The 266,909-nt window shown below is 34.8% G+C and overlaps 4 protein-coding genes across 4 annotated transcripts; 2 read left to right on the top strand and 2 right to left on the bottom strand.

Annotated features, from left to right (window-relative positions):
* Positions 1-50,823: 50,823 nt before the first annotated feature.
* LOC132551230 (uncharacterized) lies at positions 50,824-84,928 on the top strand. The gene is made up of 13 exons (XM_060215344.1): positions 50,824-50,985; positions 56,906-57,028; positions 61,565-61,775; positions 65,009-65,221; positions 68,855-68,977; positions 75,241-75,447; positions 76,464-76,621; positions 77,627-77,757; positions 79,511-79,673; positions 80,019-80,223; positions 82,060-82,237; positions 83,027-83,216; positions 84,560-84,928. Exons 1-13 carry the CDS (start codon positions 50,824-50,826, stop codon positions 84,926-84,928), a joined length of 2,433 nt encoding a protein of 810 aa, XP_060071327.1.
* Positions 84,929-104,453: 19,525 nt separating this feature from the next.
* LOC132551218 (uncharacterized) lies at positions 104,454-109,336 on the top strand. Its single transcript, XM_060215332.1, has 5 exons — positions 104,454-104,570; positions 105,516-105,678; positions 106,851-107,054; positions 107,474-107,565; positions 108,006-109,336. The coding sequence occupies exons 1-5, from the start codon at positions 104,498-104,500 to the stop codon at positions 108,071-108,073; spliced, it is 600 nt and encodes a 199-aa protein (XP_060071315.1). The 5' UTR covers positions 104,454-104,497; the 3' UTR covers positions 108,074-109,336.
* A 9,672-nt stretch (positions 109,337-119,008) lies between these two features.
* On the bottom strand, positions 119,009-195,121 carry LOC132551229 (pleckstrin homology domain-containing family G member 5-like). Its single transcript, XM_060215343.1, has 18 exons — positions 195,084-195,121; positions 194,137-194,273; positions 168,295-168,389; positions 164,438-164,590; positions 160,523-160,693; positions 133,310-133,465; positions 130,101-130,196; positions 129,426-129,476; positions 128,760-128,909; positions 128,284-128,394; positions 126,972-127,121; positions 126,158-126,295; positions 125,685-125,804; positions 124,635-124,767; positions 123,739-123,851; positions 122,089-123,053; positions 119,364-119,367; positions 119,009-119,152 (listed from the first exon to the last, which is right to left on the bottom strand). Exons 1-18 carry the CDS (start codon positions 195,119-195,121, stop codon positions 119,009-119,011), a joined length of 2,925 nt encoding a protein of 974 aa, XP_060071326.1.
* A 2,052-nt stretch (positions 195,122-197,173) lies between these two features.
* LOC132551228 (uncharacterized) lies at positions 197,174-212,858 on the bottom strand. Its single transcript, XM_060215342.1, has 5 exons — positions 211,950-212,858; positions 201,397-201,532; positions 199,927-200,110; positions 199,142-199,220; positions 197,174-197,368 (listed from the first exon to the last, which is right to left on the bottom strand). Exons 1-5 carry the CDS (start codon positions 212,856-212,858, stop codon positions 197,174-197,176), a joined length of 1,503 nt encoding a protein of 500 aa, XP_060071325.1.
* Between the last annotated feature and the right edge of the window lie 54,051 nt (positions 212,859-266,909).

Raw genomic sequence — 266,909 nt, 5'->3', positions numbered from 1 at the left:
GTTTGCTTATATTTTGATATCGATACTTATGCCTGTGGACCACCATCCATTCTTGTTTTATGGTGAATATCATTCCAGATAATGACACCATCGTAACCAGTTGTCCTTGACCTTCCAATAGTAAAAACTAACTTCCTGTCAAAAGCGATCTTTAACAGTTCTGCCACAAGACGACCTTTCTCATTGTCAGGGAGATAAGCACTTCTAGTGATACCCTGGTAATGCTTACCAGGCGAGGGATGATCAGACTAATACAACAGAAATGTAAACATTAAGGACCTTGAACAAAATCAAAATTTCATCAGAAAAGGGTTTTAATTAATGTTAATGTTTTAATTAATCAAATGAAATCAAACTACCTCACTTCAATGTTTTTACATGCAGCTTCTACTATCCACAGTATTGTCCAATGTTTTTGAGAAAATGGTTATCAAGATTAAGTCATGGTAACATTCTGCCATAATCCAGTCATTTGTGCAAAAGAAAGATTTCAAAGAATTTGCTGAATATCCCCATCCAGCCTCACACTCTGGCCCCTAGGGGCCAAGACTCACCATTGATACAAAGCAGACGATTCTGAAACAGTTTGTTGAAATACATTATGCAAACAGAAGGAGGATTTTAAAGTACCTACTCTATTTTCCATTCCTGACCCAACCCCTCTGCCCCCTCTGAGGTAACAAGAATGCTTTAGACACAAGAGGGCCATGGCCCTTAATAGTCATCTGACAACAAACGGTAGTTTGGTAAAACTAATGAATTCAAATTTTTAACATTCCTTGAAAGTATCAGAAACTCATAAATGGTAGGTTCTGTTCATGTAAAACAGTTTCACAATCATGTCACAAAATAACTCCATGATGAAGTTTTGATCAGACTGAAAATTAACAAGAATCATCTCTTTCTTCCCCTCAACAATTCAAACTCCAAATACTTTTCTCATTTGAGTGAATGAAACATGAGAAGAAGTTCAGACTATCTATTCTAGATGAGTTATGTTGGACTTTGGATAATCTCAGAATCACTTGATTCATGTTTGACATCATTGCCACTCCTAAGGAGTCCTTGATAATGTTTCAGGCCAAATTTGGTTGAAATCTACCAAAGGATTGAGAAGGGGTAGTGGTCTGAAGCAAAATATTGTTAACTTTCAACTTTTGAGCCAGGTGAGCTAAAAAATAAAAGTTAACTTTTCCCACGATACCTCCATATCTTAACCTTTTTATTATGATTCAAAAGACACCTTCACACAGTTTTAATGCTAGCAAAGCTATGTTCATGACACAAAAAATTTAACAAAGGGCAATAACTCTGTTACTGAGGGGTCATGGGCCCTGACTTTGCTAAATTGCACTTTGTATGGCTGATGTTTACATCTCCTTTCAATTATCTAGTTTAAATGCAGGTAAAGTTATGTTCCAGACATAAAATTTTAAGAAACGGCAATAACACTGTAATAAAGGGGTTGCAGGTCCTATTATTGGTACACTGCATATTTTCTTCGTATGGTCAATGTATACACCAAGTTTCATGATCATACCTTAAATGAAAGCAAAGTTATGTTTTTTTATTTATATTTTAAACAAAGTGCAACAACTCTGTAATTAAGGGGTGGAGGGCCCTTGATTTTGGTACACAGCACATTGTCTTAGTACAATCAATGCATACATTGAGTTTCTTGATGCTTGCTTTACTGTGGGTGAAGTTATGCCATGGGCAAGAAAATTTTTAACAAAGGGCAATAACTCTGTAATTAAGGGGTGGAGGGCCCTTGATTTTGGTACACAGCACATTGTCTTAGTACAATCAATGCATACATTGAGTTTCTTGATGCTTGCTTTACTGTGGGCGAAGTTATGCTATGGGCAAGAAAATTTTTAACAAAGGGCAATAACTCTGTAATTAAGGGGTGGAGGGCCCTTGATTTTGGTACACAGCACATTGTCTAAGTACAATCAATGCATACATTGAGTTTCTTGATGCTTGCTTTACTGTGGGCGAAGTTATGCTATGGGCAAGAAAATTTTTAACAAAGGGCAATAACTCTGTAATTAAGGGATTGGGACCATAAATTTGGTACACTGCACATTGTCTTCATATGATCTATGTACACAATAAGTTTCACAATCCTTGCTTAATTGTGGGCAAAGTTATGCTATAGACAAGAAAAATTTCAAGAATGGACAAGAACTCTGTAATACAGGGTTGTGGCCCTGAATTTGGTACATTGCACATCGTCTTTGTATGATCAATGTATACACTAAGTTTTTTTGTTATCTTAGTGTAAATGCAAGCAAAGTTATACTCCTGAAGCCAAATTTTAACAAAAAAGGACAGTAACTCTGTAATTGAGGGATGGAGTGCCTGAATTTGGTATACTGCACATCCCTGTAGCATGACCAATGTGTACATTAAGTTTCATAGTCCTTGCTTAAGTGTGGGCACAGTTATGCTCTGGACACAAAATGATGGAAAGAAAGACAGACTGACAGATGGATTGATGGACAGACGGACTCGGGCACTATCAATATTAAGTGGAAGTATCACCATGATGAAATTATTGAAAATTTTCATATACATTTTTACAAGAGATCCCAGAGGGATCCCACTATTCTTCCATCTGCATTTGTTCAATAAAAGTTGAATCTTTTCCCTTTTTTCTCTGTTTTTGCTCTTAATGACAAGAAATTTGAGCATACCTTATAATCTTAATTATAATCTTTAACTACCAAATCAAAGATGGTGGTCTGGAAGCCATTTTGTTCATGATCAGTGCCAAGATCAAACGGGAACAGTTAGCGGCTAAGGGGAACCTACATATGAAAATTAAGAGAGATCCATTCTGTACTCCTTTACTAAGCAAAATCTAACATGGCCGCTTGTTGGCCATTTTGGTTTTTCTGGTAAGTCCAAAAATCAAACAGGCACAATTGGGGATTAATAGGAGCCTACACATGAAATTTGAGAGTTATCTATGCAGTAGTTCTCAAAAAATAGCGATAACTATTTTTCTAAGTCAAAATCCAACATGGCCACCTTTCGTTTTCTGATCAAATCCTAAATCAACCCAGTACAACTAGGGACCAATGGAGAACTGACATAGGAAATTAGAGAGAGATCCATTAAGTAATTCTCAAGAAAGAGTGAAAACAAAATTAGCTACAGATGGTAAAAAATTTTAGATGACATCAAATGATTATCAGTATGTAATATCACTTTAAATTATAATAGATGTTAACTGTTTCAAGACATACTTACTCCCTGTATTCCACTGGGGAAGCTATAAATGATGCTGATAACACCACATCCACTGTAACCAGGCAAGGACTTTTGTTTCCCATATAATTTCATGGTGCACGTAGTCATCGTCCCTGGTGGCTGGTCCCCCGTGATTTTCCCATGTACAGCCCCACATGTGGGACAAGTGGGTTTGTATTTAAACTGATGATCAATACAGTCTGTACAGAATATGTGGCCACAGGATAGTTCCTTAGGTATAGTGATGGTGTCCATACAGATAAAACAGTCTTCCACGACCTCTTCAGCCCGCCTTTGAGCATCTCCTGTCAGAGATGATGAAAACTCCCTTTTGAACTTTTGACAAGACAAGAATTTAATTGTCTCCGTTGTCAGCTCTGTAACTATGACCTCTGCCAAAATATGCAGTGAAAGTTTTCTGTATCAGTTCACACATCTGTGTATCCTTATCTACAAAGTGTACCTCGGTCAAGGTTGAATTATGTCCTCTTGTTTTACTATACTCTGCTACAGCACGACGGTATTGTTGAGCATGGAGTTCATTTGGTACACCAAATAAACCTGCATACAACAAAGGAGAATCCCAATATGACAGTATAGCTCACATGGATATTGAAGCAAGAATGCCAAAATATTCAAGGTGCCAATGTACAAGAGGCCCAAGGGCCTGAACGGTAAAGTCTCAATGCTTCTTGTAACATATCATAGAAATGATTTTGTCAAAAACAGTAATATATCTTTAACTGTACACATAATACAAATGTAAATTGCGTATACATCAACTGCTGTCCTATGCTTAGTCTTCAAACCAAGTTTGAATTAAAAGAAGTTACACTCATAAGTTGAATTTTCCTACATAAAATCTTCCATCTAGGAACAGAACATCTTTAAATTTCAGTCAATTTGAACCTGAAGTCATGAAATTTACACTTTTGGTAAAGCATCTGAAGGCCTTTCCATGCATGAAGAGCACTTGATTCTACCATACCTGGGATTTGAGAAGATTTTTGAATTTTTAGACTATTTGACCCATTTTTAGACCCCGCCCAACAGCCACTGGGAGTCAGTCAAGGTCAATATGTGCATCTCATCAAAATGCCATCTTAAACTAATAATTGTAACCAGATTTGAACTATTTCCAAAAGCAACTACATAAATTTGGTTCAAAAATGTGATTTTCCTATATAAACTATACTAAACTTTACCCTCTTCCCTCGGGAATATTTCCAGTCGACAAGAGATCCCAGAGAGATCTTGGCACCACCATTATTTGATCTTTACATGCTCTTTTCCCTTCTTTTCTCTTTTCTTCCTTTTTTTTAGCTTAATAATAAGACATTTGAACATTCTTTTGCAGAAATAGCGATGGTTATCTTTAACTGCCAAATCCAAAATGGCCGTCTGGAAGCTATTTTGTTTCTTCTGATCAGTCCCAAAATCAAACAAGCACAAGGAGAGACCAAAGGGAATATACATATGGAATTCGTGAGACACATTCAGTACTTCTTAAGAAATAACAATAACAATCTTAACTAGGCAAAATCAAAGATGGCTGGCTGTCGGCCATTTTGTTTTCTGTTCAGTGCCAAACTCAAACAGGCACAACAAGGGACCTAAAAAAACCTATACAAGAAATTTGAGATCCATAGAGTAGTTCTCATGAAACAGTGATAACAAACTTTCAAAGTCAAAATCCAAGATGGTCGTTTGTGGGCCATTTCATTTTTTCTGATCAGTACCAAAATTAAACAGGCACAACTATGGATCAAGGAAAGCATACATATGAAATTTGAGAAAGATCTATGCTGCAGTTCTAAAGAAAAAGCGATAACAAACCTTCAAAGTCAAAATCTAAGACATCTGTCTGTTGGCCATTTTTTTCTCTGATCAGTTCCAAAATCAAATTGACACAACTAGGGACTAAATGGAACCTACATCTGAAATTTAGGAAAGATTCGTCAAGAAATGGTGATAACAAACTTTCATAGTCAAAATCAAAGACGGCCATCTGTTAACCATTGAAAAAATCCAAGATGGCCACCTGTCAGCCATTTTTGTTTTTCTGATCAGTCCTAAAATTAAAAGGGCACATCAAGGAACAAAAGGGGACCTACATATGAAATTAAGTAAAAATCCACTCGGTACTTCTCAAAAATTAGCGAAAACAAGAATTGCACTAAAGTTCGGATAACAATAATTATTACAAGGCTGTGAATGGCTAGAACACAGACACAAGGTGATTTGAATAGCCCACCATATGATAAGTAGGCGAAAAAAAAAAAAAACCCAAATGGATCCTGAATATGAACTTTGCAAAAGATGAGAGATAATGTCAGCAAGATTCAATTGTCAAATTCTCGGATAGCTATCTGTTGGCCATTTTGTTGCTCTGATTACACACAAAATCAAAACCACACTTTAAGGGACCAATGAAGTTTGAGAGATATCCATCCAATATATGAATATGAACTTTGCAAAAGATGAGAGATAATGTCAGCAAGATTCAATTGTCAAATTCTCGGATAGCTATCTGTTGGCCATTTTGTTGCTCTGATTACACACAAAATCAAAACCACACTTTAAGGGACCAATGAAGAGAGATATCCATCCAATATATCTCACGAAGTAGCAACAATAACAAACATTTCACTGTTTGTGTTATCCAAGTGAACTGAGACAAAGAAATAGATTAGAACAAGTTTTTGCTGTTCATGTACAGTCAATGTAGAAGGCATTAGTCACATCATTACAATTTTTAAGATTACCTCAGAATGACTTAATACATGAACATGATACCTGCGCTGATAGCTGGTATAGCTATGGACTTGTATCCTTGGATGTCTGCCTCATTTAAACTATTCTGGACAGCTGACTGTAGATCTTCCAGACAAAGCCTCTTCTGGTCATGACCGTAATCATACCACCTTGGCCCTACAGCATGAACAACACCTTTGTACTTCAGATTCCCCGCGGTCGTGGTGCACACATGGCCAACTCCCAAGGGACCGTGTCTGGCTATGTAGTCCCTACTCTCTCTGTCAAACTCGTAACCAGCAGCACTAGATATCACCTGGGCCACTCCCCCTCCATGTTGTAAGTCACCATTGGCGGCGTTTACGATACAGTCCACATCAAGATGGAGAATACTACCTGAGTAAACTCGTACTAACAATCCTTCTGCTGTTCTGAAGTCAACAGAACTTACACTACTATAACCAGTAGCTGAGTGAGACTGCCATGTTGATTGGCTTCCATTCTCTGAATGAGTGCTGTCCCCTTCATTCTGTTGAAGTGAAGATTTGGAAAGTCTCTTAATTTCTTCGTGTTCCTATCCACCCTACCCTATACCTCCATATATAGGAGATACTTGAAATGGAAATTAAAATTTCAGCTTAATTCCCCATTTGGGCCCCATCCCCGAGGGTAAATAAATTTTCTCAACTCAGGAAATGATAACCTACCATTAATGATATTTGAGATCAGATTTGGTTGAAATATTCTGAGATGTTAAAGAAGAATAGGTTTGTAATCAAAATTTTAGCTAAATTCACTTTTTAGGCCATATCCACACTGTCCCCAGGAGTCAAATCAACTTTCTGCATTTAAGAAATAATTGCCAGCCCCTAATGATGTTTCAGACCAAATTTGTTTGAAGTCAATTGCTACATTATAGAGAAGCATTTTAAAGGAAAAGTCTATAAATAACACATGATGATGAACAAAACACAAAGGTTCTTGACCCTTCAAGCAAGATGACCTTACAAACTTTGTAGCCCTTCATGCCAGCATGCAACTGATAATATAAGCACTCTGGGCCTATTGGAAATTGAGAAGACATTTTAAAATTTGCAAATATTTGACCTCTGTGATCCTGATTTGAAAAATCTTGGTAGCCCTTCATCCCAACATACTACAAGACTGTACTAAATTGACTGTTAACTTCTAAATCTTGCACACCACAGAATTACATGAAAGGCTATAGTAACAGCACCAGACGAAAATATTATCACAGATGGGATTAACACTGGCCCTCACAAGAACAATGAACTGGGTACTGATGTGAACAATATAGTTATTAATCTAGCATAATCACACAAGGTCCAATTGATAGCATATGTAATTAAACTCTTCAATACTGAAAAGTTGTAACACAAGTACATGTATGAAATGAAAACTGTATGTTAAAATCAATTTTGAACATTTTAATCAATAAATGACATTAACACATTAAAACCATTGACATAGAAGACGGAGCATCAACATCTGGATTCTGTGATTTTAGCATTTGTTTACATGTTTCGGCTAGCAAGGCTAGCCATCATCAGAACCCATCTGAACATTGTTCATTGGAAATGTAAAACTATTGAATCTGGTATACGAGAACCAGATATAAATTTAGTTCAATGTACACCCTAAAGGATTAACATTTGAAACAAAACATCAATCAGAATTAAATATATTCATTCATGAATTCGCAAAATTTAAATCTATTAATGTATAAATAGGCATAGTCCAGATATCTCAAAATTGACAAAAAGGCAATATCATCCTATTATATATAATACAAGCTCAATGAAAACAAATCTCATTCAGTTTCGTGGAAGAGATTTCTACAGAATAATATTGTGATTTTTGTACTGAACCTATCCTTTCAGTGTCATAAATGCCTACACTAACCTTGACTGAAGGAGTTGCTGTTTCATCTCCGGTCTGTGGATGGATTTTTGGCACGACAACTTGAGCTTTTCTTGCCTGCAATGGATTTAAAGTCATTTAGGTGAGCAAAGACATTTTCTTATCAACATGACTCTCTGAATATTTCTGTCATTGAAGTCTGGCTCCAAGGCACTCATAGAATTCAAGAAGATCAAATTTGCTTTTTTGAGATGGGGGCCAGGGTAGCAATCTTAAATTTCGAACTGACAAAAGAGGAAGAAAAAAACTATACATTTTTGTACTTGATCAAAACGTTTTATCGATTATTCCTGATATCAATTAAATTCTTAAACAGATTGAAATATGTTTTGTATTCAAAAACAATTACTTGATTCTGAGAATGGTTGCTATAATAAGTGCATGAATAATCTTGATCAATTTGAAAAAATAATGGGCACATAAACCAGTTGTTCAGTATTCAAATTAGAACACATTGCTATAACTCCCAAACTTTTTTTCCCTATAATATGAAAACAAAAGATGTCGACCAAATAAGAATAAATTTTTTTGCAACAAAGTTTCCAAGGAAAATTTCCCAAGTAAAACTCATAGAGCGGAAAATTGCAACACCGTTGGCAACTGCTGTTGTTAATGAGAACATACCTCAGCTCGATGGATCTATAAAAGAAGCAGACATCATCTGATTTTTAACAGCCATTTCAGATTTCAGACTGACCAGAAAACTAACATGGCAATTCCCAAATGTTGTACCGAAGGAATTTTTTCATGTTTGTTGTTCATGAAACCTTCAATAAGAGCACTAAAATTATTAGAAAGTGGCTACTGTAGCTAACAAGACTTATCTGCATACTTTCCTACATTCTGAAAACAGTTCACCTCCATGACTCTGTGGCATTAAAGAGTGTTTAAAAGATGACATTATGACTGACCTAAACAGTAACAGCCATGGTTCAGAGCTATTCTGTAAAGTTGCAGCTAAATATGTATTACTGATGGGTCAAGGTCAGATCTTTTTGCAAACTTTTTTCAGGTTTTATCTAAGGAGTCCAATCTCATGACACAAGGCTTTTTTAAGCTAATTAGAAGAAGTCAATTGAGTGTTTTAACAACTTTGATCTATGGTAATTTCTGTTTGCAAACTTTATCAAGCTTCATTCCGATAACCTAGATGCTAAATATTATAACAGCTCCTCAGAACAAGTTGGCAGGCGAAGGACAGCGATTGATGCTGGTGGCCGCCATGTCAAAATGCTGTGATTTGCAAGATAGAAGCCACCTAGGATTTAAGCCTTACCAGAAAAGTAACAATTTTCCTAGACCATCTCTGGCAGGAGAAAATGATTCCTTCACAACAAAACAAAAATATCACAAACATGACTTATATTGGTGGGGTTAAAAGTCAGCAAGAATACATTTGTCTTCTAACAAGAGGCTAAATGGACCTGTGTCTGCCACATGTTGATATGGTCCAATTAATAGATATTTCCTCCAATGTTGCGAGTTTGATCCACTGGCAATCCCTGGGCTACTGATCTGTCACTCTACCAATTGAGCTAAATGGAAAATTCCAACAGCATGAAGCTAGACGGTGACTAGTTACATGAGCAATTAAAACCTGCCACTAAGTTAATACTAATCCAAGATTGGCCACAGAAGTCCAAAGGGTGTTTGAAAACTCATCTGACCCAATCACCTTCAATTAGGGACAAGGTACTTTAATTAGCTTATTAGCCTTTAATTCCATCAGATTCATATATGTTGAAAGGCGAAGATAATCCTCGGTGCATAGGATGTGATGAGCCATTCACCATTAAACATCTTTTATTGGACTGCATTGACCTTCTGTCTACTCGAGAATGTTTTTATCATAACATTACATGTCTAAAAACTGTTGAGATTTATGAAATTCTACATTACCTGAAAGATGTTGGTCTATATAATAGACTATGACGTACCACTTTAATCTTTTGTGCTAACATACCCATTTAAGATTTTTAACATTTGTCTTTTACCTTTTGGTTTGTTTAATGTTACTTCTTTTTGGATCGCTGAGTTTTACTGTTTGATGACCCTAATGACCTTTTACGTGTTGACGGGCCGTTAAGAATGCAATAATAATAATAATAGATTCCTGTTTAAAAATCATGACTGAAAAGTTCTCTTGGTTATTGAAAAAAAGACCTACCCTGATGGTCAGCCAAACAGATATCATTTCTTTTCATATTCATGACTACCATCAACAGAGGAGCATAAATGTACATACCCCTACCTGAGACAGAAATTTGGTCAGGGTAGCTCTAATAACATCCTCCCAGGTAAGGACTAATCTATCGCTATCCTTGACATCCTCTGTAAGCAGACACTCCAGCTTCACAGGCCCATGAATGTCTTCTGGCCTATGTAATTTTGCATGCTGGTCTTTCAGTTGTTTTTCCAGTTCAGTTGTGTCACAAGCCATGATATGCTGAATCTTATTTGGATCTGTGACAACTAAGGGCTGGGGAACTTTATGGACTGGTCCTGTGTGATTCACTCTGTATCCCAACATCTCATAGTAAATCTGTACACTGAGGGTTTGCCTATCAATCACATGTGCTCTCTTACAAACTCTTTCTGTCACTACAATGAAAGAATACAACTAATATATATGGCTTTCATATGCAACAAAAATCTGGATCATAAATCAGGGTAGCAACTTTGACAGGTTCTTCATTTTATCAAGAATTAATTTATAAGAATTTATTTGACAACCCTTTAAGAACATAGCCTACAGCTTGTTCAAATAACTGTTTTTGATAAGCTTGGATTTTTCATGTGGTATCCTGATATTACCTAAATGGTATTTGTGTCAATAACTTTAATTTTGCATTTTGAAATTCCTTTCAAAAGAGAAAAGATGGTGGACTGAAGCCTTCAGGTAAGAGAAACTTTCTACTAGGAGCTGGTCACAGATACAAACTGTTGTGACACTGACCTGTCACACAAGACACTGCTCTCAAGTATGATACAGTTACACAAGTGTACCGTCCATGACCAAGGAAAAATTCATCTCTCCACAAGTCATGTTCATACTGTTCAAATCTCAATCCTAGTCTTTCCGTTTTAGTTAGTTTTTAGTATAATACTTGATTGCCTCATAGGGAGAGTATGCATGCACGACACTGTTTTGAAAGATGGTGGCATATTTTATACAGTTTAGTGCTAAAAGTTGTTACTGATGAACTGTAAGAATATTTCTACCAATCAGAAAGCTGGGATCAGTGGTAACAGCTAGTTCACAAGACTGAGACAATAGGCTGAAACATCAAATGTGTTACATTAAGTCTAAAAATCCATATCTGAAGAAGTTCAATTTATCTGACTGAGTTTAATCTAATATAGCTACCAGATACATTGAAATGTTACCTTCATTATTCTCAAAGACAATCACAAATTTTCCTTTCGACACTTCGTTGACATCATTAACATCACCACCTCCACTTCTGCGAATGTTTTCAAAGTATAGATACAGTGTGTCAATGCTTGTCCCCTTCTGAACCCCACAGACCAGGACACTCTGAAATAATGGAACTCTTCTGGCCTCCAACACACATTTATCCAATGGCGAATCTTGACAAGCATGGTTCAATTCGTCAAAGGCTAAGGAGTGAAAACCATTATGCATAATTCAATATTTAATCCAACAAAAAGTGCATGGAGCCAACATGTAACCTTTAAACAAAGTCGGTAGGTGGTCTTATTTCAGAACAATGACATAAAATTTGGTGGCATTTTTACTGAAACCAAAATAAAGAACGTGTGAGGGCTTGTTACCAGGTGTTGTTTTACCACTGAATAGATATGTTAAGGACTTGAATGAAGGAGGTGAAAAATCAGTACCTAATTTGTATTTTCACAGACAGATTTGGTTATCCACACCTCAGGAATCCAAACCTTGAACAAGTTTATCAATACTTACACATTGCATGCTTCAATAACTCTTGGAAAATTAAAAGATTCACTTTTCCTTTGCATTCTCCTATTTCTTATTTTTTATTTATTTTCTTCCAAAGCCACAAAGACTTTCAAAGGTTTTAGTTTACATACCTAGACAGCCATCAAATGTAACCAAGACTGTGCTGTCCTCTTCTCCATATAAAATTTCTATTGGAGATACCTTGACCTTTGACCTCAAAAACTTCTCAAGTGCTTTTTTTGTTGTTGTTGAGTTTAGGTTGCTGAAGAAAACTCTATCCTTGTAATAATCAGGTTCCTTGAACAGCTTCACAGACAAGGGAGAGCCTTGCAGTGTATGTGGTCTCTCAAGAACAAGTTGTGCAACTGAAATACAGACGACAAGGTTAAACTAAGGTCACAAATGTCAAGTGAGCCAGTCGCAATGATCAAGTGAGTCCCTAGGAGATAACCACATCATATACATTTTTAAGTGTTGTCCATATTGACCTTATTTCTACAGAGACTGTTACAAAAGACCATTACTGCCACCACTTTCATATTTATCTTGATAAAAGAAAAAAAAATTGTAAAGTGTCATGATTATCCGCAATGCACACTCAAAGATCTTCCTCCACACCATCATCATCATCATCATCATCATCATCATCATCATCATCATCATCATCATCATCATCATCATCATCATCATCATCATCGTTCCTGGCCAAAATTCTCAGTATTACAAGTTTTATTGATTGCCTTGTTCAGTGACTGCCAATTCTAACTGGAGTTATCTCCCTTTATTTAGTAGCCATGGAATTATTATAATAATGAGTATGATCCTTTTGGGTACTTTCAGAATTTCAATGTTATAACTGTCTTTCATGGTCTAATTATATTTCATTTTATTAATAATTTTATTTTCACTAAAATTTCTGAAGTGAAACATGTTTTTATCCATGGAAGTTTAACAATATGGACCAGGTGAATTAGTTAAAACAACCTGAACATTTAATATATAGTGAACACATTGCCTACATGTGAGAGGCTCGTTGGTTGGAAAGCAATAAAAAAAGTGTAATTTTGAAATTAAGCAGATGCATTGTTTCATTGATTGATAACACTGAAATCTGTGCTGTGTTTATGTAGAAAGTATCTCATTTGAAAACACAAAACACGCGGCACTGATGTTTCTCTCCATTTAATAGTTGCCATGTATGAATGTTCAATAAATCAGACTTTCTCTTAGATATTTTCCTTACAATTAATAAACACCTCTGGCATGGTTGACTGAACACAACCAATTTTTTTCACATATAGTAACAAAAATTACCTGGACTATTGCAGGAGCATGACCATGAAAAATCCGTCTGCAAAAAGTATTTCTAGAATGTGAATTTCAATTTCCAGACTGGTGAGTATGATTAACATGATGGAAATCCGTCGAAAACATTTCTGTTCGAATTGTGATTTTTCCAGACCACCATCATCCCAATCATTGCTGGTCTACTGTACTAGTGTTATAATGTAGATATAAAAAAAACAGTACTTGTAAAGTTACCTGTAACACTCAGAACCCTTTCATGTCTACTTGTAGCAGTTTTCAATCGACTCATGCATTAGAAGTAATGATAAACTACAAAGAGCACCTAGTCAAATACAGAAGAACCTGACCTTTGAACCAAACAAGTTATTCCCCTTGTGAGATTGGTATCCCACAAACAAGACTGATAAACGCATGTACATTTTGATCTTGTAACACCATCTTAAAATTTGATTTCAGTAAATATGGAAAGCACTTCAGTCATATTTTTTTATTCATATTTTGAAGATAAGAATGAATAATCTGTTATTTAATTTGATCTAGATTTCTATTCAGATTTAAATGTATAGAAATAATGATCACATATTAGCCTGTCAGGAGCATTATTTACCTTGTTCATTTTCATATGTAATGAAAATCACACCTTCACCCTCTCGTTTCGATGCATCAAACTTTTCAATGTCAGCCACCTGACCTATTGCTCTCCTGCTTTCAAAGTAGAGTGCTACAGTTTCATCTGATGTTTGTGTATTCATCCCACGTACTTCTATAGTACAGGCATCTATTCTTTTATTGGTGTTATCTTCCCCTAGATAAAAAGGTGACAGCATCAAATATTAATAATTGATTTTGAACAAATAAGCATAATGACGATAATTGTTATATCATACAGATAATGCAACTAATGAAACAGTACTTAAGTGCAATATAGGGTTAAAATAAGAATTTCACTTAAACATTTTTTCAGAATTTTTAAAATCCTTAATCATGCAATAATTGAAAACATGATTTCGAGAAATTTTCAGGTATAAAATATATAACCTCCCCAACGGTATCATGTGTTTGTTATGCTGTGTATGTTAGCCACTAACTATTGTACACAGTGAACCAGATTTCTGAAAAACATTTTTTGATATTTAAATCATCTTCATAAAACAACTGAAGGTAGTTATTTTTACCTAAAAAACTGTCTACAGTGTCATTCAGCTGAAAAGACGATCAACACACCTAAATTTACACAACCATTGTCGATTACCGATACGGTTTGTCTTCGTTTTATGTTATAGGTATGTGTTGTAACTTATGTATAACTTGTGTCTTGATAAAGGGACAGATTGATGCCAATATCTGACAATTAACCGTTCTGTCGTTGTTATCATTGATCATATGCATGTTTATAGGCATTTTACACATTGTAACACGTTTAACAAAGGAAGATAATTTTTGACTCATGCTCTGCCTGGGCCTCGAATTCAAGATCTACGGCACCAAATCGCCTACCCAAGAAATTACAGATTGCCTTACCATTACGCAACCATGTAATCCATATACTGTCAATTCATTAACTGAGCTCTGCAATTAAGTGTAGCATGATAAAAACAATAAATATAAATTTGTTAATGAAGACTATATTATCATGCATACCTTTACTTCCTGTATTTATCTAGAAATAAGCCTATGGCAGGTAATAAGCCCACCCATATCAATCGCTGTTCGAACTTTTCAATGTCCTGTAATAAGTCCATATCTTAACTTTGAGGGAAATGTGATGGGTAAATGGCCTCCTAGGCATATTGAAGGAAACTTTTGCTACATCTTTTAATAATCTAACCCCTTGGTCTCTAGTTTTGTCCTTTGAACTTTCGGACTAATTAAAAATGGATGAGAGGCGGCCATCTTGAAATTTGACAATAGAAGTTTACTATCCATATTAAATTGAGTACAGGGGGCCATCTTGGATACATCCTTTAATAATCTCATGTGAGTTATTGACAACAAATATAATAGTGTTTTATACACTGTGTATACAATAAAAAAACCCTTTAGTTCTAAAGTTACCTTGATTACCTGAGGGGTACCTTCCAGCAGACTTCTGATCCTCCAAATTTTGCAAATGCTGAATAATTTTTTGCATTGTGTCAGATATTGCAGCTACATGGACTATGTCAGAGGTCACTTCTAGTGCAAAATGTTTCCTCTCTGTGGCAGGCAGATCAAATCCTGATCTTGAAACTTCTAAAATAAATGGAAATTCCTTAACCAAAAAGGAATCTTCTTTCAAACTTTCTCTTATTTTGAGCCTAGCATGCTTGGAAGACAAGGATTTCAATGACCAAATCTGTACTTGTCTTGTTTCAGTGACTTTCCAAACACAAGAAATGCTTTCCTTCTTTAGCACACTGTCAATATAATTTTCCACCTCTTCTGTCGAGAGCAGCTTTTCCATTACTGAAGATATTTGGAATGTGTCTGTTTTAATCTTGTTAACAAACTTCTCCATCTCTGATCTACAAAGTCTGACATCCTCTTCAGTTCCCTTCCAGGTCAGTTTTGTATTACAATTCTGTATGACAACTGAGACATTTGGATACTGACCTTTCAGATGACCTATGAACCCAAATCTACGCAACAAATGTCCTTGTACAGCAGACTCTAAAACTGTTTCTATGGTAACACTGTACAATCTAGCTTTTGCCTTTGTGTATAGATTTTTGACAGCTTTTGAATCTCCTGTTATGACAAGACAATTCATTTCGGTGTCATAAAACAGTTCAGCCTGACTTTGGATAGCTTTGACTAACGGGATCAGACAAGCATATGCTTTTTGTAGAGGGCCCCTGTTAACTAAGTCTCTGTCGCCAAGTGCCGTGCTGCTTTGCTCCCTCTTATCCAGATCAGTACCCTGGTTGTCCAATTCTGTATCTCTGCTACTAAGCGATGAAAGGTCAAGTCTCTCCTGATGTATGTGAGGAAGAGCTTTGACAATAACATCCCTAACCTTATCTCTACAATTCTCAATAGGGGTCTCTTTATCTATCTGGAGTTTTGCTACAAGTTTAAGGTCCACATTTTCCAGGACAAATTTCCAGCCCTGTCCAGCTGCAAGCTCTGCTATATCATGTTTACACAGATAATGCAATAGGTTAATTTGTCCCTTTGGATAAAAGCTCATTTTCTCTTTTTCCTCATCTTCCAGTTTTTCTATCTTCATTTTCACTGCTGTACAAGTCTTCTCCACAGGGAAACCTTCGAAAGCTATAATTTAGGAGAGAAAACTTAGATAAATTAATTAGTAAATAATAAATATTCTCAAGAAAAGAACTTGAAATCATCATCATCATCATCACCATCATCATCATCATCATCATCATCAAATATTTTTCATACAGAAACTTAAGATCATCATCATCATCACCATCATCATCATCATCATCATCATCATCATCATCATCATCATCATCATCATCAAATATTTTTCATACAGAAACTTAAAATCATCATCATCATCATCATCATCATCATCATCATCAAATATTTTTCATACAGAAACTTAAAATCATCATCATCATCATCATCATCATCATCAGCAGCAGCAGCAGCAGAAATATTTCTCACCTTGATCCTGGGGTTTGATCCCTCTATCATACTGCCCACTGAAGGACTCTGTTGGAGTGTGCTGGTCAGACATAATAATGATTCAAATCTGGAATATAGGATTAATACAGCAACACTCTATAAGCTAGACATACTACCACCTTCTGTCCAACAAGATTTTGGCAGTTAGAGTTTGGTGGTACATGATAACGAAATTTTTATTCCTGTGAAAGAAATGATGTGGGATTAGTATCTGTTTACCTATACAGGGTAAACTATATTTGTTGTTAACTGACCAACAAACTCGTTAAACAAGGGTTCAATAGATGCAAGCTGATGCAAATTATGGGAAAACATTATGGTTGCCATAGTGATCTCATTGAGAAATATTCTGTTTCTTTGTTTGATATGAAGCAGGACGTATTTGATACTCGTTGAACCTAGTTCTCCATTTGAAAATGTGACATTTCTTACATGGATTGACCAAACAACAAGGCGGGTGTTGTCATTGAAGCAGAAGACGCTTAATCTTGTGGAACACCTGGACTTATTCTCCTTCTCTATTTTAGGCGATAGCGTTGAAGACACATCATGATTACCCATGGTATTTGTATAAAACATACATACATTTGCCAAGCTGTCATTCTCACTAGAGTAAAATCGTCATCACCTGGTCATTTTTCATGTACGAAACTGAAACTTCCTGTTTTAATGTATTAAAATCATACTAAGAACATATCTTTTGGTGTCACTTAATTTATTAGGTATTTTAAGTCACAGAATTAAAGACACTGCCCTCTAGCTTGAACACAATTTAGTGTCGGCAGTGATTGAGGAAATTTTAACTCCATATCTCCGTCAATTTTACAAATATCAACATAAAACTTTGTAAAAAGGTATCTTGTGATCTATGATGTCCCTAACTATATTAATGGAACAGGAATGGATTTTTCAAGAGTTGTGTCCTTTTATGCAGACTCAGTATTTCTGTATTTTATACCTAGTTTTCAAAATAGAAGTACACTGTTTGTGTAAGATTATGTTTTGTGTGTCAGGATTGTGTGGCCTATGTAGTTTGAGAATATTTGTGTATTTTAGAAGTGTTGTGAGTAATAGTATTTGGGTTGTAAGTGTTGTGAAAATGATTTTATACTTATCTGTATGTTCCATCATTGTTTTGAACGTGTGATTGTATACATGTGAGAATGTACTGACAACTGCAGAGGAGATGAGGGAGTTAGGAAACTATACAGAGGCCACTGACTGGTATTTCCCAATGTTGTATATATATGATATTACTACCCAGCTGTTTATGGTTTTGAATGGTCTTTGCTCGTTTTACCTTGTGTTACCAGAAGTTGTATCGAGTAAATAAAGAATACCTCCAGTGTTGTGTGTGTCTGCTATTTAATGCATAGATGCTTAAAAGGCCAACTCAAGCCTGTGTTGCTGTTGGTTGGCAAAATGAACTGTTACATTGATACTAAATATTTGTCCCTCCTGATGAATATTTACATAGACATAGCACTAAGGTTCAGTCCATGTTGTGATCAGTTATCTATTAAGAAAATGTTTACAAAATATTTCAATACTCGTATCAACAAATATGTTGAACTTTACTCATGGCACAAGATTGGTGGGTTTGATTGTCCACAATTATTGTGTAGGTGACAATGCAATTTATTGATCATAGCGCTACAAATCATAGGTACTCACCACGATCTTTCTTAATTACCTATTATAAAAACACAAATAAAACAATGTTTCTGATGAACATATCAAAAAATTTATATGGAATATAAAATTCTATCAATATGAAGTATTTTATTATGTGTTTACTGAAATATATATATATACAAACTTCACTTGTTTATTAGAATTTTCCAGACTATCCTATACATTAATAATGTGCTGTTGAAAGATTTAAATTTAATCCAATACATATACACACATTTTGTTGCTATATTCATGCACTTGTGTAATAGGAAGGAGTAATGAAGAACACCCTACCCAAAGCTTCGTTCGAACCAGCAACCCTTCTGTCTCTAGCCTTGTGTAATAGGAAGGAGTAACGAAGAACTACCAGCAACCCTTCTGTCTCTAGCCTTGTGTAATAGGAAGGAGTAACCAAAAAGCTTTGTTCGTACCAGCAACCCTTCTGTCTCTAGCCTTGTGTAATAGGAAGGAGTAACGAAGAACACTCTATCCAAAGCTTTGTTCGTACCAGCAACCCTTCTGTCTCTAGCCTTGTGTAATAGGAAGGAGTAACGAAGAACACTCTATCCAAAGCTTTGTTCGTACCAGCAACCCTTCTGTCTCTAGCCTTGTGTAATAGGAAGGAGTAACGAAGAACACTCTATCCAAAGCTTCGTTCGAACCAGCAACCCTTCTGTCTCTAGCCTTGTGTAATAGGAAGGAGTAACGAAGAACACTCTATCCAAAGCTTCGTTCGTACCAGCAACCCTTCGGTGTAATAGGAAGGAGTAACGAAGAACACTCTACCCAATGCTTCGTTCGAGCAACCCTTGTGCCTTGTGTAATAGGAAGGAGTAACGAAGAACACTCTATCCAAAGCTTCGTTCGTACCAGCAACCCTTCGGTCTCTAGCCAGACACTCTACCGCTCGACTAAAAGGAAATCACCATTAACCGAGGCTAGTATGATGACCTGTACTCTTAACTTCTGCAATACTCTGCACTCTGAAGACAACAACAACCCAGCTTCATTATATTCATAGAAGCAACCCAGTCTCCTTTAGCTTCTACCCTTGGAGTGGTCAATGACACCAAATCTGTAATAGGAAGGAGAACCTGGTAATGAAAATCAAAACGCAACCACTGGGGTTCGAACTTGTGACTCTTTTGTCTCTAGCCAGACATCTACTAAAGGGATTTCCACTAGGTGAATCTGGTAAGGTTACCTGTGATTCAGCACGATTTTGTAAGATGAATGCTACAATAATATTGGTTATAACTAAATACTTGTTCAATGATGCTTGATGTAGAATAAAAACTAAGAAAAAAAAAAACACTTTTATTTTTGGTTCAGAAAAAATTAGTGTTTGGTGTCTTGATTTGAAAACACCAAGTTTGCTTTCAGTCCTAGGAGGGAAAAGTTTCCTAGTGAGTTGGTTTAAAGAATGAAAAAAGAACTTTAATACCGATAAAAATTGTTGTTGCCGCAAACGGCAACCAGCAGAGGACACATGGACACCATGTTGGATTTTATAGCAGACTTGCTGGATCTACTTTTAGTTAGGTAGTGCACACACGTCGATACCGACAAATAAGTAAAAACAATTTCATACCAACCAATCGTGTGAATCTGCCATATTTGATGAACTCTACTAGTTTTCCAGCGCTACATGCATGTGTTGACTGTATTTCTTCGTCTATTCGACGGTCCAGACGTGAATTTCACTTCCGGATGTGTTACATTCATAATACCTTTAGCCTTGTCCGTTGTCGTAAGTGTGACTTGTTCCGGATGCAATGGTACTTGTACGTGGGGCGATTTGTACAATATGTAACCAGTTCACATTTTCGGGAATTCCCTACTTTCGTTTTCTTCTTCACTCATATAGAATTCCCAGTTCATCATCAATTAGAAAAATATATAGCCTAGAACATAATTAAAAGTTAATATCAATCTTGTATAAATTAATTAAACCTGCACAAGTGTAATTGACTGGATCAGCCGTGAAGTTAATAACCATGCATATCACAGACATACTCGGTGACTGTCGTGTGCTGCACACAAACAATTTTTTTGTATTACTTTGATACGGGGATACAGAATAGAAATTCAGGATTTTTTTTCTAGTACGTGTGCACGAAATAGAAACAAATATATACCACCAACACTGTTATCACGTGCACGCATAATAGAAAAATATATTTTGGTATCCCACAAGGAAGCGTTTTGGGCCCCATATTATTTGTTGCATATATCAACGATCTACCTGAAATACCCGAATCTCAATCGCCACTCTTTGCTGATGATACCAAATTATATAGACAAATAAATAACATGCATGATATCAAAATACTCCAGAAGGATTTAGATAATCTTCAAAATTGGTCCAACAAATGACTATTGAAATTCCACCCTAACAAATGTAAAGTTCTTTCAATTAAGGCAACCCAAAAACGAAATTATTATATGGAAGGATCTGGAGGAGAAAGAATCCAGCTGGAGCACGTTAACAAAGAAAAGGACATCGGTGTCACTATAGATGAGGATTTAAGCTTCAGAACACACATACAGTCAATGGTCAACAAAACAAACAGCATAGTAGGACTTATTAGAAGATCTTTTTCTTACCTAGATGAATCAATGTTTAAAATGCTATTTACATCTCTAGTGCGACCCCACCTGGAGTACGCCGCCAGTGTATGGAGCCCGTCAAAATTAAGGGACATAGAACTTATTGAAAACGTACAGAGAAGGGCTACGAAGCTGCTTCCTGGATTTAAAAACCTCTCATATCCGGAACGACTGGCAAAACTAAGTCTTCCAACGCTTCAACACCGAAGGACCAGAGGAGATATGATAAACGTTTTTAAGATTGTAAACAATATATACGATAGTAGGGTAACTATGAACTTTTTTGAAATGGACAGTACAAGTAGAACTAGAGGTCATGACAAGAAAATATTCAAAAAACGATGCCGTCTTGATATTAAAAAGCACTTTTTCAGTTACCGAGTGGTGGATTTGTGGAATAGTTTACCACAATCAGTAATAAATGTGGACTCTTTAATAAAATTTGAAATAATGTTAGATGAACATTGCAAAAATAACCGTTTTAATACATCATTGTACATCAATTAACTCAGATATAAGCCAGTACACGGGAATTACTATATAATTACTATACAATATGTAATATTTGATGTGGACATAGAGGCTTTAAGCCTGCGTCCATTATTTATGCTAATAAATATTTGATGTCTTCTCGGTACCTCAGTAATTGGGACCCATCAATCCTTAATGGATCTATCTCAGATTTTACAAATGGACATTCCCATCGATCCCTAGTCACGACTTTTTGATTATTAGACTAATTAGAAAAACAATATGGCTGCCAATCGACCATCTTGAATTTTGACAATTCTTATAAATCACTCTCGCTATTTTTGAGAAGTAATGTATGAATTGTTGATAAATTTCTTTTTAGGGTCCCCTCGGTCCCTAATTGTGCCCTGTTGATTTTAGGAAAAAACAAGTGGTCTTCTTGGATTTTGACATTTATGTTTGATTTCGCCATATCTCGAGAAGTTCTCATTTAATTTCGAGAATAATTAAGAAAACAAAATGGCTGACAATCGGCCATCTTGGATGTTGACAATGAAAGCGAGTCATTGCTGTTTTTGAGAAATAACGGATCTTTCTCAAATTCAACTTGTATATTTCTCTTTGTCCGTAGTTGTACCCTTTTGATTGCATGACTTATCAGGGGAAAAACCAAAAACGAAAAGGCTGAAGGGCTCCTTCTTGGCTTTTGATAATGAAAGTGTGATTTCGCCATACATTTGTGTATTTAGAGAAATGCTGAATGGACGTTTTTGATATTCCATATGTAGGTTTCTCTTGGTTTCTAGTTGTCCCCTTTGAACTGTTGGACTAATTTAAAAAATGACGAGAGGCAGCCATCTTGGAATTTGGCAATAGGAGTTTGCTATTGATATTTCTCGAAAAGTACTGAATTGAACTTTTATTTTCTCAAATTAGGCATGGAGGTTTCCCTTGGTCTCTAGTTGTGTTCAGGAGGCCGTCTTGGATTTTTACAATGAAAGATTGCATGCTACTGGCCAACTACTGCAACTCTACTACAATAGTCTATTTATAACCGAGTGGGATTTCACTGAATTGATACTGCACATTTGTAAAGGCAGTCTGCATCCCCGAAAACCCTGTGTTGTGGGTTTGTGTGTCAGTTGTCGACATTTTGCACGAAAATTGCGATTCTGCAACAAGCCCTAGAATGTTGAATCAATTGTGACATGGAAACGCCATAGGTCAGGGTTGCATTGTGTTGCTACACAGATATGGAAAATTTCACGGACGATGTCCGTTGACAACACCAATAAAGTATTCAAAACAAGAAAATGTTTAAACAACCGAATTGAATTTTTTCCGTGTCGTTTAGGGCTTTTCATGCGTGAGGCGGAAACCTTGGTCAAATCGTCGAAGGAGCCCTTAGTGGAAGTGCATATACTCCGGAAGAAGCTTTTTGTAACGCCAATTAGAAGCACTACAAAATGCAAGGTGGACAAGGTGAATTCTTACATTGGAAACAATGAAGACTTTTTAGTGTGACAGAAGTCAATGCTTTATATCGTATTTCCGCTAGGATTTCAAATAGGGACATCTGGGTTACCTGTCTTGCACTCAACCGACCAAGCTGAAGAGATCTCCGTAGTCGAGCGGTATGTTGTGGCTAGTGTTTAACAGAGTTACTTTATAGTATAGTTATGGAACGTTTTTGATAAAACAGAAAGGATATTTTGTAAATCACGGTGTTTAATACAGTGTATTATAAATATACAATATTGGACCTACAGCTAAAATACAAAACTATAATATAATATCTATTTTTAATATTTAAATAATTTGAGTTTTCTTTTCATTTCATTTTTTTTTGAAAGGTAATTCAAAGGAATTAAGCGGTCCATTTTTTATGTGATAAAAGCTGCCATAAGGTTGTAAATAATGTCATTGCGCATTCGCGAAATTAAATAATTCTACCAGCTCGGGGTCTAATAGTTTGAAGTGTAAGGTTTAGTTTTCCATTCTTCATTTAATATCATCGTCATCTTTTTTATCTGCATCAGTCACACACTGTCGCTATTGTCTGGTAGATTAGTTGGATTTATCAATTTCCTTGTAAATCACAATGCCCTTCTCACTGACGTCGTTTTCAGCTTTTTCTTCACGCATTCGACACTGCAGTGTCTCCTGTAGATTGTAAATAGTAAATGTCGCATGTCATATGTTATTTGTCGAACACAATGACGAAAGAATAGAGGAAATATTAAGTAACACATTTTACAAGCATGTGGTCTCAAGGCACATGTACTGTTAAGACTGACATACCTTACGCAATCATGTGACCTTCACCATCAACTATACTCCACTGAAAGCAACACGTACTCGGTGAGACGATCTCCTGCAACGGGAGGCGTCACGGAGACGGAAAACCTGTCAACCAACCAACCAACAACCAACAACCAACCAACCAACCAACAACCAACCAACCAACCAAAACTGTCCTCGTCGGGGAGACGATGTCCGGTAACGGGAGGCTTCACGGAGACGGAAAACCTGTCAACCAACCAACAAACAACCAACCAACCAACAAACAAACAAACAAACAACCAACCAATCAACAACCAACCAACCAACAAAAACTGTACTCGGTTCTCCCAATCAAGACAAATCTTGGTAACAGACAGAACATCGAATTTTAAATAGAATAAGTTCGATGCTGACAATCGTTGCCAACTTTTCACAAATAATTGAAAATACGATTATTTTATGTATCCCAACTTTTGTCAGAAATCAGACATACCAAGAAAAAGGACGAAATCAAACATTTGGTCACTGTCATATCTATAAGATATAGAACTATGACTAATGTTAATATGTTATTTCACACTATTAGAGCTGTAAATGGTATCTATAGATACTATAAGATCAAACTGATGTGTAGGTTTAATATAACATCTTACATAAGGATGCCAACTGAAGATTGTATCGACACATTGAAATTAACAAGTTCGCTTAATTATCGACTGATATTAGAACATATCTCGCAAATTTTTTTTTTTTTTTGCGCTTATGGAATTTATCATATGAACGTAATAAAATGGGTTAGTCTTCATTCACTTACCAGGTTTAATAAAATAAATCACATTCATGTCCATAAGCACCTGCGAGTGATGTTATTCACAGATCAGCATAATAATTTACATGTAGGTACTCAAATTGTTAAATGCACTTGTATCCATATGATACATATATATATATTATATATATATACATGTAGAGAGAGAGAGAGAGAGAGAGAGAGAGAGAGAGAGAGAGAGAGAGAGAGAGAGAGAGAGAGAGAGAGTCAGTCTTCTATATATAGAATCTGGTTAGTAATATCCACATTATGGTCCAATATTGGTACTGGATCTTCTATATATAGAATCTGGTTAGTAATATCGACGGTATGGTCCAATATTGGAACTGGATCTTCTATATATAGAATCTGGTAAGTCATATCTACTAGTAAGTAATATCGACGGTATGGTCCAATATTGGTACTGGATCTTCTATATATAGAATCTGGTTAGTAATATCGACAGTATGGTCCAATATTGGTACTGGATCTTCTATATATAGAATCTAGTTAGTAATATCGTAGTTATGGTCCAATATTGGTACTGGATCTTCTATATATAGAATCCGGTAAGTAATTATCGACGGTATGGTCCAATATTGGTACTGGATCATAACAAATAAATGTTCGTTGGATGTGTATAACCGGAATAGATATATGATCAATGAGATGATAGCTACAGTACGAACAAGCGAATAGTCAAACTGAAATGTTTTGCTTGAACACATTGTCAGCCTTACTGATGACATCGGTAGTATACATCCCTCTTATCCAACATACCATTTAAAACTTCCGACAAAGCCATACTCATGAAACTTCTTATAGACGTATTTGGCTAGAATTTTCGACTTTCTGGTAGCAAATGTTAAATCAGCTGGAATTATGCAACAGTAACGGATGTACGATAAGTCTCACCAATGGAGTTTGGAACACACGTAGCAAGAATTCTGTCTCAAACCGCAGTGATCTTGAAAGCTGATAAAGGGTGACATGCGTTGGGTCAACGGCGGGGGATAACTCGCTGGCTGTAGGTGTGAGGTTTGCCGTTGGTACATCTTTAAATTATAACAGCATCCGAACAATGTGTCGTGTTTTCCCTCCATTTTATTAACCGGGAACCAACATAACGCAACTAACAATATTTGCAAACGGAGCCGGACTCCGGATTTGGAATTCCGGAATCGTAACAAAACCAGATTCCGTATCAGTATCACGGGCTAAATTTATACTACCTGACCAGTATACTTAGGTGTATACAACACATGTTCCAGTGAATACTGAGAAGCTGTCCCATACAATACCTTGTATGTGTGCATCAAAATTTTATACTGTGATCTGTATCGTAACATAGTGTGTGAACGGCAATGTACCTAGAAAGTACTTACTGTTCAGTGAATTGGTAGACAAATTCATGCTTGAAATTACATACAGCATATGCAAATAGTGAATTAAAGACTAATTCAAACAATGTGAGTTTCAAATGATAAATTAAACTATATAATATCGCTAAATATGACATATCTTCAGTGAGCTTAATGTGAATTTCAAATATTGAATTAAACTACACTATCGACCTAAATATGACATTTATTGAGTGAGTTTAATGTGAGTTTAATGTGAGTATCAAATGATCAATTAAACTATATCATTGAGTTGTTCACAAAGGTGTTATTTGATTGTATACGTTTTTCATGCCTTCGCCACAACTCGAGTCGTTTGAAGACGATATTAATTCACGTTAATGGTTGAGCAACTGATGGAATCGCCTGGACACCTCAGCTCGACATCCAACTCAGTCTTACAATGGCAAGGGACAAGGTTTATAAGACAACATGGAAAGGTATTTATATTACATGTTTGTTACGACTTATAAATACAGCAAATTGAAAATATTAATTTCTTCAAGTGTCACTTTAGGCCGCATTTGCACACCCTGACTTGATTAACGTGTTTGTGCTCTTATGTTAACTCATTTGGAAGAAAAAGCAAAGAAGAAACACCGTAGAACATACCTTGATGATAACAAATAATGATACCAGTGAAATTACTAATCGATCACATCAAATGAGGAGGCTTATAGTGTCATATGAATAGGCTGGGATTGCTTTGATGATTCTTTCAATTATGTCACAAGAGCACAATTTGCATTTGTTAAAGATCTAAGGTAAGATATATTCTATATTTAGAATTAATGTAATTACTATTAGAGTATATGTTACTGATATTTTTAAGACTTTTTTGTGCAATTCTTTTTTTCCTACTTCTTCCTCGTTTCACTGATTTCAAATTTGAATTACGATTTTGTTAATTAAATGTTTCAGTACATCTTCATAAATAACTTAATACAATGCTAATCATACCATACAATGTGTACTGGAACAGGAATTTTAATAATACGTTTGTCATGTTACGCCAAAACGTGAATTTTGTTTGCTAAGTCAGTCGCCCCATCAACAGTCAGGGTCGTGGCTACCTCGAAGAATAACATCCGAGAGGCCCGTTATATTGGGATAACAAGTCATGCTAACCGATCACATCAACACGTATCAGTTTTTCATCTTTTTGGAAAAACATTTAGATCTTCACCTGAAGTAGCTTAGGCCCGTTCTACCGACTGAGATGTTACGGCCCCAACGACACCCTAAGGAGTATCTGAACTCATGGTGACACTAAAGGAAAGGAGTTAACGAGCGATTTAATAATTTAAATAATGTTAGTAATCCCTGATTCAAAGGTAGGATACAGATAAGATTATACTTCACAGGGGAAATGCCCAGTGAAGGTATCGGATGAATTTTATGTTTGATATCTATTGAAGATAAATGAAGTGATCGGATCCATGTGTAGCGAAAAATGAAAAATTAGAAAATAATCATGTCACTTCAGTAAAGTTGGTACTGGCAAATAATTTTATTTCTCCCATATTTTGGAAGGGAGGTTGACGGTTAATTAGGCAACATACGGAAACTTTTGTAGTGCTATCACACTGAAATGTATATATATTCATCTGAACACTTTAACATTTTAATTTGTTGAAAAAAGGACCATAAAGATTCAGAAATAAAAGGACTAATGTTTAAATCAACATGTTATTTTAATATATTTCACTGTTCACTTCCCATAATTTTAAATTCGCATTTTCTACACAAAAACATAATTTTCAAATTTAATTTTTTTTAAACATTAGCTCTTTTCTTATTCTCGCCCTTTATGGAACTTAGCGACAGTTTAACAATAAATCTAGACCTGCGCTTCAAAGCATGTTTTCTTGTACAGACATGCTGGTTTTCCTTCGAACTGAATTGCTCTCACATATCAAAATGTAACACTTGGCGTTTATGCTTTGGTGACAAACCTTTCGCGTGGACATATTACTCCGAAATGCATTATCGGCTTGGACTTGCGAGATGTCAAAATTGTACTTCGGTGAAATTGTAACGATTTAAAGTAAAAAACATAAAGAAAGCACCAATATGGCAAAGTAACACCATTTAAATATGTATGCATGCAAAAACCATATGCTGATAGTGTGCAGTGTGTATGTTCTAGAAATGTCCAATAATATACATTTCTTAAGCAGATTTTGTTTAGAAAACAACCAGTATGCTATTATTTCTGTTTTGCTCTAAGCTATCTCGTTCATAGCCATGAAGATAAGAGTTTTATAGTTTTGCTAACGGTTAATAATTTGCTTTGTGACAGGGTTAATGAGAACATCATTTTCTGATAAAGATTCTCATTATTGGAAACCATTACACGAAGCAGCCAATTGTCCCAAGCCGCTAGAGCTTAATGACAGATTTAAGTTCAGGTCGGCGACACAACTTTCCAATTATTAAAATGAAAAACTTATATAAACAGGTGATAGGTCTCTAAACATCACACCAGGGAAATATATTGCTATATTTTCTCGCAGCTAATATTTTGGTATGTACTAAATTTGAAATATCTTAATACCTTATTAAACTTGTTTCAGCTAGCTCAATTTCAGGTATCATTTATTGGGAAAACCTTTTCGAGTCCACTTCATTTATATTCATACCCATGTCTGACCCACTCCCTTGTGGTCTGGGCTTTCATCTCGTATATAGTGACATTCCTTTTATGGTTGATAGATCAGGCGATTACTAAGGCATATCCATGGATGTATCGGCTCAAAAGCTTTGCTTCTAAATGCATCATTTTCAGAAACTGCACATTTGGTAATATTTCCGGTTTTTTTTTTTTTATATATTAGCGGTCAAACTGAAATAGAGTGATAATAAATGCCCGCCAAACATTTTTTACTGTGAACCAAAATATATTATGCTCGTATGAATTGATACCAATTGATAGACATGCGTAAAATTAAATACTCACCAACTAGCCTTAGCTCGAATAACGGCGAAATATTTGGCCCACGAAATTTAACCTAAGAATAAGAACAACTTGATATATAGTCATAGAGATATGAATATTTCATAGGCGATAATCACATTTACCGTTACATAATTGATACCAAAATAATTTTCTTACCAGGTGGATATACTACCCGATCTGCACCAAGATCTGCGATTGATGAAATAAAAACACAATTTGAATCAGTTCAAACGACGTCATGACAGCTAATATGACATCATCCCGATTTCTGATCTCACAATGTAAATATGAATAAAAATATAGTATTTGTCAAGAATCGTGCGAAAATGTAAGTTGGATAAATATATATAAATGCTTTCGATTAAATATAGTCTCAATGATTGTGAATGCTAAGATAACAATCGACTTTAAAAAGCCAATCAAAGAAAAACATTGAAAATCGCATATATTTAGAATAAATGGATTAAGTAAAAACAAGTAGAAAATAAAATATAAAATAAGTTCTATAGAGTGAAAATAAATAATACAACAATAATCAAAACTTTTAAACGTCAATTGGATTTGGCCTTCTTCCTATTGGTAAGAGTATGGATGTGTTTTCTTATCACTTCAACGCTTTTATAACCCAGCTTTGTGAACATTTCTCAACTTTGCGGTATCCAGAACAAATGCTGTTGGTACACATGCACCTGTTATTGATTTTAAAAAGTTGTATGAGTCCGCAACGTTTCTATTCTTTTATCAAGCCTAATTTTAACCCACGGAATTATACATCTATATTAACTTAAATGGTTACTCGTTGCTATGGATACCTATTTTGTTTATCTGAGCCTACGTTGATTAGCGATCGCCACAGGTTACGCGTCTCTCATGGGAATACTGTGGCATTGTCACTGATTAGAAAAATAATTGATTATGTGTACATTATATGACACGAGAGAATACCAAAAGCACCTGTATTGTAATCAAGCCATCCAAAATTTATCCAGGATATTAATTATTGTTGAATACTATCTAACAGAAGACTGACCATTGAACATGGTTCAATATTCACTAAAAACGGAAGATATTTATCATATTGGTTATTAAACAAAATTTTCATTTCTACGAGCATTTTTAGAGTTTTCGCACGATACATACGGAACTTCGCAGTTCTATTGTGGGGCTGCGATATGTTCGTGATAACTTCCTTGTAATTGTGTGGAAATTAAGCCGCAAGAATACTGCCGAATACCACTGTTGATCTAATTGTTACACTACAACGTTTACAATGCTGAACATTAGTAGGGATTTTAACTTCTATTTCTAAACACTCTGGTATGTCTCGGCCAGAAAAAAGTAATCCTCACCTGGATGAATGATCAACCAATGGGATGCCAGTGTCAATGGATGCATTAGGGACAACTTACGTGTTCAGGGTAAAGATAACATCCAAAATTTAGTAGTCACATACGATCATGCAATGAGGACAAATTTTACGCCATACATTGTTTATATAGGCCAGATAATAACTATCTACTGTCATCATTGTTACGTCATACTTCCATGAAGCTGTTGAGAAAAAATGAAAAGTATTTCCATATTAACAAAGGTTGATATCTCTCTTTGGCTCTGCTGTATTTAACAACATTATTAAAATGTGTTATTTACGCGTGCGTTCATTGTGCAATATTTGAGAATCTGCATGCCACGATTCATTGAAATAGTTACACTGTTCAGAATGCACCCATTGAACTTGACGCTGTTCTAAAATTTCTTATTCATGAAAATTACGAAATTCATTTAATTATGGGGCTACTGCACTCCGCATCTGGATTTTGATTTTTCTTTCGATCACTTTGGATTTTCTTCAGTCGCCTGAGGAAGATATACACGGAGACACATGAAAAAGTACAAGGAGAATAAGACCAGGTGTTCCAGAACGGTAGCTATCTGTCAGTTGTCGACAATCCAATATATCGTTGTAGCGTTGGCATTAATTTGATACTCATGAAAATACTCATTTATCTTCCATATTACGCATTCGCTATTTACATGTTATAGAACCTTAGTGTAGGTAATTAATTTCCGTTTGGATGATATTCGATATGAGAAATACAACAGACATCATTACCATTACATCAGCCACACAACGTTATGTAAAATTTCCATTCATATGTTTGAATGTCGTAACCTGCATGCCACGTTTTAATTCATTCGACTTGTGCCATGGATTAAATTATACAAGTGTACTTGATGTTCTTTTGAAATTATCAGATACATAGAAATTACAAAGATGATTGAAATGGGGTTAGTGACCTCCACATCTAGATTTTTTTTAGACTTTTCCCCGAACACTTTTTATTTTCTCCTGGGCTTTGATATCCAGGTCCTTAGCGTCATTGACGAGTTTAAGAAGAACGAAACAACAGTATGTATTCAGTTTAATTCATCATTTGGCTCTACTGTACCTAACCTAATTGTGTCTATTACAAACTTTTATTACATTGGATTCTTCAGTCACATCATATATTTCAAATTTTAAGTCCATAGCATCACTGATTAATTCTTCAATGGCTGACTTACTCTACTGTGCAGTTAAATCTAAAGTTTGGGCTTACTGTATCTCATCTAAAGTTAAATAATATTCACTTGTATTTTATGCAATCATCATGGAAACGAAACCTGTGATTACTATCTATTGGTAAGAGAGCAAAATTTAGTCTAGCTCAAAATTGATGGAATGAGGACAAAGGATGACGAAAATTTTCTTTCATCAAAAGAATAAATCGGGTGTTCCCAAAGAGTAAGCGTTTTCAGCTTCATCAAAGAAAAATTAGTTCACATTCATGATCATGTGGAACATCGATATTACCAGGCTTACAAACGAGCATTGAACATATCTATCTTCATATTGTTCTAGAAAATGCCATAGAATTTGCCATAGCAATTATAGTAGCGACTTTACCATTCCCCGTCAGCATGTACCCCTCGAAATTCTTTGTTACAGCAAATGAAGAACCAGCTTAAAAGACATGGCATATAAAAATGTATTCAGAAAAAAATGTTCACCTGTTATTTACGGATGATCTGTTATTAGGAATGATTCAGCGGTTGGTTTAGAGTGGACGCTTAACACATTATCAAAATGATAATTGAAACTTGAACATGGGTGTGAATCCTCACAAAACAGATGTGGTGGTCTTAAAAATGGTAGACACCTTTCAGGTTTTGAAAAATGGATATACAATTGCAATAGTGTAACAGTATTGAAGGATCAAGTGCCTAAGATATTATTTTCATTCCGTATGAAGTGGAGTGAAGCATATTAATCATTTGTCAAGCGTTAGCGCCATTTATGATGAAGAGCTGCAATGCGAAATATAGAAAAAGGGATTCAAATGTGAAGTTTAAACTATTCGACGCGATAATAGCTCCAAAACGGATGTGTAATGCTGATATATGGGATACACAATACCAGAAGGACATTTAAGCTGTACGTCATAACAGTTTTTTTCAAATAAGTATTACGTGCTGACAACACTACAAACAAAGAGGGGCCGCGGTGGCCAAGTGGCTAAGGCGTAATGTCATTAATCACTACCTCTGGGTCGCGTGTTCGAGGCTCACGTTGCCAGGTACTGACCGCAGGTCGGTGGTTTTCCCCAGGTACTCCGGCTTCCTCCACCATCTAAACCTGGCACGTCCTTAAATGACCTTAGTTGTCGATAGGACGTAAAACAACAATAAACCAAACAAACAACGATATGGCGCTTTTTGAAAACGGAAGTCAAGAATGATGTTTAAACTACTTCTGCAGACCAATCGAACACTTGCTACGTCTGCTTAAAATCGATTACAGACATCTCACAAAACAATGATTCAATATGCTTAAAACTTGGATGGGAAAGATGGAAAAACAACATGATGCACAGAGGTTAAATATTTTTTATTCAGCAATTAATTTAGCATATCATGGTGATATGAAAGCGTTGGTGATTAAACCGCATTCATGAAAGTGTTTCAGCAGGGCTTTCGGTAAAAAAAAAATTCACAAATGATCAGAATATATCCACAGCTCGCCCAATTATGTTTCAAAATTAACATCAAGAAAATATCAACATGTGAACATTAGTATAATCGAACTCAAATTCAATGCAACCATTCCAAACTATTAACAGAAGAAATATTTACACGGAGACTACTGATAATGTACAAGGAGCATACTTATTATGAGGTGTTCCGGAAGAGTAAGCGTATTCTACTTCATTGCCGACAACTGCCATACAAATCTTTTGTCAATCCAATGTAAGGTTTTATATGAGAAGAAGGTAAACGTCAACGGAACCAACAGCCAAAATAACGAGCATCGGATTCATATCGCACAAAGAACAATTCCTCTATTTATTCTCCTTGATATCCGATACGTTAAAAAGACTGAGATAGAGATAGGAGGGACATCCTCTATTCCGCGAGCGGAGGTAATATGCAAACTATTCAACTTAAATGTGTTTCAGAACAAGTTCATTTTTATTTTTTCATAAAAAATGTCTCATCCCGAACGATATCAGAATTAGTTTTCGTTTACGTTGGTGTATTGATATTGTTCGTGAGGTCATATATCTCATGTAATAGTGGTCTAGTGTAATTTCCCTTACTTGGGTTTATTGGTTACAAATAAGTTATTGATATACACTGTCACTTATAACAGTAATTGCTGAATTAATGGTCACGTGGTTTATAGCTATTATAAATTCGGTGTAGTGGTTTTATGATTAAGGTAAACTAATTGGAACACTGTGAGTTCAAAATTTTAAGGACAAGTTTGTGAATTAAATAGCATTCTTGAAACTTGAGCACAAGTTCAAAAATGTGTTTTTATAGATGGCGACCAATTGGCATTTCGAATCCACCTGAAAATTGAGAACATATTTTTAGGGTATCCCAGAATTTTTCAGACAGGTTTAAGATAAATCCCATTGGAAACTTTTGGAAAACGCATTGTGGACAGCGGACGAAGGACGGAGTACGATGACTAAGCCATACTGACCCTTTGGATCAGGATGTCCTTAAGAATTACCAAAGAGAGAAAATCGAGTCAAAATATCAAAATATTTTTTTACTTCTGTATACGTTAGCACTTTACTCAACTTTTCTCTCATTTGCTCTCCATTTTATGTTGAATTGACAAGTGAATTGATAAAAATTATCATCAACAAACAAGGAAAACTTTCCAAAAATGAAAAAAACTTTCTGAATCAGAACTGAAAGGATAAATTACCTACAGATGAATTCTAAAGAAAAGTCCATTAAGAACCGCATTTCTCTCATGTTATCATGGCCACTTGTCAGCCTATTTTCTCATTCTCTTATTCCCCCCCCCCCCCCCCCCCCCAACCCTTGTCAGGACAATGGTATAACGTTGTATTGAAAATTCTATGACGTCATGTCAACATTTAATTCACCCCAACGACACGAAGCACTGGGGCAACTAAAACACATACTAGTTCCTCAAAAAGCCAACAGGATAAGAAAAAATAATGCCCCCGGTTTGGTAAGAAAGGGGGCCTCACCCCTCGATTAAAAGATTATTATGTTTGCTTACTCAATCGTCTTAATCCTCGGGTTGAGATCCCCCATCAATTCTATTAATCCCGCACGAGTGTGCTGAGTGACTTTGCCGTTATGACGTCACAATGAGATGACAACAATACGTTATGACGTCACAATCAAAAGCACGTCATGGTATTGCTTACCTCTTCATGACAGTGTTGCCCTAAGTGAGCGAATCCATCTCGTGAACAGATTAATTAATTGATATCGATAAGAGTATGCAGTGGCCTTTTAGTGTGAGGTATACCTATAGCATGTAGTACTTCTTTCTCAAATATAACTTTTAGTGTATTTCACAAAGAAATTGTGCCATATTTAGCAATGTTTGATCAACACCATGTTTTCCAAATATTCATATTAGAGGTGAGACAAAATAGTTACGATATGTAGGTATGTGCGGTAATGGATATTCCACCCTCGGGTATAGAATTCGGGTTCAGAACCTCGGCAAAGCCTGGGTGCGTACAAATGATATACCCTCGGGTAGAATATCCATATTCCACAAAGCTACATCTGGTTGACTCTATTACTATTGCGCCACAGCATACAGGCTTATCGTGATGTGCGGATCCGGTACAAATTTAATTGCCCGCAGCGAAACTATTATCCTGCTGTGTTAGTCAATAATACGCCCTATCTATAAGCTATAAATCTGGGGGATGCAGAGTATTTAATGAATGTGAATCACTTTTTCATCATAAGTAACTTTTAATCTTGCGGTATGCGTTTATCGGGTACACTAACGACCAATTTGGTGTCGTTTAACTCGGTTTGAGGTTACAGAATATTAGGAAGAGTTAAATCCTAGACAATTGGATATTGATATTTACAGTTTACAGACAGAAGGTAAGTGAAGTTCTTGTGGGGCTTTAAGCCGATAATAATTCCTGTTGTCAAACAGCTTTTCAAATGGGCCATTGTGATCATCGCCAATTTACCAATTTATACATGTAGACTGGACAAAGCACTAAAGAGTTAATTAAAGTACGTAATACAGTTCTTTCGTCCTTTTAAGATTCGTGAGTGATGGTGGTGGAAGGGCTTAAAGTTTGGAACCTAGAAGTTGGCCGAGGAAACTTAAAACTAATAAGAAAAGCAGAATCTGGATGAGGGGGCTCATTAACTCCATAATTCTTTAAATGAGTTCCATATTTTTTAGAAATATATTCTTTTAGAAGAACGGTAAAGACACTTTTAAAAAATATGATTGAATAGGTAGACTTTTTCACCCTTTAACTCCCAACTACGTATTTCTCCGCACAGTGACGTCGGTGTTGGGAAAACAGCCCAATCTACCTTATTTGTAGAGGTATTGATCAGCTGATTGTATCTCATGAAAATAAGAGAAAATGCTGAACAACGTTTGTTCTTAGTAAATTTTGTATTGAAAAATACACTGAGCAGAGAGACTTGACGAATTCAATCTGAATTAAGGTGTTTTTCCCCATTAACTCCTTGACTTAAACTTATCCAAGTTACACTTATAAAAATTGGTCAATGTTCATTTTTATTCTTGCAAATTCAATTTTCAGCTTAATGGAAAATATTGAGACAAAAACGGATTGACAAATGGATGAGCCTACTCTAAATTTTATAAAAAGGAAATGGTACTAACTAGAGAATTATATACAAAAATGGTGAAAAACGGCAAAATAAGGAGAAAAATAAGAAAAATATTTGTTTACGTTTGTTTATAATCGTTACCTACACTTCAAAAGGCAACTAAAATTGGGATCGCTGCAGGATCGAATTTTTAGAAAGGTCTCAAATAAATTTGTAGGCCAGTTGATATATCTTTTGGCGTCCCGATGGACACTTCGTTCTCATTCAGCTCCTAGTAACAACTGATTAGCCAGGTCATTCCATCTATCAAAATGTATCCTTATGTGATTATTTTAAATAGAATGCAACATTTTATAATTATATTCAGTTATTAATATTCAATGAAAAAAAAATTTTTTTTGCATTAGATTATCTGTTTTTGTCTATTCTCTGTCATCTATGATCCTGATTTCCATGTTTTCATTCATTTAAAGAGTGGCATTGCTCAGAAAATGCACATGCATTTGACATCCATTTTGCTAATAAATTTGAATGATCTTAATTTTTTTCTTTACTCTATTTATATCTTTTTTGTTTCGTTATTTTATCTTCGAAAACTGCTGCAGTGTTTTTAAAATTTTTGACATTAAGATTCCATGGGCAATGTCAAAATAGAATTGTAAATTTATGATGGTAACAACGACCTGAAGGGTGAACCGAAAAAGGAGGGACTAGTTTTAGCTTATATTTCAAAAATCTTCTCCAGACCAATAAACATTCGAATTAAAAACCCTCACGAATGGAAAGGTACTAATATCCTTTATCAACCTTGTATAAACAATTTTCTTTTCTCGGGAGGAGGTATGTTTTACTATAGTTTATAAAAGAATAATATTTCATAGTTTATTTTCAGAAGGAAAGAGTCATTTAATTATTCTCAAGAAAAAGCGATAACAAACTTATTTCATCACATTCCATGATGGCCACCAGCCATTTTACTGTTATGATCAGTCACAAAAATCAAATGGACATAACTACGTTCCAAAAGAAACCTTTACATTGAGAAAGAAATCCATAGAACTTCTCATGAAATAATGATAACAAGAAAGGACGGACAGTCCTCGGGCGCGGGGCGATTTGAAAACCCCACTATCTTAATATTCTTATCGGTTAGTTTGCCCAAGATAATAAAAGTTAAAGTTGAATTTGGTAGTTATGTAAGAGACTCCTTCCTCACAGACCTTTAATATTCAATCGCTTTTGAAAGTACCCGTTTCATATCTTTCTTTTGCACGAAGTTGAATATATATATACCCTTTTTCAAATCCGACGTATCTCAATCCTTACGGTAGCACTGTACCGAACCGTTGGTAGTTAACTATCTTCATCAGCCATCAACATGGCCGACACCAATCCGGTATGTCTCGTTTTACTGAAAAAGCGGTAGAAGCTGTATCAACACCGCGGCCTTTCTCTGATATGATGTATAGTTACAGCTTTACTAAAGAGGCTATTGGGTAGTTGCTATCACTAGCGAGACGTAGAAGGACAAATAAGCTGTATAATGCAGTTTACTTATTGATTTGGTTCTACTGTATCTCATTCTAAATTTGTATTGAAATGTGCTGTAAACTTGTCTTCTGTACAATATTGACGTTACTTCTGGCGAAAGAGCATGTCATTATTGTTTACTATTACTGTTAACACTAAAGAAGATATACAGTATTCAATATTTAGTGCATAATGTCATTCATATGTGTGAGTATATGACGACAATCGCATTTGAATAACTACACTTCATTCCTCGAAATTGATTTTCGAAAAAATAGGAATTTTAGCTGCCAGTAGAAAATCTCTCATTACTGTAATTGGTTAATTTCCTCGATAGCTTTCCGTCATATAAATTTAATTTCTAAATATAACAGAACATGGATTGATTCTTTAAAAAAATGAAAGAAAAAAGTCATTTCCCTTTGGTTCGAAAGGTACATTATTTAGATTACATAAGGGAAACTTCGAACTAGGTTTGATCCCATCGTGTGTTTATGTTACCGAAGTTCATTGAACAACGCCGCTGATTACGCAAAATCATACTGATTTGACTGTGAAGCTGTGACACGTTATAACTTAATTTCCCTATTATGCATAAGTTATTGACATATTACAGAACCCTATTATAGGAATCAAAATGGATAGACGAATTCATTTCCGTTCTGATCATATTGCACAATGAAATATTACATCATTGAAATAACAACAGAGATAGAGTCGGGAAACACTACTCTCGCTCATATTATGTGAAAAACAGAACAATTCTTGTATAGAAATATGTGCTTAAACGTTTCGTTCATGAAGGAAATTTTTATTTTTCCACGAAACACAATTCTGACAACAAAGGAAAATTGTAACTCTTACTCAAAACTCATTAAAACGAATGTAACATTGGCATCAGACGTTGCAAGCATGTATGGGTGATTAGTTGTGGTTAAATGACCTCCAATCAGCCGAAATTCACGAAAGGTAGGGTCACTTAGATATTCTTTATTGGAGCAAACACTACAATAGTGTAACCTGCACTCGGTAGAATGACACTGCACCAAGCAGCAACAACAACATCATGTAAACATAATCGTAATCCAAAAATCAAATTCAATGAAAGCTAGAGCAAATATGAACATAAAGAAGATTTACACGGAGACTACTGAAAAATACAAGACGAACAAGACCAATACTCGTGTAACTGCTTTAGAGTTATTAAGCGGATACCAATATTTATCTATTCTAAATACAATGGTTTGTCTCAGTATGGAACATTAGTTTTCTTGTTCGGCGCACGCTTAACTGGAAGACCAAATGTCAGGTTACAACATTCGAAAGGTGCAATTTGTCATAAATGACCCTTCATCTTTAGATATCTTAAAGCCGATTTGCCATTTACTGAAATAATGGGTTAGCGCACCTCCCCATCTAGATTTTTTCTTTCGATCACTTAAGATTTCTACATTGGCTTCTTATGTTTACAATTTAGACCCTTAACACCACCGACCAGAAGAAACATCTGTATGAAGCTGTATATTTTTTGTGTGGCTATTTTTTGTTTGGCTGTATCATATCTTATCAGAATTTGTATTATTCACTGACGTGTTTTTGTTCAATCATTTGTTCTGTTTTGTATTTTGTATTACTTTCACTTATCCACTTGTAAAGTTCGTTTAGAGAGTATAAAAAAAAGAAAATAGAAAATACACAATGGCCAGCTGCAGGACGTTTTACTTTACAAACCACTTCCAAACTAAGGATAAAGGGGAGTTCCACCTGAAATGCACGTACAAGTCTATGATGGCAACCTCTAAGCAATGTTGCTTTTATAAAGATTTTACAAAAGGCACAGAGGTGATGAACACCTTTCGATAAAAAATTAGAATTATATACAGCAGAACTAATAACGATTTACACTGCCCTTCTAGGACTCGACAGTGAAACTTACGATCCAAATTTCTAAAACTTAAAACCTAGGTTGTGACTGGGACGAAAACCTAAGTGATAAAAAAATTACAAAAAATTATAAAATGTGAAGAGGGCCCCCTCCAGTGCCTTCTGTTTTTTGTGTTTTGTTTTAGTTTTTGTTTTTTTTTTGTTTTTGTTTTTTTAGTTATTTTTAGATTTTAGCCAGATCTTTCTCTGATATTTCTGACAAGAACAGATAAAAACTTGTTTGATACGACATTTTCATTAGGAAAATGATTTCGATAATTTGGGAGGCATTAACTTGGAAATTCGATTCATGAATAATATCCGAAAACCTTAATAATAAGCCGTTCTTCGAAATAAGCCATGCATTTCTTGAATGAGTTATGAATTTGAGATACGCTGTTATAAAAGTAGGCTAATCACCTGTCACATGATGTATTTTTGCACACGATTCCCGCAAATGAAAAAAATTTACAAAGATGAAGATACAAAGTAACGGACTATGTTTTCATGCTACAATGAATAATCATAATTAGTTTCCACCATACACACTTGTCGACTTTTTTATTCAAATATTCTCCACAATGAAGGCTATGCTATCGCAGCTGATCAAATGCCAATAACGCGACTTATGAATTACGTTTAGATCCTCCACAATAATTGATTTTCGTATCAAGAAAAAAATGCTCGGATGGCTTTGTAACGAAGACAACAAAAGAATCAGGAAATTCCATAGCAGTAAATATCAAAGTTTATCGGACAGAATTGGTATGTTTCCCTGACGAAGTTTGGCTTCAGGTTAAGATTTCTGTAGCCAGTGGTACGTCCAGACGTTTTTGTCGACAACTGGAGAGGCAGGTAGTGACGAAAAGTAAAACACATACATTATAATGACTTAAATACAGAAAACCGTAGGGTCTGATAATGTTATCGAAGGGAAATAAACTTGTCTTTGTTTGAAATAAACCCAAGGTTTCTGAGTACCTACTCTCTTTCTACAATAAGCATAATTAACAACAAAAATAAACACTTAATGCTAAATAAATTTTAGCCTCGTTATATCGAGGTCGGCGGGACTATATGGAAACTTTGAATTATCGGAGTATTCGAGTTACTCGAGTTTGAATGTTTCGTATGAAGTTTGACTTGAACCAATTTCGGAATTTGAATTTAACTGGATCTTCGAGTTACGAAACTTTGAGGAAACGAAGTTCGAGTGTAATCAAACAGGAGTATAAAATCATCACTTTAAAGAGAGAAATTTTCGGTTTACTATAAAGAATATCATAACGTTCAGTATTGAAGAATTTCAAAACAATGACAAGTACACAGGTATATACTGGATCGTGTACCTATTTGAATTAAGTAAAACGTGGCCTATAGGTTATGACAAACTTCGGCGACTAAACGACCACCAGCAGCGTTTTCTTCCTGCCATCTCAGAGATTTTACAAAAGACATATTTAAAAAGCATCGAAAAATACAGATAGAAAATTAAATACATTTGAGCAGTTTCGTCCTTGAGTGATGCTAAATACAACATAGTTGGCCAAATTCTCACCATTCTTGGTCATGTCATTAAAATATTAAAAATGTATGACGTGGGTTGTTGCGCCGCCTACAACTACTAGACTGATCAATCTAATAAGATCATTATCTCTGATCATTGCCCTTATCAAGCCTATGTCTGCCTGCATTTCAGCTTAGAATGAGTTAGCAGAAAGATTGAGCTAATCTCCGGTCAGGTCAGTATGACTTGTTGTCATGCAAAATACTATGTTCAGACTATAAAATTGTAGTTTAATGGTATCCATAGGCATACATAGTAGCCACGCCATTCATGAATGCTATCTTCATATGACTTTATACGGCTTCTGGGAGGACGATCAGTTCTAAGGCAATTATATATTTCAAGAAAGCGTACTGTCCACATACTAGGCCAATATCATATGTATGTATCAAACGAACTCTATGATCGTTGAAGAATACAAATTTTCCGTTTACATCAAGAAGTTAACCATCAACAGACAGAAATGATGGTTTTATAAGAATTGTGGTTAAATTCATGATTGAAACTGCAATGGCGATTTTCCTTGAAAGTATTTAAATCTAAATAACACCCTGGAGGCGTTATCATAGATCTGGTACTCGGTTTCAATATCATCAGCGCTACCATTGATTATTATTTCATAGTCGACTAGAGGGATTTAAAACTATCAGTCGAGATACTATCGTAGTAATCGTGATCTATAACGAATTGATTTTATATAACTGATGTTATAGATGGGTACAAAACTGAAGCAATGGTATAGCTGGTATTTTTCACGTAATGGGTATGAGAGGATTAAGTGGTGTGACAGATTTAAGAATTAAAGTCAACGACAAATTTTGATTATAGTTGATGGGACTATGTTTTAACATAGGATTCATAAAAAACAAAACGTTATTCATTTTATTTCAGTAATCTATATCAACGATGCTTGGGTTCATAAGGAATGCTTCCAGTTGTTTGGCAATGATCAACTCTAGCATAACGTCAGATAACTTGTCAAAGGAAATTACAAAGATAGAGTCTTTCAGTGTCCTGATGTCCTTTGGGGTTTTCTTCGTGGTCCTTGCGTTGAGTTTCAATGTCATCAGGAAGAATATCTACCAAGACAAGGTTAGTAGAAGCATTGTTTCCAAGTATTTCCTTTTTTCCATTTGCCATGTCTGCTTGTTAACAGGTATGGTATAAATTCTTGACGTCCGTTTAACCAGAAGACAAGTCACAATATTTGCAAACAGTCTTCATAATATAATCAGGTTCTTGTAATGCACATGTTGTATGGCGCAAACATATCGTCGTACTTTAGCAAGACTAAGCCGACAGAATAAAACGTTTAACAACGTGAACAATTCAGAGAGGAAGTTTCCAGAACTAAATATTCACTTTTACATACTAAATAACTCAATGTAATTAACTAGCCTAATCTAGCCAAACTTTCGCTGTAGATATCGGCTCCGATGCTATAACATCAATCTAAACAACACGTTTGTTTGACATATGCCATTTCAACCCATTGTCATGATTCCAATGTTGATAGTTAAGATATAAGATCACGTTTTCATTTGCTGTTTGTGTTAGAATGTCATTAATCTTTTCCATTACAAAAGCAAGAAAATACCCCCGTTATATTTGAATTTAGCTTAATTTGGAAAGAAATATTTAATTCATCTTTCATTTCTCTATCCATACAGACAATAGGTTTGTTTTGAAAAATCGATTTACTGTTAAATGTTTTGCCAGGTTTTTCATTTTGTGTTACAATAACCGCGAATATAGCGAAAATAAGTCCTCCGTAAATATTACTCACAATACAGTACAAAATCGTAATCCGAACAGGACGGAATGAGGGCAAAACATAAATAAAAGCGATAGAATCTTTAACAAATAGAACTAGGTAAAGACAATATATATATTTTCCAAGCTGAATTATAATTTAGAAATTAAATATATATATAAGCTTTTAATGGAAATATGCAGGTCATACAGCAGACCACTTCTACGAGAAAATTAATGGACATTTTATTTTTGTTTGATAAATGTTTATATTAAGTTATTGAAAACTGTATATATTAAACATTACGAAGCGATGAAACATATTTTTCAATAACACCTGACAACAGCTTCTTCAACCACATTTTGGATAAGATTATGTAATTTGATTACAAACAAAAATCTTAAAATGTGAAAGTTATTTGCTCTTGCATACATTGTTTAACGTCTAATCATCAGCTAAGGTCATTTAAGAACGGCCTCCCAATGTGTTCGAGATGAGTGCTTGTATTTCATTGTAGACATGCTCCGTGAATCTCTCATTTCCAAATTTTTTTCATTTTCTGTTGTTGCTGTGTATTTATTTATACAAAACATTTTGAAAACTGATTTACATGAGAAAAAAAGTTTTGAGAGACCAGATGCATTTATGTATTCTTCAGCAATAAAGCTTTAGAAAAGGTTGGTTAGCTCCTTACCAATACATGTATTACGGGACCGCGTGAAGTGTCATTTCTACCTGATTTAATGGCCTTACTACAACTAGGGTCATACGGGGACAGTCATTATGATGATTGGCAGATAAAGCATAGAAAGAGCTTAGAGGTAAAACGTGGGAAATTGAAATATCATTTGTTGTTATGGGCATCAAAGATCTTCAGTTCCAGGTATGTAAATTAAAAACAAATGTAGCCTGGAACCTCAACCAGCAGTGTCTACCAACTGCAATCTAGAAGATTAAACAAAGGACTCACAAGTGGATAGAGACCGTTTACGTAATTTCAGTATTTAAGGAAATGCATGTAGTGATGAAAAACGGACTTTGGTTATGGAATAATAGTGCCTAAAGCTTTTTTTCATTTAAGAACCGCCTTTCCATGAATAGGAGGCGTGTGCAAGGTTCATACATATATACATTATAGAGAAACATGAGTTTGGTTATAATATTTACAACTTCTCTGCATCCTACAGTGTGATATACTGAATCCTCTCATGGAGCCCAAAACACTTTTAGTCTTGCAGCCAATATACTGATATACTGAAAGTGACAACAACCGGGTTTTTCAAACAAATCGTTTGGATGGAGAAATATATGATGAAAAAACATATTCTACAGAAATGAGATTAATTATCACGGTTTTTTTTTTGGATTATAAAGAAAGTGAAATGTCCGTAATGAAAGTTTGCTGTTGTATATAACTCAGCGCCATTCATGATAAGATATAATGCATTTTTCCTCAATAAACTAGCATCCTTTCTGTCATGCCCTTACAATGGTAGAGATGAAATGTAACAGTAATACATTTCTAACGCATATACAATACTGCATAACAAGTGGTTAACGGATTACACGGTCATCTGATAATAAAGATTTAAAGCCAATTGTCTCAAACCTTTTTAGGTCGTGTCCCTCTAGCCCCAAAAGATCAATAACCATCAATTCCTTTTATTAGATATTTTTTTCAATTCTGGTATGACGTTTCTTTTCCCCAATTATGATAGTTCAAACCTGAAGCCTACTTTAAAGTGCTAGCATATTGTAGTGTACTGCCAAAGGCCTCAAGTAGGACACCTTTTTCGATCATATTATACATTATACTGACACCAGTTGTAGGCTGACAACCAGTAAGGCAGTATGTGATTTTAGAAAGATTAAGGCTTAAATCTGAAGTTGACCTTTGGCCACTTCCCTCATCCCAGAGGTCAAATTGATTTCATTTATAAAAAAATGCTGCACTCTCCTTATGCTGTTGAAATCCATTCAGGTATGAATGTGGAGAAGCTTTTTAACAGCAAAACTAATCTCCCGTCACCGGGGTTGAACAAACTCATTTACATGATGCATGATTGCCTTGTTCTTCGAAAGATGTTTTGGGCCAAATCTAATTAAAATCCACGCAGTTAGGGAGAAGTAACTTTTCAAAGCAAAGGGTTGGCTGAATTTCATTTTAGGGACAACCCGCTATGCCCTAGGGGTCGCATCGACTTCCTTTATTTAAGACAGATTTGCCTTATATTATTTCAGACATAATTTGGATGAAATACCGTCGAATGTTGAGGAAGAGGGGCATTTTCCAGCAAATTTCCTCTTAAACCCCACCTTTCAATCCCAACTGGTTGTGTGTCGAACCTCAATCATTCATGGTGTGAAGTAGAAACAGCGTTTTAAAGGAAAATACATTTAACATTTTGGGCCAAACACGGGGTCGTATCAACTCTACAAAGTGATATTTCACTTCTCATTTAGTTGTAAAGAATATCAAATTTTTTATCTTACTTTCCTTTTAGAGGCCAGCATCTTGTCTCCTTTGGCCGTATAATTTCATTTGACAAAAATTGTTTTCCTGATCCAATGACGTTTTTGATCAAATTTGGTTGAAATCAACAGAGGCGTTAGGGAGAACTAGCAGTTTCAAGCAATAATTTAACTAATTTTCACTTTGCGGCTCGGTCATCTTACCCCAAAGGTGAAATTCATTGCATATTCACCAAATTATTTCCTTGCCTCACGAGGTTTCAGGCAAAATTTGGTTGAAATCTGTTCATGTGTTTAGGAGAAGTAACAGCAGACATTTCTACGGACGACTGAACCGTGTACGACGACGGTCGAAGCTCCATAGCAATACGTTATCCTGACCGCACGAGAGAATTGATATAAAAAGTCAATATTTCTGTTTTCATGTCCGGAGATGTACCGTAATGAGTGATGCAAGAAAACAGCTAATTGCCACAATTGTACAGCAAACCATGAATAAAGACAGATGAATTTCAAGCTTATAAGAAATCATTCGATTAATATTTAAACGGCTGCTCTGGGGCTGACCTTTCTGTCCTCTAACGCTCCTCAACGGACAAATTAAAACCTAGCTCTATGATTGATGTGGAATAATTATATATCAATCGGTGACAGTCCACTACGTACGCGATCAAAATCCTTACTACATTAGCAATGAAACAAGAAACATATTAATCATAAACAATTAGTTTTGATTGTCTGTGTACTTGTCAAGTATCAAAAAGTAACACGAAGCTGGGCACAAAAAGTTAGGTATCACTTTTAAAGATTAATGTATTTGTTTAAGAAGTTAAAAAAACGTTTGGAAAATGAAAAACAAGTTTGTAGTAATTGGTTATTATTCCAAACGTTTAATCTAAGTTTAAGGCATAATACTGTTATTTCAAATTTTATCAACGAATTAAAAAAGTACAGGGGTATGCTGCATGTAAATTACGGAATATTAGGTATATATCAGATTTATATTAGTGAGATGTAACAAGGAAAATATATCTTAATATTCTTGGGTCATTCTTTGAAGGCGAATATACTCCCGCTGTTAACTTGGTTAATTCAACAGGAAATATTGTCACAGTATTGTGTCATCCACTTTAACATAGACCAGGGATATGGGGTAATTTTTACGAGAGAAAAGAAATAGGGCAGCGCGTGATAATATTCTGTTATCCCTTTCAAGAAGTGAAAATATTACCTAAGTCATTTAATTGCATTCACTGAATATGGAACCAGGTAATTTATTACAATGTTATATAACAAGCGAGGCGTGTCATTATTCTTGTGTAATTTTTCAACGTTACGGGATAATTAATTGTATCAAATTATATTAAATTATTAAATCATTATACATGTTGATTAATTAATTAATTATACTATAGCAAAGACTGTAGGACCTGATATTCATTAGTCCATTTTAAACGTTAAAGTTTAAACCTGGGTCTTTTTTGCTTGTACAGCAAGGAATCTGCGTCAACATTCTTCGATTCAGATTTTTTAAATATGAAAGCGGATGATTTAACATATTAATTAAGAAAGGAATGTGAGTCATAATATTCTGGGGGCCTTCTTCAACGTTGAAGATGAAATAAGAACAATTGATACGATTTACACTATCCAGGAATGTTCGACATAGTGCTTGGTGTTCTCCTCCAACGTTAAATTTGACATTTGATCCAATAATGAATAATTGTTTAGGGACCCACGGATCAAGACAAACGTTAATGTAAATACAGAGGTGGGATACTTGTTATTGATTTCAATCAAATGTAACTTTAATTATGGCGAAGGGGTCACAACTGTTTCAAGGTTTCGATCCCAGGAATTTCGATCAAAGGTATATGAAGTTATAGGGTGTGTGTTTCAACTGTTATCACGCCCTGACCCCAGGTAAAGACCCCATGACGATTCCTGGATCAATTCTTTTGTCATGTGTGTATCTATCTCTTCATGCCAAATAAATATTTATCCTACAACTGGCACCGCCATTGTCGGAATACACATATATTTTTGCTGTATTCTGCAGTGACGGAAAACATCTGTATTTTAGCACGTGCGTTTATTAGACAGAATTACTTTCTGAATTTAATTTAAAATGACTATCAACAATATCAATCAATATTTATCATTTATTAATACTTTATTTTGGCTTTTGTCACCAGGGGCAATATTCTGCGTAACGCCAATATCAGGTAAACAAAGAGTGAACACCAAAACTGTCGAAGTATTGATGGTCTGATTTTCAATCAACGTTGCAGGATAAATAGAACTTAAAGTCAGTGTTTTAAAATATTGAGCTGCATTTTGGCTCCGTACAGAAAGTGGCTCGCCACTTTTTCCTTTCTTCAATCTCGACAAATACAGCTGATGATTTAAGACACTGACCACGTATTATCTATATGTGTGCTTATAGGGTGGAAATCTCGACTGTTTCCACGAATACAACTCCAGGGTAAGGTTCCAGGGCTAAGGATGATCCATGGGTCAATTCTTAAGCCATATGTGTTTTCGCCTCTGCATTATCAAGAAATGTCCATTTTAAATGACCGGAGAGACTTTCTGATAGTTGAGCAATTGAATAGAAATTTAATATAACGATCAATGATATGTTGGAGCAGTTTTAAAATTACCTGGTAAGTATTTAAAATTGTGTTTGTTCAGTGGAAAATTGTATAAGGACACGTAAATGAATAGCACCTGTTAATGCAAATTAAGAGTTAGATACAGTGATCATACAGCTGTTTCGTCCTTCTAGGTCTCCTCAGTGATGCTACATCATACAGCTGTTTCGCCCTTCTAGGTCTCCTCAGTGATGCTACATCGTACAGCTGTTTCGTCCTTCTAGGTCTCCTCAGTGATGCTACATCATACAGCTGTTTCGTCCTTCTAGGTCTCATCAGTGATGCTACATCATACACTTTGTCCTTCTAGGACTCGGCAGTGATGTTATATAATACACCTGTTTCGTCCTTCTAGAACTCGTCAGTGATGCTATATCTAAATTTTGTCCTTCTAGGACTTGTCAGTGATGTTATATCATACAGCTGTTTCGTCCTTCTAGGACTCGTCAGTGATGCTTCATCATACAGCTGTTTCGTCCTTCTAGGACTCGTCAGTGATGTTATATCATACAGCTGTTTCGTCCTTGTAGGACTCGTCGGTGATGTTATATCATACATCTGCTTCGTCTTTCTAGGACTGGCGTTTATATTGAGCCATTCTGAGGTCACGTGACCCGCCGAAAGGAACTGCGTAATAAAGTATTTAGAAGCCTTTAACAACCACAGGTCACAGTAAGATGTGCGGAACATTGCCATTTGAAAAGATGATAATTAAAATCGTAGCATTCATTGAGTTGACCTAGTTTCCTGGATGCTTCTTGTAATGCGTCTGTATGAACTGACCGATTTTTCTTTGTAAACATGTGATTTATTTACCCCCTATCTTTTGCATTTCGATTTGTATTTCAGTGATTTCCTTTTTCTCTCTAAAGATTCACTTACAGTGCCATATAAATATATCTATTTTCATTGTTCATTTAGTTTTTTAAACATTCCTTGTAATTGATATATAGTTTTTCCATTGTATAATCATCTCATTGTTTTGATTATGTATAGATGTTCTCATACTTATGTTTATACATTATATATATATATATATATATATATATATATATTAGAGAGAGAGAGAGAGAGAGAGAGAGAGAGAGAGAGAGAATAAATCACTTAACATGACAAACAAATATATCACTAACGTTTTCAGGCCTCGCGGCCATCTTCAGGTGATTAGATTACATGTACACTGTACGTTACTCAGTAACCTACATTGTGACGTTAAGTTATTGTATATATATATATATATATATATATATATATATATCTAAGAGTACTATACATTTTTACTTACATTTTCTTTTTTGATTCCATCATTGATTTTGGTTTTTAATATTGCAATAATTCTCTAAACATTCGTTATATTATATGTGAAGGACATTTATTAGATTACTGATAACATCTTTATTTGACGCAAAAGTTTCAACAACAATTTTATAATAAATGGGCTTCAGGCGATATTTTACCAGATATGTTATTGTTGGAGCAATCTGCATCACTGACTATATAAAGCTAAATCTTACGATAAATTACGAAATATTTTCCTCCGTTACTTCCAAGGTTTCATAATTTGGGCTCTTAGAATCAATGACTCTGGAAACAGCTGCAATGCCAGACGCGGTTTAATTAATTGTCCGGCTCTACACTATCTAACTGTGAAAAAAAGAAAATATTTTTCACTTGAAAATCTTGGTCAATTTAAGTAAGTAATGTCACGTTCTCAAAAAGAGAACAAGGTAAAGAACAACGTAACAAACAGACAAACGCACGAGTATCCCACACGTCGAGCTTCATATCATACAACGAAATAGAATATTTTTCAATGAGATAACTATGACGACTGTAATTTTCATCAACCTGCATCTTTTGAAACCATGTGTCACAAATGTTTTCGTTAATTAATGACTAAGTCTTGCACAATGGGAACATAAAATCATCAAGTTGTATTAAAGGTGCTGTTCACTTGTGTGTCTAGTCCTGCGCACATGTACTTGACAACCAATCAATACTCCAAGCAAACAGTAATGGTGTCACATGGCTTTAGGTAATATACATATAGACATCTATGTCAAGTACGGCAAATGTGCTTTAAAGCTGCACGGACAAGAGCGTCAATGACCATGATTTCATCATTGTTTTTATCTTCACGTGTACAATGGTTAAGTTATTTTGTTTTTTTTGTGATATTCGTATTTAGCCGGAACGCAAATGGAGCGATTTACCTGACTAGAAAATGCATTTGATTACTGTATGAACGCTGATTAGAAAAATGACATGCTCTCCGGTTTCAAATGCATGTTTTAGTCATTAAAACAATTATATGTTGAAGTTCTATAAGAAGATCTCGAGTGTGCTTTTTAACTGCAAAAAGAGTATTCTCCGATTGAAATATATATCCATGATTGACATATATATACTCATGACATGAAACACGAATGCGATGTTCTTTACTGAAGAACTGTGTTGAGGAGCTACATATTATTGTCTTAGTTCGGATTCCAGATTTTGTTAAGTAGAAATAACAGTAGGTAATTTACGTAGATAAAATGTTTTTCACGACTGTAACGGAGACTTTGCCACCCTGGCTTTCACAAAACGGACTACGGTCCAATCAAACTCTTTTATAGCTCTGGATGATGCTTGTTAGCAGCACTCGATAACAGGCGTATTTAATCTGTATCTAGAAGTTTAAATGTCTAAAGGCGCATAGTCGTATTGGTACCTTCACGTGCTTCAGTCAAGATGTCTATTTGTCTTTCTTTCAATAATTCTGAATCTCGATTCGGCGTCAACCGAGGAATCCCACACGAGGAAGCATTTGGATTAATAACGGGTTTTGGAGTCTTTGCTTTCTGCATTGGATGTTTCTCCAGTTTTATTCGGAGAGTTGTGTACCACGACAAGGTATGTGAGCAATGTTTCATAGCATCCATGGCCAAGCCATATCATTGGTGCTGTAAAATCTTTATTTTCTTAAGCAATTTAGTTATGGATAACGTTATGCTTGATAATTTCATAAAATGTATCCCAGTGATATGTTGGACGATATCAATGTTTGCATTTTTTATGTGAAGGACGAGAATAGGAAAATGACCAATATTGTTGGTATTGTGTTGTATTGTTTAACGTAGAATTTAAAGACGGCCTCCCTCTGTTTGCGGAGGTGATATGTTTGTCAAATGGATATTTAAATTGAACTTAATTATCACATTACTTTACAAGTTGTTTTAGTTTTGCTAATTTTGGTACCTTAATATTGTTCCCCATTTTTTCGCATATCGTTTTTGTTCCTAATGTCTTCCATTGCCTTCAGTTGATTTCAGGGACATATGACCTTACATACTCCGCGAGGACGCCCTGAATTGACTCCAGACGTTCAGCAACCAAGCCAAACCTACCGGCTATATCTGTATGAAAAATTGACCCATTATCCTATCTTTAATAAATTCTAGTAATTGCCATTTGTCGTTTGCCATTGCCAATAAAGATTGGCCAGGTTGAGTGTCTAGTTGTGTCAGTGTGATAGCACTAAACGTACAAAATCGGCATCTGTGACACGCTTTTACAAGAAACGCTTTCGCGATTATATCGTTACCAGAATCCTTGAACTTAGCTTGTATACACGGAAGGATATCGTAAAATGAATCCGGACGTTAATAAAATGTTTTGTTTGCTATTGCTTGCACGGGGTTTAATGTGCTCGAAATGGCCCCAGGGTCATGTGAGGAGAGTGAAAAGATTGCAGGTAGGAATAGCAGATCAAAAGAAAGAAAAAGATTGAGAGCCCGAAGACAGGGAAATAGTAAACTAAAACATCCAACTTATCCTTTAGATTTCCACTCATTTTTTGAGGGAGATGAATCAAGCATACGATACTTCCTAGAATATGGGAAACCCTGCGCGAGATTAAGCATCGTTGATACGTCAAAGAAAAATGGGAAACCCTGCTCAAGATCAAGCATAATTGATAAGTCCTAGAAAATGAGACTCCCTATTCAATATTAGGCATCATTGATATGTTCTAGAAAATGGGACACCAGGTTTTCTATGTTTTTAGTCCAGGTAAGCCTGGTTGTAGAATGACGAAGATGCTGTATGACGCTATTAATTCATTACCTGTCATGAAATCGATGACAATTAAACACAAATCACGAATTTTCAGATACAACTTAAACGAAATTCGTTGACTTGAAAATTCTTAAATCGTAGGCGTATCTTTAATAATGAGTTTAAAGTTTAGTTTATTTTGTGAATTTTTCATCATTTTCATTTAAGGACGGCCTCCCTATGTCAATGAAGTGCAAATTTAAAAAGAATTTGGTTTGGAAGGTTGCTTGACGTTTTGTGTAAGCCGCAGAAATTATAGTGCTATTAAACTGAAGTATACTGTCGATGGTCCAAAGCAGAATTTACTTTTTTTTCTACTCACAGTGTCTGTCTTGTTACCAGTCTTTACATGTCCCTATCTGTTGCAAAGACTTTAAACCCCGAAACTGATCAAAAAGGAAAAGTGAAATTAAGACGATGGGAACTACATGGGTTTGAATGAGCACATTATACAATGAGAAATACATCTGCAATGTCTAACATGTTTAAAACAATCTTTTATGATTGAATTTTTTTTCTATATTAATATTTATCTTAAAAAAAAAAACAATTTATTTACTTTAAAACATAATCAATAAATATGCCTTTCTGTTAACCTGACACGAATAAAAAAATAAGTCTGATCAAAATTTCATTAAACTGATTTTGTTTTCTTCTGTACTAAACCATGTCTACAGAAAAGGAACTTATTTATTGACGATAAAATCAAGATGCCTTATTTGTGTTTATCTGACTACAGCACAGAAGTCATAACATCCGGACGGTCGCTGTTACTGCTAATGAAGCGTTGTCTCAGATTTATCTTTGCAGGCGGGTAATTCTCTCTACTTTCAACAACTGTTCTTAAAAACAATGTAATTAACCTGTCTTATCAGAGATAATAACTGCTAAAATTAGTTTTGCATTCGGTAAAATATGCTATATTCAACTGATACATTACTGATATCTTCAATGCAATTACCTGTAACATGAAATGATAGTATGCAATTATTATATCAGTGTACTGGTATGTTTACAGTTAAGATAATTCTTGTTTGGTCTATCAATTACAACTAAAAATATTCACTTTCGCCATTATCCCTGAAACAACCTATATAGCTAACGCGGCGTTGGACAAAGCGCAAGAGTTTATGACATTAGACATCAACGACAGTGGACACGTTAATGAGGCATTTACTGTGTTCTGACTGTGATTTGTGTTTTATTGATTATTATATACATACGGCGCGTGCTACCTCGAGATAGTACCATTTTATATAACCTTCCTTCCGGGTCCAAAGTTATTGGTCGTTATTTTTACAAGCTGAACGCAAACCCTTTAACAAGCAATGCACACTTCCTGATGTTTAAGATATTAAAGTAATATATAGCGGCTGGTTAATCATTAAGTATTAGATGATTCACTATGGGTTCGGATCAATATCTTATATGAAATTCCTCTAGATACACAATAAGCAAACGTAAAACTTAATTGTATGTAACACTTTTTCAACACTCAGGATATAAAAAACCTAAGATTTTGAGTTGTATGTCCATTGCATAAATTCTTAAAAAAAAAACGTCAAAAATATATGAACAATATTTCTTCCTTTGTCTTTTTTCATTTTGTTTTCAAAGTTATAATCTTCCTTACGGCTCACATAGTGCTGTTTTCCTTTCGCCTCATGGAAGATTGCCATTCTGCTGGAAAGCTGAATGTTCTGTTATTTTACCAAATCTGTAAAGATTGATGAAATTTTAATTTAAGATGACCTGGTGAGGTTTCTTCATACCGTGTTCGGAATATATTGCAGTACGATGATACCATAAAGGCAACATTGAGTTTCCCAACACAGTTTGACTAGTATTTCTTTATCATCGTTTAAAATTTAACAAATGGCTCTAAATTCATAATTATGTCGATATCGTTAAAACATCGATATTTTTATTTACCCTTAACCACTATGAAACAATATTAAGTACGTTTCAGAGATAGCTGACTAGCTGAAAGATCATAGGTTTCAGGAAATGTGAAACTATTTTATAAAATAATGTTTCAATTTGCACTAGCGCTAACACACAGAGTTTACTTGATGACGATTTATAGTATACAATGCATGTCCAATGAGCAAGTGATTAGCACTATTTAATACACCTATTTTGATACGATGCTGTTGCAAATAGAAAAGATACAGTTTAGCCAAAAAAATTAATCAGCATCATACACTTGTTTCGTCCTTCTAGGAGTTGTCAATGATGCTGAGAATCTAAATTTTGAAAAATTGGAAGCAACTGAGAAAAATCCAGTGTTAATCGAAAGAAATGTAAACTTCCGAATCAGTACATTTTGCAATTTTCATATATATGATAACGTCAAGTACATGTTTATATTCTGAGCCTTGCCACGCTTCAAATGAATTAAAACGCATACAAGTAATGCAAATTCTGAGGTTGAACCATTTACATCAGTTATCATAATCTCTTTTATTTAGGTCAATGTAAGTCGGCCATTTTCTTATGATATTGGTTCCTGCCTTTTCTTATTTCTTTGTGATATTTTTCGACATGAAGCAAATGCAAAACGGAACTCGATTATTTATTTCTCGGCATTTGTAGCGCTCTATATTAATTAGGGTTGGGGAAAAGGGAATTTCAGTGTTTGGTAAGCTTAATTCCATATCATACGTCAGATACTATAATTGAATAAGCAAATAGAACACTCACTGCTGAGTCAAGATTAACTTCTGTTCATACTGAGGAAACATTGAAAAGACCAAAATAGATTTGACCCCAATGGAAAAAAACAGAACATTGGACTTTTCCTTTGTACGTTTCATCATGCATACTTAGTTCCATGCTTGACACAATGGCTGTTGAGAGGACGCTAAACCTAGTTTCAAACATGTATTGGCACAAGTGTATCTTCAGACATAAGTGATGTGAGATATCTCTAATGGCATCGACGTCTTTCTGAACAATAAGTCAGGAGTAGAAAACATGGAAATGGATGTTATGACCAAACATGCAAATAGACCTTATCATAATCTGACTGATCCGTTGATTTCCAATTCAAAGACCAAAACATATTTTTGTTTCTTGACTTCATCTTCTTACCGGTAACTCGGATGTTTTTACAAGTGTATTAAACAATATCAATATATCGATGCGTTTATTTTCTTAAGTCAATTCTCATTGTCATAGACTGTAAAAATTGGAACGGATTTCTATAGATTACGAGGAGATGGTCATTGTTTTGAAGTATGCTTGTACTTGCCCTTACTAAAGAAATCGAATTAATTTAGCAAAGATCGCATTACCGGGTTTTGTTGTTAGAGAAGAGCACGATATTGCAATATTTTTTTGAACACCTGAATTTAAAATGCTAACTAGGACGTCTTTTTATCTTGTTATTTACTAAAAAAAACCGTATTCAGTTGCGCTGTGTGTCAGCGTAACCCTAGCCATGCATGTACATCGTGATTTTTTCGTTGTATAGCGCCGTTCGGGAAGCTTTTACATTTCCGGCCTCGAACCCAAAGTGTCAGCATGACCTCGATTAAGTATAGCCATCGCGTTGTACGCACCATACTGCATCCGTCAAATTTTGTTTTGCCACTTTCAACTTCTCACTAACTTTCGTTAAAAAATCTTAATTAACAACTTGATTTAATGATATATTGAATACATTCATAAACAGTTTTCTTTTGGAAATAAATTATTAGTTTAATTTTTAATCAAACTAAAATTTCTTCAAAGAAACCCATCCCTATGGCTATCTTGAACCCCTTGGATTTCTTTTATGTCTAGGTGTTCAGCAATTTTTGACATTACCCCTGAATCAATGTTTTCAATTCAAATTCAGCAATCAAAATAACATATACGATGAAAGGTGCTTATAATGAATTATTCCATAAACCATCTAGTAGTATATTTGTTCCAAAGTAACATCACGTTACTCACTGTTCCCAATGCATGATTTGGAAGAGGCGACGAAATTTGGGACGCGTTCTTTTATTTTTCTCTATAACATATGTTTCTCTAGACACTCTCACTTTAGAACTTTACCTGGGCATTCGACCAAGTAAAGGAGATTTTAGCTTTGGTTCCTTGACAAAGACAAGCCATAGTCTTCAAAATCTTAGTTACTAGTCTTTACGAAGCTCTCAGCATCGTGTTTGTGTAACGACTGTTAGTAGTATGATACGAGGTAGTGACGAGCATACTGGTTAAGTATTCTTAGGTATCATGGCAGTGTAGAGTCTGCTTCATTTCCACGCTATCACAAGAAGGCTTTCACGAACATATCCAAATCTTTCAAAAACTCTTTCATTTCGCTCTCATACAAAAGTAGATCTCATCAAACTACAAATATTGATAGGATGTGAATCGGTATAAAATCAAAATGAAGACGGTTTCTCAAGTGGTTCCTTGCTGAAATATTGTGTCCAGAACATTACTTTGTCCGATTTAAACTAGTATATTGAAACGTGATATTTAGATCAGTCTTACAAAAGCAGTATGCAATGAAGGAAAGTTAGGTCATATGAACCCGCAGTACAGTTTTATTGTCTTTTGTTAATTTTTTTGTAATAAGCAAAGCTTTTCTTGCATTAATATCATGATCATTTGAAACTTTGTGTATTCATTGATCATACTAATGAGATGTTTAGTATACCATAGAATTTATTATTTTTACAGAGACTCTTGTTTTTAATATATTAACTATTCCTTTTGACAGAATTTGCTTGATGTGGCATTTGACGCAGGCGGAAAAGTCAACGTCGGTCTGACATCGACCACCATCGTTTCTCAATGGACTTGGGCGGCAACCTTGTTACAGTCATCGACTGTCGCCAGTAAGGTAAAGTTGGCTTGTTAAGCAAAACGGTATAATTGTCATTTGCCCCAAGTTCCTTGATGCCAGCGCAATGTATGTCGTTATCGTTGTTCTAATACAGATGTCGAGATGAGTTTGTGCTTGTCTGTCTTTGGATGGGTTTTATATATGGTACACATCCATAGTTTCGGACTGTACTGACCTGCAGCCTACACAAGGGTCGATACAAAACTAGTTTTTTTTCTGAAAACAAATTTAATGAATAGTTGGAAAAACACAAAAAATCTGGGAACGAGTTCGTTGAAATTCCCACAAGAAAAGCGTTGTGGGACGAACTAGTCAAAATTACCATTTAAAAAGCGTCTGGGGACGAGCTTGTCGAAATTACTATAAGAAACCCGTCTGGGTACGAGCTAGTCGAAATTACTATAAGAAAAACGTCTGGGGACGAGCTACTCAAAATTCGATGTAAACATATGTACATCATTGTTAAATCAACTTGAAGTGAAAGGTCTTGGTAGAATAGAGATCATTTTCGGTCTAATCTTTTTATCTCTAAGAATTTCAATCAAACCATCTTGGACACTTGGGAGATGAAAAATCCCAATATTAATTATCTAGGGCGGGGACTTATCTTGATTGTGGGTTAAAACGGCCTCCTATTGAAAATAACGAAAGGATATCCAATGGGGTCATTCTGCGGCTACTCAATGACCAACCTTATTACCTTATTAATCACAAGAAAATAGATTAATATTAACAGCAGACTATAGCATGATATTCAAAACGGATTTTAAGATGGTAGCCGTCATATCTAAAAATCCGTACTGATATATATTATCTGTTTATTAAAAAATAGGATAGAGACATTTCAAAAAATGTCAATTTCCTTTTATAAAGAATTTTATCAGTATACTTAGGTATCATAGCACTATAACAGTGCCATCAGCTCCTCAATAGAATAGGATAGGTACAATTATTTAAGGATGGCCTCATTTCTGCGAGATTAATGTTTTTGTGGGAGGCTGCGATGTGTTCGTGAAACCCTTTCTAGATAGTGCGAAAATGAATCCGATTTTATGATGCTTCCACACGAAAGAATACTCCGAACTCCGAAGAACACACCACCCAGTCAAATAATACTGACAATCAGTCGTCGCTCGTCCATCGAGTTGAGAATAGTATCTTTCACTTGGAATGATTTGTAGGTATGTCTCAGCCAGACCACAAAGCTCCAAGCCTTCCTCACTTCACTCAGGTGCATTGTTTAACATCCAATCAACAGCTATGGTCATTAACAATAAACAGTGGGCCAATGAACGAATGTAACCGCCCAATGGTTTAAATGTGATAGTTTTAACGAAACGGTTTTATCTGACATCCAAACCAGATACAGATACTAACGAAATTTACGTCCATTGCTTAAATCAATGCCTTCTTGAGTCCCTAGTGTTTCATGCTTTTTTCTACTGCGTTCATAGCTAAGAACAACAATAAAAGATGTATTTTTTATCGAAAATAATATAAAAATACACGCATACATTCCCTGAGATGCAAATCGACGAAGCTTATGGAGAAGACTTAATGATTTCATTGAGAAATTCCTATTTGCTATATGAAGCTGAGCGTGACTGATGCTCGTTGTTTTGTTTGTTGGTTTCTTTGTTGTAAACCGTATTCTCTTTTGGAAATGCGACATTATTTACTTAGATTGACCAAATATTACATGGCAGATGTCTTCAATGAAGTATAAGACGCTTACTCTTCCGGAACACCTGGCGTTAATGTCCATGTACTTGTTCATCAGCCTTCGAGTAAATTTTTCTTAGTTCGTAATTAGCCTAAGTTATGTCAAATTGATGTTTGAATTGGTATTTAAATAACAAGTTGTCATTCTCTTTATTGTTTTAAGCGGAAAACACATTAGGTAAACATGCAGTTGAAAGGATCTGCTGTTATTGATGCCGTGATATAACGTAAATGTGTTTCTCTTTCGCTTAATATAATTATCATCTCCAATGCAACTTACTTAACATTTGATAAAGATGTTATGAGATTAAACTTTACGCTATGCATTTAACACCTTCCATTTCTAAACTAATCCTGTAAGAAAAAAGAACGTAATTGCAAAGTCATTTGCAGACAGGTCAAGTTCCTGTTATCTTGATGATTAAATAATCCAGCTAATCCATTGGTGTCAGTCAAAGATTTATGCTACTAATAGATTGGCCAAGTTATTTTCATCCATTTAGCCGGAAGGAAAAGGGCAAAATTACATTGTTTGAAATTTTCATTTTCATCAGGATCCACGTAAGAACGGAAACCGGTTCAGCAATTTCCGTATACCACAATATAATTTCGTTTGATCTGTCTTTTGAAATTGTATTTGTAGCACATGTCAACATGTCATTAACAGTTGTTTCAGATAGTTTCGTTGTGACATCACCACCATCCCCCATACATTTTAGAAGATTAATTTGTGGATTTGTTTATCAATTCTCTTAATTGATTATAAAAAAAATTCACTCGTGTCAGCAATAGTAAATATATTTTCTTTTCGTGAAAAAAAAATGAATAAAATTATTCGTTTCATGTCATCTACTAAGGGAACATTAAAAAGACGAAAATGGACCTGCTGTTCCTATTTGAGAAACAAGCAAACAAACCAACAAGTATAATGAAAAACCGAAACCAAGATATATCGACGAAGAGATATTTCAGGACGATAGCACTATAAAGTTGGCTTCAGTTCAGTTCGCACTATTAAACACGGGCTTACACGAACAAATCGCACTCTCCCAAACAGACATTTTCAACAGATGCAATTACCTCGCGATACTAAGTGTTGTTTGCGAATTAGGCAATATAAGCAATTCAGCATCCCCTGTCTTACTAATAAATTGTGATTTCTCCATTTGTTCTGGTCAGTATGACTTTAATGGCGACGTAAGACGGTCAGTGTCTTAAGCCAGATTGATTGTATAACAATATATATATATATATAATACAGCAATTCCTACGTTACGCTACAAAAGGAACTACTCGCAAAGCATAGGTAGTACCCTACAAAAATGAATGAACTTTGTTCGAACCCGACAAAAATGAATGAACTTAGTTCGAACCCGACAAAAATGAATGAACTTAGTTCGAACCCGTCAAAAATGAATGAACTTTGTTCGAACCCGACAAAAATGAATGAACTTAGTTCGAACCCGACAAAAATGAATAAACTTTGTTCGAACCCGACAAAAATGAATTAACTTAGTTCGAACCCGACAAAAATGAACTAAATGCAAGCATAGTTACTACCATACAAAAATGAACAACGTGCAAGCGTAGTTAGAACTTTTCCAAATTAACAACGAGCAAAGTGTAGATAGTATCTTTAACTTTGTGAAAAGTAATCTGTTTAGATGTTTGAATTATTCATAAGTGAAGGCAATCTGATGTTATCGATTAATTTTACATTAACTATATCACTTACGCTTTAATGGAACTAAGTGCATTCGATTGTCATAGATGCTAAAAGCTATACTTTTTTATTTATTGATTTTGTTTTTGAAATCAACAGTTCAGACGTTTCAGATTACGTTAGAGATGTCTGATAGGATTTTTCATAAGTAATGCAAACGTATTGATGATTGTCTTGGCTATAACCACATGTCTTTACTTGTATCATAAACATATACATGATATAAACAGTAAGGTTTCCTATATTGTATTGTTGATATGTTTGCAAACAACGATAATTAAGTGGAACATTTACAAAAATAAATAAATAAGTAAATAAATAAAAAGATGAATAAACCAATTGGAAACACAAAGTAAACAAATTTAACATCGTTTTTATGAAGACGCAAATAAATAGCAACTTTGAAATTAAATTAAGAATTAGACACCTAATGAAGTAAACTGCATCATACAGTTGGTTCGTGTTAAGACTAGTCAGTAGCATAGTTGAACACGCTGTATGTTACAGAGACAACGTGTAAATCTTCTGACTCAAACTACTTCTTGCCAAAAGCAGACAGAAATCATTTATTATATCTCTACAGCTACTTTATTTAAGGATTGAATTTTGCTTATGTCTATTTCATGGGATGCTGAATTGAGTTGGTCTTGAGACAAATTTAATGAACTGCGAAGCAAGATTCAATCCTTATATTTCAATTCACGCTTCTTTTTTCTATAGCATGGGTACTGACGCAATTTATCTTCTACTTTCATTTTCGTTTCAGATTATTGTGACAGGTTGAAATATATTTCAACGTGGTTACTTAATATTCAATGAAACTTAAATTAGAACAAAATTTAATAAATTTTTCGACAACTTTAATGAAAATTTAAATAATACTGTGCAATAATGACAGTATGCATTTTTTCCCGCGGAATAATGACGTCTAGACTTGGTGCGCTGGTTCGCAAACGAAGCGGTGTCAGCCATTTTTTCACAGACACCGAAGCGGAGAGCAAGAAATATCAGGATTCAGTCGCTTCACATCTTTTGAAATATTAGTTATTATAAATGTGATGTATCTACAGTGTTGTTTCTTTTTACAGTATGGTATCAGCGGCCCATTCTGGTACGCTGCAGGGGCGTCAATACAAATTCTACTGTTCGCCATGATATCTGTCCAACTGAAGATCAAAGCTCCTGGAGCTAAAACCTTCCTTCAAGTGATCAAGGCTCGATTCGATTCCCGAACACACAAAACGTTTTGTGTCTTTGCACTAATGACAAACGTTATCGTCACCGCCATGTTGATGTTAGGTAGGTCAACATTAACTTCGTTATACAACATTATAAATAAGATGGAAAATTTATCACGGCAGTAAAATTGGCAACAGACGGAGGACATTGAAGAAAACCATATTATTTATTGATGCAGTCTATCAGGTTTTTTGTTTTAAGCAGTGGCAATTTTGAATCTCAACGTTATAAGAAGTAGCTGTTTTTAGGGCCAAGTTACGAATAATTTATCATCATTTATATATCTGCGTTTCATGTTTCAGGAAAGTAGATAAAATGCACTCTGAATTAATTACGAAACTTCAGACTTAAAAGGTGGTACATGTACTTTTGACTATATAGAAAACATCGTGAAACAGCTAATTTCAGTTTTACTGAACAGAAAATAATGGTTATGTATTGTAGTAAATGAATGTCTGCTTATTACAAAACCACCCTATCATTAGTGTTATGACATCCATTACGCACAATTTGTCAAGCTCACACGTGTGGTAGCACCTAAAGGAGCTGTAAATGGCTGAAGGTTCCCTTTGTTTCGATTGTAATATCATGTCGTCATCTGCATTGAAATATCACCAGAGATATGGATTACTTATATATAAGTCATATGATAAACAGAATCTTATACCAGTTCCATTTACAATTTTTGAATAGTCACGACTTCACCTCAACGGAAGCTTAATAAAACAAAAGGATATATATATACATTAATTTAAACTTTATATGAGATTTGATTTTAAAAGTTTAAATTAATTTTTATATATATTAATCGTTAACCACATTTTGTTTTACTACATACGGTAGACTATTATATATATCTCATATCAAGTTTTAATTTATCACAAGAAATTCAGAATTAGATTCTGTCCAAAAAATGGGCCAATAGTTCTCTAAATGGTACTCTGTTTTCTTCCATGGATACATATATCATTTGACTTATCTGTAATCTATAACGGTGTCTTGGATGGTTCGGTTAGGAGTTTTAATGGCGAACAGTTTGAGCAATTAAAGGCAAAGCGGAATATATCATATTACAAATTTGTTTTTTTCCTGTCTTCTTTCCGATGATTGAACATCAATTACCCGACTGATGTTGAAGAATGGTTTCGCTGTTCCTTATCAGTCCATGCCTCTTCGACAAGCGAACGTGTACAAACACATGATTAAGATTCCAACAGGTTTTACCACAAATTCTGTAGGAGACAGCACAAAATAATACGTAAGAAAACGATAAAATACACTTAAGATATGCGGTAAGCTGTCAGTAAAATTAAAATTCATCAGGTTTTTCTTTAAATGTTGTCTTTAATTAGTCTTATTGAATTTGAGTTTTGATAACAATACAATGACATGTTAGTATATTCTTCAACTTTTTATCAATTAACGAGTTTTTTTAATGGTAGACTAATACTGGCTATATGACATTTAAAAAGGGCAAACGGTTATTTCGGGATATTTTTAAGATGTCATTGCGAATGAATGGTTTCGTTTTATCATATATGAGTATTGTAAAATCATATATTTTTGTGGGGCTGAATTTTCGTGGGTTTTTTTTTCTATTTTTTTTTTTTTTTAATTTTCGTTGGTACTTTGTTGGTTAAATCTTGCTCACGAAACCCGCTAGGTCTATTATCCATGTCAGTTTCTCCGTTTATTATATCATGGATAGATTAATGCGTTGAACAACGAATTGTAAGAGAAAATCCCCAAAGAAAATTAAGGATTGTAAAGAATTGGACAAATTTTCAACGGGTATATATTTTGTATCAGTGAATTAAAGGTATATTGTCTTAAAGCATTGAAATTAACTTACATTACAATACTTCGTAAGAAACATTTGATGATGTAGGTAAGCCTCATTTAGCGATAGGTGTAGATGAAATGTCACGTTACTGTAAAGAATACATTATCAATCTCAATACACAAGATAGGTACATGTTCAGTACTCCTGGTGTTTTAATCAGACAAATACGCTTCATCTTTACAATTCAATAATTTATTTCTATTCATATAACGAGCCTTTGCTAGCATAAAATCGAAGATATTCTCAGTACACGTGATCTCAATATCTGTTTCAGCGTTTTGCGCTCAGATCAAGTAAATCTTATTTCACGTCTTGTCCTTTTGTCTGTGTCTTGCCTAGTTAGAAGTCTTTCAAAAACTGAATGAACAATCTGTAATCTGAGTTTGCTATCTGGAAGGGAAACAATTGTACCAGTAGGAAATTTCTTTATCTTGTAAATAACAATATTTGTTAGAGAGATGTGCTCAGTTCTCATAATGATAGTTCTGGGCCCGTATTTATGAAACCATTCTCATGCTCAAGCATAGATTTTGTTCTCAACCAGACCTTTTTTTTTATAATTCGCCTAAATCATATAAAATAATACATATGTCGGATATAAACATTGAATATAACTTTGACTTGAAGTCCTTTCAATTTTTTTTTAAAAACATTTGGCAAAATCAGTCTCATTTATTAATTTTAACTTAAACAAGACATAAGGCTTGAGCACAAAATTAATGCTCGAGGTTGAGAACGCTTTCATGAATACGGGCCCAGATGTTTCTGAAGGAACGTTCCTTCAGGAACTACTTTTTTTCCGTAAAATTATTCAATGCAATAGTTATTATAAAGTAAATCTATATTCTTATGATGAATATAAACGCGAACTCATCAGAAAAAATACGAAAATTTTTTTAACTTAATAACAGTAATAATGTATGTACTATGATGACAAATTGCACATAGATTTTGTTTCAGTTTTTTCCCCAATTTAGCTTTAAGTAATATTACTGAAATGTGAGAACAATTTTTAATATATTTCCATTTTAACACCAATATTGTACAAAAGACATAATTGAACAACATATTTTATACAAATAGACTTAGATACAGTAGAGCCAGGACTCCTCAGTGATGCAAGGGGCCTGAATATTGAAGCCGAGAATTTGACTGAGGAAAACCAAAAGTAATTTGGAAAAAAATGTAAAAACCTAAAAAGGAAGTTCAATAAACTAATTTTCAGATATTTGATAGTTTTAGAACAAAATCAAGTATGTGTGTATATTCTGAACCGTACCACATGTGGTGTGTAGGTTACGGCTAAACTCGGGGACTGATAGTGTCTACCACCTACGAACTCGAAAATTGTAAAACTGACACACAAGTAAATATTTTGGTTTTCTTGTTCCTTAAGGATGCATTTTGATGCATGATTGATTTTGACGCTCGTTTTTCGATTTCTCAACAGGTGGCGCCGCTGTACTGACCAGTCTTATCCAGAACATATCGGTTGAATATGCAACTGTGCTGATTGCGGCAGTCATCGGAGCATACACGCTGATTGGTGGACTCGGCGCCACTGTTTACGTGTCATATTTCAACACAGCCATTATCTACATCATTATGGTCATTTTCATTATGAAAATATACAACGACCCTGATTCTCCCGACAACCCCCTTGGTAAGTCACAATTTTCTTACTTTACTGTCATAATGTAACTAAACAAGATTAAGTTGACCAGAATTTACATGGTGAGTGTTGTTGATGAAGCAGAAGACGCTTACTCTTCCGAAACACCTGGTCTTATTCTACTTGCACTTTTTCCAAAGTTTCCGTGTAAATTTTCCTTTTGTTTATCGTTTTCCATTTTTTTCTCTAATTTTGGTTTGGATTATGTTTTGTTGACATGTTGGTACTTTCTTTATTGTTTTTGATATCCAAATGTTTGTAAAGCTGTGATTTAGATATAATGTATTTACCACAATGGTACCCACAATAAGACTTCTTTTATCAATCCCTCAAATCCAACGCAATCACATGAGTTCAGTCAAAACCACGAAACATTATTTCAAAATAAAACCGAAGTCCATCAGACCTAATTTTATTCGTTTTCCGGTAACTTTGAAAACTGGAAATTGATACTTAAAGCTTATTAAAAATTTAAGTTGCTATGTGACCTTTTGAATGTGCCTTTACCAGACCCTGCAGAATCATGTGGTGTCAGCAAGGTCACCTTGTAAATAATATGATACTCTAAAAACGGTAATTATTGCTGTCAAGTCGTTTTAAGGTTAACCTTTTTAGGTAACAAAAAAATACTTTTATATGAAAATAGACCAGAAATGTAAGATCTGATACTTGTTGATTAGAAAACTTCAAATATAAAAAATTCAGTTTGTATAACAAACAATTATTGACATTTTTCTGCCACGGGAAATATCCTCTCTCTGAAGTTGACAAATTCTCGTCTTTACAAAAAAATAATTTCTTATATGACAAAGCATTTGACATGTCGACATTATAACTATACATAATTAATTTTTCAGTTAATTTATTTTGATAGCCTCGTGGAAATTTCGTTACTATTTTTAGTAACGGTTTTCCCATTTCAGATGACGAAATTTCGTGCAGGTTCACATCGCATTATTTTCGAAAACTGGAGAATTCTTGACCAATTACAAAAGAGGGATTTTTTGCAGTAATGTAACTCATAAAATTATTGATCTGAAAGCAGCAGATGTACAAACACCTTAGTGGTTGATGACTGCTGAGACTTGCTTTGATGTCACAATCTAAAGAATAATAGATATAGTATCATGCACGACTGGTAAAAGGCGAGCTAGCAGCTTAAGCAGCAGTCAGACAATTGATTCATCATACGGTAAATGATAGTATATCATGGTATATTTACATCGATATGAATGTATTCTAGTAATCCGTTTCAATTGCATATATATACCCTGCTTTTGTTATGTACGGTAGATTTTGCTATCAAGGTAAGATTGCTTTTTGTCATGAAACTAGGTTTGTTAGGCCATTCATCCTGAAGGAATAGGAGAGTCTATTGCGATCACCTTTCTTGTCGTACTTTCAAGGTCACAGGGGTCAAATGTGTTAAAATCGTTAAACGACTTCTTCTCAAGACCCGAAAAGCCCGTGGTGTTAATATTACTACATTTTACTTTAGCTACCAAGTATCTTCAAATGAATGACCTAGACCTACTTTACAGGTTACAGGGGTCAAACGTATAAAAAAGACTTCTAAACAACCAAAAGGCCTAGGGTGCTGATATTGGGACTGTAGCATGCAGGACTACCAATTGTGTTCAAAACGATATTTTGTTAAAACGACTCTTTGCAAAATTGAGCCATGGATCTCAAACAAGCTTTCTTTAATACCGCTTGAAAGACTTTTTTATTTATTTTATTGAAAATATACAACTGCAGCCAGTCCAAGCTCCAGTTAGATTTTTCTTTTATGTGTAACAGTTCTGTGTGTGATCTGTTGTCATGATAGGATACAAATTGTATCATGGAAATCATGTTTTTGATATTACACAAGACATTACTAATCCCCACGATGTTTTGTATTATTCAGACTGAAAAGTCCATAACTCTAGTGTAATTGTATATATAAACAATTCTATAGACCATCACATTGATCCTGAACAAAATTGACATCGTAACTTGAAAATCAATACTGAATAGACAGTCAAAACAAGTGGTCTTGGAAAAACATTGCTGTAAAGTTAGAAGTTGATCGGTCCAATGGCACTTAAGCGATTGAGCGGAAATAAAGTTTCTACTTATAGTGATAATGACCTTTGCCTTTGACCTTTGACATCAAGTATGCATATATCAGATTTTGTGTATCAAAACATGGAAATTCATTAAAATTTCGGCTAGAGAGCCTTGTCGAATTTCAAAATGCATTTGTCTCCAACTCAAACCAAGAAACTACCTAGGACGATTCATTTTTAAAGTATCCGATTTAATTTCAACAAAATATTAAAAATATAAAAAAACAACAAGAAAATAAATATTTGTCATCATTTGATTAAACAAAATACAGATAAAGGAGACATTTCCACAGAGACAATATCCTTAAAGCTTGGCCAATCCAAGTCATTGTAACTAACTAGATCACAGTAGGCACCACCGAAACCTCCAATCAAAATACTTCGTTTAGAGAATGCTGGTAAGGACTTTATAAAAAAGAAATCTCAATGTAGAGGTCAAAGGTCAGAGGTCAGGAAGGGCTAAAGATCGTGAAACCAAGTCCGTTAATTGGAATATGAATTTCAAGAAACTTATGAATTCCGCTGAAAACCATGTCAGAGAATGGGTGAAACAAGAACATCCTGAGTTGTATTCACTTTCTGAGTGGGTCAGGTCAATTTGATCTTTGTTTTTCGGTCGTCATAATAATCTCATTGAGAAATATTCTATTTTTTTTTTTTGTTGTGTGATAAAAAGCTGGACTTGTTGATGCTCGTTTGTTTGTCTGTTGTTGTTTACCTTGTTCTCAAAATCATTATTGTACAGCTTTACAACACAAATCATTTCATCTTTGGGAATATACTCCTTTGAATTGAGACTGCATTTTTAGGCGGCACAGTTTCATCATTGTGGTTTAAGAGATTTTGACTCCATGTTATCGTCTTTGGATATTTCTCAATCGCCTCCTAGATTTAAAATTTAGGCCCTTAACATCACTGACGAGTCCTAGGAGACCGGAACAGCTGTATGGTGCAGTTTAATTCATTATTTAGATCTAGAATATCTTATTTTGATTTTCATCAAAACGTGCGATTAATTGTGTCTTTTGTACAGTCTTCGTAAGCAGAGACGCCATCAAATAATTGTGTGGCATTATATTACCCGCGTACACAACCTTAGTGATTTCATTATCCGTTCAAATAAAAATAAATATGGGTGGTCGGGTGGCGCAGTGTTAACGCACTCGCCTTTCACCTAGCCGACCGGGGTTCGATTCCCGTGAAAAGGTAAGGGGTCACCTGTCCGACCGCGTGGGTTTTCCCCGGGTACTCCGGTTTCCTCCCACAATAAGGCCCCTCGCGCGCTTACATCCGGGCCAACAAGAGTGATTAGTATAAGTTTAAATAACTTGTTTCGCAATTGTTGTAAAACAAATAAAGTTTATATATTTATATAAATAAAAATCCGAAACAAGTTTCTACGCTGTAAGGAAATGGGATTCAACCATTAACATGCCGACATTTTATTTGATCCTTTGAGTGCATAATATTTGTGTTAACTTCATTTTCGCATTTTGATTGTTTTTAATTGCAGGATCTATAGAGAAAGTTTACACATTACTCAATTGCACGGAGGGACCCAGTGACAACAGTGGAAGCAGCTATCTCACAATTCTCTCGAAACCGGGGCTCATGTTTGGTCTCATCAATATCGTAGGTAAGACCATTATCTCGACACAAGAATCTTTCACGAAAGTAGATACTCTCCAAAATAAGCCTCGCGTTTCAGGTAAGATAATGCTCTCTTCTGTAACCAAGCCTTACGTTATATGTAACATAACACTCTCTTCTGTAACCCAGCCTTACGTTATAGGTTAACATAACACTCTCTTCTGTAACCAAGCCTTACGTTATAGGGTAACATAACACTCTCTTCTGTAACCCAGCCTTACGTTTTAGGGTAACATAATCTCTCTCTTCTGTAACCCAGCCTTACGTTATAGGTTAACATAACACTCTCTTCTGTAACCCAGCCTTACGTTTTAGGGTAACATAACACTCTCTTCTGTAACCCAGCCTTACGTTTTAGGGTAACATAATTTCTTTCTTCTGTAACCCAGCCTTACGTTATAGGTTAACATAACACTCTCTTCTGTAACCCGGCCTTACGTTTTAGGGTAACATAACACTCTCTTCTGTAACCCAGCCTTACGTTATAGGGTAACATAAAATTCTCTTCTGTAACCCAGCCTTACGTTATAGGGTAACATAACATTCTCTTCTGTAACCCAGCCTTACGTTATAGGGTAACATAACATTCTCTTCTGTAACCCAGCCTTACGTTTTAGGGTAACATAACATTCTCTTCTGTAACCCAGCCTTACGTTATAGGGTAACATAACATTCTCTTCTGTAACCCAGCCTTACGTTATAGGGTAACATAACATTCTCTTCTGTAACCCAGCCTTACGTTATAGGGTAACATAACATTCTCTTCTGTAACCCAGCCTTACGTTATAGGGTAACATAACATTCTCTTCTGTAACCCAGCCTTACGTTATAGGTTACCATAACGCTCTAAAAATACAAATGAAATGTTTTCTATGAGACGGCGATTCTCTACATTTATATTAATTAATTGGTTTTAAAAAATACAAAAAGGATAAACTTTCTGTAATCTGGTCGACCCTTGGATCTCGGTGACAACACCTAGAGTACGTTACTTTTGAAGTTCTTTTCTCAAACCTTCATGTTAATTTGATTAAATTCCGTTATCTACGTATTATTAAATGATATGTATACAACAGTTATATGTGGAAACGTGTGTTCTATTCTGAGTCAAGTTCAGAATCAATATATATGTCGAGTGAGTGTGACACAAAGCATACAAGCTATGACTGCGTCCACTCCAATTTACCATTCCAGACTCTATAAACGAGATGTACTTTCAAATAAGACATGAAATAACACTAATTAAAATGTCACGTGCTTAACGTCATTTCATGACCAAGTTTTATCCAGCCCTCAGTATTTCTAACATAGAAACAAGAAAACCCGTCCAGGAACATGTATTGACCGGCTTTCAATTTTGCAGTTCGCCTACTAATGAAATGTCCCCTTTGACGACAAGTCAACAAGCTTCGCTATATTTGCATATTTGCAGGAAATATACATACAGATGTCGTTGATGCACTCATTAATTAGTTGAATTTTTAAAGTTCCTATATGGGTGCCACAAATTCGCCAGAAGGTATTAATTTTTCGCAGGTAGATTTCTCTATTAATGAGCAGATAAATGAAAGGCGAAAGGTTAGACAATGTTTAACCCTATCCTTATATGTATCATAATTAGGTCTGAAAGTTTTTGTAGAATAATTGTTTGTGTGTTTTTTAAAAATGATAGCATCATCTTGCATTTTATCGGATTGTATCGGTATCTTTTAAAATCTTCCAAAGTTATTTCCAAATACATTTTTTCTAAATGCATTTATTATGCAATTTGCAAAATGCAATCCGAAACATAAACAGAAAATTATCCAAAACGAACCAAGCCACAGGCAAACGCAAACCGATCTCAAAGGCAAACACAAATTGATCTCAGAGACAAACGCAAATTGATCTCAAAGACAAACGCAAATTGATCTCAAAGACAAACGCAAACCGATCTCAGAGACAAACGCAAACCGATCTCAGAGACAAACGCAAATTGATCTCAGAGACAAACGCAAACCGATCTCAGAGACAAACGCAAATTGATCTCAAAGACAAACGCAAATTGATCTCACAGACAAACGCAAACCGATCTCAGAGACAAACGCAAACTGATCTCAGAGACAAACGCAAACTGATCTCAAAGACAAACGAAAACTGATCTCAGAGACAAACGAAAACCGATCTCAGAGACAAACGCAAATTGATCTCAGAGACAAACGCAAACCGATCTCAGAGACAAACGAAAACTGATCTCAGAGACAAACGCAAACCGATCTCAGAGACAAACGAAAACCGATCTTAAAGACAAACGCAAACTGATCTCAGAGAAAAACGCAAACTGATCTCAGAGACAAACGCAAACCGATCTCAGAGACAAACGAAAACCGATCTTAAAGACAAACGCAAACTGATCTCAGAGACAAACGCAAACCGATCTCAGAGACAAACGAAAACTGATCTCAGAGACAAACGCAAATTGATCTCAGAGACAAACGCAAACTGATCTCAAAGACAAACGAAAACTGATCTCAGAGACAAACGAAAACCGATCTCAGAGACAAACGCAAATTGATCTCAGAGACAAACGCAAACCGATCTCAGAGACAAACGCAAACTGATCTCAAAGACAAACGAAAACTGATCTCAGAGACAAACGCAAACCGATCTCAGAGACAAACGAAAACCGATCTTAAAGACAAACGCAAACTGATCTCAGAGACAAACGCAAACTGATCTCAGAGACAAACGAAAACTGATCTCAAAGACAAACGAAAACTGATCTCAGAGACAAACGCAAACCGATCTCAAAGACAAACGCAAATCGATCTCAGAGACAAACGCAAACTGATCTCAGAGACAAACGCAAACTGATCTCAGAGACAAACGCAAATCGATCTCAGAGACAAACGCAAACTGATCTCAGAGACAAACGCAAACTGATCTCAGAGACAAACGCAAACCGATCTCAGAGACAAACGAAAACCGATCTCAGAGACAAACGCAAACCGATCTCAGAGACAAACGCAAACTGATCTTAAAGACAAACGCAAACTGATCTCAGAGACAAACGCAAACTGATCTCAGAGACAAACGCAAACTGATCTCAAAGACAAACGAAAACTGATCTCAGAGACAAACGCAAACCGATCTCAGAGACAAACGAAAACCGATCTTAAAGACAAACGCAAACTGATCTCAGAGACAAACGCAAACTGATCTCAGAGACAAACGCAAACCGATCTCAGAGACAAACGAAAACCGATCTTAAAGACAAACGCAAACTGATCTCAGAGACAAACGCAAACCGATCTCAGAGACAAACGCAAATTGATCTCAGAGACAAACGCAAATCGATCTCAGAGACAAACGCAAATTGATCTCAAAGACAAACGAAAACCGATCTTAAAGACAAACGCAAACCGATTTCAGAGACAAACGCAAACCGATCTCAGAGACAAACGCAAATCGATCAACGATCCAGAACGCAAATGATCACAAACACTGGAAAGGCAAACCAAGCAACTTTTTTGGCATGTAAAACGGTTCAGGGTCTATAGAAGGACGCTGCCAATGCAAAGATTACGTTGTAGTTACGAGAATACTCTCTTCTGTAACCAAACCTTAGCACTCAGTGAACCCAAGTCTTATGTTGTAGGTAAGATATCACTCAGCGAACCCAAGTCTTACATTGTAGGTAAGATAGCACTCAGCGAACCCAAGTCTTATGTTGTAGGTAAGATAACACACAGCGAACCCAAGTCTTATGTTGTAGGTAAGATAGCACTCAGCGAACCCAAGTCTTACGTTGTAGGTAAGATAGTACTCAGCGAGCTCAAGTCTTATGTTGTAGGTAAGATAGCACTCAGCGAACCCAAGTCTTACATTGTAGGTAAGATAGCACTCAGCGAACCCAAGTCTTATAATAATAAATGTCTTTTTATAATAAAAAAACAGACTCTACACGTACGCGGCAGAATTTCCATTGTCGCCACCTGACAAAGGGATTAGATAGCGCCCTCTAGGTTTCTCTGTGTTACGTGGTTATCGAACACAAATGAAAGTTTAATGGCGAGTTCAAAAGCAATTACGATAGCCATTTAATAGATACATAATCACTATCATGATCGTGTGATGGATAGGACTTTTAAAGATGGCGTACCATGGTAAACTCTGCTTTCAAGCGGTAATATCCATAATTTATATACTCACTATGATCATGACACATTTTGTATCTGATTCGCAAAAAGTGCTATTATTGTTGGAATCGGAAGCGTGATTGGAAATGGGCACCACCTCCCTAATGAGGCGTGGACCAATCAGAGAGAACCATGCGATATTTTAGATATTCCATATGTGATATCTGAAATATCGCATGGTATGGGATTTATCACAAGGAGAAGATCAAAGTAAAACCAAGGCGTCATTGGATAAGGCGGTGCTATCATATAGTGGTGTCTAATTTATAGAAATGTAAATACACACGGCGTAAATCAAGAATTTTAACATGTACCGGTCATTTTAATGGTGTAGGACGTTTCGTGTAAAATCGATTCTTAAAATACATGTACATCGGAGAAAAAACGCTTTGTCCATTTTTTTTTTTTTAACTCTGTTTAAAGTTGTATTTCTTTATGAAAGAAATAAGTTTTATAAATATTTTTTTTTTAATTTCAACTTTTTGATGTGTTTATCGAGTTAAAAATGTCATCACATATAGTCTTAAACATGAAAACATAGAAAAAAATCACGGGCTTAACATTTAATTTATAAATATATATATATTCTAGTCCAAGATGTCGTCTACGATGAATGATTCGTTTAGATGTGTCGAAGTGTTTTTGCTTTTTTCAAAACATCAGAGAAGAAACAAAGTCATTTAATGATATACAAGCCTAACCACCATACAAAGGATCGAAAAATACAAACATTAACTTGATGTTACTTTCAACAAGAGACTACAGAACTCAAGTTTAGACAACTCATCTTTGGAACGGTGGAGAATTCATTTGAATAGCAATATTGTACCGGAAGTTGTAGGTTCCGCCACTTGAGTGTCCTCCACAACGCCAGAATCAACTAAATAGTTTCCAGAGCAAGTTATAAGCTTTGTGGTTTTATTTATGTTTTTTGTGAATAAATATTTCAAATAAATATTTTGCATATCTCTACAAATAAATATCTGGGGATGTTGATTAGCATCGCACACCCTACAAAGGGAGTGACAAGGACTCGTATTCTTGTTTAAGAGTCACTACTAAGTGTAATATACACAATTTAAACAATAGATTTAGGTAGTGTCATCGAGAGACGATTCACGTGTATATACGTAAATGTTTACAATCATAACCAATATCCTTGGTTACTTAAAGTTAAAGAATTAATAAATTTTCAGAAGCTGGAAAATTAAAAGATCAAAGAGTCAAAATTTACTTAAACATGCTTCGTATGTTTATATCTTATATTTGCCTCTATTTTGTTTTTTCGCTGTTTTGCTCGCGAAAAGACGCCGGGAAAAAGACGAAATGGCGAAAAAAACGAAAAACCGCCAAATTAAAAAAAAGAAAAGACGGAAAAAACACAAATCGAAAAAAAAGAAGAAGGAAAAAAAACAAAAAAACAAAAAAAACAAGCGAAAACCCACAAAAGCATAATAACTAAAAATACGCTTAAGCGTTAAGTTAAAATGGCGTCTTTTTATGCAGGTCTGTCGTCTTTTCGATTTGACAAGTTTTCGCTTTGGATCTTTGGCGGGTTTTCATCTTATCGTTTTTTTCCTGGACGGGTTTTCGTCTTTTTGCTTAGGCGGATTATCAGTTTTGCAGTATTTCGTCTTTTCGCGGGTAACAAAACGAAAAGACGAAATGTCAGGTATAAGCCACACTAGGCCCTAGCCACTTTACATTATTATCACAAGATGCAGTATATCTGCTAGATTTTTCGAATGACATAACGAATGTATATGGTTTGAAAACACAATAGCAATAGATACGGATAAATTTGGAATTCTTATACTCCTTTGCAAAAATACTGTATTCTAGATATTTCACATTGCTGGATATAAGAGACTTGCCGATACCAACATGTTAATTTACTGAAGGACAGGCAAAGATTCCCAACCTTCATTAACCTAATACCGCTAAATCGAATCTAACATTTGATCACAATTAAACATGACTTGTTTTTCTTTAAAATTCCAGATTTTCATCGGTGGCAAAAAAGGAATTAAATGTTTTTACAAATTTGTAAAAAATTTTTCTATTGTTTAAGGAAACTTTGGAACAGTGTTTGTTGACCAGTCCTATTGGCAATGCAGTGTAGCAGCAAAGCCGAAGGAGGGCGTAATTGGATTTCTGCTAGGAGGCATCTGCTGGTTCGCAATTCCTTTCGCTCTGGCTACTACCACTGGATTAGCCTACATTGCCCTTGGCACGACACAGAATGGCCCGCTACTAAGCGTTGACCAGGTGGATGCTGGTGAGTACTCTTTGACATATCTAATGACAAATTACAGATCATTACCAATCTGAATTTGATATCTCACCACACACAAACATTTTTTACTGTAGACTAACGTAGATAAGCGCTCTATATATAACGCTTACAAGCGATATTCCGAGAGTAATTTATACAAAATGTCTTTATTAAATAGTAATGTATTCACTCGATTTGTCTACATGGATTTGTTTGCCGAAGTCGACGCATTGTGTTAACCTCTGGGCGTCAGTCAGGATCAATACATGTAAAACATCAAGTCATCATCTTTTTCTTATAATTCTAACCAAATTTGAAATATCTCCGAGTGTGATTAAACAAATTATGCTCCAAATGTATCTTTTTTTCACGAAGTATAGTAAACGTTATTCCCTCCCCTCCACAAGGGGAAATGTGAGACCATGGGGTCATAAATTTCATGATTGTGTTAAAAGCACATTAAGGCGCTTCCATCCACGAACAGCATTTAATCTAACCATATCTGGGTGTTGAGAAGAAGAGTTTTGAAACTTATGTCAATTTGACAGCTTTTGACCCCGCCCCTCAGGTTCCTGGATAATAAGGACCATGTAATCCTTTCTTTTTATTCATCCTACGCCATGAAACTTTTCTGCAAAATTTCATTGAAATTGGTTTAAGTTTTTTTGTTTTTTTGTTTTTGTTTTTGTTTTTGTTTTTTTTTTGTTTTTGTTTTTTCTATTTGAGAAACAGTCGAAAATTTTGCGGACGCACGACGCCAGACAAAGGGCGATCGCAATAGGTCACCATGATACTTTTTCTCAGGTGACCTAATTAGCAAGATTTTAATAGATTAAACATGTTTTTTTTGGAAACAGAAAGTAGATAGAGCTAACTAATCACGAAACCAACTCCGGATATGGCTTACGTGTAAGGCAGTTATCGAAATGATCTTGGACAACTTAACTCACAGATGTGCGACGAAAAAACTTTTAAATCTATAATACATTCTTGAATAAAGCAAATGCTTCTACGTCCAGGGTTGGTACCACCGGCCGTTGCGCAGAGGCTTCTTGGAAGGAGTGGAGAGTTTCTTATTATCATCATGATCATCATGGCGGTAACATCCACGGGGTCAGCAGAGGTCATCGCAGTGACGTCAATTCTTGTCTATGACATATATCAACTATATCTTAAGGTTTGCCCAAATTACTATCTCGTACTGCATGCATTGCTTGTCTTTGAAATAAAAATAAAAATCATTATTTTGAAAAGAACTGTCAAATTGATTTCATTGGTACAACTTACAAAAAGGACAACACAGGCATTTTGAAAATGGTTTCTTTTTCGAAACTCTATATATTATTATTTCTAAATGTTCTGTTGTTATGCTTAGCCATTTTTATTTTCAATATATTTTAATTAACTGAAATAATTTTACTTAAACCGATGTAGCTCTTAACCTACAATTACTTTCCATTTTATCGTTAATTTGTGTGTTTCGTGTGTGTGCGCGTGTGAGTGGTGGGGAGGGGGGTTAGTTAAAATGAAAATTTGCAAGAGAAAAGAATCTGAAATGAAGGAAATGCAGAAAAAAACAGATCATTGACTGAAAAGAAGAGATTTTTATGTCCCTCCATGGAAAAATAAAGCACATTCTCAAATCTGTCGCTCATGTACCACATTAGTCGCCTCCTACGGCAACGTGCATCGAAAAAAAAGGTATACATTTAATGTGCTTTAACGTGTATAACGCTAAAACAGCATAACAGTAGGTCGATCAGAAATAGATTTGCAGGAGTATAGAGACACCTGGTTAGTAAGTAGATATTGAACACTGATTAATTCATTAATTTCAATCTAATACACATATCAATGAGTCCGGAAAGAAAGCATTATTTAACTGATAACGAACGTCAAACAATCACTTTGTCCCGCCTTCAAATAAAACAATGGTTCGTATCCTTTCTAGTAAGTAATGGGCAATAAATCCTGGTGTTCACAATACTCTGATTTTTGTGAAAATGTTTATTGGACAAATTGAACTATTTCCCATAAAAACCAAGCATCTCTGTGCTTGTAAGACGTTTGGTGCGTATCTATACAAAATAAATCGAATTTATAACATATGATCGATTATATTTCTCTTCATGAAATATACTTTCTAAATCAAGATTCCTGACAATTGATATTTTTCTTTTAGCCTTACCGTCTTGTGCTTGACGCAAATAGCTGCCTACTCTGCGGAAAAGCCCGAGGTCGGATGTCCAACCCACGTGATAAATGCACGTGTGAAAGCATGCTGTACTGTATTGCATGTAAAGAGGACAATAAGTATGTACAGTAGCTAGTGTTAGCCAAATTTCGGCATATCCTTTCTATCAATACAAAACAAGTTTTTTTTGCTTTTTGTGTCATAATCAACTTTCCACATTGGTTTTCCACTTTAAAATAGCTCATCATTTTGAAATAAAATGATATCTTAAAATCGCCATGTCAATTTTTGATGATTATTCATAACACGTTTCATTCGTTTACTATTGTCCGTCCGTCCTTCCTTCCATCGTCATCAACCTGCTGTCAGTATTGTCCTCATAATGAGTTCTCAATATGAGAGGTCAAAAATTTCGTAGTACAATGTTTGAGAAAAAGTAACCTTGACCTACTTTCAAGGTCACGCGAGTCACATTTGTTAAAACGCATCAACGACTTTTCCGATAAACCGGAAGGCGCTGAATCACCTGACTGATATTGGATTGGGCCAAACAAATTACCCATATTAAAGGATACTTGGGTCAAGTTTATTGAAATGCACAAAGAACTTCTTCTTATTAACTAAAAAGCCTAGAATAATATTTGACTAGTAGGTTCCTTTTTATGAAGCCTGACAAATTTTGGAGAAAAAATGCATAAAGATCTTCTTCTAATTAACTAAGAAGCCTAGAATAATATTTGAGTGGTAAGTTCCTTGTATGAAGACAAACAAAGTCTGGAGAAAAACAATCCTTTTTCAGCGCTGTAGAGATCGATTTATCAAAATGTGATTCTGACTTCTCCTGATAAGCTGAAGTATCTAAAATCCTGATATATTTAGCAGGAAGATTCCTAGGATAAAATCGACAAATATTGCTGAATGTTATGACCATGACCTTTATTCATGGTAACAGGATTCAATTGGATTCATCTACCCATAAATTTTAATGTGTACTTGTCAGTTCAAACATACTAGTCTCACAGCTTAATATAGACACTTTGAATGTCAGAAACACAATGACATAAATGAGCGACACAAGCCCATCCGGCCTATTGCTCTTTATATTGCTTTGAAAACTGGTCACATAAACACATTCGGTTTTTTCAGCGTTTTCCTTGTGGTTGCTGAAATGCAGACATGCTTTCCTCTGTTCGAATGCCATTTTATATAATGTGTTCGATGGCTTTAAATATATATTCACAAACCGGAACAAAATGTAAACCCTTTCTGAATGGTTCAAGGCACAGACTTACCAATTCTTTCAAGTTTCTATAAGAAACAATCATTTTCAGTATTTCTTTAATTTGGTATCAAACAAACCACAGAAAAGTGTATGCTTGAACGGTAGGATCATATTATCCAAATGATGGCGCCGTTAAAATCTTTGGTTTCCTCATTACGTCTTTAAAGGTTGTGGAGAATATGATTCATAAATAGTTGAACCATTTTCACTTCAAAGGTGCTCATTTGCAGCATCGCCAAATCAATTTCTATATTATCATTGCAAGGTGAATCAGCTGTATGATGCCGCTTAATTCCTTTATCACTATAATTCTATATTTGTTTTGCAAGGCGTTATCTTATCTTGAATTTTCAAAATGTTCAATTTTTTATGCTATTTTTTTGTTCACGGAAATCCTCATTTTGAGTATAGTTCCTCTATATATTTTTATTTTTCAAAGCATTCATTTTTCGCAATTGTAATTGTTCCTTGTAAATAGCATAGATAAAAACAATATTTACAATGATAACTTTATACTTTTATGTAAGACTGGATTCAATTGACTAGAATTTTATAATGTGTCAAATATGAGGTTCCTTTCTTCTCTACAGACAGCGCGAGAATTGGAAGCGCGCTATTAAGCCGCCATACTCGTGCACGGTGCACGGAAAATACCGGGAATATACGGACTACTTATCCACACTCAAAAACTGGTGTCTACTTTGGTCAACCATCGCCATTCTCCCACTCACTATCTTCCTCGACCTTACTGGAGTAAGATATATTTTTATTCATTTATTTGTTTATCTATGTTTTTACAAACAACGATAGCACGTGTCTTACAACAGCGAGTGAAAATTTCAAAAACGTTACATAAAATGATAATCGTGGATCGTTGTGCATTAGAAAAACGTGTACACGTACATCATATTTGTAATAAATATATGAAAACCCCTTTGTAAAATTTTAGGAGGCATATATGAAACTCCAATTTTATCGGAATCTTAATAGAACATGTTTTCTATTATTTTCTTTCTCATATTGATCAAACAAACATGTCGTTTAGGACACTGCTTGAAACTCGTCCCACACACTTTAATTGTTGCCATGGTTTTACAGGTGAGTTTGGCGTGGGTTTACATGTTTATGGGTATCCTGATTGGCTCCGCGGTAATTCCAATAGCGCTCAGCGTGTCCTGGGATCGACTGACAGGAGAGGCTATGATTGCAGGCAGTATCTCAGGCACAATTTTAGCAGTCATTGTCTGGCTGTCGGTCGCTTCAACATACGAAGGCGGTCTTGGTCGTTTCCTTGAAAACACAGGTATGTCTGAAAATTAAGGGCATTGTTAATAGTGTCATTTCAAAAGGATATTTTGAAGAAAAGATGTTTATAAACAATAGGTATTGACAATATCCAGGGTCTTATCTCGGAATAGAACCATGATGTTTTATCACCTAGCTACGCCGCTGGACTACGACAAAGCTTTGAAATACTTATCTTTTATTTATTATTTACTTAAAGGTATTTCAGCTATACATTTCAAAATATGTAAATACAAAATAAAATCTTATAAACTGTGTCAATCAGCTGGCTAATTGGTTTTGTTTTCATACCAGGCTGAATGTATTGAAGAGCTTATCAAAACAGGTCACAAAGACTTTACAAAGTTGTTTAATTTCACCTTCAGGTGTACTAATGACGCCTTGTCTTTAAATGTCAAGATATGTATAGACCACATACATCGTATTTACTTATCACAGCTGGAAAACAAAGACACGACAGACTCTTCTACATCAACAGCTGATCTCGATCTTTTCCTACACCAAACCTAACATGAACAGCTTTCCATCAAGCTGTATTATAAACGTAATGACTTCAAATTCCCAATTGTGAATATTCCATATCTGGATAGTAACATTCCTGCATCTCAACCTATGTCGCAATTGATTCAATACTCCGAGGCCTGTTCCCATTATCACAATTTCCGTGCAACAGACCGACAAATTCCTAACATAGGAATTTAAAAGATGTAGGCTGATGAAAATAATTGCTTTTCGATCGTCATTGGCATAGTCCAATTTTTTTGTGTGATGTGAAGCAGGACATGTTTGATGCTCGTTTGTTTGCCTCTTGGTTCCGTTGTTTTATACTTAGTCCTCATTTGAGAACGTGACACAACTTACTTGGATTAAGGTTTACATTCCAGATGTCGTTGATGAAACACAATACGCTTAATCTTCTGGATCACCTGGTCTTAATGTCCTTGTATCCGTGTGAATCTTTTGTTCATTTATTTCTCTAGTTTTATTGACTTCGAGTTTGGATTTTGATTATGTTGGCATTTTGCATTTCTTAGCAAAAGCAAAACAATTAATAGTAAAGATTACCATGACAACGCCTGTCATGGTTGATCAGTTTTAATCAAGGATGTTGATTAGTTCCGACACTTTGACGTGTTTTCATTAGAAGCAATGAGTAACAAGTTTTTGAAACTTTTATTAATCCTCCTCAATGGCCAAGATGTGAACGCGCGATGGGTCATACTTTGGAAGGAAACCGTAACTGGGGAAACCCCAACGAGGTCGGACAAGTGCTATTTTCACGTATGGCATTGAAATCGAACCCCGGGCGATTAGGTGTAAAGCGAGTGTGTTTTCTTGCATCTTCCAATAATTTAAAATGTCTTCATAACAGTAATGTAAAAATCAGAATTTTCTCATTTCTTAACCAAGATTTTTTTCTCGGTAGCCCACGATGATATAATATTGCAGTGGACAATATTTGACAATATGGAATTTCTATTCGCAATGGATTCTAAAGCTCTTATCTTTCAATTCAGTTGTAATTACGTTATAATGACGTATTCTGGGCACAATATTAATGCACTGATTGACCGTTTAATTTAATTATGCTACAACAAACATGTTCAATATAATTGATAAATCACAAAAGTTAATTGACTCGTGAAATGTGTTATTGATCCGGAGTTTATCTATACCGTGTGAATAAAGTTTGAAAAAAGCAAACACCCTTTTTGTTGATGAAAAATAAAAAATTACGCTCATTACCAACAATCTTATATAAAGGATGAAAACCTGTGTGATAATTTTGAATATTTGCCAAATTGTCATTTCAATTTCATTTTTTGTTTTACAGGACGAGAGATGCCACTTCTTTGCGGCAACATTGTGGCAATCATGTCTGGTGGCATTATCACCGTAGTAACCAGTTTCGTTCAGTCTTGGAAGTATGGCTCGATACCACGTGAGGAAATCTGGGAAAAAACACGTGACATCGATAGCCCTCTAAGTCCATGGACACAACTTTATGAGAAGTACAGTTTTTTTTTTCATTCATCACATGATAGAATTTATCAGACGTGATTCGAGCAAATACTGTTTGTTTCTGGTTTTTGCCACAATGGTTTAAATTGTGATACAAATATATCAAAAGGAAATTAGTCAAAAGTTATGTCTGTTTCTTAAAAGAATAGTTATATGATAATAAAATTGACTTTTATATATCAAGAAACAAATAAATACTTATTGGCAACACTTGTGGGCAATTAAGATGAAATAACTATGTATTTTTTAATGCAGCAAGCGACGATACAATCATATGTCTTTTTTTTCAATGCAGTAAGCGAAGTTTCCAAAAAAAATTATCTCTAAATGTGGCGATATTTTTGGAATCCATAGTAACGAAAGTCATTTTAGTCATGTGCTTCAAAAGGCAACAATGGACAACAATGGACACAGTGGGTGTCGCTTTTTAGTATTGCCTTTCACATGAAATGTACATCGAATTATTTCTGAAATAAATTTGAGAATAGCAATAAAATATCTGCCTATTAAAACAATACTGGTTAATTATTAATTTTAGATTTTAAAAAATCGTTGATTTTGCGGATAATCCCAATCCATGAATTCATATGTCCACGAAATGTTGGAATAAACATAGATTAATTCAGCGTTATCTATCCACGATATCAAGTGTCCATGAAAAGAAATTTTATTCTTGAAAAACCACGGAAATTGAGCCTCACGAATATACACATTTTTGCAGTCAATAATTTATTCAATAGGTTTTCATAGAACTTATAAAGTACTTGATATTTTTTCAGAGATCTAAATATAACAGGTGCCCATCAGCTTGACAACCGGCCCGCGTTAGCAGAAGTTGAACGTCACTTCCGGAGTTCCAAGATAATGGCCTACGTTGGGGGCCTATTGGGCTCAGTCTTGCTTGTTGTGGTTTGGCCTTCAGTACTTATATCTGTTGATATCATGGATCAGTCCGATTTCCATAACTGGGTAAGTCCTCGTAGAACAGGTCGTTTGTTGCTAAACATTTCATGAATTTACTCATTTTTTGGAAAAAATGTAGGAAAAAACATATTGCAGCCGAGTTTAATTCGCAAATATACTATGTTAAATTGAATTCTAAAAATGGTAAACATGGTAAACGTTTCTAAAGATATATACGTTTTTGTTATCCGATAAATTTCTTGATATATACCCTTAGCAGAATTCGCGGATATTCAAATAATGCAAACATACACTATTTATATAGGCATCTCGTAAGAATATAGTTGGTATATATTGCTTAACCTCCGACCTTCAATCAAGGTCATTTGAGTGCTTGTGTTGCATGGATGCGTTTTTGGGGAGCCAGAGATTGTTCATGTAAGCCTTCTTGTGATAGTGCGTAACTGAGGCCGGCTTTAAAGTGCTACCTGACTGAAATGCTCCAGTATGCCTCTGCCATTGGACAAAACCTAAAGCCTTTCTCACAGGGAAGATTTTGTAACAATCAGAGTTAACAGTATCTTAGCACTGTAAAGAGTAATGAAATCGTACTATTTATCCAGATTTATATCAGCTCTGTCATGGCAGACGGAATTGCACAAGGGTGTTTTGTCATGCAGTTTTTGTTATTTTTTGTTTACACGTGGCCTCTAATCGACCGAAACTTCACTTCTTTTCTTCCTTTCTCGTTTATTTACTTGTCATACGCGAGGAAAATTTGATAAATCTCTTTCTTTTCCGACCGAAAGTCGTAAAGCAACATTGTCTGATTTCATTATCTTTCAATTACTCTATAGTTTTATTGTCATATCACACCGTGTGTTCTGCTTTAATATATTCATTGCTTTTGCTTTCTTGTTTTTAACCCCACATGGTTTTTATACGCCCGTCGAAAGACGGACGTATTATGGTATGGCGCTGTCCGTCCGTCCGGCGTCCGGCATCCGGCGTCCGTCGTAAACGTTTATTTATCCGGAGATCTCCTCCAACATTTTTCAGCCGATCTTTATGAAACTTGGTAGGCTTAATCACCATGATATGAAATTGTGTTTTCCTGAACAAGGTTTTGATTAGACTTTTTGATTAAGAGTTATGCCCCTTTGTTTATTTCACTATAGAAATATTGTCCGGAGGTCTCCTCCAATATTTTCAGCCGATCTTTATGAAACTCGGTAGGCTTAATCACCATGATATGAAATTGTGTTTTCCTGAACAGAGTTTTGATTAGAATATGAGTTATGCCCCTTTGCTGTTTTGGCTATTCACGGGCGTATTTTGTCCCGCTTTGCGGTACTCTTGTTGAAATTGAATCGATGTGCCATTAACAGAATAACTGGGGTTTGTTTTAGGTTATGCTTGCCATTGTGTGGGCGGTTGGGGCGACTATCTTCATCATTATATATCCGTTGTTGACTGAAGCATGGGATATTCATCATGCGTTTAAGGAGAGACGCCAGGTCAGCCCCGATATGTGGACCAAACCGTCCAAGCAAACACCAGGCAAGCCGAAAAACGTCGGAAAGGTACCAAGACCAGTTAACCAAAATTCTACTTCTGAAAAGCCTTCTATCAGTAAGGAAAATGAGGACGGAAATGATACTGGTAATATAGAGGAAGGATACACTGACCCCAATCTTATCAACAACATTACGGAGACAGGTGAACCGATAGGAAAACGATTTTCACAGACACAAATGAACGATTCTAATCATATATGACACTAGAATAGAAATTAAAATGTTATCAGAAAATCTAATGATCGGGTATTAAAGTCCATGATTTAATATAACGAAAAAAACTCTATAACATTAGAATGTATTCCGATCCACAATTTCATCACTTTCTGTCCTACTATTCAAAGATATGTCACTTTTTCTTACATAATGAAACCTGCTAATTTTAATTGGCCATATATGGAGGCAGATTCGTGAATAGTTCCGGATTTTTAATAAGCTCTACTAACTGCCAGTTTTCGGCAAAAATGCGTTTGATTCATAAATCTTGTTATTTATATTTTTACATTTGAAGCAAAATCATAAACATAGTTTAGCAAAGCTTTGAAAACCGTAAATTTACAGCTAGATGGTAACGTATTTTCTCTTCGTTTAAGCATCCATAGTATCATTCATCTACACTCGAAATTTTCTTGTTTTAAAAATATACCTAACAGACCGCAAATGTATAGCGATAACAAAATCGAAAAACACTGGACAATAAATAAACAAAATAATAAATAAATATAATAAATAATTAGATAAATAAATAAATAAAGATCTTAGTCGAACGATTGCTATTGAATGTTTAGAAATAGTGTCTCCCCTAAATTAAATGCCGAAATACCCATTTTATGACATTTGCCTCTTTATGAGGAAGCACAGAGAGAACAATAGGTTTATTTTTCTATTACATTCCCACGTGAGACAGTAATGTTTTCTATCGTGTTAGCGTTCAATCATTATAACTTGCCCATGCAAAACTGTCTTGTGTACTCGAAATAATTTATTTCATCCGAAGAATCACATTCTCTTATATATTCAACTAATATATTATTATTTGCGCATCCGTCCAAATTTGTATAATTCATGTTTACCGTTTCGTTCCCGTCCAATACATATATATAATGAGTAAAGTATTTCATAACTCTCTGTCTTTATTCCTATACTATTCTTACATTGATCAAAATATTGCTTTCTACAATGTTTTTTTTCTAATCAAAATGTTTGTTATTTCTCTGTTACACTCCTGGCCCCACTTGTATAAAACATCTCAACTTGAGATTTCCTCAAGTCGAGATTTTCCTCAGCTGATATCTCCTCAAAAACGGCTTGTATAAAATTTTCTCAAGGAACAGGAGGAAGTCATTGGCTAGGATATCCTGAAATTCCTTGAGGAATTTTCATATAAGATATTTTCAAGGAGATATCAGCTGAGGAAAATCTTGACTTGAGGAAATCTCAAGTTGAGATGTTTTATACAAGTGGGGCCCGATCTTTAATTAACAACACTTTTACTCAAAAAGAATGTTTTTATAACATTTTTATTTTTATCATATACTTTAAAATCATTAATTTTCGTGGGGCTTAATTTTCGCTTGGTTTCAGAAAATTAGTAGGTTGGGGTATTTGAGTATGTGCATTAGTTACATATCCGATTGATATAAAAAAAAATTGTCAACTTTATTAATTCGTGGCCGGGTGAAATGAAAAATAAAAAAAATAAAATTAAACCCCAGGGAAAAATGATTCTATTGTATCTATCGATTCCATTACATTGATACAAAATACTCGATAATATGTATATCTTAGTGATGAACCCGCTTGTACGATAACATGATATGTTTTTTTATTGTATGTAAGCTGTACACATTGTTGTTCAAATATTAAGCGTAAAGCTTTATTTTAGATGGTGAATGTTACTATGATATGATAATATGTGGTTGATTTTTTTAATTGATGGAATTGCCATTTTGCTTTCACGTAGATTGCGAGTTATTCTTTAATAGCATTCTTTCCTAGAGATGAAATTAATTGTCAACGAAAATGTTTTATACCCCTCCTTCACCCTGTAAAAATTACTGTCCGTTCGATGCACGTTTATTTTTTCTAATAAAGAAGTTGGTTGCCAGAAACTTGTGATGTATTGTAAGAATTTAAATTCAACTTTTCTTCTTTATTTGTAACATATCGGTAACAGCTGTACAGCTATATATGTAATTAGTATATATATATATAAAACTTACTGAAATTCTTAAAAAAAAACTTGTTTAAAACAGATTAAAGATATAAAGCGTTATAAATATTGCTTAAACTGAAATTATTTGAAGCGCGGCAACGAAGTTGTCCGTAAGTAATACATGCATCATGCATTTCTTTTTGTCAAAGTATAATGATTTGTCTCCATGATAGAATACATACATTCCTTATTTGTGTCTGTTTTTCATAACAGACCCCAAAATGACCTTTAGAATATGATATGAATTTTATATGAAAATTACGATATGTCGCAAAAGTATTCTTTTTTTCACATGGATATGTTTATAATAGATGCCATATATGGCTGTCACTTCGGCGTCTTGCAGTCTACATTGACAAGTATCTCGTTTGTTACACTGCGCTAATTAGCATTCTGTCGCAAATAAGGCATTAGAGTATAAATTTGCTATATCATTATAGATAAGTTATTCACCAGCAGGTTTTAGTGAAAGCATCTTAGCAAAATCTAAGGAATTCCGACACATCAGCAGATTGATACTGAGAGTGGATGTTAGTCAAGTTTTCCTTCGTATGGAGACGTCTTAATGTTTTCCTACACAAATCAATTTCACTGTAGACTATAGCGTACAGTCTTATATACTACAAAGTGATATGTGTAGTCACCATCAAACTTCAATTGTAAACAATTCTGATCGTTAGACAGACGGACCGTCATGTCAGTACGGAAAGAATTTGTTCAAATTCCTAGCAGGATTGGGTAGAATTGTGGAATCTACACAGGATCCATCCTACCTACAACATTCTGCCAAATTGCTAAGGTATTTATGTTTTTGTTCGTTTCAGACCACTGATATGATATACATCACCAGTTTAGAACCTTTTCTTCTGATAGAAATAATTACCTATACTTAACACTATTTGACGCGAGTCACATTATTTTTCATCAGTCACTTAATATTTCATCTGCGCTCTCTGTTTTTGTTTTTTTGTTTTGTTTTTATTAAACATTCCCTCTTCCTCGGAATATTCTTCACTCTTATCATTGAGTCAGATTATGTACCGGTTATCTTGGTACGTCGATCCATATTTAGAAAACAAAACACGGTTTAATCTGTTCAGAGAGACATAGTCGACAAAGCGGAAGACGCTCACCTTTGAGAAACACCTGGTTTTATCATTTTTGTATTTTTTCATGAGTCCACGTGAGAATCGTCCTTTTGTTCTAAGAATGCCATAGTTTCATCGAATTTTTGTTTGAATTAAGAATCTGTTGATATGTCGGTATTTTTTCTGTTGTTTTCAAGAGACTATTAAAAATGACAAAAACAAATCTACAGAGGAGTTTTCTCTTTATTTACACACAAGCTATTTGTCAGCTAAGTGTATAAAATTTCATCATTATTCTTATAATCCTCCATTTAAGCATTGAACTGCTTTCATTTGACGTTCATGGGCTTATGTTATTGTCAATACAAATGCATTATGGGTGTATGGTGACGTCATCATTATTTATCTGTTCCCCATAATGCATTCATGTTGACAATAAATACAATCTGACCGACATTCAATGGTTAAAAGCACGCTGATACATCTCGCTGAGAATCTCATCATTTATTCATTGTGTAATATCAGATTATACTCTTGTTTCTCGAAGAGGCACATATTTGTTAATACCTCTGATGAACAGATCTTTGAATGTAGCTTATAAATCACCAACAGACCTCAAATGAACTCCAAGGAACCTGTCGGATATCAGCAGACATGTTATCCGAGTTAAACCCCCTCGCTGTAGTGGTTGGTTTTGTGGGAATTCGGGGGAACCTCCACCATGTTTACAGATAGTATATACAAGGTGGTGATCACTACAGCGAAACCGAAAACACACCGGACTTCACAAGTCCAGTCTAGGTATAGATAGGGTCTATTGGGAAACTATACACATGATCTATAGTAGGAACTGTATATATGGTCTATGGAGGAACTATACCTATGGTCTATGGGGAACTATACATATGGTCTATGGGGGAACTATACCTATGGTCTATGGGGGAACTACATTGTATATGTATGGTCTATAGAGGAACTATACATATAGTCTATGGGGGACTATATATATGATCTATAGTAGGAACTATGTATATGGTCTATGGGGAAACATACACATGGTCTATGGGATACTCGATTCCTTAGTGTCGCGTGCTGATGTATTCTTTTGAACTTGTATTGTTACGTTCGTCAATATTAAGATTACCCAGCACAACAAAGTTTCTGTATCGGTGGAGAGTCTTTCTGTAACTGTAGTGGGGCAGATTGCTGAAACAATCTTTCACTTGGTGATGCAAGCACCATATTTGGCTCAAAAGTGCTTCAGAACCTACTCTCCTAGGGAAGTACGTTATCCACTTGAAAATACAAAATGGCCGCCAACTTTCAAGATGGCCGCCATTCGAAGCGGTTTTAAACGGTGTTTGAACTATATTTTGATTGATTTATCCTATTTTGATGGTCTATACATCGAAATATGTTTTTGAGTGTGAGAAATCCAATTCTGCATTTAGAAAATTTACTGAATATTATGACGATATGATGGGGATTACACGTTGTCAACATATAGGGTACGTACAAACAATGTGAAGGAAAAACTGATTTACTTGTGTGTTGTTTGACTCAGGAAACGACTTGCTGTTGATGTACAGCTTCGATAGGTTCTTCTTTTAGTCCTCACATTTGCAGGCACACAACTGTGTATACTTTAGGCTGAAGTGATACTAGTAGCATTTGAATCGCCCTCGGCATTCAGTCTTGCAGCCACATTTTGTCAACTGCTCACAAGTCGGAGCAATTGGTGGAAGGGTTGTCCAGAGAACTTGTCAGGTCTCACCATCTTTTTGCCAGCCCCAGTTGGTAAGGCTTTCAGTGTGCATTTTGTGAAGATTTTTAAAGTCTGACCTTTACAAATACTAGTTCCAAGCTGTCAATTGTATCACGGGTTTCAGCAGCTGACGAGAAAGTGATCTCGAACCCGGGCAACAACATCTCCTCTGCTCCGATCCTGAATGTTTCAACCAGAAACAGAAAGTCCCTCATCGTACACAATACTATAAATAAGACTTTCCCTAATGGCTAAAAGGTTTCGTTCCTTACTAAAAGTCTGATACGGTCCAAAATAGATAAAGCCAGGAGGAATATTCTTGACAATTTTTCCGAATATTGGTAAAAATCTTAATGAAGTGGAAAAAATCATAAAAAAATGTTACTTTTTAATAATCACACCGAAGGCTTGATACTTTGGTAAACAACCATCCCAGTGGTGCATGAAACACTATTTGTATTTAGCTTTTTGCTACATATGCTCGGAAGAGTACACAGATTGGCTGACACACAGTCAAAAACAATTATTTTACACACAATTTGATAAGGTAGTGGTATGATACGATAGATACATAAACATGTATTGACCTAAGGAAACAACAAAGAAAATACCGACACGTCAACAACGGACATTCGGTACCCCTCCAGTGGTATTGGTATCAGTGGCATACCTCGAGTAATTTTGTTGTTTTTGGCTCCAAATCTTCTTATATGGTTACTCTCTTCCTGGCATTGGATCATGTACCAATACGCCTTTGGTAAATCCGGAATTGTTGTCCGGATTTGGTTTCGATTTTATTGACTAATTCCAGTTGTTGACATTAGCAATGCGACGGCGACTCTTAATTTTTCGCCTGAATTTGATGTAGCCTACTACGGAGTAAATGTCTGTTTTGATTGCTATAGTTACCTTTGTACACGTGAATCCTTTATTGATCTGTAACTCTCACACGTCTCACAGAGTCGTTTTATTGGAATACCATAAAATGTGTCCATACACGAGTTAATTAATAGCTTATCTCCAGTTTATACGAAAGTGTCATGTAAAGAGATACTGCATGTGAAATGTGTCATAAATGGTGAGTTTTTCAGCATTAGAAATTTGATTAAAACCTTTAAGCGTGTAAGTTCTGTACTTGCCAAATTTTCCGTAACGTTAATTGACTCGGTGTAAATCAAGGACTGTATCAGTTATATAGTTCTCAGTATGTGATTTAGTTTATTTCAGTTTTGGCCGTCGCGAGTTTTGGCGGTGTAGCAATAAGAGTTATCTCCCTTGTATTATTTACATGATACTTGATCTCGATTGTGTAATAGACAATTTAACCATTGATTGATTTTGATTTGTATCAATAATTAGTTTTCTAATTAATACTATATGGTGTTATTTATAAAAGAATTTTGTTTTAATATTTGTATTGATTGCAAAATATTTGGCAGTCACCATACAATTGAGAAATTGATACATGATCAATTTCTTAAATATGTTCAATTACTATAGTTCAGGATAAGAATTTGGTATGCATGTTAGCAGGGACGTCCCCGATGTTAGTTGTCGTGTATATCGATTGCTCTCTCTATTCAATTATCCAATTAGACAAACAACAACAAATAGAAAAATGTATTATAATGTCGGGGACAAATACATGTTACCCCCAGCAGACATATGGTCCCTCCTGCACACTACTGACCTGTACTCACCGTTCTCTTGGTATTGAGTAAGATAGCCCAATAAGGACACACAGGCCAAGATCGCTATTCTATGTACAACCTTCAAACAAAAATTATGACGGATCTTCAAATTTAAGTACCAACCTCGAAAGAAATTTGTTAGGGTTTGTGACAAAGTAAAACAATATTAGCATATACGTCTTTATTGCGTCTCCTGTACGGAAGACCAGTTGTGATTTACATACTATACATCAAAGTGGATTATCTCTACCGTGGCCCAGTCAAGACACAGACTGCACATGAGTCAAGAGATCACTTGCACAGTGGCCCAACTGGTCTCTCGTACGGTAGCCCAGTCCCAACACATATTACGCATGTATCACAAACAGATCTATTGTACGGAGGCCCAGTCGATATCTCGTATGGTAGCCCAGTCGCGACACAGACTACACATAGATCAAACAGATCTCTTGTTATTGCAGCCGAGTCGGTCTCTCGTATGGTAGCCCAATGTAGAATGTTCAGTTGATGTGAGATATCGACAGTGTGTATTGTTTGTGTATAAGAGATCCTTATCAATTTCAATGCCTCCACTAGGAATCGAACCCCGAACACCTGGCTTACTAGTCTGACGCTGAACCAATTGAGCTAAAGAGAAGTTCTCTCTAGCCAAGTGGTATATTGCGGCTAGCAGTTTACCAAGGTTACATATGTAAAATATAAGTTGTAAATATCTAAATTAATCATCCATGAACACTTCAGTATTCCGAGGTTTAACTTGTACAAAGGTTAAGGGTAATTACAAGGTTACTCTTCAAATGTATACGGACGCGTCAATATTGTTTAAGGAAGAAGTTCCCGGGATTTCAATGCCGTCGTGACAGAGAGGTCTTTGATACATAAGAACTTGAGTTATTTATTTTCTTCTGTTATTTGAACGATTTAACTAATGCACACATACAATTTATAAGGATCAATATATACACTGGTACTCCACCAATACAGTCTGTATTGGCAGGAGAGGTAAGACTCTAGTATACGGATCCGAAAATGGTACCACGACAAACATTACAAAAAATTAATTGGACTGTCCAAGTTGTTAATTTCAATATAACGATAGCTGTTTTCCTACAAGACATTCTTGTGTTAAGTAAAAAATCCGGGTCGCCAGGAGGTGGGTGGTGAATGACTTTGACAGAGAGACATATGTTTTTGATTAAAATAAATATAAATCATGCTGATATTTGACAATTACAGACTCCTGTTTATCGATACGAGGATTTTTTCAACTATGAAAACAAAGATAAGAAATACATCACAACATAATATCAATCACATGATGTCACTTTCGAGATTCTGACTCCACGCAATTAAGCTGACAAACTTACCGGTCACGAATTTTTTCAATTTTTTGGCTAAGAACAGCAAATATAAGGGGCCAAATTATATTAAAAGCGCTTGGGTGCACCGAAACCGAAAGAGTTTGAAACACTCCTCCTAAGATCAAACTTTGTTCTAAAAATCAAGAAAAAACACATTTTTCTTTATTTAACTGATCGTAACTTTTTTCTGATGCCAAATTTGACAAATAATGTTTGCTTAAAATGACAAATAGATTCCAATGAACAAAATAAGTGGTTATAAGAAGCTTTGCGATGAACCCCTGCCTTGTTATGGAGCCATTTCTGAACCTTACCTTATACCCTCAGTTAATGTCACAAATCTATGATAATTCAGGCCCTATGGGCCTTTTGAAAATTTAAGTGCTATTTCCGAGGGGTGTATTGGGGTGCTATAAATGCAACATGGTTTGGATTAAATCAGGTCGTGGGCAAAATTCCATTGTTCGTGAAAGAGGTCCTTTGTCTGACTTAGATTATCTGCCCCACTACAAATATATTATGTACCATCTCTCTCCAGAAGACAATACACATTCATCTTGTAAAGTGATTACAAGGCTTATTTCTATAAGTACTCTGTGATAACTAAAATCATCAGATGGCGTACAAGAAATCCTGTAGGAATACAGATGAGTATTGTATATATACATATATCTTATGATAAGATTCTTCTCCAAATCTCTCAAGGTGAATAAAGATCTAATATGTATCTCGACAGTATGCATTTGCAGTATACTATATATTACGTGTCAGGTGGCGCAGTGGTAACGCACTTGCCTTTCACCTAGCCGATTCACGGAACGGACGTGAAAAGGTAAGGGGTCACCTGCCCGACCACGTGGGTTTTCCCCGGGTACTCTGGTTTCCTCCCACAATAAGACCCCTCGCGCGCTTACATCCAGGCCAACAAGAGTAATTAGTATAAGTTAACATAACTTGTTTCGCAATTGTTGTAAAATAAATAAAGCTTATTATTATCTCACAGTCTGAATTATTACAACAGAAAACAATATCTGTAAACACATTTTGTACGTAATATGCTAAAATATTAGGCAAAATCAATGCATGCTCTCAATGTTCATGAGAAAATAATCATGTAGATTTTAGTTAGTATATATCGAAAGACTGCATGACAGTTTAGTTTTTTCAAAAGCATTTAACAGTACATTGCCAGAACATTACACTAGAGGTGGCGGGCGCTTTTGGATGCTTGCACGAGTCTCTGGATCCAACTTCTCCACTGAAATCCATGTGGCATACTTGGCGGGCTCTCCTCGGTGATGAACAAGATAATGGTAGTCTTTGCAGTGTTTTCTACGCGCTAAAACCTTTTGAACCTTACAGATCCCAGATCCGCTTGTAGATGTAGTTCATTAGGATCAATATGGTGCTCATCCCGAAAACGAACAGGTTTCTGTTTTGTCCTTTGGGGTCGACGGGCATCCACTGGATTTCGCTTGGTATGCGCTGAGGAGACATTGGATCGTTATCAAACAAGTTTTGAACCACACTTGGATTATGCAAGTTTGAATGCTTGCTAGACCCGCAGACAGTGTCATCTACAGATGAATCCGTCTGATTTCCACTCTCTTTAGTGATAGAGCCGGAGGGCTCGCTATCCTCTTTGGTTCCGGTATTGTATACACTGTCATCACAAGATACAGTATCTATGTCTGTAGTGACCAAATAGACCAATTGATTATCTGGTGGAGTTGGCTGTGCTTGTGTCCGCGTAACTTTCGGTAGAAAGTATCCTGCAGGTTCCGGAACACGGACATACGCGAGTTTAAGGCGGTTCAAGTGGATCGGGCGAGGTAGTAATTTGGTCCAATAGATGCATTAGATGAGATGAAATTACCCCATGAATAACAAAGGGCCCAGCATACTTGTTCTGAAACTTCTGTACTTTTCCAGTAGGGTCTTTCAACAAGTACACATAATCCCCAGCATCCACATGTAAGGGATTGGTTTTAGAGTTTTCCCTTTTCAAGAAAGCATCCCTAGTGGTTGTAGTCCTTCGGGATAGTGTCAAAATTTGTTGGGTGAACATGCGTTGAAAGTGGAAACCTAGGTCGATGACCGAAGACAATCTCAAAGGGACTGTAACCTAGAGTAGCATTGATTGTGTTGTTCATAGAAAATATGACTGATGGAAGAACATCGTTCCATGCTTTACCATTTTGGATGAATGGTGTAAGTCTTTCTCCAGGTGTCCTGTGCGTTCTCTCCACAGATCCAAGGCAATGGTGAGTAAACATCGGCGTAAATTGCTGCTTGATATCATGAAGACGACAAACCTCTTTGGTGCACGTCGATATAAACTCGGATCCTTGATCTGATATCAATGTTTTACATACACCAAATGTTGTGATAAGCGAGTAAATTGCTTCCGTTACCGTGATAGCGTCTTTGTTGCGAATTGGAACCGCAAAAAGGTATTCACTGAACTGGTCGACAGCAGTGAAGATCAACGATTGCCCTTGGCGATCGACAGGTACTGGCCCATACAGATCAATCTCCCATACGTCGCGTTGGTTTCGGAAAGGCCACGATTCCAGATTTCGTGTGGGCTCGAGTGGTTTTTCTAGCCTGGCATTGTGGACAGGATCGAACAAAATCTGCAACAACTGTAGAAAGACTCGGAAAATAACACGAATCCCGTATACTATTCACGGTATGTTGGATGTACCATGACATCTGGAATTGCCAACTGATAATGTTGTAGAGATTTCGTTCGTTTTGTTTTTGCAATTTGCGAATGGAAAAGTACTCCGTCATGAAATAGGTAGTCGGAACTTTCAAGTAACACACTTTTTGTGACGAAGGCAAGCAATCATGCAAGAGGTACTCAATACATACACACAAGGCTTTATCTTGATGCTGTAGGGTCTTGACTGTGTCCAGATCAAAAGTTCCTTTAGAGAATAAGTCAATGGCTCGCACTTGATCCAATAGCGAATCAGTATTATCAGTAGCTATGGCTACCGAATCTGATGTCAGGCCTTTCTTATCACGATCCTCAGTTGAGTCTGATGAATCTACTGTCGTGCTTTGTGCAACACTATGCTCGCTTTGACCTGATGAATCCATCGTAATGCTTGTTGCAGTAAAATCTTCATTGTTATTGCTAAAAGGGGACTGCAAAATGAAATTGGATTCATTATCATCATCCTTGTCTGTCAAGGCATCAGAGGAAATGTACTTTATCGAATTTGATTGGTTCGAAGAATCACACGAACAACTTGCCGTTGTCAAAGAGCAGGATTTGTCCAAAATATTACTTGGTGCCGGAATATCGACCTTTATGTCCTTATAGTTAACTGGTATCCAAAAACACTGTTTTCGACTCATACATTTCTTTGATCGCATTGGTATTTTGAGTTCTATCACATCCTCTGAATCAGCGTCATACACTTCCTCTTGAGTCCGTATGCTACCAGGTAGGTATCAAAAGAGGCATAATTTGAGGAGGTAAAGATATCTGAATATTGTTCAACTCCTGTGCTACATTGCCAGTCACTGTCCTTGCTTCACTGTCATCAGCGCCTACAGTACAGATGGTGGACGAGGTTTGTTGATCTGAGTATCAGCTAAAAGACCATGTAGAAAATGACTATTGGGTACCACTATGTTCCCTGTGTTGTCTTCTAAGTACGGAAAGAACGGATCACCTTCATCCGGACTGTTGAAGTCATTACCTGGCTGAAGAGATCGCGACAATGTATCAGCAACTAGCATCTGTGCTGCCGGTTTATAACATATCTCAAAACTGAATTGTTGTAAGATCGCGATCCAAATTTCATATTTGGCCCCTTTCATTTGCTTTTGGAACAATGGCCGCAAAGCTTCGTGGTCATACTCTACGATGAATTTCCGTCCTTGAAGATAAGTAGCACAATCCAGGATAGCTGTTAGCATTCCCAATAGTTGTAGCTTAATTTAGGCCGTACGACCGCTGCCACTTACTGAGTGATTTGATCCAATTCTGATGACACGGAAATCTGCAGGGGTATCATTGGGCTTTTGGTAGAGCATATAACCAATTCCGTTCGCGCAGGTATCAACAGCAAGGCAGAAGGTCAAATCAAAGTTTGGAAAAGCAAGATCTCTTGAGTTCTGCAACAGGGTTTTCAGATTGTCCAATGCCGTTTTATGTATTTCTGTCCATCGAAGGGGTACACCTTTTTGAGTTAGGTGAACTAGTGGTTGTGCGGCAACACTAGTTCGGAATGAACTTTCGAAACCAGTCAAAAAGGCCTAGGATGCGCCGAAGAGCTTTGATGTTTTGTGGAATACTGATGTCCTGTACAGCCTTAACCCGGTCAGGTGGCGGTGAAATACTAGGACCTAGTTTTAACCCGGCGGACTCCAGGCGTGCAAATACTTCCTCAAGGTCTTCCAAGTAGATGAGGCGATAAGAATATCATCCAAATAGCACCTGGTGATCAGGATCTCTTCTGATTCATCTACCTTTGAAATGATTCCTTGGCGAAGCAGTTCATCAAGTTGATGTCGGAGAACTTCTCTTTTGTCTGGTGGTAATCAATAAGGTCACTGATGTTTCGGTTTCGCATTGGGCTTTAATATAATTTTAAGTTTTACAACATCTGTATAACCCAGGTCTGGAGAATCTGGTGTGACAAAGAGCGATTTGTATCTGTGTAATAAATTACGAAGCTCACTCTAGTCTTCAGGTGACAAATAGCCAGGAATATTAAACTGAGCGTCAAAAGAGTTCTCCTGTTGTGTTGTATTTGATGGGTATGTGACATTCTGTAGATAGCTGTCGGAAATGTTCATAGCTTCACAATCAACTGTTGTGTGCTCGAATTCCGCAATAGGTTTCCCTAGGAATCGTTTTAGCTGTAGATGTAGTGTTCAAAATTTTGATAGGTACCATATTGTCATGGGATACTGTACCAAGTGTCTTGGCCACTAGAAGCTGTTGATTTAGACAATACCTGCTACTACAGCAAACACATTGAAAATCATAAAGGACATCTTTCGTAAGTGTTCCCCTAATGACTACCTCTGTATTTGCAAGAATAACAGTTTTTCGAGAACATTTCACGGTAGTAGTGCCAAATGTGCATGTCTGGTCAAAAAGGTTGAAAACAACTCCTTTGTCCCGTTAATATTGAATCCCAAGAATAAGCGGGTGAGAGGTATGCGGTAGAATACGGACATGTATGTTGTGTAATGCTCCCTCTACACATATCTTGGCACAAGCAGTTCCTGTAATAGATTATGCGCTAAAACAACAGTGTCATTCTCCAAATGTTGAAATCCAGACTTGTGGTAATGGGGAATAGAATTATATAAATCTTTACTAATGATGTTGAAGGTACTTCCTGTGTCAATTAAAGCGGGAACTTTTATCTGGTGAATTTTGACAACCAAAAACATGAATTGTGTTCTCTTGGTACCATTTTCTGTTGTGTCTGGCTGAACGGTGTCTGTATTCACTGAAGGTGGCAACCCCTCTTGGACGTTGTTTACTGATTGCCTGAGGAGGGGGTGGGTTGGTACTCCTCAGGTGCTGTTGGTTTCCCTGATGCCTATTATTACTCTGGTGTCTGGAACGCCCATTCAACATCAGGCAAGTAGGCACCGCGTGACCATACTGGAAACAGAGCCGGCATTGGCGACCAGGAGCCGATTCCCCATCTCCTATCCAATTGCACTCACGCCACAAATAGCCCATCCCATGACATGCATGACATTCTGGCGTGAAATGGGTTTTAATCCCTTGATTTTGTCGGTGTTGGCCAGGAGACATGGGTTGGTACGATATTTGAATACAGTGGATGAGCTGGCGGTTGGGGGCTGTTGGCCCTGAATCAGAGTTTCCATCATGGTTGTCAGCTTCGTGACCTGATTCTTCAGGTCTTGAATTTCTGATTCATTATGAGTAGATTTTTGTTGTGCTGGTGACATAGCACAGAGGAAAGGACAACCAGCATTGTGTTTCCGGTATTCACATGTTTCGCCCATTTCAGTAGCACTCAGGGCTTCGTCAAATGTTTTTGGTGCACCGGCTCGGACAAAAAATGAGAGTTCTGATGGAAGGCCACTGAGGAATTTCAAAATTATTTCAAATTCTGGTTTCCCCATTAATGTGCCCTTTTCCAGTGCTTGGCAATAATGGTCTTCCACCGGTTGTCCTGGAAGGAGGGTCAGTGACTGGAACGCTTCGCTAGCCATCATCATATTTGGATTGTCCAGTTTAACAAATCTTGCCTTGAACAGTGCCATTAACTAATCCCATGATTGTTTTGATTCTGTGTCCAAATTATTGAACCATGTTAAAGCTGGTCCATTTAAAACTAAATGAAGCGTTGCAATTTTTCTGGCAGAATCCTAATGAACGTTAATTAGGGTAGCGTAGGAATTCAATTCAGTAAAAAATCTCTCCCCGTTCTCATGTGGGTAGCCCGAGAATTTTTGACATGATATTGATTTAGCCATATTGGACAAGGGCGAGTACCACTGATTACAGGAAATGATATGTCAGGAAGCTCGCTAAGTTCAGGCAGGGTTGCTAAGTCAAAATGGGCCAAATCAGTGGGAGGGGGGGGGGATTTAATTTACAGTCTCACAATAGTGACCTGTATCTTGGTTATCAGCTAAAATGCCCGCGTTGGCATGGGTCGAGAGGTTCTAAAACTGGTCTAGATGGCTCCAAATAAATCGTTCATGTCACAAAAAAACGGCGATACCTTAATCTCTCTTTGGATTCTCCACCATGTTAACGCTATCTTGAACGTTGAGAGGAAAATTTCAAACGACGCGTGATCTCCTTGCCTTCCCGCCTCTCAATACAGTAATTTCATACCGATCAATTCGAGTTACCTCCCTTCCCTCAACCCATTAGTACATACACCACGCACAACCCAAGGGGAGAGGGGATTGTCAAGTTGTCAAACACAAGGATTGTCGAGCTAAGTGTTTGACAGCTTAATCTTCCAACCCCGAGTTGTAGATTAAGATGAATTTCAGTCTTCATGTTAACACAAGGTGTCAGTGGCAGACGAACACTAATGAGCAAGTGCCTACACGCGGAAGAATACACCGATGCGTAAAGATCCCATAACATCACACATACCATACATACCTTATTTAGAACACGTAATACATGTAGACACCTCAGCTGACACCTACAGATCAGCCAAGTTTGTCTGCTAAAAATAGTATATCAACCAAGCTAGTATTGCATCATTCTTTTTCCTGTATTACTGTATTACTAGTCTGCTGAGGTCCGGCGACAACCGGTACCCAACTGGCCGGGACAATCCTCGATCTCAGTTAAAAACCATACGAATACTTCGTATGTCTGGTCACATGACATTTCCCGGACAAAAAAAATAAGTATAGTCTATTTCAATATTTACAAGCCTCATTCACCTGGTCAAATATAATCATGCTTTATGGAACTTGTAAAAGGGGAAAAAGTAAAGACATGGAGATAAAATATGTTAACATAAATATTCAGACATTACATATTCAGATATAATAGACACACACACGCACACGCACACGCACGCACGCACATGCCGTATGTATGAAGACATGAAGAGAACTAGTGGTTTATAAAACAGATACAATAAACATAATTAACTAATATCTCTATTCTTCATTCTGTTGTTTCAACAAACTTTTATAAGTAGTTTTTTTCATATATTGATCTGTGAATGCCATTATACTAATTTATCAAGACATTGATTGTAAACATAAAACAAATTGTCGTCCGTATAAAAACAATTATTATTCACTCTAGATGTGAGTAAACGATTGTTTACTTTTTTCCACAAGTATTTTTATGAAGTTATAAGATATTTGACTTTTGAACTATAATGCACTAGTAAGAGTAGATTTGCTTGAAGATGGTAGAGGCAGACACTATGTGGATCAAGACGGATTCAAGTATTCAGTTAAGACTAGCCGTAATGGTAGGTGTTGTTGGAGATGTGTAGATCGCCAGTGTCTAACAACAGTGACCACAGCAATCACCTTTGGTTAACACATTTATTATAACTAGTAGGAATTTTGTTCCTTGTCGGAATTATTGTGTGTTGTAAAATGGACATAGATTCTTAAGCTGTGTGGCGTACAGTTAACAAATGTGTTTAAAAGATATTTACTTATATTATACATGTATATTGAGATCATTAAAGTATTAAAATCATATTCATATTTCATGTTGTTTCGTTGTTAACTAGTATTTGAAAAAGATGTTGAAATATAAAGTTTAATGTTGACCATCAACATTTTTATTGTGATTTACATGTGTACACCTTAATGTATACATCGATATAATCAGTGTTAATAGTGAAATTTGTCATTCAAGTGTAGAACATAATTTGTGTTAAATCTTAATGTGACTGGCTGGCTTATCAGACAGATAGTTTAATTGCGGTCACCTTAGTGTCAGAATCATGCCGTGAAACATTGGCTGGACATGCTCTCCACCATTGCGACATTAACTGGTCACGGTTTAATTGTAGATCAGTAGAAGACACTTTCCCTATCAGAATTAGATTATAATTACTTTAGGATAAACTGTAAGATCACAGCAAATAGAGTCAGTCCTGGTGTGGCCGTGGAAGGAGTAACTTGTTTAGCTCGATACTCAGGCCATACATGTTATCATTGTTGTAACTTGTGTTAATACTCAACATTTGTACTTGAGAACGGTTGTTGCTGGTCTTTTGTATAACATAAGGATAGTACAACATAGAGGGGATCAGACTGATTCCACGGGTAGGTTACCTGAGGATAGATAAATTTCCTAAAATAGACTAAAGCAGGTAACCGGACAAATATTCAACGCAATCCTTAAAAATTACTTATGGCGCAGACACCGTGTACGCATGCACAGACCGATGGATATAAACCCGGTACATGTCAGGGTAAGTTTTTATTCTCCGAAAGACCACCATACCAACAGCGCTACAGATAAATGTGAGTTATTCTCCTAAAGACCACCATACCAACAGCGCTACAGATAAATGTGAGTTATTCTCCTAAAGACCACCATACCAACAGCGCTACAGATAAAGGTGAGTTATTCTCCTAAAGACCACCATACCAACAGCGCTACAGATAAATGTGAGTTATTCTCCTAAAGATCACCATACCAACAGCGCTACAGATAAATGTGAGTTATTCTCCTAAAGACCACCATACCAACAGCGCTACAGATAAATGTGAGTTATTCTCCTAAAGACCACCATACCAACAGCGCTACAGATAAATGTGAGTTATTCTCCTAAAGACCACCATACCAACAGCGCTACAGATAAAAGTAAGTTGTTCTCCTAAAATACCCTTAATATGTTTTATGTTCTATGTATGTAATGTAATTTACGTAATATCTGTGTCTTGATAAAGGGGCAGGTTGCCTCGAAAATTTGACAATTCGCTTGTCCGTACTGTAGCTATTACTCGATTGATCATATGTATATTGTTGAAACTTGTTGTCTCAAAATCGCTGGAGGCGAAATTCCGTTTGAGTCGAAATAATTTTTAAGTCCCGATTTTTCCCATTCTATATCTTTGTAATTTTAATTCGGATGACTCGAATTTCGGTTGATTCGAAGCGATTTTTCAGTCCCTTCAATAGTAAAGCTAGAGAAAACTCGCTCGTTGTCTAGAACTTAATTTTGCTGAAACATCGGCACGTCTTCTGACGAAATCAGTCCTTACCTGAGTAGAAAGTAAAATTACAGCGTAATTACCAGTCTTATTATCCAATTAAAATATGGCTCCTTCTTTGTGTCACTGTGTGTGTATCAGAAACTTACCTGTACATTAGCGCGTGTAGTGCGTTTACACAAACCAGGCCCCGTATTCATGAAACCGTTCCCATGCTCAAGCATGAATTTCGTGCTCACCCTTACGTCTTGTTTAAATCAAAAATTAATGCCGAAGATTTAAAAACAATTTCGGAAGGACTTCCAGTCAAAGCTATATTCGAGGTTAAAAATTGACTTTTGTATTATTTCATATTATTTAGGTGAATTATAAAAAAGTTTGCTAGAGCACAAAATCAATGCTTGAGCATGAGAATGGTTTCGTGAATACGGGCTCTGAACATTTAGCATGGTTGCGTGCATATTCAGGAACGATAAAACCGACTCCGTCAAACCAGTATGAACTTTTTGACTGTATGTGTGTTTACTTGCGATAGCGATGCAAGATGGCAGAACAATTGATACATTTCTCAGCTACACAACAAATGTAGGTCTACAAAGAACCAGAGATATAATTAGGTTCTCAGCGCCAACCACTTATACGACTTGTTTACCAAAACAAAATTATGATTCGCGGATATATTCTGTGTCAGTGTCACGTGATATACACAGGTGCGCACAAGCGAAGTATTTTTGCTTGCTTGAGGAACGCGCCAAGGGTTCCCAATTTAGGTTCGCAATGTGAACACACTATAAATAGAAACAGGGACTTTCCGCGTTGATAAGCACACTTTACAATGTCTAGAATGTTCTACCACGGACTTATGTGTATATAAGTCCGTGGTTCTACGTATTTGCTTTAGAACGGGGTGCGTATCGAGACTGAACCGGTGGACACCGGACGTAAGACGTGTGTGTACATTTTCTTTGACTGTGCTCTGTTAAAATTGTCTTGTTTAATTTCTGCGTATCATTTACAGTGTATCGGTATATGTTAATCAGAGTTAATTTAAGTCCCTGCCTATGTAAAACGACAAATGTAACCGTTTATTTTGTGAGTGGTACGTTCATACCTGTAAGCAGAGACGTATATATCACATATACATGTGTTATATACGTCACATGGCTAGTCTGAAAGGAGGGCTGTGATTCATGGCGATCAGAATGACTGTCGTGGAGCTTGAATTTAGTCGGAGTGCGACCAGAAATCAACGTGAGTTAAATACTTCACATTAAGTTCGAAACTGTATCTGATAATATGTTTTTTTTTTATCAAAATTGATAGATATGCCAGTTAAATAGAAAACATGGGTTTGGCTCTATCTTTAGAAAAGGGAATTTCCATGTGTCTGATTTGCGTACATAATTTTACTTGAGTTTAAATGAATCAATTTCAGAAAACTCAACCAGGTGAGTGATGCAGGCACTATGGACCTCTTGTTTTTATGCAACCAGGTTGATTCTGAATGATAAACCAATTATATTTTTTCTTCCAGTTTCAAAAATGGTAGGATTTCTGACATATCAAGTGATAGTGATCACTGGAACAGTGGCAATTTTTGGTGTACTTACAATGGGTGCTGCATTGCCAAAACACAATAAAGAAAGTTATGTGAAACGGCCAGGTGACCGATTCGATGACAATATTCCGAGGATTTGTCTCAAACTAACTTGTCCTGTGGGTAAGTGTTTCATTATAAACAAGAAAACATTAATGGAATTCCTAATGGTAATTTTCACACTTTATGTATTACAAACTGATCGTAAAGAATGAAGTTTTGTTAATTTTCACTGTTTGTACACTCAAACCAATAACACGAAACTGTTGTTGTATGCTGTAAACCTCCACACTATGTTGCCTTGTTATAGGTACAGAAATCGTGTCGTGTGTGCAAAATTACACTGAGGACACATGTAGAGATTGTCCACCGAACACCATCATGTTGGATAATACAACATCTGAGGTTGACATCATAAGATGTGTTGCCCTACCTGAGTGCTCAGAATTGCAACGTAAGTAATACTGTTAATTCAATTCTGCTTTTATGTCAAATAAGATGTAAAGTGTGTACATCTAGATTGTGATACTTTGATTTGTCCCTGATAACAAGAAACTTTATGTTCTTTATATATATTCTTACAACTGTGAAACATGCTCTCCGCTTTTTTTGATTGCTCTTGTTTGCCCTAATAGAAATGGAGGAAGGGTCTTTTGTTAATGTAGAAAAAAAAACTTAATGATGGTAAAAAATCCACATGGTCATACAGATGGCCTAATTGGGGAATTTAGCTAAAATTTCACCTTTAGAGCATATTCCATCGTAATTTCTCACCATAATTCAAACAAATTTGGTCTGAAATATCACAAGGGGTAAGCGATTATTTCTCATATTCAGAAAGTTGATTTGACCCCTGAAGATTGGAAGGTGGAATCACAAATAAAGAATTTGACAAAAAATTTGCCTTTCAATGCTAGTACCATTTATGTATTCCGTTTAATGCCCATGTAGATTTCAACCACATTTTGTTTGAAACGGCAGTATTTTCTGAAATTTTTCGTCAGAGGACCAATACGAACTGTGGGTTGCAAGTTTGTGAACAAGATGTTGGTGTCAAATCTGAATGGCATCGTGCTGTTTGTGTACAAATTTATGGTGGTGTTCCTGTGTGACATAATGTTGTTTGTATATATTTTTATGTTGGGTGTACTCGTTTGACATACACACAAGTAGTGAATGGGATTTGGTGTAGTATAAGTGAGGTCAGTTTACTTCTCCATACAAGCCTCTTTGTTGTCAGGAAATTCAAAATATCCTTCAAAATTCTATATAAACGAGTTTCAACAATTTTTGAATTGTTAAATGTGTTTTGTGTTCCTATGTCTGCTAAAATATGAAGATGACCAGGTCCTTTTGGCCAATAGTGAGTAAGTACTATTAGTAGTTTCAATACTTACAGATACTGTGGCCAGTTCAGATTATCACATGTGTCATACTGGTATCAGAACTCGTTGCCATTGTGACATTGACAAAGGCTATTGTGGAGATCCGTGCAAATGTAGCCTTCCTAAAGATAGCTGTAAGCCAGGAGAAATTCGACTTCACAACTGTACCTGTGTCCAGTAAGTTACCAGAAAAAAAAACAACAGTCAGTTATGATTTTCATGATTCAGATTACTGTGGTATCTGAATAGACATTGAAAAAACTTTATCCCTTCAAAAAGTCATTGCTCAGATATGTAACAATTATTTTTTATAAACGATGATATTTGTTCACATGAAAAAATTAAAAAAAAAAAAAAAAAAAATACTGATATGTACACACTGAAACAGAATTTAATTTCACTACCATATTTATCTGCCAATGTCTGGTAATAAGCCCATCACAGGTAAAGCCCACTCCCTAATGTTGAGTAATAGATAATGTGTTGGCCCCTGGGTTTATTGATGTATAAGAAGAGCTGTGAAAAACCATGAAAATATAAGACTCTGTTTACACTGTACAAAGACCAAGTGACTTTAAGTCTATTTTCCATCCATCCATGCATCTGTTCATCCTGACTGGTGGGGCCAAACAGGGGAAATTTAGCTTATTCTTTAAAACACCATTGACTTTTGTATGAATGACAAGATTTTTTCTGAATTTCGTCTGAAGCATCCTTGGATGAAGATGGGATTTATCTTTTTTATAAATGGTCAGTGATAACCACCGGAACAGAAGGGTGGGTTCAGAAAGGAGAAATAGAGGAAGAGCTTTAAAATCCTTCTTGTTGGAAGAAGGTATATGGAGCAAATTTGGTCAGGAGCATCCTTAAGGAAATCTGTCTTTGTCCACTGTGACCAATTTTGATTCATGGTTTGCCTTGGCCTATTGAGGATTCTGTTCATTTTTGGTAATTCTTGGGTGAAGGGGATTAAATTTTTTTTGTATAAATGAAGGGTCTCAACCCACTAGGGGTAGAATGACAGAGAAGGAGGGGCAACTAGGGAAAATAAAAAGTGAATCTGTAAAATCCCTCTTCTGTAGGGATGAAAGGAGTTTGACCAAATTTTGATTCTGAAGCATGAAATTAATTGAAAGAGGGGATTCCATTTTTAATGAGCCAGGAGTCCCCAAGGGCAGAGTAGTAGGATGCAACATTGGACATAGAGGTAAACCTGTGAAATCCTTCTCCTTCCATATGGATAAAGCAGTTTTTACCAAACCAAAGCAGTTTAGCGATACAGGCCCTGTAAGTCTCATGTTTGTTTAGATGCATCAATGCTGATCTATAAACTTTTCATCTTGTTTCAGACCACGCCAAGATCCATCGATCTCAGTTCAAACTACCTCAACAATCGAGGTACCGACCTTCCGCCCTGAAAATTTCACTGAGGCTACAGTCACCACAAAACCAGATACGACTACAGATCACGAGTTGCTTACTCCATCAACCACTGTATCTGACAAGATTATGAAACAACAGCCATTAGACAAAGCTAAATACAACTCTGAATGGTAAATACATCTTGTTACACTTTCTACCATTCTCAAATAATCTCAGGATGGGTGGAATATGTGTGTTGTGTTGAGTTCTTTTGGAAATATAAATACATATATTCACATAAAAACAGTACTTGAAAATAAATATCAGTAAAGCTACCTGCTTTCAAAGTGATCAGTTCAAAACAGTTTTGTATATATATATTTTAAGAAGGTATTTTTTCTAATCCTAACAGTGATTATAAACTGTATTTTGCAAGCTTTTGAAAAATTAAACACAATGTACTTTTTGATTGATAGAGAGTGAACTCTTTGCTTGATTTAGAGTGAACTCTTTGCTTGATTTAGAGTGAACTTGATAATGGAAACAGAATTATTTCAGAATCAAAATATGTAAACGTACAAAATAAGCATACGTATGTTTTTTCTTTAAGGCCAACACCTGGAGGATTAGCTGGAATAATCATCTTGACAGTAATTGTAACTTTACTAGGTGCAGTTGCTGTTCTAAACAGAGAATTGATAAGTAAGTTATTGTCAAGCAACTACAAGTTCACTATAATATCAGCTAGTAAGGCAAAATTCAAACCAGCCTTTAAACAAATAACTACACTTCGAAATTTACAATCAGGTGGCAGGGAAATGAGAAAATAGATAAAGAGATGAAATTGAAAAAAAATTGCTGATTTCATGTTTTTTTCTTTTACATCATTGAAAATTCTTATTCTTATGTGTAAAATCAGAATGATACAATTGTCTTAACATGACAGGTTTTAGCTGTAGAATTTTCATATCAGTTGTAGGTAATTATCATATAGTGTGATTTCATTTAATTGTGTGATTTCATCCAAAATATATTGTGGGCTGATGTACACAACATCTGTTTGTTTACTTCTATAATTAATGTATGTTACATTTGGAACTTGATGTTTTAGTAAAAAATCATATTTTTTTTTTATTTTTCAGAGAAGAAGTGTGAATCACTTTGGAAGACTATTGAAGGATATAGGAGGACATCAAGTGAAAGTTCTTGATGAAAGTAATTACCCCCCGGTATATTATTGTATAGGTTGTCCCCGTAAATGACAGAGGTTTGCGAGGAAACTTCAAACTATGTGCTAGCATAATATGGCATGTTTGTCTGAAAATCTTCGTCATTTATATGAGCCATTAATGCCATTACAAGACAGTTCAATTTTGTAGATGACGACTTGATTTAAACAAGAGATAGCCATTCAGAGAATATTCTTTTGAAAGTGTATGTTTTCTATGCAAGCAAATGGGAATGTAAACATACTTATTTATTAACTTATGTACAGTAAGTTATTTTGATGCATAGTGTTTGATGTAAGAATTTAGAAATATTTTTGTAAAATTATATATTGTATTAATGTGGATGGATATAATAGAATTTACGCTCCAAACACAGATACACCAAATTTTTTTGAAAACATAGCAAACACTATTGAGGATTTCGGTAACGAATCAGAGATAATATGTGGGGATTTCAACTTAGTTTTAAAACCTAGCATAGATTATGAAAATTATAAGCATATCAATAATCCAAGGTCTAGGGATAAGGTAATACAAATTATGGAGAGTTATAATCTTACAGATGTGTATAGAGAACATTACCCTGATAGAAAACGATACTCATGGAGGAAACTAAACCCTAGGAAACAAGCCCGTTTAGATTTTTTTTTAATATCGGAAAACCTATTATCTAGTGTTGAGAAAGTAAATATAGAACCTAGTTATAGATCTGACCATTCAATGCCAATAATGAAGATAAAATTCAATGATTTCAAAAAGGGGAAAGGTCTGTGGAAATTTAATAACTCACTCTTAGAAGACTTTCAATATTTAGACCTTGTAAAATCAACAATACATGGAGTAAAAAAACAATACTCTATACCAGTCTATAATTTTGCTAAACTTGATGAAATACATGATAATGATATAAACTTTATAATAAATGATCAGCTATTTTTAGAAACATTACTTATGGAAATTAGGGGGAAAACTATCTCATACTCCTCTTTCAAGAAAAAGGAACGAGGTCAAATAGAAAATAAACTAAGGGAAGAAATAGCAGAGCTAGAGGCTAGGGAAATATACCATTAGATGTCTTAGAGTTAAAAAAGGCTGACTTAGAAAAGAGCAGAAAACAGAAACTTTAGGGTAGTATTATCAGATCAAAGGCAAGATGGATAGAGGATGGGGAAAAACCGACAAGTTATTTTTGCAACCTAGAAAAAAGAAATTTTACTAATAAAATCATACCTAAAATAGAAAAAGATGATGGAGTAATTATTTCAAACCAAGATGGTATCTTAATTGAAATTACCAAATTCTATAAATCTTTATATGATCGTTATGATAATACAGAGAGGGTTGATTTAAACACAATTTTTAGAAAAGATGTTGAGATTCCAAAATTGAATGATCAAGAACGTAATATGTTATAAGGACCTATTCAATATCATGAGGCAGCTGCGACTTTGAAGAAAATGAAAAATAACAAAAGCCCTGGTTCAGATGGATTTACAGTTGAATTCTTTAAATGCTTTTGGAAAAATATTGGTTATTTTATATTAAGATCAATCAATTTTGGATACTCAACTGGCGAACTTTCTATAACACAGAAACAGGGCATCATTACATGTTTACCAAAGGGAGATAAACCTAGGCAATTTCTTAAAAACTGGCGACCAATTTCTCTATTGAATACTGTATATAAAATTGCATCTGGAGTGATCACAAGTAGAATTAAGACTGTATTAGATAAATTAATAAATATGGATCAAACTGGATTTATTAGTGGGAGGTACATGGGAGAAAACACAAGATTAATCTATGATATGATGCAATATGTAGAAGAATTTGATCTTACTGGCCTGTTACTTATTATAGATTTTGAGAAAGCCTTTGATTCTGTGTCATGGAAATTTGTTGATGAAGTTTTACTTTTTTTTTAATTTCGGACCTAGTATGAGAAAATGGATAACGACTTTGCGCAATAATTCTAAATCTGCAGTAAATCAAGGTGGTAGTTTATCTCCCTTTTTCGACTTGAAACGGGGCTGTCGACAAGGTGATCCTATTTCCGCTTATTGATTTATATTATGTGCTGAAATTTTGGCCCTTAGAATCAGAAATAATAGAAAAATAAAAGGTATATCAATAGATGGGGAACCAATTTCATTATCTCAATATGCAGATGATACCACAGTTATTCTTGATGGTACAGAAATATCATTAAAAGAAACAATGAAGGAGTTAGATTTTTTTTGCAAAACTATCAGGGTTAAGAATAAACGAATCAAAAACTGAGGTTGTATGGATAGGAAGTAAAAAATATAGTAAATATATGCAAATTATCTTTTTAGGGTAGAACATCTAAATGCTTTTTTTTCTGTTGTAAAAGTATTGTTTAAATATATATCATTTAAATATGTGTTTTGTTTCATCATTTTATTGTTCTCATATCGGATAGGTCTGAAAGGCTATTAATGACATGCTGACGGATTCATTTCATCTTTTGTGCTGTTTAAATGTTTAACTATGGGTTCATTTATTTGTGTTATGTTTGCTATAATACTGACATTATAAATTGAGACAAAATAAAAATCCGATATTTTTATAACAATCTTTGTAACGGCAGATAAATTTTTTTAGCTAAAAATGTGTCTTATTATTATCATGATGTAAGTATTTAACAGGCATTGTGAAATTGACAAAGATATTAGGGAGTGGGTCGAGATTACGAGGGATCAGTTAGGAAAACTGACCAAAAGCTGAGATTAACAGAGGTATTCACTTGACTTATAGATAGAGGATTGGTTAATGTATCCATGTGTTGGTAGGAATACAAACATCTATATTCGGGCATTTATGGTAGATATTAGGGCATTAGCAGGGGTTTGGCAGAAAAGTAAGTAGGGGAACAGATTAGTGGATTAGCAAAGATATCTGCTGCGGATTAACCAATTCTTTTACTTCCACAAAGAATACTTGAATCTCAAATATATACTGAATTATGAAATTTTTTGAAATTTTTCTTTTGATTTGTAAAATTGATTACATTTTTAATTATTGAGGTTATTTACAATCCTGATATGACTATCAAATTTTCAAGAACAAGAATTATTTACATTTCATAATTCTCTGAATTTATTTACAAATTGATAATTTTAAAATGTTTGTACTTTCAATTTTCAAGTTGAGTTGTTTACATTCCATAATTCCATGAATTTATGAACACATTGATGATTCCAAAACATTTGTACATTTAAGTCACATTGTCTTTCATATAACGCAAGTAAATGACGAATTCTCAGACCTTTCATTTATAATAATTTTATAGAATACTGATTTCTATATAAAACTGCAAATGGATTTGTTAGAGTGTTTCATAGAAATAAGGTTATAAAGCACTGTGATAAAAAATATTTTGAAGCTCAAATTTGGTACCACCAAAAAGACCAGTTTGTTGTTGTGTAAAAGTTAGTTTTTATAAAAGTCTATTATTGTTAACTTTTTATAGAACTTTTAATGTTTTATATTCAAGAAGAAAAAAAGCAGTACATTCAGGAAGCTTGGTGTAGAATATGTATTTCTACATAGTATGAAATGTTTCTCAGTGCCTCGAACATTGACTTGTTATAATAAACTGGTCAGCAACGAAAAACGTGTTTGGTTATTATTATTATTAGCATAATAGGTTTGAATTACCTCAAAGGTATATATATATATTTCACCAGACACTGATAATTCAACTTTTATATTTGAATATATATACATACACCATGGTGTATCTTCTGTTGTCTTTTCAAAATTTTCACATTTCTTTTTAATCTTTGAACTTTGACCTAGTTTCATATCCTTAACAAGTAACTTTATTTCATTGAATTTCTTTCCAATTTTGCTTTCAAAACTTTTACGATGAATTTTTTTTTGTCAACCTTTAAAGTAGTCAATTGTTCAGCTAAAAAAAGTCTTTATGTACTTAATTACATAACTACCAACTGTTATTGTGTCGCCTGCAGAGCTGGCGGACACTTAGGGATCACTTTGTCCGTCATCGGCAGTGGCGTCGTCCGTACGAAAGCTTTCCAGACTTTTTTCGGTAATGCTTTGAGCTATCCAAATGAAATTTGGTATATGGCTTTTCGTTACAAGGGTACAGATTAAGTTTGATTCCCGGCTGTCTGTGACCCTATTTTGCAGAGTTATGCCCCTTTTAACTTAGAAAATTTCCTGGGAATATTGTTTTCCAGACTTTTTTGGCTTATGCTTTGAGTTATCGAAATGAAATTTGGTATATGGCTTCTTGTTGCAAGGGTACAGATTAAGTTTGATTCCCCGTTGTCTGTGACCCTTTTTGGCAGAGTTATGCCCCTTTCAACTTAGAAAATTTCCTGGGAATATTGTTTTCAGGACTTGTTATGAGAAAATATTTTCTTGTCACTTCAACTTTGCAATCAACTCCTGAAAGACTTTCATTCATTTTCAGCATAGTCCTGTTAAATCAAACGCAATATACAGACTATTTACCATGTTGCTAAGCTAATGTGTTGCTTATTTGGAGTTACCAAGATTTATATGGAAGGCTGTCCATTATGAAGCAGAAGATGCTTGTTTTTCTGGAACACCTGGTCCTATCATCATTTTACATATAAGAGCATTGATTATGAAGCAGATTATGCTTACTCTAAATCTTTATATCCTTGTACTTTTCCAAAGGATATCCCTGTAAATCTTTCATTTGTTCACATTTTTTTCACTCAACACTTGGTATTTACTGATGTTATTTATCTATCAAGCAACTGGGATAAATGACAATATTGTCAAATGTAACATGCAGTCAAGAGAGAAACAAAAAAATCAACAAAAAACAAAACTCTGATTCACTATTCAGGATAATATATACCTGGTATTTAATTTTGCAATATTTTCAATGAACAATCGGACAATACAAATTAATATCATTATCAGTACAGTAAGTTATCGTAATATTTAATAATCACAATATATAATTATATATATACAAATGACTTATAGAAAAATAAACGTTTTATATAAACGTATGAAACACACTAGAGTATGGTTAAGGTGTACAAGTCTATAACTGTGGTACAAACATTCACTGCATACTGATGAACATCGTTTTCTAAACAATTTTGTTAAAAAAAGGGCGATAATTCTGTATACTTCTTGGAGTGCAGATTCACAAATGTCTATAAAATTCTGATAAAAATTCATAATTTTTTGCATTTGTTATCATTAAGCCATGGGAATTTTTTTTTTAGGACTAGATATGGGATTCACAGTTCCTGCACAAAATATTACGCCCAGGGGACAGACAAAATTTGTTTTATTCAAAGTAGAGTAAGCACATTGCAGGACCATAAAATCATATTTGTTATTATTATTTCTGTCACTGCAAATATATAGACATGACTGGGCTTATTATCAGGCATGGGCTTATTATCAGGATGATATGGTATATTTTTAACAAGCTAAAGAGACAGAAATATTTGGGAAACATAATGGAAAATTGAAATGAAACACTTTTTAGTCAGATAGTCAATGATATTGAAAATTGAAATACAATAACTGCCTTACGAGTTTGATCCAATGTAAGTTTTAGTCGAGTCTGTCACATGATTTTTCGATTCTTGTCAGCCCTGGGCATGTCCCGTTTGCGGAATAGATAGTTTGAAGTTAGGGAAATTCAAGAGACATTTTACTACTTGGAATGCTGTTACTGTGACTAACTTGGAAATAAAGAAAAAAAATACTTTCTCATATTATCAGTCATAGGTTTCATTTACTGTATTTCAAACTCTAACAAATACTCCAAAGGCCAAAGAAAAAAATCAAGTTCAGACTTTTTGGTAGTGTTGCAGTACAGTCTGTCACCTTGGTAGTTCTTCCAATGAAAATCCAATTTAAAACTTTGTGCAATGTTTTTTGATAAATAAATATCATTTAAAGGTGGCTATATATAGCACTGGCTATTAACATTACGAGTTCAATATTAAAATATTGTACATATACTTAAATTTATCAAATTTTAGCGCATCAACAATTTTTGGCAAATTCATGCAAAGATAAAATGGTGCATTACTATATGATCAGCATAAAGAATCTTGAATTATTACTATCATATTTTACCTCAATACTTTCAGCACAAAAAGCACTAAAATAAGATTACCACCAAAATATGTATTTTTGAAGTAAGTCAGTTATATTGATTAAAAAAAACATTAAGCAAAATCATGATGTAGCTGAGGGTTATGAAACAAAATTCCAAGGGTAATTAAATAATCGCAAAACTGACACTGAATATGGCTAACCCATAAGGCAGCTATTGGAAGATATCTATTTGACCATATTTGGTATTTAATCAAATTCACCATTGCTTTTTTTTAATTGATCTATATAAAATGGCAGTGTTGGGGGTAGAAGTTTAAAACGAGACTCAACATGATTCACATATACTTTCACAAAGTAGTAAAAGTTCACAGTACAATATGTTTTCAAATAATCCTTTGCATACAACAATTGATATGTGCATGTAGAAAATAAGGCTGACATCTTTTCTTTTATTACATACATGTATTTCATAAAAACGAAAAACCACCATGAGGAAAGATTTAATATTGATTTTGAATTTCTAAAATTGTTGACTGATAAATGATTGGTTCTAGTTAATAAATTATAGTGTTTTGCAAACTTTTTTTCATTTTATTAACCATTAACTTTATTTTATTTTTACTATATCTGTACTGTATTTATAAAAATAAAACCAAAACCCTTAGTTTTATTATATAAAATGGCTCAATAAATCTTCTTATATTTAATTTAACAGTGAGGATGAACTTGTGGTTCAAGTGCACACTCGAAGTCTATGAAATTATAACTCCCCCTTCCTTCCAATCAATTTCCTAAATCATTTTTTAATTTAAACAGCCAATATCTTTAAACATGTAAATCAGATCTATTTCCTCTTGACTTTGGAAGACATCAAAAATCAGTCAGATCATATGCATTCTCTGTATGCAAGTACAGACTATCAAACAAATTAACTAAGTTTTATTATGAAACTAATATTCTGTTAAGGTTTATCAACATTATCTTTGCTGACCAATAATCAGCAAATCTTCTAAATTGTTAATAATTCCAAAATCAAGAATCGTCCAAGTGACCCAACACTTGAAAAAGAATATTTAACATTTGCTACATTTTTATATCTTTATTACAGAAATAAAAAAAATGATATAAAAAATACCCCCCCCCCCCCCCCCCCCCCCCAAAAAAAAAAAAAAAAAAAATAACTGGCATCCTCATGCTGGTTTTTATCAATATCAACTGTTACATTACAAAACAACTTTTTCATTCAATAAAGATTTTGAATTAAAACACCATACTTCATTCATGCAATAAGTATTTGGGATGTTTAGTCAGAACTTCTTACTACACAGTACATACTAATCTTGTGCTATACTGTAAAACCAGATATTTACATGGGGTTCAATTTTCGTGGTTAAATCACAAAAAAAAAAAACCCCACTTTTTTACGGACACTAAATTTTGTAGATAACTAGAGATCAATAAATCTACTTAAATTTATTTTAACACCAGTTGGACAAATGAATTTGTGAAGAATACCCACAAAATCAATGAAAATAACTTCTCCAAGAAAATTAATGATTTTTCAGTAAGTATAAAAATCGTATCTATAACTGACTGTAGATTTCCTGTCACAGGGAGAAATCTTTTACTACAAATAATCGAGACAATTAACTATAAATTATAATATTTTGTCAACTTTTTGGACAACAGAATGGTGGTAAAGACTGACATATGTGCTAAACATTAATACCGAGACAGTTTTCATTCACAGATTCACTTCGAAGTGATTCTCCTATAGAATTGTGGATAAATAAAATGTATATCATTTAAACAGTATTTATTGTAGTGATAGAGTTACAAGCCTTGTGCAACTCTTTTATAACAATCAGACAGTGATAAATATTGTACAGAGCAGTGTTCAAAGAGCAACTCCCGACCATAAGGTAACAGGTTATCTGGTATTTAGTAACAAATTATCTGACTTTGGGCCCTACAGTAACAAGTTATAAGGTACCTGGTCCTTAGTAACAAATTATTTGACTTTGGGCCCTACAGTAACAAGTTATAAGGTACCTGGTCCTTAGTAACAAATTATTTGACTTAGGGCCCTACAGTAACAAGTTATAAGGTACCTGGTCCTTAGTAACAAATTATTTGACTTTGTGCCCTACAGTAACAAGTTATAAGGTACCTGGTCCTTAGTAACAAATTATTTGACTTCGTGCCTTACTGTAACAAGTTATAAGGTACCTGGTCCTTAGTAACAAATTGTTTGACTTTGGGCCCTACAGTAACAAGTTATAAGGTACCTGGTCCTTAGTAACAAATTATTTGACTTCGTGCCTTACTGTAACAAGTTATAAGGTACCTGGTCCTTAGTAACAAATTATTTGACTTCGTGCCTTACTGTAACAAGTTATAAGGTACCTGGTCCTTAGTAACAAATTATTTGACTTTGGGCCCTACAGTAACAAGTTATAAGGTACCTGGTCCTTAGTAACAAATTATTTGACTTCGTGCCTTACTGTAACAAGTTATAAGGTACCTGGTCCTTAGTAACAAATTATTTGACTTCGTGCCTTACTGTAACAAGTTATAAGGTACCTGGTCCTTAGTAACAAATTATTTGACTTCGTGCCCTACTGTAACAAGTTATAAGGCACCCCGTCCTTAGTAACAAATCATTTGACTTCGGACCCTACAGTAACAAGTTATAAGGCACCCCGTCCTTAGTAACAAATTATTTGACTTCGGACCCTACAGTAACAAGTTATAAGGCACCCCGTCCTTAGTAACAAATTATTTGACTTCGGGCCCTACAGTAACAAGTTATAAGGTACCCGATCTGTAGTATCAAATTATTTGACAGTACAGTACATATTATTGTGGCAAGAGTTCATTTCCACTATTATCTAGTATCTCAGGCGTTACATTCCCTTCCACCCTCAATGTTGAGGTTAACTACAATGGAGTCCTCTAGCTTTAAGGCAATTGATAATGTTGCACAAAATTCAAATGTGACAAGTCCTTGAAGGACAAAACAGTTAATTTGGCATCAATACAAGGAAAATGGATACTATTTTTCCAAGGATATCATTAGAACATAGCACAGGTTTTTAATAGGTAAGTTTTCATTTACTATTACTTATTAAATATTTTCCAACTCACGAGACTTACAAATCCATACAGTGGTATATTTAGTCATTAAGATATTCTGATGTTCATCTATTTCAAGGTAACATATTGAATTAGATTTGAATATGGGTCTACTGTGTACTAGAAATATACATATTGTCACCAGTTCAGAAGAAAAACAGTAAATAGTACAATAATTCACATCTGTAAGATACTGGATAAATTGAATGACCAATCACAGAGTAAATAAACAATTGTGAGACATATTATGGGATGTGGAGGTAATATCCAACCCAACAGATTATATTAAATAATTGGGTGAAGAATCCAGGTCACCCTGGTGTTTGCACGTCATGGACTGCCTCCACAGACAAAGGTGAAAGACTCGCGTATAATAGTTACGATAACAAAGATAAACACTCTGGTTTTATATGACATCACAGAATTGTCCTCTGATTATAAAGTTATAGCCCCTGACTTAAAAAAAGGAATTATGTCCCTTGATTAATATCAGAGCAACCTCCTGGAACCATCACATATGTATTCACCAGTATAAATATATGATAATAATGATTCTAGAAATTTTGAGTATAAATTCTCCTCTCAGCACTTACGGTCCGCCACCAGCCATATTTCTTTAAGAAATCTTTTTTTTCTTAAGGTTCAAATTTCTGTTGTTTTATCAAAAGTTATTTAAATCAAAACAGAATTTTTACACAGAAGTCATAAAACTGACTATCCTCTGAAATAATTTCATTTTCACAATCTATTCTTTTCATGATTAGAACCCTAAAAAATAATTACTTTTAAAGTTTGTGGCTGTATTCGAGTAAGTTACAACAGGTAAAAAAAACACAGGTATTATATTGCAGCTTGCTTGTGACACTGAGTAATAACACTGAACCCATATGTGACACAAAATTACTTCTAGAGTCTTCAAGCTCGAAATGTAGACGTAAAACTGTCATGCATGTTTGCTTCTGATTCAATCATCACTAGCATATCACCAACCAAGTCGGTTGACACCTTGTTATAAGCAAGGTATCCAATCACAGGTTTACATTGTCATGTACAGATCATCACAACTGACACCCATATCCTTATAAGGATGAGGTAAAGCTGGCAACTAATCACAACCTTTGGTACAACAAGTTTTTTGCTATTGAGCACAGGTACATCTTGTTTATCCAATCTTTTTCCGTTACACTTTAGAGGGACAGATTTCCAGGTTCCCTTTCCTTTGTAATACGTGGGGGCAAATTTCCATGTTTCCAATTTTCCCACTTAAGGACATATATCCACACATTCAGTTGTATTGTCTCAGGTGATGACAGATCACTTTCCACACATTCAGTTGTATTGTCTCAGGTGATGACAGATCACTTTCCACACATTCAGTTGTATTGTCTCAGGTGATGACAGATCACTTTCCACACATTCAGTTGTATTGTCTCAGGTGATGACAGATGTTGTATTGTCTCAGGTGATGACACTTTCCACACATTCAGATTGTCTCATGACAATGTTGTATTGTCTCAGGTGATGACAGATCACTTTCCACACATTCAGTTGTATTGTCTCAGGTGATGACAGATCACTTTCCACACATTCAGTTGTATTGTCTCAGGTGATGACAGATCACTTTCCACACATTCAATCTGTTTGTCCCACTTGATATGACAATTTCCACATATTCAAGTGGATGTCCCACATAGGGGACAAATTTCCAGGTTTTCAATCTGAATGTCCCACTCAGAGACAGGTTTCCACATTCCAGCCGCTATGAGAGAAAATCCACTATAGGCTGAAGTAGGTTCCGATGTAAATTTGATCACACACTATCAATCAATCAATCATTTTTAAAAGGATTCTGAAATGGTTTATCCAATCACACTCTTTGTTTCATGGTAATGAGTAATAAAGCAGCCAATCACAACCTTTGGTACATCACAATGTATAAAGCACTCACTCCAACGAAAGGAAAGCACAGGATTTGAGGAATTCATCACAGACAGCACTGACAAGATGTCCATAATATTGCAATCATACTTCACTGAAACAGAAAAAAAAACACAAAAAAAATGTTAAAAATTGGTTACAAATACACAATGTTAATGTAGAGTTTCAACTAAATCTTACAAACAAACCATATAAAAAATTGCTGATAACAACTTGATGAAAGTTATCACAGAAATTACAGATGAAATTTGAACTGACATAAAATTTAAGATTAATTGTAATACAATCATAGCTTAATGTGTGATGTAGCATATAGGCTTAACTCAATCCAACCAATATTACAGGTAAAATGTGCCTAATGTAGCCTACATCCTTAACTCAACCACAAATCACAGATATAATAACACACAAGATAGCATACATCCTTAACTCAACCACAAATCACAGATATAATAACACTGAAGATAGCATACATCCTTAACTCAACCACAAATCACAGATATAATAACACTGAAGATAGCATACATCCTTAACTCAACCACAAATCACAGATATAATAACACAAGATAGCATACATCCTTAACTCAACCACAAATCACAGATATAATAACACTGAAGATAGCATACATCCTTAACTCAACCACAAATCACAGATATAATAACACTGAAGATAGCATACATCCTTAACTCAACCACAAATCACAGATATAATAACACTGAAGATAGCATACATCCTTAACTCAACCACAAATCACAGATATAATAACACTGAAGATAGCATACATCCTTAACTCAACCACAAATCACAGATATAATAACACTCAACCACAAATCAAGATATAATAACACACAAGATAGCATCATCCTTAACTCAACCACAAATCACAGATATAATAACACACAAGATAGCATACATCCTTAACTCAACCACAAATCACAGATATAGTAACACTGAAGATAGCATACATCCTTAACTCAACCACAAATCACAGATATAGTAACACTTAACTCAACCACATAGCACACAAGATACATCCTTAACTCAACCACAAATCACAGATATAATAACACAAGATAGCATACATCCTTAACTCAACCACAAATCACAGATATAATAACACACAAGATAGCATACATCCTTAACTCAACCACAAATCACAGATATAATAACACTTAAAATAGCATATATCCTTAACTCAACCACAAATCACAGATATAATAACACTGAAGATAGCCTACATCCTTAACTCAACCACAAATCACAGATATAATAACACTGAAGATAGCATACATCCTTAACTCAACCACAAATCACAGATATAATAACACTTAAAATAGATATATCCTTAACTCAACCACAAATCACAGCACAAGATAGCATCCTTAACTCAACCACAAATCACAGATATAATAACACACAAGATAGCATACATCCTTAACTCAACCACAAATCACAGATATAATAACACACAAGATAGCATACATCCTTAACTCAACCACAAATCACAGATATAATAACACACAAGATAGCATACATCCTTAACTCAACCACAAATCACAGATATAATAACACTGAAGATAGCATACATCCTTAACTCAACCACAAATCACAGATATAATAACACTGAAGATAGCATACATCCTTAACTCAACCACAAATCACAGATATAATAACACACAAGATAGCATACATCCTTAACTCAACCACAAATCACAGATATAATAACACTGAAGATAGCATACATCCTTAACTCAACCACAAATCACAGATATAGTAACACTGAAGATAGCATACATCCTTAACTCAACCACAAATCACAGATATAATAACACTGAAGATAGCATACATCCTTAACTCAACCACAAATCACAGATATAATAACACTGAAGATAGCATACATCCTTAACTCAACCACAAATCACAGATATAATAACACTTAAAATAGCATACATCCTTAACTCAACCACAAATCACAGATATAATAACACTTAAAATAGCATATATCCTTAACTCAACTAATATCAGAGGAAATATAGGCAGGGACATAAAACGAGAAGTCAACAGGGCCTGTATTTCTCACCTGATTTTGTTTGACTGAAATTGCTTCATCTAAACAAAAGTAAAATGAATTCAAATTTTCCAAGCACACAACTACAACACGTTTACACTATATCTTTTTCCCCATCTGGCCCCATCCCCTGTCATAAAGGGGTCAGCCAAACAACTCATGCTTTATAATAAATTGGGACAGAATCCTGCATTTCCAACAGAATTTAAAAGAATTTCCTCTACTGCCCCTTGAATGGGTCCTGCCCCTCCCATCCAACGGGGCCTTAATCTATCATTTAAACAAAACTGATTTCAATTTATTCAAGGATGTCCCAAGATCAACCATTTATGCAAAATTTGCTGTCCTTCTCCCAAGGATGCTTCTGACCAAATTTGGTAAAATTCCACTGAATTGTTCATGATTAGTAGTAATTTGTAGAAAAAGATGACAGACAGATGGGCAACGGACACCTGTAGTATGGCATAAGCTCAGCAGTCCTTTTAGACCTTGTGAGCTAAAAACAAGGTTGTTAAAGGTTTTGTACTTTCATGTTTTATGTATGATTGTTTTTTTAACATCGATTCCCAAATGACTTGTACTCACAAAAGTACACAATTTTTAAGCCGAAATGGTAATAGAATGAACAAACTTTACTCTGAGAACTCTTGACAGTTGGAAGAAAACTAGCATGAAAGTGTGAATAGACAGCATGAAAGTGTGAATAGACAAATTGCAGCAATGTTTTAGCACAACATATTCCATACCTGGCCTCGACATTTGACGATAGAAGGAGCTGTTTCTTCATTTTCATCAGCTGTGCATGTGTGAGTTTTTTATCAATTGAAGGCAAATCTACAGAAACAATACCCTGGTTGATCTCGCTTGTAGACATCGCCTGGAACAATGTTGATATGTCGTTGGTCTCTGAATTTCGATGTAATTCATTAATATCACAATCATCATGTCTACATTCATGAATTGTACAAATATCACCATGATTATTGGAACTATATTCCATGTCTTCTGGACTTAGGTGAAGAGATCCAGTCGAACTTACACCACTGGAACTATGAATACTCCTGAGAGAGTCTGAACTTTGAGTTTTGGTTTTCAGAACACCTTGTCTTTCATCATTGTCCGTAGTGCCATAATTCCATGAGAGACGTTTATGAATACTAGTATCTTTATCATCTTTATTCAAGTCTTGTATATTGTCAGCTGTGATGTAGCGACTTCCATTGCGTGATGACCTTCGTTGACTAAGTTTCACTTTTTGATTTTCGTCAACAATATCTGGTAGAGAAGAGTCGCTATTCGCAGATGACCCCGTCGAGTGCGGAATATTTAGTCTATCATCATCTGGGATACTGTCACCAAAACTTGACACAGAATTCGATGATTGCACATGTTTGTGATGTTTTTCGCCACCATGGTAACTATGTGACTTTGCAGGGCGAGGATGACTGACATAAGGTGAAGGAGACTGTGGTTCATTACTTATGGGCGACGTTCGCCCAGGACTACACTGTCCTGCAGCATTGTTAGGAAACAGGAAATGCTGTCCAGGCTCGTTGCCGGCGGAGCGTGACATCACTACATCAGGCTGATCCATAGGGAGGGGTGATATTGGAGTTACGTTGATAACCTGTTCTTCCACCAGCTCCCCTCCAGACAGATATGAGAAACCGTCTGAGCCTTGCGTCGGGTTACGAATGTCTCGATAAAGCGCCTGATCAAACAGAAAAAGCAGTCTTATTTCCAATTCAAAATGTCACACTGAATGTTGGAGATCATGTTACAACATACTGTAAACATACACATTTTGGTGATAGATTTTCTTTTGACAGTGAATTTATTATTCAGTAATATTCTTGTACTAATTGCTGTATTTACGTGTTATTGTGCTTTGGTTGTTCTGAATCTATGAAAAATTGGAATTTCACAAAAATCTGATTGAGCCAAATTATGTATGTTTACAGATTTGTTTGTTTTAATGAATAAACACGGAAATCACTTATACGAATTAACAGTTTTTGGATATTAATTAATTCAAAATATTCTAGGTTGCAAGAGGCACCCATCCTCAACCCCCAACACTTAAAATAGAAAATTCTAAAATTCTAAGACTCTTTCATAACGCTCTGGTGAAATGGAAATTCACATACAATTCTATAAATATTTAAATGAATCTATAGCAAAATTGAAACCAACAAAAGCAAAAACTAAAAAAATAAATATAAAAATTTTTTTTTTCTATACAATATACCATACGCTGAGAAACTAAAACTGAAAAATATATATAGATATATAGTTTTTTTTTTCAATTACAATTTATTAGCTTTTGCCTGAAATTGATGTCAAATTTGATTTACAGGTGTGAAAATATTGAGTCTAGTTGAGTTGCCTCCCTTTACCTGAGCTTTTCGTATATGTTCAAGCCAAACTCTGATGGCTGCCTGGTCACCATGGAAGGTGAATGCTGACACAGGTACATGGTACTCGTTGAGGTAAATCATCAGAAAACTCCCTGTGTGTACAAAAATTTCACATCGCATTTTCTAAATTTCAAACAAAACATCAATGTAGACAGATTTACAAACTATCAATACAATGGCCTTGAAAATTTGAAAACTCAAAGACACAAAATCCAGTGTTGGAGAAATCAAAATTTTATCATTAAGACATAATCCATCTTAAAATTTTTCTCACTAATAATATTTGTTTATCCAATACATGTCCTAAGTATATGCATCCATTAAAAGCATGCAAAATTTACTGTTTTGAGTAGAAAAGATAATTCTGTGTATAACACCAAACACATAAATGTACTTCTGATTGGGTCACATGTTTCTAATACTGACAGATCGACCTGTGTTTACAAAGTCAATACTTGAGCAACAATAAAACAGAGGTTATAATTAACACCATGGTTTCAATAAACGACTGAATCAGAGATGTTTCACTTTTATAATCGGACACCCAAATGATCTACCTAAAATTCAGTTCTGATCTCCGGCTAGTAGGAACACAACACCTAGTATTTACCAGGATTTATGAGCTAGAGCCTTACTTAAGAATCAAAGTAGATTGAACATCTGATGATGAGCATAATATCCTGGTTGAAACCAGACACCATATAGCTTTTACCAGATAATCTATTCCATAAAATTTCTAAGTTATAAACCAGAATTTTCAGAAATTATGCCCGATAATGGGTATAAAATATGCAGCTATATGCAACTTCTGTTTTTGTTTTATTGAACACTTCTGTGAAACAGCATATGAATTGTGTGCAAATAGAGTTACCTACCTTTGTCCTTGAGTTCTTGTGTAATTATTCTGTCGACTCGCATAGGAGCCTTGATTATTTTATACTTCTCCATTCTTTTACTAGGCTTGCATATAAGAAAGAGGTCGGTGAATAGGAGACACTCAACGTCCAACTACAACAAAATTCAACGTTATTATAGGTGGCACTCAACGCCCAACTACAACAAAATTCAACGTTATTATAGGTGGCACTCAACGTCCAACTACAACAAAATTCAACGTTATTATAGGTGGCACTCAAAAATTCGTTATTATAGGTGGCACTCAACGTCCAACTACAACAAAATTCAACGTTATTATAGGTGGCACTCAACGTCCAACTACAACAAAATTCAACGTTATTATAGGTGGCACTCAACGTCCAACTACAACAAAATTCAACGTTATTATAGGTGGCACTCAACGTCCAACTACAACAAAATTCAACGTTATTATAGGTGGCACTCAACGTCCAACTACAACAAAATTCAACATTATTATAGGTGGAGCTCAACATTTGAATAAAACAAAATTCAACGTCATTATAGGTGGCGCTCAACGTCCAACTACAACAAAATTCAACATTATTATGGATGGAGCTCAACATTTGACTAAAACAAAATTCAACGTCATTATAGGTGGCGCTCAACGTCCAACTACAACAAAAATCAACATTATTATAGGTGGAGCTCAACATTTGACTAAAACAAAATTCAACGTTATTATAGGTGGCACTCAACGTCAAACTACAACAAAATTCAACGTTATTATAGGTGGAGCTTAACATTTGACTAAAACAAAATTCAAGGTCATTATAGGTGGCGCTCAACATACACAGAAAATAAAATTCATTCAAAGTTACGATTGGAGACACTCACCAGTCATTTACAACACAAGGCATGAAAAATGTTACAATTTGAATGATAGCATGAAACTTGCAGACATTTGAGTTTTAAATTTGCTCAAGACATCAATGAAAAAGTGTAGATTTTTATGGAAAATCGAGGTTTAAATAATATTATAGTGTCATAGATGATAAATGTGGATTTACCCGTGATTGTGAATCCTTGAGGCGAAGCACTGACTGCATAATAAGCGAGCGAGTCTGACCTCCAGCACAACCAGGCATGGGGGCCCGCAGGTCAAAGTTATTATTATACTCCTGTAAATACTGTGAAACAAACGATGCTTTATATAACCTCTAAATAACTTATACAGCAGAAAACCTTGCAGGAAATACATCACTATATCTTCATCAACATTAATAAATAAATAATAGCAATTTTCTATAAAATCAATCCTTAGTGACTCCGTAATAACTTCATCTGCAATCTCACAGATGTTAATCAGCTTTTAACCTAGGCAGAGAATAAATCTACCTTGGACAAAAAGTTAAGGAGATCGGCAATGATCATAGGAAGTTTAAGAAAAATTACTATAAATATAGATTGCCATATTGCAGGCTTATTACATGAAGTTTTGTCCCTTTGTTATATGGAGTTTATTGTCAGAAATTATCCTCACCTTGAAACTTTCGTCATTAGGTGCCTCCACTGCTTCATAAGACTCAATTTTCGTCATTATAGTTGCGAGGCGCTCCTGTTCGTGTCGCTGTCGTAGTGATGAATTTACATGTGAGACAAATCTATCTACACTGGCAATCTGAAATAAGGGAGACAACTCTATCATGAATTATGTCAAAGACGGCAGATCTGTATTCACAGATTTTAATGTCTTTCTAATCTGGATCCACAAAAAATCTATTTATTTGTAAGTTGGAATCACGAAAATTCAATTATTTCATTTTAAATGGTATCACAAAAATTCAATTTCTGTGTAAGTTGAATTCACAAAATCAATACAAATTGAATTCTTGTGTAACAATGCAGTTCTAGTCCAAACAAAACTTTCTGCTGAACCCTACAGTCTGTATAGATCTAAACTACATTTCTATACAAGAATCACTTCCACTTTTAACTAATGTAGTAAAGAGGTTCCACCTGATCAACCTTGTATATACATCATGAAATATACTAAAAATCTCAAAAATCTGAACTGTAAGTAGTTCTGGAAACGTCTGTGTCCTACTGAGGCACTGAACCTTATAAAGAAAAGTGAACAGTTTCTAAAATTTGACCAAATTCAAAAGTGGAATATTTCTTTCCATTTTTGTTTGCTGTACAATGAACTCATTCAAGAACCATAGTAGCATTATCTGACTAGACTGTTTACTGTTTCCAACATATTTTATCTAATAAAAAAAACAAGACATGAGAAGTTTATATATTATTTGTTTCTAAACACTGTAGGAATCTTGTAATTTACAGCTGTGACCCACCATCTCCAGGACATCTTTGCGCTGTTTCTCATCATCCGTCTTCCGTAACACAGCCTGAAGCAGCAGGGAATACTTGGTCAGCCTCTGCATCGGCTTGACCAACAGATCGGTCAGTTTCAGACGATTGCACTGTTTCTGGGTCTCTGCCCACTGTGGAACAAACGAATTAATCACATTTAAAGACAACTACCAATGATATACCTGTACTGCTTCCTTGAATCAAATTATACCAGAACTTAACGCCATATTAGGAAATCATTATAATTGAATATCAAACTCATGAGGAAAATAAAAACAACAAAAACAAACAAGAAAAACCATTGAAATCAAAAATAGATATAGCATGAAGCTACTGTGTAGTTTGGTAATCAAAAGTTTAAACAATATTTGATTCAACACTTACACAATACAAGTTTCACAGAATATGAAAAGTGGCTTAAAGCTCATGTTGAAGAATTTCTTTATTTTAAATTGAAGAGCTGATCCCTGTTTTATGGAAATAGCTATAGTAGAGATTCTTCCTTCAAACTAACGGATGGACGGACAGACAAGCAGATGGACAGAAACCCTGATTCTAAAATGCCTCACTTGATCTTAAATTCACAATCATTGATTAATACAAAAGCCCATTGTTAGACATTGCTTTCTGCTAACCTTTGTTTGAACTGATTCCTTTTTACCCATGTTTGGTTCACACCATGTTTCATGGTGAAGATAAACTACTATATAGCTAGTCATAATCGCGGGAATGATATTTTTGCTTTTTCGGGGTACTTTAATGTGATCGGGAGAATTAAATTCCATAAATAATAATAAGACTTGTAAGTATAAGATTATTTTTGACATTCAATTTGGGAAATTTTCGTTAGTCATATTATATAATTCAATAGTTTTATCGGAAAATCATGAAAATATTTACCCTTGATAATTACCACCTATACAGAATGTTGTTTTTGTCTATACATTACTCATGTTTTCAAGCTTACAAAAAGATGGACAGAAGACACTCTTAGAAAAAATATTGAAACTTACGTAAGAATCTTATCTTTTTTACCAAAAGGTGAAGCGAGCTATTACTTAATATTCGTCACTCTTGTTCCAGGGGGAAACCCACATGGTCTGGCAGGGGATTCCATACCTTTTGGCATCTTTGATTGGGAAATCCCATCCCTAGGTGAAAGGCAAGTGTGTTACCTGAAAGCCACCCGACCACAAATGCTGCACCCTAGTATATGTTATCTGACCTTTGACCCAGGCAACAGTTGTTGATCATTATAATGATATTATTCTATGCATCACTACTGATACTTACCACCACAAAAGTTTTGAATAACTCATTATCACTATATCGGCTTTTCATGTAGTCAGCACAAGCTTTCTGCTCGGAAAAGTATTTCGTGTAAGGACTAAACAGCTCTGGGAACTGAAATGAAGGTCACTTACATTATCACAACGACGGAATTTTTTTTTTTTTAATCAAGAGATTTTCTGAATAATAACAGATTGTCTGCTGAAGGCCAAAAGGCTGTAGCTCACGTACAGCCTGTTAACAAACAACTAAAATAAACAATCACAGAAATTGATTAACACATTCCTAGAAGAATTTTCCTATTGGTATTTCTAATAAGAGCTTAACTGCTGATAAAATACATTTAGTGCAAAACAGAATGTATTTTTATCCAATCATGTCCTTCTCAGAATCAATACGTTTTGTGGTTTAGTATCACCAAATATCATACATGATTTGGAGGTCTGACAGAATAAGTTTGAACAGCAGTCAGTAGGTACCTGTTTAAAGCCCTCCTTCATGTCCGAGGGATTAAGGGGGAGACGACTCTGTCTTGCACATTGTAATACTTTGGACAAGGAGTTCTCCCAGAAAGAGCTGTTTGTGAAGGCGATATCTCCAATATTCGAGAAAAGACGTTCAGTATCAATCTAAAAGTTAAAGGGGAAATATCCAATCACATACTTTGAAAATTTACGATATTATAAATGTTGTGTAATAATGTATTAATCACTGTTCATGATGAAAATGATGTTGTTTAGTTGAAATTTTAACAAATGCCACAGATTAAAATATTTTGACAATTTTATACATAGTAAAATTATTCCGCAACAGTCATTATGCATCAGAAAAATCTGCAATGTTGCAAAACTTTCATTTCATGCCCTTTAAGTAATTATCTTGAACACGATTAAAAATTCAGCACTTCATGATATCAAAATACACCACAAAATGCATCCAGAAAAAAAACCCAGACAAAACATCTATAATGGTATCCACGATGGTATAAAAGATTTGGTCACACTGTCTTTTATGTGTTTGTTCAGTATAAATAATTTTGAATGCAGGACGTCGCAGATGGCTGAAGTTTGTATATACACACAAACAGACACTAATGCTGTGACTGTATACTGGTGAAGATTATGCTTAAACGACAGTTAACCTACCTCGTTCAATAATTGTTCACTTTGAAGATTGATGAGACAGCACATGAACAGCTGGAATGTCGAAAAAGAACATGCAATGTAGATTTCAGTCGCAAACATTTCATTTCTATGTGTAAATCCTGTGTATATGTCACATTAAGAAATAAGATTCACACTGATTGATGAATAGGGAAATGTTTTCACTGAAACATACATCACACACCTGGCAATCCTCCAAAATTTGAAATGCAGAGAAAGTGCAAAGAAAAAATGATATCTTAATCATGAAATATTTGTGAGTTCTTTTCCCTATATAAAAAGCAGTTAGAAAATCAAATATGGGCCATTTTGGTAACTACGCTTAGACAAATGACCAGCGAAGCTAATGTGTTCTGAAGTGTAAATTAGCTAATTGACATGACTTTTTGACTACACTATAATCCTGGTCAATTCTTACAGGTTGTTATAAACACAAAAATCAATTTATCAAAATCAACGTCATCTTAAACTCTGTATGTTATGTATTCTTTGTAGGACAAAATAGTGTTGCAGCATTGTGTATATTTGAGTTTAATACCATGTACTCAACATAAACTATTTTACAATTGCTATATAAGCCCGCCTTCTGACTTTGCGTTAGAGACAATGAACTGGCCCCCTGAGCTCGTTACAGATTAACTACGTCAGCCTACTAACATCAGTGATGACGCGTAGTGATCGTATATAGTAGACTTCGGTCTGTAAGAGTTCCCAAACTGCCTCCTGTTGGTCATGCTGCCGTTTTGTCAAGGCCTGCAATCAACAAAAGAATATAACTTAAAAAAAAAGATAAAAAATTAACAAAAACTTGGATATCTAACAAAGTTTAATCTCAATATGCATGAAGTAAGTAAATATTGTTCCTAACTTAAAAAAAATTCCTTTCCAAATCATCACGAAATATTTTTTATTTGTTTCTTTTAAAACACTGACTACTTATTCTTAATAAAATATTTTACAAGTGGTTACTCTTTGTAATCAATTATGTTAGCTACTATCAGTAATGTCAAAATTTTTTTTCATTAAGATAGAAATGGTGAGAGACAAGTCAAATTTCTAAATGTTGTTATTAATGGGTTCCAACTAAAGAGTAATAAAGTTAAAACACTCATTCCACAGATAATTCCTCCAAAAAGTCCCCTTTCACGATCGCCAATTAAAAATTTCTTAACTGTTGCCATATCTATTTCTATACTAATGCTTTTAATTGTTAATTAATTAAACTTAAAATTCTTCTGAAATTTAAGTTATACACTCAATTTTTGCTCACCACACCCACATATTAACATCAATCTTACCTAAATTTCTAGGGCAGACATTTTCATATTTTTACAGTGGTCCAACATATAAAAACAGGGTGGCTGAAATTCTTTGTAGTGCTATATATATACCAGTTATGTTGATGCAATTTGTCAGTAAGTGGAGTTTCAGAGCTATATCTAGCACGTCAGCCTGCTTAGTCTGTGATGTTGCGATATTCAACAGTTCTACTGCCCTACCACCACATACCTCAGGTAACTTTTCCGACAGTGCAACAAAGTCTATCCTAGCTAAGTCCGGTAACAGAAAACTCAGAGACAGACATCCTATGGAGTAGCACATTGATATAACTATCATCTTATCCTAGATAGAGTTTCCAGACAAGCTTTTATCATCTACACTCATGAAACAGTAACAAAAATGTTGATTTAGATTCCAGATAATACTATGTAGTAGGTTATTATTTAGTGTACATACTATTGCTCCACTACATCAATAGGTAACATATGTGAATAAAGATTTTACTGAAATAAAGGATCAAACTTCAACATTAAGCAGAAAAAGTCTTGAAAGTTAATATTTAGTTTCAGTGGTGAAATAACTTTCCTGGGCCAAATTTATCAGGTGAAATAACTTTCTGATGTGAAATAACTTTCCTGGGCCAAATTCCTCAGATGAAATAACTTTCTTAGGTCATATTTCTCTTGAGAAATAATTTTCCTGGACCCAATTTTTTTCAGTTAAAATAATGGTCCGGTACTCAAATTCTGTGGTGAAATAATCTCACTGGACTAACATTCCTAGGTAAAATAACTTTTGTGGACCTAATTTAACAAGTGAAATAACTTTCCTGGGCCAAATTCCTTAGGTAAAATAACTTTTGTGGACATAATTTAACAAGTGAAATAACTTTCTGATGTGAAACAACTTTCCTGAATCCAATTTCACAGACGCTATTATTTTCCCCGTATCTAATTTCACAGTGAAATAACTTTCCTGAACCCAATAACTGCTGCTACATTGATGGTATTTAGAAAAAAGCATAGCTCACTTGACTTTATGTATCTATAAATTTGTCTGCTATGTTTTCATTACCTACAACGTTAATGGTCTACTCCTGATAAAGTCGTGACATGGCACATTCCACACAGATTGACCAGCAATAAAAACATCTATCTAAATTTAAATAGCCACCAAATTTGTACAAATATGTGGCCAGTAAGTCCACTTAGTTGACCATTTAAAGTTTCCCAACCAATGTATACGTTGACAGGTTCAAGAAAAACACGGCATAAAAACGGAACAATATCCAATTTTATAGGTGACAGGTCAGTTATCACCGAAGTAGATGATAATTAATTCTAAATAAAAGTCCCGATTTTCGTTGGACAAAGAAATCATTACAGGTCATTATAAGACGTGTTGAACAGGGAACTTTAAATATCAAAAAGATTGAATCTTCAAGACCATGTTTTATCAATCTGGTTGAGACGCTACCACAGAATTTTACATGTAAGTTATGGCTGTACAGTCCCTTCATGGTGTTCCCAGTCAAGGTTGAGTATCAGTCAAGATAACCATTCTTGTCAACTTGACAGAGAGAGAAATGAAAAACACAATATGTGCCATTTGGACTCTCTTAACCTATTTGATGAATGCCAAAACATTTTCTCTGTCATTCTTTCTTTTCATGGATACTACTTATTTCTTTTAACAGCTCTGTAATTTGAGGTTTCTGTTAATTTTTTAGAAATATCATTCACCATTTTTGACACGGATCTGCAGAAGATCAAAGCGTTTGATTTTCAAGTGATTTGGTCAGATACATTATCAATATGTCTATACCTAGTTGATGCACACCTGAAACACGTTTGAGGATTTTTTGGATCATGCTGGTCACAATCACTGGAATGACTCCAGTATATGATATCAGTATATTTTATATCATTTAAAAGCTATGGCATCAGACCAGAGAACCAATTCCACTTTTTTACATTGCAGTAGCCAATTACATACCTTCATATTTCATAGCAAACTGGGAAATGAAATACAGATACAGAGTGGTACTGTAGTAAAACATTCTTATATTAAGGGTATGGAATATGGTAATATAAAGTTAATGTGCATATACAATTAGGTGTATAGTTTTGTCTGCTGTTTATCACTAAAACAAAAACCTAGATAATTTTGAGACTTTTTTAAGCAGTTAGTAACAATCTCAATGAACAACATATGAGAGGCCTGTCACATGACTTTAAGAACAATTAGAGTAAAGTATCAACCAAAGGCAAAGGCAACCAAGACAGCACAAACAGATTTGTTTCTCACCTTCTTGAGAAACACAAACTGCTGTGGGTAGGGATTTTCCTACTACACAAGGATGTTCATCTGAGGTTGTGTGGGTAAACCAACTATAAAGCTTATACAGTCCCTAGATGGTGTTGCAGGTATATAGATAGACTATGAGGCACAGGGTGTGTATGTAAATGAAGTACAGAATATTTGGTTTTGGAACAGAAAAAATTGTGTATAACAAAGGAACACTTAACATATATATATTTCAGGTCCTGTAAATGCAGGTAAAAATTTATTTTTCACACACTTACTGAGGCATTATCCACCAAAGAACTCCAATGTGGTTCAATTTCAAAGATTTCCTCACTGAAGGTTGGCTTTCCCACTGTCAAAAGTTCAGGCATGGGAGGGATGTTGATACTGTATGTGTTGAGCAGGTCACTCAACTGTTCTTGTTTCTCCCGATCCTAAAAATGACATGAAAAGAGACATAAGCACACACAAACAATATAGGTATTATACAAATTAATGGTCTTGAAAAATGATGGAGTGAAGACCTAAGGGAAACAAAAGTATGGCTTATCTGGACATAACAAGGTGAAGGCTGCTGCATTGTTCCTTTAAACACCTGTCAACAACAGGCCAACGCCCGTTACTAAGCCCACAAATATATTGCAGTTTCTGTAGAAATATTAAGGTATATTATATCTTTGTCCTGAAGTATAAGTCCATCCTCCTACTCTGAGTCACTATTGGGAGTTATATTTCCAAATCTGGGCTTATCGTAGAAAAAAGATGTTCAAACAAAACTCAATATTCCAGGTAAATACATCTTTTTTTCAGAATAATAAGGATAACCATTTACTTGTATCTGAGTCAGCTGAGGTGTGAAAACTACCAGTGCAGTTAAGTATGCTTACACATCAGAAAAACATTCTCGCATTTTGCTTCATTTCGGGGTGAAAGAAAAAATAACTTCTGGACAATGAAAAAATATTATTACTGTAGTGAAGCACGTTATTAGGGTTTAGTCAGTAAAATTTCAATTGATTTTTTCTGCAGTAGTTACAAGATTTTCTCTATTGACAAATTTTCAATTTGAATCCAAGATAACAGTAACTTAAGGTTTGTAGGATGTGTAAGTATACAGACTACTTCACTATAACTTACATCCACCTGTCAATTGTGTCCCCTTTGACAAGCTGTGTTACCCACACAATGGGCAAATACCAAACAGTTTTCACATCTTAAAACCGACTAATTGAATGCAAGTATGTGAATATAGCAAATGAAAATACCTTCCTAAGACTCATTTACTATAATTATATATATATATATATATTTGTACAATTTTTTTGTGTATTTTCCATTGAAAATAATCCGACCCCGTTCCACCACAGTTATTTGTGAATGTTTAACGAGAGATTTTGTGTCCTAGTAGAATTAAAAATGTACCTTATACACATTACAGGTATTTCAACCATCAACTATAATTCCCTGTAAATGCTTAACCTACTTTTCAAAGTGAAAATAAAACAGCAAATTTCACTTAAGGGTGTATGCTACCTTAACTACTCTTTCTGTCCAGAAAAAAATCTAGAAAAAGTGAAGTTTCATACATTGTATCGTGTATTTAAATTTATTTTTTTAACATTTGGAAGAAAAATAATCAATTGATATAGACAGAATATATATTAATATATATATATATACAGTTTGAAAAAAAGCATCTCAAACATAAAGATATCCATTTGCAAATATTCTAAGCATCTGTTCACTCTTAAATTAGTTCAGAATATACACATGGAATTGATGTTCTTTAGGAATAATCATACACGGAGTAATAAAATTACAAAATTTATGAAATTATGGGCTAGTGCATGTCTCCATCTAGATCTGACATTTCTTTCAATCAATTATAGTTCCCTCAGTAGCCGCTTTGGTTGTGAAATTTAGGGCATCAGTGACAAATCCTGTTTTATGATGCAGTTTGATTCATTGTTTGGCACTACTGTATCTTAGTTTAAATTTGAACTTAAAGGTGCTATCGTCTCATGTCTTTTGTACGATTTTTGAGCATATTTCAAAGATGGACGACACTCACTTGAAGACTAATGTGAAAACTAACCTTTTCTTTAATGCCTGCGATGAGAACTGGTTCTGACCTCGGCAGAAATCTCATTCTGGTTAGTCTAATTGATTTGGACTACCTCAAACTACACCATATTTCCACTTCATTTATCAAACTTCAAACAATTTCTCAATATATCTCTCAGACAAGCTCAATGTTAACAACAATACACAATAATTATACAAATCTTCTGTGTTCCACACACGTATGGTTTTCGAAGTTGGTTATGTTGATACAGTATGAAAAAAGACAAGCACGTGTCCCTATATGTCACATTAAGAACATCCAACTTTGACAAATTGTCGAAAGTATGTCATCCTTCACAATAAACATTTGTTCATATTCTGAATCGGAATTAGAATAAAAATAAATCTCCTGAATCAATTACGGTAAATTTCAGCATAAATCTGTTATAAGAACCAGTGTTGTTCTGATTATGTTCCACTATAACCATTTTTTTTTTTTTTAGAGAAATGGTGTGGAACAGAAACTAGAATCCATGAAGATCCAGGTAGCCCATGATCCAATTTCGATGAATCAGTAATTTTTGTTTCAGGTGATGTCACTCTTTAAATGCATGCTGTCACATTCAGAAAAAATTATATTTAAGATACAGAAAATTCCGAGGCAAATCTAAGAGAGGACAGGTCACATGGTACAATAACACCGCCAATCTTCAACCCTCTGAATCACTGGTCAAAATGTTTTTGAAACTTTTTTGTCCACATTGCTTTGCAACCTACTGGAAGTATCACTACCACTATATCCTTGCCAAAGAAATGACGAGTTCTCAGAAACCATGACACAGAAAAAGTAATCCGACAATATTTGTATCATGAGGCCCAACACACCTGGAATCAGGGAATCCAAGAACACTGTTTGTAAATTCAACACATAACACCACCAAATATTTCGATACAGAATTTTAGAAATGAACTTAAACGAAAAAATCTTCAAATTTAATGAAGATGAAATAACCACGATTCAAATCGTGCAACAAACTGGTCGTAATATTTTCTAATACCAATATCAAGTAGAAATGTTCTGATCCTCTAAGGTTATAGGTGTTAAGAAGGAAAACACACAATGTATGAACTACAATACACTATGTAGTATTAAGTATATATAAAGTAGGTAAATACACGATACAATACTTTGATCACGATCAACAAGACCACGATAAAGAATTTTTGGATCTACTGAACCATTGTTATTTATAACCTTTGACCCTGTTCATACTGGCATTCTGCATGCTGTTTTGACCGAATGGGATTTTAAGACGATTTAATTTTGTTATTGGAATGACTGTACATTTGTATACATAATATAAAGTATTATGGTGTTTTTGTCAGCCTACACAGCTTGGACAATCTGTGGTTTGTATTTGGTTGAAACATCTCCTACACAGATTTTAGTCCGATATGATTTTATCTTTAACCTTAATCTTTAAATCATTTTTCAAATTTGTGTATATCAGTTTTGAATCTTGTCTGTCATGTGTGTATAGTTTTGTGTAGTGTCATGACAGACAATGACTCAGTAGCTATCATAAGGAAATGATAAAATATGAAAACAGATTTTTAATTAGATTGTAAATAACATTAGAATAACACCATGAATTAAATTTGATTCACATAAATGTTATCTACCCAAATTTTAATAATTTATTCACAATAAAACTTTTTAATTTCAAATTTTAAAAACTTCAATATCTGAAAAGCATATCATAGTTTGTTAAAAGTAGCTCTTTGAATATACCTATCTGAAGCTTGAAAATTTGAAAGTGCTTAAATATAAATTTTTGTTTTGTTTTTATAAATACAACAATTTAGTCAAAGTCAGATTTTATAAGATCCCTCCTCCTCGTCCAACTTTCTTTGATCAAATTTGACTTTCAGAAAACTCTGCTGAACAATTCACACACACACAACACACACACAAAAAGAGAGATAATTAAATGAACTTAAATTTGGCAAATTTACAAATTGTAATAGCCGACAGACACTCAATAATTTTTACAATGGCCTTTGATAGTGGGTAGTATTTGACCCCAAAAACGTACTTGTGTACCATACCTGCAAATCTACAGTAAATAAAACACTATGACAGGTTACAGACACTGCTTACTGTAGCAAGCAAAAGATTGAAGTTAAAAAAAGATCAACATATCTATAATTTAAACTTTTAATAAACAGGATCTAAAAAAACATAAACATATTGTTTACTATTTTTCATTTACCATAACTGTAAACTTGCTAAATACAAGTCGCAATATAACACTCGGCTGAAGAGAAATTCTCTTTTGCTCAATCGGCTGAGCGTTAGATTAATAAGCCAGAGGTCCCAGGCTGGAATCCAAGCAGAGGCATTGAAATAAATGGTAATCTCTGTTACATAACAAATATACATCATGTATTACTTAGAGCAATTAAGAAACCACATTGCTTTGAGGTCATCCCAGCAAAATGTTGAAATTGAATTAGCAATATTCACAGTTCTGGAGATCACAGTTGTATTGGACCCGAGAGATGGAGTAGGACTGGATCAAGATAATTCCTAAAATGTTTCATTTTACCATACAAATTAAGTTAAATTTCAAATATCACCATCTAATTTTCTACAAACTATTTGAAATTTCATCTCTTTCCAATACATTTTCCACATTTGTGTCTGACCACTTCCCTTCCAGCACCTGTGGAGGATTTTAACAGTAAGAGTTCATTTAATTTACATAACCATGAAACTGCCATTCCCTGATAATGCAGTTAAGAATAATTTTCAACTCAAAGCAACTAATTCTAAAAGTGAAAATTGAGGCGGAAACTTAGCAACTACTACCACAAGAGCAAAAACCATGTCCATGTTCTTCTTGTAGGAGTGTTTGGATTTGGATTTTCAAATATATTCTGAAGCATTTTCAGGTGAAGGGGACTCAATTTTGTTTAAATGGAGGGTCTCATTTCCCTTAGACAGAAGTTGCAGGGCCAAAAAATTAAACAAATCCTTTGAGATTCAGCTTCTGTAGGAATGCATGGATTCTGTTCCAAATTGGTCAGAAGTCTTCTTAAGGACCAAATGCTCAACAAGTTTTATATACATATGAATTCCTCAAAACTTATGACAAAGGGACATAACTCCTGAACACTATCTCAGGTAATAAACAAGCAATAATTCTTTTACAGATTAACAAGGGATTTAATAACATATTTTTGGATTATTTGTGAAAAGCTCAGTAATTATTGACTCATCAAGTTGGTCAGTTATTCCTAAACAATGAGACTGACAGAGGTGACAGCTTGCCTGTTAAGTACACGGTCAACTTATATGTGTTAAAACGAGATCTTTTATATCCAAAAAGATCAACTTGAAATGTAAATAATCTCATCAACTCCTAGAGATAGTTTTCTGGTCCCCTGCCCATTTACAGTCTTTACTTTAAAAACTGCACATTTTCAGAAAATTAATCTTTTCGTTTGAACAAGAATTTCGATGAAATTGCATTTTGCTAATAAAACATACATGATTATTTTCAATAATCTACAAAGATTTTTTTTCATGCTAAATCAATTTTTGAATTTATGAAATCTGAATTTGTAATTCAAATGGCAAGCAGTTAGTGTTGCAATTTAAATCATATTCCCGCAATATTGCATATTTAATTATGAATTTCTATTGAAAGATGCTATTTGCCTATATGTCTTTTGTACAAGTTTTTGGTAATAAAGCATGTAATTTATTTACAATTAAATGATAAGAAAGCAAAAAAAAAACATTTCTGCACATGTGCAAAGCTTTGAAATTTCATTTATTCCATAATGATAAAATCTTTATGTGAAATGATCTAGTTTCGAAGTTAACCATACAATCTGTGCCTGTAGAATGATTTTAAGCAGTAGAAAATAGGCATTTACTAACATAACAATATAATCTTTATATTTTGTGACAGAATTAAATAATCTCTACCACACCTGGCTAAAAGGCTTTGATTAATGACACAAATACCCCAGGTAAACAGTGTATCAACTTATACAGCAAATGAAATATCTTATCCATAAACACACAGGAGCAAGAATTTTACCAGTACACAAACCATCTACTGTAATTATCCTGCAATAAATCCATGTCTAGTAATTGAAAAACAATGTCTTATGGTGTTTAGGCGAATTACAAACTTATGCATTTTCACTTTCCTGTAATAAGCCCACCCCCAAACTTGATGGGGTTTGGTAGCAAAACAGGGTAGGGTTGGTTGGAGTTGGGGGTTTGAAGAGTTAAGAGTTTTGGGGGTGGGTGGGAGGCAAGCAGCACCACTGATGATATAGCAAGGGATAAGAGAAAGTAGTATAACTAGAAAATATCTGTAAGACATTACTGAACTCCAGCCCCTAAGAAAGCCAAAGGTGTAGATCATGATGTCATGATACTATCTTATAAATGTGAACCAAATCTGTTGAGAGCCTCATAAGATATGACATTGATATGGGATAGATCAGAACATGGATTGTTCTGCCTACCAGCCCCCCCCCCCCCCCCCCCCCCCCCTCCCATCCAAACCCTACCCCCACCCCCTTCCCCTCATATCATAACAATATATACATGTAACTTATTTAACCTTCCACTTAGCACCAAAATAAGGCAGAAGAGCACATAATTAAAAATATAATGGATCTATTTCTTTTTCAAATGAACTTTTAAAACTCTTAATATGATTGAGAAGTACCTAGTGACATGGTGTTGACTGTATGTCCTGACACTGAGTGTCTTGTTTTTGTAATGTATGTGATTATAGCTGATTCTGTAAATGGTAGCTTAATTACATACATAGTGATGTACAGAGGACAAAGGTCACTTATCTGGCAACAAAAGTCAAGCAATGGCCAATCATCTCTGATCTTTTCATGATCCATTAACTGTATGGAGACACAGATCAGGTTTAATGCAGGCCATTATCACAGCGATGTACCCTGATTGTGGTGAAATGTATGCAAGGTCATTCAGTGTGCGTGATGAATCTGCTGTGTCATGTACCCTACCAGAATACCTATGTGTACTTGTATACATGATGCCTAAGAACTACTTAGATAAATCACTCCCAAGGTTCAGACCCTTTACAGATCCCTCCTCCCAGAGAAGATTTCTGGATACATATAATATATTCACTAGGGGTTGGAGAAGACCTAAAAGTAGGTCCTTCACTGATAACCAGTGCTCCATGCGTCCCTGCATCAGAAAATATCACTAAAATGACACTTTCACCTAAAAGGGGAAGATGATTTATTTGTTCAATCATAGATCTTAATTGACAGTTAAGTTTTGTTTAATATGAACTGACCTTGACATCAAAATCTGAAATCTCATCTTTAATTCACAAACATTCTATTAATCAGAAATCTTCTTATAATGCAGCATACAATGCTTGGCATTTAAGCAATGGATAGTTTTCATTTAGTATATCTTTCATTTTAAAAATAGGAAAAAAATGCTGAAAATTAAATACTTCTAAAAGAAATATATTATAAATGGCTACTGTATTTCTGGGTCATTCACAATCCTATAGAGTTGTCTCCCTTGTATTTCCCCCAATTTAAATGTCTAATCATGTTTATTTTCCTAATTGTTGGAGAGGTCATCTGGGGCGGTCATAGTAATTAGGTGATAATGTATGGAGTTACACACCTTTAATGAGATAGAGACAGGTAAAAAGGTCACCAACAGATTTCTACCACAATCACTTACATAATATTGCGTCCTGTTTTCCCACACAAATTGTACCATAACAATGGCCGAACTCTGTGACCTGTGTCTTAAATCATGCTGACCCTGTATGACTGGACTGGGAGATGAGAGTGAGGAATGTAACACCATACCTCTGTTACATGTTCAGAGAGCTTTAAGTAACACCATGTAGTGGTCAGTACTGGACAATTGACCACTAGTGGTCAATACTGGACAATTGACCACTAAACCACTCACACACTGGCCAAGAGCTTAATACATGCTAGCTTTACTGTGTCTATCTGTCAGTAATACCAAGAGGCCAATACAAAATTCCTGGCTCCAAGTTGGGGGACAGCATTTGTTGGTTATGCAAATGAACAGCTGTTGATAAAGGTGGGCTTATTACCAGGGACATGGGGTTACTATTAGATAAATAGAGGACTTATGTAATGGACAGTTAACCCTAGTGTTACAGGCTTCTTATTGTCTAATTAAATTTTGTCAAAATTTCAATGTTAAATCTTTTTCTCAAGACTGAAAAATCAATTCTAGAGTAAGAAATATATCTGTTTCCTGAGTAAGTTGTATTTAACATTTTTCAGTATAATTACTTTAATTACACTGTATGTACACAAAGGTTATATTTCAAAACCTGAAAAGCTAGATTTTTAGACATTTATTGTGTATCAAATGAAACAGAGCTTGTATGTGTCATTTACAGACTATGGCCAAAACCCAAATAAGAAATGGATATCTTATCATTGGTATGTCGGCATAAAGTAAAACTTCCATATACTGACCGACCTTGATAAACTGACTCTAATTTATATACTGACCGACCTTGATAAACTGACTCTAATTTATATACTGACCGACCTTGATAAATTGACTCTCCTTAACATACAGTTAAACCTTGATAAACTGACTCTAATTTATATACTGACCGACCTTGATAAACTGACTCTACTTAATATACAGTAAAACCTTGATAAATTGACTCTCCTTAACATACAGTTAAACCTTGATAAACTGACTCTAATTTATATACTGACCGACCTTGATAAACTGACTCTCCTTAATATACAGTAAAACCTTGATAAACGGACTCTCCTTAATATACAGTAAAACCTTGATAAACAGACTCTCCTTAATATACAGTAAAACCTTGATAAACAGACTCTCCTTAACATACAGTTTAACTTTGATAAACTGATTCTCCTTAATATACAGTAAATCCTTGGAATATTGACTCTTCTTAATATACAGTAAAACCTTGATGTAATGTCTAACTTGGCAATATAATGACAAACAATGTCAACATAACAAGGTTTCCCCATATGTGAGCTATTAAATGTCAGAAGTTATCTCCCTTGAAAAATAATCAATTTGTATCAAAATTACTTTACAACATATTATACACAAATAAATTGGATGTTTTTTTTTTCTGGCCAGAAAAGACTACAGACACTAAAACCTCTTGAAAATGTGCTGAAAAATATGTTCTACAGAATATGTACCCTGAAATTTTTATTACTAGAGTCCCGACACAATAAGGTACAGTCACACATATTTAGAGTGAAGTCATGGGTCACTGAAAAAATACAAACATTTAGAGTATACTATAAAATACATCCAGCTCCATTATTAATGTGTTTGTTGTGTGTAAATAGAAAGCAACACTATAGCTCCCTACCATGTTTCCTGATGCATGTCGATGTCCAGTGACTGAGCAACTACAAACTACGCATATTTATCAAGTTTATTGCAATTTCTAAGTTTGAGAGTTTAAAAAATGTATGCCTCAAACTAAAGTTAGCGGTTTTAGAATTTTGTTTTTAATTCAAATGACAGAGTTTGAAATAAATTGTTTGCCAATATTCTGAAAAATCATAAATACTCCATTTCCAAAATGTATTTGTAAGTTAAGTTTAATGTGCTCGAGAAAAAATTGGGTGTAATTTTACCAAGTAAACAGATGATATCAACAGTAAATTAAATTGTACTTGTCTGTATCTGTAGTTCTAGAATACCACAATACACACAGGAAGTGAAAAAGTTCCAAATAATTTAGACACGAACAGGAAACAGACATTATAAGCAAGACTTAACAAACAAATATGAATTCATCATTTGTAGACTTTCTTTTGATCTTTCCATCACAATATATAGGAAATATAGGAGGTAAGTTATTTAGATAATACCAACCTAATGTAAGACAAAAATACTTCAAGTTTTGTTGTAAGATCACTGGGTTTATCTATCATGATCAGCGAGGATATTTTTGAGGCAGGGATTCCTTGAAGTATAAATGGTAGAAGGAACATCATGCTGAAAGCATGTAACATATGCTATACAAAGACACTGGCATTAACTGTGATGGTTTGCGGGGAAAACCAACAACAGCCCAAGTCAGTTTGTTTGATTTCAGTTTCCATGGCAACCCATGCACCTCGACGCGCCATCATTATGTCAATTGATGCATTACTTCATATACAAGGGAATGAAATGATACAATATATTTGTGTCTAGTAATTAAGCTTTGAAGGTAAATGAAACAAGCATACAAAGTATTGCTGAAGCACTACATGTCCCCTACCAACTCGCACAAGCTATCACAATGCAACGCTTGATATATTTTAGAAAAATAATAACAGTGGCCTTGGCCTCGACTCAAAAACCCTGAAACTCAAGCCTGTCCTAGATATGTTGATGCTTTATATGTTTGCAAATTTTGATGACAATCCCTGAAGAGGTGAAGTCGCCAGCTACATTGCATTGACAAACTTTAATTGATGCAGAAAGGGACGAATGGCTAGATGGAGAGGAAAACTATAGTTCCCTCCTCTGGTTTCACTGGTAGGGGACTATTAATGAAGATATTAAATTATGCAGTGCACAATCTAATTTTGTTTTAGTATGCCATTACAAACAGAGCTATTCAGTATCATACAGAGCAATTAGTTACCTTGTATACATTAATCAATTTCATGAGTAAACATGGCTCAGCCTTTTTCCCTTCACTCCCCCTCACAATCCAAGTAAACAAATTGTCCCATTGTTGAGTATTTAACAGTAGTGACGATAATCAATTTCTACGGTAGTGCACACAATCCTGATCAGCACAGCGAGACCTGATAAATGGAACTACACCAGCGATAAGTTCATATGTCAATGTAACATTAACATATTGTGTGACCAGTTACTAATACCCTGCCATATATTTTTGTCATCAGTACTGTCTGCTTCCAATCCCTTAAGGAATTTCATGAATATTGAAAAATCAATCAAATTATTTTTATTTTTAACTCTGAAAATGATAAATATTAATATATTTAGAGACTTGCAGTATGAAAAGTCTAGATTTAGGAATAAAATGTTTATAAAATCAAATGAAATCTCTTTGACAAGTTAATAGTTTGTTATTAAGGCTACACATGTTAGGAGTTGAGTAGATTTAATCAGGCAGAATGGGAAAAATACACATAAAAAACAGAAATATTTATTACAGGTGTTCATGAAATAAACAAATAAACAATACTGAGGCTTTTGTCAGTAGCAGGTTTGGGAATGAAATGAGTTTTGATCAGAAGGTGCTACCTCATTCTATAGACGCGGCATTTTAACCTGACACATTGGTCAGATTTCAATCTACACAGATGTTTTTTGTCAGAAAAAAATGGTGCTACAAAAGAAACAGGAAATTCAAGTAAAAAAATGACGTCCACTGCACAACAATTTAGAATCGTTGTCAAACTTAAAACAATGAAGAATGTAACAATGTAACTGTGTCCTCGTAAGAATAATTCCTGTATCAATGTGTTCTTGTATGGCAGATGTAGTATTAGTTTCCGGTTATCTAAGTTTCAGATTTAAGATTTCCTTAAAAATAACATCAAACTAAGAGTTCTGTTCTAGACAGATTTTAGAGAAAAATTATTTATTCTTAAAAACAAAATGTAAAATATAACACTTCCCCGGGTGTCTTACCAAAGTTCTTTGTTGTGTTTATTGCCCAACAAACAGCCAGGGTCGTTTTGAGGCAGGGTCTACTATGCTGTAGATGGTTGCTATCTTATTGAACAACATAAGAGGGGTCCATTGTATGTTATCCATTATACAATTAGGGTAAAATGTCTGACCCAAGGACACAACCATGTCAGCACAAACTTGTTCACTTCAGGGCTTCCCATGACACACAAACCATCACGGAAGGCATCTGTGAACCATGCCCCCTGGATCTTTACCTGAGTTTACTTTGGTCAATATTCTACTGACGGAGTTATCATGACCCACCTTCATGGGTATATTATGTCATTGCAATATGAAAGTGAACTTAATTTGTCACATACCATTCATGACACACTTTCTGTTAATATCACTCTAATAACTTTGATTTTTTACAAACCATATCCTGGAATAAGCCCACAGGATCAAATAACATCACTACGTACTCAATGTTGGGGGAGGGGGTAGGTTGGGAGGGGTGTGTGCTACCACTGGACAATGAAATAGTATTTGTTTATGATTTTGTAATCAACAATACATATCCGGGCTTATTACAAGGACATGGGCTTATTATGAGATAAATATACTTTTAAACAGTTAATCACTTAAAATCTTTATATAAATTTCTGCATATGATTTGTTCCATATCATATAATTAAAAATATTTAATGATCTCAATTAATTACACATTGTTATCCATGTGATATTGATTCTTGTGGTGACAGCTGGTATGTTATCGGGGAAAGATATCAACATACACATTAAAAATAGCTAGTTTTTAGAATTGTTAAACATATTTCCAGCAATATACATACCATCTGTAAACTATGAAATGGAAAAATTGTTAGAATTCAGTCTTAACATTTTTTCGTCATGAATATATTTCATATTGTCATCAGATAGATTTTATACTGTCACTATGAATACATTTCCTTTTGTCATTTGATGATAGTTTTTCAAATTGAAATCAGAAATATATTTTGTTCTGTCAAAATGTATGCATTTCATGTTATCATCAAGGATACTGACACCATGGATACATTTCATACTGTCACCATGATACATTTCATACTGTCACCATGATACATTTCATACTGTCACCATGGATACATTTCATACTGTCACCTTGGATACATTTCATATGGTCACCATGGATACATTTCATACTGTCACCTTGGATACATTTCATATGGTCACCATGGATACATTTCCTACTGTCATCATACATAAATTTGATACTGTCATCATGGATTAGTTTGATACTGTCACCAGGAATACATTTCCTCTGTCATGTTTGAGGACATTTTAATATCATGAGAGAAACATTTATATATGACAGATCAACCTTTTTCTATAGACTGTGTATAGTTTTAAATTAGAAACATTTGTCGGCTGTGATACATATGCGTCAGTTTTTATGATTGTAATAATATTAGGATCTGTCAGGAACAAACACCAAGTGAGTGTTTTATTGTGTACAAACAATGATAACTGTCACCCTACAATAACGCCGAATTAAACATTAAATATTCCCACAATTTTTAATTAATGAATTAATTATGTAACACATATGAAATAGTATGGCAGGTGAGAAACACAGGTAACTTGTGTCTGGTATACTGACTGATTCAACTTGTCTCACCTGGATAAGTATATATTTACCGTATTCATCCTGCTAAAAGCCTTGGGGGGCAACATGCTAATTGAAGAGTGGGCTTATTGAAGGACAGACAGGGTTGCTTGGGCTACTGAACACAGACATTTATCCAGAGAAGTAGTTGTATATGGACACACCACAATCACTGCCTCCAAATTTCTCGTGAAAAGATGTGGGACAATTACAAACTCCACTGCATGATATAAGTGATCATATGCTTCTGTATTGAAAACGATAACTGGGTTTATTAAATAAGCGTGATTTTGACGTTTCAATGAGTGACTGGTATAGAAATTTGAGAAAACAAAAATCAATGAACAGATAAAAAAGAAAGAAATTAAGATAATTTTAAATTATAAATATGTTTAGTAAAGCAATAAATTTCCTTTTACATTGCATAATCATCCCATCAGGCAGTTTGTATATATCCTTAAATGGCGTCTGTATCCTATATCAAGATGTTAATGATATTCTTTTTAGTTTAAATATAAGTATACATATTACATTGATGTAGATGTAGTATTCAAAAACTCAACATCAACTCATTTGTTGGCAGTTAATACGAAATGATTCTTTTAATAAATGTGCTGGGATGTCACTGCATATAACGAATGCGGTACAAAACAATTATTAATGAATACAAAATGAATGCCATACCCTATTTAATATGCGAAGCTGTATAAATCATAAATTACGTACATTTTACACCATCCCTTAAATGCTATGGCTAAAACATATTAATTGCCATATGGTTCAGGTTTGCCATCTTAAGTAGGTAAAGGTTCACACACAGTCTGTACTTTAAAACCCTCAGGTATACTACACTGCATTTGTATGTATGCTTCTACAACACAAGAATATACATCCCCACCCACGTACCCAGTACATTTGAATTTGTATGCCAACTGTCTCTATCTCTATCTGAAAATCTCCCCTTCTCATTTTACAAATCTAGAAAACATAATACATGAAATATCTTAAAACTACCTGTATTTCTTAACGTCTTGTTTTTATTTATTTATTTATTTTGTTTTTTTTTTAATATTGTTCAGGACAAGCATTTCCGCCAAAGGACTCTTGTCAAAGTTCAAAATCTAGACTCTTAAAATCTTACGAGGTGTGTCAGACAATGATGTAAGATTTCACAATATCACATGGACAGAGTATTCACAATACGCCCCAGATACGATATAATTCTTTTGGTTGCTATGCAGGGGTTTCCTAATCATGACGATTGAAATGTCTCGTCAACAATGAAAGAATTAAATACTTTAATGATAATTAAGTGGGAAAGACCGAAATGTTTGTAAGATTTGCATCCTTACATTATAAGTATAGTTATTGTCTCACCCAAGTGTCTAACAGAGTGTTGGGCATCAATTAACTTGTCTTATCATTATGGTTTTGGATAAAAACAACATGTCATGAAACAACTCAAATCAAATTGTCTGAAGCAATAACATGAACTAGATTTTTCCACAAAAATGTATAAGACCACGAAGTCTTAACCAGGGCTTTATGACCTAACTGCTAGCACATAAGATCAATTCATCTGTCACACAAAGACATAAGATCATTAATCTTATCCAGGGGTACAAACAAAGTGTTTAATTAAAACTAGGACATATTCTCAGATCAACAAATATATCAAAGATTTAGCATGTCCTACAAATCAGCTCACTTTAAGATCGAAATGTCTTTCACAGGAAAGTGATATCAAAATATCATATACATGGACACATAAAACATCACACATCAGTTAAATACTTCATACAACCAAGGGGGGCTGGCTGTAAGGTGTAATACAAACAGATTGGACCAGAATTTAGGTAATGTACACAAAACTTACACATGTTTTACATGTGGTGTTCAGAATTAATGGATATTTAAGTAAGAATTGAAGAGTTGAAATCCAAGTCTTTAGAAAGAATTAATACTGAATAGTATTATATCTGGCATTCTATATCTTCAAACACATAAAATATTGATGTTTCAGATTAAAAGGCCCCATAACAGCTATCCAGTGTTACTGAAAGACTAAGAAGTATTGACGTGACAGCTTGAAACAGATTAACAAACATTACAAATACTGATCGAAGTGTTTTATTTACAAATTAAAATTCCCTATTTAGCATTATAATATCGGCGATACAGTCTTTGTTATAGATACAATTAGGTTGTACTTGACAATTATCAGTCCAATTTTTGTCTTTTACAAATTTATATCACCAGTACTATTCGTATCAACAGCCATTACCCTGATATTGTAACTTGTATTAACCATAACGAAATCGGAACAAATTTTATTTCAAGCATCGTGATTCTTTTCAAATTGAATTTATTTCCTGAATTTTAAATATATAAGTACTGCAGGTGACTTACTATCTAATCCCTAACTTCTGACCCCACCCCTGCTACAGAGTCTTTGGTGATGCCTCATGCCTACTGTATTATTCTAGCTGAGGTTATACTCTCACTCTAGGGGTCAAACCTCACGCCATTTTTCAAGGCATTTCCTACACTTTCAATATAAATAATCTTTCTACTTACCAGGAAATCTAAAAGCTTGCCTCATTTTTTTTCAAAATTGATTTCTGGGAATGGCCACGCACATTTTTCTTTTTTGGGAAGACTACTGTACAACACAGTTTTAATGGAATCTATACACTATAACGGTTTAATATTCCAGCAGATTTAAAATCCACATATTCAAATTAATTTTACTGTGCCTGTATTTTGTATTTTATCTTGTATAGAATTTAGAAACCACAATTATATCAATACTTTAAATCCTTATACCTCCGTCAATGTATATGGATTCTACATTGTGTTATGTATTATCAATTTACAGAGTTAGGTACTTTCAGTGTGTGACGTTTTGGTCTTTTGAACTCAGTACTGAGAAAATTATGTGTCTCTTCTCTTGCACGTCTTTCCAGCACTGACAACATCGATTGTAAAACTGGTTTCCGTAGACAAAAGATAAAGGTAAACAAACAAACATTGTATCAACAACACATGTCACATATCTAATTAAGGGACCACACCCACTTATTATATCGGCAATCCTAAGTTACCGCAACAGGTGGCTGAGAGAAACATTTTTATAGAGATTAATGTCTTTTAAAATATAATACACTGCCCTGTTTAGACACATTAAAAACGTACCATACCTTTCTTGTAATGGCCATTTCTCATGATCCTTTCCAGTTTCGAGAAATCAGTCCAGAATTTTCTAAGAATCGAAATTTTACAGATGAATACTTGATCTAATACTTCAAACTTGTTAATCCTTGGATGTCTGTGACCCAATTTTAAAATTAAATCCAACCATCTATGATCGTATTTATCAGTCGTGATGTACAGAGGTCCCAAATCAGGCTGTTGTCGGATGTAACTGGGTACATTGACTGCGAACAGGATCTACCACCATAAATATATATGTTTGTATATATATATGTGTCCGCCCACTCTTAACCTACCCTTTCATTAAATACTATATCTGAAAGGAGTGACTTATCAAACCAAGGCACAATTTACCTACGTCAAGCAGTTAGTAGGTTTGTATATTCAGATTACGCGAACAAATAAGGGAGATAACTTTCTTATTATGAAATGACATTAATTTTTATCAACATTCATGAGGCTATAATGCTAAGTTCCTAGACAAACAACTATTGTCAAGCAGTAAATGGCTCTAATTCAATTAGGACAATAAAGAAGGGGGGATAACTCTGTTCATGTAATGAATTATTTTTGACAACGTTTATGAGGCCATAATAACATTGATTTTCTGAATATCTTCCGTGAATCATGTTAGTGAAATAACAACGTCCAGCAGTTATTGCGTCTGTTACCCGAAACTCAAGTAAGTCAGAAACAATGAGAGAACTGTTCTTTTCTTACACTAGGCAGATACTGTGCCTGTTATTAGGGATTAACAAACAAGTGTAGACTATTAAGAAAAATATTTATGACAGGCAGATAACATGTTGGTAAAGCATATTTCTCAACTCTCCCTTTTTTAGTTAAAATATATTCTGTATTTTAGTCTTTTAATAATATTCTATACATGCAATATAAGCAAATTTTTCTAACTGATCATATCTTTTACTTTTTGGTTTTGAAGTGTGCATCTGGCCTAAAAATTCACTTTTTCAGGTGAGAAGTTATTAACAAGCAAAATTTCCATCACAGTGGAAGTTCCAAAATTTTTCAACCATGAAGGAGAGACCTTTGTAGGTTCTGATGCAAAGAAAGGGGAGGTAACTGTGTTAGTATGACAGCCATGTAATACTGTACGCGATAACCTAAATCATTCAAATTTATCTTAAAAATATATCCTGTTTACAGGAGTTGAGAGTTTAAACCAATTATGACCAAGTTCCAGTAGGAATCTGCACTACAGCACTCTGCCTAATCTATGTAAGCATTAGGTACACTGCTGAGCTCAGTCGAGGGTTACTACACCTTTGATAACCTACCTGTGATGATAACATTTTCACCTGTAAACAGGTGATAAAATGTGTTTGAAGAAAGTGAAGTAGAGGAAGTGTATCGTTAGTAAGAAACAGAAGAGAGTGACCAAACCAGCACATCACAGATAACAAGTTAAAGTTTTGACGGAAATGTCTTGTAAATTCCTTAACACAGCTACACAGAGTTAGACATCTTGTTATGAGCAGAATTATGTGTTACTTGTGTATAACATGTTCACAGGAAATATATTTTGTTTTCTTGTAAATAGCAGTACAATATTTTTACTAAATAAACATGGCATTTGATCATAGGATTTAAACAACCTGTTTCATTTATTAAAGCAGAATGGTTTTAGGAAAAGAGGTAAGTTATGACCGATCCTGAGAACGACCTCTGTCCTCTGTGGTTATTTTCCCTACAAACTACCTGGTAAGGAAACCATCTGATTACTGATAGTCAGTACAAAACTACAGGTACAAGTCCTTCTCATCCACACCCTTTCATTAGTATATATCACAGACAGGTCATTTACCGCTGGCAGTCAGACATGTGTACTACATTAAGCAAGCATTAGGCCCACCTCTGGGTACAGTCTACTAATATATATAATGTTCAGTTTAACTAGGCTAAATTTACATAGGAATACTAGACTTAGTAAGAAAACTTGTTTCAGGACATATATACAATACTTATGGAATACTTATTCACAAGAGTTATTGTAGAAAATATATGGTATTGATATGCTGAACCTATCTTAGGAGACATACAGCAGTAAGGAAAACTGGACTTAGTAAAGGATATTTACGGTACTGAGATATACCAGACTTAGGATATTTACAGTAGTGAGATATACCAGATCGTAAAGGATATTTACGGTACTGAGATATACCAGACAGAAAAGGATATTTACAGTACTGAGATATACCAGATTGTAAAGGATGTTTACGGTACTGACATATACCAGACAGTAAAGGATATTTACAGTACTGAGATATACCAGATCGTAAAGGATATTTATGGTACTGAGATATACCAGACAGTAAAGGATATTTACGGTACAGAGATATACCGGACAGTAAAGGATATTTACGGTACAGAGATATACCGGACAGTAAAGGATATTTACGGTACAGAGATATACCGGACAGTTAAGGATATTTACGGTACTGAGATATACCAGACAGTAAAGGATATTTACGGTACTGAGATATACCAGACAGTAAAGGATATTTACGGTACAGAGATATACCAGACAGTTAAGGATATTTACGGTACTGAGATATACCAGACTTAGTAAAGGACTACTGTTGTATACCAGACAGTAAAGGATATTTACGGTACTGAGATATACCAGACTTAGGATATTTATGGTACTGAGATATACCAGACTTAGGATATTTATGGTACTGAGATATACCAGACAGTAAAGGATATTTATGGTACTGAGATATACCAGACAGTAAAGGATATTTATGGTACTGAGATATACCAGACAGTAAAGGATATTTATGGTACTGAGGTATACCAGATTTAGTAAAGGATACGATACTGCATACTGAAGTAGACTAAGTTTATTGTTGGAAACAACTGAATCTTAATTATCTTATTATAATGAAAAAAAAAAAATTAAGAAAAAAAAAAAAATTGAGTTAATTTTCTGCTGATTATTTTGAACATTGGTACTATATATTTTCATTTCACTTAGTTTTTTTTACCAATTTCTGCATGTAATCTTTGATAGCTAACAATCAGAAACTTATCTTATGACTGTAAAGTAAATGTAAGTACATTAGTGACATAAATCACACATTATCTTTTCCTAACTTCAATGATGGATGAAAGCACAACGTGACAGTATGTAATAATGCTGAAATGAATAATACAACCAGAATATTTTTGTTACTCATGGTTAAAATTAACATTGATTGAAATAAAAACAAGACTAAACTCCATCATAGAAAATACTACCAACATCAATACATATTCACTATCAGTATCCATATCTCAGGTTTATAATTTTAAAATTTCGTAATTTACCTTAAGACTTTTGTTGAGATTTTGGGGTGCGAGGGGCCATGATCGCCTATATACAGGGTCTCGGAGGGGTTTTAGAGTCCGTCTCTTTACCTCGACCGTACTTGGAATCATGATGTCCTTTGGGCTTAAGATTCAAATGACATAATCCATAATCACAACCACTTGGGGAAAAATATTCACTTATAGGTATGTATATCCATCCAGATAAAAACTGTTCTTAATCAGCATCCTCACAATGTTTTACATGTCAATGCCAACCATCATGATGTAGTATATATATACAGGTATATATACACAGGTAAAAACTGCATCAATATCCTAAGACCGGTTTACTAAAGCAATACAAGGTGTAACACTGGTAATGTATTTCCGGTTTAGTGTGTTCCTATTTATCTCCTCCCCAGCATATTATCTCCGTAGGAATCTCCGACATACATACACCTTTGTCTGTACGGAGGGCCTGTCTGCTTCTGTCTGTTTTAAAGTACTAGAGTGTATGTACATACAGCACCAGGTACTATTTAACTATATGTACTACAGCAACCTAAGACTACCTCTGTGTTAAGGTACTGACTCGTTAGCTCACCTGAGAGCCGTCCTACAGCCTACCACACAGTCTTTATTTCCTGTGTCACACAGCTTTGTATAGGGGAGGAAGAAATAGAACTACTGTTTGTCAAACAGGCACGCTTTGAAAGTACTGCCAGCTACCCTGGGTATAGCTGGCCTGGCCCTTTGCATAATACCCGCCCTTGACACCAGGCATTAACAGCCTTAACACACACAAGGTCGACATTCATGGGTGTGATGTCTGCAATTTTATTATCAATTGATCGTAAATCAAAATTTACAGTTGCAAGTTTGTGTCTTTGAAGTGTTTCTGTTTCCACTAGCATTAACCAGCTTCTTTTTTACCTCGCTGTATACACACACACATATATATATATGTATAAGGTTATGTCATAGTCTCGTTGCCCGAGTGAGAATCTATACGGGATAATGCAGGTCTAATAAGACCGCAGTCTATCAATATTTATGGATCTGAGACATTAACACTCAGCAAGGTTGGTACCTGTATGCCAGTATTCACATTACTGTATTTATCCATAAAAAAACCCACACCTAATAATTCCACCTATTTCTTCTACAAACAATATTTGAGTGCACCAAGTAATAAGCCCACCCCCTGGCTTTGTAAAAAACCACCTGACCTTATTGCTGGATAAAAGCTGTGCATCAAATATTGAGTAATAATATTGTTTTGCGTTCAATTGCATGAAATTATTATGGCATTTATTCTTCTATGACTGACATTTGAATTTCAGGTGTCAGACTCGCAGAGAACATACCAGTATGAAAGGATAAGGAATATTTTGAACCGGAAGAAACCCACACCTTCTCCCCTCATATCGAGATCCTTATTTCATTTCAAATATTATTTTTTAGAACATTGTTTGAATAAGTTAGAATGATCTAAAATCCTTATCTGAGAATTTAAAACATGTTATTGATTTGATTTTTTTAAAATGAATTAGAATAAAAAAGGAATACATAAATAATAAAAAATATAATACAACTTTTATTTTCTTAAAGTAAAACTTTTTGGTTTGAACAAAAATGTAAGACACAGTATATGCCTAAACAGTTTACCATTACTGGTTATACAGTTTTAAAGTATGCAATATTTTTGTTCCGGTTCAGTTACCAAAATGAACAACAATAAAGAACACAATGTAACAATGCTCTGACCTCGACTCAGCTGGACCGTGACAGTTGACATTTATGAGTCAAAATTGTACTTTTTACAAACAATAGTGTCATGTACGATGGGCTAAAAAAACAAAAAAGTATAGAAAAATAGCTAAGTCATACACCAGCTTCTTAATTTCTAAGTAATTTGTTGATTGCTAATTTCAGGAACCATTTTCTCAATGTATAACTTAATTCCCACCAAAGTTGAAAACAACATGTCAACAAGGTTAAAAAAGTTGTATTTATAAAGTGTGTAGACTTGATGTTTTATTATAAATTTAGTCACAGATTTTACGACTACTATCACTAGCCGTTGCCAAACCCTTATCACTTTTCCATTTTCATGTAAGTTTCTACAAAACCGGTGCTAATGCAATATCTGTGCTGCACTAAACCAACCATCATTACTTTGTAAATTAAATTTCCCAGTTAAAAGCCTCTATTTCATTGCCTTCAATAAGCTTGCCGTTCGATTTCTAAATTTGTAAAAATCAAAAGTTCGAAATTTTAGCTGTCTTAATATTTGGCAATTTTGCCCTATAAATCTAACGTTAATATTTGGCAATTTTGCCCTATAAATCTAACGTTAATATTTGGCAATTTTGCCCTATAAATCTAACGTTAATATTTGGCGATTTTGCCCTATAAATCTAACGTTAATATTTGGCGATTTCCTACATTTCAGAGACTTTAATTTGGAAATAATTTGAGAAATACTTTGTGAACTAATGGGTATCGTTTAGGCTAGCTAGTCATGTCAACTAGGTGTTATTATATTTTGTCAGACTTACTAGTGACCAGTTCAGAATCATTTTTAGGCCAAAATGATTTCTCTTGATTTGTTGAGATACATATAATAGATTAGTAACAAAAAATATATATATTGTAAAATGTGAGTGAATTTTCAAAAATGTGTGATTGACCAGCTCATGAATGACAATGAAAAAAATTAGCTTCTTTAAAATCACTGGTAATAAATTTTTGCAATTTAGATTCTGATAATCGACACATTAACTCCCCCAAATCGCCAAAATAAAGCTGAAAAAATTGGTGCTGATATAGACAACATGGACAGACGTACAGAAAGACAGATTGTCATTTTGTAACAAGGCTCAGTCTATTGCTAATAATGCTAAAATAATACTTATCCCAGGAAAACATTGTTATTATTGATTTCATTTCCAGACTATTGATTGCCTTGGTGATGTTTTCAGAATTTTTTCATTAAAAGCATCACCCCGATAGTTCTATATATATATACAGTACAGATAACAATGGTTTTACCAGGATTAGACCTTGCAGTCATGCTTTTATAAATGCCAAGCTATGATAATGAGGGATCTTTGAAATGGCAACCCGGATCAAGACAACCATGTTTAAAAGGTCAAGTGATTATATAAGACATGGAATCTAAGGGATCAGAAGATATGATCCGATCTAGGAATGGTATTAGAGTAAAGAAATAATTCTCTCACATTTTTGAAGAAGTATGTAAATCCATTGATAACTAATGCATCTTTTCAATTTAGAGTTCAAAACAAAGACTTTGTAACATTTTTAAAAGACAGAAACTTTGAAGGTCAGATTTTGTCATATCTGACAGAAATATTGACGCTAATAAGACAAAACAGACTATGAATATAAAAACTGAAAATTTTCGAGAAATATAAACAGAACAGATGTGTTATCAAATTTGACAAGCTGTTGACTATAAGTGATATTGCATTCAACTAAAATCATGACCATTTATTCCGAAGATCAGAGAGTATGCTCGTCAAACAGTATCACATTTCTCTGACAATAAGTAAATAGGTTTGGTAATAAGCCCACCCATATATAGAGCTATTCAGTTATTCAATAAACCAAGCTTTTTCATTAACCTGTTATACAAAACGGTTTCAGAGTTGCTTCCCTTTGTAGTTAAAATTAAAACTGAATGGGCACACCACAGCTGGCTATGTATGGTTGTATATTATTAAACTGAACAAGAGAATGTAATTTTATTATTCATAAAATCATGACTTGGATTTGAAGTGATAAAATTCGGATCTGTCCGACAGACAGGATTATGTGTACAGGAGTGTAAAAATCTATGAATTATTAATGAAAAAAGAGTTTAAAGATTCCAGTAGTGTGTTCGTGAAATCAACCAGTGTGTTAGCGGGGCCAGCTGTTGCACCGAACAGTCCGAGCTAAACATCTCCGATACCTAGACTGGAATTTACGTCAGTCTAACGTCAATATATAATAGTGTCAATTGTCAACAACACAAACCTATGATATGTCCATCACAGATTGTCACTTCTATACTTGAACATATCTATACTGTGACAGCTGTCCAATCAGAGGATCAAACGTGACATCCATGAAATTATTGACAATATTCAATTTCAAATGTATAAATGGCAAAGTTGCTTAAATCTGAACAAAAAACGAACGAAATTGATCATGATTTACATATTCTGTTATTAGAATTAGGAAAAAGAAGTCCAAATAATTGTTTATCTGATCTCTTCAAGAAAGATTTGCTATACTTTGTGTTTCTCTTAATTCTTGTAATGTTTTATCAACTACATGTCCTTTTGCATTGAGTTAAACTTTTTGGAAAGTTTTAGAAAATTGTAAGTAAATAAAGTAAAGCTATGTTAACTTTAGTGATATTTTAAAAACACATTTTCAAAACAAATCTTTCTTAAATCCTCTGTTTTTGCTTTTACATGGTGAAAGCACTGAATTATTTTTGTGAGTGATGATGTGAAATGAAAGGAAAGAATTAATGAAGTAGAAGAATTATTTCAGTGATATGAAAAACAATATTCACCTTCCACATTCGTCTTATCTCCCGTCGTAAGGAATAATCAGACATATTCTATAATTTTCACACTTTAACTCCAAAGTTTAAACCCAAGATGGTATTTTTCATTACCACTGTTTTCACTGACACCTTAAGAGACAGGCCCATCTCAGAACAGGTCTGAAGTGAGAGAGTGCGAATCACTGAAATCGACGCCGTCAAAAAATAGCCTGTATCCAAGTAGAAACACAAAGGTCACTGAGGAACAATAACAGATTTCAAACTGTGTTGACAGTTTTAAAAATATTATAGAATAAATTCCATGACGTTTTTTGTGGTAGCTGATAATAAAAGTTTTTATCAAAGGTTTAGTGATATATCTCTCTCCTGTCTTCAAGGTACGGTGTACTCCCAGGCTAGTCCGGATTAGTCTGTATAATCTCTCAACAATACGCCGTCAATACCACATGCCAACTCTCCACAAGCTATTTGTGTTTTCCCTTTTATGGCTCTAAGTTGATCACATTAACTTACAGTTCAAACAATGATATAATGATATTAGTGTATGTCTTTACAACGCTGTGATCCCATTCCTGCGGTGACCCATAAGTAGAGTTGTCTCCCATGTCAATCTGCCTCCAATCAATTTCCTGTACTATTGAGGCCATTGAAATGCTACTTAAACAGTTTTCTTTACATATAGTCAAATATTTTCCCACTTAATAATTTGTTAACATGGTCCCAGTCAACACCACTCCTACCATACATCAGATTTGAGTTACCTCCCATATTTCTCCAGTAAACACAACCACTACCATACATCAAAGACTAGAGTTACCTCCCATATTTCTCCTGTCAACACAACCTCTACAATACATCAAAGACTAGAGTTACCTCCCATATTTCTCCTGTCAACAAAACCTCTACCATAAATCACACACAAGAGTTATCTCCCCTATTTTCCCCGTCAACACAACCTCCACCATACATCACACACAAGAGTTATCTCCCCTATTTCTCCCCTGTCAACATATCCTCTACCATACATCACACAAGAGTTATCTCCCCTATTTCATTGTCAACACAACCTCCACCATACATCACACACAAGAGTTATCTCCCCTATTTCTCCTGTCAACATAACCTCTACCATACATCACACACAAGAGTTATCTCCCCTATTTCACCGTCAACACAACCTCCACCATACATCACATACAAGAGTTATCTCCCCTATTTCCCCCTGTCAACATATCCTTTACAATACATCACAGACTAGAGTTACTTTTCCTATTTCTTCTAATTTCCAGATGTTTTGTTGCCAACCACTACCAAACATTACAAGACATATTGATTTACCTTCTCATTCTTCTTCGTTACACATTTTTTCAATGTAACCCCTAACACCCATCACAGATTTAATCGCAGAGTTACTTCCCTTATCCACATACCTGATCAATATTATCAACACCGACAATGACTATGCTCGACATATAAATCTATAACTCAGCTTGAAACCTTGGCTGACTGCAATATCAAAGTGTACCTGTGACATTTCAAATAATGATTTCCTTTAGCGATATCCCTGCATATAAAACCATTTCATATCACATAAATGTTTGTAAAATAAGAAGGCCTGATTTCCAGTGTAGACATCGGATATAACCATGATATCTGTAGCTCTAGTATAAAGCATTTCTTATTAAGTTGAACCAAAATGTCAGATGTTAAAACATTAAGATCTTATATCCTATTCTATCCATTTAATAATCCTACTTCTATAAATTTCTGTGAAATAGGATTGTTGAAATATCATATATCATGTTTTGAGAAGAAACAAAAACAAAAATATCACCTATCATTTTCTGAAGAAAAAAATTAAAAAAAATATAACTCAATTTAGAAAAAAAAAATCACAGTCCTTAAATAACATGCCATGGTTCAAATATAAAAATATTCATCTGAAAGACATTCTGTACAAAAGTTTACAAAAAAAAAAAATCTAAACTTTTAAAATTGACCATTTGGGTGGAAATTGATCAGTAAGCTTGAAGCTGGTGATCTTGTTTGCCAACAGCAAAGTGGTTCTTTGAAAATGAGCCACCATTAAATGACTCTCATACACTAGTACACCTGGTGTATGTTATATTTAAATGATACTTTCAGATATTTTGTCCTTCCATATGAAAATTGTTTGGAATGAAACATATCTCCCTCAACACCTCCCCCCCCACCCACAAAAAAAAAAAAAAAAAAAAAGTGATATTCATTTTTATAGATAGACAGGAACCATACATACAGTCTATCTACATGTTACGGATATTCATTTGTCTTCATTATCACACTGAAATCAATACCCCAAACTGTCGATCAACTCCATACTTGATAATAAGTCCATGTATATATATATACATATATTGCAGTTCAGCAGATATGATAACAAATCCTGTTTGTTGTCAGCAATTTTATTGTTTACATTAACTGTATAATGTAAAAATATAGTTCTGCTGGACTCAAATTTTGATGTATTTACGAAAAGATGAATTTTCAAAGGCACCTGACTTCATGGAAAATTCGTCCTCACCAGAAACCACTAATATTGTAACTGTAACTGAAATTTGATCTTGATACAAAAATTTATGGATTACATTAAATGAAAATAAAAAACCTCATGAAAATGAATGGTTTTCCAGTAATTGTTAGTAATTAGTCAATATCTAATCCTGTTAAACATAACCAGCAAAAAAAGATATCTCACTGTCCTACAATCAGTCCATCCCTGAAACTGACTAAATGGTGAACAGCTGGCCTAGTGCTTATTGTAGGGTACATTTGTAAGACCAATATGAAAAGCCATTAAGGTTTTGCTCTTGGGCATATTACAGATCAAATAAGCACAATATTTTATACAAAAATTGATAATAGTATCTAAATGAAGTTATCTCCCTTACCTTGGACATTGGACTCAGCAGGTTGGTGAGTTTGGATCTTTCCTTGACTTTTTTACCCTCACTGTAGCCAAATGTTCCCTGCGGGGAAATGGAAGCGGAAAGTCCAGGTGGAATAGGAAGGTTATCGTCAATCGAGAGGTTCATTACTCTTCTACCTCGGAGACTCCCCATCTGGATTGAGAAAATGCAACCAGTGTTTAAGTGTGCACCTTAATTGAACACAGAGCACCTGTTACATAGCGAGACATGATAATGAAGACAAAACAATAATTAGTGAATATTATTTTACATTACAGACCTGGGGCATCATTTCCAGGTTATTTATATCAAACTGACAGTCTGGAGTTAATAAAGGAAAATTCCTTCTGAAAAAAAAAACTATTTGTAGATTAGTGATGAAAATGTCTATTATTAGAATTTATTTCAAATCTTTTAATAAGCCTTTAGTAAAAGGTTTAATAAGCATTTTCTTTACATGCCTAACTGACTGCATCGTATCTTCCATCATGAAAATGAAACAACACAACAAGTTCAGTTGTAAACATTGGTGTGTTCTTAGATGTATTTTTTGTTTTTTGTTTTTTGTATTTAAACTTTACATAAGAAAAGTTCTCTGTTAAGAAAAGAAAAACAAACTGAAATTAAATCATTTTTCACAAAATTTGATAATCAACATACAAGAATCCTTTAGTTTCATTAGGAAATCTAGATTTTTTTTTTCATTTTCATAATTTCAAACATATCAAAACAAATAATATACATATTTGCACATATGTAATTCAACATCTATCAGTTATGAACATACTATATTTATGAATATAATAATCATCCCCTTCTTTTTGCTAAGAAATAATACAATATTTCAAATATTAAGCATTAAAACCAAATCATCTGATAAAAACAACTCATTGGATAAAATAAGCTGCAGGTAACATTGTAAGGGAGACAACTCTTGTGTCTTTGCAGGAATTTCAAATGCAGTGTTAATAAGCAATATAAGCAAGTTTAAACCTTTTTCCACCACTTTCTAAAACAACATTTTCTCTGATGTATTTTGAAATAAAAAATGATCAAAATTAAAGACATTTTAGATTTTTTCATTTTGTGTTGTGTGTTTCGCTTACATCACTTTGTTTAATGTTCAAATACGTTTTACCAACGATAATCAGTGATCCCTCATGATCAATGAGACATTAAATAAAAAATTTGATCAAGAAAATCCACTAATAATACTATTTGAAAGTGGAGGAAGAAATTTCAGCTGTAGCTGCAACTCACAAACATATAACTGATATAGACAATATATATGTACCAGACAAGGATCACAATTACACAGACTTATCAAACAAAATGCAATATTTACAGGCAAAATCACAGTAGTAATTAAAACGATTTTTTTTGAATAACTGAATTTCACAGATGGTAACCATTTCAACTGAAATTTTAAAAAATGACACCTGTGTCAATAATAACTCTATTGCTATGTAAATCTATTGCTTACTCGAGGCTTTGAAAATCAGGAAATTAGGGGATGCATTTATTTCAGAGAATTTAAAGGTATATATATATGTCCTCCTTAAAACATAAAGGGTTCAATACAATTTTTTAAAAACCACACAACATCTTCCTTTAAAAACAAAGAACCTACATTGTTGATTTAAAGATGATACTTTGAACTAAACACAAAAAGAAATAAGACAAAATGATTATGAATCTATTCCATAGCTGGGTTAATTGCCCAAAGGGCATCCTGGGTCAATTTGTGGCAAAGCCTCCTTGTATTAGGAGGTGGCTACCTTACCGAATAACATACAGGAGGCATGTCTCATGCCACCTAGTGCATTTGGGATAAATAAATTTTGTTGTCTAAAGACACTATCACAACAAATATATACAACCTGGAACAATTTTTTTTAATGTAAATACCGAAAATTCACTCCTGCAGAATTTATTGGAAATTGACAGGTTTTCCAAACATCATATCTTATTTTTAAAACAAAGCTTCACATCATTCACACACTTCAAGAAAGCATCAGATGGTAGTTCCATGAAATATAACTATGAAATTTGATAACTCTGGTGATATGATAATCATTTGCTATCATTGACAAAGACATTGGAATATTCTATTAATCTGAAGGCTCTTCAAAGAATGAATAAAAAAAGATTGAATATTAGAATGTCTGATACACTGATCACTATATAACAAAAGCTTAAATGTATATTCTGCACGATGCCAAATAATTCTTCAAAAAAAAACCCCCAGAAATCCTAAGTACATGACCGACAAGGGTATTACGCCTACACAAGGATTGGTCTGTGTATACCTATTCAGGTGTGCAAAGCTTTGAAACTCCTAGTATTTCTACATTACATAACATGTAATCAGAAGTGCCTGATACCAGTCAAGTCTTCTGTGATCAGTCTATCTACACAATACTATAGCATAGGTACATTTTACATCCAAGGTTATTCCTATACAAGTTATGAAAAAATAAACAGAGTTAAACTGAAATTTTATACACATTATTACGTTACTAAACCAAGGCCATTTTTGTACCTTTTCAGGCATATCAGTGTTTCATATCTAACTAAATGTCTTTTCTTTCTCCAGAAATTTATCAAGTTTCAAAATAGCAGACCTGTTTTAATACAAAGTAGTAAGAGGAAAAAGCCTCTAGCATAATTTTGATTATTGTTGTGTTTGGCTGCAAAAATGGAGCAAAATGAAAAGTGCAATCCCTGAAATTAAATACAAAATAAAAAAAAAAATTATTTTTTGCAACACCAGTGAAACATGCATAATAAACGTGTACAAATGTTAAAACGGATATACATGTAATGCACAAACAACATGCACATTGCGGATACGGATTAGCAAAGCATGCATGACTGGGATTCTTTTTCCCCTCAATATTTCTTCGTGCAGACCAGCGCATGCTTATCTGTATTACTTATGACAAGCATGGCTAAATATAGACAACCACTGCATCAAGTATATATAATATATATAGCATTGGGGAAGGCAAGGCAGGGGAGATAATTCTACACAAGGAAAATAATCACAACACTGGGAAATGTATATATGATAAATCAGATTTTGAAGTAAAAAAATATCAAAGGAAATTTCTAAAAGACATGAGAGGAGCACAAAACAGAGCAAATCTGTACAATAAAGGAAAAAATGATGATCATGCGGTGAAGAAATAAAATCAAGTTTTGTTTTTTCATGAAAATGAATATACTACAGTTACCTGCAGAAAAATGAAATTATAATACACGTATGTAGTTTTAAACTGAAATATTTTACAATTAATTGAAAGAATTAATTGAAATACAAAGTCTTAAAAATATGTAATAGTCCATCGAAAATCTGATCAGAACATGTCACTAGACATTTTAAATGATGTTATTCACTAAAGATGCAGAGTGTACTATATACAAATCCAGAGAGCTCTTCAACATCCATGCAAGTGTTAATATATATGAAAGACAACATACCGAGTATATTTTTAAAAAAACTTGTAACTAACAAAATTCTGATCTGACTGAAGTATAATTGAAGTTCAATATAAGGAAAAAGAATTTCAAAAGTATTTTCACAAGATATTGTGATGATTGCAGAATTTTAGTACTCTAAAGATGAATTTGGCAAATCTTTGATAAAAATAATTACATGAAGGAGATGCAAAATACTTTAAATGTTCTGAACCATGATAAACGATTTTCAAGAAAAATAGAGAAGAGAAGACAGACAACTGTAGATCTAGCCATGACAGCTTGCAGACATACAGGCAACTATCTACGTCACAAGACTTTCAACATTATGCAATGTCAAAGGTCAAGGCCATGTTGAAGGTTAGAGGATGCAGTGGTTGCTATGACCTCATCTGGTGCAGATGTGGCCAGACTTACTTCTTCAATAACTTTCCCAGCACCGTCACCTGAACTCTTGGCAGTTGGGTGAGCAAAAAATGGAAAGGACAGAGAATTTCTTCTCTGTTTTACCGGAGGCGGTTCAAGCGTTATGGCGGGAGCGCGCCCAAAAAAGGACTCTCGTCTGTTCATCTGCATAGTAACCAAGGCAACAAACAATGTCACATGACAGAAAATGCATGTAATTAATAAAGACTTTCACAATACACATTGGTTAGTGGAACATGTAGCATTATTTCTTGGTTATGGATGGTGCACTCTGTCCTGATTAATGCCCACAAAATGGCCGCAGGATCACAAGAGATTGTCTCGGGCCTTACGAACACTACATCAACCTCAGGAACAGATCAATACAATCAAAGCTGGGTTCATTACGGAAAGTTATTCTCATGTATGTGGAAATGACATCAGCGCATGGACCTACCTTATAAACAGATATGCAATATCATTACTTTCCACAGCATCGTTGGCAATCACTGCATGACTACAGCATATATATCAATAATTTACCAAGTATATGAAAATGCAGAAAACTCCCACTGTAACAACTGTCTGGCTTTACAGTATTTAAAGCAAAGAGCTTGTATTATCAATCCTTCCAATCAATACTGTTAATAATTTTCTACCTATATAATAGTAGTTAGGATTAGGAACTCTTTGGAAATGAAGGTGATTTTAGTTGTGTCATTGGGGCCAAGCTACCAATAGTCAAGAATGCAGCATCAGCTATCAAACAGCTGGTTAGTGTTGTTAAATGATCCCTACATTATCAGGTCTTTATGGTGTGGGTCCAAATTTGGTACGAAACATTTCTATAAACAGGAATTGAAACTGATGGCCCTTTAGTCATGGAATATTTAAAAGACGATAAAGTAATTCATGTTTCTTTCAGTTCAGTTGGGAATTTGTCGTTTATATTAAAAGTCTTACTTCATTTAGATACTATTCCTTTATCAGAATATATGAGGAAGTCGAAATGCCTAATAGGTATTTATTTTCACAGGGATGATATTTTCGCTATCACACAGTGCATTAAAATGATAACAAAAATTTAGTCTGTGAAATAATGGAACACATGTGTATAACATGTCCTTTTATGTCCTATTTCGTTAATAAATATTTTGATTGTTTAAAAAGAAAATTGCGAAAAGTTTGACTTACAAAAACAACCTGCTCTACAGTATTTGATTTTTTTTAGATAAATAATCAAGTGTAGCCCAATGTCATCTGCCAAAAATCCCATTATACATAGATAAGTCAATGAAGGGAAATAACTCTCCTGAAATATCAGAATATTTTCTGCTATACCTGTATCTCATTTAAATGTGAATTTATTCAGTTATAAAATTTGGTAACATCTTTTAACAAAATTCAACATTTTTGCCATCATTATTAAAATATTCCATGCATGAATTTGGTAAACTAATCAATTTCAGAGATAGAATACTTCTGTGAAAAAGCATGTACTTTACTACTGAATTCTCTAATACATTACAGATATTTGTTTTTATACTTGTTTGTTTTGTTTAATTGCTGGGTTATTGCCCAACTAGGGTCATTTTGAGGCAGAGTCTTGTGATGACCTCACTGAACAGCATACAGGAGGCCCATAGCATGCACAATTAAGAGTACACATTGTAGATGGCAATTATTTCAATATGCTGACTCTAAAGTTCTGCATTATAATTATTAATATTTCTGTGATTATTACATGGTAACAGCATCAAAGTTACCACTAAATATCAAAAAAAAAATTCCACAAAATTAAAGTTGTGGTAAATTCAAAGCTCAAATTTAAACTTTCAAAAATCAGAACAATAGGAAAACAAAACAATGAAGAACAATGTCAAAAGGTGAAATTTATCTCTTGTCTAACAGGTACGGACATTTCCTTGTGGATATTTGATATATATATACAAGTGTTCTAGATTCTAAGTTCCTTTTTTCTGATTTTAAGAAATTTTGCATTACTTGTTCATGATAACATTAAACCTGTACCTTCAAATTTTCCATGAACATATCAAGAAAAATCTAATTTTAGAATACGATTTCTGGTTCTAATGGAACAAACATTAAAGTAAATACATGTTGACAAATTTATTCTTCTGTTATTTAGCACTTGAGGGAAAAAAATGAATAAAAACATGACGAAAATAAAGATATTGTTAAGAAGTGATCATCTGTTTATTTTCATTGTCAAAGTTGACAAAAAATGTTTTATATTGTTTTAGAAAAATTACAATATGATACAATTATTGACTTTTATGGTTAATACAAAACCTAGTATTAACCTAAAATAAGCTGATCATTATTTAAGGTGTCCTTATTGTAAGTATAGATAAGTTTATAAAGAAAATTTGATGTTATTGGAGGTTATCAATTTGCAATAATAACCTATGTCATGGGAATTCCCTTATTTCCTGTATAGAAATTGCCAGTTTCAGGTTTACATAGCAACCTGTTAGAGGCATTTCTGCCTATCATTGAACGATTCTGTGTGTCCTCAAAACAATAGTATACTTTTGACTGGAAGATTCCAAACCAATCCATACACTTTGATGTAAATATCAATTGTTTACGAGGAAAATGTTGGAAGCAAAGAACTATGGATCCTTTTGAGAAATTTCTAGTCAATGTCAAAATTAAAAAAGACCATTACGTATAAAATAAAAACAAATTACGTTAGGGTCAATTCAAGATTACAATGATGAACCAGCAAGTGAACCCTTATACTCTTGAAGACTTTATTTAATTCAGTAATTCAATTGTCATGAAATTGATCTATATATTTAGAAGTAAAATCATTATGTCTTAAAAGCTCTCATCCAATCAAAAATCAGCTAAAGCAATGATGTTACGAAATCAACTTTTCTTCCTCTGACTTTTCAAATTAGTGTTACATTTGTTTATCTTGTATGTTGTTTTTGTGCAGGGTTTGACATCCTCTTGACACTCGGTGTCACAGGGCAGACAGGTGTCTTAAGGAGCAGAGAGGTGTCCTAAGGGGGAGACAGGTGTCTTAAAGGGGAGAAAGGTGTCTTAGAGGGAAGACAGGTGTCTTAAGGAGAAGACACCAACTGAGAAAACAGATTACAGAAAGAGAAAAAAGAAGAGAACAGAGGGAAACAGATGAATCACTGGGTTATGTGACATTATTAAAAAAGAGAAATATTTCAGCCCCTTCCCAGACAGCACTGATGATGTACAAAGGGTGATAATTTTGGATATACATTACTTTAGTAGGCAACAATTTTGTAGTAATATATCATAAAGATTGCTATATCCAAGGAGTTCAAGAAAAATGAATGAAACTGCGTAAAAACTGATACCTTAAAATATTAAAGTAGAAAAAAAAAAAAATATATATACCTAACTGAATATAGATAATTTCAGAACTTCCGGGAAAAATACATCCTGTTTGCTAAAAACATTTGACCCATTGCAATAAACAGAGTTAAATTTGGCAATTAAAGGGGACAGTTATGAAGTACAAGTACAAAGATATCACCCATAAATTGTCATACCAAATGAAAGGCAGAAAACACTATGCCCACTGTACAATCAGATGACTAAGTAAAGAAGGGCTGGAAAGGATTCAAAAGCAGAAATTATGAATCAAATTCACCAAAGAGATGAAGAAAGTAAAAAGTAACGAAAGAAAACAATTTTCATGGAGATTTTCTCATAAAATAGACTTAAAGATACAGAGTATTTTGAATAAATAGAAGTGAAATGTGCTGTTCATCATGCAGGTACCTATATGACATGCATACGTGAAATTCCCTGTCCCGATCTATAGTAATATCAAGTACAATGCTACGTTAGTATCAACATACCCCAGAGATTTTGGTGACCTTTGAACTCTGACTTTTGTTTCCACTTCCAGGTCGGCTATTTATGGACTTGTTACCCAGCAGGCCATCTTCCTTTTCTGGAAAGAGAAGGGTCAAGGTAAAAAACACATCAGAAAAGTTTGATAATACTATAAGTTATGATTTAACAAATTTGTCAAGAGTTATTTCAAGGTCACAAATTGTAATGAACAGAGTATACACTGTATTTCTACAACACTATGTGTGGTGATAATGTCTACTGTTGAAACAAAATTCCAGTTCATAGTATCTCATTATCGTTTAATAAATCTATTCCTCCTTCAACATCTTGGCCTCTGGGTCAGACAGAATGGTATAGAACAGACTTCTATCACATGAAGACTTAAGTATACTATACTAAATTATAGACTATAGTTAAGACTTTAAACTGCTAAATTATTCTAAAATGTTCCTGTGGTATATATGGTAAATATAGGGATTTGTCTAAAGTGTATTACTTCACTTACAGAGGCAACTATTGTGTTTGTCTCAGAGCGGTTTTGATAGAAAATTCAAAGGAATGATATCCTTTGACAAACTCTCCAATAAGATCATTTTCTTGTATGGTAATAAAATCACCTCTTACAGTATGTCTCATACTATGTTACTCATGCAGGCATTTTGCAGGACATAAATTGTAATGAAAATCAGACTGGTCCTTAACATTCAAAATTGTTCAGTAATGAGTCCATGTCTGGTAATAAGCCCACCCATATTTTTTGCTGTTAGCCAACTTATTATTGTATTTGTCTGGTAATAAGTCCATGTCTGGTAACCCTCTCCACTCCCCCACCTTCATTTATCAATTGCTTTTTAGTATTTTAGTAGAATAACCACCCGCTCATTTCTGTTCACTATTTCAAACTATTTCATGCTATTTAGATATTTTGTAATCAGGCCATCCCCAAGTGACTTTACGTCAGTGTTGATGAACTGGTCCACTAGGCATATTGTGAAATAGATATTACATCTTCATTCCTGATAGAAATTCAGTTTTATATTTCTGCAGAATTTTTTTTAATGACGAATGAAAAATTTATTATTTGACCTCTTACTAAAATATGAACAGTTTGTAGTAAAGACAGATCAACAGTGTTTCATACTTAGTGACATGTGAATCTGCGGATAATTACAGAACGAGATCTCAAGACAGCATTGACGATTTCTATATGTAGAGTGATTTTAAGATGTTATTATGCCAACATGTTTGTAAACACTCTCTGTATGAGACACATTGACAATGGCTCTACCCGTACAAAATGTCACATTCAGCTGTTGACCAATAGCACTAGGTCCTGAACTTGTCAAAAGTCAAGAATAGACATTCTAAATTTAAGACCTGTTAAAGAAACAATCCTGATGAAAGAGGCACTCAGTAGATGTCTACCAGTGATTTCACAAATTCCAAAACAAGTGCTTAAGATATACAGCATCAACTTTGCTGAAGAAGACCTACATCAAATATGTTTAATAGAATAAAAAATGTTGCAATTCTCCACTGAAAGATCAAATGAATTAAACAAGACAAGCTAATAACAAGTTCTGCTTAAACATAAAAAATCAATTGATACCAGGAAACAAAGCGACGCATCGGGCCAACAGCTGTACAATGAGAAAGACATCCCTGTTCCAAAAATAGCTGTCAATTCTCTGAATTCATCCAAATTATTTTTACTGTTATATTGGCTAAAAGTATTTTGATATCCTATGATGAAGAGAGATAAAGGTGAGCTCTATTATATAATTTGGCATTGGCACTCTATTTTGTAGGACGCAACATATCCCCCCTGCCCCTTCTTTTCCTGGATCATCAATCCTCTCACATTAATTTAAACATGTTGATTCAAGTGATAAATGGCAATCAGTATATATGCTTATGTTGGTCACCTTCCAATTTACTTTTGGAATTTTAGTATCGTATAATGGTATATTCATTAAAATCCTCTTAACACGATATAAAATTCTACCACATAATCACATTAGTACGATAAATAATTTACGACATATCATACGCAATAAATGGACATGTATATATCAATTTCAAACAAATCACTAAAACAGATTGCCTACCCATAATCCTCTATCATATTTCAAACGTAAACAAATCAGTCATTAATCTCGATTAAATTAGAACGGTTATGGGAGAATACAAGTACGTACATACTTTTTCTAACGTTACATTAAAGTGGAACATCGTGATCACGGACCAATGAATCATTATTTATATCTCATCAAAAAAGACAAAAACGCATATTCTTTCAAATATTAATTTAAAATATAGATATTCAATTTTAATTTACTTTTGGTAGATTAAGAACATAATCAGCTCTGTCACTATAGATTTGTAGTAAATACTGTCAAACCTGTCTTGAAGGTCACTCAAACGGGAAACGAGAACAAGTGGTATTTATAGATAGGTTTTTGCTAAACAAATGTTTGACAGTGCCTATTTCAAACCCTTTGGTGACATGTGATGTGCATTTTTATCTTGTTTAACAATTTGCAGTGTTCGTGTAATGAACATTGAAGATACTCCCACTTAAATCCAAAGCATACTCACCAAATCAAGTAGCCAAGGATTCAATTTCAGATTTATTGGTAAAAAGTTCAAACATGTAAATCACTTGGGTACTAAAATGTCAGAAGGAATCTGTGACGCCTGTCTCTAGGGGAAGCTGGTCTGTAACAAAATGTCAGGTGGTACCACTAGCATGTGTGGGTGGGGCGAGGAGTGCAGAACTCTATCTTCACTGTATAATGATGACAGTTTAAGTAGCAGACGACACTTCAGTCGTACCAAGACTTTGGAGGAATAGAAATTTTTCTAATCTGTAGTAGACTAAATGTCTGAACTGCTGAAAATTTTAAGTAAACAACGGATTTTGGTAGAGAATTTGTTTTCAAAAATCATGTTAAGTGATGTTAATTGATTGATTATATTGATCTTTTCTTATCTGCATCATATCTTCAGGTGCATGATGGGAAAAAAAATAAAACATACATTTCGTATTAAGAAAAGAGTTCTTACTTGACCTATGAACTGTTTGATTGCTAACTTGTCACTGAAAATCAGGAACGTCTTATCTTGTGTCTTCCGCAAGAGAAACATTATTGTCAAGGAACAATAACATACAGTTATGAGAAAAACTCACCTGGAATGGACAACATCATGTCGAATATGATATAATGATAAATTCCGCTCAGTTAAATTCAATCCAGAAAACTCATGAGAGATTTGCCCACAAATATATAACATCATCCTTCATTATCAAACTCATTATGTTTCATTCACACACGGAATTCTGTTTTTTATATATATTCCTCTTTTTAACGGTACAAAAACCTTACAAATCATTGACCTGTTCTCGTTACCATCTCTGGACTTTACATGTTATCGTTTAATTACTGACACTTAAAATCCAGGCTATTAATCCAGGTTCCAAACAAACACATTATCATTGACCCCTGCATGCAAACAGACCATCAATGCAGGTCTGTTAGTCAACAAATTCCCTTGTCAGTGTCCCACAATCCTAGGGAAACACATTTTGGATATTATGGGATATTATCCTCTGTTGACTTTTTTAATCTGTCTGACCTTCACTGCAGGTCACTTCTACTGTAGGAGGCTAGAATTTCGACAGATAAACCATAGCTGTCATCAATTTGATTTCTTTGGGGAGGTTATTTCACAATATACTTCAATAAAGTTTACAAAGGGGTCACAAGTCTCGCACACCAACGGTGAAGTCATTTTATCTTCCTGACATATTTTATGAACACAGTCTGTCTATAGATACACCTGTGCGGTATTAAATGGTACTGAAAGTCTGGAAAATTTGTCGGATCATGCAAAGTTGAAGATTGCAACTGCAGTTCTCATACTCAAACATTTCTCAAACTGCCTTTAACATCACTGCATACATCACATATTATTGTTCAAAGAGTTCAAGTACTCACATTAAAATTTACGTTCTTGATCTAGATTTACATTTCTTTGGCAAGCATGACAAGTTGACAACAGTCCATTTTCTGATGGGTAATTCCATCTTTCACTTACTTGGTCGAACAGATGCATTTCAATTTTCATAAATAAACATCCCAGAAATCCTGCACATAATTTGAGAGTATGAAGTTCAGGATCGATTGACAAATGCAGACCAAAATGGTTCCAAGTGTTGTTATAATCCTCCAAAAGAAAGAGTGCTTACAAATTTTCAGTAATAACTGATCATTTCCGATTTTAAATAAGCATGTTGGGGTGTGGTGTATCGTAGTCCTTATGCTACATAATAGCATATCAATTCTGTAGTCTGACTGTCCCCTTTCAAGGACTTATCTGTGTCCACGGTCAACATAGCTGTGTCAACAGTCAAACATTTTCTGATAAGCAACACAGACGGTATTCTACTCACTTCCCGGTTTTGAATGTGAACTCTCTAACAGAACTTTTAATACCCAAATCCCACTTTCAAGATGGCTAGTTTTAATGAAACCCACCTTCAACAAATATTCCTGCTCAAATATCCGTTAGTCAACAGTAATTTAATTGTATATCAACTGTTTAAAGAGTGTGGAAATGAAAAGTTATAAGAAAAGTTTAAAGTAAAACTATATTTACATCTAGTTTAACTGACTCTAACCTGAGTCAAAATAGCCGTTTTTTAATATTATTTTTAACTACAGGAAGCTATCAGATATATACTAGAGCTCAAGAATTCCTTATGCAAACACAACTAGTATGTCAAGCTAAATAAAAAAATCTAAAGCTAGATGATCTTTGCATCTTCTCAACAAAATATGTTACTTGAAAATCTTTAATGAATTCGACCCTTATGACCACGCAAACAGTTACAGGCTAACTTAAGCATTTGATCGTCTTCATGCTATTAAAAGAAAGAGGTAAGAAGTATTACCCCTTAATCAATGAAAGCAGCCTAAGGTTAAATTTTGTTAAAATATCATTATACTTCATTCGAAGAACATACTTTCATGACCCTATACCCAATTTTTCAAAAGAAGTTGTTTTAAGAATTTGAAAGAGGACAAATAGATAGATGCTGAACCATAACATAAGCAAAGCCCCAAGTGAATAAAAAACAACTAGTATGAAATTGCGTTGTGTTATTGTTATTGTATTTTTTATCTAAATTTTAACCACTTGTATTGTGCTAAAAGGGAACTCATTTTAACTGATCTTTTAGCAATACCACTTGACACTTTTGAAAACCCCAAAATTTTAATCATCCAATGAATACAACAGTGCTCTAACACTCGGAGCAGTGGCTATTGCAAACAGGCAATATATTAACCATGGCAACCAAAATACATAATTGCCATGTCAATATTTTTGCAAACTTTGATCTTGTAAGTTTGTAATCAAGCCAGGCCTTATATGGACACCATATTTGTCCTCAAATAAGCCCTCATCCTTTAGTGTTGATGTAGTAATTAAGTTGGAGAGCTATAAGGGCTTATTCGTGAGCCACTTTTATGTAACCATTGTAAAACCATATATTTTTGTGGTGTTAAAATTTTTGTTTTTGTTTGTTTTTTTTTTTGTCAAAAAAGTCACTGTTTCATTGACACTTAATTTTGTGGCAATATAAAGTTCAGTAAATCCACAAAATCAAACCACAAACAAATCACTCACAAAAATTAATGGTTTTACAGTATCTTAAAATTGATGGTTCTGCAAAAAAATACAGATGTACACTGACAGAACCTATAAGCCATGGCAACTGATGCCCCTGTGCTGCCATATTTAACTTGTTGGAGCTTTCTACCTATATTAAGAGTCTGCTTTCATATCAGGCCAATTCATGATGTTGCCAATTGGTTTTGTTTCAAAAGACAGGTCTGCCACAGACAGCTCAAGGTAGGTCAGGGTATATATAAATACAGCAGGTATATACACCCATTACACATGTCACTTCAAACACCAGCAAAAGTAGTTTCCCAATAAAGGTTGCAGATAAGAAAGATTTACAATTAGTTTGAACGAAATGAATATTGCAGGAAGTTGTCAATATAAATAATCTTTGTAATAACCTAGATTAAAGCTCGTCAATGACTCTGATACCCCTGTCAACAACCCTAATACAGATCTAAATACCCGCTAATATTTCGGTCAACATCCAGCAATGAGGTCCATTGTCCCTAATATAACAATGTTATCAGAATATTCTACAAACTTAAGAATTTTCTTTAACAAGGGAACGGTTTAGGGAACCAGCTAGTGGTAGCTATGATTAATACTGACCACTGGTGGTCACTATGTTAAACTGACCAATGAAAGCAAGCAATTAAAACCAGCTTAAAGGTTTTCCTATATCAAGATCAGTAGTACCAACATCAACTTTAAACACTAGAAAGTAATTTAAGACCAAGGCTATCAATTTCTTTGTTTGTCTGGTGTATTGTTTCCTGTAAAAAAGACACTTTAGGGCAGGTTGTCACTGCAGCAGATGGTGGCTACCTTAGTGAACAGAATACAGAAGGCCTGTTACATGCTTTCTAAAATAGTAATTGGGGTAAATTTAAAATCATTGCTACTACTTTCTTTGGTCTGAGTTCACATTGAAAAGTCAAGCTCATTTAAATGGTAGCTACCTCACTGAACAACATACAGGAGGCCCATGGTATGCAAAGCAGATGCATTTAGGTAAAGTGTTGCCCCCCACTCTGCAAGGAAACAACCATGACAGTAAATGCATGATGGATCATCATTTCAGCTTCAAGAAATGCAAACCACTCCTTGTCAGAATTAAACAATGCATTTTGGATTTTCACCTGAGGTTACAAGGAACATTATGCTCTATGTGTACTCAGATTTGTCACGTACAGCCAAACCATTATACTAATTAACAAGTTGTATCCTTGATGTGTGGTTTAATATCAAACTGAAAGTTCAGAATCATCAAGATCTTTTTAAATACACTGAGCTATAATCTTGTTTAAATTTGACAAAATGTCATTAGCTGATTGTGCAGCTGAGTAAGAATCATGATTTAGTTAAGTCGACTGTACATTATCCAAGATGATAATTAAACAAGCTGACCATCACATGAAAACTAAACTAATAATGTCTAGCTAAATAACGTTTGGAACACCATAGGTATATATGCATTGTACTGTGACAATCCCAGACATTCTGGCTCTTCTCTTCAAATCAAATAATTATTTATTCATTCATACCAGGGCTCTCACACCCCATTTTGGGACTGGGGCCCGGGGCCCTTAGAATTGGGAAAAATAGCTGTGTTTTCCTTAGAATTGGGAAGACTTGGGGTCTAAATTGGGAAAAAAAGATATTATTTTGCATTGGGATTCGGCCCCAAATCTGGCAGATCGAGAGAAATTTAAATGATAGCCCAAGATGCTAAAGATCAGACTCTTTACGAGCTTCACAGAACTGGAGTTAGGGAACTTGAGGTTTAAGTAAATGTCAATTGGTTCCAAAAGTCTGAACCTTTTACACCAAAAAGTTTACAGAAGTCTGAACTCAGACATTTGGTTCACAGTCTGAACTCAAAGTCATTTGGTTCATAGATGTATGAACTCTCAATGGGAGAAGTCTGAACTTAACGGTAATTGGTTCACAGAAGTTCAATCTCTCAACGGTTTGACGGAAGTCTGAACTGTCATGTAAGTTCAAACAGGTTTCAAAATCTCATTGTGTTCATATACATCTTAACATGATCACTTAACGATTCATAGAGGTCAGAATTCTCACCAGTTTCAAGGAAGTCTTAAATGTCCCTAGGTTGACAGAAATCCCTATCTCTAGTGACAAATGAAATATAGAACTTTTTTTGCTGTTTTTTTTTTATGCAAATGTAGAGATAAAAATGCAAATTTTTAACAATGCTTATAAACAGTCACTTCAATGTACACTTCATCACAATCTGTCTTCATGAAAAAGATTTGTCAGCAACAACTTTCTTTACTGCTACATATATAAATTTTAGTCCTTGATCAATGTGGATAGCAATGCAGCACGTAGAGATCAAACACTACAACCAACCTATAACTGTATATGGTTTATCCTGATCATACAATTTCAATTTTTAATAATATCTTCAAAACAAAATCCTGCTCCAGATCAATACTCAAAGGCCATAAAGTCTGCAAAATTTTGCAAAACTTAAATTGATATTTTTACCTTTAGATCCAAATAGCTCCTCTGCAACATTAGCATAGAATGCTGGGCGGAAAAAGTCTGGTTCCGACTTAATTCTCCCCGACCTCATAATCAGTCCTTAAATTGTTGATAAGTGCCAGATCAAAATTGTTCACCAAATACTACATAATCCGTCTAGAGCTCACTAACTATCACAAGTGCAGTCAACTATGTTTTGCCGTTTGAAATAACAAATTGTAAATCCGTTGTGAAGTCAGCACATCATTCAATTAACTAATTAACGATGTTTGGCTAAAACCTTTCAAGTTTGAATATCTTAATTACACCGCTGTTCCTCACCTTGGAAACACAAGCTTGTTTCATTTACAGACAGAAAACGATCACTTCCACTTTAGATTTGTGATTAGACAATACAATCAATGATGGTGTCCACACTGGAGTTGATTTTAATGTTTTCAATATACCAAGCTTATGATTCTGCCAGCACCATCTACCTCTCCGATACTAACAATCATACACAACACAGACTACAGAGTCATGGGTTGAAGGTTTAGACCGCCTTGGGTCATCACTACTGGATCCTGGTGCTGTTGTCACCTCGTTGCCATGGAAACTGTCTGCGACCTCTTCATCACACTTTCAGCCTTTCATTACTATAAATCACTTTTTACACGTAAATGGAAAATTTCAAAATTTTCTAAAAAAAAATTGTAAATGAGAATTAGTTTTGTGAAATGTATCTTTATAACAAAATGGTCTGCTTTTCTGATCCACAAAAATCAAGGAAGAGAGAAAATTTCCACACAAGTCTTCCTACATGTTGTTGGTACATCTTCGTACACCTTGAGCCGTTCATCAACCTCCAGTGTATAACTACTATATCTCATTATCGTAATATACTTTGTGAAAAATATCCAATCAATTTCCACGTACTGGAGATATGATGTATAGGTATAACGAATGCTGTGTGATCTTGCTATATACTCTGTGTCCTTGTACATCCAACACACACACACAGTGACTACGTCCTGGAGAAAAAGTCTGGATAGCTTGTAAGTGATTACACTCAGACGAATAGAGCCCTGGGATGTCTTTGTCTATCTGTATCGGGGCAGTTAGCCCATCACCACTGCCGCAAATTAGGTCAGGAATCAAACTAAAGACATATCTAACTAATCGCTGACGGCTCACTGCTCGCACCAAAAGGCTGATGACAATTTGCTGACAAATGGTTGACAATATCTGGCTAAAAATGCCATCAGTAGTGTTTATATTGAAAAATCCTTAACAAACCTACAGGTACATTTACAAAATATCCACGAGAGCTATTATTTGTGGAGTCCTTCATTACAGGTATTCATTAGTAATAATGCGCGGCTCAGAACAGGAGATCCAAATCAGTCATATTCAGGTAAATTAATCCACTAGGTGTAACAGAGAGCGGACAGGCTACCTGATGATTGAAGTAGATTTAACACTGACTGTACTACAATAGAACTACTTTAAGCCAGAAGGACCATCTGATGACATACCAAAGTATCCTGTCTTCACACAGGTTGCTTTTATGATCTTAGGTCAAGGTCAAGAAAAGATTAGCAATTCCGAAGTACCTTTTTAACAAGTTGCAACATAGTTATCTCCCCCTATAACCAGTCATGAATTAAAATGGTCTGATCATGAAATTTCTATTTCAGTTGCACAAAATATTTTCCTTTTCCAAAGTATCATATCAAGGCATGAAGGATCTTGCCGCACTTTCTTTTTTTTTTAAATTTGAATTTTTAAAATTTGAAAAAGTGGTTAAAACATCTGCTTACATGCGTTGCCGAAACAAACCCTAAAAAAAATCTTACAACTATTTATAGAAAAATTTAGTGACGATAATGCTGCTACGTCTGTGGGTGTTGATTTAATATGCTAACATTCAATGAATATAAACTTTATTTATTTTACAACAATCATGAAACAACTATCAACTTACATAATCAAATCCCTGTTGGTTAGGTGAAAGGTAATTGCATTACGACTGCACCACCCCCCCACAACTAATATTTACAAGAGAACTTCTGATCTATCAGTAAGGCAATTTCAACAAAGGTTTTAAGATTTCCACATGCAATATTTTTCAAAAAGAAAAGCATTCAGAAAAATGCCATGTTAGGTCAATCAGTGCAACAATCAAAGGTCAAGGTCAACCAGATCCCCAAACGCATGTAAGTAAATAGTCTCTAGAGTTATAAAATTGCTGTACAGGAATCTCTACATCAGTTTTAAGGTCACATCTAGGCAAAAGGTCAATGTCAAATACAAATACACAGGATTATCAATGCATGGAACTTACAGTTACCCGAATTGGAACTTACATGATACATTACAGCTAATTTTCCTCAGCATCTTTTTAAAAGATATGTTACAAATGCACCATATTGGCCTGTAGAAGTATTATGCCTTGTTCCTAAATGAAACAAGCATTTTAGAGCATATTGTATTTGTCCTAATATGCGCATCCAGACCTCTTCTCAGGGCAAGGGTCAATACACTGATTAAAACCTGTAATAAAGTTCCTAACCTCACTGATCTACCAATATGATCTTCTGTCTTTAAACCAAAACTATGAATGTATTTATATGAAAAAAAAAAAAAAAAAACCCCTAAAAAACCTAAAAAAAAAAAAATTCCCTTGATATAGTTTCAATAAGAGCACTCCTTTTGTGTTTTTGTAAGTCCACTGTGTGCTTATTAGGTTGAATATGGTATTTTAGTGTTACAAAATAAATGAAATGCACTTCTGCATTATTTTAATTTGATGTAATTTTCTTTAAACAGAAATACTTCTGGGTACATCAGCTATCTATAGCTACAATCTGTAGGCAAACATCACAATTTTTTTATTTTGGGGAGGGGGATAGGATTGGAAAATGATCAACATTTTTGCAGCAATAGAAACACGCATTTACAGCAAAGATAAATCAAAATGATTGCGTAACATTGTAAGTTTTTCAAAGGTTAGGAAAAAAATCTTTCCAGAAGTGATGCTGTACTGCAGTGACAATAATGTCACTTAGCCCTGGCAAAGTCATGTCTGAACCAGTCTCCCAGCTTCTCGCACTGAAATATTGATGTCCCCTACACGCCAATACTTTACATGTTACTATAGATTTAACATAACAGGCGTCATTTCCTCATATGTTGGATAAGCTGACGTCACAGTGTCTAAATAACAAAATGTGTTACCATATTGAGGTCTATATTCCATTATTACATGATTTGATAACGTTCCAACAGCCACACTTGAGGTATTAATGGTTTGTTGTTAACTGACTGGAACTTTTGTCACCATCAAGTCTTAAAATTCCATCATGTTCAAAATTTTGAGTCTCATGCAAATACACATTTGGTATCTAATTAGTCTGTGACCTTGAAAGAAGTAAACATTTTCAAGGTCATTCAAATAAACAAATTCAAGGCCAGACCAATTCTTTCCAGCAGGCTACTCCTGGCTAATTACCAACATTTCTGACTTCACTAATAAAAATTCGTGCCTTCAACATTATGAATACTTTTGTACCCTTTTTGACCTTGTGAAAGGGTAAAGGTCATACAATGAAATAAAATTCATTTAAGCATTCCATACCAGTAGTTATTGGCCAATCATAGAACTCTTGGTTATTAGGTTAATCAAAATTAGTCTCTTATAAAGGTGGACAAAATGTGTTCTCCTTTCATCCTTGAATTAAGGTTTAGGTCAAACAGTGGTATGATTATTGCATTATACACAAGGCTAAATATCATGACTGAAAGCTTGTCATTTCTATACAAGAACTTTTTATAAAAATTGGTAAGTGATAGCACATTTCAGTGATTTAGCAATTTCATAAATAATTTAAATTACATTGCTTATTTCTTTTGGGAAAGGTAAAAATTTCAATTATTCATCAAACAGAGCAAATTTTGTAATTCAAAAATTAAGGTAAGCATGTTTAAAAACAGAAAACTTTTTGATCTTTCTTTCTATTTTTTTTCCCTTCCAACTCCAAGGGTTTCAGTTTCAAAAAGTGAATTGCTCTGATGCTCTTTATGACACATATATATTTGATCTGAATGACAATTAATAGACAAAAATTTAAGAAAAATTAGTGGTAGATTCCTGGTACAGTAATGTAGACAAACAATTAAGTTCCTCTGACGCGGACAAACACTGTGGTGATATGTCAGAAAAAAAGACCGATAACTTAGAGACTAAGAAACTGTCACCAAGCAACAACAAAAAGATTGGGTACCAAAGGACATAATAGAACAGCCAGTTGCTGACAATAACCATATGAGGATATAGAAAACTTTCCCGGTGGGTCGGTAATTTATTTGAGCGATGACCTAAAATTGTACCAAACAGTAGAGGATTTTAAGGGTCTATCGAATTGATATCAGCGAAACGTTTGGGGTCATGTACATTTACACAGACAGGAGACTTTAATTTGTACCAAGGAGTATAAGTCTTTCATCTTATCAATGTTATGTTGTTGGTAGAGTTCTATCTAGTGAGTGTTTCAACACCTTCTTATCAACTGTAGTAGGTACACAATCAACTTCCTCCATATATTTACTGGCTAATGGTCACCTGTGTAGTTATCTAATTTTCTGTCGAAATGGAGTCCAGAGTTTGTGGTCAGTTTTCTGACCAATGGTTTCTACTGTGTTACATACCCAAATGGAGGTCAGTATATGGATCACATTGATGGAGTAAAGAAACATGTATCTTTGAGTTTGTCAAACCGAGATAACCTCACAACTCTTATCAAACATGTTAACAGACATGGCTGAGTAGCAAATTTGTATTGCACTTGCCTTCCATCTAGAGATCCGGGGTTAGATTCCTCTAACAGATATCAAAAGTTAAGGTATCACCCACCCATGTAACCATGTGGGCTTTCTCCAGGTACTCAGGGTTTGCACCTACAGTAAGACCCCTCAAGCACTTCTAGTCAGACCAACAACGGTGGTTTAGTATAAATTGAATAATGAATTAGAAAAAAAAAACAAACAAAAACCTATCAAGGTTCTGTTCTCAAGGAAGAGGAAGAAAGCTGCTAGAGTGCTAACCAAATTTTCACAGACACAGGGGCACCAGACTGATGGAGAGGAAAACTATACCCCCCTCCCCACCCTTCTTCTTTTATTCCACTTGTTGGGGACTATATAAATGTCAAAATAAATAGATAGGGAGGGGTACTAACAAATTTGATAAATAAATAAAAAAATTATGATTTTCAAAAATGGATGGTTTCAATATAATGTGTGTATGTGTATATCATAAATTGTAAGCACAGGCTGTTGAAGTGGCTTATCTATATCACTAGTGCTGACAGCTATGGTAATAAAATGGTGGAGTATATAGAAATTTTCAGAAAATCTAACTCCAGTATTTTAAACTTCATGGTTTCATAATACTTTGAAACAACGCAAAGATACAGCATGTGCAACAGAGTTAATTATATACTTCAATGCCACTGCCTGGAATCGAACCCAGGACCCCTGGTTCACTAGTCTAATGCTAAATTAATCAAGCTATATTGAGAAGTATCTCTTACACAAACATGAATATATACTTATTTAGTTGGTTTCTTTGAAAATGTTTGAAAAAATTAAAGAAATAATAAATACTTTGTAATCATGCTGATACCTGTTGTGATGTTTTAAATTTACAATATCGTCAACATTTTTTGCAAAGATAAGTCCTTTGAAGCTTCAGAAAGGAGAACAGTCCGAGACCTTGTCCTTTCAACAACTGAAGAAATATCTTTAAACAAGATATTTTAAACTGTTCTTGCTGGCAAACAAATTGGATCTTTGAGACTACTTATAACAAAGACAATTAACAAATAATTTGAAATTTTGTAACTGGGGTCAAAGTTTAGAGATCAGACTACCGTAAATAAAGAAATTTAAATAGCAAGCATCCAGGTCTGCGTTTATTTTAAACACATTTTATCATACACAGTGTTTATGGAATACTATATACTGGTTTTATTGGATATTCTTGTTTTCAAAAATTAATATATCTATGAATTCTTATTTTCCCAAAATGATATATCCATGAACTATTAAAATAAGTATATATAGATTTATTGAGTTATATTTTACAAAATTAAGAGTCTGTGACATCGTGTTTTTTCAAATTGTGAAACTCACTTAAATTGAGCCCCAGGAAAATATACAATTTTGTAATCATCATACATGTATGTATTTTTTAGACAAGATAAAATTTTCACAGAAGCCTTGCCATAATAAAGGCTTTTCGTACTACAAGTACAGGGGAGAAAGTTAATCTCGATCTCTGAGGTATAGATACAAGTAAGGTGATGAATTAGAATAGATTACCAGAAATACCTGTGGTAATGACCTATCGTTGATCACACCTGTCTAATCCAGGTTATACTAGGTATACGTCACAGTGACCTACTCAGCCTACGACAAGTGTCAAAAAGGCTATATATATATACCTCAACAGGTAAGAATATTTACCTATACTAAATTAAAGGGCTCACAATGTTTTACCTGTTCACAGCTCCATTTTTTACCATTAGATCTAAATTCCTACCAACAGTCACGTTTCATCATCGTTAATTTCATTGTATCACAGCATGCCTTTATCTTGCATATACATTATATAACTGTCTTTATATTCTGATTCATAAATATTCGTAAAAGGAAAAGTGGAAAACCTTCAGTGCAAAGCAATTGGTTACTACTTTGAATAAATTTTTTAAATTGCATTTTGTGCTCAAATGAAATCTGATCAGTTTAGTCCTCTATAGTGTTTAAACATTAGCAAATATACAGTCACGCCATTTTTGCTTTGACTCGCTTTGAAATGACTGTCAGTACAGACATACCAAACTAATCAAATCATGAAAAAGTCTTAAATGTATCGATTTTTATTTATCGTTTTCTTAGAAGAGGTATTTTCAAAATATAAAGGCAAATATGCAAATTCTCTGACTCCCTCTAGCCCAAGATCTCCAACACCCTATAAACATACTGTACTCAGTGGCGCTTGTACTTGTGCTTTCTGAGAAACTGATTTTTATCTTCTTAACTTTGAAGGTGGATACAAATGGAAAAATGACACCTATGAAGTTTCTTTTCTGTCGCTATTGTCAGGGTGAGACAAAAGCTAGAAAATAGTTATGAAAATATACTGACGTCAACCTCAATTCAGTACAACATACTTTGTACTCAAATACAAAATCCCACTACTGTCGTTTACAGATTATACGAGGTAAGAACTAGTTAATATTGTGGGAGGTTATCAAAGGGTCATAACTCTGTATATATTTATTCAGCACAGCATGCATATTCCATATTGAGTGGCGATTGCAAACAATTTTGGTTAAAATAAAACATATGCCCTGGACTTATTCAGGTGCACAGGCTGACAGATAGAGACCTAGTCTTCTCCTCCAGTAGTACTGGTGAAGAAATAACCTGATTGTGTGCAAGTATTTGATATTTCTAAAATGAAATCTAGCAATGCATCGTTATATTTCATAACAAATCAACACAACTTTAGTCCACTTATTCTTCTTCAGGTTAATCAATGACATAATTTTTGAAATCTTTACGTCCGGTACAATTAGGATCCAATTATTTTGCATGCATTCCAGGTAAGCATATTATTGAAATGGAATGTGACATTTACAAACTTAATTTACATTCCAACAGGAACGAAATTTACCAGTTATTCAAGCTAAAATTAGGTTTTAAGAGCTGCGGGTGCATGCCCTACAGTAAATACCTGCGAGAATCATACCTATATATAAGTGTACCATATATGACACACCTGTATAGGTATGTCAATACCTAAATGCAATTGATGCCTTAACTTAATACAGGTAATGTTTAATACCTTATACAGTCACGCCATTAACAAAATAAAAATACCACATCCATTAAAGTCTGGTCACAAATTAAGATTTAAACTAAGAATAAATTATTTCAAAATGCACAGTAAGGTGTTATTCAAGTGACAGTTACAAAGTACAACAAATGAACGATAGTCCGTCTACCGACAAAACATTTACATTACAGTCAATGAACAGTGACTCAATCTTCATGCTAGTCTTTTAAACATTTAAACACAAATATGTCAAGGACAAGATATACTTTACCTCTACGAATGGAAAATTCGTTGGGCAGAGAGTAAAATCTCTCATGTCGGAACATCCGGCCGGCCATTTTGCAGTTACGGTATTACATGTGTAGAAGACAAGATAGATCCAATAATAGCACTAAGATCAACGAAACATGTGTTGTATATACACAATCCATTGATTAAAATCTTAGCGACAATTACCATTAATTCATGCCTCGAATACACACAACATTTAAAGCTCGAGTTGACTGGAGTTTGTCAGGACTATGGATTGTAATAACACAGACACTGCATGCAGATCACCAGACCAAAGTTGGCCATTTTACGTGTCATTAAATTGAAGCTGATACATTATCAATTAAATCACCACCTCCGATTTGTACTGATCTGGGTACAAGTTTTTCACTGCTCACAAGATACTGTCTTATATATAAATGTTAGAAGTGTACACTTTGCTCTGGTCCTGATAAATGTTTCTATTGTTTAGCGACGTAATGCTTGATCAGACAGCCAGTATATACAAAATGGCCCTGTCAATGACAGAGCTATTCTTCCTATGTAATTCTGTCGTGTAAATGGTGGTTAAAAGGAGTAATCAACTTCTCAAATAACTAACTGGGAAGCAATCAATCCTCAAGGTAACCAAACACACCAGGTAACCAACTCCAACATAAACAAGCACAACTGGTAACCAACTCCAAGGTAACCGATCACACCAGGTAACCAACTCCAACATAAACAAGCACAACTGGTAACCAACTCTAAGATAGCCAAAAACAACTGGTAACCAACTCTAAGATAGCCAAACACACCAGGTAACCAACTCCAACATAAACAAGCACAACTGGTAACCAACTCCAAGGTAACCGATCACACCAGGTAACCAACTCCAAGGTAAACAAGCACAACTGGTAACAACTCTAAGATAACCAAAAACAACTGGTAACCAACTCTAAGATAACCAAAAACAACTGGTAACCAACTCTATATAATAATAATCAAACTAAACAACAAAGGTAACCAACACCAAGACAACTGCACAAAACAGGTAACCAACATCAATGTAACTAAACAAAACAGGGAACCAACATCGATGTAACTAAACATAACAGGGAACCAACATTAAGGTAACTAAACAACACAGGTAACAAACATCAAGACAACTACACAAAACAGGTAACCAACACCAAGACAACTACACAAAACAGGTAACCAACACAAAAACAACTAAACAAAACAGGGAACCAACATCGATGTAACTAAACAACAACAGGGAACCAACATCAAGGTAACTAAACAACACAGGTAACAAACATCAAGACAACTACACAAAACAGGTAACCAACACCAAGACAACTACACAAAACAGGTAACCAACACAAAAACAACTAAACAAAACAGGTAGCTAAAAACAACAAGTAACCGACACCAAGGTAACTAAAAACAACAAGTAACCGACACCAAGGTAACTAAAAACAACAAGTAACCAACACCAAGGTAACTAAAAACAACAAGTAACCAATTCCAAGGTAACTAAAAACAACAAGGTAACTAAAAACAACAAGTAACCAATTCCAAGGTAACTAAACACAAATGATAATCAACCCGAACTATCCTAACACAACTGGTTACAAGTTTCAAAAAGTTATTTAACACAACAGGTTACCAATGCCAAGGTAAATGATTTAACAGGTAACCAACTCCAAGGTAACCAAAGACAACAAGTGTTTAACCAAAGCCAAGGCAACCAAACAACAGGTAACCAATGCCAAGGTAACTAAACCAGGTAACCAACTTTGAAGTTATCTGCTCCAGCAAGTTACACTTTTAAGAAACTACCTTAGCCCTATTCTTCAGTTTGACTGTATGATTATATAACTTTTGTGTTGAGAAATGCAGATGTTATTCCATAATATTAAAATACAAATATCATTTGCATTATTTGGTTCAGACACAGATGAAAATAATAGTTTTAGATGATGACAGAACTACAAATCCGAACAATAAAAGTTCCTCTTATCTTCTTGAATCTTATAAGTCATATGATTTTATATCCAAATGAATCCTCACTTTAGGGCATCTTCTTTCCATCCTCCTATCAGAATCTACTCTCTGTGTAAGTTAGAGAATAACGTTTCATAACCTCTTATTAATCAAGGGACATTTCAGCTGGTATTATTCTGGTCCCAAATCTTAGTTTCTTGTCACGGTTGATTGTTACTAATGTTTGTCTCACCTGTTGACATGTGACCTATCATCGACTGGTTACCTGTGTGAAGTTTGTTAACGGGCTGGTTCACACCATCTCACAATTCCGACATCATTACACATGCAGGCCAATAAGACATGTCACAACTAAAGCTTACGAGATTAATATATCAAAGAACGATTTGACATTCTCGCTCTCACTAGACAACTCGTCAAACCTTTACTTGTATAGAAAAATTCATTGTGTCTGAAGATACACACCAGACACAGCCAGGCCTTAAATAATTCACGATGTCCTGGTGTCTAGAACTTAATTTTCTTCAAAGTTTAGAACTGTGAGATATTATTTCAGTGCCATTAGTTCACAAAATGAAATATTTCTGGAATTCTCTAGCTCTCCAACATTTTCTGCCAATGTTTCAGGATTAAAATTTATAAATACTGATACTGCACTGATTAAAGCTTTGCTGCCAATATCATAAAACTATGCAGTAATCTTGACTATGGAAGAGTGTATCAGCGCTGTTAAGTCCTGTTTAGCACACTTCTGAGTATAAAAGTCCTTGAGTTCCATTATCTTGTAATTACAAAACTGAGTCCATTATTAATCAATACATCTTCCTCCTCAATCAACCCATGGGTTCAACATTACGTGAAAATAGAAATTGTACAAAGCTGTGTAAAACATACCTCCGTGCTCTATGTAATTACGCGTTAAATACTAACAGTCTCTCATCGGATTGCTATCTAGGTCACAATTTCCACTTAATCGCATCCAAATTTCCTTCTATATATGATTCAGGTGATTAATCAATTTATTGACATGCGAACATGACAATCACAAGAATTGTTTTGAAATTCCACAGTACAGACACTTAGGACATTGTCTCAGTTGAGTTCTATGTCTTGAATATGACAATAAAGGATAGTGTAGTCCTGAATTCCATCGTGTCATTCCGAGATGCTGAAGCAATTTCTGTTCCCAACACTAAGCCTGTTTAAGCATACACACTGTAACAGCATTGTCTCTGTTTAGCACTGACAGCACTATATATATATATATGGCTTTTCTTGAATGTTCAAGGTGATTATTGTTCAAAATAGCAAAACAATAGGTCCCCCCACTTCAAAACTTCCCCAACCCAACCTCAAGTTTGCAGTCCCATTCCAGACATCACATAAACCCCCAAATGTCAACAATATTCAGACAACATAACCAGATCATTTGTGGTCATACACTACTGACCATCGGTCTGGTGACCAATCAGAATAGTCATTCTTGACCACTGGCTAAAATACCAAAGCCTGTTAATGGGGTATAGGTAATGTTTACCATTGAACTGGTCAGACAGATAGCCTAAAGCACATGGCTGAACCAGACAGTCTGTATTGTCAACTTAACCTAATGTAGCCCAGTTTTTCCTTTTAACTTAATATCATAGCTGTAAGATTTATGGAGTTTTCACTTAAAATCTAAAAAGAGAAATAAAATCTTCTTATTAATAAAAATGTTAGGATTCTATCAATGTTTTTCTGAACTATCAATTTATTGACCAAAAAAATTTTGCTGACCGTTGGTCAAGAAGCTGGTCAAGCTTTCAGCAATGACAGATGACTGGAAGGGCAAGAGCACTAGTAATAGAGATCGTGTTTGTTTTTACTTTACTTTCAGGTGATAAAACCAATAATCTGTGACACAAGTCATCAGACATAACATAAATAAGGCATTAAATTATCCTGGTTGTGGGGAACAAATAAATATGCTGATTGTGGGGAATTTATATACACTCTGTCCTGTTCATGAGGAACATTCAAATTTATGTCCTAGTTATGGGGAGCATACAAAATGTTCTCATGTAGACAATTTACATGTACAATAGCCTGATCAGGAGGAACATTCAAATTTATGTCCTTGTTATGGGGAATGTACAAAATGTTCCCATGTAGACAATTTACATGTACAATATCCCTGTAAGGGGAACATACAAAATGTTATCATTGCGGGGAATTTACATGTACAATATCCCTGTAAGGGGAACATACAAAATGTTATCATTGTGGGGAATTTACATGTACAATATCCCTGTAAGGGGAACATACAAAATGTTATCATTGTGGGGAATTTACATGTACAATATCCCTGTAAGGGGAACATACAAAATGTTATCATTGTGGGGAATTTACATGTACAATATCCCTGTAAGGGGAACATACAAAATGTTATCATTGTGGGGAATTTACATGTACAATATCCCTGTAAGGGGAACATACAAAATGTTATCATTGTGGGGAATTTACATGTACAATATCCCTGTAAGGGGAACACACAAAATGTTATCATTGTGGGGAATTTACATGTACAATATCCCTGTAAGGGGAACACACAAAATGTTATCATTGTGGGGAATTTACATGTACAATATCCCTGTAAGGGGAACATACAAAATGTTATCATTGTGGGGAATTTACATGTACAATATCCCTGTAAGGGGAACATACAAAATGTTATCAATGTGGGGAATTTACATGCACAATATCCCTGTAAGGGGAACATACAAAATGTTATCAATGTGGGGAATTTACATGTACAATATCCCTGTAAGGAGAACATACAAAATGTTATCATTGTGGGGAATTTACATGTATTCATTGTGGATATTTGCATATCCCTTTCACAGTCTCTGGTAATTTCCAGCATGAATGGCCAAACCTGCTCAATCCAACACACAGTGGAAAACAAAATCTTGACAGATGAGTTGATACATAACGATAGACAGGTCTGGTAATTTGCACCTATCACATAATGGTTTATTTTCTTTTCATGCACTGTCTGTGGTTAATTACCAGTAAAATAACTGGTAATTATATAAACATATATTTACTGTTCCAAGACAATCATAAAAAGACAATGGGGCTGCGGTAGCTCAGGTGGTAATTAGCGCGTTGGCTTATGTAACCTCAGGTGAAGAACTAAGGTGAAGATCTAAGGTGCAAAGCTTGATGTTCACTACTAGCAGTGGTTTGTTTTTTTTCCAGGAAACTGCGAAAAGGACCTATTGAGCTGATATGTTTTTTATCCTGCTAGATCTGGATGGCATGCGATGTGCCTCCAGTATGTTGTTCAGTAAGGTTCAGCAAGGAGACCCCACCTCAAATTACACTAGCTATTCATGGTCCAATAAACCCGAGAAACACAAAGAAAACAAGGGAAGTTATGTACATGACATTTGGAATTGAAATTAATCAATGTCAATATTTTAAAGTTTCACCAAATCTGAACATATGTAGCAAACTGAATGGTTTTTTTACAATGGTGAAAACACTAAACCAGGAAATATGTTGAAAATATTATGAATGACTGAACACTGTTTTTCCAACTGTGAAAATGTTCATGCTTCACTTAACTAGAAAATGTGCTGAAAATGTTATGAAAAACTGAATGCTGTATTTGTATTACTGAAGCATCACATACAATGCACTTCTTCAAAAACTGCCGACAACCTCAATACACTGTAACAGTATTCCTGTACCAGAATAACTACTTCCAAAGAATCAATAGTCCCTGTTTCAAATCAAAACATTGATCTTTTCACACATGCTATTTCTGTAATCAGTCTCGTGTAAAATGGTACCTGGAGAATGCCTGTTGTCTTTTTTTATGTATTTGATCAAGATACAATATTTGTCTTTGCTGATAAAACTGGGAACAATTTTCATGAAATGCTGAGCTGATTTCAAAACACAAAATATTGAATCAGGCCAACACAATCATCACTCATAAAAAAGCGGAATTTTACATCGCATCTCTCACACTTCATGAATACTGAATTTTACATCACATCTCTCACACTTCATAAATACTGAATTTTACATCACAATTTCTCTCACTTCATAAAGACTGAATTTCACATTGTATTTTTCACACATCATCAATACTGAATTTTACATCGCAATCTCTCTCACTTCATCAATACTGAATTTTACATCGCAACCTCTCACACTTCATAAAGACTGAATTTTACATCGCAATCTCTCACATATCAAAAATACTGAATCTTACATCACAATCTCTCTCTTCATAAATACTGAATTTTACACCACATCTCTCACACTTCATAAATACTGAATTTTACAACGCATCTCTCTCACTTCAAAAATACTGAATTTTACATTGCAATCTCTCACACATCATAAAGACTGAATATTAAATTGCAATTTCTCTCACTTCATAAATACTGAATTTTACATCGCGATCTCTCACACATCATAAATACTGAATTTTACATCGCAATTTCTCTCACTTCATAAAGACTGAATTTTACATCGCAACCTCTCACACTTCATAAAGACTGAATTTTACATCGCAATCTCTCACATATCAAAAATACTGAATCTTACATCACAATCTCTCTCTTCATAAATACTGAATTTTACACCACATCTCTCACACTTCATAAATACTGAATTTTACAACGCATCTCTCTCACTTTAAAAATACTGAATTTTACATTGCAATCTCTCACACATCATAAAGACTGAATATTAAATTGCAATTTCTCTCACTTCATAAATACTGAATTTTACATCGCGATCTCTCACACATCATAAATACTGAATTTTACATCGCAATTTCTCTCACTTCATAAAGACTGAATTTTACATCGCATCTCACACATCATAAATACTGAATTTTACATCACAATCTCTCACACTTCATAAAGACTGAATTTTACATCGCATCTCACACATCATAAATACTGAATTTTACATCACAATCTCTCACACTTCATCAATACTGAATTTTACATCGCAATTTCTCTCACTTCATAAAGACTGAATTTTACATCGCAATCCCTCACACATCATAAATACTGAATTTTACATCGCAATCTCTCTCACTTCATAAAGACTGAATTTTACATCGCGATCTCTCACACATCATAAATACTGAATTTTACATCGCAATTTCTCTCACTTCATAAAGACTGAATTTTACATCGCATCTCACACATCATAAATACTGAATTTTACATCGCAATCTCTCACTTCATAAATACTGAATTTTACATCGCAATCTCTCACTTCATAAATACTGAATTTTACATCGCAATTTCTCTCACTTCATAAGGACTGAATTTTACATCGCAATTTCTCTCACTTCATAAATACTGAATTTTACATCGCAATCTCTCACTTCATAAATACTGAATTTTACATGGCAATCTCTCACTTCATAAATACTGAATTTTACATCGCAATTTCTCTCACTTCATAAGGACTGAATTTTACATTGCAATTTCTCTCACTTCATAAATACTGAATTTTACATGGCAATCTCTCACTTCATAAATACTGAATTTTACATCGCAATCTCTCACTTCATAAATACTGAATTTTACATCGCAATCTCTCACTTCATAAATACTGAATTTTACATCGCAATCTCTCACTTCATAAGGACTGAATTTTACATTGCATCTCTCACTTCATAAATACTGAATTTTACATTGCATCTCTCACTCATCATGAACAATCTTTTTCAGCATACATCGACATCACAACTCAACAAGGAGCCTTTATTCCCCGCACCCAGCTGTTGGTGTAAAACCTAAATATGATATATATTTACTGCTATAACAATCGGTGACATCATTCAATTATGCACTGCTACTATCATCTGAAGATCTATTAGAGTGAAAGCACTAATGCAAAATATAGAGCCTTCTTTTGTCAATTATCAATTAAATTTCCTTGCATCTCCTCAACTTCAGCATTTTATATATATATATCTTATATATCAACCTCATAGTAAGAGTTTATATCTTGATGTAGATCCTGTGTGTTTGACTGTTGATATTTGAATACAGCTTGGTATTGTCCAGGAACAAAATTATGCAACACTCTGCAAGCTTTGGAGTGCTACAAGAAGTTACAAAATCGAAAAATTTAATGGTAACAGAAAAAAGATAAATAGTAAAATGTCCTCAATAAGAAAATGCACGACCAGGGTACTAACCTAATATATACAGAATGTTTTGTGGATTTGAGATAAACTGTTTCGAAGTTACAGCCCTGAAAAGCCCCCAGACGGACACTTACAGGCATGGATGGACGGACGGACTGTGCCCAAATCTGAAGCGTTTTGCGGGAAATAATTACATATTGATCTGCGACATTTTCACAGTGGACATTACTGACCAACACACAGATGGGACAGTTTCATTTTGAGTACACTTTTAATTTCTCATTCAATATGCTGTTAATGTGATAGAGAGTCTGGTGACTAAGCCTGAAAAGCTATATGATGATCAGCTGACCAGACTACTGACTACAAAATGGTCTAGACAAAGAACAGCTGACCATTATAGTAATCATCACAAACCTGTAGGGCATCTAACTCTCAAAGCCCTGTCACCTTACCGTTAAACACAAACAAAAAACCTCTACATAATCAAAAAAAAATATTGTTGTAAAAAATAAATAATTATGGACATCCTTCATTTATACTAGAGATGTTCGATACAAAAATAAGATTCCAAAATAATAAAAAGGTGTACTCTATACAGTTTAGTGGGTTGAGAACATTGATTAATTCTGTTGTCTATCATACAATTGTCACATAATTAACACCAATAAGATAAAAATACAAAACCCATCTCATCTTTTACAGCCACAAATTTCTGAAAAATCGCAAACTTAAATAAACACAGAAGATGTTATGTTGAATTTAAAAAGTTCAAATTATTTTTCATTGTCAACAACTTATTGACTACAAGAAGTGCCTCGGGCAATGCTTATACAAAATACTCTAAAGTACAGTATCTTTTTTTTCTTTTCCTTTCTATTGAATTACCAAAGAACTCTTGAAGACCTTTCTAGGATTACTGACACTATTAACTATTCGTTACAAGGTAAGTTATCAGAAGTCACGCAATGTTACAATTACCAACTTCCTTTTGAATATCCACTTAATGCTCACAGGTATATACTAAAACAATGATTGAAAATCTAATCTTGAGGACACCTGCCAGGAAAAATATAGATGAGGTTTCTTTTCCATTTTTTGAGATATTGTCATTTGTTTGTAATTTTTTTAAGAATATTTACCAACTGATACACAACTTTTTGTCTGCAAATTTAGGAAATCATACGCAAACAAATGGTAATTCACTAAAAAAGAACTGCAGGCTTCAAATACGCCCACAAATGATCTTAGGAGATTATAAGGCATCTTTGTTGGGATATCTCACTACTTGTTATATTGGAGTCATATCCTGCTACATCAAGTTATGTAAAAACTTACCTCTGATATTGAGTGTGTTTCCTCCTAGAAGAAAAGACTCACAGTCCAATGGGAGGGGCGTCTTGGAGGCCTCTACAAAAACATTGATGATGTTTATATCCAAGCCCCGCCTTTCAAGGATTGGGGTCAATGCTAACCTAAAACAGAAAAATAATTCAAATTCAAACACTTTGTTTAACTTTTTTTCTTTTCTTACGACAAAGCTATTTGCGATATATTTTTCTGAAGTCAATCAAGCATAACAAGGAATTATTTATTAATTTCTAAATCACAGCTGAATGCAAAATCAAGTAAATAATAACAAAAAAAAATATTTATTTCATTTAAAAGTTCAATTCTGAAAAATACATTACAACAGTAGTTGCCTATAATCTGGGTTCACATTTTGAGACCCAGAGTTTAAGCTAAAGATTCTTCATCTCTCCTGACATGCTACTATCTAATGAAGTCATCTTTATGACACTTTCTCACTACTTAACCCCAGGATTTCTTCTCTTAAGTATATTTTTTTTCCTGTTCAGCTTAAAACAATTTATTAGCTCTATATCTGTAATATCTTTTCAAATCTTATCAACTGTGATTTACATCTATTACAAGCAGATTCACCTTGAAACTTTGTATTATGATCATGAATTTATTTTTTATCTACAAAAGTCACCTCTTTGCCCTAAAATGTTGAAATTTCTCGTCTTATAAGTTATATCTGTAGGAAATGCCGAAATTTAGGAAGTGAGTTTTGAAAAATTTTCACAAGTAGGATAGCATTATCTTGGTAATAAGTTCATTCAGAGACAACCATAAATTATTAGTAGCTTGAAATTAAATCATGTATCAACAGGAAAGACAGGTATTGTTATATTTTCATAAAAGGCCAAGCAAATTGAGAACTGCATCCGTACAAAACTGTCATATTGACCTCTGACCTTGTCACCCCAGTAGTAACTGACCTTAGACTGATCCCCTTAATGGCTGCCACAATCTCCATGTCCTTGTTTTTCTTGCCAAACGTCACAGTAAAGTACTCCTCGTTAACTACAGTCTGTGTAAAACAAACAAACAACACTTAGATAGCATTATAATGGAATTCTAATTTCATGATTTGTCTGCAAAATTATTATCACAGCTAGACCAAACAATTATGTGAAAGAAAATAACTTTTGAAATTTCCAGTTATAATCTGTAAACAATGTGTTTAAAATCATGTTCAAAAACAACAACAAAACAATAATGATAATAAGTATCACAGAAAAACAAAAAGTTGGGTGGGGAGAAACTGCGTCGAGGGTGGAGGTAGGGGTGGGGTTTGGGGTAGAGGTAGGGGTGGGGTTTGGGGTAGAGGTAGGGGTGGGGTTGGGGGTGGAGGTAGGGGTGGGGTTGTGGGTGTAATCAACATGAGTATGATCTACAACTATATTTATAAATTCATGTCGTAAGTTATAGTAACACCACAATTTATGTAAGAATATGACCATAGGGTAACTGCGAAGGTAGGAGGGCAACAGAACTTCACTGGTATGTGTTACCAATATCAGAAAATATTGGGAGTCCCTGATTCACATGAATCAACACAGCATGCTTTATTTTTGTAACAGCTAAATACTACAGAATTCTATCAAAGCATAGAAGGGAGACAACTCTAAACAAAGAAAGCAACACATAGTTCTATGCAGCTTTTAACAAACAAAACAACATTCATAAAATATAGAGAGCAAATCTCAATGAGATTCCAGGGTATCTGTTGTAACCAAATGATGAATACGACATATTATTATCAATAGATATTGCTTTAACAAATCATGATATTTTTCCCACTACTGGGTAAAGATGAAGGGTTGCACACAATATCAAAGTCAAGTTTCAATTAAATAAACTAGCAATATGATGCTGAAATTCTGCATTGGTCTTTTGATCGAAGAAAATTTAATTTCTTATAAATTAACTGATACCAAAGTATTTCTGTAACAGAGGTTGCTGAAAAGAACTGGAGAAACATTCATATATTACAGCAATATAGCATACCAAAATATTATATCAGTCAATTTTATAAGTAAAATATTCCTAGTAACTTTGTACAAGTGAACAGCTGATAAATTTGTACAAGTGAACAGCTGATAAATTTGTACAAGTGAACAGCTGGTAATATTGTACAGGCAAACAGCTGGTAATATCTTACAGGCAAACAGCTGGTAATTTGCTATCAAATTCATGACATCCAGATTTCTAAATTTCCTTCAGAATTAGATGAAATTATCTAATTCATCAGACATATAAAGAAAATACTAGATATATTTCAGTCACTGTTAATATATAAAATAGGAGTTGTTTCCAGATGGAAGTGCTTTGGTGATGCTATATTATCATGTTCATTTCTGTGACTTTTCAATATCATGTACATTTCTTCCCCTGTGTTAATTTGGAAACCAATATTCATAATTTGCTACAATTAAACATGAATTTCTACCTGTAAAAACAACAATATATTATACGAAATGGAGATCAATAAATTATAATTCTCCATAGCATAATAGTGGCTATGAATAAAATAATATAAATATATTAGATGACATATCTGAGTACTGTTTTGATGTTTATATAAAACTGATTATCATTAAGATACATAATAATGTTATCATACATCATATATAAAGGGTTTTAATCATTATTTGTCCGAATATTATATAAACAGAAAATTATTATGTATAACGGGAAAGTTAAAGCCGACTATTATAAAGTAATAGTTTTGTAATTTTATAAAACTACAGACTTTCAGAAGGGAGAAAGTAATCATAAATATGCTTGACAAAGGGAGATAATCCACTGTAAACAGGAAGCCATCACCATACGATAATTCATATAAGCGTAAACAATGATGTGAGTTGACATTGACATTTACGGGACATTTAGACTAATTGGCAGGACAATACATCAGTGCAAGCTACTTTTAACCATATAAACTACATGGGTATCCAGCACAAAACCATTACTACATTACAAGGTTACTAAGACAACCACCGTAATACACTAGTTACTATGATTACTATACTCTCGGGGTTAGCACCTTCGACGAAGATTGTCGGCTGAAAGTCACTTGACTTCCTGTCTCAAGATCTTCCGATTTGCCCCTCGATTGTTTATTTTTAGGGTCAGTATTATCTTGCAAATGATCTTGACCTTGGTCACTATCTTCCGAGTCGTCCGAGTCATTTGACGCGGTACTGAGGTGACGGCCATCCTAAAGTCCAGAAAGGTATAATAATCTTAAGCTCTACGGTCAGATGATTTCACTGTAATATTTCTTCGCCCTTGCAATGATGATATGGTAATATTAGTATCATTAACATTGTCTGGAGAATTAAAATTGACACTCTATTAAAAAGTCTACAGAAATTAGTTTGGATGCAAGGACCTCGAGATACACCAAGAGGCCAGATAGATGTTAGGAAAGCCACCACAAACTTGTCCAAGGGAGATAACCATCACTAAACTATATTACAGAAATTTTTAATGGTGCAACAGATTTAGTTATGTAAATCTGTTAGATTTCAATGTTCCCTTCTTTTTGTTCTTTAATAAATTTATAGATTTCATCATGCGCCATCAGTAAGAATTTTGTCGAGAAATGGGTGAAAAAACTTTTAAAAATATTTATTTTTTAAACATCACACTGACTCAGATCATAATAGTTTATAGGCTTGCTTATAAATTCACAATAGAAATAGCATTTATATCATTTTAAATATCTCTCTTAACCTGTGAATATTTACTGATGTTGAAAATGATCTTGTAGAATGCAACTGTCCACAAGGGTTGGTAAATTTATAATTATAAATTTCTATTTTTCATCAAATTAATACTTTAAATTAAAAAACAATTTATGAAAAATAATACACATTATCAAGTAATAGAATGGATATCTACTTAACCGATTGCTTTCCTTTAACTGGAACAAGGATATCTGAAAACTTCCTGAGGGACTAAATTTCTAGTCTACAAAGAAACTATCTATCTCATAATGAGCCACTTTACTGTTTCAAAAAGCCATGTCTTCTGGATTCCACTTCTTTGCAAAATATTGTATGAATAAATTCTGATCATCTCAATTCTAACAGAAAAAATCTTTTGAAGGATCAGTTCTAAAGTCGCTTACTGTAAAATAATATTTTGTTTGGGTTCAATTTTCGTAGGTTTTTTTTTTGTTTTTTTTGTTGGATTCTTGATTTCATGGATCTCAATCAATCAACTGATACTAATTTTAAGAATTTGTGGATAACTGAATTCTTTGATTGCAAATACCAATGAAATAATAAAGAATAAAACCCTCGCAAAAAAAAAAAAAAAAAAAAAAGATTTTAAAGTAAGAAATTTAACAAACACTTAATCAAATCTTAGGAATGTGTATTTTAAATTTTAAACTAGAATTTATTTCTAAAGTTTTAGATATTTATCAAAATAATTCTGAAAACAAAACCTTCTTTCACAATAAATCAAGACAAGGGATCATGCTTTTAGAACTGTTTTCAGTGTCAAGAGTTCTGTTCACTTCCAAAACCAAACTGGGAAATAATGGCTAAAATATACAAACATGCTTCAAATATGCCAGGGCTCTCACACCCCATTTTGGGACTGGGGCCCGGGGCCCTTAGAATTGGAAAAAATAATGGTGTTTTCCTTAGAATTGGGAAAAATAATGGTGTTTTCCTTAGAATTGGGAAAACTTCGGGTCTAAATTGGGTATTCGGCCCCAAATCTGACAGATCGAGAGCCCTGTATGCTACGTCAATTTCCATAATGTAGGATTGATATATACATGTATAAAGGGGAGACAATTAAAACAGACAAGAATTTGGATAAACCAGATGGTCTGAACATTTTGTACATGGAAGCGTTACCTATCTAAGCTGACTGGTCACCTACAGGTAAACAGATTCAGTGTTGACAATGACGAAAGTTCCATATCATCAACAGAACCTAAAATGAAAATATTTTCCTCGAAACATTCACTTACATCTGTGTGACGTCTCTTTAGCTTCATAGCTTTCTTTCGTTTTAATTTTAGCTCAGCTGCAGTTGGCAGTGTCGTGAATCTGTAAGAAGATATAAATAGAAGCAAAATTGAAATAAAATAAAATCCAGCTGATTCATCAGTAACTGTAAACATAAATCTAAATTCTGGTTGTTTATCAACAGCAGAGAAAACATTTACAAAGCCTGCATTCTCATGAAAGAGCTCCTATATAATAGACAATAGGGTTTGTGTTTAAGCTGTCCCTATAGCCTTTTGAAGCATAGAAATTAAAAAGAACTCCAGTTATTTTCCAGAATCAAGTTCAAACCATACAAAAAAACCCATTATTCAGATAGGGACCCTTTTTAGTGAAAACCCAACATAAACCCTATCTGAGCCAACATGTAAATGTATTCGTACGGAAATCAAAAAAATTTACATGGAAAAATGTCTTTGAAGGGACTGTGAAGTTTCCAAATCTTTTTACAAAATAAATTTTTGAGAGGATACTTTGTAAAATGTCTACAAATAACATGTATGTGTTCCCTGCCTTTACCCAGACAATTTCAGCTGATATTTAGAAAGATGGCATTTCTCAAGAAGAATACTTGTATATATCTGTCAATAAGCCCATGGCTGATAATAAGCCCACTTCATCTGCGGTCGTTCAGAAAAATAACAAACAATCTCCCAGTAACCTCCTGATTTTGTGTCAGATTTTGTTGATAATTGTCCCGCGGGCTTATTACAGGATAAAAACTTTATAATAAACATCAGATTCATACTCTTGTTTCTTCATGTAGATGCCATCTACTGCGTCTCCGTCCTCCCGTACATTGCCCGTTTCGTCCTCCTCTTCATCCTCCTCTTCCTCGGCTGGGTGACAGTCCGTGGCTTCTGAGTCACTATGGTTACCATCATAATTTGGAAGGGTTGGAGCAGAGATCCCCCTTGGCATAACACCAAGTCCTGCGACAGAAAAATCGGTAAAAAGGATATTAATTAATTACAACAGTAATTTTCAGTCTGCGGCCTTTGGGCTTTAAGGATCATCTGGCTATTTAGTGTTCTAGATCCATTAGTAAAGTCTGATAAAAATCTGAGAATATCCCTTTTGGGTCCCATAACTCTGCCCCCTCAAAAGAGCAGTTTGACCCTTATTTGAACAACAATTGTGACCATCTTCCCAATGGTTCTTTCCAGCGAAATTTTGCTTAGATTAAGAAGCAACAATGAAAAAAAAAAAAAAAGAAAAAAACAAAAACAAAAACAAAAAACAAACAAAAGGCCCATGGGTCTTAATGATCACCTAAGATCTTCAGGTCTTTGGGACAGTTTTAGAACTTACCCATCAGTCCCAGCATTGGGAAAGACAGAACAGAACTGACATGTGCATATTTACAAAAATCTCATTGTTTCTAAGTTTGAACAAACACGATAGCCGTTCATCTCAGCATGCTACAGACTCAATATCAGCACTCTGAACCTTTTGGTCAATATGAAAAAGTTGAAAAAGTCAATTGTTTACAACACACGATGCCAAACAAAAATTGATGGCAATAGTAAAACAAAACAAGAAGCCAAGCGGCTTTGACAGTCACCTGAGATAAGCAATATTGAGTATAAAGGTTATCAAGTGTCCTGAAACAGAAATTATGACACTGAATAAAGTAAGCCAGTGTTAATACATGCATACCATCAAAACTGTCATCCTATAATTCTTATCAATTTATTTCCAGTGGGAAATAACCAACATTATGCTCAAAAATGCAGTTTTTCCATGAAAATTACAGTAGTCTAAAAAAAATACTCCTCCCCAGAAAGAAATGTGAGACTCATTTTGGTAATGTAATCACCATAAGATGATAACATTTATGAACAGCATTGATTCTACCATACCTGGGTGTTGAAAAGAAGATTTTTGAAATTGAAGTCAATTTGACCCCTTGAGGTCAGCCAGGATCAGTATGAGCATACTGGACAGGTTTGATGTTCATTAGTTTGCCTGTTGGTTCTGTTGTTTGTTACCTTGTTCTCATATGAGAACATGACATTTCTTATTTGGATTGACCAAGATTTACATGGCAGGTGTTGTTGATATGGCAGAAGTGCTTACTCTCCCGGAACACCTAGTCTTATTCTGCTTGAACTTTTACTGCAGTCTCCTTGTAAATCTTTCTTTAGTTCATATTTTGCCCTGATTTTATTTATTCTGTTTACATGTTGGTATTTAATAATTGTTTTCTTTTTAGTACCTGGTTTTTTCTTTGGGGCATCCAAGACAAGATGGCCGCTGAACTGATAGTTTCCATGAATGGTGCGGTCACATTCTTTACACAGTAGGAGGGGCTGGTTATCATTCTGTTCTGTACACTGTGGATGGTGACACACCTGTAATATAAGAAGGGTCAAGTTGTAGGTCAAGGTCAAACAATGAACCAAGCGTGCAATAGAGTTACACTGTAAGCAGAGATCAAATACTGAGCCAAGGTTACAAAGCGGGATCAAGTTTAAGGTCAAGGTTATTGACTTAACAAAGGGTATAAAGAGTGCGCCAGAGTAACAAAGAGAGCCAACTTAAAGGTCAAGGTCAAATAGTGAATCAAGGTCATAAAGGAATGAGGATGCAAGTCAATGTCAAACATTGAGCAAAGTTCACAAAGAGAAACCAAGTAAGTTAAGGTCAGATTGTGACCAAAGTCACAAACAGGAGGCAAGTCGTAGGTCATGGCAAAACAATGAAGTTGGGTCATTTACAAAAAGAATTATATGCTAAATCAAACACTGAGTGATTGCTGTAAAGAAAGATCATATCATCAAGTACTGGTTAATAAAAACGATTTGTGTGTACAGAATTATAGTAAGATATGTATGACATTTTTTTTATATTAATCTAACAGACAGTGATAAAATTTTCAGAGAATAAATTCCATTACTGACACAACCAGGAACACATTGTAATGATATAAATAGGAGGAAACACTCTAAGTTTACCAGTCAAAATGATGTTTTCATTAACTATGCACAGTAACAAAATATCTTATAGAAAAAAGCCAAATCAAAATGCACTGAAATGGCAGGAAATGTACATATAACCATATAGCTGTCGTGATGTATAGCATTTATAGTCGTCATAGCATGCAATACGATATGTACCTGCATAGCTACGTCATTTATAATAACTATAAATGCTGTATCCAGAGAGTTCTCAAAGCTTAAATAAGACCAATTGTCCCAAGAAAATAAACAATTTTTTTTAAGGTCTAGAAATAATCTAAGATATCAATGTCTTTTCCTATAAAAACCAGAATCAGATCAGGTGTAGAACTAAATATTATGATACTATGACACATATGACACAGATCCAGAATAGGACAGACTGACATAGGTCAACATTATATGCCTCTCCTTCCCAATAAAATGCAGGGCCATAAAACATCTGAAGTGACAAAGTTAATGACAATTATCTATACAGAATGTGTTGCATATTTCAGGTTCAGATTTCTTATTAAGTCATCAAATCTCTCCAGTGTATCTACCTAATTCACCAACATACCACATGTCCCAGTAAGTGCTAAAATGTCGCACTACATAAATGTTATTCATTAATGTTTTCGTATTTTACCAAAAATATCAACCTGTGTTTAGGATTTAAACGATCCCCTGATTCAAGTTATTGTATATCTTCAATATAATCCTGTTTTAATCCAAGTCATCATTTTTACATATAACCATAACATTTGAATAACAATTGAAAAGCAAGTATTGCTTTGAGGCAGGGTCTCCTTTTATTGGCTACCTCACTGAACAACATAGGAAAGGTCCATCACATGCAATTCTCGGGAGCAATTTGGGTAAAATGTCCTTGCTGTCCAAGGACGCAACCATGACAGTTCTATGACCGGTCCATTATTAGTATTGAGATAAAACACAGCAATACTGTATTTATCCAGAAATAAGCCACTCAATTACAGTTTTATAAGAAAAAGTGCAAATATGTAATAAGCCATTTTCTCTAACCAGTAGGTTTACAAATTGGCTCCCTGGGATTATTGATGTGAAAATTTGGTAACAGGACTCATTTCATCTTCAAGGAATAACTTCAGATATGAGCCTTTTAAGCTAAAAACGTTGTTCATAAACTCTGTTGGAACCTTGGTTTCTGTCTTGGAACCTTGGTTTCTCTGTGTTTATTGTTGCTTTACATCCTATTAACAGCCAGGGTCATCTGGGATATGCCATGTTTAGATGGCAGGGCTCTCACACCCCATTTTGGGACTGGGGTGCGGGCCCATAGAATTGGGAAAAATAGCTGCGTTTTCCTTAAAATTGGGAAAACTTGGGGTCTAAATTGGGAAAAAAAGATACTATTTTGCATTGGGAATGGGGCCGAATATCGGCATCAAATCTGGCTGATCAAGAGCCCTGGATGGTAATTCTGTCTTCTATGTAGTTCATATTTTTACAAATCTAAACATTAATCTTGTTTTGAATTAAATTTTTCATTCAACAGTTCAAATGATATGATTTTTTTTCTGCGGATACAAAAAATCCATGAATGAAATTAATCATAGATGCAATATGTATAATTCATGTTTGGTATAAATTTTATACACATAGATATATAAAGTGTGCACAGGTTTGATATTTCCATGACAAATGCACACAGACTAAAGCATGTGTCAAATTTGAATCACAAATTGCAGAGATTTTTTCCCCAATATTTCATTCAGATATTTTCAATATACATTACATGTATATGCATACTGTAAATTCTTCTGGACCTTAAACAATAAAACCTGTTATAAATCTTTAAACTTCGCTTAAATTTATGTATAAATATTTCATGCCCGCTAGCAATTGAAAATTTTAAAAATAAACAAACAATACATAAATTGTTTACATATAGAATACTCCTGTAACTTTTCAAATCTGGGTTCTTTAACTGATCCAACTGGTCTGCTTCCATGACTTCAAATTTCTTTCTCACGAAGAACAAATTGGTGTATCAGTAGATCACAATTTAGTAGGTTTTTTTTTCTAATTCTATGTTTCCCACACTAATGATGAAATATGTTGTTCAACCTAAATATCTTTCCTTTATTTACCTTTGTATACTGTGGCTGACGGAGTACACTGCCCTATAATAGAGGCATTCTTGCATGCATTTTGATGGACAAGGTTTGAATCACTGTACCAGAATACCCCAGTATCAGGTGAAACTATAGTGTATATTGTAGTCAACTCCTAACCTGTCAAATTTACTCCCGTCAGACTAACCTAGTCATCTAAATTCGACTAAATGTCACAATTTTTTCATTTAAACCTTTTTCAAATTGGACAATACACATTAGTTCATGTACCCTGAATTAATGTCCTTCTTTAAATCTGTTGCCCAGCAACCATGACACAACTTATTAAATCTTATTCTACAAAAAATAGATCTATAAACGCCCTTCTCTGAGTCTGTAATGACTATTTCAAACTTTTTTTTACCTTTTTTTCAAATCATTACATTTTTGAATTGAAATGAAAGGCTAGCAAGATTTTAAAATCACAGCAAGTGGTCATACATAATTAGTCTATGCCATGAAACTTGAACAGAGAATAACATTATACTATATTGGTGTTGTCTTGAGAAAGATTCAAACCCTCAATATACACATTTTTCACTAAAAAAGCGAAGAGAAAAAATAATCTATGTATGTAATATAGCAAAATATAATCTATCTCAGAAATTCTAAAGACAACACCTTGCACTTGTATCAATGTGAAAGCTGATTGTAAACATGCCCCCATTTACAAATGTTGCCGCATCGAAGTTGGAAAATCCACTGAACATCATTGTGAGAGGTTGTTATTTACTATAAACAGCGAGCACTCAAATGATTATAAACCTGCATTCTACCTGTGATATTATGCCACAAAAAGCGAGCAGCACGTGTAACACTTTACATGTTAACATGCCTACTACACCTGTACATTCCATTGGTTGTTTTTTTTGTGACTGCCTTGTGGAATTTGTATAACATCAGTTTGTATTTTCAGTGAGATCCATTTTTATCAATTTTTATCCGTTTCCATATCTCCATAATGTGTCGCTTGTTAGATTCCAATCAGCTTTAGTTTGAAACATAATTTTTTCCAAAACTTTCTGAATCTTGTAAATTTGCTGTAAGGTGCATATATTGTGGCTTTACTGAGCCAGTTTATCCAATTAATGATAAATTTACGTATTATCAACATATACCTATCCGTGGTATATCGTTTGATTCTTAAAAACAGACTAACTTTTAATCATTCACATATATGAAACCCAAAAATATCAATGTGTTTAAAAATCGTAAATAAAATTTACAAGGATATGTCGCTAACTGGATAAGTTTTAGCTGCACATAAATAAATAAATAAATTAAAAATAAAAACATTTATTGCTTCAGTCTTATATTCTAATGTTTTAAGTGAAATGTCCAGATTTTGACATATATAACTTCATTCAAAAGAGACATAAAGGTTCTTCAGCTTCATAAATGACAATGACGTTATAATTAACCAATAAATGAAAACACAAAATCTGTTTTCACATCTCTAATCTTCAATGTTTGAACCAAAACTTTGAAGAATTTTTGTTAAGCCATTGAATTTCAAAAAGTTTAAACGGTAAACCTCTATTTTGTATTTCAAAAAAAGTACGTTATTTCATGAAGGTTTAACATGAAATAGCCATTATCTGCCTTAAAACCCAAGCCCCAATCCCTACCTCCCTCAATAAAATGACCTAATTCTTGAACGATTTTATCATTCGTAATATTTTGTTGCCATTAAATCAATCATAACACCTGAAATATTTATCTTTCAACACTGGATACATTATTCTTATCACATATCAAAACATTCTGTATGATATCAAAATATGAATTACAGGATTTTATTAAAACCAATATCAAACAGACCTCATTTGTACAAGAAAATAAATATTTCAACTGGCACTATCCAACCATACTGTAAAATCTAGGTCAGTTAAAGTAAACACGTATTTTAATACCAAAGTTTGATTTGGAAAAGAACCTGGTACACAGTTTGCAATGCTGAAAGTAATGTTATCAACAATATCGTTTTTATCCTACAATAAGCCCAGGGGACCAGTGTACAATATTTTTTTCTTCCATAATCAATGTTAGCCATAATCAATGTTAGCAGGTCAATGAAAAATAATTTGTTTGTGTTGAGACAGCTATGTTTTATTTTTTTTTAAATTTTTTTATTTATCGAAAAACACACGAGGAATAAATAGATTCATACATACTATCAGTCTATAACTCCCACCGTCACACACTTACAGAGAATAGTCATGCATCATTTTCACCACTAAACACACAGCATTTTGAGTTGCACACTATATCTTAACTATCATAGACAATATGTAACACAATCACTCTAAATATATATTTATAACTTGTAGCCATACTAGCACTGCAGCATTGTTACATATACAAACAACATCAGCATCTGACATCAACGTCATCATAAGCTATGTTTTACTTAAGAAGTTGAAGGAAAGGCTGCTTGTAGGTCAATGAAAAATCATTTGTTTGTGCTGAGACAGCTATGTTTTACTACAGAAGTTAGAGGAAAGGCTGCTTGCAGGTCAATGAAAAATCATTTGTTTGTAATTTTACTGGACCAACAATAAACATGGATGGGCCTATTACCAGACATGGGCTTATTGCCGGGAAAATAAACCAAACACTTTTAACAATCCAGTGTTATGGCCCCTATCAGTGCAAGTTTTTAACAGGCAATTGGGGCTTTCATACTTGTGAGTTATTGCCCTAAAAATATGTCATTCAAGGTTTTACAAGTAACCTGAGGAAGCTCAGCAGTACTGATGAACAAACATTTTGTAGGAGTACTTTACACAAGTACATGAAATTAGCCATCAATTTCTTATGACCCTGTCCCAGCCCACTTGATATCCAGGTATTGCATTTACAATCACTTAAACCTGTGAAATACAATCTTCACAACAGCTGTACTTTTCCTCACAAACATTTCCGTACCTGTATCTGGTCATCAAACAAATATGTTTCCACGGATCAAACAAGTTTATATCTATTTCTACCACATCAAAAGAAAAAATATCTTATTTCAAATGTTTCGATTCTGACTAAACTCCTATCAGTTTTCAGTGTGAGCAAGTTGACTGAGGACTAAGATTGACAGGTATTAATTACAAGCATTGATAGTCTCTAATACATACATGGTAATTTTCTGTGTTACAGAAATAAATATTTTTTTAAAATGAATTTTCATATAAAACATTAAAATTAAAGATTTACTTTCATAAATGTAGATTATTCTATCAACAAATCAGTGTAGACAATTATGTTTTACAATTGTTCACATCATCTTGTTTGTAAAAAACACTTTTAAGATAAATAAACTGATTTGTTCAAAACATCTGCGATTGATGAATCGATAAACATCAACTCAATGAAATCAATGGAAATCTATCTTCAAAATGAGAAAATTCACTCAGAACTAACGTCCAAAAGCATGTGTATATAGTAGCCAACATCTTTGTGTATAATACATAGTCGCCGACATCTTTGTGTATAATACACAGTCGCCGACATCTTTGTGATACACAGTCGCCGACATCTTTGTGTATAATACATAGTCGCCATAATACATAGTCGCCGACATCTTTGTGTATAATACACAGTCACCGACATCTTTGTGTATAATACACAGACGCCGACATCTTTGTGTGTAACACATAGTCGCCGACATCTTTGTGTATAACACATAGTCGCCGACATCTTTGTGTATAATACATCTTTGTGTATAATACATAGTCGCTGACATCTTTGTGTATAACACACAGACGCTGACATCTTTGTGTATAACACATAGTCGCCGACATCTTTGTGTATAACACATAGTCGCTGACATCTTTGTGTATAATACATAGTCGCCGACATCTTTGTGTATAACACATAGTCGCCGACATCTTTGTGTATAATACATAGTCACCGACATCTTTGTGTATAATACACAGACGCCAACATCTTTGTGTATAATACATAGTCACCGACATCTTTGTGTATAATACATAGTCGCCGACATCTTTCTGGTTTCAGAAAGAGCCCTACAGAGATACACTAGCAATCTTAAAACCAGGCATCATCTTAAATGTTGTACATCTAACAGTAAGCGATTTTATTTGCTGGAGCAACAATTGAAAAGACAAAACATTAAAGTAAAAGTACAGGAAAACAGGAAATTAATGAAATGAACTAGACAGCAGCTTTAGTGACTTCATTCATAATGATTTACAAATCATTAACTTGTCCCAGATATTGCCACAAAATATCTTTGTATCAAGTTCTGTGAAATTCTGTTGACAAAATAATTTGACGGAATTAAGGAAGAGAGCTATTGTTATGAAAAGCAAACTCATCTGGGATGTGGCCACCCTTTAAAACAATTAAAAACTTTAAATTGTGTGAAATAAACAAAGGGCAATAACACTGGATATAAGGAAAATGTAATGGTTACAATTGCAAACTTCTCTGAGATATTGCCATAATAAACCCATGTTTCATGAAATTATGTTTGGAGATGATGTTCTTTAGATAATAAATAGGTAGAATAGAACACAGCCACTGTGCTCCTGAAACAAGGTTTTCAACTACACTGTAGTAAGTATTTTCCTTTCATCTACTAATAGCTGACACATCAATATAGAGAAATTCCTGATTTTCTATAATTTATGTGAATACTTAAGTGGAGGGATGGGGGTGTTGGGGTTTGATTGGGGGAAACAGCTTTTATTTTCTTTTAATATAAAATGCAGGCCAGGCAAATGCTATCGCCAAAAGATTATGAAAGGAATGATTGTCAGGTCTTAAAAAATTACCAGGAATTTCCATTTCAAGCCACCCAGAGACAAATAGTTTGGTATTAAAATCTACTCTATAGGGACATTAACAGACGGACTGTTATAGACAATAGTATATAAGTAATTCTCAGAGACATATACACTCAGGTACAACAATGACATAATCCGAGAAGCAGAAATCCGCCCCAAGTTTAACAGACAGACTACAATAAGGCTTTTATCTTTCCTCAGACTGATTCTATAGACAATACCAGTGTATCTGTCAGTACATCTTGGTCTGAAGTTTGCACTTCAGTAAACTGCAGACACTGGATACATCACAGGGCGTTAAGGTCAGAATATATGATATATGTTATGTGAATTCAGGTGTTACTGGTGCGATGCACCCTTGAAAGCAAAAAAAATCCATATGAACACATGCATACTAAAACTTGCTTTCAGTGTAACTGAATCTATACCACAACCATTATACATTTTTTTAATTTAAGAAATTATTTTCTGTCTTAAATGATACTTGAAATAATCTCCACATGAATTTTTTAATAACCAACATACAAGAGGTAAGACATGCATCTCAATTTTGAAAAATTGTGTGTTTTTGGACTCCATTTGTGTTGCACTTACCTGAAGGTCATGAATACCACTAACTTAACAGACTACTATAAAGTTTTGTCATACTGAAATGTCATAATGTTCCACCAAATGTTAGATAAACTCTGATAAGAGGCTGATCAATTCAACATACTTCAAAAGGGCATATCCATTGCAAACGAGTTCCATAAAGTAAAGTTATTTAAATAATTCATAAAATCACTTTCTTTCATATATGATGCTTTCAATAATCGTTGTATTTGAATCTGCAATTAGCCCAGGAAACAAACATATGATTTTTTATATTGAATCATGTGGTGGGCTTATTGAAGGATAATGAAATAACTGGTTTGCATCAATTAAAACCAAATGGACATAAGCCAAAGGAACAAACACATGATGTTTCACTTTGAGTCCTGAGAAATGCTTATTACAGACTAACAAAATAACTGGTTTGTATCAATTTTAACTGAATGGCCCCTTACTATGGGTGGGCTTATTACCAAGCATGGGCTTATTGTGGATAATTGTAGTGACATATACCCTTAAATAATAGATACCAGGTAGTATTAGTTATTTACTTCCTTATGTTACCGACAAGAATTTTTTTCTTACAGTCATATTGACACAATGTACAGTCTAAATATTTCTGTAACAACCTAGATGAAAGAAATGTGAAATTTTCATTGATGTGAAGGTTGTTGCATGACATACATCTTAAATAGATACAAATGTTTAAAATGCTGTGAAACTGTCAAAAAGATATGATTTCCATACAAAATTAAAATGACATAACTTCAGTATGTTTATAAATCAACAAAGAAAATTTTACAATCAGAAAAAAAAAGTTCAAAAATTGAACGGCAGATTTTGACATAATGGTGGTTTCAGTTAATGGTCCACATCACAATAAAATACATTAGAGTTAGTTGAATGTTTCTATGCATTTATGTTTATAGAATTCTGTCATACAACTTCTGTCACACTACAGTCAAAACAAAGCAAGGCGGATCAAATTCCAGCTGTCTTTTTCTATTGAATTATACCACTGACATTTCCTGTATACAAATATATCTTTCTCAACACTAAAGTTTATGCAACTGTGAATACTTTTTTTAATAGGCATTGTAAACATTTTCCTCTCTAGCTAATACATATAACAAATTTCATACAATGCCTTAAAATCTTAAATATTCGTTTTCAAGTTTGAAGAAACTTTACCACTTTGATAAAAGGTTTGAACAAGTTCTGTAAAAAATCTACGTCATTTCAGCATTCAACCAAACTTCACTGCCCTTCCTCTACAAAACGGTACAGTTTGTATTTAAAGGGCTTTAAAGTATTTTGTTAAATCCTGGAGCACATTACATGGCTTTGAACCTAAACCCTGGGTGACCTTACCTGGACTTTGAATGTTTACCATAAACCCCTGGGTAACCTTACCTGGACATTGAATATTTAACATAAACCCCTGGGTAACCTTACCTGGACATTGAATGTTTATCACAAATCCCTGGGTAACCTTACCTGGACACTGAATGTTTATAATAAACCCCTGGGTAACCTTACCTGGACACTGAATGTTTATAATAAACCCCTGGGTAACCTTACCTGGACATAGAATGTTTATCATAAACCCCTGGGTACCCTTACCTGGACACTGAATGTTTATCATAAACCCCTGGGTAACCTTACCTGGACACTGAATGTTTATCATAAACTCCTGGGTAACCTTACCTGGACATAGAATGTTTTTCATAAACCCCTGGGCACCCTTACCTGGACACTAAATGTTTATCATTAGCCCTGGGTAACCTTACCTGGACACTGAATGTTTATAATAAACCCCTGGGTAACCTTACCTGGACACTGAGTGTTTATCATAAACCCCTGGGTAACCTTACCTGGACACTGAATGTTAATCATAAACCCCTGGGTACCCTTACCTGGACACTGAGTGTTTATCATAAACCCCTGGGTAATCTTACCTGGACATAGAATGTTTTTCATAAACCCCTGGGCACCCTTACCTGGACACTAAATGTTTATCATTAGCCCTGGGTAACCTTACCTGGACACTAAATGTTTATCATCAGCCCTGGGTAACCTTACCTGGACACTGAATGTTTATAATAAACCCCTGGGTAACCTTACCTGGACACTGAGTGTTTATCATAAACCCCTGGGTAACCTTACCTGGACACTGAATGTTAATCATAAACCCCTGGGTATAACACTGAGTGTTTATCATAAACCCCTGGGTAACCTTACCTTGACATTGAATGTTTATTATAAACCCCTGGGTAACCTTACCTGGACACTGAAGGATTCCAGCTCCCTACATTTAAAGTCTTTGCTTTCTCCATCACAGGGCTGGATATCTATCATTTTCACAATTACATCCCAAGAACATGGTTCTTTGATAACCATATTTTTAATAAAGTCCAAACTTTTGGCTTTCCTCAAGGGTGCATGATCAAGACTAAACCTCACACGTTTAGAGTTACTTCCCCTTCTCTCTTTGATAATTCCATTGATTGGTGATAATTCATTTAAAACATCTCTTTTTTCATTTTCATCAGATGAATCCTGCCCAATTTCTTCTTTAAAACATTCTTTTTTGTTTTCATTTGTAGAGAGGGTTGATTCCGATAAACTTTTAGCCTTGGTCAAATTTCCAACATTTAGGATATCCTCGCCGCTATCTTCCTCATCAATGACATCATCAAGTGAAGCAATGACAGCGTCAATATCTGGCAGCGCATTTTCTTTGTCACTGGACGGAGATGAACAATCAGGAGAACGTGTCGTAAAAGAAAGACAGGTGCCGTTCTCTAACGGATTCTCAGAATACAGATCTTTTTCATTTTCCGGGGAGGCCGGACATCCACTGTCTGGTGAAGCTATTTCAACCACAGATTTTGTTTTGCTAGATTTAGAAAATGGACTTTTTCTTCTTGGCCAGGAGAACCCATACTCCAATAATGGAATTATCATATTAATCGGAGAAGTAGGTCGACTACCCCCAGTAGGAGGACTAGGCACTCTCTCAATATCATTCTCACCCTCAGTTTCCATCTCAAATAACTCTGAGGCGGAATGTGGATGGTGAGGAAAGTTTCCCTTGGTAGACTTTCTGTTAAACACAGACATTATTGGCGTTGATGTCTGACGAGTCAATTTTTTAGCCAGAATTTTCGTTTTCTTATTTTTTTTCGGCATCTTGATCGCTTGAGATTACCAGTTATGAGGCTACAGAGACAGCTTGTTAGTTGTTATCCAGCCTAAAGAGAGTTTTCCCCATATACTTATTCAACTTTTCATCACAGATATATTTGCCAGAAAAAATATATCTAAAAAAATTTCATCAATCCGGCTGATAAAGGTCTTCCTTTATGCAAGACATAATATATATATATATATCCTTGAAATATCTATGTGGCTTTAAGTTGTCCAATTGAATTTGGGAGGGACGCAGCCACGCTTCCCAGCACATTTACAATACACCATACAAATTTATGTCACAGATTTCAAACTTCATACGTCTAGTATTGGGATCAAACAGTTTCCGCGTACACAGATACTCAAACGGTGCTGTTCATAATTTTAATGGCTATACCACTTCTGTCGAATAAAACCCATCAAATTATGTATAGAAACACTGTATGGTGATAATTCCTGCATCCAGAAAATTGTCACTGTAGCAAATTTATCACTGTAGCAAATTATCAATGTGGCAAATTTATCACTGTTGCAAAATTATCACTGTGGCAAATTATCACTGTAGCAAAATTATCACTGTGGCTGGTTCAGGTGCTAAGAATATTCCTGTATCCATACGGAAATTAAACTGTTTTCATTTTCATTCTACTTCCACATCGACAGACTGCTAGCCAAGCATGTGTACACAGTGGCTGCTTCAACTGTTTGACAATATGTATGACAGGTTCTTTAAATCCTTGTTGACCTCTAGTTTAACCTAAAATGGTCATCTATATTAATTCTCTTCCAAATGGTTTTGTTTGTTTACTTGAGTGGTCAATAGCAAATTCCTTCCGTTGACCGCCTGTGAAAGTCCGAAATGATCAGTTATTAATTCTGCGGTCTCATCTAGACTGATTTGTTCATTTGTTGACTTTTGGCGACCAACAAATTATGAACAGCACTCAGATAGTCAACAGTGGACTTCTGCTTTCCATTTAATATCACTTATTTAATGAAATTTCCACATCTCGGGTAAAATTACAGTACGTCTGGAGTCCAAATCACGATATTTTCACACATGTGGAATTCAGTTTTTGTACAGCACTGATATTAATGTATTATAATTTGACCCTGTTGAGGGTTACTATCAAATTGCAGAAGTTGCTCTACAAGTCCTCTAACTTAAGGCTGTAATATAAACAAGATCTTATCCCAGCCGCTTTATTTTTGGTAAAAATGTCATTCTATACACTGCACAAACTATGGCCTTCAAATTTAAAGCCTTATAGAAAAATACTGCATTTAAATTAATGCATCCAAGTTACCGTAGGTAGACTGAGATCATCGCGATCTGGTTGAAAAAATATCGGCCACAAGCATCGTGTAGTACACTTTAAAAAGTAAAACATCCTGTTGAAAACACTCTAATTTAAAACAAGGTGTGGATTTCAGTCACTGACCTTGTAGCTTCTGTCTGACAAAGGACAGGAAAATCCTAGCATGTTACACAACTTTATAAGTGAGGAGTCTATTATTAATGGCAGGTTTTGTGTCTTTTTTTTTACGGTAGGTAAATCTGTGCTGAAGCGAAATGTAGTGACACGGGAGGAGAGTCGACAGACAATTACAACCACATTAGCCTAAGTTGTGACATCACTATCAACAACATGTTGGAGGCGTAACCGATACCCAAAACATGCATCGAATTAATAAACCCGCATGTAACCAAACTCTTCTGAAATAATTTTCTTCAGGAAACATCCAGTATAGTCGGTATTTCCAAATTCTAGAACAAAATTCAAAATTAATAAACCCGCTTGTAACCAAACTCTTCTCAAATAATTTTCTTTGGGAAACGTCCGTTATAGTCGGTATTTTCAAATTCTAGAACAAATTGATAGAGCGTCAATTTTAAAGTTGTTGAAACATTCAGTTCAGTTTCTCACCACTAAAATGAAAGGTAACGAGAAGAATCAATATCTGAGTGATATTTTTGAGGGTTGTTTACGCTAGTTCATGTAAATATTGTCTATATTTCTCAAAAAAAATATTTTTGCGATATTCACATAGCTTCAATTAAAATCCTTTATATGCATGTGAGATTTGACTGAAATATTAGCACTCTGATCAGATAATAAAACTTCCTTGTAAAATGATATCTTTTATGCATGGTGCAATTAAGAAAGAAAAAAAAAATGTCCCCACCCAAAATTGATATCCTTTTTATATTATTATGCTGCGTCTCATTTTCATCAGTCTATTTATCAGCCATTTACGCAGAGTTCGTCTTTGTGTAAGGTGTATTTAATTGAAAAACCATTCTCCATTTACATTAAACAGTGGTTAGATTTCCGTATCCCTTACTCAATACAAAATACATGCCCGATATATTGTAGAGACGATTATTCCGACATAGGAGGCAGTATATTTACATATGAGAAGAGAGCCGATTTCCATCACAATTTGAGCTGTATGAACCTGACCGCGTTTAATGATCCCAAACAGGGTGATACATTTTCACAAACGATAAAATTGAAACTTATCCAAGTGTAAAACTCTCCATAAACCGTGACGTGAAGCACTTTCTTAAATTCTCGAGGACTTAATTGCTTGATGTGAATGATTGTAGACGTTGCCAGAAGCTTTAGTCCAAATGTTTACAAAAATAACAATCACTAAAAAATGAGTGAGACCTGATCGTGGATGTGTTCACGCACAATAGTATCCAAGTAGTAGGTGAACTTTTTCACAGATGACTATAATACAGAAGTATTCAAGTTCCTGGAACTGGGTCTGACATGCGTAACACCGAACAGCTGATCGCCAGACTTTCACGCTCAAATCATACCAAGTCCACGGAATTTCATAAGTTTGCTATCATGTTGCCCATGATCCAAAAATTTCGGATTAAGATGATGAAAAACTTCAGCTGGATAGTAATTAACGATGATGCATTACACTTTTTCTCTTACACTGTTTCAAAAGTACCTGTGACAAAGACACTGTAAACTGAAGTTCTGAGATTAAATCCAGAAGTGTCCACTCTGATGCCGATGTCCTTTATCTCTCCGTGCCTTATTTGGTATTTCAAATGATGGGGTAAAAAAATAATGATATCAAGACAAGATTCTTTATAAAATCACTTCAATATGTGTTACATTGCGCCCTGTATACAGTAGACGTTGATGTTTTGGTGAGCAGGACTGTCCTTTTTCCTTAGGTCCATTGGGTGTATTTCTGTTTCCCAACCCAGTACCTAACTCCTGTCTGAATCCACCTGCCCAATTAGACTGGCGAGTATATACCGTCATAGTCGGATAGACCATCAATGGGACACATGAGAGGAAGGTTCCAGATGAATAACGTCCAATCAATGAATCTCCCATTTGTTAAACATCATAATAGCGAATAAAGAGAAAAAAAAAATCTTTTCAATTCATTTTATTTAATTTGTTCAGACTGAAACAGGGCTAATCCTTTCTTTGCCTACGTAAGTATTGTTTAGTACATATACAATCGGGGCTTGTATTTTCTCAATACCTTTATGTATACAAACTTTATGTAGAGATAATACCGTGTGTTAATCTCTACACTTCACCTCCAGTAGACCTGTTATTCTTAACACGGTCAGCTCCCTATAAACACCTGTAGGGGAGACAGCTTCCTTTTTTCTGATGACAACTAAAAGATACAACTCAATCATAAGCCTGTTACATCAACCTGCAGCCCCTCCCATCTGTCATCATACAATCATCCACCGGTCCTTTAAACAGACAGGAGTTCTATGGAATCAGCTCAGACCTGGAGTATACAGTGAACAAAAGACGATTGACCTGTGTAGTATTTTCGTTGACCACTTCCACCTCATGCTTAGCATGGACAATGGATTTGTTATGTAAACAGCTGATCCATCTGCAGTATTAGAGGCTTAATTGGGGAGCGCTAGGTCAGCGAGCAATACATTGGAATAATGAAGCTTTACCACGACTGGTTTCTATCAAAATCCAAATAAACCATTTCCACTAAATATTGACTGTGACCAGCTGATCTCGTCATTTATCTCATTCTCAAATCTCTCCAAGAAATCAAAAAGAGTTTCCATATATCGGTAAATTCAAAATCTAAATATGATTTTCACAGTGGTTTCTAAATGGAATGATTTTATGAAACATATGAGCTGTTTTTCTTAAGAGTTTATTTTTTAAAGAAATCACAAATTTATTTTCTTCATGATCAGGGTAAACTTTAAACAGTGCAAACTCACATATCTCAGTTTTCTGCAATTTGTTGTAAAACTGCATGTACTGAAATCTTTAATGCGAACATGAAAATAATTATTACAAATCTGTTAGTTGCACCCGTAAGTTAGAACAATACCATATACATTTGCCAAACGGAAACAACACATACACACTGCTGACATTTAAAAGGCCTTCGATACACTTGAAATTATGCAACGGTCAGAGATTTCAGTAATTCCACGAACAGATCACTCAAATATTCCAAGTATCAGGTTTTCCATAGAAAATTCCTGGATTTCAATCATTTCATCGCAAGTGAAATTCTAATTTCTTCACCAAAACAGCTCACAGATTTCATTTCTGTCTTGAGAACACATTTCAGCAGCCTTCTAAGTGACACATGCAAATTATAGACGTGCATAAAATCACAAGAGATCCTTCAAAATTTTTCTCATTTCACAAAAAATTCCAATAAATGCTGCACCATGGTACAATACTCCATACCACGATTTAGGACACAAGCTACAATATTACCGCAAAGATGACTGATCATCCAGACGATTAAAGAATTAATTGTCCAGCATGGACTATATAACCAATCAGAGAGAACACATGCAGAATGTCCAAACAACACTGGACTACAAATTCCGTAAGTCCATCATGGTGCTGTCAATCTTGTTGTTAAGTACGGAGAAAATTTCCCCGAGACACCAGCCATTTACGGTTATTATACAGGGCTATGACAGGATCAGGTAAGTACACATGCCATATACTCCTGATAGTATAATCATGTAGTGGTATATCATTATGACAAAAATAAATTTCCTTGACCAGTGTCCAGCCCTCAGCTCAATACATGTACATGTATCATTGACCTCCTGACTGGACATCGTCCTGGTTCATTATAAATGCCAGAATAAGCATTATCACAATTGACAACTATATTTTTATATTCCTCAACAGTATGAGAAGCTGAATATGTTAGTGACATCCTCAACAGTATGAGAAGCTGAATATGTTAGTGACATCCTCAACAGTATGAGAAGCTGAATATGTTTAAGCTTAACCCTCAACAGTACCGAAGAAGCTGAATATGTTAATGACATCCTCAACAGTATGAGAAGCTGAATATGTTTAAGCTTAACCCTCAACAGTATGAGAAGCTGAATATGTTAATGACATCCTCAACAGTATGAGAAGCTGAATATGTTAGTGACATCCTCAACAGTATGAGAAGCTGAATATGTTAGTGACATCCTCAACAGTATGAGAAGCTGAATATGTTAGTGACATCCTCAACAGTATGAGAAGCTGAATATGTTTAAGCTTAACCCTCAACAGTACCGAAGAAGCTGAATATGTTAATGACATCCTCAACAGTATGAGAAGCTGAATATGTTTAAGCTTAACCCTCAACAGTATGAGAAGCTGAATATGTTAGTGACATCCTCAACAGTATGAGAAGCTGAATATGTTTAAGCTTAACCCTCAACAGTATGAGAAGCTGAATATGTTAATGACATCCTCAACAGTATGAGAAGCTGAATATGTTTAAGCTTAACCCTCAACAGTATGAGAAGCTGAATATGTTAATGACATCCTCAACAGTATGAGAAGCTGAATATGTTTAAGCTTAACCCTCAACAGTATGAGAAGCTGAATATGTTAGTGACATCCTCAACAGTATGAGAAGCTGAATATGTTAATGACATCCTCAACAGTATGAGAAGCTGAATATGTTAATGACATCCTCAACAGTATGAGAAGCTGAATATGTTTAAGCTTAACCCTCAACAGTATGAGAAGCTGAATATGTTAATGACATCCTCAACAGTATGAGAAGCTGAATATGTTTAAGTTTAACCCTCAACAGTATGAGAAGCTGAATATGTTAATGACATCCTCAACAGTATGAGAAGCTGAATATGTTTAAGTTTAACCCTCAACAGTATGAGAAGCTGAATATGTTTAAGCTTAACCCTCAACAGTACCGAAGAAGCTGAATATGTTAATGACATCCTCAACAGTATGAGAAGCTGAATATGTTTAAGCTTAACCCTCAACAGTATGAGAAGCTGAATATGTTAGTGACATCCTCAACAGTATGAGAAGCTGAATATGTTAATGACATCCTCAACAGTATGAGAAGCTGAATATGTTAATGACATCCTCAACAGTATGAGAAGCTGAATATGTTTAAGCTTAACCCTCAACAGTATGAGAAGCTGAATATGTTAATGACATCCTCAACAGTATGAGAAGCTGAATATGTTTAAGTTTAACCCTCAACAGTATGAGAAGCTGAATATGTTAATGACATCCTCAACAGTATGAGAAGCTGAATATGTTAGTGACATCCTCAACAGTATGAGAAGCTGAATATGTTAATGACATCCTCAACAGTATGAGAAGCTGAATGTGTTTAAGCTTAACCCTCAACAGTATGAGAAGCTGAATATGTTTAAGCTTAACCCTCAACAGTATGAGAAGCTAAATATGTTTAAGCTTAACCCTCAACAGTATGAGAAGCTGACTATATTTAAGCTCAACCCTCAACAGTATGAGAAGCTAAATATGTTTAAGCTTAACCCTCAACAGTATGAGAAGCTAAATATGTTTAAGCTCAACCCTCAACAGTATGAGAAGGTGACACCATTATTAGTATGAAGTCCTATCCAGATTCTTCCTGTTTTTAAACATTACATTATAAACAACAAACCATCGTGACCTCATCTGCAGTAAAATCTGCACTAACTCCATTTCTATAACTATATATTTTTTCATATTCTTATATTTCTCTAAGAGTAAATAGTAGAAGATTAAAGTTACATACAGAAAGCCAGAGATGCAATAACAGTGCAGAAAATTGGGCAAAACATATGAATGAGTCCACAGATCAAAAAGTAACGACATAACTATCTCCATTATGATGTCACTTCCTGTTAACAAAGTAAATGCCTAATGATGATTGAAGATTGCTCTCTGTATACATCATCTTATTTTTTGTGACAAATTATTGACAAACTACGAATGATTACACTTGAGTACCCTCCAAAGTCCGCTGCAACGCGTGAATACACTTTCTCCAGAGATAGCAATTACCTCCGTAGAAAAGCATAACCAAGTGACGTTTCTATTTTTGATTTTCAACCAAACTTCAGGTTTTTTAACCCAGTTTACTATAAAATTACACTTAATGACTTAATATTACGAAACATAAATAGTTTAATACATTGCCAGCTGATAGGACTTTGCGATATTTATGTGTAAGTGTTCCAAAAATGCATTTTGAATTTAAAATAGCGACATTTTATTACCTTTATGTAAAATTATTTTCTGATTTTGATCATTTCATAGTAAATTCTTTCACTGTAATAAAGCCTGATTGTATCTCTATAATGCAAAACTATTCTACTTAAAATGTTATCAAACATATATAAAAAAATTTTGTCAGTACTTTGGATGATTTAAAATCATACCAAGAAATAGGTGACATTTCTGGATTGGTCTCGGTGTATGAAATCTGATACAAGTCTTACCTACATATATATAACATTGATATGGGTGGGCTTATTACAGGACACTAAAATAGATTGTGACTTTACCAAAAAAACATTGATAAGTGTGGGCTTATTACAGAGCACTGAAATAGATGGCGACTCTACCAAAAAAACATTGATAAGGGTGGGCTTATTACAGGACACTAAAATAGGTCTTGACTCTACCAAAAAAACATTGATAAGGGTGGGCTTATAACAAGACATTGAAAAAGATGGCGACACTACCAAAACAAGAGGCCCATGGGCCTTAACGGTCATCTGACAAAAAGCAAGCCAAACCTATAAAGTGGGTTGAGGTCATTCATTTGAACAAACTTGGTAGCCTCTCCTCCAAGCATCTTACAGGCCCAATATCAGCACTCATGGACTTTTGCTTGTTGAGAAGAAGTCGTTTGTATATTTTAACATATTTGACCCCTGTGACCTTGAAAGTGGGTTGAGGTCATTCATTTGAATAAACTTGGTAGCCTTTCCTCCCAGCATGCTACAGACCCAATATCGGCACTCATAGACTTTTGCTTATTGAGATGAAGTCCTTTGTATATTTTAACATATTTGACCCCTGTGACCTTGAAAGTGGGCCAAGGTCATTCATTTGAACAAACTATGTAGGGCTCCATGCCAGCATGCTATGGGCCAAGTATTAGCCCCCTAGGCCTTCTAGTATTTGAGAAGAAGTTATTTAAAGATTTTGACATAATTGACCCCTGCGACCTTGAAAGTTGTTCAAGGTCATTCATTTAAATAAACTTGGTAGCCTTTCCTCCCAGCATGCTACAGACCCAATATCGGCACTCATAGACTTTTGCTTATTGAAATGAAGTCCTTTGTATATTTTAACATATTTGACCCCTGTGACCTTGAAAGTGGGCCAAGGTCATTAATTTGAACAAACTTTGTAGGGCTCCATGCCAGCATGCTATGGGCCAAGTATTAGCCCCCTAGGCCTTCTAGTATTTGAGAAGAAGTTATTTAAAGATTTTGACATATTTGACCCCTGTGACCTTGAAAGTTGTTCAAGGTCATTCATTTAAACAAACTTGATAGCCCTTCATCCCAGCATGCAACAGGCACAATATCAGCAATCTGAGCCTTTTGGTTATTGAGAAGAAGTTGTTTAAAGATTTTAACATATTTGACCCCTGTGACCTTTAAAGTGGGTCAAGGTCATTCATTTGAACAAACTTGGTAGTCCTTCATCCCAGCATGTCACAGACCCAATATCTACACTCTGAGCCTTTTGGTTAATGAGAAGAAGTTGTTTAAAGATTTTAACATATTTGACCCCTGTGACCTTGAAAGTGGGTTGAGGTTATTCATTTGAATAAACTTGGTAGCCTTTCCTCCCAGCATGCTACAGACCCAATATCGGCACTCATAGACTTTTGCTTATTGAGATGAAGTCCTTTGTATATTTTAACATATTTGACCCCTGTGACCTTGAAAGTGGGCCAAGGTCATTCATTTGAACAAACTTTGTGGAGCTCCATGCCAGCATGCTATGGGCCAAGTATTAGCCCCCTAGGCCTTCTAGTATTTGAGAAGAAGTTATTTAAAGATTTTGACATATTTGACCCCTGCGACCTTGAAAGTTGTTCAAGGTCATTCATTTAAATAAACTTGGTAGCCTTTCCTCCCAGCATGCTACAGACCCAATATCGGCACTCATAGACTTTTGCTTATTGATATGAATTCCTTTGTATATTTTAACATATTTGACCCCTGTGACCTTGAAAGTGGGCCAAGGTCATTCATTTGAACAAACTTTGTAGGGCTCCATGCCAGCATGCTATGGGCCAAGTATTAGCCCCCTAGGCCTTCTAGTATTTGAGACGAAGTTATTTAAAGATTTTGACATATTTGACCCCTGTGACCTTGAAAGTGGGCCAAGGTCATTAATTTGAACAAACTTTGTAGGGCTCCATGCCAGCATGCTATGGGCCAAGTATTAGCCCCCTAGGCCTTCTAGTATTTGAGAAGAAGTTATTTAAAGATTTTGACATATTTGACCCCTATGACCTTGAAAGTGGGCCAAGGTCATTCATTTGAACAAACTTTGTAGGGCTCCATGCCAGCATGCTATGGGCCAAGTATTAGCCCCCTATGCCTTCTAGTATTTGAGAAGAAGTTATTTAAAGATTTTAACATATTTGACCCCTGTGACCTTTAAAGTGGTTCAAGGTCATTCATTTGAACAAACTTGGTAGTCCTTCATCCCAGCATGTCACAGGCCCAATATCTACACTCTGAGCCTTTTGGTTAATGAGAAGAAGTTGTTTAAAGATTTTAACATATTTGACCCCTGTGACCTTTAAAGTGGGTCAAGGTCATTCATTTGAACAAACTTGGTAGAGCTCCATGCCAGTATCCTCTGTGCCAAGTATTAGCCCCCTAGACCTTCTAGTATTTGAGAAGAAGTCGTTTGAATGAAAAGTTTACGGACGGCGCACGGCGGACGGCGCACGGCGGACGACGACGGACGAAGCATGATGACTATAGGTCATCGGACCCTTCGGGTCCAGATGACCTAAAAAATTGATATGGGTGGGCTTATTACAGGACACTGAAATAGATCATGACCCTACTAAACAAACATTAAGATAGGTGGGCTTATTACAGGACATTGAAATAGATGGCGACTCTACAAAACAAACATTGATAAGGGTGGGCTTATTACAGGACACTGAAATAGATGGCGACTCTACCAAATAAACATTGATAAGGGTGGGCTTATTACACAACACTGAAATAGATGGTAACTTTACCAAACAAACATTAATATAAGTGGGCTTATTACAGGATACTGCATTAGTTGGTGACACAAGCTTATTGCTGAATAAAAAAAGTAGGTAGAAAAGGCTTATTTTTCTGGTTTTAAAATTGAATATTGTCCATATTAAAAAAGCTGAATGAGTTTTTCAAAGTTACTATGTTCGATGGTTATGAGACAATTTTAAAATTCTAAATTTGCCATACTTTTTGACTGGAGTACTTGTGAACCCATTAACACATTTCTGAAAATTGTATACTGACAATTAAAAAACTTTATCAATCTTTAATCCATTTGTAATCATTTCTTCTTTCAATTTTTTTTATTGCTTTTGAACATCATTAAGGATTCAAAATAGTACGACATTAAAACACACCAAACAAATAGATATTTTTATCACTAGGTTCATCCTTCTGGAATGTCATGCTTTGAAAGTTCTATTATATGTACCTCAGGTTATCAAAATGGCTTGCTTTTATTTACCAATCATAAAAGGACACATGTTATGACGTGAAAAAAGGGGAGGATGAGAAGAGAAAGAGCAGGGACAGGGGAACATGAATAATGACAGATGGGCCTTGTTTTCAGGGCCTATTTTTACTTTTTTTATATTGGGAAGGGGAGGGGGATGTTATCTTTTTCTTTTTTTTTTTTTTTTAATTTCTAGATCACACTCAAATTTACAAAATATTCTGTATATTTGTTTTTCACTTCAATGTACTAATGGTTATATCAATCATAAATAAAAATTTTATTTTTAAACAAGTACTAGTAATGTGCTATAGATGTTTACGTTTGAAGAAAACAAATGTATCAAGCCCATGCAGACATCACAAAATGAAAGCCGTTAGATAGTGTCACCTTCATTTACCACCAAAAATTCATTGAAATAGTAAAATGGAGAACTTCAAGACAAGTCCATGTACACGTCCAAAGCCTGGATAATGGGATATCCACATACTATAAAGCATGGCTTCAAAATTTAAGTAAATCACTTTAATAATATAAGTTAAAAGAAAGAATTTTTAGGTAACAATTTTCCTTTCTTTCCTATGAATTATGATAAAGATCTTTAACAACAGGTCGAGGGAATCCTTCACTACACAGGAGATATAAAGTGTGTCGCTTCCGTAACAAGGATATATCTCCCTGTAGTCATGAGCAGTACAAAAGGAAAGGCCCAACCCCTCTGATAGGGAACTGAAGAGGTGTGTATGAAGGGGCATCAGATTTCCTTTTGTTGACGAGTTTCTGGCAGGTGTAATATTGACAGGTAAACATGTGAAGGTGTTTGTACCTGTGTAATTTAACCTGTCGTAGCTACCAAAGATAACACATACTGGTACACACTTAGTGTACCTAATTCAGAACACCAGCTTCATATCGTCTAGTTTCATTTTCATTCAGGGTTCCACATTTTTTTTAAAACACTGAAATTAAACTGTTACATACATCCTATATTTCCCATTCCTCATTAAATCTACAAGATGCTTCAGATTAATTCATCAAATGGCAGCCCAATATTGTGGTGTATGTGTCAATGTCTTTGTATGTTGTTGCTTTGATGATCAAAGTGTTGAGATGACAATTAAGAAATGTCTGTAAGATTAACACTAGATTTGCAAAACTTATTACAGTAAATACCGAGTTTTATTAGCATTAAATGTCTTGCTTTCCCTATTTTTATCAAATAATATGATGAGTGATCTACAAATCTGTCTAAACATAAACATATTAAAGATCGTATCTTATTGAAAATTTGTCCAGATTTGATAAAGAAGTCAATTAATCATAAAAAAAAGAAATATCATCAATTCTAGAATTTCAAATCTACCAAAATGTCCTTTTCATGCCTATAGATGTAGCCAAAACCATCCTGATATCTGAGTTATCTAACTTATTATTTTTTTAGTCTTGCTAATCTGTCCCTAAAGTAAATTATTAGCAGCTGTTTTTAACATTTTTATTTTGAAAATGATGTGCATACCTTAACCAATATCATTTAAATCAGACTTTGATATGTAGAAAGAAATACAATGGCATTAATCATATATCTGAATAATATTTTTACATGAATATTTCTAAAACATATACCCCTTTATATAGACATATCTAACGCCAGCAAAACACACCATTTTAATGGGCAGATTCAACTTGTGACCCTTTTTTTACATTTTCATAACGACCACATAACAATTGAACTTTGACCTTTCAGACGAATAAATCACATGATATTATGACAATAAACCAGTGGGTGTCTGATAAAATAGGCTTTAGATTTATAGTGGAATCTGTGTGATCCTAATCACTATTATATGGCTTGATATTATGTATATAGCAACATAAGTAGGGTCAGGGTTGTTTTTACTTACTTTGGTTTCACAAAAGGAAATATTTCACATAAACTACATCGTTTGCAGGTAAAATTGGACATTTATAAGCAATCTATATCCTCATGGATAGAAATGATTACAAAACATACACATGTCTGGTATCTAAAATACCTACAAATATTCTTATTGTCATTCACCTCTGTTACCTGGAATATCCAATTCACTTCTGATATCAGAAAAATTTATTCATCTCTGACAATATAAAAAACTTATTCATCTCTGATATCAGAAAGAACTTATTCACCACTGATATCTGGAATATTAAAGTGTAGTAACTCACCTAATACACAATAGACATCTAGAATACCGCATTTACTTCTAATATCTGGAATATCTCATTCACTTCTGATATCTGGAATATCTCATTCACTCCTAATATCTGAAATATCTCATTCACTTCTGATATCTGGAATATCTCATTCACTTCTGATATCTGGAATATCTCATTCACTTCTGATATCTGGAATATCTCATTCACTTCTGATATCTGGAATATCTCATTCACTTCTGATATCTGGAATATCTCATTCACTTCTGATATCTGGAATATCTCATTCACTTCTGATATCTGGAATATCTCATTCACTTCTGATATCTGGAATATCTCATTCACTTCTGATATCTGGAATATCTCATTCACTTCTGATATCTGGAATATCTCATTCACTTCTGATATCTGGAATATCTCATTCACTCCTAATATCTGGAATATCTCATTCACTTCTGATATCTGGAATATCTCATTCACTTCTGATATCTGGAATATCTCATTCACTTCTGATATCTGGAATATCTCATTCACTCCTAATATCTGGAATATCTCATTCACTTCTGATATCTGGAATATCTCATTCACTTCTGATATCTGGAATATCTCATTCACTCCTGATATCTGAAATATCTCATTCATTTCTGATATCTGGAATATCTCATTCACTCCTAATATCTGAAATATCTCATTTACTTCTGATATCTGGAATATCTCATTCACTCCTAATATCTGAAATATCTCATTCACTTCTGATATCTGGAATATCTCATTCACTTCTGATATCTGAAATATCTCATTCACTTCTGATATCTGAAATATCTCATTCACTTCTGATATCTGAAATATCTCATTCACTTCTGATATCTGAAATATCTCATTCCCTTCTGATATCTGGAATATCTCATTCACTTCTGATATCTGGAATATCTCATTCACTTCTGATATCTGGAATATCTCATTCACTTCTGATATCTGAAATATCTCATTTACTTCTGATATCTGGAATATCTCATTCACTCCTAATATCTGAAATATCTCATTCACTTCTAATATCTGAAATATCTCATTCCCTTCTGATATCTGGAATATCTCATTCACTCCTAATATCTGGAATATCTCATTCTCTTCTGATATCTGGAATATCTCATTCACTTCTGATATCTGGAATATCTCATTCACCTTTAATATCAGGAATATCTCATTCACCTATAATAATTGGAATATTTCATTCACCTCTCATATCTGGAATATCTCATTTACTTCTGATATATGGAATATGTCATTCACCTCTCATATCTGGAATATCTCATTTACTTCTGATATATGGAATATGTCATTCAACTCTCATATCTGGAATATGCTAATGTTAGATTCAGCATATATCAATAATACTTTAATCAGGTACTGGTAAAACAGGGAAATCTACTGTAAAATATATTTTCCTGTGACTCAATTTTCAAAACAAAGTAATTTTGAAGATACTTGATTTCAGGTATAAATAGAGCTAATAAATCTACTGTGAATTTGTGGATTAAAAGTACCAATGGCATCTATGAAAATAAATCGTCAACAAAATTAGTCTTGTTACATTATACTAGATGACCACACCCATTCTGTCAGATGACCACACCCATTTTTTCCTATGTGGAGTTTTCTTAACAAATCAAAGAGTGCTTACTTCAAAAAGATATTAAATTTTAAAAACACTAATAAAAACAAAATAACCTGACTTTTTTCATGTTAATAAACATATTCCTAGATTGCCATAACTTATGAATTCAAACTTTATTTATCACAGCCTGGGTATAAATGTCTATTTTTCTATACAAAAATACACATCACACAAATAACGTAAAATTTATGTAAAACCAATATACTGCTAACTTTTTACGCTAGATATTTATCTCCAAAGCTTTGTTTGGTACAATTAAACCAGTACCAAAGTACCCTGGTTAGAGACCAAGGGCTACAGTAAAGTACTCTTTATATTGCCTCAACCACAAACTGCTGAATAGTTAAAATATTCAAGTGTATTCCTCACCATAATTGACAAAAGTATCTTGATCAAAGGACAGAAATTCATACTGTGATAATAGGGATCTAATCTCTAGGTCCATGATCATGTATATCTCACCGGATCTAAGGCCTTCTACTTTCTACAATACACAACAAAAAATGAGAAAACTTGTTTTTCCTGCTGGTTGACCGTAACTCAAGCATGGCAGACACCATACACAAATAACTTGCAATCAGTAGACAAAGGGAGGTAACTTATATTTAATTTTCAGAATGTTTTCTCAAGGTTGGTAATGTCAACAGAATAGAAGTTCTTATAACACAGTCAGTAACCGCTGAGTAAACACTCAAATCTTCTACTGGTTGTGTTATAAGTTCTATCTTGCACTGGATGGCTGGAAAAATTCTTAGATTTTGTAATGATGTTCTACATGATATGGCTGTGCCCTACTTCCAAGAAATGAAGTTTTAAATGTCACATGACATTTAATGTAATACATTATATCAGGACACAACACCTGAGTGTTGCTAATAGGAGTAATTAGCATTTTGTTTACTTGTTTACTGTGTTAAGTGCCCAGTTAATGACCAGGGTCAATTTGAGGTAGAGTCTCCTTGTGGTAGCTGTTGGCTACCTCGCTGAACAACTTATTGGAGGTCTATTGCGTGTCACAAGTATAATCAGGGTAGGATATTTCGCCTAAAGACACCACCACATTAACACAAACAAAAGTCCATTTTTCAGCTTTCTAAGAAAACACGAAACCACCATGTGTAGGAAATGTTTAACCAAACAACTCCGTTCTCCACATACAGTTATACAAGACCAACTTCTACCACATGATCTGTTGAAGCCTCTACTGACACTTATACAAAACTACAAACCTGTGCTGTTTCAACATGAAACATAAAGGGTAATATTCTCAAATCACTGATCTTGTTCTGGGTGGAAAGATTTGTGTTAACACACTGATCACCTCTAGCACAAAGTTATAAAACACAGACTTTTAACGTAAAATTCATAAAACAGTTTGACCTCTGCATGGGGAAATTTATGAAAATATATAAGCTTGGTTGTAAATTTGTTACGCAATCTCTTTGAATATAAAGTTCCCTTGATAATAAAAAAAAAAAAAACAAGCAGGAGCTTATACAGTTATACCCCTATCAACGATCTAGTATGAATGCTTTTTATTTGCAAAGAGGTCAAGGATAATTGACCTTTGACTTTTAACCTTAAACAATGACCAACAAAACTTAACAGATGTAGACTTTAGTTGTATGATGCTATGAATATTTTAATATGAAACAAATCTTTTGAGGGGTTCATGAAATTTGTACAAAATCAAAAGGCCCAAAAAAATTATCCAAGCACTTATGATCAATCATTGTCCATCGAGTTTAATAAAACAGAAGTTCTGATTAAAGATTTCTTTATAAATTCCCAAGAGAGTTAGACAAAGTTCTCCAATACTGGGTCTTACAATTTTTGTAAAAATTTCAATTACACTTTTTTACCGTTAAGTGGTCATAATGCTGGAAAAAACAAATTGACAATACTGTAACTGAATTTGAGCTGGTCCTTAATAATCATTATTATACAAGCATGTACAATATGGTTCCATATCTGTGTTTGTTAAAATTGTTAATAAACAGAAACAATATTAAGACAGAATGATGGATAAAGGTAACACTATATGCTACGGACCATGAAATGGTAGGGTCATTAAAAAAAAAATTTAAATACAAAAAAGACACAAACGTTGATAATTAATAGCACTGACCTTGAGCGCAACACGGCGATAGACACATTCTGGTCCCTGACAAGTCTGCATTGTCCTGCTTTCATCTGCAGCTGACGAGGGCGGTGGCTCTGTCAACGCAAAAATATATCAGTGATCACAATTGTGAAGTGTTTATAATTACAATTCCTTTTTAAAAGGCACCATATAAATTATCTTCATTACAACTATTTCCTGATCTAAACTTAATGACAATTTAACATATTTCAAAAATGATATATTTTCTGAATTTAAAAAAAAAAGTAAAAAAAGATTTCTAGAGTTTTTATTAAAAAATGTCACAATTAATTCTTAAGATATAAATCTGATAAAGACCTGACTTTAAAAACTTAATAATCTTCGAGTACAATTCATATAATTTAAGGAATATGTTAATTTGTCACTGAGATCATCAAGCTTGAAATATCACAATAAAACACCTGTGTGGTCTCACCTGTGTTACCAATACCAAAACTCATTAACCCACAAACTTAAGGATTAAGGTCAGTACTGGATTCTACACCTGTGTCATGAGTATAACTCATACCTGATGTTTAGAATAAAGAACAGTCCTTAATGTACCTTCCTACCTACCATAACCTACTTCACTTTTAGTCTGCTGAAAGCTAGTTCGATAAGGCCGTAATAGCAGACAGAAAGCCCTTTCAAATTATATCTATATACTATATAGCAAAATATATAGCAGGATGTTACCTTAATATATAGGTCAAGGTCATTATTTTGTACAACAACATTTGAAATTGTTCTGGTTGTTGCAGGATTGGAAGGAGGGGCACAAATTTACAATAGTCATAATTTTGACATCAATACCATGCCATTATTAGGCTTAATGGAAATCCCCTCCACTGTCAGCTTTGTTAGCATTGAATTCAAACAATTTCTTAAACAGGTAATTTCTGTGCATCAAATAGTTTACTTTTGCTTTTTAGACATCTAAAAATGTATCAACTGTTAATATCATGTTCCTGATAATATCACATTTTCTTTGGTTATTGTCATATTTTTTTCTGACAACTAACATGATACTAAGCATATTTCACTGTGTCTTAATATCATTATTATTTCAAGAAACATGTTGGGAAAAGAGTGGCATATTAAGTTTACTTAATAATTTTTGATGTTGAAGATTTGATTGTACAAGGGACAAAAATATTCAGGTCTTGGATCATACCAAATTCATAGTTTAAGCAACACCAAATAATTAAGTAGTCCTTAAGGCAGCTAGAATCCTTCAGAAATAGTGCCAGAGAGAAGAGGCAGTTTCTGTGCACTAAAAACTAGCAATCTTTTATTTTGTAGAACCTATGGGGCTAAAAATTAGCAACCTATTCTCTGGACCCTTTGTGACTAAATCCTAGCAATCTTCTATTCTCTAGATCATATGGGGCTAAAAACTAGCAATCTTTTACTCTCTACACCCAATTTGGCTAAAAATTATTAACATTCTATTCTGTAGACCCTATAGGGTTATAAACTAGCAGCCTTTTATTTTCAAGCTGCAACCTTTCATTCTCTAAGTCAGATCAAGGGAGCTAAATCTAACACCCTAGAACCTGATCAATCAGTCTAAAACTAGCACCTTCCCTTCTCTATAGGCCCTAACCGGTAAATGGGGCTAAAACTAGCACCTTCCCTTCTCTATAGGAACTTACAGATAAATTGTGCTAAAACTAGCACCTTCCCTTCTCTATAGGAACTTACAGATAAATTGTGCTAAAACTAGCACCTTCCCTTCTCTATAGGCCCTCACAGATAAATTGTGCTAAAACTAGCACCTTCCCTTCTCTATAGGCCCTCACAGATAAATTGTGCTAAAACTAGCACCTTCCCTTCTCTATAGGCCCTCACAGATAAATTGTGCTAAAACTAGCACCTTAAATTGTGCTAAAACTAGCACCTTCCCTTCTCTATAGGCCCTCACAGATAAATTGTGCTAAAACTAGCACCTTCCCTTCTCTATAGGAACTTACAGATAAATTGTGCTAAAACTAGCACCTTCCCTTCTCTATAGGCCCTCACAGATAAATTGTGCTAAAACTAGCACCTTCCCTTCTCTATAGGCCCTCACAGATAAATTGTGCTAAAACTAGCACCTTCCCTTCTCTATAGGCCCTCACAGATAAATTGTGCTAAAACTAGCACCTTCCCTTCTCTATAGGCCCTCACAGATAAATTGTGCTAAAACTAGCACCTTCCCTTCTCTATAGGCCCTCACAGATAAATTGTGATAAAACTAGCACCTTCCCTTCTCTTTAGGCCCTCACAGATAAATTGTGCTAAAACTAGCACCTTCCCTTTTCTATAGGCCCTCACAGATAAATTGTGCTCAAACTAGCACCTTCCCTTCTCTATAGGCCCTCACAGATAAATTGTGATAAAACTAGCACCTTCCCTTTTCTATAGGCCCTCACAGATAAATTGTGCCTAAAACTAGCCACCTTTCCCTTTTGTTCATTAAACGTTCTGATCAATGAGGCTAAAATCGGTGACCTCTCTCTCACTTTCTGTAGATCAATGCTTTAACACTCAACCAGAATAAGTGTGTAAGGTGCCCTGTACTGCCATCTTCTATACACACATACATCATGGACAGTACTGATCTGTCTATAGTTATTATAGAAATACTGATACAAGACAACAGGGTGTATTCTAGATCATATTAACTCCTAAATGGTCAATAAATTGTGGACATGGATGACTGTAGGCAAGACTGTGTGGTCAATGAAGGTCAACTGACCAATGTGTACATTATCAGGATTATACCAGTACTTGTGTGTTCTATACCTAGAGTCAACAAGAACTACAACATGTCTTCAATTTATTTATACACAATTCTATCTCACTATCAATGATAATTTATAAACATGCATGAGTTTGGCTTCCTTATATTTTTCAACAACAACAGCAAGAAAATTAAAAGAAAATACCAGATTACTATCGATATAGGGGAAGATTGAACTGTACAAACCATACTTCATTATCACAGATAAATATTTATATCAAAGCTTTTAGACTTCTGTTCTCCCATGTAATAAGCCTATGTCATATATATATATATCTGGTAACAAAAATACATATGTATTAGTACTATTGTGGTGTCATAGTTAACTCAACATTGAAAAATTTCCAAACAAATTTGGGATTTTTCTTTTCTAATTTCTAAACAATACATCAGCTATGTAATGAAATAGAATCAAATGCCAAACATAAAAGGAAAGGGGTGGGAGGGATGGGGGGTTCCATGTAACTTATACATTATAAGAGTTAAATATGGTGTCTGTCACTCGACAACTGGCAGAGCATATGCACCTTAATGGCTGAATAGGTAATGCCATGGATTATCACGTTGCAGACCTGGGTTTGATTCCAGTCGGAGCACTCGCAGGATTGTGTTTTTCCTTGTTTTATTACATACATGACATTTGCCGAAAGGTTGATATCATTTATCAAATTTTTGAACTCAATTGTTAAATGAATTCAATATAATATGGTAATTCATGCAAGAATCTTCAAAACATATCTTTTCTACAAAAACATCTACTGAGGGGGAATAACTCTGTATATTATCAGTAAAGGTAACAAAGATAAATGCACAGTCACAGCATAATTTAGCTGACACTTTGATCATGTTTTACTCCAGACGATAAAATCAAGATAAACCATCTCAGACACTATGTTTACTGTTCTGATCGTCATGGAGCGTGAATTTAAAAATGCAAATCAATCTCATGAATAGAAATCATAGTTTCTTACGTCTAATCATGTAGATCTTTCATTTAAAACTTTCACCACTAGAAACATCTGAATTAAAATATTGCCTAGGTTAAAAACAAATTTTAAGCTGCAAGAGTGGCTCCAAGTACAATAACTAGTACTTAACCAATGGCTACAAGGAAATAGAAATTTGTCTATTAAGTAAACATTCGTAGTTTTTTTCCCTAAATCCTACTTGTATATAACAAAAGGCCAAGGGGCCTAAACAGTCACCTGAGTGAACTCACAAACAGAAACAATTGGAATAAATGTGTAGTAGAGAGAAGAGAAAATGAGAAATGCTATTTGTACAGAATAAGAAAAGTTTCAATTTAAGACCCTACCATCCATGAAGAGTATTTGAATCTACCATATTTGGGTATTGAGAAATTTTTTGAAATTTCAGTCAATTTGACCTTTTTTGCCCTACCCATCAGCCAAGTTAAAGCACCGTAAGACCCTTCTATCCATAATGAATATTTTATTCTACCATATTTGGGTCATGAGGAGACAACTTTTGAAATTTCAGCCAATTTGATCCCTTTGTCCATATCCATCAGCCCCTGCAGCCATAAAATTTACAATGATGGTAAAGCACCTTAAGACCCTTCCATCCATTAAGAGTATTGATTCCACCATATGTTGGTATTGAGAATTTTTGAAATTTTGGTCAATTTGACACTTTTTGGCCTACTCCTCAGGCTGCTGAGGGGTGGGATCCACATAATTTACAATCTTGGTTTTCCTTTGGCCATGTAATGTTTCTGCCAAGTTTCAATGAAATCTGTTCTGAGGTTTTCCAGACCAAGACAAAAAAGGAATAAGTTTGCAATAAATTATCAAGAGACTTGGTCTCAGGTGACCTCAACATTAAATAACAGAATAAATATTCTTTAAATCATACTTTCATACTTTAACCAAAAACAGCCAAGGAGAATATTAAAGACGTTTCTGTAGATGTCTTTCCGAAAACAAGAACTGTTGCCTGGATGGCCGACTAATATCCCCCTCACCCCCTTCCCATCAACAATGGGTTTGGAAGATTCCTCCAAGAGATCTTCACTTTGTCACTATGACAACCAAATAGAAAAATTTTTTTTTTTGAAAATGGTATCATTGCATATGTCATCCCCCTCACCTTTTTACCAATTTTCAACTTAAATCAGATAATATCTTACTTTCAACCAATCAGAAGCTTCAGAGTGTTTCCATGGTAACAATTTTGGAACACCTAATATATCAAAGGCTATAATTAGCTGTAGCATTCAATCAAGTTTAAATGAAAAGTGAACGGCACAACTATATATCATAGGGATGTAGCATGCCAAGTTTGAGAAATATTAATTCAGCATGATTTTAGATACACTTGACCCAATATCCTGGACAGACAGACAGACAGCCGGATGGTCAGACAAGGTGATATTCCAATATATGACATTAGTTAATTTCTGGGATATATATACCGACCCTGCTCTAAATAAAGATGAAAGAGCAAGATTAATTAATTCTAAAATAATGTCTTTTTTTGTTATTTTTTTTTTCTATTATTTGGTTTTTTTTTCAATACCTGTAAAAATCTTGATCACATGACAGATTTGACCTTAAAATTGTTTAGATTTCATATACATCTTAACACTCATTGTACTTTTCAATTTAAGAGAAAATTGTTAAGATTCATTTGTGACTGGTTCAGAACCCCATATATGATATACTACAACATATACCTCTACGTTTAATAGTTCCAGTTAATACTACACAGAAATTTGTTTCAGTTTATACACAGTTTTCCTATGTTGTACCCGACATTCCTACAAGGATGAAGTACGCTGTCAGTTTTCCATTGACAATTATCCAACATACCGGACCCTTCCAACCATGAAGTTACTAGTTGACCCATCCAAGTGTTAAATATTTTTCTGACAAGTCACTAAATTGACCCTCAGATTTGTGACAACCCCCACCCCCCACCCCTAAACTCTATCTGCCCCACCCTATCCTGTCACTTGTCCTACAATCCATCATATATCTATACAGCCATTACATACTTACTTGCTTTCAGACCCCAAGATATTTCCTGTTCAATATCATTGAGCAGATCAAAACTGCCATGATGGTCCTTTGAAGTGTCCACATTCGCTGCAAAGCTCATTGTCAGACTATAACTCAGTGTGGCCTTCGATAATACGGTTTAATCCCCCGAAATATTCACAAATAAAAACATCTACAATATTGACACAGCTCATCATAACTCTATGCGGCCATCGTAGGTATATAGAGAAACAAAACAACAACGATCGCTGTTAACATCTCTAAAAACCTTGTGTATGTGGAGTCATCCAGTTGGAACAGCCGGGGGATGAAACACAAGGAAATTGTGATATACCTTCTCAAATATAACCTTGTTTATTCAATTTGACGAGTGTTGTGAAAAAGAAAACAGGGACGAGTTCTAGAGTGACATTCCATAGCAGGGTCAAGATATATAGACACTGGTCAACCGAGACCCCACAGCTGAAGGTCAGGAAGGTTTAGGGATCAGATTTAAGTGTCGGAATACAGTCACTAACACTGTGACCCCTTTTTAGGAAAAGGTATTTAAGGGCGGTAGGTGGAGTCAAGGGTGGGTCATTTTTTAAAAGGTACAAGTGCATTGTACTTATTGAAATTGAATCGCAAAAATTTGCTTGTCTGTTCATATAACCTCTGCTTTATTTCCATACAACAGCTGAATTCAGATCCAGAAAACCATGTCAGGATGCTTCAAACATACATAATAGACAGAGATATAAATTATTGATTAATGCTATGTATCATCTCAACACCTTCTCAGATACGAGTTCCTACAGAGTTTACAGGGTTTACTAATCAGTTCATGCCTCTTAATAAGCCCACCTATGTAGCTATTGCAAAAGCTTCATTATTCCTTACACAAAATAAAAGGAGTGTGGAATATATATTGTTATGGACATAAGTTTTCAAAGACAAACTCCATAAAATTCAAACTTTTGGGATGGGATGGGATGTAGACACCAGGGGGTTAAGCTTACGGGTCTCTTGTAATCAATTAGCTTATAAAAAATACATTTGTAACAGTCCAGCTGACTTTGGGTAGGGATTTGCATCATGACCACCGGGCTTATGACTTTGGGTAGGGATTTGTATCATCACCTCTGGGCTTATGACTTTGGGTAGGGATTTTTATCATGACCCCTGGGCTTATGACTTTGGGTAGGGATTTTTATCATCACCTCTGGGCTTATGACTTTGGGTAGGGATTTTTATCATGACCCCTGGGCTTATGACTTTGGGTAGGGATTTTTATCATGACCCCTGGGCTCATGACTTTGGGTAGGGATTTTTATCATGACCCCCGGGCTTATGACTTTGGGTAGGGATTTTTATCATGACCCCTGGGATCATGACTTTGGGTAGGGATTTGTATCATGACCCCTGGGATCATGACTTTGGGTAGGGATTTGTATCATGACCCCTGGGCTCATGACTTTGGGTAGGGATTTGTATCATGACCCCTGGGCTTATGACTTTGGGTAGGGATTTGTATCATGACCCCTGGGCTTATGACTTTGTGTAGGGATTTTTATCATGACCCCTGGGCTCATAACTTTGGGTAGGGATTTGTATCATGACCCCTGGGCTCATGACTTTGGGTAGGGATTTGTATCATGACCCCTGGGCTCATGACTTTGGGTAGGGATTTGCATCATGACCCCTGGGCTCATGACTTTGGGTAGGGATTTGCATCATGACCCCTGGGCTTATGACTTTGGGTAGGGATTTTTATCATGACCCCTGGGCTTATGACTTTGGGTAGGGATTTTTATCATGACCCCTGGGCTTATGACTTTGGGTAGGGATTTTTATCATGACCCCTGGACTCATGACTTTGGGTAGGGATTTGTATCATGACCCCCGGGCTTATGACTTTGAGTAGGAATTTTTATCATGACCCCTGGGCTTATGACTTTGGGTAGGGATTTTTATCATGACCCCTGGGCTCATGACTTTGGGTAGGGATTTTTATCATGACCCCTGGGCTTATGACTTTGGGTAGGGATTTTTATCATGACCCCTGGGCTTATGACTTTGGGTAGGGATTTTCATCATGACCCCCGGGCTTATTATAAGATAATTGATTAAATAATTAAAACCCTCAGACACTTGGTGTGTTGTCCCTTAGTGACTATATAAGTGGATCCAACCTGGCTCCAAATCAAATTTATCAGAATTCAGCTTATCTGTCCTATAGTATGAATATCACAAACAAACAACTGTCAACTTAATACCACACAGAGTCATTAATAATAGCCAGGCAACAGATAACAGATTACATCATTTATTTTCTATTTAAATATTGCTTTGTTTACAGCAGACAGGAAAAGTTACTTAATAACTATGAAATTCCTTAGCTATTTTATCTAGATTTCCTGGTGTCATGGCAGGTACACAAATATAAGTCCCTCAATCATTTTCTTAATCGTAACTTCAATGTGCACAACTTCATATTACAATGCAGCTGTGAATATCAATTGTATTAATATGAAAAACATCAAAATCTATCATAATTTCCTATTTTGGATCCCACACATTACAATAAGGACTTGGGTTCATACACTGCACTAAAGGATTCTCCTGATCAAATTTGGCCAAAATTACTTAATCTCAACAGACAAAGACCAATTTTAAAGATTTCCTGTATTTTTTTTGTTCTCAATACCTCTCTGCGCTAAGGTTAGGGACCAGGCCCCACTTGTATAAAACATCTCAACTTGAGATTTCCTCAAGTCGAGATTTTCCTCAGCTGATATCTCCTTGAAAATATCTTGTATGAAAATTCCTCAAGGAATTTCAGGACATCCTAGCCGATGACTTCCTCCTGTTCCTTGAGAAAATTTTATACAAGCCGTTTTTGAGGAGATATCAGCTGAGGAAAATCTCGACTTGAGGAAATCTCAAGTTGAGATGTTTTATACAAGTGGGGCCAGGTGTTTTTACATAAAATCTTAAATCACAGTAAGCTATTAACCAAATTCAGTAAAACTGCTTGCTTCCTGACAAAAAATGAATTTTGAAAAATTCCCTCTTTTGGACCTCTGGACCTCTCTACTCCCAAGAGTGGGATACTGGGGTAGTAAGGGGGTCAAATCCTTCGCTTATATAAAGGATGCTACATCATCCCATAAAATCATTTTTGGACCAGGTAAGCTAAAAATAAACTTAAAATAAAAACTAAAGAATAACTTTGATAGCCTCTATTGAAGCCATGAATACCTTGCTACATGTTACCATTTTCAAAGATAATGCAGTGGTATATCTTGTCAAGCAACCATTGTCGAGTAGTCCACAGACATTGATGCTGGTGCAATCTGTGAAAATTTCCTTACTTGCCAGAAGAGAAATTCTGTTCTGACCAAGTATAGGAAAGAAATCTATTATCATCTATTATTGGTTTGGATATCACTATATATAATTGTTTTCAATAAGTGGGTTGCAACTCTCTATAAGTGGAAGAGAAATTTTCCTATCAGTGAGTTGGAAATCTCTACAAGTGGAAGAGAAATCTTCCTATCAGTGAGTTGGAAATCTCTACAAGTGGAAGAGAAATCTTCCTATCAGTGACTTAGAAATCTCTACAACAGGAAGAGAAATCTTTCTGTCAGTGAGTTGGAAATCTCTTCCAGTGGAAGAGAAATCTTCCTATCAGTGAGTTGAAAATCTCTTCCAGTGGAAGAGAAATCTTCCTATCAGTGAGTTGGAAATCTCTACAAGTGGAAGAGAAATCTTCCTATCAGTGAGTTGGAAATCTCTACAAGTGGAAGAGAAATCTTCCTATCAGTGGGTCGGAAATCTCTACAAGTGGAAGAGAAACCTTCCTATCAGTGGGTTGGAAATCTCTTCCAGTGGAAGAGAAATCTTCCTATCAGTGGGTCGGAAATCTCTACAAGTGGAAGAGAGATCTTTCTATCAGTGAGTTGGAAATCTCTACAAGTGGAAGAGAAATCTTCCTATCAGTGAGTTGGAAATCTCTACAAGTGGAAGAGAAATCTTCCTATCAGTGAGTTGGAAATCTCTTCCAGTGGAAGAGAAATCTTCCTATCAGTGAGTTGGAAATCTCTACAAGTGGAAGAGAAATCTTCCTATCAGTGAGTTGGAAATCTCTACAAGTGGAAGAGAAATCTTCCTATCAGTGAGTTGGAAATCTCTACAAGTGGAAGAGAAATCTTCCTATCAGTGAGTTGGAAATCTCTACAAAGAGAAATCTTCCTATCAGTGAGTTGGAAATCTCTTCAAGTGGAAGAGAAATCTTACTATCAGTGAGTTGGAAATCTCTACAAGTGGAAGAGAAATCTTGCTATCAGTGAGTTGGAAATCTCTACAACAGGAAGAGAAATCTTCCTATCAGTGAGTTGGAAATCTCTACAAGTGGAAGAGAAATCTTCCTATCAGTGAGTTGGAAATCTCTATAAGTGGCAGAGAAATCTTCCTATCAGTGAGTTGGAAATCTCTACAAGTGGAAGAGAAATCTTCCTATCAGTGAGTTGGAAATCTCTACAAGTGGAAGAGAAATCTTCCTATCAGTGAGTTGGAAATCTCTACAAGTGGAAGAGAAATCTTCCTATCAGTGAGTTGGAAATCTCTACAAGTGGAAGAGAAATCTTCCTATCAGTGAGTTGGAAATCTCTACAAGTGGAAGAGAAATCTTCCTATCAGTGAGTTGGAAATCTCTACAAGTGGAAGAGAAATCTTCCTATCAGTGAGTTGGAAATCTCTACAACAGGAAGAGAAATCTTCCTATCAGCGAGTTGGAAATCTCTACAAGTGGAAGAGAAATCTTCCTGTCAGTGATTAGAAATCTTTACAACAGGAAGAGAAATCTTCCTGTCAGTGAGTTGGAAATCTCTTCCAGTGTAAGAGAAATCTTCCTATCAGTGAGTTGGAAATCTCTACAAGTGGAAGAGAAATCTTCCTATCAGTGAGTTGGAAATCTCTATAAGTGGCAGAGAAATCTTCCTATCAGTGAGTTGGAAATCTCTACAAGTTGAAGAGAAATCTTCCTATCAGTGAGTTGGAAATCTCTACAAGTGGAAGAGAAATCTTCCTATCAGTGAGTTGAAAATCTCTTCCAGTGGAAGAGAAATCTTCCTATCAGTGATTAGAAATCTTTACAAGTGGAAGAGAAACCTTCCTATCAGTGAGTTAGAAATGTCTACAAGTGGAAGAGAAATCTTCCTATCAGTGAGTTGGAAATGTCTACCAGTGGAAGAGAAACCTTCCTATCAGTGAGTTGGAAATGTCTACAAGTGGAAGAGAAACCTTCCTATCAGTGAGTTGGAAATCTCTTCCAGTGGAAGAGAAATCTTCCTATCAGTGAGTTGGAAATCTCTACAAGTGGAAGAGAAATCTTCCTATCAGTGAGTTGGAAATCTCTACAAGTGGAAGAGAAATCTTGCTATCAGTGAGTTGGAAATCTCTACAAGTGGAAGAGAAATCTTCCTATCAGTGAGTTGGAAATGTCTACAAGTGGAAGAGAAACCTTCCTATCAGTGAGTTAGAAATGTCTACAAGTGGAAGAGAAATCTTCCTATCAGTGAGTTAGAAATGTCTACAAGTAGAAGAGAAACCTTCCTATCAGTGAGTTAGAAATCTCTACAAGTGGAAGAGAAATCTTCCTATCAGTGAGTTAGAAATCTCTACAAGTGGAAGAGAAACCTTCCTATCAGTGAGTTAGAAATCTCTACAAGTGGAAGAGAAACCTTCCTATCAGTGAGTTAGAAATGTCTACAAGTGGAAGAGAAATCTTCCTATCAGTGAGTTGGAAATCTCTACAAGTGGAAGAGAAATCTTCCTATCAGTGAGTTGGAAATCTCTACAAGTGGAAGAGAAATCTTCCTATCAGTGAGTTGGAAATCTCTACCAGTGGAAGAGAAATCTTCCTATCAGTGAGTTGGAAATCTCTACCAGTGGAAGAAAAATCTTCCTATCAGTTAGTTGGAAATCTCTACAAATGGAAGATATATTTTGGCATGAGTGGGTTGGAAATCTCTACAAGTGGAAGAGAAAGAGAAAGTGAAAACTTCCCCATAAGTAGGATGGAAATCCCTGCCAATGGAAAAGAATCTGTATAAGCACCATTCAACAAGATTTCTACTACAATGGAGAAAACTTATGCTTGTATCAATATTTCTACTCCATCCTACTTCAACTAAACGTATGTAATTATATGTAATTATATATAAGAAGTATAGACCTGAGCGAGACTGCAATATACTGATACTTCCTGACCATAATAAGTGTGGTTTACAAATAACACAAGATACAGGACATTTCACAACAACCACATACAGATTAAAAGAATTGTAAGGATCATATTCCCTGCTTTTTCAAGACAAAACAAAAGACAATAGTGTGGATAAGTCATTTTCATCTGCTATGCTGACATGCTATGACTTCTCATGACTTGAACTTCCTCAACACAACAGTAAAAGGAAACTGACTGAAAACTATTATAACTGACAAAATGGTTAGGTTCCCCATTCCACATAACTTACATATATACCCTCAAACAGAAATCTCTAAAATGTTAAGATCTAATTATCTTACCTGTTTCCGCCCCGTTATTTGTTGATGTAAAGTATAAATAAAAGTTAGATGTACATCTCCGTGCCTGTCTACACTCCCACACCTGTGTTTACCTGTGTCCCACCTGTACACAGGTATAATATACCCACTCTACATACAACTTCAATCAGGTGAGCTACATAATTTACGGCCCTGAAGTCTTAATAATGATGAAAGTTCCTATAACCAGATAGCTAGAGTCAAGTCTACAGTAGCGAGTATCTGATATACATTTTAAGATAAACAGTTCACTCCATACTTTTTCAGACAACACATTATAAGCTTGTCAAAGATATTTCAGTCCCCTGGCATCTTGTCATATAACACTTTTAATTGTTTTACTTATACAATACATAACATATCCTAAACACCAGAGTGTTTAGTCCTCATGTTGTCATGTGATTGAGGTACATACATCTCTCATCTCGGAGACCATGGTTCAATTCCCTAAATGGAACATGAAAATTTAAGGTATGGGGAAACCTGCCCGACCACCTTGGATTTCACTGGTTGCTGCAGTTTTTTCTCATCACATTTTTCTCTGATCACTTGACCTCTGACCTATCTTGACCCACAAGAAATATAGCTGAAGTTGATAGAATTTCTTTCCAAAATGTTTACATGTAATACATCATATAAATAAAGACTTCAAAGTTACCAAGTTAATGATATCTAAATGTCTTAAGACAACAAACATTTTATCTTTAATCTCATTCTTCACAAAACACAATTAAACAATTGTGTCATTATTTGAACGTATTAGATTCGTTCAAAATTGTTCCGAAATGTTTTGGAGTCAAGGACGATAAACAATAAGTATGTAACATTGTTGTTACTGAACAGAATCTTAACTGTAACTTTAATTTTACAATTTTTTTTTGGACAGATTTCATTAAAAAATGCAAAGAATCAGCAATGCATTGATATCTCTTTAAGACGACATCAATAACCAAGTCTTAGGTTACTACAGATATCCCATAATAAGCCCATTGATAACATGTAACACCTTTCACAATGTCAAGCATGGGGGGGTATGGGGGGGTGTGGGGGTGTGGGGGGGGGGAGATGGGGGGAAGGGAGTGGGGGATAGGGGGTGGGGGGTAGGGGGTGGGAGCTTATTAGCATGCAAGGGCTTATTACCCATTAAATAAGGAAACTATTCATTCAGATTACTTCTATTTCTGCCACAAAGCTTACAAACTGTTTCCCAAATCTATATCTAAGCCATTGTAGTGATGACACTTATCAATACAATGACCACAGCAGGTGTGAATAGATCAGATTTATACAGATGATACACAGACAACATTCATATCAGATACACTGGCTCACAGTCTTGGTTGTAGCTAGAAAATATATAATTACCTCCCCTTAACCCTGATACTTCATGAAATAATGGCTAAATTTTACCAGTTTGATCTGAATTTGAGTAAGTACAAATCTAATATCATAATTCGGTGTGACCTGGGTCTGAAAACAAACAAACCGTGACCAGTTACAAGGTCAATAAAATCCGTAACTCTCATTGTTGTATTCTTACCCGTCAACAGATGTCCACCACACTCTGAGTGAGGTTTACTGTTAAACATTTCCGGGGCTCGTGTGCTAAGCCCCGGGGACGAAGGCTCCTCCAGCGTGATTTTAGCAGGGCCATTCCACTTCGGAGACAAGGCTTTAGAATCCAGGTCCTGGCTCTCCTTGAACCAAAGGACCAGGGGCTCGGAGAAAAACATGGTGTATCGCATTCAAACCGAGTTGTAATTCCTCACAGTGCATTGACTAGTCACATGACCAATTTGTGTAAATCTCAAGTTATTAGCATGAAAGTACGGTAAGAAGGTTATATCTATCCTGAAAAGCTTTCTGTCCAGGATTAGAGAAATCTTTTGATGTCCACACCACCTATGATCCTTTCATTGAACTGCTGTGTAAAGTTTATATCCCAGTAAAACTATGTTGAAAAGATGAAGGTAAAATTTTTCCAAACTTTCAACTGTGATCATGATAGAAATCAAAATCACATCCCGATTTCACTTCATTACACATTGTTTTTAACATATGTAGCAGATTTTTTCAAGATCAATAATGTGTAGAGTTCATTTTGAAAAGTCAGGGCAGTTCTTTGCCTAGTTATTAAGACAAACTAGTGGTGACCCAAAATTTAGTTCCTGAAGGCACGTTTCTTTATCAGTCTAGGTGAATATCATGCTCGATTGGGACAAGTCATCATCGTCAATTAAAGTAAACATTTGACCTCGTCAGTGAACAGGTGACACGTTTCCGAGGTAAAGGATGCACCTGAAGTAAAGGACAGCCATGATGAGAAACAAATTGAACCTGAAGAACAACGGTGAGAAGAGGATACTGAACAAGCCTACAATGGCCGTATCTGTACTCCGTATCAAACTCGTAACGAGACTCAGTGAATCACCAAAATCAATCACGAAGGTCAAAGGGTCAAGCACACAGGAAGTTACTGTACAAAAACCTTGATCATCATCACCTGAATTAGGGGTCAACTTTACAGGAAGTGCTTAACATTTAACAATCATTATCCAAACGTTAACTCCTCAGAAAGAAAAGATATATTTCAACCGAAACATTCCGCAGCAGACAAAATTCAAAACGATATCAATATCACAATACGAGCATAAATTAGCAAAAAATGAAACAGCAGTTTATGATAACTTCCTTGTTTGTGATAATATTTGACAAATTAGTTTCAACAGTTCCTTTAAATATTTTTCAAGTTCATTTGTGACATCAAGATATAGATTTATTGACCAATTTTTTCAAATTTATCTTTGAAGAGGATAAATCAAACCTAAGCCAATGTTAACAAATATAAATCTCATATATCCTTGACCTTGATGATCTCTGACCTTCAACCAATTGTCAAAGCTGGCCACTTTTGACCTTGACATTGTTTGTTACACAGGGATGAATGTAACATCGTCACAGTTAATTTGAACTCGACACTTTGATACATGAAAGAAATCCACAGCAGTATTACCATATCCGGAGTAACGTCTCACACAAACAAATATGTATAAATACTAAACATTTCATCAGTTATAAAAGTGAACCAGAAAGTCAAACAAAACATGTGTACAGACAAACACCTCCACAAAACCTCCCTCCAGTTAAAGTGGCTGACAAGTCAGTCAAACAAACATATGTACAGACAAACACCTCACACAACGTCCCTCCAGTTAAAGTGGCTGACTAGTCAGTCAAACAAACATATGTACAGACAAACACCTCACAAAACATCCCTCCAGTTAAAGTGACTGACAAGTCAGTCAAATAAACATATGTACAGACACCTCACACAACGTCCCTTCAGTTAAAGTGGCTGACAAGTCAGTCAAACAAACATATGTACAGACACCTCCACAAAACGTCCCTCCAGTTAAAGTGGCTGACAAGTCAGTCAAACAAACATATGTACAGACAAACACCTCACAAAACGTCCCTCCAGTTAAAGTTGCTGACAAGAAAGTCAAACAAAACCTATGTACAGACACCTCACACAACGTCCCTTCAGTTAAAGTAGCTGACAAGTCAGTCAAACAAACATATGTACAGACAAACACCTCACAAAACGTCCCTCCAGTTAAAGTGGCTGACAAGAAAGTCAAACAAAACCTATGTACAGACACCTCCACAAAACGTCCCTCCAGTTAAAGTGGCTGACAAGAAAGGCAAACAAAACAACATACATACGCATACAAATGCCTCCAAAAAACAACCCTTCAGTTAAAATGGCTGTTAAAAAAGTCAAACAAAACATATATACGGACATTAACACCTTTTCAAAACATTCCATCAGGCAAAGTCACTGACCTCATCCTGTCCATGCAAAATCAGGATCTCCATTTTAACCATGAACAGTGTAGGTGTCACAGTGACCACAATAATCCAGCTGTGCTGATTAGTATTCAAATCCCAGACCCCATATCTTCAAACTGAAAGCTCCATTTCCCCCATGGTTCCTTTTCACACAGATCTCCTATATATACGCCCTTTCAAAATGGCCCACTTCACTCACCCTTAGGATTAGCTGTAAGACCCACCCTGTTATATACCCTGACTCCCTATTTTGTTTATACAAACAAAATGTGATTTATTCTTATACTCTATCTGTCAACAAGAGCTAGCCAGGATATCAAAAGGAAGGTCTATTTTTGATAAATACGAGTCAAAAGGGCCAAGGAAATGTTAATATCCTTGTACAATAATAGGTTCATGTTAAATTTGGCATAACACGTAGCTATAAATTGTCCTGTTTATCTAATGCCTATAACAATTTACAGTCAAAAGCTGAAATACTCGAGCAGATGCCCATCCAGCCGTGTTTAAATCAGTACATTTAGACTTTTTAAACTATTTTCTACTATATCATGTTTATTGACAAGATTTTGATATTTATGTTCTAATTATAATAACGATAGAATATCAATGTTTTTTTTTATTATGTCATAGATATCTGTTTTCATATATAAAGATCTTGAATAATCATTTAATGAATAAATTAGAAAAGGATCAGCTTTTAAATTGACATGTAAATTTCTATTGCTAATTGTAAATCTTTATACAGCTTAGATTAGACTAAAGAGTCAATCATTTTTTATCCTTGTTAACACAAATTTTTCAATGCAGACTAAATATGTAAAACTTACAAGCAATTTCACTGTTTTTTCTAATAATAATTTTTTACCTATATATTTTCGTTTAATATATGTCATGCAAATAAATAAATTTATGACTCTATTCATTTTCTATACTCCTTATGTATTATGCTAAATTTGATAACTGTAAATGAATTTAAAAAAGCCAATCTTATACTATAAATAGTTTACTTTCAATACAAATACCTTTAAAAATTTAAAGTAAAATTCAACTATGTTGATTTGTCCTCAGTAAATCTGACTTAAAAATTAAATATAGGAATCAATTACACTCACTTTCCCTCGTCAAATTTTATATCTAAAAAGGCTAGACATTTTAAAATAATAATTTCATGTCATTGCTTTTATTTTATTTTGAAGTCATGGTGATGCCTTGGGGTAGAACGCCTACATAAAACAGATGAACTTTACCAATAATATAACCTTTGTGATAAGAAATTTTCTGGAGAAAAAAACCCACATAACTTGGTGATGTCAAATGTACTTCATAACAATTAATCACCTTTTTTTAAAACCTGACGACAGTGAGTCCTGATGGGACTCCGTCACTTGCATAGGTATGTGAAGTGTAGCGAGTAAGGAGTGATCTGCGAAGCCTCACCATGTAATTTGATAATTACTATAAAGATATCATAAGAAAAGAATTTAAAGCATGTTTATTAAGTATTGGACACGGATACAGTAATTTTCAATTTGATGAATTGATATTTGAAAAAATATTTTCTCAATTTTGATAACGTCAAAGTAAATAAATTGCAATACCAAAAAGTTGGGTTTTATGTCATCTTTAAGGTTTTAAACAAAAAACAAAGCTGAAGATATTGTTAATTAATTCAACAAAATCGTGACTTTTCATGACTTCTGTTACTGAAGATATTGCTGTATTTATATTGTCAACATTAAAAAATTTAATGATTTTAAATTCATCTATCATGAAACTTTCATTTACAGGTATATATATATATATAAACTAGGAACTGCCAATAGTTAAATATCTATAACATTTTTTGTTAAAGATAATTTTGGAAAATCAAAAACACCTATGCAATAAATCAAATTAAGCAACAGTTTATCAGAAAATTTCAGGTAAAAAATATTTAAATCTGTAATAATTAAATAGAAACCTGTGAGGAACAAACTAATATTTTCTGACTTATATTCAAACCTCAAATATTCAAGTCGAAATGTTACCCATACTCCATGCAATAAATTCTGTTTTTCCAATGAATTTTAAAAGTATTCAAACCTTTTTCATGTGAATCCATGAATCTTAAATGCTGATAGACCACTCCATCAAATAATCCAAAATATAATTGATGCAGTCTCCAGGAATATATTCATCTACTAAACAGAAAATCCCAAAAATCCAGAAAAGACACCATGCATCGATATTTATGACCTCACAGTACACTATACAGGTACATATGTAATATGTCACCTGTCTAAGGTATCTACACACAGCAGGTCAGTAAGGTATTAAACCAGGAGTTAAATCAACCGTAAATTATTTATGTGTTCACTGATCCATGACCAGTATATAGAACCACTACCGCCTAAGTTTGTGTCACAACTATTGTTTTTTTCTATTATGTTGTTTGGCTAGACAAGGTGTGGTCAGTGGAAAGCCTGCAGCCAAACTGACCATACTTAACATTGTGTAATATCTTCACAAGCTGTCAATCACTGGTCAGTCCAGGTAGATTAAGGGCACATGTGTTCATTTCCTTCTAGTAATTATATAACCTTAGATGTCCTCATATTACATTCATTGGAAATGAATAATTGAAGGACACTGGTCAACGTAACTAAAGCTTATTCACCACTGCACCATTACATACTGCAGTCAGTCATTTATCTGACCAGTCTTTGGAGATAGCTTTAGAAAGATAGTGTGGTCAAATTCAAATTGTCCATCAAATCAGTGACATGTAAAGAAATATATGCTTAGCCTTTAAATACCTTTGAATTAGGAACTATTTTCTTTATAAAAACAGAGATATACACACACTCCTAATCAAACTTTATGGAAAAAATGCATTTTTATTGAACCCGAAGTGACTGAGAATACATGAGAAAACTCAAAATAAAATATGTTGATACCGTAAATATTCGCGTATAGTGAGCAGGTACTTTTTGGAGATCAGATTTAAAAAAAAAAAATCTACAGAAAAATTGACTGGTCACTGCGACGAAACATTTGATGTGGTCTGTTCCATTGATAATTAGGAAACCACAATGAGCGTGACCCTAACACATGTAATTACCTTAAGTAAACAAATTTACCCAGGTGACCTAACAAGCATGAAAGGCTTGGCTGATTGTATAATTAACGGTTAATGACAGTTAACATGTTGATGACACCCGGCTTGGGCTGAACGCGTACTATTGGTCAGAAAACGATGTTGTTTTAACTGTCTGAACATTTTCAATCCTACCTTGTCCCCATAAAAGCAGGTGATTTGTTCAGTATAGGCATGATCTTTCATGGTATCTGTACCCACCGCGGTATCCGAAGGTATTTAATGATAAGATTATTTACACCGACTTCGACATGGGGAAACTGCGAACGCCATTTGACTACGCCGAGAGACTGGAGTTTTGTGCCGCCGGTCGCCACTTCGACATTCCAGAGTAAAATATCAAGGCACGGAAGGAAGAAAAGACTGTCTAAAGTCCCAACCACTGACCAGAAGGACTGACATAGGTGCGACAGCGAAACACCCAGAGATGGAGAGAGAGAGCTGTTCAACTTTGTATGCGATCGCCGATATCACGGCATCGCTGCCAGTGCAACAGAACTGCGCATGCGGGCCATGCAGATCAAGAGAGGTCATGGGGTCACCAACTTTGGGCATCGGTGGGATGGGCTGTCCGATTTATGAACAGAACGACAATCGCCTAAAAACTTCCGGATTCATTGAATTCCACAGATACATCATCAAAATGAGGCAGAAATTCAGACACTACTATAGCCCCGACCAATAGTAAGACCGACGGGAAACGAAAAAAAATTAGATTCACTGTAATGCTAGTGTGAATGGCAGATGATTAAAACATTCGAAATTTATTTTATTTTATTTTTTTGTTGTTTTTATCTCCAAACTATCATATAAGACCGACGACTTTTACATATAACTATGTGAAGGGAGGTAATCCAATATGGCGGATACAGAACTCGGGAATGATAACCCCAGGAATGGCATGTACCTGCGTATAGTGCGCACCCCCTTTTTGACACGACAGTTTCAGCTTAAAAAAGTGCGCACTATACGCGAATATTTACGGTAATTAAACTTGGGCCAACCTAAAAAAAAACCCACACAATCTGTTCAGTTTTATATATCATAACTTAGCCTTTACAAGAAATTTAACAAAATTTTTTATTCCACACTTATACTTAATTATCAGTCACTCCTACTCCAGTATACATAATTGATTATATAGACCCGCTTAAATTGAAATTTATGATTTTCATTGTCAATATCAAATTTTTTCTGCTTGTTTTGGTTTTTTTTGAGGGTGTAGAGCTGTTTTCTTAAAGTGTTTTTTTTTTTCTTTTGCAACAAAAAAACCTTTTAGATTGATATCCTGGCTGTTTTTCCCTTAAAAACATTATTATTCATAAAAACAATTAGACAATTTAAAGAAAAAAAAATGTCTAAGACTTCTTATTAAAAACTTTTATGCTTCCTTACAGTGTATATCTAAAAGAATGCTTACTGAAATGTTTACAAAATCTTCAAATAAAGATATTTAATTTATTAAAGAATTATCATACTCAAAACCCATCAAAATTGAAATTTTTCTGTCTAAATTAATTCAATCAGTCAAATTCTCTACAGTAAAACACGTTTATAACGAACACACTTACAGCAAATCCATGACTATAACATAGATTTGTTTATTTCCCGGTAAGTGCCCTATCACTTGTATGTAAATTTCAAAACATACAACAAATTTCCTACAGCGAATTAATGTTTATAACAAAGCTGGTTCTTAGGTCCACGCAGGTAAATATCAATGCTTATTACAGACCATATAACCTAGTGGCTCTCCGGGGGCGTCATCACGCCACAGTGACGTCAGCATTCTGACACAACAACGCATGTCATACATAGGTATTCAGCTTTTGATATCCGTGTCCATGTAAGTGTCAAACACAGGTAAAGTGATTATCAAGAAAGTGAATTGTTTTTATACATACCTCAGCTGTTCTATGGTATTTACAGTTTGGAGTTACTGATCTATTTTTATCAAATGATAAAACAGCACATACTATTTTAGTTGTTATTAATTTGGAAGTGGCTTCACCGTCTTCATCTTGTTTGAGAAAAATCTATTACTCTTGAAACTAAGTACTAAATCATCAACAAAGGGGACAATACCTAAAAACACAAAATTCAGCTAAGTTTGAAATTCATGCATCAATAACCTTTGTATCACCCTAATATTACCTTCTGTACCATCCAAATATCACCCCTGTACCACCCTCTGAACCACCCCAATATTACCCTTTGTACCACCCTAAAATCACCCTCTGTACCACCCTGATAGTACCCTCTGTACCAACCTTATATCACCCTCTGTACCACCCCAATATTACCCTCTGTACCACCCTAATATCACCTCTGTACCACCCTAATATCACATCTGTACCACCCTAATATCATCCTCTGTACCACCCTAATATCACATCTGTACCACCCTAATATCATCCTCTGTACCACCCTAACATCACACTCTGTACTATCCTAATATCACCCTTTGTACTATCCTAATATTACCCTATGTACCACCCAAATATTACCCTTTGTACCACCCAAATATCACCCTCTATACTATCCTAATATCACCCTCTATACTATCCTAATATCATCCTCTGTACCACCCTAATATTACCCTCTGTACCACCCTAACATCACACTCTGTACCACCCTAATATTACCTTCTGTACCACCCAAATATTACCCTCTGTACCACCCTAATATCACCCCTGTACCACCCTAATATCACCCCTGTACCACCCTAATATCACCCTCTATACCACCCTAATATCACCCCTGTACCACCCTAATATCACCCTCTATACCACCCTAATATTACCCCCTGTACCACCCTAATATTACCCTCTGTACCGCCCTTATATCACTTCCTGTACCACCCTAATATCACCCTCTGTATCACCCTAATATTACCTTCTGTACCACCCAAATATTACCCTCTGTGCCATCCTAATATCACCCCTGTACCACCCTAATATCACCCCTGTACCACCCTAATATCACCCTCTATACCACCCTAATATCACCCCTGTACCACCCTAATATCACCCTCTATACCACCCTAATATCACCCCTGTACCACCCTAATATCACCCTCTATACCACCCTAATATCACCCCTGTACCACCCTAATATCACCCCTGTACCACCCTAATATCATCCTCTGTACTATCCTAATATTACCCTCTGTACCGCACTAATATTATCCTATGTACCACCCTAATATTACCCTCTGTACTGCCCTAATATCACTTCCTGTACCACCCTAATATTACCCTGTGTACCATCCTTATATTACACTCTGTACTACCCTAATATCATCCTCTGTACCACCCTAATATTACCCTCTGTACCACCCTCTGTACCACCCTAATATTACCCTCTGTACCACCCTAATATCATCCTCTGTACTATCCTAATATTACCCTCTGTACCGCACTAATATTACCCTCTGTACCGCCCTAATATCACTTCCTGTACCACCCTAATATCATCCTCTGTACCACCCTAATATCATCCTCTGTACCACCCTAATATTACCCTCTGTACTATCCTAATATAACCCCCTACCACCCTAATATTACCCTGTGTACCATCCTTATATTACACTCTGTATCACCCTAATATCACCCTCTGTACCACCCTAATATCATCCTCTGTACCACCCTAATATTACCCTCTGTACTATCCTAATATAACCCCCTACCACCCAAATATTACCCTTTGTACCATCCTAATATCACCCTCTGTACCACCCTAATATTACCCTCTGTACCACCCTCTGAACCACCCTAATATCACCCTCTGTACCACCCTAATATTATCCTCTGTACCACCCTCTGAACCACCCTAATATCACCCTCTGTACCACCCTAATATTACCCTCTGAACCACCCTAATATTACCCTCTGTACCGCCCTCTGAACCACCCTAATATCACCCTCTGTACCACCCTAATATTACCCTCTGTACCAACCTAACATCACACTCTGAACCACCCTAATATCACCCCTGTACCATCCTAATATTACCCTCTGTACCACCCTAATATTACCCTCTGTACCACCCTAATATTACCCACTGTACCGCCCTTATATCACTTCCTGTACCACCCTAATATCACCCTCTGTATCACCTTAATATTACCCTATGTACCACCCTAATATCATCCTCTGTACTACCCTCATATCATCCTCTGTACCACCCTAATATTACCCTCTGTACCACCCTCTGTACCATCCTAATATCACCCTCTGTACCATCCTAATATCACCCTCTGTATCACCCTAATATTACCCTATGTACCACCCTAATATTACCCTCTGTACCACCCTAATATTACTTTCTGTACCATCCTCATATCACTTCCTGTACCATCCTCATATCACTTCCTGTACCATCCTCATATCACTTCCTGTACCATCCTCATGTCACTTCCTGTACCATCCTCATATCACTTCCTCTACCATCCTCATATGACTTCCTCTATCATCCTCATATCACTTCCTGTACCATCCTCATGTCACTTCCTGTACCATCCTCATATCACTTCCTCTACCATCCTAATAACACTTCCTGTACCATCCTCATATCACTTCCTCTACCATCCTCATATCACCTCCTGTACCATCCTCATGTCACTTCCTGTACCATCCTCATATCACTTCCTCTACCATCCTAATAACACTTCCTGTACCATCCTCATATCACTTCCTGTACCATCCTCATATCACTTCCTGTACCATTCTCATGTCACTTCCTGTACCATCCTCATATCACTTCCTGTACCATCCTCATGTCACTTCCTGTACCATCCTCATATCACTTCCTCTACCATCCTAACAACACTTCCTGTACCATCCTCATATCACTTCCTCTACCATCCTTATATCATATCCTCTTTTATTCTCGTGTCACTTCTGGTATCATACTAATATTACACCCTCTATCATTCTCAAATCGTTACCTGTCCCTTCCTAATATCACCCTTAACATTACATTAATATCATCCTCTTTGCCATCCTAATATCATCCTTAGTAACAATATCACCAATATATCTGCCAGGTCAGAATTGTCATTGTACACCTTTCATACACATCATCGCCATATAACAACAGATGTTGCTAGCCACAAAAAAGGAACTCCAAGGACACAAAATTTCATGTTACATACACACATCATATATCCTACAGGTGTGGCTTCAGGTAACATCCAGGTGAGATGATTCCAGATATCACTTGAAAAAAATGAGTTCAGGATACAATCTCAGGTGAAACTTCTAACACACTGAACACTTTTCTAACGGTTGATGAATGGTTAATTATTAACACGGAATGAAATAATCGAACACTCTGGCTGAGCCTTAAATCGCAGACCAGAAGGCCAAGTTGATTGGCAGAGGTTACCACAAAAAAGGCCTATTTATAGCAGACCTATGGATGACTGGAGTCATGCAATGTGAATTTTGCCCCACACCTTTAAAAATAACATTATGTCTATTCTGCACATCAATGTGTCATAATGTACATCCTTTTTATTCATGTTCATAAGCTTGAGGCAATTACAGCCATGTACACACTTAGATGTTTTAATATTCACACTTTGGAAAAATATATTATGACCCTGGTCCTTTATACCTACATTCTTAAGAAATATCTCTCAAAAGACATTAATATTCTTGTCATTTCAATAATTTTCTTTGTTGGTTTGGTTCAGGTGAATATTACTTTTCAGATTTTGAGAATTAAGCCAGACTACTACAAAGTGAAATTTCATGGAAGAGAAAACTGCCAGACCATAAAAAAGCATACAAAGAAAATTCATGTATACAAATAAGCCATGTTCTATTATCGTATGTAATGGAAAGTTTAATTTTGTGATTTTTTTTTCTTTTGAAGATCTGATAACAGGTTATGACCTGATTTGCCTGATCACTAGAGTATGCAACACTAGAAATACTTGTGGTATTTAATGGACAGAACCCAGATCTTCAGGTGTCTACAGAAAAATCAACAAATGCTGTATTGTTCTTCAGTTATAAACCCACACCTATATGTTATTGTTTATTCAGACACTACAGACACTCTGAGTTACAGATCAGAAAAAAACATACAAACTACATTCTGTGCTATTCAAACTCTACTAATTGTCTTCAATAAGTAACACAATTCTGTATTATTTTTAGAATTTTCAAAAGGAGTTCAACAATTTTTTTATCATGCCAAAGTTATGTTTTAAACTTTGGAGTCAGATTTATACAACTTTGCCAAGCAGTGCTTCAATGACGTGATGATTCTTGCCGAAAACCTCTACTTGAGAATACCTGTTATGCATAGAACAGTAAACATCACTTGACGACAGAGTAATCATGATATACTACCCTAAGTTTAAAACACAGCAGGGTTTTGAATTCTTTACAGTACAGAGATATATAAATACTATATTTATTCAACAATAAACACATCCTTGGTAATACAAGCCTGTACATACATACTGCTGTTCAGCAAAAATAATTCAAACCCATGATCTTTTTAATGTCCAGTTATTTGTCCAACACCCGACTAAAATTTGGATCAAGAACCAATTTGATAATTCCCTGTACAATAATTAGCAGAAAAGTTCAATGACTTCAAAACAAACCATCAATATATTTTTCACATAAGTGTCAGAGGCTTTCAACACCAAAACATAATTTACTTTTATTATCTGAAGTTCAAGGGTTTGTATTTAAGAGTTATCTCCCTTCATGTACTGAGTGTTGGGTTTTTGATGGGCTATGTCAGTGTATATACACAGGCAGACAGGTGAGTATAGAGAAGTTTACCTGTACTGACTACAAGTTTTTTTGTGTTTGGTTGTTTTTCAGATTTCAGAGCAAGCAAGGTCCCAAGAAGATTATTTTAAGTGGAAAACATTTGTTGAGTGACTCAAACACCAACCTAATATCAAATCTGTTTACAAACATGAAAAAAAGGTCCATTCTTTTTAAAGGGTAAAATTGGCATTTAATGTAAATTTATGTATATCTTAAGCCATGAATCAATCTTTAAATTTCAAATGTCAATCAGGTACAGTATTGCTTGAAGAATTGATCTCTTGATCAAAATCTCATCAAGTTTGTAGAAGATCAGGACAAAAACAATCATTCAAGCCACTCAAAAATATAGTAAAAGTTGTAACAGTGCCATAAAGGGAAACCTAAAGGCAGAGAGAGGCCTCCTTATAGTAGCTGGTCGGAGGCTCAGCATAAGCTATCTGGACCATCAGGGGCCATTGCATGCTTGCCAAACACATATATAAACAAAATACACACATCTAATTCACTTTGGGTTGCAAACTTTGATGCTCTACAAACTAAGCAATCATGACCCACTAGTTCAGATACCTTGAACTCTATATTAACACAAGGAACTTTCTTCATTGAAAACATCCTTATCAAATAGTGGTGTTCACCTTGTTAAATATCTGAATATATTCCTGGATTCTGATATTAAAACACTGGAAACAAAAAAACAGATGAAGATTGATGGTGAGACAGACATAACAAGAGATCCTAGTTAAATCTAGATGCACACAATTCTTTACCTTTATCCATTCTTCGAAAGTAACCTTTCCAATCTTTTCACTTGCGTTTTATTTGTGTTAATGTTTAATCATGCAAAATTGAAAAAATTCCTCCTCAAAAACAGCAGTTGTATTCTTTAACTGTCGAATCAAAATGGTCACTGACACACGTTTTGTTTTTCTGATCAGCCCCAAAATCAAAAGGACACGAGGCAGTGGAGGTAATTTACATATGCCAGTTTAGAAAGATTCATCCATTACCTTCATAAGAAATATCGATATCAATCTTTCATTGTGAAAATCTATTTATAGTTATTTCAGAAATTCATAAAAGTACAAATTCATAGATTAAGAGTACAAACAATAATAACGAAAATAAATCTTCCATGAAAATTAATAATTTTGCAGTACTTAAAAAGTAAAACTGTAAATATTGATGAGCAATTTCACATTCTTTACTTATATTTACATACATAAATTTCTTTTCCTCTAAAACAGTCATTATTTAATTGGTAAATTGTCTTGTTAAAAAACTAAGTCATTTTTGTTTAATTCTTCCTACTATAAATTCACAAACATTGAAAAGGAAAGCAAGGTAATTTGAAAAAGAGAAAAAAACATACGATTAACTATACCAACAAATTTAATGGTCAGGCTCAAATGAAGGGGATATTCTGTGAGTTATGTTAATTGACAAGACATGAAAGGTAGACATATATACATGTAAATATCACACATCATTCATGTCACTTTTCATTATCCCATCAAAATCAATTAAAGACAGAAAATTAAAACCTAATTAAATCTATCACAATTGTCATGTGTTACCAGATTTTGTTTCAATCTAATGCAATATGTTTGCATAAATTACAAAGAAATCTGATAATTATCAGCTAATTAAGTAATTAATGTTACAATCTTGAATTAATTAAATCTGCATTTCAGGCTTCTATGGGCTTTACTTTTAAATTTCTCTTACCTGTTGATTCCAGTAACTTTAACTATCAAATTTGAATAAAAAGGACCAAAACAATTGTTTTTGTTTATTATTTGTTTACTGGGGGGACATCCCATTAATGCTTGAGTGTAATCACTATTAGACAGGGTCTCCTTTCAGGAGCTAGTGACTTTAACCTCACAGAGAAACATGTGGAAGGTTCACCACATGCTTTTGAAAGCAATTAAAGAGCTAGTGAATTAAATCTCATAAAGAAACATGTGGGAGATCCACCACATGCTGTTGAAAACAATTACAGTAAAACATTTACTCAAAGAACACAACCACAATCCATTTCTCAGCTTCCTGAGAAAGAGAACCCTGCCCAGAATATGTATGGAAGTTCAGAACTCCTGTTAAAATGTTCAATTCTCTACATAACTAGAAAGGTTTTACTGCTTTTACTTAAAAATATCTGTCAATGTCTGGTAATAAGCTCGCCATCATCATTCCTCATCCACAATAATTAATACCAACAAATTCTATTAACGATTTTTATAATAAGCCCACTCCTTTACTTGGGAGTAGAAGATAATATGTTAGCACCTAGACTAATTGTAGAAGACCTATTTAGATATCTTACATTCAAGTGTACTGTTTACCTTATAGCTGAGCATCTTAATTCATTAACACTCATCATCCAAGCATATTAAATCTCTTAAAATACACTGTTTCATTTCACATTGTTGTGATGTGTTCGTCATTAAGCTACTATGTCATATCATTTTTCATCCCCTTCTTGGGTTGCTAGGTCAAGATCAAGGCCATTGTTTCTACTTTTTAGAAAATCTGTCAGTGCTATATAGCTGGTGAAGGGGAGACATTTATTGCTTCAGCACAGTATATGTATGAACTTCAAATAAATCATTTGGGTCCTTTAGATTGGAGTCTCTAAGCAACCACACATCCTTAATTCAAATTAATTACTTTGTCCTAGAATACAAATAAACTGTACGCTTACCTAAACCATAATATTTGTCATAAAGTAAACTATGAATTCATTACTAACAGTTTTTCTTCGTTGTTCACCCCACCCATTTTAAACTATATGTAAAACGGCTGATAGCTTTCGTATCAAAATCGGAAGATGAAATGTAGGACGTTGATTAAACACAGTGACATTGAAATAATTGATTAAGACTTACCTTTAATGAATGAAAAAATAGTGTTAATGCTGAAACATTTACATACACCACCCCTGTAGATCTCTGTATACACGACACTAAAAAGTTGCAGATCATCAGATACACACAGCTAGAGGAATGTCAGGAATACCAGGGTTTAACCAGAATTTTACAAAAGAAGTAGTCTTAGTTATTGTTGTCAAGTCTTTGTTAAAAACTAGGTCTAGCTATAAGTATACTGAAATTATCTGTCGACTGTCACAGGATATCTCACACCTCTTTATAACTCAACCATATGGAAGTTTTAGTTAAACAATTTTTTTTTTGCTCGATCATCACATATATAGCCTTTCCCTTTCAGGGATAAAAGTTTACAAAAATATAAACAAATTTAGTTGATAATTTTTCTCTCCATGTATACTTTTGTGAAACTGTTTCAGGTCGAGATGATATTTTACAACTGCTGCTTTGTATTTTTATTCTTTATCACTACCTTGTTTTATGTGTCTGTGACTTGACATTAATAGAACATATCAGTAAAATGAGATGTATGTCTTTTCCACGCTGTCATTAATTTCTATAGTACAACACATGAAAAGTTCATTGAAGCTGGACCTTTGCATGCAGCCCGTGATAATAATTACTGTTACAAAGAAGATGGAGCATCACATCTGAATTCCGTGGTTATATTATTAGTTTACATGTTAAAATGATATACTGGAGAGCCAACACTCTAGAGGTCTTATATTGCGGTTATGTTCCTGGACGGATCCCACAGGGTATTCTATAGTGATCTTTAGAATGTGGTAAACATAGTATTGAAATAAAGGATACTCAACATCCAACAACTAGTGTTTAAGTTTATTCTTATGAATAAACCGCCAAAATGTTTCGACCCCTCATGAGGACAGTTATGTAAGTGGTTGTAACTCTTAAGGTATAATTTTGAGGTCACAAAATTTGGCATCATATTGGACAAAGAAGACAGAGGAAACAAAAATGTTACAGATCTTTTCAGGTACGTAGAATTAAGAGATGGATCTAAAAATCCTGTAAATACTATAAATACAAATAGGTTCATGATTTAGCTGTTCCGGGTTTTCATATAGACACAAGGTTTCATTCAAATCCACATGGTTGTTGTTTAGAATAGTGTTGATTGGCCATATAGTATGGTGCTGTACGGTATTGGACAGTTCCAGTGAAGGATACAGAGGCTCTCTCAAGGTTACAACAGTAAATAACAAGAGGCCCATGGGCCTTAACGGTCATCTGACATAAAATGCAAGATTTCAAATTTTGAACTTGAGAAGAAGCCGAAAATGTGTTTCAAGGTGGCGGCCATGGCGGCCATGTTGGATTTCGGACCAACCCGAAATTAACAAACTCTAGTCAGGATCATGTCACGATCATTTCAGGTAAGTTTCAGCTCAATGAGACATGTAGAACTTGAGAAGAAGTTGAAAATGTTTACGACAGACAACCTACGCCGCCGGACAAAAGGCGATCAGATGACCTAAAAATCTCCACTGGAACCATCAAATACCGTACTGTGCCATACTATGTGACCAATCACAGTCCATCTATACTTGAAATATTCATATTCTACCGGAAGGTACCTACACCATAGTAACAGGTCTGAAAACACACGATGTCTCAAATTATAGGTCATGATAAATTACAAGCCTTCATCAAGTTTCATGTGTTATGGCCATTACAGTGAAAAACGTGTAGTAATTTGATTATCATGACAACCCAAATTTCTGTAAAACAAAAACCCACAAAGAGCAATAACGTTTCGCAATACTGTTGAATCCTAACCAGTGTTAAGGGGAACACAATCTCATGTTGTTGTTTTAATCCTTCATTTCACAAAAAAACGGTAAAAAGCAAAGAACATATCTAGGCAAGATAACAATGTTGTAAAAATGGGCAAGAACTCTTTCTAAAATTGTAAAATCACAATGTCATACATGAAAGCACAATTTCAGAGAAAATGTAAAAAAAAAAACCCTAAAGGGCAACAACTTAAAACTGCCATATAGAAAAACATGACATCATGTCATAGTTATGGAGCCTGCAATGTTTAAAATAAATATAAGTTGAAAAGTGATAAAGGAGATTTCTGGACTATGTTAGCATTAGGAAGCAAACAAGGGGCAGTAACTCTTACAAAACCAGTCTCATCAGGAAAACGCATCTTCATTGAAGGAAACTGTAGGAGAGGACAGAGTAAAGTTTACAACAGAAGAGACAATGTCATACCATAACATGCCTCATTAAAATTTCTACTGACTATATAAAAAGTAATGTTTACAATCACAAACTGTTTCTTTTCAAATATCATCAACATCAGATGACATAAAGCAGTTTTCGTGAAATTACCATTAAAAAGGCAAGTATTATTCTCACATTATATATGAGGCCAAGAAACCAGAACAGACTTTATGGTCACTTGAATGAATGAACAATGACAACATAATTTTTAGTAGGTTTATATCGTAAAGTATATAGTACAAGACATTTACTCTTCTTAAACACCGCAATTATTCTCCTTGTACTTTTCAGGGGTCTTTTTGAAAATCTTTTCATTTGCGCTAATTTCTGTTGACACGTCAGTGTTTACTTTACAAGATAATTTTGACCTAAACCTCAATCAGAACTTGATATATATTATATATACATGTATATGACCATGACCTCTGACCTGAACTTTAATTAATGCTTACCTTGGATTCTTCGTATTCTATACAGAACAACCATCTTGTCCTCCTTAGAACCTTCCAATAATGACTTTCGACGACGTAAATATCCCCAGTTGTCACGAAAGAGTTTAAAGCTCATGTTTATTTAATCCACTATGTATTTTAATGTAATCACACTTTCTTCTTCAACATTATCCAAAGCAACAGCTTCCACTGAATCTGATGTACACACAACAGCCATGTTTACATATACAGCTGATTTCACAATAAAATCCCTGTTTATGTATATTCCATAAACTTCACCATAGTTAAAGGGCCAGATGTAAATCCTATACTTTACCACAGACAGACAACAGATACAAATTCTACACTTTACCACAGACAGCAACAAGATTTAAATCCTATACTTTACCACAGACAGATAACCAGATACAGATTCTACACTTTACTACAAACAAGCAAAGACCAGATATAAATCCTATACTTAACCACAGACATCCAGGTAGAAATTCTACACAATACCACAAACTTTACCATAGACATACGATTAGATGTAAATCCTATACTTTACCACGGACAGACATAAAAGCACAAATTCTATACTATACCACAAACTTTACCATAGTTAAAGGACCAGATGTAAATCCTATCCTTTACCACAGACAGACAACCAGATACAAACTCTACAGTTTACCACAAACAAGCAATGACCAGATATAAGGCCTATATTTTACCACAGACAGACAACCAGATACAGATTCTACACTTTACCACAGACAACCAGGTACAGATTCTACACTTTACCACAGACAACCAGGTACAGATTCTACACTTTACCACAGACAACCAGGTACAGATTCTACACTTTACCACAGACAAACAGCAACAATATATAGATCCTATACTTTACCACAGACAGACAACCAGATACAAACTCTACACTTTACCTCAGACAACCAGATACAGACTTACACTTTACCACAAACAAACAGCAACAATATATAGATCCTATACTTTACCACAGACAGACAACCAGATACAAACTCTACACTTTACCACAGACAACCAGATACAGATCTACACTTTACCACAAACAAACAGCAACAATATATAGATCCTATATTTTACCACAGACAGACAACCAGATACAAACTCTACACTTTACCACAGACAACCAGATACAGATTTACACTTTACCACAAACAAACAGCAACAATATATAGATCTATACTTTACCACAGACAGACAACCAGATACAAACTCTACACTTTACCTCAGACAACCAGATACAGATTTACACTTTACCACAAACAAACAGCAACAATATATAGATCCTATACTTTACCACAGACAGACAACCAGATACAAACTCTTCACTTTACCACAGACAACCAGATACAGATCTACACTTTACCACAAACAAACAGCAACAATATATAGATCCTATATTTTACCACAGACAGACAACCAGATACAAACTCTACACTTTACCTCAGACAACCAGATACAGATTTACACTTTACCACAAACAAACAGCAACAATATATAGATCCTATACTTTACCACAGACAGACAACCAGATACAAACTCTACACTTTACCTCAGACAACCAGATACAGATTTACACTTTACCACAAACAAACAGCAACAATATATAGATCCTATACTTTACCACAGACAGACAACCAGATACAAACTCTACACTTTACCTCAGACAACCAGATACAGATTTACACTTTACCACAAACAAACAGCAACAATATATAGATCCTATACTTTACCACAGACAACTACATACAGATTATATATGTTACCACAAACAGCAACAAGATTTAAATCCTACACTTCACCACAGACAGACAATCAGGTACAAATTATATATGTTACCACAGATATACAACCAGACTGAATTCTATACTTTACCATAAAAGAAGGCTGATGCTAATCCTTCACTGAAATGATAAGCTGTATGCAGATGCATTCTTCAAAAAGGCAAAAACGTTGACAACCACAAGGTGCATATAACGGTACTTTGTAACATGTTTCTGGTCTAAAGAACCGATTTATCACCCAAACTGAGACGACAGTACCAGTAGATTATCACTTCCCAGTCAAATAAGGATATTTACGATCTAAAAATTCTTACAACAAATAATTTATTTAAATTTCTTTAAAGTTTTTATTCAGGGTAAGTCAGGTGGATGTGTTTCACCACACTGAAAATGGCACGATACTTTCTGACATAACAAACCGCCGGACACCCCTACTGAGAGTTCAACGTCTCATGAAAAAGAATATTTCCATAACTCATAAAAGAAATGGTTTATATTTAGTGTGTGAGGATGTTGGCCCTATCACGGTATCCATGATCTGCGTAATCCCCCATACGGAGTGGTTAATGCGACGACTCTGTGACACAAAACCCAAGCAGTAGTTATACCAAGGATGCCTTTTGTGATCATTTCAATCTATCAAACTTTTACCTAAACCAGTTCTTCATTCATGATATAATCCTGCTGTTCTGTGTATACATGCCCTTGAAAACCAATCAACCTTTCCCAAAGTGCTTTACCAATAACGCATTATGGGGATAATAGAATCTGATCTGATACAGGTGGGCATAACATATTACATTAGCCATCTCAAATGTCAATCACCATCATCATTATTGCACTGTAATTGCCCGTGTTGTGAGATAACTTAACTTTTGAGATATTATATATGCACATTCATCAATGGACAGTAATTGTCCAAGTGTTGTCAGCTGACTTAACTTTTGAGAACATTACATTTATTTCTATCAGTTAAGTATCTGTTGGATTTTAATTAAGTTTTCATTTCATATGAAATTTTACAAAACCAGTCGTTGATTTTTTTCTTTGCTTAATTTTTGCGATCCTTGGTAAGTAAAAACCAAAACATTGAGATGAGTTTAATTCATACCTGGTATAAAGTATAATTAAATTCTAAGATACAATTTGTCATATTACTCAGAAAAGTAATTGGTTTTACAGTCAAAATGTTGAAGATAAATCCAAACAACAGCAGCCATTTTGTTATGCCATCATCATGTCATACTATAAAATTTTTCTGTTTGGGATCCAGTACCGTGAAGGTAATACAAATGCTGATGATCTCCAACATTTCCGTTTAGAATGGCCGTTATTTCAGTATAAATGGTTAATAAATCGTCAAGGATAATCAGATTTTACTGAAGACTTTGGCAATAAAACTCCATAAAAGCTACAGGTATCCTTCAGTTGTGTCCAAAAGGTATCGTAATCCCTGCCATCCAACATTACAAGTCAAGCATCTGTTTTATAGGAACGTGAAATCTCCCTTTCAAACATTCATGTTAAGGGCAGAATCGGGTCAGCAGGAGTTATACGACCCTTCACCTTATAGGATATTTTACTTTCCTTGTGTTCAGTACTTCAGATAAACCCATCAAACAGAAGCTTTGTTATAAGCCATTTAAAGAGTGTGAAATATTGTAGGTGGATTTTTTCCCAGTGGAAACTGTTTCTCTTTCCGTTTCACTTGTAGTGTATTTCAACAACTTCATATACTGTTGAATCACATTTTTCGTAGAGCTCAATTTTTCATGTTGTTTTTCAAAAATTTACTGTTTCACAAACAAAAATAAATCTACTCATTCTTAATTTGATAATTTGTGGAGACATGAGTTCATTGATCAAACTTACCCAGAAAATCAATTGAAATTTGATCCCTTGCATTGATGAATCAATGATTTTACAGTACTTAAATTTGTTTTGCCATTGTTCCAGGTCATCTTTCAGATTGAACATATTTATAATCTGTCTATGCCTTGAAATGAAGTCAGATTTGAATCAAAATGTCCAATAATCCCATATTTAACCCCTCAGACTCCAACATATCAAATCATACAAGACATAACTGCAAGTTGTCCCACTACAATTTTTAAGATCAAATCTGGTTGAAATCTGTTTTGTTTCAGTTAGGAGGAGTAAGATTTTAAAGCAAAAACTATTAAGGACAAAGAACCCCCCCCCACCCAACAGTTAAAGGTAGTTTGATTATTAAGGAACAACTAAGTTCCTATACTCCATATTGACCCTACATGTCAATTTCTGAAATAACCCTTTCCCATATTAGAAAATATATGAAAAAGATTTTTTTTTCTAGGATAGAATCATGTCATGTTCTGCATTTGGGTCAAGAATACTTTAAAATACTTTGCTAAGATACTGATACTGAAACATTTTGATCTGCTGTATAGTGTATTGTTTAAATTACATCCTATGTGCTGACACGTTTCCACCCAAAGGAGCCTGGCCTGTTTACATATTTATAACAATACAAATAAAATCAGATCTAAGGAATACTGTATTCTGTGTACTATTTATGACGTCAACTTTTAACAACAAGTGTGTATTTGCTAGACAGAGGTACTATTTAAGTCCTGTATTTTGACTTGTTGTACTGTTCCGAGGACGACATACCTATAGCATGTCTCCACTGTTCCGAGGACGACATACCTATAGCATGTCTCCACTGTTCCGAGGACGACATACCTATAGCATGTCTCCACTGTTCCGAGGACGACATACCTATAGCATGTCTCCACTGTTCCGAGGACGACATACCTATATCATGTCTCCACTGTTCCAAGGACGACATACCTGTAGCATGTCTCCACTGTTCCAAGGACGACATACCTATAGTATGTCTCCACTGTTCCGAGGACGACATACCTATAGCATGTCTCCACTGTTCCGAGGACGACATACCTATAGCATGTCTCCACTGTTCCGAGGACGACATACCTATAGCATGTCTCCACTGTTCCGAGGACGACATACCTATAGCATGTGTCCACTGTTCTCAGGACGACATACCTATAGCATGCCTCCACTGTCCCGAGGACGACATACCTATAGCATGTGTCCACTGTTCTCAGGACGACATACCCATAGTATGTCTCCACTGTTCCGAGGACGACATACCTATACTATGTCTCCACTGTTCCAAGGATGACATACCTACAGTATGTCTCCACTGTTCCGAGGACGACATACCTATAGTATGTCTCCACTGTTCCGAGGACGACATACCTATAGCATGTCTCCACTGTTCTGAGGACGACATACCTATAGTGTGTCTTAACATTTCAACATTTAAGCCTGGTGGAGATCTTCCTTGGATGTTGTCTGGTCATCTATACATAACATTTATAAACAGTTAGTATTTGAGTCAACAAGCATCTTTAAACTATTGACAG

This window comes from Ylistrum balloti, unplaced genomic scaffold, assembly GCF_031769215.1.
Source record: "Ylistrum balloti isolate Yb309-2 unplaced genomic scaffold, AGI_CSIRO_Ybal_v1 Utg370186, whole genome shotgun sequence".
Classification (NCBI taxonomy): domain Eukaryota; kingdom Metazoa; phylum Mollusca; class Bivalvia; order Pectinida; family Pectinidae; genus Ylistrum; species Ylistrum balloti.
The sequence above is the reverse complement of the archived record's forward strand: the minus strand, read 5'-3'. Positions and strand labels throughout refer to the sequence as shown.

Coding starts and splice junctions, on each gene's coding strand:
- LOC132551230 (XM_060215344.1), top strand. CDS start 50,824: ATGTCTATTTGTCTTTCTTTCAATAATTCTGAATCTCGATTCGGCGTC. Junction 61,776..65,008: donor CACCGCCATGTTGATGTTAG/GTAGGTCAACAT, acceptor ATTTCTCAACAG/GTGGCGCCGCTGTACTGACC. Junction 75,448..76,463: donor CGTTGACCAGGTGGATGCTG/GTGAGTACTCTT, acceptor TTCTACGTCCAG/GGTTGGTACCACCGGCCGTT.
- LOC132551218 (XM_060215332.1), top strand. CDS start 104,498: ATGTTGGATAATACAACATCTGAGGTTGACATCATAAGATGTGTTGCC. Junction 104,571..105,515: donor TGAGTGCTCAGAATTGCAAC/GTAAGTAATACT, acceptor CAATACTTACAG/ATACTGTGGCCAGTTCAGAT. Junction 107,566..108,005: donor TCTAAACAGAGAATTGATAA/GTAAGTTATTGT, acceptor TTTATTTTTCAG/AGAAGAAGTGTGAATCACTT.
- LOC132551229 (XM_060215343.1), bottom strand. CDS start 195,121: ATGGAGATTGTGGCAGCCATTAAGGGGATCAGTCTAAG. Junction 125,805..126,157: donor CTAATGACGAAAGTTTCAAG/GTGAGGATAATT, acceptor TTTGTTTCACAG/TATTTACAGGAGTATAATAA. Junction 124,768..125,684: donor TCAAGGATTCACAATCACGG/GTAAATCCACAT, acceptor ATTTTGTTGTAG/TTGGACGTTGAGTGTCTCCT.
- LOC132551228 (XM_060215342.1), bottom strand. CDS start 212,858: ATGCCGAAAAAAAATAAGAAAACGAAAATTCTGGCTAAAAAATTGACT. Junction 201,533..211,949: donor TGGAATCCTTCAGTGTCCAG/GTAAGGTTACCC, acceptor CTTATATTACAG/GTGTGTCACCATCCACAGTG. Junction 197,369..199,141: donor TAAAGAGACGTCACACAGAT/GTAAGTGAATGT, acceptor TCTGGACTTTAG/GATGGCCGTCACCTCAGTAC.